We start from the raw sequence: 253,701 nt of genomic DNA, 5'->3' as shown, positions 1-253,701 counted from the left end.
TTATGTCGAACAGTATAGATAGGAAGTAAGATGAGTATCTCAGGCAAATAAGGAAAGTGTCCGTGGATATACTTTACTGGGGAAACAATAAACTAATTTAACAACAGTAGAGGAGAGTAGTCTGGTTGTAGAATGTGCAACTAGCTTCCTGGCATCTTACAAGAGTCTTTACTTATAGCCCCATTTAGACTCTCTTAATAATGACGTGGTTTTAATGCAGGCCATCATTCTTTCTCAAGAACTGGCCATGAGTTTGTTTGACTTCTTGATAACAACTGATCTCTCTTTTCAGCTGGAGGGTGGTCTATTTAAAAAAACCTGAAACAGTATTGATACTGTTGTGATCATCTTAGCTACATTACGTATCTCTGAGCAGCTTGTTACTTTACTGTGCAAAAGTAGCCTGAAATGGCTGTTTCTGTCTGACAACATGTAATGTGAATCATTTCAAATCCCTGAAGGCTTTTCTTTGTGGTTGAACCCACAGAATAAAATGTGTGAAAACAATGAATGAACAAATAATTGCAATAGAAACAGTCATTTGAAACTAGATCACTTACTAAAACTGAAAGATATTTGTCATTCTCCTTCGCTTCTGAGACTTTGCATACACAATCCCCCCCATAGGAAAATAGCAGAATGACTAGCTAGATATATGAGGGTTGCCCAGAAAATAATGCACCACATTTTTTTCTCAGCTAAAAACAATGCTATGAATGCAAAATGTTACGTATATATTATTTGAAGTCTCCTGAACGAGCATGCCAAGTTTCCGTCATTTCTGACAGATAGCGAACCTGCAGGACAGTTTCAAAATGTCATCTGTAGGTGATGTGTGTTACAAGCAAAGTGCCATCACTGGTTTTCTCACTGCAGAGAAAGAAACTGTGGGAATATTCATAAATGCTTGTGTAAAGTCTATGGAGCATCTGCTGTTGACAGAAGTACGCACACTGAGGCTGAAGTCATCAGAAGGCGGTTCAGCAGAGCTCCATGATTTGCAGGGTTCAGGGAGACCATCCATGGCTGTCACACCTGACATATTGCAGTGAGCTGATGTCGTCGGCAGTTGGTGCTGCATCTGTCAATCAGCAAAGGAAGTGAAGCACTGGCTCCACCATCAGGACAATCAGGACAAGGATTTGTACCGACAGGGCATACACACCTTTGTTTGAAACTGGAGGAAGGCCACAGAACAGCATGTAGATTATGTGAAAAAATAAGATGTGTAGATAAAACACCATTCTTTTATGTGTGTAATTCTCATTATTTACAATAAAGAATTGTTGAAGAAAAAAAAATGTGGTGCATTACTTTCTGGGTAACCTTCATATTTACTTCCTTCTTGTAGCTCTCTGGGCTTCATTTTTGGTTTGGTCTACTTTATTAAAGGTTTTTTCAGTTGAGATGTGAATAGATTAAGTGCAGTCAACTAGAAGCATATGTGATGCACTCTGTTGTCAGCCACAGTGCCTGATGTACCGTTGTGGATGTCCTTGGGGCTTTTTTTCTGGCACATGCAGTAAGTAGATGGGCGTGGACCCATGGTTCACACAATATGCTGTTTCATTATGCTGTTATTCATGGTTGGATTGTGGGGTGTATTTTTCCTTCTTTTCCTGCTGTTGTTTATTTTAAAAGATTTGTGGTGGATCTTATACCAGCACTAGCGGGAAGTTGTGTCCCTGGCCGATATAACAGGGCAATATTTTGCTGACCCCAATATACTGCCAGATGAAAGTAGTATTACCTTTATTCTCTCTTCTCAGAGTAGTTTTTTGGTGATGCTTTCACACTGATGGCCCTAGCAGTCTGGTCCCATCAATCCCCACAATGCTTCCGCAAGTTCTCTCTATTGTGCTGCTAAATAAATAGCCACACTTCTCACAAACCATGGTATATTTTGCCCAGCATTTTCACTATTACTTTTCATGACACAACTAACAATTACTATAGTAATACCACTCTCTTGAATACATTCAAACGTCTGTACATGTATACTGTAGGACCTGAGGGGGAAAAAACTACTACCACTCTTCAGTTATTCATTACAACCTTGTTGGTGTATAATTTACCCCATGGCTCTTGGATTCAGGCACTTGCTGCTCCATGGCACAAATGACTCCCGATGACCAGTGGTTGTAATACCAATTTAACTGGTCCCCTTCTCGCCGGCTCCACCACTGCTACATATTCACTGCATACAAGAAAGGAAAACACAGTTTCCCTTTCCCACTACATTTATCCTTATTTGATTTACTCACAAGCATCTCTTATTGGTGCTTTCCAATGTTGTGCTGGGATGTTTACAAATATCCTGAAACACTACATATCCCTCCACTTGACAAGAGACCTTGTGCTTAAGTCTCTAGTTATATGTACATTTTTATTAATAATTCTATTATTATTATTATACTACTCTTATATCTTTATGCTGCCTTTACATAATCTCTCCAACATAACTTTTTGTAATTGTTAATGATCACTTGTGACTATGTTCACTTAATTACTTAACTACTTTATTCCTGTTTCGCAGGATTCATTCATTTTCATCATACTTGTGATATTATTTCTCATAACTTGTTACTTTCTTTAATAGTATGGCTATCTTTTCTAGATCAGCTGAAGTATCTGAGGAACGTGCATAGTAATACAAACATATTACTTGTCATTAATGTTATTCTTAAGTTCCTTTTATTTGTGATCCTCTTGACCTCATAACCAATTACCCACTTTCATTTTCAGTTTAAAACAATTTATTATCTATCCACTGGATACTTGTGGGACATTTATTCTGATATACTTAGACATTGTAATATTATTCCTCTTTTAATAGGTAATGAAATATTAACCTTCTTTAGAAAGGTAGCTCATCTTTTGTTATTATACTGATTATAAACTTTCCAAGTTTCCATTATATTGACATATACTTCTTCTCTTTTTAGAGAACTTAACTTCCTTAATATCCCACCTTCGAAGAGAACAGATTTGTATTCCAAAGCCTTTGCGTGCAACTATGTGGAGGTGTAAATTGTCTCGACCACTGCACTCAAATCCTTTCACCTCTTAACTATAAACAAAAGGGAAAAACCTCTTCTTATTTATAACCAATTTTAAGAACAATCTATGGAATATCCTTTTAACAAAACTTATCCTCACTTCCACCAAAGACCACTTCTGGGTCCCAGTACTGTAAAATATTTCTATTTCATTCAGTGTGTAGTGCACCATATTAATTTCTATTGTACTATGGTACAGGTCAATCCCTTTATTGGTGCCCCCGCCCGTACAGTATAGATCAGCCTTTCTTAGGTCTACCTATCTGCCTTTTATTCATCATTCCTAATTAAAGACCACAGTCCACATTTCAGATACATTTATATCTTCCATTACTTTTCCTTCAACTTTCTCCCATATTACTTTGAGGTTCCCTTTTGACTTTCATGTCTGTACTCTATTTTGGGTGTTAAGACTTTTGCTTACTACCTTCTTCATATTTCACCTCATCTGTTGATGACACTGCATGTCTAAATATTCTTAACTGCACTCTGTTCTTTCTTTTGTTCTCTCTTTTCTTAAAACCCAAGCGCCACTTACATTACTGATTCAAGACATTACTGTTTCTACTGCCCTCTTCTATTAATCCATTTTCTGTACCTGTACCATATCTTTCTATTTGTCATCCTATATAACAGTCATGTCAAATACTATTTAGTATTTGGTTGCTTGTCCTCCTTCCCCTCCTAATTTATGATGTGACTAAACAGATATATTGACATATATGTATAATTTTTAAGTTTATTTATTGCGCAGTTTGATTATATTTCTTTAGACTGTTGGCATTATATAAACCTCTCTCCTGACCAATATGTGGGTCAATTAAATAATATGCTTTTGGACATGGACTATCCATGATCTTAAATGGTCCTGCATATTTCGGAAAAAATTTTTGCGTTTCCTTTTTAAGATTAGAACTATGATGTACTTCTTTTACCAACACAAGATCATTTATTTCAAATGTTGGGTTTATTGCTGATGTATTATAATTATGTAATCTTTTATCAGCTTATCTATGCAATTGAATTTCTACTATTTTGTCTAAGTTAGCACTAATTTTGTTGCATATTTATTTGCTGATTTTGAGAAGTAAACACCTGTGAGTTTGTGTTGTTGTTGTTGATGTGGTCTTCAGTCTTGAGACTGGTTTGATGCAGCTCTCCATGCTACTCTATCCTGTGCAAGCTTCTTCATCTCCCAGTACCTACTGCAACCTACATCCTTCTGAATCTGTTTAGTGTATTCATCTCTTGGTCTCCCTCTACGATTTTTACCCTCCACGCTGCCCTCCAATACTAAATTGGTGATCCCTCGATGTCTCAGAACATGTCCTAACAACCGATCCCTTCTTCTAGTCAAGTTGTACCACAAGCTCCTCTTCTCCCCAATTCTATTCAATACCTCCTCATTAGTTATGTGATCTACCCATCTAATCTTCAGCATTCTTCTGTAGCACCACATTTCGAAAGCTTCCATTCTCTTCTTGTCTAAGCTATTTATTGTCCACATTTCACTTCCATACATGGCTACACTCCATACAAATACTTTGAGAAACGACTTCCTGACACTTAAATCAATACTCAATGTTAACAAATTTCTCTTCTTAAGAAACGCTTTCCTTGCCATTGCCAGTCTACATTTTATATCCTCTCTACTTTGACCATCATCAGTTATTTTACTCCCTAAATAGCAAAACTCCTTTACTACTTTAAGTGTGTCATTTCCTAAACTAATTCCCTCAGCATCACCCAACTTAATTTGACTACATTCCATTATCCTCGTTTTGCTTTTGTTGATGTTCATCTTATACCCTCCTTTCAAGACACTGTCCATTCCGTTCAACTGCTCTTCCAAGTCCTTTGCTGTCTCTGATAGAATTACAATGTCATCGGTGAACCTCAAAGTTTTTATTTCTTCTCCATAGATTTTAATACCTACTCCGAGCTTTTCTTTTGTTTCCTTTATTGCTTGCTCAATATACAGATTGAATAACGTTGGGGATAGGCTACAACCCTGTCTCACTCTCCTCCCAACCGCTGCTTCCCTTTCATGTCCCTCGACTCTTATAACTGCCAGCTGCTTTCTGTAAAAATTGTAAATAGCCTTTCGCTCTCTGTATTTTACCCCTGCCACCTTCAGAATTTGAAAGAGAGTATTCCAATCAACATTGTCAAAAGCTTTCTCTAAGTCTACAAATGCTAGAAATGTAGGTTTGCCTTTCCTTAATCTTTCTTTTAAGATAAGTTATAGGGTCAGTTTTGCCTCACGTGTTCCAACATTTCTATGGAATCCAAACTGATCTTCCCCGAGGTCGGCTTCTATCAGTTTTTCCATTCGTCTGTAAAGAATTCGCGTTATTATTTTGCAGCTGTGACTTATTAAACTGATAGTTCGGTAATTTTTACATCTGTCAACACCTGCTTTCTTTGGGATTGGGATTATTATATTCTTCTTGAAGTCTTGTGTTACCAATCTGATTTCTTCCCCCTCTATTGTTATTGTGATTTAGATCATTATCCCTGCTGTGAACAGTTTCATTACTATTTATGAAGGTAGTATCTGTTCCCGAAAGAAGAGATACCATTGATGACCGTGTAGCTTCTCTAGAATGAAATGATAATCAAATCAACACCCTAGCTGCAACCAGGCATTGATATACATAATTGGGGACATGTTGAAAATGTGTGCCCCGACCGGGACTCGAACCTGGGATCTCCTGCTTACATGGCAGATGCTCTATCCATCTGAGCCACTGAGGGCACAGAGGAAAGTGCTCCTGCAGGGACTTATCCCTTGCACATTACCCGTGAGAACCACATTCCCAACATGTCCACACCACTACATTCGTGCCACGAGTAATGAGTGTGATTAGTGAACATCTATTAGGCGCACTACAAATGTAGTGGTTCCTAATACGGTTAAAGTTTGTCGGATGATGGCTCAGACAACTGATGAGTTTCTTCTATCTTGTACTGAGAACAGACTATAGTAGTTACCTATGTCAGCTCTTGGGCATGATTCTGGTAAGTCAATATAATAGTTCAAATGTTAGGGTCATTAGAGTATTGCATGCAGGTGAGCAATACCTTTTTGGTTTGAAGGCATTGGGGAGTTCAACAGCTTCAGTTGTGAAGTAAGTTCTGGTTTCAAAGCCCCATATATGTGTTGGGTATGTTTGTAGGGTACAGTGGGGCCAGGCTCCTTGGGAGCAACAGATAACCACTAATGTTCCAGGTATATCTGTAAGTTATTTTATAACTGGATGTTGCATTTACTGAGAATTTCTGTAGTTTGGATGTACTTGTCATTCCAATAGATCCATAGTGAGGAGATCCTCCAGGGTGAAGAATATATCAGAAAACAAGGACACACAATAAATATTTATAAAGAAAAACAAATATGCTAATAGACCTTCCACAGATCACAAGTGAAATTGTCTTCAGGGGTGCGGAATAAGTAAAAATGAAACATGCAAATGTTTGAAACACTGAGGTGCGGATGATAATCCTTATGCTGTTAAAGCTATGTGTCATCATCAAATAAAAAAGATCACTTTGCAATTCTTATTTGCAGTGATTGCTTTACTTCACTGAATTCATTCAGAAGTTAGATTGTACTAACACTCCAAGTTTGATATTACTAGAAACATACACACATCAGCTGATTCTACTACAAAATTCATCAATGGAATAGGAGGAGTTGGCCACAAATAAATTCTTTAGGCTCCTCTCAACCAGCACTTTATTAGTAGTTAAACTTTTTATGGCTGCTGGTAAATTATTGAAAATGTGTCTTACTGAATAATAAGCACCTTTTTAGAACAATAGAAGTGACTAAATCTTTGTGAAGATTATTCTTATTTGTAGCATTAATTCCATGATCTGAGCTGTTGGTTTCAAAAGGAGATATATTTTTAATGACAAATTTCATTTAGGAATAAATATGATTTGTTTAGGTGCTTCAGCTATTCTGTGGTATTCTGCACTCAGTTGCATTTATTATCAAGCTGTATTCTCGAGACTTTAATGCTGTCAACTTCTTTTATCTGTTTGTTGTCATAGTTTAGGCATATACTGGTTGAAAACCTCTTACAGGTTCTGAACTATCTACAGAGCATTTTTTTTTCTTCAAAGTTTAACGACAAAGAAATGGCTAGCAACCATTCATAATGTCACTAAGAACCATTCATTAACTTCAATGTAAATTTCATTTTTATCATCTGCAAACAAAACAAACTCAACATTTGATAATGTTACAGATGAATGGTTATTGATAAACACAAGAAAAAGTAGGAGCTCTATGATGGAACCTTGAGAGACACCACATGTTACGGGTTCCCAGTTGGATGATGACTGATAGCTTAATACATGTCTCTTTCCTAATGACACCATTTTTTCCTTTCAGTGATGTGGGATTTGACCATTTTATTGCATTTCCTTTCACACTCTGACATTTCAATTTACTTAAAGGTATATATTGATTTACACAGTCGAATGCCTTTGACAAATCACAAAATATACCAGTAGCCCTTAATTTATTGTCTAATGAATTAGCCTTCTCAATATCAGAAACTTTTGGAACTCTGAACTGTGACTTTGACCACCTATTATTTCCAGAATGAAATTTTCACTCTGCAGTGGAGTGTGCACTGATATGAAACTTACTGGCAGATTAAAACTGTGTGCTGTGCTGAGTCTTGCAATTGGTGTTGGTCTTGCTCTTCTTTTGGTTGTTGTGGCATTTTCCCTTGTTGATCTCTCTCAATTTGATATTTTGTATATCCATTCTTAGTGAATATCTCTTTCAAATGTACCAATTCATGCCTGTAAGTGTAAATCGGTATGGCTGTGCTTATGATAAATGCAGTGCCTTTCCAAGATCCACAAAGTTATACAGAAACAAGAAAGTGATTCAGAAGAAAATGGAAGTAATAAACCATTCTTAAAGTAGATACTAAAAGCATTGACATTTTGACCAGGATTGAGCAACATATGTGCACCTACTTGGCCGAATATTTAGCCTCACTGTTGAGACCTTTTGTAGGTAAGCTTGAAGGTCATATCCATAATTCAGCAGAGTTTATTAGCAGGTCAAAAACTTTGAAACTTGGCAGCTCTGATTCTTTGGTTAGCTTTGATGCTATTTCCTTGTTCACTAAGTACCTACTGTTGACTCTATCATTGAGTAGCAATGGCATTATTTAAGCTTGTGCTAACCTCTGTTTACTTTATATTTGACAATCAATGTTTTGAACAGATTGATAACACTGCTCTCCTACTGTGGTAGCTAATTTATTTAAGGCTGGTGTGGAAGAAAAAGCACTCAACTATGCAGTTTTAAAATTGACAGTGTTCTGGAGAAATGTTGGAGTCACAATCATAGTTTGGCCCCATTATGAGAACAAATTGTTCAAGTTTCTTGAACATCTTTAACTCCATTCATGTAACTATCAAATTTATAGTGGAACAGGAAGTGAGTGGCTGTGAGTTTTTTTAATTTTCGCACTGAAATGAGTTGTCAAAGAAATTTCTGGTTTGCAACTGACCGTTTTTGACTGTATTCCACAATATTTTGACTAGCAGATGTCCTTTCTAAATATTGTAGAATGTAGCTGACGACAACTGCCTGCAAGTCCAAAATTTCTTTGAACATAATGAATGGCTTTCTACCACTTCTGAACTTATTAATGCAACACAAGGAATATAGGTTTTTAGACCATTGCATTTCCTGTGCCCCCTCACACCAATTTATACTTGCTGGCATCTAGCTGTTTCCATGCTTCACAAACTATGAGTGTACTTAAAACTTTAGTACATAAGTGTCATAAGTGCATGACGGTGACAGCCTACAGGGTGAAGTGGTACACCTGAAACAGATATTCAATGAGAATGTATATACAATACAAATTATAAGAATTGCTTTTACAAAAACTGAGTATATATCAAATTACCTGTGAGTGTGCTAAAAGTACATATGACAGGCAATACACACTGCACAAGACTGTTGCACTGAACACCAGCAATGCACCAACCCTCTACAGCTCAATGGCTGAACCCTTTATTTCCACAGACGGTTTCATGGGTTTTGGAAAGGTTAAAAACTGGTCACAGCCTCATCCTACTTGGATTCAGTGGTCAGGGAAGCTGATGGTTTCCAGCTTGACAAATCATGAAAACCCGTCATTTCATGTCTGTGCTCTCAAAGGAAATATTTTTCTAGGTCTTCACTGTCTGACATTCCAACATATGCCAACTGTTATAATCCAACATACTTTGTGAGTATTGTGGATTTGCTGACTTTGCACTTGCTTTGTTTTACTGTTAGATGTGTGACTGACACTCTGGTTACCAACAGTAACACATGCACAGTTAATCCACAGTATTGTACAAAGTGATTTAGAAAGCTTTCAGGCAACTCCATTTGAGAATGGCTGTAAGGTTTACAGCTGAAATATTGGAACTGGGACTAATAATTTCCTTGATGCTCACCTGAAAAATGATGGCATAATTCTGGCACACTGCAGCAGCACAAACAGCTGTTGGTTAAAAATTTTGAGCAATGATCAGAAATTTTATTTTCACCCAATTTTATCTCATTCAATGAATGCTATCTTATTGCATTACAATTTTTGAGGACGAAGAAGTAAAATTAATGAACCACTGATCTGCAGTGATGAATTAGAATAATCAAGTCCAGTTGTAATAATAATAATAATAATTTTATTGTCTTTAAGCCATTACAGCAATAGACAAAGTCATACACATAATACGATACAGTACATGCTATAAAAGAACAGAATTGTTATTAATGTTACAGTTTGATATTACAGGTCATGAAATCCTTTATATTGTAGAATGAGTTTACAACTAACCAGTCACAAAGTGTTTGTTTGTACTGTTGCTCTGGTAAATTTTGTATGGCTTGTGGAAGTTTGTTAAATAATTTGTGGCCCGTAAGTTCATAACTGTTAACTGATTTTGACAGTCTGTGGTAGGGCGTATAGATACAGCTGTTTGTCCTAGTGCTGTAACAATGTATATTTGTCCTGCATTTTACTTTAGGAAGGTTCTTTTTTGTGTAGATTAAAACATAATAAATATATAGGTTTATTACTGTCACAATTTTTTGTTGAGTAAACAAAGGTTTACAATGAGCCTTGTATGGTGAGCCTGTAATTATCCTAATAGCTTTCTTTTGCAGCAATTAGTATATCATGGACACAAGTGGAGTTTCCCCATAAAATAATACCATAGGATATGATGCTTTGGAAAAATGAGTATTAAGATACTCTAACATAATTTTTAGGTACACAGTGCATTAATTGCCTTAACAAATATATTACCCGAGACAATTTACCACTAATATACTTAATATGTGGATTCCAAGAAAGTTTATCATCCAAATATACCCCCAAAAATTTAACACAGTTAGGATCATCTGATGGAAACTTGTCTTTTAAACTAAGTACCATCTGCTGGGTTTTGCTTTCATTAAGCAAAAACCCATTTGCTTTAAACCAGAGTGAAGCTTGCTCAATTGTCTCTGTAACACATGTTTTAAGGCTATTAAGATCATTACTGCTATTCAGAAGTGTTGTATCATCGGCATAGAGTACTGTTCTGGATTTAATAAATGATGGCAGGTCATTATCATTATTAAGAAAAGGAAAGGGCCCAGCACGGATCCCTGTGGAACACTTACCTTAACTTGTTCTATACTGGACATTTCTTTCCCAACACAGATGGCTTGCTTACGGTTTTGTAAATATGATCTTAATAGCTTAAGGCTGTTACCTTTAACACCATAAAAGCCCATTTTTTCGAGTAGTAGTGTATGTTCTACAAGGCTTTGCTTATGTCACAAAAAGTCTCTTGAGCAAAGCATTTATCTTCAAATACTTGATGGATGTATTTAACAACATTGTCTATGGCATCAATGGTTGGCAGATTTTTCCTAAAGCTGTACTGTGATCCACTTATTAATCCTATGTTATCAAAGTAAACAGATAATTGTTGGCAAATTATGCATTCTAGAACTTTTGAAAAAACTGGGACTATGGATATTGGCCTGTAGCTTGAGACAGAATTTTTATCTCCTTTTTTATGTACTGGAACTACCCTAGACAGTTTAAGTTCATCAGGGAAAAAACCCTCCAGTATACACTTGTTTATACAATATGTTAGGGGGTAAACTATACAGTCTATTACTTTCTTCAGCATGTTACAAGACAGGTAATATATGTCTACACTGTTTGATGATTTTAACTGCTTCACTATTCTTAACACAAAACCAGGTGAGACCTCAGAAAAATTGAAAGTACTTGTGTTTGTTGATGACCTAGCAACATTTTTTGACAGTAAATGTGATGAGCTGATTTCAGGTTTAATTATAGCACTTCCTACTTCCTCAACTGATTTAACAAAACAGTCATTAAATTCCTGGGGAGAGATATTAATTTTGTCACTTCTTTTATCTTTGGTAACACTATTTATTAGTGTCCATGCTGCTTTGCACTTATTGGTGGATTTCTTAATACTTCTGAGATTGTGTGCTTGTTTGGATTCCACAATTGCTTTTTTGTACTCATTCCTAGATCTAACATAGGCTAATTTAGCGTGGTTGGTTTTCAGATTTCTATAAATATTTTACAACAACATAACTTGATTTTTCATAGTAGACAGCTGTTTTGTATACCATGTATTTTGTATATTTGAAACTTTTGCTTTTAGCACTCTGTCAGTTACTTTGCAATTCTTTATTGGAATGCAGTCATTAAAGTGTCCCAAAAATGCTTTAAGAAACCTATCAAATAGTACCTTTGCTGGCAGATAATTGCTTAGAGTATAATGTGTGTCATCATAACACAGGCCAAACCAATCTCTGTTAGAAAGGGATGTACGAAACCTGTCAATTTTCTCATCTGTGACTGGTCTAGTGACCCCAACTTCTGGGACAGGCTTATTTACGTTATGGTGAGTGTTATACTTATAACAAGGAAAACACCATTTACTTTCACTATGTAATATTTTTATTGGCACACAATAAATCAAAACACAAAGAAATTGTTTTCAACAGTCACAGTAACAGTCATGACGAATGTCTCACACCAACTAGTCAACAACCAAAGTAAGAAAAACGAAGTACAAAAAAGCAAAGATATTAATATTTCCTGGCAGTTCTGCCACAGAGCCCCACCCCCTCAAGGAGCGTCGAGCGCATAGGAGGAGTGATGAGGAGTAAGTGATAAAGGGAAGGTAAATATTTAAGGCATGACGTAATCTTGAAGTCTGAGAGGTGGCCGTACGGTGCAGCCAGCATGGGTGATAGCAATAGGGGTAGGAGGATTAGGGGAAGACGAAGGAGAAGGGGGGGTTACTCTTATAAATAAAACATTATTGGAGTCTACATAGGCTGAAATGTCATTTCGTGAAGTACCAGGAGCCACATTGAAGCACTGTAATAGCTTAATGTCTTTCTGGTCAGATGGTACAGAATTGTTTTGAATTTCAAATAAAAAAAGAAAAGTGTCCACAAGTTGTATTTTTATAGAGTCCACATCATAGTTACTCAAGTTCACTTGAAACACTATTCATTACTGCTGGCACTCGGAGGCGTGAAGTATAGAAGAGGGGGCTTTACTTGCAGAGAGTGTTTGATTAGCTTGTGGAGAAGGGAGAGGACATGCCTCTGAAGTTTCCTGCAAAACAGATTCATTATCATGTATGTCGGTGTCATTAAGGATCCATGCTGGTTTCAAGCGCTCAATGGACACGACAGATGGTTTGTTCTTAAAGAGGTTCGTATAAGTATTTTCAGAGCATGACAGGACCCAGTATGGGCCAGTGTAGGGTGGAGCAAGGGGTGGACGCACGGCGTCTTCTCTAAGCATCACGTAGTTACAAGAACTGAGGTGTCGGTGAATGAAAACCAGAGGGGTAGCATGCAATCAAAGTTGTGGAAAACGTAACTTGGTGATATGCTGTCGAACCTGTCGTACCAACTCAGGAAGTTGATCCTCGGGAAGTAGAGGAGGATCATCAAGAAAAGCTGCCGGAAGGGCAAGGTTTTCTCCGTATACCATCTCAGCAACTGAAGCTTTAAGGCCTTTTTGAAAACCATCCTCAAACCTAAAAGGACCCAGGGGAGTGCCTCAGTCCAAGAGGAAGAATGACACATGAGAGCGGCCTTCAGGGTACGGTGCCATCGTTCTATTAGGCCGTTAGATTGCGGGTGACAGGCTGTAGTTCTGAATTTGTTGATACCACACAGTTGACAGAGGCGATTACACAGATTAGATTCAAACTGTCTCCCCTGGTCTGTGGTAAGTGAAGTAGGGCAACCAAAACGAGGAAGCCAATGGTGGACAAAAGCATTAGCTACAGTGTCAGCCGTAATGTCCGCGATGGGGATAGCCTCAGCCCAACGTGTGGTACAATCTATCATGGTCAGTAAGTAACAGAAGTTGTTAGATATCGGTAACGGACCGACGATGTCCAAATGGACATGACGGAATCTACCTGAAGGCACAGTAAATTTGCCTAACGGGGGCTTAGTATGTTTGTGTATTTTGGCTCTCTGGCAAGGTATGCATGCTCTCACCCACCAATTACAATCTCTTTTTACATTAGGCCAAACGTATCTCTCTGTAATGAGGCGCGAATGCTCGGGTAAGCGAGATTGTGGATTGTGTCGAAAACGTCTTTCCTAAGAGCTTTAGGGACTATAGGACAAGGATGACCTGTTTTAATGTCACAGTACAAAGAGCAATCATCATTAGGGAAGGGAAGTAGAGCAATTTGTAAGGAAGTATCAGAGTCAGAGAGAAGGTGCTGTATCTCTAGGTCGGATAGCTGGAGCTCGTGTAAGCGGTGAGGATCAATAGCTGTCTTCAGGGAGGACAGGCATGACAGGTAGTCTGCTGCAACATTGTCATTGCCCCTGATATATTGAAAGTCTGAAACATATTGTAATACCAAATCCTTATGGCGAAACCTTCTGGGTAGTACATCTAATGCTGGTTTGTGGAGAGCCTCGACAAGGGGCTTGTGATCAGTGTAAACTGTCACAAATCGGGCTTCAATATCTATATGAAAGTACTTTAAGGCCTCATAAATGGCGTAAAGTTCATGATCAAATGCGGACCACTTTCTTTGCGTTTCGGTGAGCTTTTTTGAAAAGAAACGCAGGGGTGTAGTACCTGTTGGTAGGGTCTGTTGCAAAACTGCGCCAATGGCATTATCGCTAGCGTCTGTGGTTATTGTCAGGGGGGGTGTCAGGGTGAGGGTGAGACAGGGTAATAGCGTTCACCAAGGCATACTTAAGCAAGTCGAAGGCTCACTGCATGGTCTGATCCCATTCTATGTGTCTGTCACCTGTGGTATTCTTACCCTTTAAGGCCTCAGTGAGAGGGACTTGAAGAGATGCCGCATGTGGAATGTGGAGTCTAAAAAAATTTACCATCCTGAGGTATCTACGTAACTCTTTATAGGTTTGAGGGAGGGGAAGGTCAAGTATTTGTTGTACTCTATCTGAGGTGGGATGAATGCCCTCATTATTGACAAAATGTCCCAGGAAAATAACCTCTGGCTTCTCCAGTTGGGATTTGTCATGATTAATTTCAACTCCGTGTCATGCCAATCTATCAAAAACCTGTTGGAGGTGTTGTTTGTGTTCCTCGCCAGTTGTGGAGAAAATAATAATGTCATCTAGATAGGCATAGCAAAAATTAAGGCCACGTAGAATGGTGTCAATGATCTTTGCCAGGTCTGGGCGGCATTCTTCAATCCATAAAGCATAAACAAATATTCATATAGTCCAAATGGGGTGGTGATAGCGGTTTTGGGGATATCTTCTGGGTGCATCGGAATCTGATGGTATGCCTTTTTGCAGTCTAACACAGAGAAAAAATTGGCACCGAACATGGATTGTGAAAAATCGTGGAGGTGTGGGACAGGGTAGTTATCAAGTATTGTTCTGGTGTTCAGACGCCTATAGTCTCCACAGAGTCGAAAGGAATTGTCCTTTTTGGGAACGACATGTATTGGGGAAGACCATGCACTGTCCGAGGGACGGACTATACCCAAGCGTAAAAATTCATTAATACATTCTTTGGCAGCGGTAATTTTTTTTGCATTGAGGTGTCGGGTGAGAGAATGGACAGGCGGTCCCTCAGTTGTGTTAAGCCCGTGACAGACGCCCGTAGTAATGGCCTTGATTTTGTGAATAGGTGTGGCCGAAATACGTGGAGGGACACAGGAAGGAGCAATGTTATCGTCGGTGCAGTGTGAGTGTGAAAGGGAACTAACCTGAAATACGTTATCATTGAACAGTAGTTCAGTGAAAGCTGCAGTGTTGTCCACGGAGCTGCACTGTGTGACAGCCGGTGGGGTTCCATTGACTATGGTGTTACTGCACGAAGGAATCATTGCGCGCGCATGCGCGGCATCACCTGTAACAGCTGTCGCCTCTGTGTTTTGATGAAAGGCGGACGGTGAAGCACAGGGTGGGGGATTGCTGGGCGGGTTGCCATCTTCGCTGGCCGGATCGTGGCAGGTGCTGCTGTGGCTGGGTATAAACAGCGGTGCGGTATGCAGGTCCCATGTAGTTTTGTGCGTGTTATTACTTTTAATCTTGATCTCCTGTCTAAACCCACGCAATTCATCAGTCAGGACATCACAAAGTTCAAGTAGCTTTGCATTGTCTTCGAACAGTTGGTCGATTGCAAGGTGTTGCGTAACTAAGTTCACTACGGCAGCTTTGGCCTCCTCAGATAGAATAGAAACTCTCTCTTGTCTTGTTGGCAGGACATATTCGAGCTGCATTCTGTCAGCGTGGATGGGGAAAATCTCGCCGAAAATTTTTGTTTAAAATCCACTGAGCAGAGGTCCACTGAGCAGAGGGCAGGTGTAATTAAGTCCAAAGAAAAGTTATGAGCAGTTAAGAATTCCAATCCTAATACTGGCTCATCGATTTCTACTACCAAAAATATCCATTCATAATTATATGTATCATCAAAGTAAATGTGAAGTTGCGTTACGCCATAAACCTTTAATGAGGAATTGTTGGCTGCTCTGATTTGGTGAGGCAAATGCGTGATTGTAGAAGTGACCATTGAACGTGGAATGATGCTCACATCGGCACCAGTGTCCACTAAAAACCATTTCTGAGAAGCTATATCCTGGATATACAAAAGTCCGAGGGAATAATTCGGAAGTACTAGCCTGTGATCTGTTAGGCAACTTGATGTCAAAGTGCGGACCATTGTGCCTATAGCGGTCCGGCATGCGTGTTTGGGCACATTACACAGGGTGAGCGGCAATTCCTGGCTGTATTACCATAAACGGAGTGATACCAGCAGAGAGGATAAACTTGATGATCCTGTGTTGTTACCAGGTGAAGGACGTCACTTGAAGCTGTGGTATGGGATGGTGAAGGACGTTGTGGAATCTGGTGCTCAGCCAGTGTACTCTGTCTGTTGTTTTGGAAAGATCAGCCTCTGCCACATGGGGGAGGCATAATATTGAGGGGGGCACATGTAGATAACTTTCTTCTGTTGATTATCTTATATGCAGTGTTGGCCAGCAATAATTTCGCTTGTAGAGGTTCCTGATCGTGTGATCGGAGCTGCAGTTGGATAGCTTGTGGCAGCTTTGCAACCCAGAAAGAAAGTAAAGCTTCATCTGGCATAGTTTTGCTATCTAAGACTGCTCTGATACGTCACCACAGTTGTGAAGGAGTCGAGTCTTTGATATGTACATCTTGCAGTATGTATAAAACAGACTCTTGCGTAGTCTTAGCTAGATGTCGCAGATCTGTTGTTTTGCCAGTGCGTAACGATTTGTGGGGGCACTAAGTCCTGTACCCACTCAGCATGGTCCTCTAGGGCATTAATAAGTGCAATAAATTTAGCACTGTCTGAATCGATGTTTAGGGCGGTGAATACAGTCTCTGCCAAAAAAAACCACGTATGCGGATTGTCCATCGTGAACCTTGGTAATTTAGGAATTTTCTCACTCTTGTGTTGTGGATGTAACGGATTTGATAGCACAGCAGACGGGAGTGGCGGAGTGTTTATGAAGCTGTCACTCGCGGCATTCACGGCGGCTGGTTTAAACACGGCTGGCGCGGGAGGCACGGCAGGCGCAGCCGGGGCTGCGGATACAATCGGGGCAGGATGACTGTCCAACCAGTAATTGAAATTTATACCCATCTGTTTTTGTAGTGAGTCTTGTAGTGGGTGGGGAGAGAATGTGTCCAAAACCGATTTATCAGCAATATATGGGGAGCTCCAAGTGATTTGTGTGCTCGAAAAGTCTGTGAGGTTAATAGTGTTGGGGCACTGTTGCACACTACATGTCACAGGAGGTTGTACATACGATGCACTGTGAGTCACAAATTTAGGCACAGCACTCATGATTGGTTTGTTATAGATGAACGTACAAAAAGATTTCATAGCAGGTGACATGACTGATGATGTTGAAAGAGTCCACAATGGCATTGTTGATGACGGAGAAAACTCCACGGCGTTGTACTTATCTTCCCATTTTATCCCAGTTGTTGGTGGCATTGTGTGTAGGAAACCATGAAAAGGCAGTGTAGAGGCACCATTAGTATCATGTTGTAGTCCAAAAGGAGCGGAAGGTGAGCGATGTGGAGATGTCGAAATAAACGGCCACATCGTCGAATTGGACATATGTTGCGCGTCGGAGGTCACCAGTATGGTGAGTGTTATACTTATAACATGGAAAACACCATTTACTTTCACTGCGTAATATTTTTATTGGCACACGATAAATCAAAACACAAAGAAATAGTTTTCAACAATCACGGTAACAGTCATGACGAATGTCTCACACCAACTAGCCAACAACCAAAGTAAGTAAAACGAAGTACAAAACAGCAAAGATATTAATATTTCCTGGCAGTTCTGCCACAACGTTACTCTTATCAAGAGGGAACCTACTTGTATAATTTAAACATACTGAATCATGATCAGAATATGGAAATACTGTCACACAACATGATTCTTCTGTTGTTTTAAAATTTACAAAAATATTGTCAAGACATGCATGTTCTCCAGTAGGCTTGTTATTGACTGAATGTAAGTTGCACTGTCTTAGTAGGTTTTGGAGTTCAGTGACAGTACATTTTTGTGTTGTAACATCGAAATCAGCATTCACATCTCCACCTATCACAATATCATAATGTATCCATCTAGTATCTGTAAGTACATGTAACAGCAGGTCCAGTTTTTCTAAAAATACATTGGTTATACCCTTAGGTGACCTATATAGGGAAATTACAACTAACTTAAAACTGTCTATTACTATACCAGCAGCTTCAAAGTTTTGTTCATCACACATAAAATCTAGATCTAATCTACTGACTGTGCCGCTAAGTGACTTGTTAACATAGATCGCCACACTACCTCTTAAATGCAATTTTCTGCAGTAGCTACTGGCTAGATTATAATTATCAAATTTAATAAATATAAGTTCACTCTCACTAGCCCAGTGTTCACTTAACTTATTTTCAAATCCAAAGTCATTGACAATAAATTATTTGTCCCTTACTCCTTCAATGTTAAGATAACAGATCATAAAATCAAACCTGTCTTTCTTTACAGATGCGCTACTTTGCTGAGAGGCTATTAAATCTCTGGCACTATTTATCTTATGGGCTTCTTCCCCTTGCTGCCTTCTACTGAAAAATCATTTAGATGTAATGGAGGTACAGTTTTCCGTTTGCCCGCTACACTTGATACTGCTTCTACTCTTGGAGGTCTCTTCTCTTCTTCTTGTTCATAACATGATCTAAGTGGCTGGGTTCCCACTGTAGGTAGTTCAAATTTTGCTGCAGAATGGACAGCTGGACAACCTGTTGGTACCCTTGTTGCTGAATATGCTGCCACCTTTGTTGTTTCTATTATCTTAGTTCCTGAATGGGTGTTCTACCTGTTGTAACTGTAGTTACAGCTTCTTCTCTCCCCACACATTCTTTTGTAATCAGTGATACCTGATGTTGTGTTACTGCTGCAACTGGAGTACGTGGTAGGGAAGATACTCTGCAGGTGTCCTTTACCAGTGGTAGTGGAATAGGATCACTTTTCTTACATCTGGGAGAAACACTATCTACTAACATTTTGATCTTTTGACTGAGCAAAGATTTGCCCCATTTATTTAAATGCATTCCATGTGTTGTGAAGTCACACTCTGTCCCTCTGAACATTAATTAACCACTGGTATAGATGTGTTAAGTGTTACATGATTTAAGTTAGCATCTCACTTTTGTAGAGCAGAAATGGAGAAAGGAGGAGTTGCAACATTCTACATCTACATCTACATCTACATCTACATCTATGTCAATACTCCGCAAGCCACCTGGCGGTGTGTGGCGGAGGGCACTTTACGTGCCACGGTCATTACCTCCATTTTCTGTTCCAGTTTTGTATGTTTCGCGGGAAGAACGACTGTCTGAAAGCCTCCGTACGCGCTCTAATCTCTCTAATTTTACATTCGTGATCTCCTCGGGAGGTATAAATAGGAGGAAGCAATATATTCGATACCTCATCCAGCAACGCACCCTCTCGAAACCTGGCGAGCAAGCTACACCGTGATGCAGAGTGCCTCTCTTGCATAGTCTGCCACTTGAGTTTGCTAAACATCTCCGTAACGCTATCACAGTTACCAAATAACCCTGTGACAAAATGCAGCGCTCTTCTTTGGATCTTCTCTATCTCCTCCGTCAACCCAATCTGGTACGGATCCCACACTGATGAGCAATACTCAAGTATAGGTCGAACGAGTGTTTTGTAAGCCACCTCCTTTGTTGATGGACTACATTTTCTAAGGACTCTCCCAATGAATCTCAACCTGGCACCCACCTTACCAACAATTAATTTTATATGATCATTCCACTTCAAATCATTCTGCACGCATACTCCCAGATATTTTACAGAAGTAACTGCTACCAGTGTTTGTTCCGCTATCATATAATCATACAATAAAGGATCCTTCTTTCTATGTGTTCGCAATACATTACATTCGTCTATGTTAAGGGTTAGTTGCCACTCCCTGCACCAAGTGCCTGTCCGCTGCAGATCTTCCTGCATTTCGCTACAATTTTCTAATGCTGCAACTTCTCTGTATACTACAGCATCATCCGCGAAAAGCCGCATGGAACTTCCAACACTATCTACTAGGTCATTTATATTTATTGTGAAAAGCAATGGTCCCATAACACTCCCCTGTGGCACGCCAGAGGTTACTTTAACATCTGTAGACATCTCCCCATTGATAACAACATGCTGTGTTCTGTCTGCTAAAAACTCTTCAATCCAGCCACACAGCTGGTCTGATATTCCATAGGCTCTTACTTTGTTTATAAGACGACAGTGCGGAACTGTATCGAATGCCTTCCAGAAGTCGAGGAAAAGAGCATCTACCTGGGAGCCCGTATCTAATATTTTCTGGGTCTCATGAACAAATAAAGCGAGTTGGGTCTCACACGATCGCTGTTTCCGGAATCCATGTTGATTCCTGCAGAGTAGATTCTGGGTTTCCAAAAATGACATGATACGCGAGCAAAAAACATGTTCTAAAATTCTACAACAGATCGATGTCAGAGATATAGGTCTATAGTTTTGCGCATCTGCTCGACGACCCTTCTTGAAGACTGGGACTACCTGTGCTCTTTTCCAATCATTTGGAAATTTCCGTTCCTCTAGACACTTGCGGTACATGGCTGTTAGAAGGGGGGCAAGTTCTTTCGCGTACTCTGTGTAGAACTGTTATAAATTTAAGAAGATACACATTCATAAATTCTACCTAGAGCAACATATGGAAGGGTGTGCAACAGAAACTGAATTTCATAATAAGTCCTTCATTGGTAAGTGTATACTGAACACCTGCAGGTAACTTTAATCTGTTCATAACCTGAAGCTCTTGGTCTGTGGTTTTATTGTAAAATTTCTTAAAAACTCTCCCAGTAAGGATATATTACTGTGAGTAACACTATCATTCAACTTAATTCCTACCATATACTTCCAAACTGCTCACAGGCAGCCACTGATAAAATATTTGTAGAAAGGACTAATGAACAAAATTGTATTACAAAACCAAAAGGCAATGGCCTCTCAGACTGTGACATGTAGTTCCGCTTATAAAATATTATTACTGAAGATATATAAAATCTGCTGCATCTGAATACAAGAGGGCAGTCAGTAAACCAAACAATGATTACTTTAGGACATTCATCAAAGATGTGAACTGTAGTGATGTATATAATGCTCGAAGCATAAATGAAAAATACAACACTTTTATAAATAAGGTCCTTATGTTATTTGAATAATGTTTTCCTGCAAAAAGTAATCCAGGTTAGACCAATCCTTTTCATAATATTTCTGATACTCCAACCTGTACTTCCCACTGCCAGATTATGCCAAAGTTTAGAAAGAAGCCATAGGTTACTCAAGAAATACAGGTATTGTGTCAGACAAAAAGGAAGCTATATCTGTCAGTCAAAAATGGATCTGATGTTCATGCTGTAGCTCATTAAATGGCTTGCTGCAAAATATTAAAAATAGTAATACAGACATGCAAGCAAATGCATTACAAGGCAAAGATAATCACATTGCAAAACAAAATAAAGACAATATAGGATATAGTGAAGGAGGAGACTGGTAGACCGAGACACAAAGATGTGCAGTAGCATTAAGAGTAAATGATACATCAGTTACAGATTTTTGGAGTTTTGAAAAACTTTTTAACAAGCATTTCATAGCTGTTACTGAGAAGATGGGGTTGTCAAGTTCAGTAGATGCTTCTATGGAATATCTCAGATCAGTCATTACAAATAATTTCAACAAAATATGAAGCTCACTACATCAGTAGAAATAATGTCCACTCTAAAATCTTTAAAATAAAATGCTGGACCTAAGCCTTTGTTTAAGAATGGATATAAAGAAATTCTGACAGATTTCCATACAATTTCACTATTGCCAGCATTCTAGAAAATGTAGTATACAAATAATAAAGGAAAGAAAACCACTCACCTACAGCTGACTAGTGTATGGCACATAGAAACATGCAACAGAACACTATTTAGTCTAGCTTTCAAGCTCATGCTCTGTTATGTTCACAGCCACATAGACACCCAAATGGACATGGTCACTGCAGGACTGACTGTTGATTATTGATAGCAATTACCAGGGTAGAGGGAGGTGGAGGGGGCATGGAGAAGGATGCACAAAGCAAGAAAGGAGTAGTGGGATAGTGTGAGGCAGGTTTTTCCACAGATGTTTCAGTAGCTGTATGGCAAGGAAAAAAAAGTTCAGAGGGTGGATCATATAAGAAGCAGGGAGAGGGAGAGTGGAGAAGGGAGAAGAGGAAAGAAGAGGATGATGAAGATGATAAGGGAGGGGTGAGGAAGGGGAGAAGAGGGGGGGGGGGGGGGAAGAGAGCGTTGGGAGAGAGAGAAATGGGGATGAGGGAGAGAGAATGCTTGCATGGAAGTGTGGGGAGGAAGAGTGATGAGAGAAGGCATTACATGATCTGGATGCGGAAGGAGTAGTGTGGACAGAAGAGTAAGATAAGGTGAGGCAATGGGAAACAGGTTAGCAGAAGTTTAGGGCACGGGGATTATTAGATCACCAGATATGTTGGAGACACAATTCCCACATATGTAGTTCAGAGAAGCTAGTGCCCTAGGGAGAATATAGTTTTCATAGTGAAGCAGCTGATGATGTCATTTGTGATGTGGTGAGCAGCATGTTTGGCATGTGGGTGTCAAGTTTGTAGTTTGCCACAATTTGGCAGTGGCCATTCATGCAAGTAGACAGTTGGTTACTTGTCATGCCCACAAGGAGTGCTGTACAGTAATTGCAGCATAGCTGATATATAACATAGCTGCTTTCACATGTGGTGCTGCCATTTGCAGGGTGGGAAATGTCTGTGACTGGACTGCAATATGAGGTGGTGGGAGGCTGTATGTAACACATTTTGGGTCTGGGCTGATCACAAGAGACTGACCCATGGGTTGCAGGAATGGGAACAGGATTGAGAAGCCAGCAGAATACAACTTTGGGTGCTGTGGGTAGGCTTTCGGGTATGACGTCCTACATTTAAGGCTGCGATTAGAGGTAGTCGTAGCACTGCTGAAGGATGTGGTTGACCTATTCAAGAACAGAGCAAACCAGAAAGAGCTCAAAAGATGGTATAAACAGTTTTCTGTTGTGTTTTATATGCTCTGCACTTCAGTCAATTATAGGTGAGTGGTCTCTTTCCTTTATTTTAAGTATTATTTCACCCAAGAATTTCCATTTTTGTTGTACACAGCGAATTTGGGTATGTTCTGTACCATTCCCTTTTACCTTTGTTATTGTCATTCTTTACTTATCTACAGCTACTTTATCCATTTCGTTCTGCTTAAGTTTCCTCTTCTGTACAACACCTCCTTCAAAACAGACTGCCCATTCTCTGTTGCACAATTTGAACACCCACTGTGGTAATGACCCACTAGGCCAATATGTGCTGTACTATAACTCCCTGCTCTCATGGCAATGGCCCTTTTTCAAACATTTCATCCCAGTGATATTTTTAACACATTTTCCACCAGTGACTCATGCTGCCCAACTTGACTGTTAGCTGATTGCACATATTTGTTTACTAATGCATTGCACCATTGAGCATAATTTTTTTGTCACATATTTCAATCTGCCATTGAATGTATTTATTTATTTACTTACATGTCTAGTTCTGTAGGATCAAATTGAGTAGCAAATCTCCAAAGTCATGGAATGTGTCAGTACATGAAATTACTAGATAAAAGTAATAACAAATAATATAAAATGTTTATGAACCCAAAAGAGTCAAGCCATAAGTTTATGTAAACACAATCAACAATATAATATACAAATCAGTGTAACTTTTCAAGGAACTCCTTGACAGAATAGAAGGAGTGACCTATGAGGACACCCTTCAGTTTCAGTTTGAAGGTGTGAGCATTACTGCTAAGATTTTTGAATTCTTGTGGTAGCTTATTGAAAATGGATGCAGCAGTATATAGCACACCCTTCTGCACAAGAGTTAAGGAAGTGGGATCCAAATGCAGATTTGTATTTCTGCCTCATATTAACTGAGTGAAAGCTGCTAATTCTGATATTGTTAACAAGAAATGACAGTAAAGAATATATACGCTGAGGGGCCAATGTCAGACTACCAGACTAGTGAACAGGGTTCAACTAGAGGTTCACGAACTTACACCACTTATTGCCCGAACTGCCCATTTCTGAGCCAAAAATATTCTTTGAGAATCGGAAGAGTTACCCTAAAATAAAATATCGTGTGACATAATCGAATAAAAATAAGCAAAGTAGACTAACTTTTGTGCTGCATGATCACTTACTCCAGATACCGCTCAAATAGTAAAAATGTTAGCATTAAGTCTTTGAACAAGATCCTGAATGTGGATTTTTCATGACAGTTTACTGTCTATCTGAACACCTAGTTATTTGATCTGTTCAGTTTCACTAATAATATTACCAGTCTGTGAAGCTAAAACATCAGGTTTTGTTGAATTGTGTGTTAGAAATCTTAAAAACTGAGACTTACTGTGATTTAGCGTTAATTTATTTTCTACTAAGCGTGAACTTATGTCATGAACTGCACTATTTGAAACTTAGCCAGTGTTGCACACTATATCATTTACTACCAAGCTAGTGTCATCAACAGACAGAAGTATTTTAGAATTACCTGTAATACTAGAGGACATGTCATTTATATAAATAAGGAACAAGAGTGGTCCCAACATTGGGGAACTCCTCCCCCCCCCCCCCCCCCCCCCCCCCCCCGTCCCTGCCCACCATTTGACTGTACTTCACATCACAGCTATTCTCAACATCGTGAATAATGACCTTTTGCTGTCTGTTGTTAAAGTAAGAGGTGAACCAATTGTGAGCTACTCCCCGTTTTCCATAATGGTCCAACTTCTGGGGCAATATTTTGTGATCACCACAAGCAAATGCCCTATTTAAATCGAAAAATATTCCTGGAATTTGAAACCTTTTGTTTAATCCATAAAACAGAATATAGCATTTTCAGTTGTTAAACCACTTTTAAAGCCGAACTGTTCATTTAATAGCAAATTATGTGATATAAAATGATCAATTATCCTTATATACCTTAGCAAACACTGATGTCATAGAAATACTTCTAAAATTGTCTACATTACCCTTTCTCCCCTTTTATAAAGCAGCTTTACTACTGAGTACTTTAATTGTTTAGGAAACTGGCCATTCTTAAAGGAAAAATTACAAATATGGCTAGATACAGGGCTAACATTTGTAGCACAGTACTTTCATATTCTGCTAGGCACTCCATCATATCCATGAGAGTCATTAGTCTTCAATGATTTAATAAGTGACTCAATCTCCCCCTTGTCAGTATCACAGAATAGTATTTCAGACATCAGTCTCGAGAAGGCATTTTCCAAGAGAGTTATATGATCCCTGTAGAAACAAAGTTTTCATTTAATTCACCAGCAGTGCTCAGAAAATGACTGTTAAATACCGTACATATATCTGACTTATCAGTAACAGAAAACAAACTAATTTGATATCATCAACCTTATGCTTCCTTCACAACTAACTATATGGTTTTAATTTTATCCTGAGAATTAGCTATTCTATTTACATACCACATGCTCTTTGCCTTCATAATAACATTTTTAAACACCTTACAGTACTGAAACTTCCTGGCAGATTAAAACTGTGTGCCCGACCAAGACTCGAACTCGGGACCTTTGCCTTTCGCGGGCAAGTGCTCTACCACCTGAGCTACCGAAGCACGACTCACACCCGGTACTCACAGCTTTACTTCTGCCAGTATCTCGTCTCCTACCTTCCAAACTTTACAGAAGCTCTCCTGCGAACCTAGCAGAACTAGCACTCCTGAAAGAATGGATATAGCGGAGACATGGCTTAGCCACAGCCTGGGGGATGTTTCCAGAATGAGATTTTCACTCTGCAGCGGAGTGTGCGCTGATATGAAACTTCCTGGCAGATTAAAACTGTGTGCCCGACCGAGACTCGAACTCGGGACCTTTGCCTTTCGCGGGCAAGTGCTCTACCACCTGAGCTACCGAAGCACGACTCACGCCCGGTACTCACAGTTTTACTTCTGCCAGTATCTCGTCTCCTACCTTCCAAACTTTACAGAAGCTCTCCTGCGAACCTGGCAGAACTAGCACTCCTGAAAGAATGGATATAGCGGAGACATGGCTTAGCCACAGCCTGGGGGATGTTTCCAGAATGAGATTTTCACTCTGCAGTGGAGTGTGCGCTGATATGAAACTTCCTGGCAGATTAAAACTGTGTGCCCGACCGAGACTCGAACTCGGGACCTTTGCCTTTCGCGGGCAAGTGCTCTACCACCTGAGCTACCGAAGCACGACTCACGCCCGGTACTCACAGCTTTACTTCTGCCAGTATCTCGTCTCCTACCTTCCAAACTTTACAGAAGCTCTCCTGCGAACTCAGCAGAACTAGCACTCCTGAAAGAATGGATAAGAATGGATAGTGCTAGTTCTGCGAGGTTGACAGGAATGGGGGAAAGAAATACAGTAGAAGAAGAACGGGTAGCTCTGAGGGATGGAGTAGTGAAGGCAGCAGAGGATCAAGTAGGTAAAAAGATGAGGGCTACTAGAAATCCTTGGGTAACAGAAGAAATATTGAATTTAATTGATGAAAGGAGAAAATATAAAAACGCAGTAAATGAAGCAGGCAAAAGGGAATACAAATGTCTCAAAAATGAGATCGACAGGAAGTGCAAAATGGCTAAGCAGGGGTGGCTAGAGGACAAATGTAAGGCTGTAGAGGCTTATCTCACTAGGGGTAAGATAGATACTGCCTACAGGAAAATTAAAGAGACCTTTGGAGAAAAGAGAGCCACTTGTATGAATATCAAGAGCTCAGATGGAAACCAAATTCTAAGCAAAGAAGGGAAAGCAGAAAGGTGGAGGGAGTATATAGAGAGTCTATACAAGGGCGATGTACTTGAGGACAGTATTATGGAAATGGAAGAGGATGTAGATGAAGATGAAATGAGAGATACAATACTGCGTGAAGAGCTTGACAGAGCACTGAAAGACCTGAGTCGAAATAAGGCCCCGGGAGTAGACAACATTCCATTGGAACTACTGACGGCCTTGGGAGAGCCAGTCCTGACAAAACTCTACCATCTGGTGAGCAAGATGTGAGAGACAGGCGAAATACCCTCAGACTTCAAGAAGAATATAGCAATTCCAATCCCAAAGAAAGCAGGAGTTGACAGATGTGAAAATTACCGAACTATCAGTTTAATAAGTCACAGCTGCAAAATACTAACGCGAATTCTTTACAGATGAATGGAAAAACTGGTAGAAGCCAACCTCGGCGTAGATCAGTTTGGATTCCGCAGAAATGTTGGAACACATGAGGCAATACTGACCCTACGACACATCTTAGAAAATAGATTAAGGAAAGGCAGACCTACATTTCGTGCATTTGTAGACTTAGAGAAAGCTTTTGACAACGTTGACTGGAATACTCTCTTTCAAATTCTAAAGGTGGCAGGGGTAAAATACAGGGAGCGAAAGGCTATTTACAATTTGTACAGAAACCAGATGGCAGTTATAAGAATCGAGGGGCATGAGAGGGAAGCAGCAGTTGGGAAGGGAGTGAGACAGGGTTGTAGCCTGACCCTGATGTTATTCAATCTGTATATTGAGCAAGCAGTAAATGAAACAAAAGAAAAATTCAGAGTAGGTATTAAAGTCCATGGAGAAGAAATAAAAACGTTGAGGTTCGCTGATGACATTGTAATTCTGTCAGAGACAGCAAAGGACTTGGAAGAGCAGTTGAACGGAGTGGACAGCGTCTTGAAAGGAGGATATAAGATGAACATCAACAAAAGCAAAACGAGGATAATGGAATGTAGTCGAATTAAGTCGGGTGATGCTGAGGGAATTAGATTAGGAAATGAGGCACTTAAAGTAGTAAAGGAGTTTTGCTACTTGGGGAGCAAACTAAATGATGATGGTCGAAGTAGAGAGGATATAAAAGGTAGACTGGCAATGGCAAGAAAAGCGTTTCTGAAGAAGAGAAATTTGTTAACATCGAGTACAGATTTAAGTGTCAGGAAGTCGTTACTGAAAGAATTTGTATGGAGCATACCCATGTATGGAAGTGAAACATGGATGATAAATAGTTTGGACAAGAAGAGAATAGAAGCTTTCAAAATGTGGTGCTACAGAAGAATGCTGAAGATTAGATGGGTAGATCACATAACTAATGAGGAGGTATTGAATAGAATTGGTGAGAAGAGGAGTTTGTGGAACAACTTGATGAGAAGAAGGGACCGGTTGGTAGGACATGTTCTGAGGCATCAAGGGATCACAAATTTAGCATTGGAGGGCAGCATGGAGGCTAAAAATTGTAGAGGGGGACCAAGAGATAAATACACTAAGCAGATTCAGAAGGATGTAGGTTGCAGTAAGTACTGGGAGATGAAGAAGCTTGCACAGGATAGGGTAGCATGGAGGGCTGCATCAAACCAGTCTCAGGACTGAAGACAACAACAACAACAACAACAATTGATAGTTGGCACTCTTGAATAATGGTGTGTTCCAAGCATAGTTTAAAACAGAAAGCTTGACGGAAATACAGCTACATCTATAGTGTTCAGTGGCAGCCAGGAGTGACTAGTTGCTTCCTGGTCTCAGTATCATGATGTAACAGTTGTAGGTATTGCAGTATCTGGCTGGGACTGACTGGATGTAGTGCAATAGTCCCATTTCATATGTTTATTGTGGTGTATAAATCATATTCACATTCAAGTCCATTAAAATTGTAGCTGATTTCGTTAAACAGTTGCTTATGGTGGCTAGTATAGCTAGTTGCTGGTTAACATGGGTGGTACAGCTGCTCATTCTTCCCAGGTTACTGTGTTTAATTCTTCCCAGAGTGAAGTGTAGGTTGTTATGATCTTCTTATATCCTCCTTCAACTGTCTCAGTCACTGACCTAAAGTGGTTAGTAACTGTATCAGTTACTGTGATGAATAGTATCCAGTTTGTAACCACTAAGTTAAAATTACCTCGGTCTTTTTCTCTTCAAGTTGTATTCTGGGGAGAACAGCAGACCTTGTAATCTATTAACTTTCCAAATGTACCAGTGGTTGGATGCCTCTAAGCTGTGACTAACACCTAACTATAATATATCGTCTGTTCGAAGGAACTTTGAGCTACTTAAGCCATTGTTTCTCAGAACCAAGAGCTGGCTGAAACTTGAAGCAGAAACCACTGAAAAATTTAGTGGGACATGGAACATGTGTTTAAAAGATGGATTAGATTGCAAGCCTTAGGAAGGGGTTTTTCATTGCAATTGACAAAAATATCATCTACCAAAGTCCAAATTGAGTCTGATTGTGAAGTTACCTGGATGTATGTAACAAGTCTAGGTGAACTCAAGTTAATTACCACTTGTTTTTATTGGCCACCTGATTCTGCTGTGACAGTTTTAGAATCATTCAAGGAAAGCCTACACAAAGTAGTGTGGAGATACCCAGATGATGTAACATTTGTTGAAGGTGACTTTAACCTACTGTAAATGTTGTGTGACTAGAGCCTCCCGTCGGGTAGACTGTTCGCTGGGTGTGTATACACTGGGACATCTGTGGGTTCACTGCAGGTGGTATGGACAGGCATTCTTGTAAAGTACTTTCAAACACATTTGCTGAAAACTGTCTTAAGCAGCTACTTTGACAGACCCTATGCAATGGAAATACTTTACACCTTGTAGCTTCAAGCTTATTGACAGTGTCAACATAGAAATGAATTATTAATCATGATGTCATCATAGCAACAATGGTTACTACAATTAATAAATCCACCAAGAAGGCTGGGGGAGTATTTTTGCTTGAAAGAGCATATAAAACTGTTGTTAGCATCCTGATGATACAATGAACAAACACATTTAGTTCCAATATGATGGGTGTAGGGGTAGTGTATCTGATTAGTAATGAAAACATCCTTGTTCCCGTGTTCAAACTCGACCACTGCTTAAATTTTGAATAAAAATCATCACAATGGTGGCCAGAAACTGCCTGTATAAGAAGTCACCCTCGTTCTGCCATGGCCCTGTCAAAGAGGGTGAAGGAGTGGACAGAGGTCCGGCATACTCTCGCCCTTGGGGTGGGAAACTAACCTTAAAATGCATAAGAATCAGCTATCATCAACAGCACGAGAATACAGAAGGCAATGGAAACCACTTCATTACAGACACATAATGTATATCTGCAGAACACGTGACTTTTAATTGAAAGTGTCATGATGATGTCTCCTTTGGCAAAAGATTCCAGACTAGTCCCCCATTTGGATTTCCGGGAGGGGCTACCAATAGGAAGGTGACCATGACAAAAAGATTGAATAATCAATGAATGGATAATGTTCTATGAGTCATGGCATGGAATGTAAGAAGTTTGAAAATGGTTGGTAAGCTAGAAAATCTGAAAAGGGAAATGCTAAGGCTCAATCTAGATGTAGAAACTAGATATAGTGGGCACCAGTGAAGTGGAATGGAAACAACACAAAGATTTTTGGTCAGACGAGTATAGGGTAATATCAACAGCAGCAGAAAATGACATAAGAGTAGGATTTGTTACGAATAGGAAAGTGGGGCAGAGAGCAAATTACTGTGAACAGTTAAATTACAGGGTTGTTCTCATCAGAATTGACAGGAAAGCAACATTGACACAATAGTTCAGGTATACATTTTGACAGTGCAAGCAGAAGATGAAGAGGTAGAGAAGGTATATGAGGATATTGAACATGTAATTCATTATGTAAAGGGATATAAAAATCTAATAGTCATGGGGGATTGGAATGCAGTTGTAGAGGAAGGAACAGAAGGAAGGGTTATGGGGGAATGCAGGTTTGCCAGTGGGAATGAGAGGGGAGAAAGACAAAGTGAGTTCTGAAATAACTTTCAGATGGTAACAGCAGATACTCTGTTCAAGAATCACAGGACAACAACATATACTTGGCAAAGGCCAGGTGATACAGGAAGATTTCATCAGATTACATCAAGGTCAGGCAGAGTTTCCAAAAGCAGATATTGGATTGTAAAGCATACCCAGGGAAAATACAGACTCAGATTACATTTTGGTTATGATGGAGAGAAGGTTGAATTTTAAGAGACTAGTCAGGAAGAATCAATGTGCAAAGTAATGGGATACAGAATGAAGAGATATGCTTGAAGTTCTCTGAGGCTATAGATACTATGACAGTGACTACCTCAGTAGACAGTTCAGCTGAAGAGGAATGGACATCTGTAAAAAGGACAATCACAAAACTTGGAGAGAAAAACGTAGGTACAAGGAATATAACTGTGAAGAAATCATGCGTAACAGAAGACATATTTCAGCTGATCGACAAAAGAAGTAAGTACACAAACATTCAGGGAAAATCAGGAATACAGAAATACAAGTAATTTAGGAATGAAATAGACAGGAAGTGCAGGGAAGCTAAGGCGAAATGGCTAACTCAGATATGAAAAGAAATCAAAAAAGAAATGAATGGTGGAAGGACTGACTCAGCATATAGAAAAATCAAAACAGACTTCAGTGAAATTAAAAGCACTGGTGGTAACATTAAGAATGCAATGGGAATTCCACTGTTAAATGCACAGGAGAGGTCAGACAGGTGGAAATAGTGCGTTGAGGGTGTTTATGAGAGGGAGGACTTATCTGACGATGTGTTAGAAGAAAAATCAGGAGTCAGTAGGAAAGAGAAGGGATCCAGTATCAAAGTCAGAATTTGGAAGTGCTTTGGAAGACTTAAAATCAAATAAGGCACAAGGGATAGATAACATTCCATTGGAATTTCTAAAATCATTGGGGGCACGATTATTCACGTTAGTGTGTAGAATGTATGAAATGGCGATATACCATCACACTTTTGGAAAAACATCATCTATACATTTCTCACGTCTGTAAGAGCCTACAAGTGTGAGAATTATTGCACAATCAGCTTAACAGTTCGTGCATCCAAATTGCTGGCAGAAATAATATATAAAGAATGGAAAAGAATCTTAAGGATGATGACCAGTTTGGTTTTAGGAAAGGTAAAAGCACTAGAGAAGCAATTCTGAAGTTGCTTTTGATAATGGAAGCAAGACTGAAGAAAAATAAAGACATGTTCAAAAGATTTCTCAATCTGCAGAAAGTGTTTGACATTGTAAAATGGTGCAAGATGTTTGAAATTCTGAGAAAAGTAGGGTTAAGCTATACGGAAAGATGAGTAATGTTTGTACATAAAAGGCATTGTCCCAACTGACTGACTCACTCTCTCACTGACTCCTCACACAGCCCAAACCACTAAGGATATAAACTTGAAATCTGCAGAGAGTGTTGATCTTATATTATAGGCATCATTTAAGGGGTGATTTTTCGATATTCCTTCCCTAAGGGGATAAAATGGGGGATGAAGGGTTTGTTGCTAATAAGACAATTTTGAAGCCAGAACAACAATAAATGATAAGTCAGATAATAAAAAAAATGTGTGTCCAGCATTTTTGGAAATTCAAGCACTAACAGGGTAATATAGTGGGTGAAAGTTTTTTGAAAATAAATCATTATTAAAGAACTACTAAAGCATTTTTAGAGCCACATCTATGAAAATTGGTATTTGACTTCTCGGTCAGAAATAATTTAAAAAGAAATTTAATTGATTTTGGAAATTCAACCCCTGGGGGTGGAATAAGGGATGAAAATTTTTTAAGAAAATATTTCGTTACATTAAAAAAATTTTAAATCTAAATCTATGGAAACTAGTATTTCAGTTCTTGTTTAAACATAAAGAAATATGTGCTAGAGAATGAAAGTTCCTATGGAAATATCACACAAAACACAAAAGACATGACCAACAAAAACCTGGAACTCTAGCTACCACAATCACTTTTTGGTCAGAAGTACATTTGGAAAAGACAATGCTTCTATGGACTTAATTAATGTGAAAAGTTTAGAAGGTTTTGCAAATTGTGAAGAATCTGTGTAGGCCACAGAATCCATGCAGGTGAAGCAGTGGGCATGCTAAGCTAGTATACAATATGTAGAAGAGCCAAGAGAGAACCATAAGAGTCGAAGAGCCAGATTAAAAAGGGTGTAAGACAGGAATGTAGTCTTTTGCCCTTGCCATTCAGTCTATACAGTGAAGAAGCAATGACAGAAATATAAGAAAGGTTCAAGAGTGGGATTAAATTGAAGGTGGAAGAATACCAATGTTAAGATTTGCTATGTCACTGATATCCTCAGTGGAAGTGAAGAAGAATTGCAAGATGTGTTGAATGGAACAACATTACCTTCTTTTGGTCAAGTTGTGCCACAAATTTTTTGTTTCCCCAATTCTACTCAGTATTTCCTCATTAATTACATGATCGATCCATCTAATGTTCAGCAATCTTCTTAGCACCACATTTTGAAAGCCTCTATGCCCTTTTTATCTGAACTGTTTATCTTTCATGTTTGACTTCCATACATGGCTACATTCCAGACAAATACATTCAGAAAAGACTTCCTAATACTTAAATCTATGTTCGATATTAACAGATTTCCCATCTTCAAACATGCTTTTCTTGCCATTGCCCGTTTACATTTTACATCCTCTACTTTGGCCATTGTCAGCTATTTTGCTGCCCAAACAGCGACACTCATTTTCTACTTTAAGCATCTCGTTTCCTAATCTGATTCCCTTAGCATCAACTGACTTAATTCGACAAAATTCTATTATCCTTGTTTTGCTTTTTTGACGTTCATCTTATATTCTGCTTTCAAAATACTGTCCATTATATTCAACTGCTCTTCCAAGACCTTTGCTCTCTCTGACAGAATTACAATGTTATCGGCAAACCTCAAATTTTTATGTCTTCTCCCTGGACTTTGATTCCTACTCCAGATTTTTCTTTGGTTTCCTTTACTGCTTGTCCAGTGAACAGATTGAATAACATTGGGGATAAGCTACAACTCTGCCTCACTCCCTTCTCAACCACTGCTTCCCTTTCATGGCCCTTGACTCTTATTACTGCTGTCTGGCTTCTATACAGGTTGTTAATAGCCTTTTTCTCCCTGTGTTTTACCCCTGCTGCCTTCAGAATTTAAAAGAGTGTATTCCAGTCAACATTCTCAAAGCTTTCTCTAAGTCTAAAAATGCTATAAATGTAGGTTTGCCTGTACTTAGTCTGTCTTCTAAGATGAGCCGTAGCGCAAATACAGCCTTGCATGTTCCGACATTGCTCCAGAATTCAAACTGAACTACTTTGAGGTCTGTTTCTACCAGTTCTTGGAGAAGATCAGACAAGCGCCGGTGAAAAGAGCGTTCCTGGTCAAGATAAGTCTACTAGTGTTAAATACAGGTCTTAATTTGAGGAAGAACTTTCAAAGAATTTGTGTTTGGAGCACAGCACTGTACAGCAGTGAGACATGGACTGTGGGAAAACCAGAACAAAAGAGGACAGAAGCATTTGAGATGTGGTGCTACAGAAGAATGATGAACATTGGGTGGACTGATAAGGTAAGGAATGAGGTAGTTCTCCAGTGAATCACCAAGGAAAGGAGTGTATGGAAAACACTCACAAGAAGAAGGGATAGGATGATAGGACATCTGTTAAGACATTGGGGAATATCTTCCATGGTATTAGAGAGAGCTGTGGAGGGTAAAAACTGTACAGGAAGGTAGAGACTAATATGTCCAGTAAATAACTGAGGATGTAGGCTGCAAGTGCTACTTACAAGGGAACCTCCCCATCGCACCCCCCTCAGATTTAGTTATAAGTTGGCACAGTGGATAGGCCTTCAAAAACTGAACACAGATCAATTGAGAAAACAGGAGGAAGTTGTATGGAACTGTGAAAAAATAAGCAAAATATACAAACTGAGTAGTTCAGGGGAAGATAGGCAACATCAAGGCCACTGGGACCGCAGGAGCGCCGTGGTCTCGTGGTAACGTGAGCAGCTGCGGAACGAAAGGTCCTTGGTTCAAATCTTCCATCGAGTGAAAACTTTAATTTTTTATTTTCAGTTTATGTGACAAACTCTTATGTTTTCATCACTTTTTTGGGAGTGATTATCACAACCACAAGAAAACCTAAATCGGGCAAGGTAGAAGAATCTTTTTACCCATTCGCCAAGTGTACAAGTTAGGTGGGTCGACAACATATTCCTGAAACCATCCTTGTAACCATTGATGCCACGTCCTTATACACAAATATTCCGCACGTCCAGGGCCTCGCTGCGATGGAGCATTTCCTTTAATGCCGATCACCTGCCACCCTACCTAAAACCTCTTTCCTCATCACCTTAGCCAGCTTCATCCTGACCCACAATTTCTTCACTTTTGAGGGCCAGACATACCAACAATTAAAGGGAACAGCCATGGGCACCAGGATGGCCCCCTCGTACGCCAACCTATTCATGGGTCGCTTAGAGGAAGCCTTCTTGGTTACCCAAGTCTGCCAACCCAAAGTTTGGTGCAGATTTATTGATGACATCTTCATGATCTGGACTCACAGTGAAGAAGAACTCCAGAATTTCCTCTCCAACCTCAACTCCTTTGGTTCCATCAGTTTCACCTGGTCCTACTCCAAATCCCATGCCACTTTCCTTGACGTTGACCTCCACCTGTAAAATGGCCAACTTCACACGTCCGTCCACATCAAACCCACCAACAAGCAACAGTACCTCCATTATGACAGCTGCCACCCATTCCACATCAAACGGTCCCTTCCCTACAGCCTAGGTCTTCGTGGCAAACGAATCTGCTCCAGTCCGGAATCCCTGAATCATTACACCAACAACCTGAAAACAGCTTTCGCATCCCGCAACTACCCTCCCGACCTGGTACAGAAGCAAATAACCAGAGCCACTTCCTCATCCCCTCAAACCCAGAATCCCCCACAGAAGAACCACAAAAGTGCCCCACTTGTGACAGGATACTTTCCGGGACTGGACCAGACTCTGAATGTGGCTCTCCAGCAGGGATACGACTTCCTCAAATCCTGCCCTGAAATGAGATCCATCCTTCATGAAATCCTCCCCACTCCGCCAAGAGTGTCTTTCCGCCGTCCACCTAACCTTCGTAACCTGTTAGTTCATCCCTACGAAATTCCCAAACCACCTTCCCTACCCTCTGGCTCCTATCCTTGTAACCGCCCCCGATGCAAAACCTGTCCCATGCACCCTCCCACCACCACCTACTCCAGTCCTGTAACCCGAAAGGTGTACACGATCAGAGGCAGAGCCACGTGTGAAAGCACCCACGTGATTTACCAACTGACCTGCCTACACTGTGATGCATTCTATGTGGGAATGACCAGCAACAAACTGTCCATTCGCATGAATGGACACAGGCAGACAGTGTTTGTTGGTAATGAGGATCACCCTGTGGCTAAACATGCCTTGGTGCACAGCCAGCACATCTTGGCACAGTGTTACACCGTCCAGGTTATCTGGATACTTCCCACCAACACCAACCTATCCGAACTCCGGAGATGGGAACTTGCCCTTCAGTATATCCTCTCTTCTCGTCATCCGCCAGGCCTCAATCTCCGCTAATTTCAAGTTGCCGCCACTCATACCTCACCTGTCTTTCAACAACTTCTTTGCCTCTACACTTCTGCCTCGACTGACATCTCTGCCCAAACTCTTTGTCTTTAAATATGTCTGCTTGTGTCTGTATGTGTGGATGGATATGTGCGTGTGTGCGAGTGTATACCTGTCCTTTTTCCCCCTAAGGTAAGTCTTTCCGCTCCCGGGATTGGAATGACTCCTTACCCTCTCCCTTAAAACCCACTTCCTTTCGTCTTCCCCTCTCCTTCCCTCTTTCCTGATGAGGCAACAGTTTGTTGCGAAAGCTTGAATTTTGTGTGTATGTTTGTGTTTGTTTGTGTGTCTATCGACCTGCCAGCGCTTTTGTTCGTTAGCTAAACTTGCCACGACTTTGCAGGCAGAATGGTATAAGACTCCACTGAACTACACATTATTTGTATTTATCCGTTCCGAGACGACTGGAAGCTGTTTTGAATATCAACCGTCTTGGGCATAGTAACGTATTGCGTTTTAGGTATTTCCATTTTTTTGCCAACCCTTTGGATATAAAGGCCAAAGGAAGTAGTTTGCAGCCTTACAAATTATACCTAAAACACAACAAGATCTGATGCAACAGTTTGTTGCGAAAGCTTGAATTTTGTGTGTATGTTTGTGTGTCTATCGACCTGCCAGCGCTTTTGTTCGGTAAGTCACCTCATCTTTGTTTTTATATATAATTATTCCTGTCATGTGACGCATATGCCGTCACCAGTGTCGTATACAATATATCAGATGTGTTTTCCTGTGAAGGATTCGGTTGACCTATGACCTTGCGATCAAATGTTTTCGGTTCCGATTGGAGAGGCACGTCCTTTCGTCTACTAATCGCACGGTTTTGCGATGCGGTCGCAAAACACAGACACTAAACTTATTACAGTGAACAGAGACGTCAATGAACGAACGGACAGATAATAACTATGCAAAAATAAAGAAAGTAAAATTTTCACTTGTGGGAAGACTTGAACCAAGGACCTCTCCTTCTGCAGCTGCTCACGCTACCACGGGACCCTGGCGCTTCTGAGCCCACACTCTCCTTGAAGTTGCCTATGTGCACCATGGACTACTCAGTTTGTATATTTTGCTTATTTTTTCACAGTTCCACACAACTTCTTCCTGTTTTCTCAATTGATCTGTGTTCAGTTTATCAAGGTCTATCCACTGTGCCAACTTTTAACTAAATCTGAGGGGGGTGCGATGGGGAGGTTCCCTTGTTAAAGAATAACAGATTGGCACAGGAGAGGAATGCATGGCAGACAGCATCAAACCTTCCAGAAAACTGACACAATAAAAAGATGGACATAAAAGTAGTATGGACAAAGTTTAAACAAATTGCAAATCACATTCCGGAGAACTGTGTGTCAAGCAAATGGATTAAAGAAAGAAATAAACCACAATGGTTTAATAACAAAATTCGAAAATTGCTGGGGAAGCAGAGACTGTTGCATTCTCCGCCCAAAAAAAAAACACGCAGATGATGATGACATGAACAAGTTATTAGAAATTGGTGCACCTGTAAAAATGATCAATGAGCAAAACAGGCAACTACTCTTAGTCATACCTCAGCAAAATATCTTTTCGAAAACCTGGGAAAATTCTGTTCCTATGTAAAATTGCTAAGTGGGTCGAAGCCTTCTATCCAGTAACTCACTGACAAGTGTGGTATGGTAATAGAAGACAGCAAAAGGAATGCAAAAGTTTTAAATTTCACATTTAAGAAAACATTACCACAAGAGGATCATACTAACCTACCATTATTTGACTATTGTACAAACTCCTATATGAAAGATATAGTAACAGGCATCCCTGGTGTAGAGAAGCAATTGAAAGAGCTGGAAACAAATAAGCTGTCAGGTCCAGATGGAATCTCAGTTTGGTTTTACAGAGAATACCTTATTGCAATGGCTCCTTAGTTACTTAGCATTGATGAAGAATCTCTCACTCAGTGCAAACTCCCAACAAAATGGAAAAAAGCTGATGTGACTCCTGTATATAAGAAGGGTAGAAGAATGGACCTGCAAAATTATGGACCAATATCTTTAACATGTTTACTGCAGAATTCTTGAACGCATTCTGAGTCTGAACATAATACACTAATGGCCATTAAAATTGGTACACCAAGAAGAAATGCAGATAATAAACAGGTATTCATTGGACAAATATATTATACTAGAACTGACATGTGATTACATTTTCACACAATTTGGGTGCATAGATCCTGAGAAATCAGTACCCAGAACAACCACCTCTGGCTGTAATAATGGCTTTGATAGTCCTGGGTATTGAGTCAAACAGTGCTCGGATGGCGTGTACTGGTACAGCTGCCCATGCAGCTTCAACATGATACCACAGTTCATCAGGAGTAGTGACTGGCGTATTGTGATGAGCCAGTTGCTTGGCCACCATTGACCAGATGTTTTCAATTGGTGAGAGATCTGGAGAATGTGCTGGCCAGGGCAGCAGTCAAACATTTTCTGTATCCAGAAAGGCCCGTACAGGACCTGCAACATGCAGTCGTGCAATGTCCTGCTGAAATGTAGGGTTTCGCAGAGATTGAATGAAGGGTAGAGCCACGGGTCGTAACACATCTGAAATGTAACGTCCACTGTTCAAAGTGCCGTCAATGTGAACAAGAGGTGACCGAAACGTGTAACCAATGGCACCCCATACCATCACGCCGGGTGATAAGCCAGTATGGCGATGACGAATACACACTTCCAATGTGCGTTCACCGCGATGTCGCCAAACACGGATGCGACCATCATGATGCTGTAAACAGAACCTGGATTCATCTGAAAAAATGAAGTTCTGCCATTCGTGCACCCAGGTTCGTCGTTGAGTACACCATCGCAGGCTCTCCTGTCTGTGATTCAGCGTCAAGGGTAACCGCAGCTATGGTCTCCGAGCCGACAGTCCATGCTGCTGCAAACATCGTCCAACTGTTCGTGCAGATGGTTGTTGTCTTGCAAATGTCCCAATCTCTTGACTCAGGGATCGAGACGTGGCTGCACGATCTGTTAAAGCCATGCAGATAAGATGCCTGTCACCTTGACTGCTAGTGATACGAGGCCATTGGGATCCAGCATGGTGTTCTCTATTATCCTCCTGAATCCACCGATTCCATATTCTGCTAACAGTCATTGGATCTCGACCAACGCGAACAGCAATGTCGCGATACGATAAACCGCAATCGCAATAGGCTACAATCCGACCTTTATCAAAGTTGGAAACATGATGGTACACATTTCTCCTCGTTACAAGCGGCATCACAACAACGTTTCACCAGGCAACACCGGTCAACTGCTGTTTGTTTACAAGAAATCGGTTGGAAACTTTCCTCGCGTCAGCACGTTGTAGGTGCCGCCACCGGCGCCAACCTTGTGTGAATGCTCTGAAAAGCTGATCATTTGGACATCACAGCATCTTCTTCCTGTCGGTTAAATTTCGCGTCTGTAGCACATCATCTTCGTGGTGTAGCAATTTTAATGGCCAGTAGTGTAAATTTCTGAGAGACAGAATAGCTTCTGTCCACAAACCAGCGTGGATTTAGAAAGCATCACTCACGTGTATCTCCGATTGCCCTTTTCTCACATTATTCTGCAAACCCTGGATAACGGGCAATAGGCAGAGTCCATATTCCTAGATTTGTGGAAAGCATTTGACATGGTGTCCCATTTGACACAATGCTCCACTGCAGACTGTTAACAAAGGTACAAGCAACTGGGATGGGTTCCTAGACGAGTCAGGGGTTCAAAGATTACTTAAGTAATAGAACCCAGTATTTTGTCCATGATGGTGAGCATTCATCAGAGACAAGTGTATTGTCAGGAGTGCCCCGCGGATTTGCAACAAAATAGCAGCTTGCTGAGAAAAATGTAAGGTAATGCAGATGAGTAGGAAAAAACAATCCAGTAATACAGCATTAGTAGTGTTCTGCTCATACAGTCACTTCCATTAAATATCTAAGCACAATGCTCCAAAGCAATATGAAATGGCACAAGCACAGATGGAAGGCAAATGGTTCACTTCAGTTTCTTAAGAGAATTTTAGGAAAGTGTGGTTCATCTGTGAAGGAGACTGTGCGTAGAACACTAGTGCAATCAATTCTTGGGTACTGCTCCAATTTTTGGGAATCCCACATCAGATTAAAGGAAGATGTCAAAGCATTTCAGAGGGTTGCTACTAGATTTATCACCAGTAGGTCTGGCGAACACACATTATTTTGCAGAACTCTATTAGGGTAATTTAGAGAACTGTTATTTGTAGGTGACCGCTGAACAATTATACTTACTGCAGTCAACATACATTCTGCATCAGAACCATGAAGACAAGATACAAAAAATTTGAGCTGGAGGCATACAGGCAGTCATTTTTCCATTGCTCTATTTGCAAGGGGAACAGGAAAGCAAGTGACTAGTAAGTATATGGTACCCTCCGCCAAGTACCATATGGTGGCTTGCAAAGCATGTGTTTAAATGTAAATGTTGTCAGCTCTCAAGCTGAGTTCTACTATACGCAAATAATTTACACTCTTACAGACAGTGGAAAATATCTGTACATATGTTACGGTGTCACAGTTCAGTCCGGCAGTGGACGTGAGTTACGATGAGCTGGAGTCAGCAGATGGGATGCAGCCAAGGCTCATCATTATCCACTAGCATTAAATTATTGTTATGGCCTTCTGTAAATGTAATTAAAGGAATACTTAAACTGACTGGAATAGTGGGTTTTATCTCAACAATTACATTAGGCTGATGTATCCACTGCTGCACTAGGTCTTCAATTTTCCTTTACTTACCTTACTGAACATTTTAGTCACACAAGAGAACCTTGGTTTCTGGAGTGAATTCAAGTTCTTTATTGTATCATAGTAGTTTCCATACCTTATCTTATCTTATAGTTGTACCCTCCACATCGGTGATGTAATAGCTGTCATTTGTTTGTATGTTTGTGCATAGTCATTGTAGTTATGGCTGCAGCTCTGTTTTTTGTAAAACCTTACGAAGATTGCATGCATTTTCAAAGCAGAACTCTTGCTGACAAATGCATTGTGCACGGAATCCTCTCTCATGTTTTATCTGTAAAATGTTAAATATCAGGATTCTGTTTGTGCAGCATGTTTACATCTACCTATATTCTGCAAGCCACCGTGTGAAATGTGGTGGAATGTAACTTTTGCCGCTACTAGTCTTTTCCTTCCTGCTTCACTCTCAAACAGAGCAAGTATAATTTACTTATTTAGTTCTCTCTCTCTCTCTTTCCCCTTTTTGTAGCTAATGTGCACCAGTCTGGATGTCCACAATCAATAAAATTTTTAAAATCTGCTTCAACTTCATGAATTAATTTCATAGCTTCAGCAATATTTATATGCTGCAACCTAGTTTACACATGTTCTTGTCGTTTGATGCTGAACTTCTTGTCGTGAACTAAGATGGAGTGTAACATGATGACAAACTGACTCCTCAGTGTAGCATCAGATGATACAGTGTGTATTTACTTGTCATGTCAAATCTTGGTACAGTTTCAAGCTTTTAACGAAATCCTTTATCATCCGTGTCTCGGGAACAACTGAATGTCATGGCTGCTGTTCTGATAGCCATATATAGCCCACAGACTGTATGTGATTGATCGGTGTACATTGTCATAAAGTCATGCTGCCAGAAATTACATCAATACCTGTGCTAGTGGTGCCACTGATCGTAGCAATGTAAAAAATTCAGCACATTTCTCTTTTCAGCTTTGATGATGACGACGACGACGTTTGGTTTGTGGGGTGCTCAACTGCGCCGTCATCAGCTCCCATACAAATTCCCCATCTGTACACAGTCCAACCTAGCCACTTTCACAAATTTTGATGGAATGATGAGGACAACACAAACACCCAGTCCCTGGGCAGAGAAAATCCCCAACCCAGACGGGAATGAAACCCAGGACCCCGTAATCCAGATGTAGTAACACTCACTTCCAAGCACTACTACGGTAGTAGCCACTGTCCCGATTGAAATTGTTCTCACATACTCTAATTTCCACAGCTTCATTTGTAACAGCATTCCAGTGCTTAGAAGCCTGTTATAAGGTTTTAGTTTCCTCAAACATTATTCTCAGTTTATTTGTGAGACTGTGTCCAGCTACTGCTTATTTCTCAAGTTCTTGATTTTTAATGTGCCTTTGGTATTATACACAGAGGCTAGTAACAGTATGGATAGGCTAACCAATGTAGTTGCTCCTGCACTCATCACAAATCTTATAAATTATAGGGACCGTGAGTGTCTAATCAGGCACAGCATCTCTTATCTTGTCCTATGCTTCTACATACTTTGATGTTATCAAAGAAGCAATGGAAATTAGAAAGTATGAGAACAGTTTTAATTGGAGCTGTGCCTATAGTCTTAGTAGTGAGTGGAAGTGTGCTCTTAATGCCGAGAAGAGAAATTAGCTGGATTGTTTACACTCCTATGAGAGCACTGACCCCACCAGCGCAGACACACACACACACACACACACACACACACACACACACACACACACACACACACACACACTCTCTCTCTCTCTCTCTCTCTCTGAGAGCATGGCTTAATGACAATGTACATTTGGTCATTCAGAAGCCTTCTAGGGCTATAAATGGTTACAACAGCAGCAACCACAACAGTTGGTTGTTCCTGACGAAGATGATGTAGGATTTCACAGAGAGCTGGAAACTGTACCAAGATGTGTCGCAAGTGAACTTCATAACACCGTGGACTGATGCAATATATCCATTGTGGGTGTTACAGGTGCAGCCCTCTAGCTGCCATTTTTTAACCTATGGAACAGGAAGAGAAGTGATTGGTACTACTTTCTTGCCGCTAACTGCAATCACTGTTGCTAGGAACTGAGCTGCCCACTACCATTTCTGCACGTAATTACTTTTGGAAAGTGACAAAGTCATTGATCATTTCAGAAGATTTCCTCAGACTGCTTCATTCCTAACTGATTCAGTTCAGACCAGTTATCTTCACATATGTCTACACTGTTCTGTTTGAAAACATTCAGCTTTCCCAATTCCTTTCTTAGGTCATCTTTACTTTTGCCCACTGTTACAGTTCACAAGATAAAGCCTCGCATAACAAAGACAGAAAAAGAGACTTTTCATCTGTTTGACATTACATGCACTGCTTTTTTTTTCTTTCACTTTTTTTTTAAAACATATATTTTTGTGTCATGGAAATATGAATATTTGCATTTATTCTCCTTTGGAGAGGATTTTTTTTGTTCATTTCTACAGACAAGGCAGCTACAGTATTAACACATAACTAAAAAAATATTAATCAGTCACTGATTAATAAAAACTAAGATGTATGTTTATTAAGCTACTTCCTTACAAGACTGACAATTCACACTTAGTCTTTAATGAGTTCTACAAAGAGTCATGTTAAAAGCTTCATAGAGTGGATTTATAATGCAAGAAACACTGGAGAACAAACATACTGCAACAGTTTTTGGAGGATATTATTATGGTAACAATACAGTCAAGAGAGGATTTTTGTGAGTTTATTTAGGACCATTAAGTCACATGAGAGGCAATGTTGACTGAGAAGGAACAAATATGAACCAAACTAGATAAGATTTTCTTACTAGTTTCAGTTTATACATGATGTCTATAATTAAAGTACCAGTATAGAAACTGGTATAGAAAGAGAACCCCTGCTCAGAATGGTGTCAAATTTGAACAGTATATTATTCACACAGTGAAAATTTGACCAATAATTGACACTGTAAGCATTGGAATATGCACGGCACATGTTTGTTCCTCAGTTTGTATCTGAGATGCCCAACGGCCATCTCCATGAAGTAAAGCTCTTTTACAAGAACGGAGATAGTGCACCAGTAACCCTGCATAAGTTCGACACTCACGGGTATGAGGAAAGGTAATAGTCTGATGTCTGCCAAGGGTCTGGAGAAAAGAGTTACAAAATTCGAAGAGACATGTTCTTTTGAAGTTCAATGCTGTAGATGGAGGAAAGCATTTGACCCAACGTCTTGCCAAAAATGTAGCCGCAGCATTGCAGGAGGGTTGAGCGATGGTGAGCAAATACGCACAGGGGTGCGAGCACAGTGCCTACAATCTGATGACACATCCTGCATTGCTATCCATACAATATCATTGATGTTCAGGAGTTGTTTCCTGCTGACATGCCAGCTACACAAAATTCTACCTGGAATTTCTTGCTCAGGTGGGAGTGGACAGTGAATGGCTACGGAACACTCTGGACAGATGAAGCCCATTTCTACCTCCACAGACATGTTGATACATAAAAATGCAGAATAAGGGCAACGAAAAATCCACATGTACATCAGCCGATACCACTACATAGAGCTGACTGTGTTGCAGGTCGACTTCATTGCTTATCGGAGGGCCGTATTATTATTATTATTATTTTTTAGGAGATGAGCCCCGTTACCTGTACCATCATTGGTAAACACCTTTTTTTTGTGCACTAATGTCATTCCAGCCCCTGAACAGCATAAATGTATTGGTACAATCATTTTTATGCAAAACAGCACTCCTATGCACATTGCACAGCCAGTGAAGTGGCTACTGCAGAGGCATTTAGGAAATGCTAGAATTATCAACCTGGCCATCCAGGTCACCTGATCATAATCCAAGTGATTTTTGGCTGTGAGGTTATCTGAAAGATAGTGTGTTCAGTGCTTCCATTATGAATATAGCTGAATTGAAGGCACACATTGCACAACACATTCTGAACCTGACACCCCCCCCCACCCCACTCAAGACACACCAATCTGTGTGAAAACAGTGGACAGTACGTTGAAAATGTCTTACGTAAGTCTCACAACAATTAAAAACCAATGTCATTTTATTTCTTATGAAATTTTTAGCCCCAGAACAATTAAAAATCAGTTTTTCCCATCTGATGTGGATATGACCTTGCTGTGGTGTGTGAGCTTACTTAACTATTTAAAAAGCCACAATTGTTAACTGCCGAACTTGTGCAGTGATGCACATTGAATGGTATGGATAGTGTAATGTGCAACACAGACCATACCCATCATATTTCAATTCATCTGTTGTTTGTAGCCAACCTCACAGCACCGTCTATTGATAATTCCCCCACCACATCAGTAACAGGCTGTTCAAGTTTGATGTCTTTCTCAGCACTGGTTCTCTCTCTGCAGCATTCCAAAACCCTGTTTACTTTTACTCATATTATCAGTATTTTCCCCACCAAATAGAAAAACTATTACTATCTTTGAAGTCTCCTGTTCTAATTTAACTCACTCAACTATTTTTTCCTTCTTTCATCTTACAGCAAATAAGAGACATCAACAATTGTCATCTATGGTGCTATGCATTCATCATTCCTTTGCTTTCAAAGTCTGTAGTTGCGTCAGGGCTCACACTTCAATGGGGCAATTGGGTATAGTTCATACTTCGTAAAAGATGCCTTCATACAAATTTTAGATGGCTTCACTTGTCTTTCATTCACAAAGTTAAAAGAATGCACATAAAAGTAATGTAACTTGACATACAAAAATTTAGTGGCTATACTGTGGGAAACTGGTACTAGGAAGATAAGAACACAAGAGGAAACGGTTTTAGATACATTTATTTTACAACTGTAATTACAACATTTAAACAAGTAGTCTACAAAAATAAAAGTATTTTATGAAACTCAATCTGATGATTTAAAGCAAGGGATTCAAATATAAATTGTCATTTTAAAATACTGATAATGGTACAGATCTACATCATATCTGAGACATTTCGTGCTTATGGCCAAGTTACATCATGAAACGTGTGTGTGTGTGTGTGTGTGTGTGTGTGTGTGTAAACACTCAAAATACTAGGAACTAAGCCTCCTTTTATTTAATACTAGATCACATCTGTGTAATAAAATTTGAGCACCAAGTATTTACACCATGATCCACCAACACTCATTCGAACAAAGCAAGAAAAAATTAATTAGCAACAGCTTTCAAACTGAAGTACATGCACCATGAAATCTTTTTGGCAACTTTTATGCCAACTATAAAGTATCTCAAAATAAAAAATTGCTGAGGTAAGTTTCATACAAAGTTAAATGGCAAGAACAGTAGAATGATTCAGATAAATTTTTATTTATAATTAAAAATAATCGTTCCAAGCAAACTGTAGAACAGCAGTTGAACTGCTTTGAATAGTGAAGTAACTTGGCCCATACTGTTATGTTGAAAGTAAGGGATGCCAGGCTGCATACTTTTAATGCAACCCAGCCTTTTGTATATACTCCAAATCCTGTTTTTTTCTCTTCTCTAGCTGCAACAAGCCTGAGGAGTAGGATCCAGACCAGAGCGTTTTGTTATGTAGAGCCTTGTAAACTCTTCTGCAGTTGTTGGATGAATACCCACAGTGGTTACCAATTTATCCATAGTGAGACCACACCTGAAAAACAAACTCTGTTTCACAAAACAGGGTCAACTCTGCTCAGATGCTAGATAGCAATTTCAAAACAAATTACAACAGGTGGGGTTAGGGTTCTGATACCTTAAGGTATTCAAAGCAAGAGAGGATGTATAAATCACACTAGTCTGAGAAAAGTCAGTTTCATCTCATGTACTCTGCAACATATTGCACACTGAATGAAATAGGGTAATCTTACTGCATCAGCAACATTTTTCCTATTCCACTCAAGTAAAAAGTGAGCAAAAATGACTGTTTGCAGGCCTCAGTACATGTCCAAGAAAATATCTTACCATATTCTCATGATCCTGATGTGAAATGCCGAAATGGTATAAATAGAGTTGCTGCAGAGTCCTCGTGAAATGCTTCTCTTAATACATCCAAACACACTGTTTCACAAGGACACCATTCTTCCACGTATTTCCACTGAATACCATCAGCATATGTGTTTTACTTTCATATGGGCTTTACGATCAGTTGTGATCCTATAATACGGGACTTTATTTGACATCTAATGTCTTCTTTATTTTGTGAAGACTCCAAATGTTCATTGAGTACTATCCCAGAATTTGTCACACCAGTATCATGTAAGTGGTTTTCTTTAGATGTTACTCTTCTCCAGGACCTTCCACACTGTGACAATGATTCTGCATTTCCCTACACTCATTCAGTGACTATACTATACAGTACACAGCACCATTGGCAATGAGCAATTGGAGTGGTTCTGAACATCTCAAATTTTTTTCATACACTGAGAACATTATCGCTTCGCTCAGCTTTCTTGTGGCACAGCAGATCTTACTTTGTTTTCTACTGAATGTAACCATCCTGCATAACGTAACAGGTTCTAGTGGTCAAAACTAATTCGAGCATGTAACGTACATGCTGAAACTCCCTAAAGATTGTATCTTGGTTCTCAACAATAGGGTACAGTGTTTAACATATACCAAAGGTCCTGAAAGTTCAAGTGCTGTATCATTTGCAACATGAAGTGTGTTAAAAAGCGAACTGTGCATTCCAGTTATTTTTCATAAATCTGTACTGATTCTTTGAGGGAACAATCTCCTCCAGGAATGCCATTGCATTTAATATAAAAGTAAACTCAGGGGTCTTCATCTTTCTTATGAAGCGAATTCTGCAGAGTATTCAATACAAAGTCTACTTCTATCAACGTATGGCACATTGTTTGCTTTGAGTGCTCTTTTTTTTTCTTTTCTTTAATACTAGGAGATCTTATTTCAAAACACAAACTTGCAAGTTTATGCAGCAGTCCAACAGTGGTATTGTAGTAGATACTTCTTACTTAATATAATTTTAAAGCTTAGTATGTATTTACTGAGATTGTAATCTCTCTATACTTAGACCACTGAGTTTCTGAGATTTTTTCCATTTCATACTTTAAGTACAGTGTTAGTGACTGTTTATCAGTCCCACAAATCACAAAAACAAGTAGGTACACTTTATGCTTTTAATTCCATTTGGTTTTCTTTGCCTCTGTTGCCAACACTTGGCAAGTTAAGCAATACGGAAGCACAGCGGTCAATATACTTCAGAATTTTGAGTTTGTTTCAGTTACCAGAAATTAAATACTTAAAATGGTCTAGTATACAGTAAAATGCATTTCTACATATGAAATATGCCATCAGTAGCAAATGTAGCCCTTACATTAGGTTAAATTTACATTACAGGGAAATGTTATTCATAAAAAATTACCGAATAAAAAAATTACTTACTTTACTGCAGAGGCAAATCCTTGGATAACCTCACCAGCGTGGGGACCTACAAAATGCATTCCCAACACTTTCTGTGGTGATTCACGAAGGGAGACTACTTTGACGTAACAACGAGCAGGATTCCTTTGTGGTATGAAGAACTCTGTAGGCTTATAAAAAGCATGGAATACTTCAATCTTATCAGCACCAAATCTTTCTAAAGCTTTTTCCTCACTGAGACCCACTGTCCCATACTCAAGGGGTGTAAACACAGTTGTTGCCACATTTTCATAGTCCATTGTATGTGTGCTGTCAGTAAATAGCCGCTGTGCTAATAATTTACCAGCATGGATTGCCACTGGAGTGAGTTCTGGTTTCTCCTATATAAAGAAACAAACACAACTTATCAGGCCAACAGTAGTTAATTGAATGTAAATGGGACTGCGAAGTCCCTCATTTCTCTTATACATAGAGAGTACTGGCAGCTTCAATATTTGAATTACCATGTAAGTAGTTTTATCAAGATTAAGCTGTGCCATACAAAATATTGTACTCCCACAACCACAGCCCCAGTCACTCCAAAATTATTTTTATTCACACTTATTCCTCATCTGGTACAAATTAGTCACTGCTATGAAACAAAAGTTGTGTAAAGTTATTAGGGGACAGAAAAAGTCATTATCTGAATGTTGTTATGTCATAATGTTAGCATGTAGCACATCTCTATTTATGTACAAAATAAGAAGGGAAAAAGTTGGAAGTGTATGAAAGTAGATAAATACGATGTTATTTACAAACTTTCTCACAAGGTTTTATGAAACCCTACCAGTTATTAGTCTTATTTAGTAATCTCTCAATTAACATGGGGTTACATGGACCCCAGACTGCACAGTGAACCAAAAACATGGATTATCCGAAACACACATGGTTTTACTGAAAACTGCAAATGAGGACTCATCTAATAAAGTGAAAATAACTTCACTATATAAAAAAGTATTGAGTGCAGTTATTTTGGCCACTCACACAAGAGAACTGGACAAGAAATGCTGGAGAGGTATAGTCTGTGAACTGAAAAGTCAGCAGTGCTCATTGTGGGGGAAGTTGCCTATCCTGGAAGAATGCCGCAGTACAGGATGACTGAGAATCTGTCTCCATCTGGCCGTATCTAACAGTTTGCAATAATTTACATAGATTCTGTCAATCTGTGTTTCTTGCATTAGTATCTGTTTCCCGCATAGTGCCAACACACACTGTGGAAAATAAACACCCTCTCTGCATGTCTGAGTGGTGTCACCAGTGATTCACAAGGTGCACTGCAAAGAGTCAGTATAAAATTGACACCCTGTGGTTGCTACTTGTGACTGTGGGGAATCACCTGCTCACTCTTCAGTTTGCAAATCTATGAAGGACTGAAGTAAGTTCATGACCACAATCCAGAGATCTACCTTCCCTCACACTTCTACACTCCCCTGTTACATACCCAGAGCACAATTTATCCATGAATGTGGCTTTACTACACACAGACATGGTACACACATTTATTTAATATTTGTTCCTAACCCACTTCATTTAACAGTGGACATTAATTTTAGCATTAAAACATTACCTTTAATAATCTGCACTTTTTTCATACCCTGCAATGCCAAAGTCGTCACTTCGGGGAAAGAAATGATCATCATCTTTTTTGCTGTAAATTTAATGAAGTATAACCTTCACTAGAAGCCAAGATTCTCATGTTATTCAAGAGAAACAGCAACCTTCAAATGCCCCCCCCCCTCCCTCCTCCCATCCCACATGCTCGGGATTTTTAATATGTTGTACATGGCACTCCCTCCCACCACTGTACAAAATGTTTGTGACTATACAACTTTTCTGCTAATTTTCCTTTATTGTCCTTACCACAGGGGACAAACATACACACAGAAAATAAGCCACCAACATGTTACAAGGGAAGTGTCCCCACATTTAATGAAACATGAAATCAGAAACAGAAAAATATTTGCGGGATGCCCAACAGTGGGACTGAAGCCCTCATCAACCTCTGGTGCTAGAACATGAGTCACATGCGTTATAGTGCACTCTGTGTGAAAATATTTATTCTACTTTCAAAAGAATACTTCAAGGTTTCATTTTCTTTCTTCTTTTTCTAAAAGTTACTGAGCTCTGCATGGACAATCTGGAAACCAGATGTTCTGCACCTGGATAATGAAGAGCTCCCTGTATGTCAGATTTTTGCCAGTGCCCAGTTTCGTAAGAAATTTTCATACACTACAAGATGAACTGATGCCCACTGCTGTGGTGAGCGCAATTTTGTACAATTTCACACCAACAGACTGAATGATGATGTTTTTGTACCTTATTTTAACAACATACCAACTTTGAACTAACAGCTTTCCAGAGAAACATTCAAAGGAGTACAGTACACAATTAGTTAATTCAATACTCGCAAACACTCAATATTTGAGTACTTTAGCATATTCTTACATAATTTGTCAATACATTAAAAGGGCTATTACAACGAACATGAATATTGGCTGATCAGAGCCACTGAATGCTGGTTATAGGTGAGATAAATGTACTAACCGATCTTCGATCATACGAAATGATTGATTCCCAAGTTGAAGATTCAAAACCCAGAAATCTACTACCATACAGCTATACGAAAATGTATAAATGTCAACATATTTTAACACTTAATGTAATTACGATGATCATTAGGGACTTCTTAGAAAGATATGCAATGATAAACAATTATTTGTACTTTATTTTTGAAGTGTACTTGCTGCCTGGATCTACAGAACACGAACTAAACCAATAAATAAAATAAAAAGTCAGGGACTGGAATGGAATGGAGTACAAGGAAGCTGGAAGTTAAATGCTTAGTGGAGAAAAAGGCTGGAAAGATTGGAGGGGTTTGGTTTGTTATTGTCAAGAGCATGGTCTGAGATAGCTAGACAGCCAGCAGTGCAACAAGAAGCACAAAATTATTAGACCATAACTGCTTAATAATAATAATAATAATAATAATAATAATAATAATAATAAATAGTTAACAGCAGGACCAGTATGATTAGTAAGACAATTATGAGGGGAAATTCTGCCCATTACAGCTGTTCTACAGTGACTCTAGACTTTAGATGTATTCTTTACTAACAATAAATATGGATCTCTATGGCACCTGTTTGTTTGCACAATTACCAAGGAAAATAATAAGGCTACTACTATATCACCTCAATACTTTATAGTCAAGAAGAAATAAAAGCATAATAGTCATTTTAATGAAGAAAAGATCATGCAACTGCAACAGTCACTAGGTTACACATGGGGTCATGGTGAAATACTGCATTAACATGCAATTTCCTTCTTCCCTTTCTGACGGTTTCCGCTATTGTTCATTCACACAGTGACTGACAGATACATGGTCTCTCACACGATCAGTAACAGGAGAGAAGAAATTTTTTCAGAGTGTAAATTTCTAATAGATAGATAGAGTCGGCTTTCTACTTGGATTCAGTCTTACACCTTGTTTGGGATGAAACATTTTGTAGTTTGACAGACGAAACAAATTAATAGGGCAACACCTGGAAGTTGCATAGGACTGACAGGAGATTTATTTTTAATTTTTAAAAGTTGCAGTTCCTTCTACTGCAATTATCAATATCAATGAGACAATTAGGATTTTTATGTAATAAATTTGAAAGGTGTTTTGTCAAAAGATACCAAGAAAGTTAATGAAATATCAGAACCTAAGACAAAAGAAATGTGATTACCCAACACGCAATATAAAAGCAAGGAGTAGTAACACATTATCTCTCAGTTTAATACCACAGTAAAAACAATTTGCAACCAATAAGTTTTACTTTATGCAGAGAATGTTCTAGAAGTTACTTGTATTTACACCCCAGAAAGTTATTTTCTGTTGTCCAGGGGCACTACTCATTTCTTGATACTAGTGCTACGACTGTGTACCCATGTAGCTACCGTATTTACCCGAGTATAAGACAAGCATCAATATAAGATGACTCCTGCTTTTTTTAAAGATGTTCCTTGAGAATTTTTTAAAAATATATTTTGTCTAATCAAACTTAAAAACTTACATTAACATATGGTATTGGCTTAAAAAGTAACATTACACCTTTTCTAAACTTAGGTCATTTATTCATTTTGATAATACAAAGCGTAATAAAATAGACAAACAGAAATCGTTTACGTTTTTTTTATTTTTACTGGCTTTTTTGTTTATTTATCCTGTCGTCTGCTGTATCACTAAAACAACAACAATAATAATAATCATCGTCGTCATCATCAGCCTAACAGGACAGCTGTGAAACTTATATCTTTGTTGTCACAAATATTTGACTATTTCTTCTGAATATGTTGCAATTTCAGAGGTTGTGGTTGGGTGGGAATAAAAAAAAACAAAACAGTGCGTTTCACTTCTATACTGACTTGAGAACTGTTACAGTGTTTGTTGCTTCCAAACATACAGTCTACCCACGACTCTCTCATAGGCTTTGAAGAACCAGCAGCTCACACATCCCCCGTCATTCCCACCATACCACATGGTGAGCATCGACAATATTGCTGCATGAAATGCGGAAGTATGTCACTGGCCCCATCTTTAGCATCCCCTGCAGAATTGTATGCTATACTGAGCATATGCCAAATTTTAAAGTCAGTATGATTCAGAGTATAAACAAATTCAGTCAAACTGCAGTTTCAACTTTGTACAAGTTCATAAAAAGCCAAAGTATGCAGAACAGATTCCCATAGTTAGTAACATAATGAAATTTGCTGCCCTCTCATCACTCCCCATCCTGCAGTCATCGTAGTTCTCAGCCAACCTTTCCATAGTGCTGTGTTTGCACAATAGTGAAACACGGAGGGCAATATCCTCTAGCGAACAGGTCATATGTAATAACAGCAACTAATACATAAATAAAAGATTGCAATCACAATTCAGTGCAATTCTTGAACTTTTGCTCATCACATGATATAGTGCCATCTGTTGGTACTATCTCCACAACAGGTCTTTTCACTGTAATTTATTCTTGTGATATCAAGTTCAGTCAGTTGAATGTGGTTTATTTCATCTGTTAAGACATTTAATTCATGATTAATTTCCATTCTCATTTCATCTTAATTTCATCATCCTGCTCTAAAGCTGATGATATTTTTCCCCGGTATTCTAACATGTGACCAATGACCAAATTTCTCATTTTCAACTCACTCAGTCATTACACTTTCTCACAACCAAATAGAATACTTGGGTTCACAATCAAGTAAAGGTTTTTGTAGGACAAGATTTTCGCTTTTGAATGTTACCTTACTTGAAAAGTAGCAGAAATGAACAGTATGTATATGGTATCCATAAATGTTTGAGAACTTCCACTGCAGACCTGTTCAAACACAACAAAATTTTGTAAGTTAATAGCATTAAATTCTATTTCCTCCTGTGTTTCACAAAATCCTCAATTTTTTAAGCAGAGTGTTAGATTGTTGTAGTGCCTAGCTCAGTTTCTCACACATCCATCCATTGCACTAGTGTCGCAAGTTAAATGTCACGTGATTGATTGATACTATATTGAGCATGTCTGCGTATTGGGAAATCTTGAGCCTAGGGCTGTGTTTGATCGCGACTAACTGCTTGGACAATTCAGTCACAGTCACAGTCCAGGAAATCTCAGGTTCTTTTTGACTTTCGGCCTGCAATCTAGTGACTTTTGTTGGTACTATCACAATGACCTGTCTTTGCGTTTTCAATGCACTGTGGATTTTAAGAATAAAAGTAACTGTGAAACAAAGACTGAAATATCTTCTACGGAGCAGGTCACGCGTAACAATGCCAGCTAATAAATAAATAAATAAATAAATAAATAAATAAAAGATAACAAACATGATTGTAATTCCCAAGCTTTCGCTTGACCAGCAGTCTAGCGAGGCCTTTCCAAATAAAAAAAAAATACTCCCCAAGAGGTGGCAGGGGAACACGCACACACACACACACACACACACACACACACACACACACACACACACACACAAGGATTTAACTTTCACAAGCTTTTGGAGCCAGTTGCTCCTTCTTCTGGCAGAAGAGTTGAAGGGGAAGGAAGAGGGGTGAAGGAAAAGGACTGATAAGATTTACATGAGTACAGTTTCAAAAAGTCACCCAGAACCCCAGGTCAGGGGAGACTTACCGGACAGGATGAGAAGGAAAGACTGATTGTTGGTGATTGCACTGGATAAGATTTGAAAACCTGAGTGCTTAAAGGTGGAAGAGAAGGTAATATGCAAGACAGAGATTACTACTAAAATGTCGGGCACAAGTTAATAAGAGTGAAAAGCTAAGTGCATTAAACGTAACAAAGGTGGGAAGGTGGACAGCAAAATATAGACAACCCAGAAAATGAAAGACGGAGAAAACTGAAATAGCGTGAAAAAGGGGTAGTTACTGTGAATAAATGCTGAGAGAGAGGAAATTAACACAAATTAATGCCAGGTGGGTGGCAGGTGCTAATGACATGTTGTAGAGCTAGTTCCCACCTGCAGAGTTCTGAGAAAATAGTGTCTGGGGGAAGAATCCAGATGGCGCGTGTGGTGGAACACACACCGAGGTTGGGGGTTGGGTTGTTTGGGGGGAAGAGACCAAACTGCGAGGTCATCGATCTCATTGAATTAGGGAAGGACAGGGAAGGAAGTCAGCTGTGCCCTTTCAAAGGAACCATCCTGGCATTTGCTTGGAGCGATTTAGGGAAATCATGGAAAACATAAATGAGGATGGCTGGAATGGGATTGAACCATTGTCCTAACCACTGCACCACCTCACTCTGTGGGCACCGAGGTAATGACTATCATGTTGTACAGCATGCTCAGCAACAGGATGGTGTGTGTTGCCTGTATACACCCTCTGCCTATGCTCATTCATTCTGACTGATAACTGAGCTGTAGTCATGCTGATGTAAAAGGCTTAACAGTGTTTACATAATAGCTGGTATATGACGTGTCGTTTCACAGGTGGCTCTCCCTTTGATAGTACATGTTTTGCCAGTTACAGGGCTGGAATATGTGGTGGTACGAGGGCGTATAGGGCAAATCTTGCACCAGGGACAGTCACAGGGGTAGGAGCCATTGTGTAGGGAGAGGGGTGCTGAAGGAGCATAGGGTCTGATAAGGACATTGCAGAGATTGGGAGGGTGGTGAAAAGCTATTCTAGGTGTGGTGGAGAAAATGTCTGACAGAATTTCTAAACTGCACCCTTTCCCTAAACCTCTCCAAACCTTTTCCTTCACCCCTCTTCCTCTCCCTGCAACTCTTCTGCCAGAAGAAGGAGCCGAGCCACTGGCTCTGAAAGCTTGTGAAAGTTATATCCTTTGTGTGTGTGTGTGTGTGTGTGTGTGTGTGTGTGTGTGTGTTCCCCTGTTGCCACTTGGTGAGTAGATTTTTTTTATCTGTCCATTTACATTTATTATCAGTAATTGATTATTTTCATTATTATAACTGTACATGAAGATAGAAAAAAAAAAGAAAAAATTAATTTCTGAGCTTATTTTCCAGTGCATAAGAATAAAATGATTATTTTTTAATATCTTTTATCGATTTTATTTGTACTTTGTACCACTGGAGGACTAAGCCCCTTGGAGGCCCTGAAGAGAGAAACTAAATGAGGCCTCCAGTCTGCTTAGAAACTGATGTATTTGTAGCGTACATTTTGTAAAAATTGAATATTATACAAGTAATGATTAACAAAACAACCAAGAATTCATCATGTGTGTCCTCCACACTCTACTAATTGTAATGTACATACTTGAAGATATAGATGAGAAACGTAGAATACAAATCGGCATTTAGCGCAGCAACCATAGAGTAGGGTGCAAAGAAATACAAAATAATAGACTAAGAAAATTACTTTTTAATTTTTTAAATCTAGAAACAAATTTTGTACAATTATAATATCAGTTACGTTTGTAACCTTAGTATGAGATAGTAGTTATATTGATATTATTAAAGTGTATGTTTTCGTACCTTTATTTTGCTGAAGCTCTCAATGCCATGGAATCTATTTCACCTAAAACTTTTCTTTCAGGTGATTAACTGGACAGATTGGCTAGTCATTCTTGATACACTGTACAGTGAATATTTTTTTTTATTAGTTTCAGTTTAGAATTAGTTTCAGATTAGACAAACTTCTCTCGCATGATGTGACTGACACAAATGGTTGAAGTGATGTACACGGTAATGATTCACTGAAGTCCTACTTAATCACAAATTTGAGGATTTCTTGGGCTGCCCATCTCGCAGGAACATCCGTACTTGTATCAGTGGCATGTAGGTGCCTCTGATATCTTTTTATTTCTTGCACACCTGCTCCTTATCAAACTAATATTGACTTTCTACCAGATTTTCTTGTGCTACAACCAGGGTCTTATCCGGAGCTTCAAGCATAAATTTTGTCACAACAATTTAGAAAATTTAGTTGATTTCCTTCATGCCCATATATTATAACAATTCTTTCATGAATCAGTCCATGGATTCTAACATCAACTGATGAACTACTACTTGAATCAATAATCCACTATCATAGCTAGTTACCCAGGATTGCTTTGTTTATGCTCCTACTTCCTCCTCATCAATCAATTTTACTGTCCACATCACTGCAGTGCCTAGTGTCAAAAGTAACAGCACTGCCTATAGCTGTAGTTCATTCCATCACTAAAAACTCATTCAGGATTTTAATTTGATGAGTCCTTTATTCAAAGTCATTTTTGGAGATTGTAGATACTGGTGGACTAAATTTGCTTCCTTCAGGATCATGTGAAGAAAGTATATTTAGATGAAAAAGGTAAAATGACATCACTGGAAGCTTACCGCAAATCTAGTAATGAGGTCTGCTTTGAATGGATCTTGTATAACTTTAAAAATGCTAACAACTGGTTTCACATTTTCTTTTATGATTTTAACTGAATTGTAATAAGAACTCCAGCAAGTATCAGACAATTGTTTCAAACTTGTTCCTATTTCTTCTACAATTAATTCCTATCAATATTGGATGCAGAAGACAAGAAGAATGAATTTAACTTCTCCACAGTTCCAATCCAGGTGACACTATAGGGGACACCCGAGAATGCATAAACTCCACAGAAATGTAAGGAATTATTGGCACAGGGCATGAACATGGCTTTTGAACTGACTTCTCAAATTTTTCATTGTATTTCTCCCTATGCACCTCACATTGATGCAGCAGTGTCATAACCTTGAGCCCTACACAATGCAATATCCAGTCCATCTTTACCCCAGCTGCTGTTGTCTACCTTCTGACATATACTCTGCAGTCCTTCCAAACCTAAAAGAACAAACTGAAGGAAGTGTGTAACTTTGACCAAGCTATCTAACTATATGGCTGATCTGTTCAGTTTTGCTTTTATTGGGAGTGCTGTTAAAAATTGTTCTGTAATATTTAGTATTTTTTTATATCTGCATTAATTTGTTCCTTAACATGTTCAGCCAAAATAAATATAAATCCCTTTTGATAAATAATAAGGCACTCCCTTTACCTACCAGTGGACTCTCAATAGTGGATCTCTTTCATCATGGATTGGATCAGTTCTAAGAAATTTCCTGTTTTCTGATGTGATGTTTGCATGATGACTGTGGAAACCAAGGGCTAAAAATGCTGCAATACCTAAAAGGCAGTGAAAATGTTTCCCTATTTCTTGGTCTCATCATTAACTCATGCACATATTTTTAAAATGTGTTTTATAGTAAATCTGTGTATGTGGCTTAGGTATCAAAAAACATTTCATGTACAATAAGTGTGTCTAGCAAGACAACTGGTTAGCATTTTAGAGTTTCATAGTTCTATGCAATGTTTCACAAAAAAACTCAAACTTCTGAGCACATCCAATATCAATTACCATAACCTGATTATAGATAAGTTTGTATGCAAGTTTATATTCTGCACACATACAGGGTCTAACTCCAAACTTCCTCTTATTTATTCAACATATTCTGGCCTTATTTAGGATTTGATTAAAAATGGTCTAGTCCTGGAGGCCTCCAAATCTGAAAGCTCTCAAGATCACCTCCTATACGCACAATATAACTTGAAAATTTTCTGAGAGCAGATGAATGACACCAGTCCAGTACACATTCTTTCCACTCATTGCCAGCCCCTTAGCTAGGGAACAATACAGCACCCATAGCAATACATCACTGTAATAGATATTGTTAATACAATGTTCATTCCAGCATGCTGCTTACCCTGTAACAAGATAGTAGTGCTTGTTTCCTCCATATACATCCCCCCCCCCCCCCCCCCCAACCAGCCTATGTGCCAAGCATCAATCGCATGCTTCTATTCCCAACATATTCCACAAAAAGTGTCAAGTTGTATTATGCTTCTATTGTATGCTGTATCATATCACAAATAAAACGTTCAAGTCACATTGCTGGTTCAAGGTCTATTCTTAACAGTAAAAAGAATTCTCGAAGTGGGCAACCTGTCCATATGTTGGTTGCAGTCTTCAATGGAGATTGATACAAAGGCAGAAATCAGATGCTTCATTATACAGTATAAGTTTACATTAAAGCACAATGTAATATAAATCCTAATGGCAAGAACTATGGTCAATAATTACTGCAGTTTAAAAAAAAAGCAGCTACAGCTGTGGTCAACAGATTATGTAAAATTCAATAAAATTGAGTTTTACACTCTTTCTTTTGGTGGTAACAAAATAGGCAGTTTTTAAATGTGATGACAGTAACAAATGAAGTGCACATATCGCTTGATTTTGAGTGTAGGGCTCAATCCGAGGCTTTGCACTGAATGAGGATGTGAATATGTTCAAAGCTACAAAAGCCTGGCTTTCAAAACTAGGAGTTCCTCCTTTCTTTTGACAACCAGGTCACTAACATTAATGTATATTGTCCATATTGGACTCAATATTCATCAAGGTCATATAATTAAGACTACACACACACACACACACACACACACACACAGAGAGAGAGAGAGAGAGAGAGAGAGAGAGAGAGAGAGAGAGAGAGAGAGAGACCAGTTTGTCGACTTACATGCAGAACATCTCCAACTGCAAAAATGTGTGGTACATTAGTACACTCATCACAGACAGCAATCTTGCCAGATTCTGGAAGGGTTTTCACTCCTGCAGCACTCACAGCAAGCTCAGTTGTTAAAGCACGACGACCCACTGCAAACAATACTGTGTCGTACACATCCTGAAATGAAATATAAAAGCATACATTAGCTTTGATACATTGTGTGTGTTGGGCAAATACATGACCCAAAATTTCATGGATACAGGTGTGGAGGGCAGAGGTGGAGGAGGAGGAAGTCCATACAGCCTAAGCAAATTCCTATATTTTGATAGTGTTGATCATTTCTGAAGGTATTACAGTCAATGAAACATAATGGACTTCCTCACAACATAGTGATATGATCTGGCAGATAAATTCAAAACGATTTTGTGTGCATACATTGGTAACTTCATATATGTGGTTTGTATTCTCAGCCATATGGCAGTTTTGAAATTCCACAATATTTCAACAATAATAATGTTATCATCATTTGGAAAACTGAAGAATTAGCATTTGCCTTTTTTCAATATATTTTAAACGGAAAAGTGTTATCAGTCAGACAACAACTGTAATTAAAGATTCAAGAAGATAGGATGATTTATCATCACACAAAAGCTCTTTACATTCTGCAGACGACAAACTCCCCATCTAACAGTAAAGACAAAATCTCTCAAAGAATATGATCATATCCATGATAATCATCAAGAGCCCCAGATATGAATAAATAAAAAAGGTACAGTGTGTGTACTTTCCTTCAGGATGCTGTTAGTCTCTCAGCATCCTTCAATACACTGAATCAGGTAGTTAACACTGCATCTTTTAAACTGCTTTCCAGAACAATTTAGTATTGCCCTTGTCTGCAGGTAAAATAACAATATCTGGATTATCCGTAAGTGAACGGAAAGCAGCCGCCTCTGCTGCTATTATATTACTATTGGGTGCATGTACCCTAGTCAATACATGACATGCCTTCCTCCTAGTGCGCTCTGCAGGCTCAAGAGGTAGTTTAAAACCAGCCTGTTCAATAGAACTAATAAAACCGGCCTGTTCTACAGAGCTAATAAAACCAGCCAGTGGTGAACACTTGAGCATTGGTGCAAAATTTAAACCTTTCCCTAGCACAGATAAAGCTGCATTGTCAAAGCCTTTCTCTGTGAGATTTATCACATAATTGTAACATACAGCAATGGAAATGTTCGAACTTTGCCAAATGCTGGGCACTTACAAAATGAACTTCCCACTCAGACTGAACTGTGAAGCACCGTCTAGCCAGTCCCTAGGAAAAGCATAAATGGAACCTAAACAATTCTCCGGAAACAAAATGCAGCTGTTGATGAATGTAATTGGTCATTTCAGAAACAGCTAGGCAAGTGCGTTGCGCAATGCGATTAGCGGCTGGAGAATTAACATGATGTAGAACTTTGACAAATGTTGGAACAATATTCTGAGAACGCACATTGTAATCTTACTCTACTGCTGCGAAGTTTACCCAAGCAACAATGCATTTTCTCCCTGTAGAAGTGAACAGTGAGGGCCGAGTATATCCAACTGTATATATGTTCAAATAACTTGCGGGAATGCAGCCAATTGTCGTCGTCAACATCTGCGAATGTTTCAACAGGTGCACACCCTGTCAATTTTCAAAGTAATACTGTAGCAAGTAAGTGGACAGCAAAGGAATTTAAAGCCTGAGTTTTCACAGCAATTCTTTCTGAAAAGACACACACACACAAGGGGGGAGGGGGGGGGGGGAGGGGGGCCAGGGAAAGAAAGAAAACACTAGTGGCACCACACAAGCAGAGATGACCAACAACAGAAATTATCAATAGTGAAAATTACCAAATATGAGTGCTGTAGCATGAACTCCGTCCCTCTGTTTTTTGACAATGGAGAGAGTAAGATTACATGCAGAATTTCAGCAAAAACCTCGATCTCTATGTAGAAGGTTACTTGTTAATTTAATCTCAACTGCTTCCTTGCTAAAACTATACCAATAGCTGAAGTGTATGCCAGAATCTGTGTTGTTATATTCCACGGGATGACCGGCGCCAGGACAATGTTCTGCAATAGCCAATTTGCTCGGCTGCTGTAAGCGTGTGTGGCGCTTATACTCAGTACATCATATACATTACATGCCACAACTGCAAGGAATACGACAGACACCTGTCTTAGGCAAAATATGACCAATCTTGTTCGAGATGCTCCTTACATAAGGCAGAAAGGCTGTAGACCCAGGTGCCAACTCTGTATTAACATCCCTCACTCGGTTCATGGTTGGTTGATAGCACAACAGATGCCTGACCTGTCCTTCACTACATACATTCTGACAGATGGTGACTTCACGATGTGTTAACTCAGATGACAAATGATAAAACACCCAGGGTCTGAAATGATGTGGGCACTGTGAACCAAGGTACAAAGTACGCCTTAATGCTGAGCTGGATGGTGATCATTATCAGTCTTTATCTACAAGTCAGGAGGAGTAAGCTTCCTATAAAAGGCATAAGCCAATGAACCATCACCAACCTTCCTCCTGACCAACACATTAAGGAAGGGAAGGCAGTCATCCTTTGCAACCTCCATCAAGAAACGAATATTCAGATGGATTGAATTAAAATTTCTGAAAGATCATTCAAATTCTCACTGCCATGAGGCCAAACAACAGAAGTATCACTTACACATCTGAAAAAACACATTGGATTCAAAGCCACAGACTTCAACGCACGTTCCTTGAAGTCTTCCGTAAACAAATTTGCAATAGTATGTGACAACAGGCTCCCCATCACAACTCTATCTGCCTGCTAACAGTACTGGTCATTGAATAAAAAGTAACTGGAATTCAACATGTCAAAATAGGTTTGTTAATCCATCATCAAACCTAACCTTACTAAACCGTAATGAATCAGACAGAGGAACTTTAATGTAGATAAAGCTATATCAAAAATTACTAGAATATCAGAGTCATTCAAATTTATTTCCTGTAATAGACATAATAAATCCACCAAATTCTTAATGTGATGCTCACACTGACCAACTAGTGGGCTCAACAGAGTAGCAAGGTGTTTTGATTCACAATATGTTGCAGCACCAATATTCTTGACAATGTGAAGAACAGGAACCTCTATTTTGTGGAGCTTTGGGAAGTCACATACCCTAGAGGGAACAGCACAATAAATATTGAGATTCTTGGTGATCTTCTGTGACTTAGTTCAGTCCTAAAGCCAAGAAAAAAACTTTCAAGATGCTGTAGCGTGTTTGAAAGCAATAAAAACCATCAATGATTTGCTTGCTACTGGATGTGAGGATGGGCAACACAGATACATTACAGGAAAACAGAGAAACCAAATTTGATTAATGGAATTAACATTATAAAATAATGCAACAGAAGAGTACATTGCAAACTGAAACAAAAAAGATTCACCATCACAGTTCAGTTACTGTCACAAAGCTCTCCTAAATCCAAACAAAATAAATCAGAAATATTGAATCACTTCTTTATTACTACTTAACAAATGCCACAAAAATTGCACTGAAATATTCAAACTGTATATAGACAAAAAGTTGTGGGATAAGTAGTGTTAATTATTGCTGTAAGCCTATTTATTGATTAACAAATATAATATTGCATGTACTTGTATGCTGCTGTTTATGACATTCCATAAATGCATTATTTAGCATTGATGTCTTGAGGTCTAATTATTAGCCATAGAAGTTTAGCCACAAGTGATTAAATTGAAATCTGCATAGAATATTTGGCAACATCACATATCCCTAGTAGGTTTTACTCCAGTTTGATATCCACCTGAAAGCCTAAAAATGCCACATGTTTAGCTATATAAAGTGAGTGCCCACTGATCTTTTAATTATGACAACTGCAGGTTGTTCTTGTCTAAAACTGCATAATGTAAATTTCTGTAACAGTAAGAGTTTAGCTTTTACTGTAAACAAGTTGTAAGGCTGCCCACTAATCTCTTGGCTATATGTATTATAGGCACGACTGAGCACTTAAGTTTATTTCTTCTTAGGTCACAAAAGTCATGGGATACCTCCGAAGATGTTTCAGACCACCTTTTGCCCTGCATAGTGTAGCAACTCAACGTGACATGGATGCAACAAGTCGTTAGAAGACCCATGCAGAAATATTGAACTATGTTGCCTCTATAGCTATCCATGATAGCTTAAGTGTTGTTGGTACTGGATTTTGCACACAAACTGATCTCTCAATTATGTCCCATAGGATAGGATTCATGTCAGCAATCTGGGTGGCCAAATCATTTGCTCCAATTGTCCAGAACGTACTTCAAACAAATTGTGAACAACTGTGACCTGGTGACAATGTCACCTCTGTTTTAGAACATCAAGTCCATGAATGGCTGCAAATGGTCTTCAGGTAGCCAAACATACCCATTTTCAGTCAATGATTGGTTCAATTGGACCAGGGGACCTAGTCCGTTCCACGTAAACATAGCCCACACCATTATGAGCCACCACAAACTTGCACAGTGCCTTTTTGACAACTTTGGTCCATGGCTTTGTGGGGTCTGTGCCACACTAACTATCAGTTCTTGCCAACTGAAATCTGGACTCACCTGACCAGGGCACCATTTTCCAGCCACCTAGGGTCTAAGAGATATGGCCATGAGCCCAGGAGATTTTTGCTGCAGGTGATGTTGCTATTAGCAAAGTCACTAGCGTCAGTTGTCTGCTGCCATAGCCCACTAACACCAAATTTCACCATACTGTATTAACGGATACATTTGGCATATGTACCACATTGACTTCTGCTGTTATCTCAACCAGGGCTGCTTGTCTATTAGCACTACCAACTTTATGCAAACACCACTATTCTTGGTCATTAAGTGAGGGCCATTGCCACTGCATTGTCCATAGCCTGAAATTTGGTATTCTTGGCACACTCTTGACACAGTGAATATCAGAACATTGAATTTCCTAAGGATTTCCAAAACATAATGTCCCATGTGCCTGGCTCCAACTACCATTCCACATTCAAAGTCTGTTAATTTCCACTGTGTGGCCATAATCATGTCTGAAACCAATTCACATGAATCACCCGAGTTGCACCAACACATTGCTCTTTTATAGCTTGCGTATATGATACTACTGCCATCTGTATATGTGCACATCGCTATCCCAGGACTTTTTCCTCCTCAGTGTATAAAGAGTCCTCAAACGTCCCCAGCAACTTGCAAAGTCAAGAACAGGAGTGGAAAAGTACCAAACCTTGCACTCTATATTATATTATTTTAACCAGTTCACATTTAATTTTATTCCCAATGATACAATTTTGCTTATGTGACCCTCTATTTTTTAACCAGTTCAATTATGCACCTCTTTTAGATGAGATCACAACTCCAGGGTATTAGCAAAACTTGGGGCCCCTATCCATCATAGTTAAAAAGTTCTTGGCTGATGCATAACTTTAGTCTGGCCATTGTAGTGTAATTGCTGAATGTGTAATAATGTATGCAATTTGTTAAAAAATGGCCATTGATGTAATTGTCATTAAGCTATGGATCAATACCTTAAGAAGTTGAGATGATTATCTTTGCCTTGTTATGTTTATCTGTGCATAATCATCTTTGGGAATCAGTAATGTACTTGAAAATGGGCTTATAGTCCGAAACCTCAGTTGTGCAATAACAGTAATAATATATTGAAAAAAGGCCAAAAACAGGGTTTGTTTGGTTAATTTACGATGTTTCACCAAGAACCCACAGTTGATTCAATTAAAACCTCTATTTTTTGTTGTTATGGTATAACTTCAGCCATGGAAGGGGAATGCTATTAACAACATAACATTTCATTATCCCTTGTAGAATTTTATGAGGTACACAACTGAACACTTTGGCAAGGTCATAGAAAATGTCAACATGGTAAATTTTCTTGTATCTTTCTATCAAAAGAGAATCTGTGAAATCATTTATTGCTTTCTGTGTAGAAAAGCATCCAGAAAAAGGTAAGCTGAGCAGTGTTAAAAGATATTCTGAAAAGCAATTCAGTAGCTTGTTATAACCTGCTATAACCTACTACCTTCAACTACTTTTTAAACTACTGGAAGGACATATGACTCTATAGTTAGAAGTCATTTGCTTATGTCCGCTTCTAAATATGTGTTACCACTTTCAGAAGTATACCACGGTTCATTGAGTGATTACTGATTACACAGGCAACTACAAGAGTACTTTCGATTTCTAACTGCTTAACACAACTGGAAGCCCAAGATGATTTATTACCCATGTTTTAGACATTCCCTACAGGTATTCCATGCAGTTGCCACAAGTGGTGACATGGTGAACAATGCAGTATTCCAACTTTTAAAGACATATCAAGTGGCCAGATCAGTACCAGTTAATTAATGTACTAATCTTTCCCCACTACAGTTCTATGTCCTGTGGCTTTGGAAGCAAGAACATACAACTACCGGAAAAATTCACATTTGTGATAAACAAGTGGTGCTGGGTGAACTCTATCCAGATGAATACTTTATCAGAAATTTTTTTCAAACTGCCTTATTTTCTGCATATAAATATCAAATATGTAACCAGTTTTTGGCTACTGGTCTAGCAAATAATTTGGCAAATTCCAATTTGGAAAGCCAGTGTGTGTAAAAACACATTTGTAAAATAAAAAGCGCAAAGTAAGATGCACACCAAATAAACGGAACATTAGCATTTGGTGTCTTCAAACAGAAAAAATGCTTAAATTTGGCAGCTATCTAAAGTTCAAAGGTTGATATAACGCAGAAACTTTAATGTGGCTGTTTTAAGTGGTGGATGATTTGAATTGTGGTTGTGTCAAATACCAGTAGAAGTCTGGCCTGAGAACCTAGTTTCCAAATGCTTTGTGTTGTGTATTGCTGGCTTTTTTCTTATTTTGAAATGAGCAAAGAAATTAATCCTGGTGCATCAGGGAGTTCGATTATGACCCTCACAACACCAGATGGGTTTGGTTTTTTCTCTGAGGAAGTGTCAGTTCTCTTTTTGCAGAAATATCTAACAAGGTTGTAGACTGGCCATCCTGTGAGAGAGTTTGTTTGTTTCTTTCTTTGGTTTTAGGGTGCAAAAACAATATGCACCCATGTCAAAACTGTGAAATATGAAGACAAAGAGAGGAGTTAGAAATGACTACATGTCAATCCCAATTGAAGGAAGAGAAGACAGCTAAAAACAGTGATGCAGAGAAAGATCAATAAAATATGCCACAGAGGAATGGAGGTCCAGAACTAAAAATTACATGGTCTTCGCTATATTGTTACAATGGATAAAAAGTAAAACACAGTCAACAGCCCTTGTGTCATTCATTAAAACAGCCGATAACTCTCAGGGCAAACACAAGTGGAAACTTAAAATGATTAAAAAATGGGCATTCCATCAGGAAATGATGGACAGTTAAAAGTTGGGCGCAATGTGCACAAAGTGGTGGGCGAGCGCCACTAAATAAATGCCAATGGCCAAAAATGCAGTGCCCAATATGTAACCTAGTTAAAATGACCTCATATGTAACCTAGTTAAAATGACCTCTTTGCGGTGGGAGGGCCAAGAGAACGTCATCCACTGTCAGTCCGAGAGCCATCAGTGTACATGAATGTACTATCGCAAAGTCCCATGTGAAGGTCATGAAACTGAAGGCGATACAATGAAGCTGTAGTAGTGTCCTTAGTAAGGAAACGAAGGCCAAGGTGGAATCGAGCCGCTGCACGAAGCCAAGGTGGTGAAGGGTTCACACCCACCGGCAGAGTGGCAGGTAGCATGAAGTTTAGCTGCTGGAGCAAGGACTGAAAGCGAACTCCAGCAGGTAATAGAGAAGAGGGATGCGTCCCATACTGGTGATCGAAGAAGGAGGCATAAGATGGGTGGCCATGCATTGCAGACAAACTGCATGCATACCTGCTGACGAGAAAGTCATGGCGGTAGGACAGCAGTAGTCCAGCAGCTTCTGCATGCAGACTAACAACCAGGCTAGAGTAAAAGGTGCCAGCTGCCAAATGGATGCCACAATGGTGGATAGCATTGAGATGGTGTAAGAGGGACGGATGTGCATATGCATAAACAAAGCATCCACAGTCTAGTTTCGAACAGACAAGGGACCGGTACAAATGGAGGAGGGTGGTTCAATCTGCACCACAGGAAGCACCTATTAGGACATGTACAACACTGACGGACCGTGTACAGCGGACTGCCAGGTTAAGACATGGGAGGACTAAGAAAGTTTCCTATCGAGCATGAGCCCCAGAAATTTTGTAGTTTCTACGAATGGAAGAGCAACAAGCCCAAGATGTAAAGATGATGGACACCACCAGAATTCATACAAGCAGTTTTGTCAATGGCAAACCCAAGATAAGTGACACCTCTATGCACAAGTGTAAGTCGTCTATCTTTCATGAAAACATTAGGGGACTTAACAGCAAAGAAAATCAGCTATCAGTTAATATAAATGACAGAAATTGTAGAAACAACGCTCAAATGTTACGCTTTACAGCTCATCATATCACAAATGGCATTAACTTATTACATTTAGATTCTAACTACGACATTGCAAGCTACAACTTTAGGGCAAAAAAGAAAGAGGTGGTGTAGCTGTTTTTGCTAAAAATAATGTCATATTTAGAGCTACAGATGTAAGGAGATATTGTTAAGAAGTATTTGAAGCATTAGAAGTTACAGTTGACAGCTCCCCAGTAATAGTGGTGGAAATCTGCAGGGTACCTGGAACTAACCTTAGAGTCTTTTTGACTCAAATAGAATTATTGTTATCTGCTATTTTTCTAAGAGTAATGAAATTATCATTATGGGGGATTTTAATGTAGGCTTTTCAACTGAAAACAACAACAAAGTAGAGCTCCAACATCTGATGAATTCATATAATCTTATTCCAGTAGTTGACTTTCCCCATTAGGTTCACACCTGAGAATCATACTTTGATAGACAATAAATATATTTATAGGTTTAAGTAGGTACCATAGCTTCACTGTCACCACACCTTGAATGGACTGTGTGACCATGATGGACAACTCTTCATTCTGCATGACAATACACCCCTCAAAAAATTAATCCCCATCTGGATATCTATTAGGTCAATGACTAGTCATGCACTGGAGGTCTTTAAACACAAACTGCAACATATGGACTGGAGCCCAGTATACACAGTGGATGAGGTTAACGCTACATTTCATATACTGATAAATGAGTTCTCAGCCACTTTGAAAAGGTATTCTCAAGAAAGTTTGTTAGAAGCAATACTCTTACACAATGAAAAAAACCCTGGACAACAAGGGGAATTAAATAATCATGTGTAACAATGAAGAAACTTTACACTGCAGTTAGAATGCATAAGGACAACAACGAAAACTGGCCATTATAAAATGTACTGTAAGATACTAAAGAATATAATACAAAGATCAAAAGCATTATATTGTGAGCAAGAAATTGATAATTCTCATAACAAAATGAAGACTATCTGGAATATTGTTAGAAGGGAGACAGGGAAAACAATAAGAACTTTTGAAGAACTCAAATTTCAACATTAAGGAAATTTAGTACACAATCCTTAAAGTATAGCCAATACTTTCAACAAACACTTCCAGTCAGTTTCAGAACAAATAGGCTGCAAGGGCTCTGTTGATGCAAGTTCCGAGTCATATGCAAAAAACTATACCCACAACTACAGGTTAAATTCATGTTACACCTGTCACAGCATCATCTCCCTCAAGAATACATATTACACTGGGGTAGATAATATCTCTAATAATTTACTAAAACAGAGCTGTGCTTCTATTACTGATGTACTTAACCATATTTTCAATCCATCCTTAAAACAAGGAACTGTGCCTGACAGACTAATATGCTGTTGTAAAACCCCTTTACAAGAAAGGTGGCAAAACTGAAGTCACAAATTACAGGCCAATTTTCCTTCTAACTGCTATGTCAAAGATTCTGGAAAAGCTTATGTATACGAGAATTGAACATCTAAATACAAGGGCTGTTCAAAACAGAATGATCATAATTTCTCATGCTAAAATTTAATCTTATGACATTCTGTTAGCTTAATGTGCAACAAACATGCTGTAGTAGTTTCAATGTTGGGACTCCCAGTTCCTGCCTGTGAGAGGCAGGCAAAGTCAGACATGTTCAGTATCGCCTACAGCTGCAATGTAGGTAACATGTGAAGAACAATATGCGGCTTTGAAATTCTGCTTTTGTCTCAACAAATCTTCAGCTGAGGCCTCTACAATGTTACGGGAGGCCTACGGAGAGAGTGTTCTTTCCTACAGCACAGCTCAAAGATGGTTTAAAATGTTTAAAGTCTGAAGACAATCAATTTCAACGGAAGGTGGAGTTGGTGCTCGAGTTACTGCTCTTATGACAGAAAACATCAACATTGCTGCAGTCATTGTGGGAGAAGACCAATGAATTACCTTAAGAACACTATGAAATACTGGACATTTCATTGGGTGCCTCCCACACGTTAGTGACAGGAAAATTACACGAGGTGTTTGAATGTGGTGGGTTCTTAGACTGTTGATTCCTGAACAAAAGGACATTTGCTTGCAGTTCTGCAGGCAGTTGAAGTTGATGTTACAGGAAGATCCGGAGTTTCTTTTAAATGTAATCACTGCTGATGAACCCCCCCCAAAAAAGTGGTTGCTTCTGCTGGGAAAGTTATGGTCATCTCATTCTTTGATATTCATGGAATGGTTTATCAGTATGTTGTACCTGCACACACAACAGTAACTGGACAATACTTCAAGGATATCCTGAAAACATTGCAAGGCAATTTCAGGCGCAAAAGACCACATTTCCATGAAGCAGGCTGGATGCTGCACCATGATAATGCGCGGTCACATATTACCAATGTTGTTGCTGAATATCTTGCAAAATAAATATGAAGTGCATCCCTCACCCTCCCTATAGCCCGGATTTAGCCCCATGTGACCTTTTTCTATTCTCTAACATGAAGAAACACCTTCATGGGAGGCATTGTCAATCATCAGAAGCAGTGGTGAAGGCTGCGGAGGTGATTTTGAATGACCTCTCAAAAAATGGTTTCCATAATGTATTTGAAGACTGGTAGACATGCTGGGACAAGTGCAATGCATTCATGGGAGACTACTTTGAGAAGGACCATTAAAATTACGAGGATGAGTGAAAGCATGTTGTAAAATATTCTTTACTGAACAGTCCTCGTAAATATAATATTCTCAGCAAAACTCAGTTTGGGGTCTGAAAGGGTCTGTCAACCAAACAAGCAATCTATGCTTTCACAACTAAATTTCTGGATTTAACTAATGACAAAATGGTAACAATAGGATTATTTTGTGACTTGTCAAAAGCCTCTGAAACTGGGAACCACAAAGTCCTATTACAAGAAGCAGACCTAATAGGAATAAGCAGTGTAGCAAATAAGTGGTTAGAATCATACCTCAAAGATAGAAAGCAGATAGTAGTAGTAGACAGTACTGATGAGGTCCATCTAATTGGAGAACCATTAAATGTGGGAGAACCATTAAATGTGGAGTGCCCAAAGGATCTATTCTTGGTCTTTTACTGTTCGTTATATTTATAAATGACCTACCTCAATGTACAAAGCTATAGTGTCTTTTTTACCATTTTCGCAGATGAAAATAACATTAAGGCAGATTGTCATACATGTGAAGATCCTCAAGGATCTGTTAAGAATATTCTTATCAATCTAATGAAATGGTTTAGCACCAATAGTCTCTCACTGAACTTTAATACAACTATATTTAGTTCACTGCAACTGCTGAAACTTAAGACAAGTTAATTGCAATGTGTGGCACAGAGACAAACAACAAAGTTTTTAAGTGTTGTAATTGACTCCAGAATAAACTGGTCTCACCATATATTAAATTTTCCAAAGAGACTCAGTTCGACTTTTTCCCTACGTGTTCTCTCAAGAGCAGAAACAATGAATGTAGCACACTATGGATATTCCATTCTCTCATAACATATGGTATTATTGGCTAAAAAACATGTAAGAATAATGAGTGGTGTAGCATTTAGATGTAATTGTAGAAATCTTTTATGGAAACTAAAAATTCTTACTGTTACTTGCCAGCACACATTTCCTCTTATGTGTTTCATCAACAAGAGTACTGAGCTTTATAAAAGAAATAATAAATACCACAAATATGATATGAGGAGAAAGCACAATTTCCACAACGATTGTAAAAAAACCTGACTATGGTGCAAAAGGGTGTGCAGTTCTCTGGTGCAAAAAATTTTAATGCTCTCCCTCCAGATATTCAAGGCAACCTTGATATCATTCCTCTTTCGGGATGCATCTGAAACAATTTCTACTGGGAAGGTCATTTAACATTTTGGAAGAGTTTTTTAGCCACAATGAAAAACCTAAAGCTGCGTGGATCAAAAATTTTGAGTGTGATATACCAGAAAGTAAGTTTGAGTAATGATGTAGATAGCGTACTCGTGCAATATTCATAGTTATTTTTCACTGGTTTTGTATTTGTTTTTCACTCTCTGTGTCTAATGTTAGTTGTAATCTGTCGTTCTTACCATATATGTGTAATGCAAACATGGAGTATTACTTTTGCACGATTGACTGCTTTAATACTACCTATGTATAGATTGTTCACTGGCACACACTATTCCTTGTGTTTATCACACTTGGATCGATGGAGTAAGAAATAAATAAATAAGAAGCAATCTGAGTGATGGAGGTAAGGAGGAGTCTGGGACGAGGAAGGATTGGGGACTGCAGCGTAAAGGTGGGGATGGCGACAGTAAAAGTGCTGCTTATTGGAGGACGCAGGGATGTGGTGGGGATATAGTGGGGCAGCTAAGTGGAGCTGGGAGGGTGAGGAGGTTGGGGTGGGGGTGGGGGACTGGGAGCTAAATAGGAGAGAAGTAGCAGAGAGGTGCAGGGAGAAGGGGGGGGGGGGGGGGGGGGGGGGGGAAGGCTGTGGTGTCATTGCTAGAACAGAAAACAGAAGACTGTAGTGCTAGAGGGGGAGGTGATAGGTGGATGAACAACAGGGACAAACAAAGGTTGGGGCCAGGGGTTTATGGGAATGTAGTACATACATTAGAATCTCTTTAGTACATTCCACATTATTGCATTTTCCCACATGGTACGTCTATTTTTGCATTCTTTCCCTGCTTACAAATTTGACACCCGTAAGTACAGTACAGTACTGTAGTCCATGTAGGTTGGTAGTAGCTCCAACGACTTGTAATATATTGACAAGTGCCAATCGGAGGCAGATGCGATGTTGTAGTGCCCACACATAGATAATATACCCCATGTAACTCAGTCACTGGTCTTTCTTTGTTTGTGTATGGTATAGTGTGACTTGTGTTCCATTAACGCTCAGAGTGCAATTTTCTTTTTTGTGCCTAAAAGTGTACTGACATGCCATGGACAAGAAGACAGTGGGGCAGTTCACTAATGAAGAAGTGGAATATTATTCAGGAAGTGCACAAAAATTCAAACATGAAGCATACTGATAATGCACAAAAACTGAACATTCCTCTGCCACCATTAAACACTATATGGAGCGAATGAAAAATAATTGAAGCTGCATGTCTCTAACGTGGAAACGGCAAAACAAAACATGAAGACGGCAGTCAGTTTCCACGACTAGAAAGTGTCCTAATAAAGTGGTTTAAGAAAGCTGGTGTAGCGAACATTTCACAGTTGGTGCTATGGCTTGTGCTACAGTGACATATTTGTCACAAACATTGGAACTCCAAGACTTCAAGGTGTCCACTGGCTGGATCAGGAGGTTTAAGAGCTGACAAAATTTTGTGTATAAATGTATTTGGGGTATGGCTGGATGTGTGAATACTGAAACTGTGGAAAAATACACTTCCATCCATCACTGAGAGGTACAGCTCCAATGATATTTTTAACACAGATAAAATGGGCCTATTCTTCACTTTGTCTGGCAAAACCCTCGAGCTCTGAGGAGAGAGATGCCACGGTGAAAAATTCAACAAAGAGAGGCTGACTGCTCTTTTATGTTGCAATGCAAGTGAAGCAGAAAAGTTGGTGCCACTAGCAATTGTTGTTGTTGTTGTTGTCTTCTTCAGTCCTGAGACTGGTTGATGCAGCTCTCCATGCTACCCTACCCTGTGCAAGCTGCTTCATCTCCCAGTACTTACTGCAACCTACAGCCTTCTGAATCTGCTAAGTGTATTCATCTCTTGGTCTCCCTCTATGATTTTTACCCTCCACGCTGCCCTCCAATGCTAAATTTGTGATCCCTTGATGCATCAGAACATGTCCTACTAACCGGTCCCTTCTTTTTGTCAAGTTGTGCCACAAACTCCTCTTCTCCCCAATTCTATTCAATACCTCATCATTAGTTATGTGATCTACCCATCTAATGTCCAGCATTCTTCTGTAGCACCACATTTTTAAATGCTTTATCTGGAAACTACCTTGAGCAGTTAAACAGAGAACCGACTCGTGGCGATAACATATTAGACCTTCTGGTGACAAACAGACCCGAATTATTTGAAACAGTTAACGCAGAACAGGGAATCAGCGATCATAAAGTGGTTACGGCATCGATGATTTCAGCCGTAAACAGAAATATTAAAAAGGTAGGAAGATTTTTCTGTTTAGCAAAAGTGACAAAAAGCAGATTACAGAGTACCTGATGGCTCAACACAAAAGTTTTGTCTCAAGTACATATAGTGTTGAGGATCAGTGGACAAAGTTCAAAACCATCGTACAATATGCGTGAGATGAGTATGTGCCAAGCAAGATCGTAAGAGATGGAAAAGAGCCACCGTGGTACAACAACCGAATTAGAAAACTGCTGCGGAAGCAAAGGGAACTTCACAGCAAACATAAACATAGCCAAAGCCTTGCAGACAAACAAAAATTACGTGAAGCAAAATGTAGTGTAAGGAGGACTATGCGAGAGGCGTTCAATGAATTCGAAAGTAAAGTTCTATGTACTGACTTGGCAGAAAATCCTAAGAAATTTTGGTCTTATGTCAAAGCGGTAGGTGGATCAAAACAAAATGTCCAGACACTCTGTGACCAAAATGGTACTGAAACAGAGGATGACAGACTAAAGGCCGAAATACTAAATGTCTTTTTCCAAAGCTGTTTCACAGAGGAAGACTGCACAGATGACAAAATGGTAGATATCGAAATAGACGACAGAGGGATAGAGAAACAATTAAAATCACTAAAAAGAGGAAAGGCTGCTGGACCTGATGGGATACCAGTTCGATTTTACACAGAGTAGGCGAAGGAACTTTCCCCTCTTCTTGCAGCGGTGTACCGTAGGTCTCTAGAAGAGCGTAGAGTTCCAAGGGATTGGAAAAGGGCACAGGTCATCCCCGTTTTCAAGAAGGGACGTCGAACACATGTGCAGAACTATAGACCTATATCTCTAACGTCGATCAGTTGTAGAATTTTGGACCATGTATTATGTTCGAGTATAATGACTTTTCTGGCGACTAGAAATCTACTCTGTAGGAATCAGCATGGGTTTAGAAAAAGACGGTCGTGTGAAACCCAGCTCGGGCTATTCGTCCACGAAACTCAGAGGGCCATAGACACGGGTTCACAGGTAGATGCCGTGTTTCCTGACTTCCGCAAGGCGTTCGATACAGTTCCCCACAGTCATTTAAAGAGCAAAGTAAGAGCATATGGACTATCAGACCAATTGTGTTATTGGATTGAGGAGTTCCTAGATAACAGAACGCAGCATGTCATTCTCAATGGAGAGAAGTCTCCCGAAGTAAGAGTGATTTCAGGTGTGCCACAGGGGAGTGTCATAGGACCGTTGCTATTCACAATATACATTAATGACCTGGTGGATGACATCGGAAGTTCACTGAGGCTTTTTGCAGATGATGCTGTGGTGTATTGAGAGGTTGTAACAATGGAAAATTGTACTGAAATGCAGGAGGATCTGCAGCGAATTGACGCATGATGCAGGGAATGGCAATTTAATCTCAATGTAGACAAGTGTAATGTGCTGCGAATTCATAGAAAGATAGACCCCTTATCATTTAGCTACAAAATAGCAGGTCAGCAACTGGAAGCAGTTAATTCCATAAATTATCTGGGAGTACGCATTAGGAGTGATTTAAAATGGAATGAACATATAAAGTTGATCGTCGGTAAAGCAGATGCCAGACTGAGATTCATTGGAAGAATCCTAAGGAAATGCAATCCGAAAACAGAGGAAGTAGGTTACAGTACGCTTGTTCGCCCACTGCTTGAATACTGCTCAGCAGTGTGGGATACGTACCAGATAGGGTTGATAGAAGAGAGAGAGAAGATCCAACGGAGAGCAGCGCGCTTCGTTACAGTATCATTTAGTAATCGCGAAAGTGTTACGGAGATGACAGATAAACTCCAGTGGAAGACTCTGCAGGAGAGACGCTCAGTAGCTCGGTACGGGCTTTTGTTAAAGTTTCGAGAACATACCTTCACCAAAGAGTGAAGCAGTATATTGCTCCCTCCAACGTATATCTCGCGAAGAGACCATGAGGATAAAATCAGAGAGATTAGAGCCCACACGGAAGCATACCGACAATCCTCCTTTCCATGAACAATACGAGACTGGAATAGAAGGGAGAACCGATAGAGGTACTCAGGGTACCCTCCGCCACACACAGTCAGGTGGCTTGCGGAGTATGGATGTAGATGTAGATTTCCAAAGCTTCTATTTTCTTCTTGCCCAAATTATTAATTGTCCATGTTTCACTTCCATACATGGCTACACTCCATACAAATACTTTCAGTAACGACTTCCTGACACTTAAATCTATACTCGATGCTAACAAATTTCTCTTCTTCAGAAACGCTTTCCTTGCCATTGCCAGTCTACATTTTATATCAGTTATTTTGCTCCCCAAATAGCAAAACTCCTTTACTACTTTAAGTGCCTCATTTCCTAATCTAATTCCCTCAGCATCACCAAACTTCATTCGACTACATTCCATTATCCTCGTTTTGCTTTTGTTGATGTTCATCTTATACCTTCCTTTCAAGACACTGTCCATTCCGTTCAACTGCTCTTCCAAGTCCTTTGCTGTCTCTGAAAGAATTACAATGTCATTGGCAAACCTCAAAGTTTTTATTTCTCCTCCATGGATTTTAATACCTACTCCGAATCTTTTTTTTGTTTCCTTTACTGCTTGCTCAATATACATATTGAATAACATCGGGGAGAGGCTACAACCCTGTCTCACTGCCTTCACAACCACTGCTTCCCTTTCATGCCCCTCGACTCTTGTAACTGCCATCTGGTTTCTGTAAAAATTGTAAGTAGCTTTTCGCTCCCTGTATTTTACCCCTGCCATCTTTAGAATTTGAAAGAGAGTATTCCAGTCAACATTGTCAAAAGCATTCTCTAAGTCTACAAATGCTAGAAACGTAGGTTTGCCTTTCCTTGATCTTTCTTCTACGATAAGTTGCAAGGTCAGTATTGCCTCACATGTTCCAACATTTCTACGGAATCCAAACTGATCTTGCCCGAGGTCGGCTTCTACCAGTTTTTCCATTCACCTGTAAAGAATTCATGTTAGTATTTTGCAGCTGTTACTTATTAAACTGATAGTTCGGTAATTTTCACACCTGTCAACACCTTTCTTTGGGATTGGAATTATTATGTTCTTCTTGAAGTCTGAGGGAATTTTGCCTGTCTCGTACATCTTGCTCAACAGATGGTAGAGTTTTGTCATGACTGGCTCTCCCAAGGCCGTCAGTAGTTGTTTTGACTCAGGTTTTTTAGTGCTCTGTCAAACTCTTCATGCAGTATCGTATCTCCCTTTTCATCTTCATCTACATCCTCTTCCATTTCCATAATATTGTCCTCAAGTACATCGCCCTTGTATAGACCCTCTATATACTCCTTCCACCTTTCTGCCCTCCCTTTTTTGCTTAGAATTGGTTTCCATCTGAGCTCTTGATATTCATACAAGTGGCTCTCTTTTCTCCAAAGGTCTCTTTAATTTTCCTGTAGGCAGTATCCATCTTACCCCTAGTGAGATAAGGCTTTACATCCTTACATTTGCCCTCTAGCCATCCCTGCTTAGCCATTTTGCACTTCCTGTTGATATTTTTGAGACGTTTGTATTCCTTTTTGCCTGCTTCATTTACTGCATTTTTATATTTTCTCCTTTCATCAATTAAATTCAATATTTCTTCTGTTACCCAAGGATTTCTACTAGCCCTCGTTTTTTTACCTAGTTGCCTCTGCTGCCTTCACTACTTCATCCCTCAGAGCTACCCATTCTTCTTCTACTGTACTTCTTTCCCCCATTCCTGTCAATTGTTCCCTTATGCTCTCCCTGAAACACTGTACAACCTCTGGTTCTTTCAGTTTAGCCAGGTCCCATCTCCTTAAATTCCCACCTTTTTGCAGTTTCTTCAGTTTTAATCTACAGTTCATAACCAATAGATTGTGGTCAGAGTCCACATCTGCCCCTGGAAATGTCTTACAATTTAAAACCTGGTTCCTAAATCTCTGTCTTACCATTATATAATCTATCTGAAACCTGTCAGTATCTCCAGGCCTCCTCCATGTATACAACCTTCTTTTATGGTTCTTGAACCAAGTGTTAGCTATGATTAAGTTGTGCTCTGTGCAAAATTCTGCCAGGCGGCTTCCTCTTTCATTTCTTCCCCCCAATCCATATTCACCTACTACATTTCCTTCTGTCCCTTTTCCTACTCTCGAATTCCAGTCACCCATGACTATTAAATTTTCATCTCCCTTCACTACCTGAATAATTTCTTTTATCTCATCATACATTTCTTCAATTTCTTCATCATCCGCAGAGCTAGTTGGCATACAAACTTGTACTACTGTAGTAGGCGTGGGCTTCGTGTCTATCATTGAGTAGCAATGGCATTATTTAAGCTTGTGCTAACCTCTGTTTACTTTATATTTGACAATCGATGTTTTGAACAGATTGATAGCACTGCTCTCCTACTGTGGTAGCTAATTTATTTAAGGCTGGTGTGGAAGAAAAAACACTTAACTATGCAGTTTTAAAATTGACAGTGTTCTGGAGACATGTTGGAGTCACAATCATAGTTTGGCCCCATTATGAGAACAAATTGTTCAAGTTTCTTGAACATTTTTAACTCCATTCATGTAACTATCAAATTTATAATGGAACAGGAAGTGAGTGGCTGTGAGTTTTTTGATTTTCGCAGTGAAATGAGTGGTCAAAGAAATTTCTGGTTTGCAACTGACCATTTTTGACTGTATTCCACAATATTTTGACTAGCAGATATCCTTTCTAAATATTGTAGAACGTAGCTGACCACAACTGCCTGCAAGCCCAAAATTTCTTTGATCATAATGAATGGCTTTCTACCACTTCTGAACTTATTAATGCAACATAAGGTATATACGTTTGTAGACCATTGCATTTCCTGTGCCCCCTCACACCAATTTATACTTGCTGGCATCTAGCTGTTTCCATGCTTCACCAACTATGAGTGTACTTAAAACTTTAGTACATAAGTGCCTACAGGGTGAAGTAGTACACCTGAAACAGATATTCAATGAGAATGGATATACAATACAAATTAAAAGAATTGCTTTTACAAAAGCTGAGTATATATTAAATTCCATGTGAGTATGCTAAAAGTACATATGTACTGTTTTTCCCAACCAAGTGACAAGCCACCTTCAGCCACTCGACCAAGGCATTATAAAATGGCTGAAACAGAAGTACAGAAAAATTTTTGCACAGAAGAGGCTAACCTGTCTCCACGGTATAACAAGAAAAGTGATATCTTGGATGCTATGTATTTTGTGAGAATTGAGCGGTATTCAGTGCATGAAAGCACAATATATCAAACTGTTTTCAGAAGGCTGGTTTTAATTGGATACTAGCACTTACAGAAGGGACCACATCAGCAAACAATGAAACTTCATCTGAACAACGGCAGCTAATAATGGGCAAGATGAAAACACCATATACCTTAGCTTTGACTCTAAAGCTGACTTTGATGAAGGTGTTGATGTCTGTTAGTCCATGACAACTGATGATTTGTTGCAGAAGAGGATGAAACAAGGAACTGAAGAACAGGATGAAACAGAATCTTCCCTAGCACCTACAGTGTCTAAAGCCACTGAAGAAATGGACACAATTAAACATTATGTGTTAGGCTTTGAAGCTGATAAAGAAAAGGGACAATACAATATCAAAATTAGGGCAGAAAACAAGCAATCATTGAGATCTTTTTCAAACACCTGTGAATACAGGACTATGCGGTATACTGTAGTCAGGTTAATATGTATTGTTTACACTGGTTTAGCAATGGGACTCTATATTATCAGTAGTGATTCACCAATGGGAAAAAATGAAATGAATGGTGTTCCTTTCTATTAAGAACACCTGTGTAAATTCTGCCTCACTTCGTGAATAAATAAAATCATCACATGTCAGGTTAATATTTATTTAATAGTCATTCATTCATTCATTCATTGAAATTGAATTAGGTGGTAGTATCTCTCTATTAACCAGTTACTTTATTTATGCATAATGTTTTAAGAGTTACATATGGGTATTGGTGTTGTTATCCACAGTAAAATTGAAATTGGATGTTAATGTGATTAACATAAACACTGTATACACAGGTACACATTCACATATGAAATAAATTGACTTCAGTTGAAGTTGAATGTTTATATACGAGTCTTTTTAGACATATTCCTAAAATATGGGTACATATTTTGGAGGCTCGAGATTATGCTCTCGTCATGCGATGCACCTGCATTCGAATTGGCTGTTGGATTGTGTGTACATGCCTGGCAGCTTGGATGTCGCCAATGTCATTATATTTAAAACATTTTTGCTTCTTGAATACTAAGGCATAATATTTAATTTCTGTGTGTAATATTCCAAATGTATTCTCAAAAAGGTGCATTTAGGAATTACCCAAATGTGCTACTTTTCAGTATGCACTTTCACTGGAAAAAAAATACAATCATTATCAAATTAGGTATTTTTGGTAGTACGTTTACCCACTTATGGCATTCAAAACCTGTGGTCCTTTCAAAAATGTAATAATGAGATTCTATTTTATTGTAACAAGAGTTTCCACCTGCACAATTCAGAAAATCATCTCTCATCTTGCACAGCTGCTTGCAGTCTGACCTCAGTGGCCAGACAGTGATCATGTGTGTTGTGCTTGTGTGAATGGTGTATTGTCTACTTTAGAAGGAGGCCTTTTGGCCGAAAGCTCACATGTTTAGCACCCTTCTTGTTGTCCCCGTCTGTCTCCTCTATATGATGAATAGCAATGTATGCTAACATGATATTGTCATTATTCCATCCCGGATTTTCAACTGTTTATCATTATTATTTCAAATTAAACTGCAGCTGGAATTATGAAGTACCACAGGTTTGATATTAATCTGCATCACATGTCCTTTAATACCACAATCCATTTGGCCTCAATCTCCCCTAGCACAGGTCCCATACCCTCCTCCACTCTTTTTCCCGTTGCTCACACTTCACCCTATCAATCTACGCATTCTCTTCTACAGAGTCTCCCTGTTCCTTTGTTCTACCTCCCCCTCCCAGACCCATACTCCACTTAATGTGCCACATACAACTCTTCGTACATTCCCAGGCCAAGCTCATCAGTGCTATATTTTTATCTTGTTCCCTTGCTGCCTCTCACTTCAGCTCTCAGTGACCTTTACTTCCCCATGTCGTTACTACATTCAGCCACCCTTCCCTCCAGTTGAGCTGCAGTGCCATGGCTATTAGTCACCATGGACAAAGGAGAAAAGTGTGTGTAGAAGGGGAGAGAGGGGAGTGGGAGGAGGAGGAGGAGGCACGAGCATGAATGTGAGTGCACATGAGAAAGGTCACAGAGCTGGAACAAGGGAACAAGATAAACGCATATTATGCCTGACAACAGCTCATATAACTTACATTTTGCTCATATGGAGGTTCATAGACAGTTGTTTGCCCTAGCTATATTCACAAGAGGAAAAGGAAAGTAAATGATAGTAACAGTGCAGGGTACCCTGCACAACACTCGATATGGTGGCTTGCGGGATGTGTATGTAGATTTAGATGTAGAATGGGTCAAGTATATGGTGAATGGTTACCTTACTTTGTGCATGCTTATTAGTGTGGCACTGCCACAATTAAAATGCCAATGCTACCTAGTATTACCACTTTCTATTGATCAGTACACCACTAGAAAATACAAGACAATCTTTCAAACTGTCAGACACAAACTAACAGAACATAAGAAAATCATTTCAACAGCCACTTGCTGGCAAAACAGTTACAGTAGGATAATCATGGGCAAGCAATACCAACAGAAAATAGTCTGGGACTCATCACTGAGCACCATTCAAACATGCAAGTTCGTTTTGTCTTGCCTCAGTTGCATGTGTACAGCCATTCAAGATGAATTCAACAGTTCCATCCACAATATTGTTGTGAGTCATCTTTTCTTACCTGATCTTCTGTGCTGTCCGTAACACTTTTCCAACGCACCAGAAGTCTGTTATCGGCCTGCTTCTCCACAGATAATGGTACACACTTATGTAAAAATTTCACACCACGCTCGGCCATCTCATCTGCAACTAGGCCTGCCATTTGTTGGTCAAAGCCTCTGAGCACTACAGAACGTACCATTACCGTTGCATCATATCCCAAACCATTAAGAAAACCAGCACATTCTAGACCAATGTCTGAATTGAAAAGGTAAGGAAATTTAAGTTCAAAAGATATTTTAATAGATCATTTGTGTCAGTTAGTATGGAAAACTTAGAAAAGATAGTGAGAGAATTAATTGTAGTACCCGCCCTCGCACACAACAGTAAGAAAAGAATAATGTTAAAAAACTATAGGACAAAATAAGTTCCCTGGTGTTTTCCAAAATACATGAACCCAAACATATTAACAGGACCAAAATACAACACTATGGCTAAAAAAAATAAGAGTAAATTTTGATCCTTTTAACAGCAAGTATTAAACTCCTCTAAAAGTTTCATCTGATTTTTGTAGATTGTTGCATTTTCCTTGTGCATATACTACAATGAAAGATTTGACAAATGAAAACTTTATCTGCTGAAGCTAAAAAAATAACATGTTTATGCAGATTCGAAGGAAAAAAAGGATACAGCCAGCACCAACAATCAGCGTCTTGCCAGGAGGGTTCTGGAGACTGAAGATATCATCACTTGTAATGCCATATTCCATGGCACCTGGAATGTCAGGATACCTTGGTCGTCCTCCCACTGCTATCACAAATTTTGCTGCACTTATCTTGCGTTCCTTGCCATTTTTATCAACAGCGTTTATTTCATGTTCATTAATGAAGTATCCACGGGCATTGATGTAATCAATTTTCCTAAAAACAAATTTTAGGGCAATTCAACAAAGAAATAAAGCAATGTGGTAAGCTCTAGTGCACTTGGCAATCGCCATCGAACATTTCTTCATAGAAATATGCTTGTCAAGAAAGTGATTTTAACTTGCAGAGTTACACATTACCTTCATAGTTTTCCAAGTAGAACATAATGTCACTCTCTACGGAAAAAGCACCAGAGTTACAAACCATGCACTACTCTCAGAAACAATAAAAAATCAAATAATGATTTAACAGTGAGAAGAAAGAAAGTTTAATTTGTTGAAACTTCCAACTGTTAAAAATTAACTATGGCCAAAGGCTGTAGAAGGATTCTATATTTCTCCAAATGTTAAAATAAGAACAATTAAACTTGTTTTAATAATCTAAAATGTAATATACAAGCTATTTTATTCAAAGAATATTTGACTAAAAGGTTAGTAGTTAAAATGCTTAGTGAATGTTGAAAGCAAATGTGAACATGTTACATTAAACTGGAGAATGTTGAAGTTTTACAGCCAAGAGAAGATTTGCTACGGAAAGTATAAAGTACCTCACACAAGAACGCTAAGATGCACAACATCGCTAAGTGACAAAGGAAGAGAATAGTGAAAAGGAACATCAATGTTAACACCAAGCAAATTAGACAGAAAAAGTAGCTATTGACATGTTAGCAACACAATTTACAAGTGCCTGGAAGGGATGTGACAAACAAATTACAAATTCATTAACTAAAATGGTGTAAATACCATTACAAACATAGCACAATTTTACTTATTAATTATTCAGAAATCTTGTATATATATCATAATGAGTTTTGTATGTTGTACATGGATATTGATTATAACCACCATACAGTAAAAACAACTTCCTATACATTCCGCCTGTCAAGATCTTTAATGTAAATACTGCTTAATAAGCCTGAAATTTGTGTCACAGTTCTTTATAACTTATCAGTTCATTTACAGCTCAATACATGACTTCATTTTCCAACAGGAAGGTTGTTAAAAGTGGCTTGTTAACACAACTCTGATAAAAATGGTCAAGTATGTCTTCTACAAACAACTATTCTGCCATTCACTTACAGCAATTTAGAAAATGTCGATGCAACTACTCTGCAATTCACACTTAAGAGCATGGCAGGGAGTCCATCGAACCACTTTCACTATGTCTCTACCATCCCACTAACAGAACACTTAAACCTAGCAGTGCGAGCTCCAACTTCTCTTATTTTATTACAATGATCACTTCTCCCTATGTAGGTGGGTGTCAACAAAATATTCTCGCATTCAGAGGTTAATTTTGGAGATTGAAATTTTATGAAAAGATCTCACTGCAATGAAAAAACATGTTTTACTAACTTCCACTGCAACTCACATAACATATGCGTGACACAGTCTTCCGTATTTCATGATAATACAAACCAAGTTGCCCATCTTTAAACTCTTTCTGCATCATACTGCAGAGCAATATTCTGGCGGAGGCCAGACAAGTGTAACATACACAGTCTCTTTAGCAGATCTGTTGCCTCTTCTTTAAGGGTTCTGCCAATAAAACACAGGCTTTGCTTTGCCTATTCTATAACTTTATCTTTGTAATCATACCAATTTAAATTGCTTGCAGTTGCAATTTTTAAGTATTAATTGAACTGACAGCCTTCAGATTTGTATCATTTATCATGTAATGAATAAAAAAATAGGAGTGCAGGTAAGCTACTACAAGCAGCATAGTGAACGCATTATTGTGGGCAAGATAGACACAAAGCCCATGCCTACTACAGTAGTACAAGTTTATATGCCAACTAGCTCTGCAGATGATGAAGGAATAGATGAAATGTATGAAGAGATGAAAGAAATTATTCAGGTAGTGAAGGGAGACGAAAATTTAATAGTCATGGGTGACTGGAATTCGTCAGTAGGAAAAGGGAGAGAAGGAAACATAGTAGGTGAATATGGATTGGGGGGAAGGAATGAAAGAGGAAGCCACCTTGTAGAATTTTGCACAGAGCATAACTTAATCATAGCTAACACTTGGTTCAAGAATCATAAAAGAAGGTTGTATACCTGGAAGAATCCTGGAGATACTAAAAGGTATCAGATAGATTTTATAATGGTAAGACAGAGATTTAAGAACCAGGTTTTAAATTGTAAGACATTTCCTGGGGCAGAAGTGGATTCTGACCACAATCTATTGGTTATGAACTGCAGATTGAAACTGAAGAAACTGCAAAAAGGTGGGAATTTAAGGAGATGGGACCTGGATAAACTGAAAGAACCAGAGGTTGTACAGAGTTTCAGGGAGAGTATAAGGGAACAATTGACATGAATGGGGGAAAGAAATACAGTAGAAGAAGAATGGGTAGCTCTGAGGAATGAAGTAGTGAAGGCAGCAGACGATCAAGTAGGTAAAAAGACGAGGGCTAATAGAAATCCTTGGGTAACAGAAGAAATATTGAATTTAATTGATGAAAGGAGAAAATATAAAAATGCAGTAAATGAAGCAGGCAAAAAGGAATACAAACATCTCAAAAATGATATCGACAGGAAGTGCAAAATGACTAAGCAGGGATGGCTAGAGGACAAATATAAGGATGTAGAGGCTTGTCTCACTAGGGGTAAGATAGATAATGCCTACAGGAAAATTAAAGAGACCTTTGGAGAGAAGAGAACCACTTGTATGAATATCAAGAGCTCAGATGGGAACCCAGTTCTAAGCAAAGAAGGGAAGGCAGAAAGGTGGAAGGAGTATATAGCGGGTTTATACAAGGGCGATGTACTTGAGGACAATATTATGGAAATGGAAGAGGATGTAGATGAAGACGAAATGGGAGATAAGATACTGCGTGAAGAGTTTGACAGAGCACTGAAAGACCTGAGTGGAAACAAGGCCCCGGGAGTAGACAACATTCTATTAGAACTACTGATGGGCTCGGGAGAGCCAGTCATGACAAAACTCTACCATCTGGTGAGCACGATGTATCAGACAGGCGAAATACCCTCAGACTTCAAGAAGAATATAATAATTCCAATCCCAAAGAAAGCAGGTGTTTGACAGATGTGAAAATTACCGAACTATCAGTTTAATAAGTCACAGCTGCAAAAATACTAACGCGAATTCTTTACAGACGAATGGAAAAACTGGTAGAAGGCGACCTCGGGGAAGATCAGTTTGGATTCCGTAGAAATGTTGGAACACGTGAGGCAATTCTGACCCTACAACATATCTTAGAAAATAGATTAAGGAAAGGCAAACCTACGTTTCTAGCATTTGTAGACTTAGAGAAATGCTTTTGACAATGTTGACTGGAATACTCTTTCAAATTCTGAAGGTGGCAGGGGTAAAATACAGGGAGCGAAAGGCTATTTACAATTTGTACAGAAGCCAGATGGCAGTTATAAAAGTCAAGGGGTATGAAAGGGAAGCAGTGGCTGGGAAGGCAGTGAGACAGGGTTGTAGCCTATCCCCGATGTTATTCAATCTGTGTATTGAGCAAGCAGTAAAGGAAACAAAAGAAAAATTTGGAGTAGGAATTAAAATCCATGGAGAAGAAATAAAAACGTTGAGGTTTGCCGATGACATTGTAATTGCGTCAGAGACAGCAAAGGACTTGGAAGAGCAGTTGAATGGAATGGACAGTGTCTTGAAAGGAGGATACAAGATGAACATCAACAAAAGCAAAACGAGGATAATGGAATGTAGTCGAATTTATTCAGGTGATGATGAGGGAATTAGATTAGGAAATGAGACACTTACAGTAGTAAAGGAGTTTTGCTATTTGGGGAGCAAAATAACTGATGATGGTCCACGTAGAGAAGATGTAGAATGTAGACTGGCAATGGCAAGGAAAGCGATTCTGAAGAAGAGAAATTTGTTAACATCGATTATAGATTTAAATGTCAGGAAGCCGTTTCTGAAAGTATTTGTATGGAGTGTAGCCATGTATGGAAGTGAAATGTGGGCGATAAATAGTTTAGACAAGAAGAGAATAGAAGCTTTCGAAATGTGGTGCTACAGAAGAATGCTGAAGATTAGATGGGTAGATCACATAATTAATGAGGAAGTATCGAATAGAATTGGGGAGAAGAGGCGCTTGTGGCACAACTTGACGAGAAGAAGGGATCGGTTGGTAGGACATGTTCTGAGACATCAGGGGATCACCAATTTAGTATTGGAGGGCAGCGTGGAGGGTAAAAATTGTAGAGGGAGACCAAGAGATGAATACACTAAGCAGATTCAGAAGGATGTAGGCTCAGTAGGTACAGGGAGATGAAGCAGCTTGCACAGGATAGAGTAGCATGGAGAGCTGCATCAAACCAGTCTCAGGACTGAAGACCACCACCACCACCACCACCACCACCACCAACAACAACAACAACAACTCATGTGGATGACCTCTCACAGTATTTAGGATCAGTTGCCACATACAAGAGGATATTTTGATTGGATTCCACACCTGAAAAACTATTGTCACCTGGAATGAACATCACTGGTCTGCACAGCGCTTTCAACATTTGAGCTATGAAGGAAGGAATCGAAGTTAATGTTTTAACTTGCTGAAACACTTGCTTATACACAATAATTTGCCAGATTAATAATTAAAAAGAGAATCACGTCCAAAAGTACAGAAGAAAAGAATTGTCAAAATTGTCCCGAGTAATAGAATAAAATGAAAGCTACTGGGGTGAGCCTGTTGCACAGGCATTTACGTAATACCATCCTTACTACCAACAAAGCTAATTTTGAAAAATGAGTGGAGCACAAATACCACAGGCAGAGAGACTTTTAGGTCATGAGAACTATGCTGGGGAAGCATACTTACACTTGGGACGATTCATGTGAATAGCGAATGGCGCATACACACCCAATGAGCAAAACTATGCAGCTAAGGACTGGAAGGTAAGATCAAAATTGATATTATTGGTTGATCCAGTGAACCATAAACACACAGCAAAAACTGGTGACAATAGAAGTTTGGAACAAGTTAAGGAGAAATTTGAAGACTGAGTTCTTGGAAGAAATGACTGATTAACTCTGTGAACCCCTTTCAACTGGGCAAGTACAAGGGACAATTATGTCAACAAGGTAATATCATGTCAAACTGACTAAGGAACAATGGGTTCAAGATTGCCAATGACTGGGTAGATACACTATCATTTACAGAACTACCCATGATTATGGAATTACAAAGCTAAGGCATACCTTTTACAGGAGACTGATAAATGTAAAGATCCTGCAGTGTGTAAAAATTGTTCCAGATATCCACATTCAAGAGAAGGAAACAACTTCAGCAGTTCACTTCAAAGATAAAAACAAGAACCCAATCAAGAGCTACAAATGCAAGAGGATGGACCACTTCAGAAGCCAATGAAATGAAAGGTTGCACACAAAAGAAAAAGGGCATCACAAACAGACCAATGTGGAGAACTCCTAATTGAGGTGACACACACTATATTATCCTTTTTGGAAAAGTATGTACAGAGAACCAGAATGGATGTTAGATTCTGCAACATCAATGTATATTATTAGAGATAAAACAGCTGTTTATGATGTTACCAATAAAACACATATGGGTACCCCGTATGAAATTTTCACTCTACACCAGTGTGTGCACTGATGTCAAACTTCCTGGCAGATTAAAACTGCTTGCCAGGCAGAGACTCGAACTCGGGATCTTTTGCAGGCAAGTGCTCTACCATATATGGTTATATCAACAGTGTATGATTCCAAGTTACACAATCAACTTGCAGGACAAGTAGATCCTAATATAAATTTAAAAGGAGAATTAAAGCATCATGGCCCAATGTTTACTGTATACAAACGATGTTACAACAGACTTGTTATCCAAAAGTGAAAGTCAAGAAAGGCAATAGAGTTACCTTCGACATAAATGGGGCACAAATAGTCAACCAATATGGTGAAAATGTAGTTACAGTGACAAATTAAAAGGAATTTTTGCACTAGATGCTACTAAAAAGGTAGATAAAGCTGTAAACCATTCTATGTACTCTGAGAATTTTTTATTTTTATTTTGCAGAAGGCTTGGACACCTAAACACAAAAGGGACATCATCATTAAAGGATATGGTAACAAGAACGGAAGATTGCAGTAAATGCAAGGAATCCTGTAAGTATTTATACACAGGAAATAGATCAGATTACCCTTTAAATAAAGTCTAGTAACAGTAGAACCATGGAGGTCTTGCAGATATTATACATACAAACGTCTGTGGATTGATGGAGTACAGAAGAAAGCTATTACATTCTTTCATTTATAGGTGACTGCTCAAGATATAATAATTTTTATTTTTTTAAGTTCTGGAGATCAAGTGAGCAATATGTTTATGAACTTTCACAATATGGTAGAAAGAGGACTGGAAAAGATCAAAATTGTCAAATCTGATAGTGGGGTGGAGTATATCAATCAAAAATTCAGGAAACATTTGAAGAAAGCAGGAATTAGACACCAAACCACCATCAGATACAGTACATCCCAGAATTGAGTAACAGAGAGCAAATAGGACTATTGTTTCAAAAGTGAGAAGTATGTTAACTGATTCTGTGTTACTTATACATTTTCAGGCAGAGGCAGTGTCAACAGCCATGTATTTCATTAATCAATCACCTATGGAAGTGGTAGAAAATAGGATCCACTACAAATTGTGGACAAGAAAGAAGCCAAACCTAAGCAACTGAAAAGATTTTAGATGGCTATAGTATAGAACCTAAAGCAATTGCTGGGAAAATGGGACTCAAGGCTAAGAAATGTAGTTTTGTAGATTATTCTACAAATAATAATGACCAGTAGTGGTGTCATACTCATTTAGATTTATAAAAAATTAAAAGAGTGTCATCAAGATCATACAATCAATTTATTAACTCCGCAAAGTTTAAGAAATAGAAACTCTGGAAAAAGAAACAAAAACTGCAGAAGAGGTAGAAGATCATCATGAGTACGAAGATGAAGTTCAAGAATATGAAGAACAGAAAGAAAATATTTTAAGACATTCTTCTCACACACCTAAAACTAAGATTACCTTGGTTATGAAATGTACATAGCCAAATATTTTAATGGTGAACCTACAACATTTAAAGAGGCTGCAAGTGGTCCAAATTCTTAACAATGGAGAGAAGATATGGAAAATGAACTGGAGTCATTTTGTCAAAATAAAACTACTAACCTGTGGAAATTCCAGAAAGGGAGAAACCATCAAAGGCACAATGGGTGTTGAACAGAATAAATCCTAAGAGTGCAGCACCAAAATACAAAGCATGACTAATAGTCAAGTGTGTGTGTGTGTGTGTGTGTGTGTGTGTGTGTGTGTGTGTGTGTGTGTGTGTAAGACTACAGAGGTTTTTGCCAGTTGTACCTATTAGCCCTAGGGATAAAAGATTTACTAACATGGGAAATATGTGAGATCCCATTGGAAGCAGTTACAAAATCTCGTCTACAAACAGGGAAGGTTCGGTAACTGGAGAGAGATATTTATGGATTTAAACAAATTGGTCATTGCTGGAGCAGGTATCTGCGCAATCCTTGATAAAAGATGGGCATGTAACAATCTAAGGCAGACACCAGTATCTGTTGAAGTAAAAACAAGGTCACAAAAATGGCTATAAGTGCTATTCTAAATAAAGCTGAAAAGCAATGATTTTTTTTTTTTTTTTGGAGGGGGGGGGGGTCACTTGTGTAACAGAAAACCTATTCAGACACACCAATGGAACCCAGAGCTAAGTTAATAACCAATTAAGCATATGTAGAGGGCACTGAAAATGTACCACATTCAGAGGCAGAAAGGGGTCTTTTGTATCTGTCACAACTTCCTGGCCTGATATCGCTTTTGCCACAAAAAACAGATTCTGCAAAAGCCCAAGAGAGATGCTGGAAAGCCGTTAATGAGATATACATGAAAGGAATCAAGATCTACAAATTAAGATATTGCAAAAAGGGAAATATAAAACTCAAGGGTTACTGGGGTGGAGACTGGGGAAGTGAGTGAGATAATAAATATCCCACTTCTGGATGTTGGTTTAGACTAATGGGACAATCTATATGCTGGACCTGAAAAAGACAGAAAACAGTAGCCTTGAATATGGTAAAAGTAGAGTACATGGCTTTATCACACACAAATCCAGAAGCATTCTGGATTAGGACTCTTAATAAGTGAGCTAGAGCCTAGTATCAGTACAGAACCCTCCAATATTTTCTCTGGCAAAGTAACGATAAATTTAGCCACAAATGAGGTTACTACTGCAAAGATCGAACACATCAATACAAAACACCGTTTTATAGATGATCACAGAGTAATGGAATATTGATGTAGGCTATTTATGCACAGAAGATACGTTAGGTGATCTACTTACCAAACCCTTAATGAAGACAAATTTCAGAAGACAATGAAACAATTGGATTTGACTTGTGAAAGTGAATTTTGTGGATATATGGGCAGCAAATTTTGTGTGTGTGTGTGTGTGTGTGTGTGTGTGTGTGTGTGTGTGTGTGTGTGTGTGTGCGCGCGCTATAACATGTATTGCACTGCACAGACCTCTGACTGTGTTCTATATATCCTTGCTGTGTTGTCTGGCTAATTTAGTTTTATATGCAAGTTTTATGTATTCTTGAATATTAAAATAAAGTTTCCCTTATTCCTACAAATTACTATTCAGGCTTACTTATTCCACTGCATAAGTTCTAACAAAAACTGGTTGAGAATAATACCTATAAAATCCATTTAACACATCAGAAGTGTTATTGTTATAGTCAATTAGTGACAGTTTTGAGGTGAATCTGAGACAATGTAATGAAATATATGGTAGCGAAAGTTTGACAAGGAATCGAAGTAGCAGCTTCCGGTACAATCTGGCAGATGAATATATCTGTCAATATGAAAGCACTGTTCCAGTATCCAAAGGGAACGTGGCTCGTAGAACAAATGCCTTCATCAAACAAGACACACCTACAAATCATCCATGTCATCAGAAGAGATTGAGCAAGAATCTAAATGTGCGCTCACACAAGACTTTTTTCCACTATTGTGTGAAGGATTCTCTTATATAAAGGTTAATTATGTTCAACTGGCTTGATCGCTGCAATACACTGTGCAACAGTAAAAAATATCTTGGTGGTAGTTGAACACATCCTTGTCAGTTCTTCAACTCCCTAACACAACTGTGTTGATAGAGCTTCCCTGTGGGCACATACTGTGATCTGATTTACCAAATAGATTAAAGCACACTGTATATACAGCACGCAGAGTTTGTCACTGCATACACTACACAGTTTGGTAAAAATGTATGGATGCTTATATGCTCCTCAACACATTAAAAATCATGTTACTCGCAATTTACACCAACTAACCATATATGGAAATAATTATTAGGAGTTATCCTATAAAAATTAAATCAAAATTCTCAGACAGAGAGAGAGAGAGAGAGAGAGAGAGAGAGAGAGAGAGATATCATATAATTATTTACAGGTAAACACACATGAACAGCGACTGCTTAAACGCCTCTGCCCAAGCTCTAATTTAATTTTCTCTTTGTGGTCCCCACGAGAGCAAATCACAAGCAGGACTGAATAATATTTTTACAGCCTACACTTAACACCGGTTCTCGAAATTCTGCGAATAGGTTTTTTTCAACACTTCTGCAACACTACCATGAATCAAATAAGCCTTTCATCATTCATGCCGGTCTTTATATACATGTTAGTGTTGTATGGTATGGAACCCGTAGACATAAATATTCTAAGATGGGACACACAAGTGATTTGTAAGACGTCTTCTCTGTAGAATGGCTTCATTTTCCCAGTATCCTGCCAATGAACAGAAGACTGCCATCTGCTCTACTTATGACAGGCCTGTAATCATTCAATTCTATATCCCTACAAACTGTTACACTCAGATATTTGTTTGAGTTGACTGATTCTATCTGTTAACATTGGTATAGTAATCAAAGAATACTTTTTTTTTTTTAATTTGTGAAGTGCATAATTTGTCACTGCTGAAAGCTTATATCAAGTTGCCAATCATTGCATCATTTTGAAATCCTATTAAGATTTAAGTGAATGTATATGCAGCTTCTTTTCAGGTAGTACTTTATTATTAATATACCGTATTTACTCGAATCCAAGCCGCACTTTTTTTCCGGTTTTTGTAATCCAAAAAACCGCCTGCGGCTTAGAATCGAGTGCAAAGAAAGTGGAAGTTCTGAAAAACGTTGGTGCGTGCCGCCACAACTTTCTTCTGCCGTCGAATATGTGTAGCGCTACACAGGCATGCTTTTTAGGCACAAAGATAAATACTGGCACCAAATCCTCTGCGTCAGTAAATAAATTACAAAAAAAGGTAGAAGACGAGCTTTTTTTCTCCGCCCCGAGTTTCGACCACTGCATTTTCATACATTATCCAACGAAGTAAATACAAATTCCGTATTGTTCATCTTCGAATGTAGCAGCATTTCAATGTACCACGAAAATCCGATTGACAAGACTGTTTGGGATGTTTGTCAATATGGCCAACTCTACGTTCTGAATTTTTTCCTACCTGTGAGAAGAGATGGTTGCTAATAGGAACTTCTATGAATTGTGAATCACATGCAGTATTCTCTTCACCATAAGAATAATACGAATATAAACATTTAGCCACGTATTGTTTCGTTTTTGCTGCTATCTCATTTAAATCCTATCTGCCTAATAAACTACGAAACTAGAGTGAGACAACAGCAAACGCAGAAGAATATATATATCATGTCATGCTTATATTCGTATTATTCTTATGCCTAATAGTGATACAGTCAGAAATGAAGCACAGCAATTGACTAGATTTTTAAATCTAAGATGACTAATTTTTGTGCAGAAGAGGCGCCTGCAAAGATTTTCAAACGGAGAAAAATTTTCGCTAACTCTCGTTCAGAACATCATCTATCATGCGCAGTAGTAGTAGTAGTAGTAGTAGTAGTAGTAGTTTATTCATCCAGAGAGAATGTACATTGCATGGATTATTTGGTTCTTGTTGATCATTATCAAAGAAAGCAGCAGTGTAAGTAACAACAAATGGCAACCTCTTGCCATTGTTTCGCTAATGAGACGATTCCGCTCTTTTTTTTTTTTAATTGTAAGTGGCGTTAGTGCGCACAAAAGCGAGCGGCGACAGGCCGTAAATACGCACTATCTGAATGCGACAAACAATGCATGACACAGTACAGTAAGGCATTTTCAGCTTAGAGTGACGTAAACACCTATAACAAAGAAAACGGCGCTTATCAGATCAAAGAAAAATAAGCAATCAATTCAAACCAGACGAAGCACGTGAAAAAGGAAGGGTACCCGTATAAATACGGACGGAGCGCCTGACGCATAGCAATGGCTACCTGCTAAAGCGTAACAGCTAAGGTTACGACTCTAACCAAACTACTGTAGCTGTATCGGCATTCATTCGACCTAAATTGTGTCTCATATTACAATGGACCAACTTTGTTTCGATTTGGAGACGCGGCCTAAAACTTGTCTCTCCCCTTGAATTTCGAGTGTCAAATTTCAGGTGCGGCTTAGATTCGGGAAATTTTTTTTCCCTTGATTTTGAGTCTAATTTTTCTGGTGAGGCTTAGATTCGAATGCGGCTTAGATTCGAGTAAATACGGTAGATAACTGCATTGTCAGTGAAAAGTCTGTTGTTACTATTAATACCATGTCATTTATATAAAACAAGAACAACAAGCGTCGCAACACACATCCCTGGGGTCACCTGAAGTGTTACATTTGTCTACTCTCCCTACAGGATGACATGATGCATCCTTCCCACTGAAAAATCCTCAAACTAGTCACAACTTTTGAAAAAAAAAATAAATAAATAAAATATGTTGTCACTAAATTATTTTATCAATTATTGATTGTTTTAATTGTTATAGTCACAAATTTTGTTTGACACTCCACAGCATCACATTTTTACTAATAATCGTTAGTATGGCACTGAGTCAAAAGCTTTCTGGAAGTCCTGAGAGTGCATCCACCTGATTGCCTTGATCAATGCCTTTCAAGATGACACATGAGAAAAAGTGCACCTTGGGTTTCACAGGATCGAAGTTTTTGGAATGCATGCCGATTGGCATGTTCGACCGATTCTAGAGTATTGCTTTTCAGTCAAACTTTTATCATGTTAGATTAATAGAAGAAATAGGAGGGGCTCTAACAAAGAGCAGTGCGTTTCATCACAGGATTGTGCAGTCACCGCAAGTGCGTTACGGAGATTCTCAACAAAATCCAATGGCAGAGGCAAAAAGACAAGCATTTCACATTATGGAGAGATTTACTAACGGAATTCCTAAAGTTTACATTCCAGGGACAGCCAGAGAACATATTACTTCCTCCAATTCTTGACAAAATAAGATAATTGGACAGATTAAAAAAAATCTACTCACCAAGCAGTGGCAGAACTCACACATAAGATGATAATTATGCAAGCTTTCGGAATCAGTGATGGCTACTTCTGGCAGAAGGGCTGAAGGGGAAGGAAGAGGGGTGAAGGAAAAGGCCTGGAGAGATCTAGCAAAAGGGGTAGATTTCAGAAAAGTCTGGAAAGTCTACCCTGACCCACAGTTCCGCGAGACTTTCTCAAAATCTAACGACCCCTTTTGCTAGACCTCTCCAGTCCTTTTCCTTCACCCCTCTTCCTTCCCCTTCAACCCTTCTGCCTGAAGGAGGAGCCAAATGTGTGTGTTCTGCCGCCACTTGGTAAGTAGATTTTTTTATCTGTCCAATTCCTTTACATTGCTTTCTCTTATGAAATGACCACAATGAGAAAATACAAGCAATTTTAGAGCTAATACAGACGTTTACTGTCAATCATTCTTACCATGCACCATTCACGAGCGGAAGAAGGGATAGAATGGTACCAGAAGTACCCTCCGCTACATATTGGTTAAGATGTCTTGTGGAGTACAGATGTAGGTGTACACCATTCTGCTCAAGATACATCACAATGTGATTATATAACACGTTTTAGAATTCTACAACTCTTGGATGTCAATGAGATCAAATGGTAGGGTTGAAGACCACTTCTGCTGCCCTTACTGTAGATACGACTGACCTGTGCTTCCTTCTGTCTACTGTTCAAGGGATTTTCAGTGTATTCTGATTAACAAGAGAGTTAATTTAGCAGAAAATTCTGTATAGAATCTCACAAGGATTCCTACAATTTCCTCACAGTAACTATTACCAGTTTCAACAATGACATCCTCAAAGATGTCAAGTTTTTGCAATCTGGTATAATACATTTCCATCATGAGTTGAGTATCAGACCATCTGTTCTAGATAGTTTTCAGATAAGGCATTCAGCAAAGTTTCACATCATGTCTTGTCACATCCACCAGATACAAAACTATTTGACACGATGAAAATAAATTGTTACATGTTCTATAACACATGACAATTTTATTATTTCCACAATCAGTCTGTATTTACATATTTCTAAGTTAAGAAATCTTTAAAATCCATATAAAAGCAAATTTATCATGGTGACATGGCAAATACCAGCCTACCATATCACAACATGAAAACATGACATACAGTGCATGTCAATATGAAACTGCTTAGTATGCCTGCTACAGATCTAGGGGATATATGTTTTAAGTAGAGTGGTTTTCAATGGGTGTTGCATGCATTTGGGACATATTATTCACACAGGTTAGTATGGCCAACACACTTGGGCGACACTGCACTTGGTCAGAACAGAGAGCAGAGGTCAGTAACAGTTCATATAACAAGGGCCGAGATTTAGCGCCTTTCATATTGACGTAATGTGACTGTTGAGAACATTCTAGAAGGGAGAACACATTCATCTGTATAGCACAGTCTATCACATGCTACAACCTGGGCCAGAATTATCAAATTATCTTTAAGAACCAAAGATATCCAAACCAGCCCTATTTAGGAAACACAGCAGCCTCTGTATCATCTACCTTCTGTCAGACTATGCACTGCCAGGATTCTCGTCCAAAAATTCCAGATTCATTGCCTCTCATCCACAGAAATCACATGGTTTAGCATAAGGGGTGTCTTGTGAGTGGATCCAGGTCAGTTGATGCTGTCGTGGTCATGGACAAGTTGCAGTTTTAGTTGGAGCTATGACCACTGGGTTACTACTGTGAAACCCATTGTATTGAATAAGTGCTCACATGTTGTATGGTATGCGTTTTAGAGCTCACATTTACCAAGACTTTTTGCCCCTAGTATCATATACTTTCAACTGTGTGCATTTACAGAATCAACTCTTTCGCTGCTGTGGCCATATATACATGTCTCGCTATGCTCTTTCCCATGTGCTGGGGACCTGTACATGTGCACCACTCGGGTTTTCCTACAGCACTATGAATGTCTGTATGCGCCTCAGCCACTGATGAGTTACTTCCACATCTCAATGAATAAAAATTTTTCTGAGTATTTACCACACAACGTATGTGCCTCTCTGTGTCTCTATGTGCCATCATTACAACTTAAGACCACACCATTCACAATGTGGAAGGATGTGAATTGGCATGTCACATGACAATAGGTCAGATGTAAAACCCAATAACTTTAAAACGAAATGAGATATCTTTCGGGGTCTCAATTTTAAATAAAATTTCAATCACTTATCTACATGTCATTCATTAAAAGGTATGAGCTAAAAAAAGCAATCACATGCAAACTCTGCCCAATGCATTACTTTTAGCTTTGAAACTAAAATTTTGTGCAGTGTTTTACTTAACTTGATGCAGCATGGAAAGTACGACAATGGAAAGAAATTCAGTTCTTTATAGAGCGAACATACCAGTCTATAAGATGCGCAAAGAAATTTTGTGTTTCACCTAACAGTTTTAGAGAAATCTCATCATAAATATTTCATATTAGCCGGAACACCGTGTCTCAGCAGGACGGTCATAATAAAGGTTGCCCTCAGCATGGAATACAGAGAGCATGTCTGTAACAGTGAAAGGCTAAATATGGTACATCCTGCGTAATGGAAAGGTGATAGGGTTGTGCCAATGTACCTGTCAGGGACAGCACCGTGCTGGAGTATTCATTCTACTGCACTTGTTTCCTAAGGGTATTATTGCAGTTGGGCTGTACGAGGCTGAAACTCTGCACTGATATGTGTGATGCTTTTGTACTGCATGAAGACCTGAATTACGCAGAACAATGCAATGAATGAATTATCACATTGTCTGGGATTCACAGATTTTGAAATGTTTCAATTTAAATGAAGTCTGTATTAAAAGATCTCAAGGAAAACGGCATAGATTTAACTAATGGTAATACAATGATGTTCTGGCTTCCATTAGACTCCACCTGGATAGTGAGAAATTGAGAACTGACAACTGGCAAGGAGATTCCATATCACAAAAACTAGTGTCTGTTGTCTTAGAGGAAGTTCCCAAATCATCCAACTGGGAAAATAAAGAAAGAATATAGGTTAAAGAAATGCACATGAACCACCTTTATTTTGCTTTTATTGCAGATACCCTAAAACAAATAAAAGAACTTAACATAGCAAGTTTGAAAGTAGGTATGAAAATTAATTACAGGAAGATTAAAATTATTTATAATCAATGAATTAAAAGAAAGTAATACGATTTAACAATAAAGTCATGGAATGAAATAAAACAGACTAAAAATGGCCCAAGATGTTACAGAAGCATCCATGCCTCTAATGTGTCAATGTGTATGCATTACTAGTTTTGACTCATTGCAGGAGACTGACAGCCTTTCCAAAGGGAGAGCTGTGTAAAGACATTCCAATGACATTATGGACAAAGGACTATGGTCAAACAATAGAAAAATAATACTTCACTCCTTCGCTTCACACACACACACTAACAAAAGGTTCCAAGGCAGCCTTTTCTCCTCTTCCACACACAATTCAGCTCTAAGCTGTCTTCTGATCTGTCAAGTTATAATATCTCTCTCTCTCTCTCTCTCTCTCTCTCTCTCTCTCTCTCTCTCTCACACACACACACACACACACACACACACACACACACACACACACGCACACACGCACAAAACCACCAACTCCAGCAGCTTGGGTCAGAATGCTATTAGTGAGTGTCTTTTAATCTTGCCTGTCTGCAATTTGATGTGTCTTCTTTACAGTAAGCAGCAATCTATCTTTTCCTACATTATAGATTACAAGCTCTGTCTGGCATCTAAAGCTGTACAACAACAAGTGCTCCAAATGCAGCCAGTGCACCCGCACTTAACACCGTACATCGCTTATTATCCAAATAGGTAACAATCTAAACAAATTAGATTTGGTGAAATGCTGTTTTCACAACCACTGCAACAGGGGACAAAAATAGTTTTCTTTTGAAATTTCTTAAAAATGCCACCCTTTGCAATCTGCAGTTTTTGTAGCAAAATTAAATTCTATATTTTCCTAGCTATTACAATCTGTTCTGAACAAAGGGTGATGATCTCATGACTGTAAAACCAAACTTAATTAAGTCAAATGATATACTTCCAAAAATCTGATCATTTAAAGAAATATCTAGTTCACACCTCTAAAGGAAATGCACATCAGATTAGTGAATGTCAAAGGTTATGATTAAAATGTTAATCACCACTGACAGACCTCAATAAATGATCTTTTCTTCTGTCTGGATCTTTCCAACGCTCACGTGATCCTTCAAAACAGTCTCTTCTCTCCCTGTAATTGCAGAGGAGGCTACCATTATGAGACTAATGCAAACTATGGAATAACACCCTTCCAACAACTAAATCTGAATGCAAAAACAAACATACACCCTCAATGAAGCAGCATTATTTTAAGCAGAAGGATAAGTTTTAGTTCAGTATGCATAGACATTACACTCCTTGTAAAAGCAATAATGTAAAAAGCAATTAAGTCAACTCACTTTTCTCTCAACTGCACTCGTGTTACCCAGTTGACTGATTTTATGTGGTCTTGAACAGCATTTCTAAGAACTTCCCAGTTATGTTTTATATCTTTTAATTCAGGAACTTCCCATCCATAAAACTTTGCATCCTACAAAAACATACATGAAATAATTATTTTGTGTTTTGCCACAGACAGTGAAAGCATTTGCATCAAATTCTACAAAGGTTTACAAAGTTTTGAAATATTTTATTTATTGAGGTATTAGTAAAATACTTAAATATATACTACATTTTTAATTTATGACTCAGTTATTTCAGCACCTACACACCTAAATGTGGCAAAATACTTCTATCACAACTTTTGCAGTAGGGCATCAGACGGATCAATGTGAAAACATTCCGTAGGATATTGAATATTGAACATGCCAATACCACCCATTTGTTTTGACCCATGATGTTATAAAAATATGGAAAAACTACTCATTAAAATTTGATATACATAAAATATGTACTATAAGAGGTGTCGTCTATTTACGTGTGTTAGCTTTGCCAGGTCTCAAAGAGACTACAGCCGGAACTTACATCCCCAACATACAGAAGCAAAATTAACACCGACAGTGTCCTGTTCCATATCACATGATATCATAACTTTCTGTCACTGGTCAAACCTGACATCTGGTTTCTGAAGGACCAAAAATCCCATTTCACATTTGTTAACAAATTTGAAAAAGATAGTTCCAAAAATTTAACATAGTATACTATACTGTCCTTGACCAGTCTGGTAATATCAACAAGGAGGATAGACTGTTACTCACCGTAACGGTGACACACTGAGTTACATACAAACACAACAGAAAAATCGTTACACATCGAGCTTTTGGTCAAAGCCTTCAGGGGAAAATGAAAACACACACACACACACACACACACACACACACACACACACACACACACACACACACAAAGCAGGCACACCTCACACACATGACCACTTCGGTTGGACTGCAACTGTTGCATTGAACAAAAGCTCTGGAGTGGGGGCAGGGAAGTGGCAGGGCTAGCAAGATACAGGTAGAAGGAGAGAAGAGCACTGTCTGATAATAGTATTCAGGGACTAGAAGGCAGCAGAACAAAGCCATCAGGTGTGTTTAAGACCGTGAAGGGGGTTGAGGAGGGTAACAAGGAGTTGAAAAGGAGATGAGCGGAGGAGGGAAAAGACTGATAGGTGCATTGGCAAGTGTTGACTGGAGGATGTGAAACAGTAAGTTATTGTAGGCTTAGACTGGGATGATTTCTGGAGCAGAGAGTGTGTTGTAAGGATGACTCCTATCTGCCCAGTTCGGAAAAGCTGTGGTGCACGGGAGGATTCAGATGGCATGGGTTTTGAAGCAGCTGTTGAAATCAAGCATATTATGTTCAGCTGAATGTTGTGCCACAGGGTGGCCTACTTTACTCTCAGCCACAGTTTGGCAATGGCCATTCGTCCTGGTGGACAGTTGGTTTTAAATTGGTACAACCACCAAACAGCTGACCTCTAGGATGAATGGCCACTGCCAAACTGTGGACAAGAACATAGTGGACCTCCCTGTGGTACAACAGTCAGCTGCACATAACATCCTTGATTTCAATGACTGCTTCACAACCCAGGCCATCTGCATCCTCCCCTACACCAAAAATTTTCTGAACTGTGCAGATGGGAGTTATCGCTACAACACATTCTCCATTACTGAAATTATCCCGGTCTCAGCATACAATTATCTACTGCCCCCACATCCTCTACCCAACAATTTCCAACCCCTCCATCCTTATTTATCTTCTTCCAATTCATAACTCCCCCCCTCCTACTCCTCTCTCCCCCCTTCAGTCACCCAAAGCACCTGGCACTCTTGTACTGCCAGCTTCTTGTCCTTACAGGTACTGCCTGACATCGCCCACATCCCCCCCCCCCCCCTACCAGATTGCTGGTTTCATCAGTGCAGTAGTTGAATAGTTTCAGTCTGGCTAGAGAGTGCAGTCGCGTCTGTTAGGTGGCTTGCTTGTTTGAATGTGTGCGTTTTCCCTTCTTTTCTGAAGAAGGCTTTGGCTGAAAGCTCAATGTGTAAGTCTTTTTGTTCTGCCTGTCTTGCAACTCAATGTTTCATCTTTACAGTGAATAGCAATCTATCTTTTCATAGCTGTTGATATTCCAACCTGGACTTTACATTGTTCAAGTCTGGTACGCCATTCTTAAGAGGTTGCTGTGATTAAAATGTAGCAGTATCTGCACTGAGGAAACAATCCTTCATTCTTAGTACACATTACAGTGTTCTGTTACTTAGAAAGAAAAGCTTTTCAGTATAATATACTAGTAAAACAAAAGAAGAGCCATTGACACTAAGTGCTGTTGCCACCTATTAATTGTGGAGCACAAAATACTGGTGGTAATATCTTAGTTTAAGTGATGGCAAACAGGAGCCTTCTATATAGCTGCAGCAAAACAGAGGTTGTCACAGAGTTGTTTGAAATTTTGTTACATGATTTGTTGTTGTGGATGCACGAAGCAGCCATGGCAAGTCAATTTTAGCTCTAAAGACTTTTCTTTTGCCGTACACCTACAGCACTCCCCTCTTACCAATGGAGTCTAATTTACTATAAGATTGTTGTTCATACATTTGTCAATAATTGTAGCTGTGTCACTATTTCATTGTCTCCAAGAACATGTGATTAGAAGTTGATCTATCTGCTCAGCAATAAACCCCTGACTTCAATATCAGCATATTTGGATAACAACATTCTGTTGCTATTGTCATTTACTATAATTCTGAAACTTCATCACCTATCTGGAAGAGCTTGAAAACACTTTTTTTAAACCTTACTTCAAATGACCTATAATAACTCCAACTATTTCATATGTGCAGAAAGGCAGAGTAATGTTGCATTACACGCATGTGGATGCAGCACTTTTATGTGACCCACTCATTGTTCCTCCAAACACCTTTCTTGTCTGCAATGGCATAAACACAAGTGATACCTGCTGCGATAATTACCACTTCACAACATAACTTACTCAGATATAAGTCTCTTGATACATTTTATCTGAGGAAAGCCATATCATAAGGACAAAAACCGTTATTTCTGGATGTACTATCACCACGTGCGATTCGCAACTGAAGCTATATGATCCTCAGATTGTTTCACTTAGTAATTTATTATTTCATAAGTAGGAAATTCAGAAATTATTAAACATGTGAAGCTATGTGTAAACAAATATTGCTTCACTATCGCTCGCTCCTCACTCACATGTTCAGCAATATGTCACTTTTGCCAATAAAACTTTCAACTCTGTTCCCTTTAAAACTAATCAGACAGGCACACTTAGTGGGGCAACTTCTGCTACTGACAAAATACCGTAAGTTAGTTACAAATGTATGTAACGTGCCTGTACCATCATCTGTTCACATTTTTACGTTAAAGAATGCAATCATCATACAACAGTGTGTAAAGAAAGTAAGGAAGTGGTCTGATGTGCAAAACTGGTATAGTTTTAACAAACAGGTAGCACCTCATTTGAAACGAACATATTTCATAATAGAATATATTTTAAATTTAATTACTCTTTGCTTAACTAGCTGATAATGTTATGTCCCTAGACTGATATTGTCAAATTAAAAAATAAAAAAAATTTAAAAAATGCTGCTATTGCTTACATATACTGCTTCACCAAGTAAGGCCGCTTGATGCATCAATTTCTTTGGTATACATCCAACATTTACACAGGTCCCTCCGAGACCCCACTTTGATCCTCTGGGAGATGGTGTGACGTAGTCCAAAACAGCCACTTTTGTTCCGTACTGGACAGCTTCCTTCGCACATGCTAAGCCACCTGATCCGCCTCCGATGACCACCAGATCATATTCGAAATTACTAGGTGTTACCGCCGCTGTAAAAAAGTATAGTAACGCCTTGCGTTTAGAGGTCATATAATCACAGAATTCAACGCATCAAAAACTTACTGGCAGTGCTGGTAATTGATCTCAACGAATACCATACATGACCCTGAAAACTGACTTTATTTTTCGTTACTGTAACACATTTCAGCTGAGATGCACGCAAAGTCAGCAGCCGCGCGCTAATCCCCGTAACCGCCATTCTGCGTCAGTTACGAACTAGTCACGTTTCTCGTCCGCGAAACAGAGAAATATTTTGTTACTAACGTAGACAACACACACATTACATTCGTCATGAAATCTATTCTGATAACTGGCTGCAATAGAGGTTTAGGTTTGGGTCTCGTCAATAAATTAGTGCAAAGAAATTCTTTAAAAAACCTGATAGCGACTTGCCGGAACCCACAAACTGCTAAGGTGAGTGAAAAATACAATAAATATATCGTTATTTAATCCTTGTATACTTACTTGGTGCCATGACGTTAATTCGATACCACAGCAATCTATGCCACCAGAAAACTCAATATGTGTGTAAATCCCAAACACTTCAGATCACGAATGACAAAAGGCTACGAAACGCTTTGCGGATTCATTCAAAGATACTCCTGCGTTGCCTAATCCGGACCGAGAGGCTCACCTTGACAGGGAAAAAGAACTGTCAGCGTGATCATCAGTTTTTTACGGAAACAGGAAACTGGTTACATCATGTCATTAGTTCTATGAAATGTGTATATTGCACAATTGATACATATAAATTACAGTGGGATTGCTTATTCTTAATAACTGATATATCTGGTTTAGTACCTGATTAACTTGCAGAAATTACTCAATTTTATTTTATTAGCCTTCAGACTGGAATACAGTACCAGAAGAGATTTCCCAGTCATACTTCGTATAGAAAGTTCTTTATTTCGTAGAACTGAAAGTACAGAATGAGCGATTAATCAATGAGAAAAATACCTCTGTCACGAGTGTTTCACTGAAAAACCTGAGAGACAAGACAAAATTAAAGAAATTGGATGCATGACTATTCATGCAGTACTTCATTATAACGCAACATGCTGGACTTTCGAGAAAGTTTTTAATACGACAGAGTAATTAACCCTGAAATAGGCGTAACTTACCGGCGACTTTCTTTAATATGCCGACAGTTTAAAACACATATGACTTAAAAAGAATCGTGAAATCACTTTGTGTTATGTTTCATTTGGTAGTACTTTAATTGATTTCGTATGCCGTCTTCATTCATAGAATGTTTCCGTTGCGCAGTACGATACGTAATAGTTTATTTGCTTTGATATATCCAACTGAACAGTTTGCACCTTACTAATGTTGTGCAGATACATTTACAATATGTTAACGTTTCATCAAATACGAAAGCAGTAAATGCGGTGATTCTATTCATATCAAGTAGGACAGCAAGTGAAACCACATTTAAATACAACTGTATACAGTAAGAATTGAATATAGAACAAGTAGACCATTGTACAAAATAAGGAATATTAACTGTGGTGAACAGTAGTAATTTAAAGAACGTTTACTGAGTGAGTGAATTTGCATTATCGTTGTGAAAGTTAGTATACTATAAACAACCCAGAACAAGATGGGATGCTGTGATGACAGTTGGGTCCCTGTTGAAAAACACTAATGAAACAGTTACTAGTGTCTACCTCTATGGTCAAGTCAATTAATGTTAGCTGAATGTAATGATAGCATTCTAATGTTCATGTAATATGTTTTGATCACAATGACATTAGTCACAGAACCATAGGGTCTGCAAGTGGGGGCAAGAGGAGACACACTGTTCAATAATTCAACATAACTTGCTCTATCACTCCTGACAAAAGTTCCTCAGCCTAGTCACAAATTTCGTTTGATGCCCCATACGACCATACTTTTTGATAATAAGTGTGGCTGTGATAATGAGTCAAATGCTAGTTTGCAATCAAGAAATGCTACATCTAACTGTCCATCTTGATCCAAGGATTTCAAAATATCGTGAGAAAAGTGTGAGTTGAATTTCACTTGATCAATGTTTTCAGAATCCAAGCTAGTTGGTATTGAGGATGTCATTCTGTTCGAAATACCTCGGTATATTTGAGCTTAGAATATGGGTATGTTCTAAGATTCTGCAAAAAATTTATGACAAGAATATTGGATGATAGTTTTGTGAATCACTTGTGCTATCATTCTTGTATATGGATGTGATCTGTGCTTTCTTCCCAGTCCCGGTCATGGTTTTATGTTCAAGGGCTCAGTGATAGAGAACAGTTCAATGAGGGGCTAAGTCAGCTGCAAATTCAGAATAGAACCTGAGAGGGATTCTATTGGGTCATGGAGCTCTTTTCAATTTTAGTGATTTCAGCTGCTTCTCAATGCCACTGGCGCCAAAATCTGTTTTAGTCAACTTTTTAAGCAATATGAGAATTGTAGGGGCAACAGTCTGGATGATTGGTTGAACTGGCCTTTGTAACATCAATCAAAACAGCATTGCCGTGTCGGAACTGCGAATGGTTGAAAGCAAGGGGAAGCTGCAGCCACAATTTTTCATGGGGGCATGCAGCGTTACTGTATAGTTAAATGATGACGGCATCTTCTTAGGCAAAATATTCCAGAGGTAAAATAGACCCCCATTTGGGTCTCTGGGTGGGGACTACTAAGGACGACGTTGTTGTTGAGAAAAACAAAATGGGCACCCTATGGATCAGAGTGTGAAATGTCAGATCCTTTAATTGGGCAAGTAGGTCAGAAAATTTAAAAAGGGAAATGGATAGGTGAAAGTTAGATGTAATGGGAATTAGTGAAGTTCACTGGCAGGAGAAACTGGACTTCTGGTCAGGTGAATACAGGGTTATAAATAAAAAATCAAATAAGGGTAATGCATGAGTAGGTTTACTAATGAATAAAAAAAATAGGAATGCAGGTAAGCTACCACAAGCAGCATAGCGAATGCATTATTGTAGCCAAGATAGACATGAAACCCACACCTACCACATTAGTAGAAGTTCATATGCCAACCAGCTTCACAGATGATGAAGAGACTGAAGAAATATATGATGAGATAAAAGAAATTATTCAGATATTTAAGGGAGACAAAAATTTAGTAGTCATGGGGGACAGGAATTTGATTGTAAGAAAAGGAAGAGAAGAAGAAATAGTAGGTAAATATGGACTGGAGATACGAAATGAAAGAGGAAGCCACCTGGTAGACTTTTGCCCAGAGCATAACTTAATGATACCTAACACTTGGTTTAAGAATCATGAAGGAAGGTTGTGAAAGTGGAAGTGACCTGGAGACACTGGAAAATTTCAGATTGATTATATGATGGTAGGACAGAGATTTAGGAACCAGGTTTTAAATTGTAACATATTTCCAGGGACAAATGTGAACTCTGACCACAATTTATTGCTTATGAACTGTAGATTACAACTGAAGAAACTGCAAAAAGATAAGAATTTAAGGAGAAGGAACCTGGATAAACTGAAATACCAGAGGTTGTAGAATGTTTCAGAGGGATCATTGCAAAATGATTGACAAGAACAGGGAAAATGAATACAGTAGAAGAAGAATGGGTAGCTTTGACAGATGAAATAGTGAAGGCAGCAGAGGACAAAGTAGGTAAAAAGATGAGAGCTGGTAAAAATCCTTTGATAACACAAGAGATATTGAATTTAATTGATGAAGAGGCTATTTCAGCATCCATTGAGAAAATAGGGTTAACCAACTGCAGATTGTGGCACACATTCAGACGATGTCTGTCATCTGGGCTCCAGAGTCATATTTGGATCATTCCAGTGACTGGCAGAGAAAGTCAAGAATTGCAGTCTTGCTCACAGAATTTCAACAAAGCTCACAATCTGCAGCATTGTCTCCAGAGCAGATTGTGGTCTTCTGGTTCTGAGTTGAGTGAAAGGCTCAAACCAGAGACTGGGAATGTTCTGTGACAAGCTAGGCTTTTACTTCCTAGACTTCTGCCACAGGGTTTAGATCTGTAGGGTCCCCCTAAATGGGTCAGGTGTGTGCTACATTTGTCGGGGTGCACACTATGGCAGTTTTTTTTTATTTTTATTTTTTTAAATTTTAGATGACTCTCAATTCAGTCCAGATAACAAGCACCAGAGTTTCCTAAAAAGTAGAGGGGCTCACATAGTATCAGACACAGAAAGATGGTTAAAACTTGAAGTTGACAGCAAAAGATTTTTGGGAGAAACTTAAGCTTATATCAAAAGGCTAGGCTAACGGGAATTGGAGGTGCTGTATTTATCACAGTAGACAAGAAACTCAGATCTAGCTCCAATTTAGCATGAAGCTGCATGTGAGATTGTTTGGCCAATACTCAATATCAGGGATGAGGATAACATTACAACTGGATCCTTCTATTGATCTCCACACACACTGTTGTGTCTAGACAAGACAGCCTAGACACAATGAGAGGAAGCCGAAAGGCACGCGCTAAGCCAAAGCAGGATGGCGTGAGGTCTGAAACAGGATACGTAATGAATGCTATAAAGAAAAGTATGTAGCTTCTGGAATACTTAATTTTAATCCATCCTTGTGGTACATCTGGAGATTGTGGCGATACAAGTGAGACTCTTTAGATACATGCAATGTTACTAATGGCGCCTTGCTAGGTCGTAGCCATTGACTTAGCTGAAGGCTATTCTAACTATCTGCTCTGCAAATGAGCGAGGCTTCGACAGTGTGCATCGCTAGCTACGTCGTCTGTACAACTGGGGCGAGTGCTAGTCCGTATCTCGAGACCTGCCTTGTGGTGGCGCTCGGTCTGCGATCTCACAGTGGCGACACACGGGTCCGACATGTACTAATGGACCGCGGCCGATTTAAAACTACCACCTAGCAAGTGTGGTGTCTGGCGGTGACACCACACACACCTCCTGGCATAATCAAAAACTTTGATAGAAACTTCATTTTGCTAGTACCCTGAGAACCCAATCACACTGCAACAATCAGAAGACACAGTAACCATGAAATAATTAATTGGGATGATTACAGTTTTGTTTGTGGTGGGCCTAACAAAAGACACCCTGTGAAACATTAGTAAATGCCTCCTCTGAAAACTAAGTATGACAAGAGATTAGGAACCTCACACATGATGGAGAAATGAGTATATTGGATCTCATGGTAACAAACAACACTGACCTCTTTGAGGATGCCCAAAATAGGGTCGCTGAGAGGAAGTTGCAACAACAATTATTGCCAAAGTACAAAGGGCAACTAAAACAAGTAGAATGATTACTTGTTCACTGAAATGGAGAAAAAGCAGTACTGTCAAACCTCAATGAGGATCTTCACACTTTGAGCTCAGGATACGAGGATGATGAGGAACTATGGCTCAAGATTAAAACAATACTTGACCATACACTAGACAGATACGTACCCAGTAGAACTGTTCACAATGAGAGGCTCCCTACATGGTATTGAGTCACTATAAAGACTACTGCACAATAGGTGAAAAACAAAGATAGAGCTACAGATAGAGGGATGTTGAATGAAACATTTGCTGTAAAGAAAAAAATGTGTGAAGTCTTCAGTGACTACCATAGCAGATTATTCACATAAGATCTTTCACAAAACTCGAAAAAATTCTAGTTGCCTGTAAAGGCCGATAGTGACACAAAAGTTAGTGTGCAGCCAATCACCGATGAGAAAGGAACCAAAACTGAGGGAAGCAAAGCAAAGGCAGAAATGTTGAACTCCATTTTCAAATGTTCCTTTACAAAGAAAAAGCCATGAGTATTGCTTTATGGTTTTTTCTTGAATACCATCAAAGGCAATGAAACATGGGTTTGTCACTTTGAACCGGAAACAAAACAGCAATCTGTGGTGTGGCACCCAACTACCTCTCCTCTGAAGAAGAAAATGTTAAAAGCTGCAGCATCTTCAGCCAGTAAAGTCATGACAACAGTCTCCTGAGACTCTGAAGGGGTCAGTTATTCGGTTTCAAGTCCTCCCTCACTGTGCAGTGATTAACTCTGGGGAAAAAAAAAAAAAAGCAAATTAACTTTTCCTTCTCCATAAAAAACGCAAGGCGTCATCCAAGTCTGTGCACACAAGAGGACCTCACAAAACTTCATTGGATTATTCTCCCTCCACCGTAAAGCCTGGGAGGACATTAGTTCAAATCTTCATCTGGCCATCCTGATTTAGGTTTTGTGTGATTTAGGGAAATCGCTTCAGGCAAATACCAAGAGAGTTCCTTTGAGAAGGCATGGGCAACTTCCTCCCCAGTCCTTCCCTAATCTGACGGGACCAATGACCTCGCTGTTTGGTCCTCTCCTCCAAATTAACCAACCAACCACCAACCTAGGTCTTACACCTTCTGACTTCCATCTGTTTGGCCCAATGAAGGATGCACTTCTTGTGAAGCCATATGTGGATGATGGGGAGGTTATTGATGTAGCAAGATGGTTGTTTGTTTGAATGGGAGCGGGGACCAATCAGCGAGGTCATCAGTCCCATGATCTAAGGTGCCAGAAACCATGGGAGGAACAACACAAACAGCACAGTCCAGTCAAGGGGAAGGGGAAATGAGCAAAGAGGTAAAGGGAATGTTGGGCAGAGGAAAGAACAGGAGGGGGGGTGGGGGGCGATGGGGAGAGCAGGGGTGCCCCAGAAACACTACGCCCATTGGGGCACCTGTATCACCACTGACCCATCCCGATCCCCACACTTGATCAAGACACAATGAGGACAAGACCAGGGGAAGAAGGCACAAGAAAAGGGGAAACAAAACTGCACAAAAGATCAGACAAAACATAGGGAAAAAAGCAGGAAGAAACTGGCTGGTGTGGAGGCAAGGCCAGGGCCACCATAACCAATGCCAATGCTAATTGAGGTACTCCATTTCCAAAGGAAAATTCAAGAACATAAACCTGAGAGGACAAACCACTTATGGAAATAAAATTGAGGACAAATGTAACCATGCAAATGTTGTCTGTTAACTCCTGGGTCAAGGAGAGTGGGAGGGCATATTTAGTGCAAAGGGCCAAAAGGCAGGGGCAGTCCAGCAACATATGGATCTCCATGAGTCCCACAGCTACAAAGGGAAGGAGGGTGGCACATTGTGGAGTAAAAAGTCATGGCTCAGCCTAGTATGGCTGATGGCTGGTGCAAGGATGACAAAGGATGGTAGATTCCTGCAGGAAGAGGCGGAGGGAAGAACGCAATATGGCGAGACTCCCCTTGATTGCACGAAGTTTATTAGATGGGGTGGCCTCTTGAGAATCAGCCCATGATTGAGCAAAGAGGTATTTGACATAAAGCCACAAATGTGCCCCCAGAGGGGTCACGGAAAATGGTGGGGGTTGGGGGCGGGGTGGAGGGGGAGGCCAGATGATCAGCAAGTTCATTACCCAGGACACTGACATGGCTGATAACCCAAAGGAAATCATCTGAACAAGCAGTATCACCAAGATCGGCCAGAAAGCCGTGGATGGCAGAGACTGAGTGGTGGTGGGAGAAACACCGAGGATAGTCTGAAGGCCATTCATTGAGCCCATACATAAAAATACTCGGGTTAGGGAGGTCCATTTAATAAAGCAGAGGGCTCAATAGATGGCCATGAGTTCCACAGAAAACACCCCACACATGGCAGGCAGGATATGGTGTTCCATGCCAACAGAAGAATTGAAGACATATCCAATGTGATTCGCAGATTTAAAGCCATTGGTATAAAAAACTATGGCACGCTGAATCTCTTATAAGAGCATTCGGAACAAACAATTAAACACCATTGGAGCGATGGAGACTTTCAGACCCTGGAAGAGGTCCATCAGATCCCAGGGCAGAGGAACTAATCAAGGGCAGGTGGTCAGGAAAGAAAGTTGAAATGAGAACAAGGAAGAGAGTGGAAAATGCACCAGAGGGAAGTGAGATGTAGCCCAACCAGTGAACCTACCTGAGGGCAGGTAGTGGATGTGTGACATCCTGAAGCCACATAATAATAATAATAATAATAGAACAGAAGAGGAGAAGAGGGGTAGGACAGTTAGTGATGGCATAGGAAACCAGGAGCTGGGACTGCCAAACCAAAAGGGGAGGTATCCCAGTATCAACTAGACCAGAAGACAAGGCTAGAGCAAAAGGCACCGCTGGCCAAACAGATACCATGATGGTGAACTAGTTCCAAGAGGAGCAGCATGGAAGAGGCTTCAGATCCATAAACTTGACAACCATAGCACAGATGAGACAGAAATAGTGACCAATAAAGGTGGAGAAGGGTTGAACAGTCTGCACCCGACAAGATGTGGGCAGGGATGTGAAGAACACTGAGTTTACAAAAACAGGGAACCTTCAGAAGGCAGATATGGGGCAACTAAGTAAGCTTGTTGTCAAAAAGAAGACTCAAGAAATGGAACTGGGGGACCGCAGTCAGGTGTTGGGCATAGAGGCAGAGCTTCAGATCAGGATGGGCCATAATATGGCTTCAGAAATGCACCACCATCGACTTAAGGAGAGAGGATTGAAAACCGTGTGAGGCTGTCCATGTCGAATCATGCCAGATGACACCCTGGAGCTGTTGTTCCACAGAGGCCACTGAGTGGGAGCTAGCTCAAATGCAGTAATCATCCACATACAGAGTAGGGCTGACAAAGAGTCCGGCAGAGGCCACAAGTCCATTAGTAGCAATGAGAAAAAGAAGGAACTTTAACATGGAGTCCTGTGGAAAGTCAATCTCTTGGGTCTTTGGAGAGCTGAGAACGTTGCCAACCCTAACCTGAATGACCGGTGGGACAGGAACTGGTGAATAAAAATTGAAGGGGGTCCCAAAGATCCCACTCGTCAAGTGTAAGTAGGATGTGATGGCACAAAGCTGTCTCATAGGCCTTACAAAGATCAAAACAAACTGTGACAAGATGGTGGCACTGTGAAAAGACCTGCTGAACCATGGTTTCTAATCAAAGCAGATGATCAATCGGAGACCATTCCTCCTGAAAGCTGCAGTGGTAAGGAGATAAAAGATCCCAAATGAGTTGACAAGCCACTATCCATTCGAGTACTTGCATGGGACATTGATCAAGCTGATTAGCCAGTAACTATTAAGGGACAATGGTTACTCACCAGGCTTAAGGGTAGACCATTAAGAGGGGAAAATACCTTGTAACCAAATATTGTTACACACCTGGCGGAGATATTGTTGTGGAGGATTGAGGTTTTGAAACAGTTTGTTATGGATGGAATCAGGGCCAGGGACTGAATCGTGGGAAGAAGAGAGGGGAGAAGTAGTTCCCACTTGGTAAAAGGCTCATTGTAAGAAGCCACCTGACAAGGGTGAAAACTTAAGTGTGAAGCATTAGCCCACTGTTTATGAAGGAGGAGGGTGGCTGGATAGGAGGCCGATGCCAATGCCATCACGAAATCTGCCACAAGCTGTTCCATAAGAAATGATGGATCTGTACAAAGGCTAATGGGAATGTCAAGGTTTGGGATGGAGGACTGCCGCTGACAACCTTGGAGTGTGTGGAGTGTAGCCCACTGTTGTGACAAAGACAGACAAACCTAGGGAGGAGATAGAGCATTCCTAACACACCCACTTACTCTGTTTTGTTGGTCACTAGCATGAAGACTTTTAAAATTAATAAGACCGGTGGAGGACTAGTGCTGCCTTAGATGTTGCAAAGCGTGATGATGATCACAGATGGTAGTTGCAGTGGCCGTGCTCCACCATGGAACTGGCTGATGGCAAACGGGGCCCATTGAGTGGGGAATGGTAATGCTGGCAGTGCACATTACCTTATCGGACAGATCAAGTATGACTTCATCAATACAACCTGACAATGCAGGTGTAAATATGATGTGGGAGGAATATAGAGGCCAATCAGCATGATGGAAAACCCAGCGGGGTAACCTTACCATTGGGAGGTGGGAAGGGAATGACAGGATCAACGGGAAGTCGTCACTATTGCAGAGGTCATTGTGCGGCAACCAGTATAAGGAAGGAAGAAGGGGAGGGGAAGTGAGGAAAAGATATATGGTAGAGAAAGTGCCTTTTTTGGCACTGAAATGTCTAGGGAAACCATCGTTAAGAAGGCACAGGTTGTGGTCTACAAGAAATTGGCCAATGAGGAGCCCTGACTCAATGAAAAAGCACTGAAGTACTGCCCCAAAAAGGCTGATGGGCATTAAAATCCCAAGGAGGAGGAAGGGAGGGGGCACTTGCTGAAAGAGGGCAGCAGGTGCAGATGGCCAGTCGGAATGGAGATGGGGACTGCAAACTGTGATCACACAATCCCAGTGAAACTGGATGGCAACTGTTCCAATGTGGTATGAATGAGAGTCTATTACTAACAGTGTCCATGTGGACCAAGATCCAAATGCCACCAGAAGACCTGAAAGGGCCAACCTGGTTCTGACAGAAAGCATGGAACCCACAAATGGTCAGTGAGATTCATGGAGAATGACACAAGCTGCCAAGTAAAAAGAAAAAAAAGAGATTGCAACTCTGGGACCTGACAGTAATATCCATTACACTTCAATTGAATAAGCATGGAATGGGGATCCAAATGGGAAGCAAACAGGCTGGAACCAATCACGCTGCTGGGTCACCATCTGTCAGCAACAAGTGTGGGGTGATATGCATAAAAAGTTCAGATTCACATTGAAAGGGAGGAGTTGGCACCTCTAGCAGCATCAGAGGGGACTTGGTCTGGGAGTTATGTTTCTTCGTCTCCTCTGTCATTGGTCAGGGATGGCAAGGCATGGAGGGAGAGCAGGCTTCTGCAAGGTTTATAAATCAAAGAGAATAAGTGACCATAGGGTATATGAAATGTGTGTCACACGGCTGAGTTGTGGTAGTAGGCTTCTGGCCTAGGAGGTGCTGTGGGGAGAGGTCCCAAAAGGGAACACCATCATCAACGGCTGCCAAACAAGGGGGACACCCCTCCAGCCTGATAGGGGGAACAACACCTGGAGGGGAGGGTGTGGGAACCACAGGGGAAGGGGGGAGGAGAGAAGGATGGAACTGTGTTGAGGAGGGGGGAGGAGGGGGAAAGGATGTAACAGAAGCAAAGTTAGGGATCATAGACACAGGGTTAAGTCGGTCACATTTCAAAGGAGTCTCAGTGTAGGACAAACGATCAAGGGACTTATAGTCCTGTATATTCTTTTCCTATTAAAAACCAGGCAGTCTGGTGAGCACGCAGAGTGACAGTAAATGACAATTAATACAAATGGGCAGTGGAACACAGGCTCCCCTTGTGGAGCGGATGTCCACATTCACCGCATAGATGGTCCACCGAACAGTGGGAATGCAAGTACCAAAAACACCTCATCGGTGGCAGGACATATGGCTTCACATCACTCCAATAACACATAACCTTGACCTTATCCTGGAGGGCACCTCTCAAATGCTGGAATAAAGGTGCTGAAAGGTGCTGCTATCAGTGTGATTGCTCTTACAACCTTTTTGGAAACTCAGAACAAAATGAATACCCCGTTGTTCGAAATTGGCCCAGAGTTCCTCATCAGATTGAAGGACAAGGTCCCTATGAAAAATGATTCCCTGAACCATACTGAAGGACTGGTGAGGAGTAATGGACACCAGGGCACCACCAAGATGGTCACAAGCATGAAGGGCTGAAGTTTGGGCAGCAGAAGAAGTTTTGACCAACAGCGAATCTGACCACATCTTACTGAGAGACCCCACTTCGCTAAACTTGTCTTTAATGTTTTCCAAAAAAAATTATGACTTGGTGGTGGTGCCAATATATTTTTTCTCTCATGTGTTTTGTTTGTAAAAATATAGATATATTTCAACCAAATAGTAATTATCATGAGCATAACACACGGAGGAAGAATGACATACACAGTGAACTCAGAAATTTGAGCTTGGCACAAAAGGGTGTCCATTACACTGGAGCAAAACTCTTCAATGCTCTTCCTCCCGAAATAAAGACAAAGATTCATAACAATAGCGAGTTTAAGAAAGCACTAAAAATATTTCTGCTAGAAAAAGCTTTTTACAGTCTAGATGAATTTTTAACTAAATAAATTGTAATATTTTAATATTATATAATACAAGTTGACATAATGCCACTACGAATTTTATTTAACCTGAGATCTGTATCTGTGTGTGCTCCGTATCTGTTTTCTGTAGTGTTTTAATAATTCTAAGAAAATATGTATTTTCTTTTTCTATATTGCTGCCCAAAGAATTTACTGTATAAGTTTTTATATAATTATGTACTCAAATTTCTGTATATGCTATAAGATTATCAGACTGTATTTGTAAAAAACTGACTCGTTCCACGTCCTTGTGTATTCAACACAGTTGACCTATGGAACACGAAATAAATCAAATCAAATCAAATCAAAATGTCCCTGTCAGTCATAGTGCACGCCTGTGAGCTTGGCCCTCCTCCTAGGGTGTAGCCAGGGGAGGTAAGGTCACAGGGTCATAAGAAGCAGCATTAAATGATCCATTATCAACTGAAGAGATGGCTGTCAAAAAATGGCCCATTTTTTGGGGCTTGATATGTTTGATAGGCAAAGCATCCACCCAGATACCACCCACTCTGATCATGAGCTCTCTCATGAGCACCACCGAACCACAGCAAGAGCTGTCTGGCATGGCAGCCAGTGCCAAGACTTGTACTTCCCCAGAGCAACAAGCAGTCACTACTTAGCATAGGTGGGGAGGCAACAACTCAGTTATCAAAAGTGTGATCCCTGTGTTGTTAGGGAGATATGGTAGATGGGTACATAACAGCCCCACCACACAAACTGGCTACATGTGGTGGCGAGCTAGTGGGGCAAGGGGGACCTACAGTGGAAAAAGGAAGAGAGGAGAAAGAGATATCCATACCATAGATGCTAGTGAGGGAGTTCATCCCCAAATGCCTCACACTATGGAGAGCGAAATTAGGAGCTGAGGTCAAATTCCAAAGAGGTGCCAAAAATGATGGATGAAAAGGAAAAGGCAAGGAGAACTAAAACTGGAAAGAATACTAGAAACCAGGTGTGCAGTGAGGTTGACAGAATTAAGAACACTGAGAGAGGAGGAGGAGGAGTAGAAGGGAAGGAATGAGGATAGGGAGGGAGAGGCATCAGGAAGAAATTGCAGCTCAGGAAGGAACAATGGATCTTAATAGCTGGGAGCCCTGTGTGCACCACATGTGAACTCACAAAAGAACTGTGAGCGTCCTGAGGGGGGGGGGGGGGGGTGGGGGGGTGGGGGTGGGGTGGGGGGGGTGGGGGGGGGGTGGTGATGCAGCAAGACATTGGCTCAGATGTTGACCAGTAGAGTGTGGTACCATGCAAGCATACAGGCCCTCCCTGTTAGATGGTGTAGGGTCATCACACTGAACAGGGATTATGTTGAAAAATAGGGTTTGTAGCCAGAAGAATGGGGAATAATATGGTGTATTGGAATCCTGAATGAAACCAACCTGCTGTCAGTACAAAAAGTGTTGCATTGCTTATTGAATGCCCCTTATAACTGAACGTCATCACTGGGAACATCCATGAGTTTTAACTTAGCGTTGGCACTTGCAGAATGGCATCAACCTTCTCTGTCAATGGCAGGGAACCTGCATCTGGTATCCAGTGGCTTAGGGATATAACTTCAGGTTACCCAAAAGCAAACTTTGCCATGTTCAACACCACACCATACTGTTCCAAACATTCTAATACCTCTCTAAGGTGCATGGTGTTCATTTAATGTGATTAGCTAATTCTGATCAAAACTTGAAGGTGAACTCCAAGTGATACTGCAAAATTTCTCACCCTTTCATCAAAGAAGTAATGACCATCCACTATGAAAAATAAATAAATAAAATAAAAAATTAATGTTACAAGTACAAAGCAAAGACAATCATAAGACTTATTAGACATGAAATAAATAAAACTGGTATGGAAAATGATGGGTACAGATGACGTAAAATTTAAGTCACTAGGCACTAAGCTCATTTAATTCATTCTGTCAATAGGTCATAACACAAGGAGAAAAAATACATCAATGAAACCAGTTTATTTAGATTTACGTAGACACAAATAACCTAGTTCACCAGTGGATATGTTATCAAAATAAATTGCTAAAGAGAACACAAAAATAATTGTCTCTCATAAAAGAAGGGACTCTTCTAGTTATGATGGTATTTCAAACAAAATTGTGATGGCTTGGTAGAACTCTCGTAGAGTTACTTTTGTAAACAATCAGTGGGTTAAGCAATACTTCCTGAAACACTGATGTATGCAATAACAACTCCTTTATACACTCCTGGAAATTGAAATAAGAACATCGTGAATTCATTGTCCCAGGAAAGGGAAACTTTATTGACACATTCCTGGGGTCAGATACATCACATGATCACACTGACAGAACCACAGGCACATAGACACAGGCAACAGAGCATGCACAATGTCGGCACTAGTACAGTGTATATCCACCTTTCGCAGCAATGCAGGCTGCTATTCTCCCATGGAGACGATCGTAGAGATGCTGGATGTAGTCCTGTGGAACGGCTTGCCATGCCATTTCCACCTGGCGCCTCAGTTGGACCAGCGTTCATGCTGGACGTGCAGACCGCGTGAGACGACGCTTCATCCAGTCCCAAACATGCTCAATGGGGGACAGATCCGGAGATCTTGCTGGCCAGGGTAGTTGACTTACACCTTCTAGAGCACGTTGGGTGGCACAGGATACATGCAGACGTGCATTGTCCTGTTGGAACAGCAAGTTCCCTTGCCGGTCTAGGAATGGTAGAACGATGGGTTCGATGACGGTTTGGATGTACCGTGCACTATTCAGTGTCCCCTCAACGATCACCAGTGGTGTACGGCCAGTGTAGGAGATCGCTCCCCACACCATGATGCCGGGTGTTGGCCCTGTGTGCCTCGGTCGTATGCAGTACTGATTGTGGCGCTCACCTGCACGGTGCCAAACACGCATACGACCATCATTGGCACCAAGGCAGAAGCGACTCTCATCGCTGAAGACGACACGTCTCCATTCGTCCCTCCATTCACGCCTGTCGCGACACCACTGGAGGCGGGCTGCACAATGTTGGGGCGTGAGCGGAAGACGGCCTAACGGTGTGCGGGACCGTAGCCCAGCTTCATGGAGACGGTTGCGAATGGTCCTCGCCGATACCCCAGGAGCACCTAATTTGCTGGGAAGTGGCGGTGCGGTCCCCTACGGCACTGCGTAGGAACCTACGGTCTTGGCGTGCATCCGTGCGTCGCTGCGGTCCGGTCCCAGGTCGACGGGCACGTGCACCTTCTGCCGACCACTGGCGACAACATCGATGTACTGTGGAGACCTCACACCCCACGTGTTGAGCAATTCGGCGGTACGTCCACCCGGCCTCCCGCATGCCCACTATACGCCCTCGCTCAAAGTCCGTCAACTGCACATACGGTTCACGTCCACGCTGTCGCGGCATGCTACCAGTGTCAAAGACTGCGATGGAGCTCCGTATGCCACGGTAAACTGGCTGACACTGACGGCGGCGGTGCACAAATGCTGCGCAGCTAGCGCCATTCGACGGCCAACACCGCGGTTCCTGGTGTGTCCGCTGTGCCGTGCGTGTGATCATTGCTTGTACAGCCCCCTCGCAGTGTCCGGAGCAAGTATGGTGGGTCTGACACACCGGTGTCAATGTGTTCTTTTTTCCATTTCCAGGAGTGTATAAAAGCAAAGACAATCCAGGAACTTGTAATTATAGACTTGTCTCTCTCTTTTCTGTGAGCTCAAAAATGTTTGGGAAGGTAGCTTATAATAGAATACTAAACCATCTTTCTGACAATAACCTTTTGACAGTAGCTTAATTTGGCTTCTGAAAAAGCATCTCTACAAAAAAGCAATATAAGCCCTCACAAATATAGTTCTGGTAGAAATGAATAAAAAAAAGGCATTTTCGACTTGACACAGAGAATAGAAGGTGTTTGACACAAGTTATTCAACTGTGAAGCTGATGGATTATAGGTTCCTTCCTTGATTTCAGTACTTACAGTGTTCAGTTTATGAAGCAAGTCAAATGGGTACCAGAAGATCAAACAATATTGTCTTGAAATTGATAGGACATAAATGAGATAAACATCAAAATAAAATAAAAAAAAAAAAATACTGCTACAAGAAAACTGACTTTCATTGGAATAAATAAATAACATCTAATGGTCCTATGGATGTTGGGTAAGTAGCCAACACCATGAAAAAGAAGCCTTCCATGTGGTTCACAGCAAACAGTTTAACTCATAATTTTATAAAAACAAATATAATGCAATCTGAAATAAATAAATATAACTCATAAGAATCAAAAGAAGATGTCAGTTGCCACATACTACACTCATGCTCATAAATTAAGGATAATTGCAGAATGTGGTGGCACGCAACATGGCACTACACAAAACTGGCACTGATAGCATGGGCACATACGGAACACACATGACACACCCCCAGGGGGTCCACAACTCTTTTGTGGATACGTGCGTGGCGAGCACGGGACCCTGAGCTAGTGCAGCTCTCTTTCCTTTCCCGGCTGCATACCTTTCTTTTCCACATCCTTCCCCATCCCCCATCCTCCCCCCCCCCCCCTCACCACTGCCTCTTCCCTTCCCCTTCTCCCCCTATGGGAGTATGTTTTGTGCCTACGTCCGGAGACAGACGCTTGTAACTGTAAGACAGTCTCTCTCTCTTTGCTTTCTATGCTGGAAAGATTCTGCTTCCCTTTGTCCTTCTCTTTTCCTTGCCTCTTCTCTTTACCCTCTTCCCTGCTGCGGTGTTTGAGACCTCTCTTATTTCCTTTTCTTTGTTCCTCTCTTTCTCTTTCTTTCCTCAGTGTGCGTGTCTGAAGGCCGACCCATATGTTCCCACGCGTAGCTGGTGACGGGGTAACCCGTAATTCCCCACCCCAGGTAGACAGGTAGGACACGTACATACCCCCTGGTAATGGCCAGGCCCAGGGAGGGGCGATTACCTGAACTGGTACCTTCCAAATGTGCTGATTGGTCTCTTCGTCCATTTCTCGGGAGGTGTGACCTGAGATGTGAACAATCACCTAAGGCGGGAGTGCCCTCAGAGAGGACCCCCACAAGGAAGTAGTGCACCATCAGAGACGCCGGTAATCATGCGGGATACTTCCGCAATGGTTTCCTCTACGTCTTCAATTTCTGCTTACAAGCGAAAGTTAAATGAGTCTCAGCCATGGACATTTCTTTCATCAGTGTCACAATTCCTTGTTGTTTATCGGTCGGACGAAGGTTAAGACGTCTCCACAGTCAACCCTTTCATTATTCAGAAAGGTGTTGATGGTGTCTTGTAAAGTCTTGTTCCCGTTTACGAAATCGCATCTTGTTGTTAGAAACAGTCAGTGCCCTCCAGGCACAAAAATTGCTGCGAACTTCACTGCTACACACCTTCCCTGTCCGGGTTTCCTCTTTCCTTTAAATTCACCATGCGGGGTGGTTTATACATGCTCACTCGACGGATTGTCCAACAAGGAAATTCAAAACTACCTGTCTGACCAGGGCGTAACAGCTGAACATTGAGTCGTAAAAAGAGTTGACAAGGACTTGGTACCAACCCGTACTATCTTTTTGACATTTCACAGAGTTTAAATTCCATCAAACATTAAAGCAGGCTATGAGATCATTTCAGTTCGCCCTTACATCCCCAACCCTACTCGTTACTATCGGTGTCAGCGGTTTAATCATACCAGCCAGTCGTGTTTCAATCCAGCCAAATGAGTTACATGTGGCAAGGATGCCCGTGAGGGTGCTTGTCCACCTCCATCCCCTAGTTGCATCAACTGTATGGGTGACCATGCTGCTTCCTCTAGAGATTGCCCCATTTTCAATGATGAATGGCTTATTCAGGAAATCAGAGTGAAGGAAAAGGTGCCTACATTTGCTCCTCATTAGTTATTCGCCAGTCGAAATTCCACTGTGCCTCCAGCAGGTAAATATAGCGCTGTCCTTGCATCTCTTAGGCCTACTAAGAAAGCAGCCATGCAGACTTGTGATCTCACCTTTAGTGTCACAGTTGTCAGATCAGCCAGCACAAAGATGACCCATTCAACTTCCACACTATCACATGCTCACTCTACGGCTCACCCTTCTTCGGCTTCTGCTAAATCACGAGCCCCAAAATCAGACACCCGGACTTCAAAAAAAGAGCCTACTTGCGAAGATTTTTTACGTACCCCAACTTCACAATCATTGATTCCTTCCTCATCTCAACATCCTGTTTCCAAGAAGGCTCATAAGAAAGCAAGTTTCTCTCCTTCTCTGCCATGGCATGTCTCATCTACAATGCCACCTGGCGGTACCCACCCTCAGCCGTCTTCCGTGTTGCCAAGGCGCACTGCTGGCGGCCGATCAATCAGCCGATCACTGGTGGCAGGAGCTGCCCCCGAACAACCTATGGATCAAGATCTTCTGCCTGTGGCTGAAAGTCGTTCCATTCTGTCGGCGACCGGCTCTCAGCAGTCATTGAGTTGAGAGCAACCATGGTAAGATTCTTCCCTTTTCTGTCCACCCTATGTCAATTATCCATTGGTATATCCGTGGCATTAGAGCCAATCGGGATGAATTGTTGATCCTCTTACGATCATACTTGCCAGTGATCTTCTGTCTTCAGGAAACAAAACTGCGTCCCCACGATCACTTTGTTTTCCTTCATTTTCAGTCAGTCCGGTTTGATCTCCCCTCTGTTGATGGCACTTCAGCACACGGGGGGCTTATGATTCTTTTCCATGATACTGTCCATTATCACCTAATCCCCTTAAACAGTTCCTTCCAAGCTGTTGCTGCCAGTCTTTCCCTTTCTGGATACACCTTCTCTCTTTGTACCGTATACATTCCATAGTCCACACCGATGGCAAGAGCTGAACTCCTTCATCTCCTTGGTCAGTTCCCGCCCTCGTATTTGCTGGCTGGGGACTTCAGTGCCCACCACCCACTTTGGGGATCTCCGCTTCCTTGTCTGCGAGGCTCCCTATTGATTGACGTCTTCCATCTAGCGGATCTTCTTTGCCTCAACACTGTAGAACCTACATTTTTGTCTGCCTCCACGACGAATTTCTCTCATTTGGACCTTTCGGTCGGTACTGTTCAGCTAGCTCAGCGCTTTGAATGGTTTGCTCTTGCTGATACACAATTGAGTGACCATTTTCCATGTGTCCTTCGATTGCAGCCACAACAGCCATCTCTGCGCCCAAGACGCTGGAAGTTTGCCCAAGCTGATTGGACACTTTTTTCATCTCTAGCAACATTCGATGACCGTCACTTTCCTAGCATCGACGATCAGGTCACTCATGTTACAGAAGTTATTCTTACAGCTGTGGAATGTTCAATACCTCGCATCTCCGATTTGCCCCGGCACCCCCCAGTTCCTTGGTGGAATGAGGCATGCCATGATGCAATACGTGACCAGCAATGCGCTATTTGCATTTTCTGCCACCATCCTACTATGGCCAACTGTATCCGCTATAAGCATTTATGTGTGCGATGCCGTCATGTCACCTGCGATAGCAACAAGGCAAGCTGGAACTTCTTTACTAGCTCTTTTAACACCTTCACTCCCTTCTCAAAAGTGTGGAGTCGAATTCGACGGTTATATGGCGCGCCTAGTTTCTCCCCGATCTCTGGGCTCACTGTCATGCGTGATACCTTAGTAGACCCCATTGCAGTTTCTAACTCATTGGGTCAACACTTTGCTGAGATTGCGAGCTCTTCAAATTACCCTCCAGCCTTTCTCCCGAAGAAATGTGGAACTTCCGTTCTATGACCTCTTGCTTTCTCCTCTCAAAATAGCAAAAGCCATAATACTGTTTTCTCCATGTGGGAACTCCAATATGCTCTCTCTTCTTCTCGCTCTTCTGCCCCAGGACTGGATGGTATCCACATCCAAATGTTGCTGCATTTATCATACCATAGTCTGCGTTACCTCCTTTGCCTTTATAATCGAATTTGCACCGACAGTACTTTTCCCAGAGGATGGCGGGAAGCTAGCATCATTCCTGTTTCGAAACATGGAAAGGACAAACATCTTCCCTCTAGCTATCACCCCATTTCTCTCATGAGTATTGTATGTAAGGTTTTGGAGCATATGATGAATTGCCGTTTAGCCTGGTGGCTGGAGTCACGAGGCCTTTTAACACCTGCCCATTGCAGTTTCTGAAAGCGGCGTTCTGCAGTTGACCATCTTGTTGCTCTCTCCACTTACATCAAGAACAATTTTCCCAGGAAACGCCAAACAGTAGCAATATTTTTTGATCTGGAGAGAGCATACGATACCTGTTGGAAGACAGACATCCTACGCCCCAAGCTTTCGAGGTCGGCTGCCCCTTTTTATTCATGAATTTATGTCAGAGCATACATTTAAAGTGCAGGTGAACCCTACTCTCTCCTGTACTTTCTTCCAAGAAAATGGGGTATCCCAGGGTTCTGTGCTAAGTGTTGTACTGTTTGCCATTGCCATAAATCCAATTATGGATTGTCTCCTTCTCGATGTCTCGGGCTCCCTCTTTGTGGACGATTTTGCAATCTACTACAGCTCTCAATGGACCACCCTCCTTGAACAACGTCTTTAAGGATGTCTCGATCGTCTCCACTCTTGGAGCATCGAAACCAGCTTCCACTTTTCTCCTAATATGACCATTTGTGTCAATTTTTGGTGTCGTATGGAGTTTCTTCCGCCTTCCCTACATCTAGGCCCTGTCAACCTTCCGTTTGCAGACGTCGCTAAATTCTTGGGACTTATGTTTGACAGAAAACTGTGGGGTCCTTCCACGTTTCCTATCTTTCGGCTCGCTGTCTGCGATCCGTCAACACCCTCCATGTTCTGAATGGTACCTCCTGGGGAGCAGACCGAGTGGTCCTTCTCCGCCTCTATCGATCTTTAGTGTGCACGAAATTGGACTATGGAAGCATAGTTTACTCCTCTGCTTGGCTGTCTATTCTTCGGCATCTCGACTCTGTCCACCACCTTGGATTGTGTTTAGCGTCTGGACCTTTTTACACCAGCCCTGTGGAAAGCCTTTATGCTGAGACTGCTGAACCTCCACTTTCCAATTGGTGAGCTGTCCTTCTGAGTCATTATGCTAGCCATCTGTCTTCCATGTCTGCTAATCTGGCCCATGACCTTTTTTTTCGACACCTCTTTGGATTTAGGGTATGCAGACCACCGGGAGTCTGCTTTTGTCAACTGCTACGTTGTCTTTCCTTCCACTTTCCTAAAACTTTCTTGACAACTGGGGGTACAGCACCACCTTGGCTCTGCCCCTGGACCTGCCTGCTCTGTGACCTTTGTCAGCTTCCCAAGGATGGTACCCCTTCTGTCATTTATCATTGGGCATTTGCTGCTCTATGCACACAAATGAAGGATGCCACATTTATTTACACTGACGGCTCAAAAACATAATTTGGTGTTGCGAGTGCCTATATTGTTGGCGACACCTCTAATCGATTTCGGCTTCCCGACCAGTGTTCAGTTTTTACTGTGCAGCATTACGCTGTTCTCCAGGCTGTCCAATACATCCGTTGCCATCAACGGATACAGTATATTATATGCTCAGATTTGCTCAGCTCTCTCCTCAGTCTCCAAGCTCTTTACCCTGTCCACCCTCTGGTCCACCGGATTCAGGACTGCCTACACTTGCTCCACTTGGGGAGCGTCTCTGTGGCATTCCTCTGGATCCCAGGACACGTTGGTATCTGTGGAAACGAGGCGGCTGATATAGCGGCCATGGCTGCAGTCTCTCTTCTTCAGCCTGCTGTTCGCATGGTTCCCTTCGTCAATCTACAGATTGTTTTATGTCATCGTGTTGCTCTTTTATGGCACTTCTCAATAATAAATTGCGGGACATGAAAGCTCTTCCCTGTGCTTGGACCTCTTCCTCCAGAACTCATCGTTGGGAGGAGGTAATTTTAACTAGACTCCGGATGGGGCACTGTCTTTTCAGCCATCGACATCTTTTAAAAAGTGGCGATCCTCCCCCGATTTGTCCCCCACTGCTCTCAACTCTGGATGGTGAGACACCTTTTACTTCATTGCCCCTATTTTACTCCACTACGCGCCCATCTACAGCTGTCGCCTGATGTATCTTCCATTTTAGCAGATGACACGCGCTCAGCTGATCATGTCCTCAAGTTTATCAGTGTCAGTGAGATGATGTCTGTCATTTGAAGCTCTTTTTGGGGAAAACAACCTCCCATTCTGTAGTGGTTTTCCAAGCTTTCCTTCTGTTTTTAGTTTCCCCACTTTTTGAGTATCGCTCCCAGACTGGGTGCTAATGACTGTAGCAGTTTTGCGCCCTAAAACGGAAGAAAAAGCACGTGACACAGATCTGTAAGACCACAGTATTGGTGATACATGTGCTACAAAATACCACTGTTTCCTGCACATGTACCCCGACATCAATATGGGATACGATCACCATGCACATGTACATAGGCTGCACAATGGATTGGCATACTCTGGATCAGGTGTTCGAGCAGCTGCTGGGGTATAGCCTCCCATTCTTGTAGCAGTGCTTGTTGGAACTCCTGAAGTGTCCTAGGGGTTTGAAGACATGCAGCGATACGTTGACCGAGAGCATCCCAGACGTGCCCGATGGAATTTAGGTCTGGAGAACAGGCAGGCCACTCCATTCACTTGATATCTTTTGTTTCACGGTACTGCTCCCCGAAGGCAGCTCGGTGGAGCCATGCATTATCATCAATCAGGAGGAAGGTGGGACCGACTGCACCCCTGAAAAGGTGGGCATACTGGTGCAAAATGACGTTCCGATACACCTGGCCTGTTACAGTTCCTCTGTCAAAGACATGCAGGGGTGTACGTGCACCAATCATAATCCCACCCCACACCATCAAACCACGACCTCCATACAGGTCCCTTTCAAGGACATTAAGGGGTTGGTATCTGGTTTCTGGTTCCTGGTTCATGCCAGATGAAAACCCAGAGAGAATCATTGTTCAGACTATACCTGGACTCGTCCGTGAACATAACCTGGGACCACTGTTGCAATGACCATGTACTGTGTTCTTGACACCAGGCTCTATGGGCTCTCCTGTGACCAGGGGTCAGTGGAATGCACCTTGCAGGTCTCTGGGCAAATAAACCATGTCTGTTCAGTCGTCTGTAGACCGTGTGTCTGGTGACAACTGTTCCAGTGGCTGCAGTAAGGTCCCGAGCAGGGCTAACTGCAGTACTTTGTAGCCATCTGCGGGCACTGATGGTGAGATATCGGTCTTCTTATGGTGTTGTACACTGTGGACGTCCCATACTGTAGTGCCTGGACACGTTTCCTGTGTGCTGGAGAATCGTTGCCACAATCTTGAGATCACACTTTGTGGCACACGGAGGACCCATGCTACGACCTGCTGTGTTTGACCAGCCTCCAGTCACCCTAGTATTCTACCCTTCATAACGTCATCAATATGTGTTCTTTGAGCCATTTTCAACACACAGTCACCATTAGCATGTCTGAAAACATCTGCACACGTCCTCGTTGCACCATACTCTGACATGTACCAACACACCTCTGCGTATGTGGACTGCTGCCAGCGTCACCGTGCAAAGACCACAGGTAAAATACACTGCATGGTCATACCCTGAGGTGATTTAAACCCACAAACCGCTACCAGAGCGTTGTTTCACCACGTATGTGCATTATTCTTAATTTATGATCATGAGTGTAAATATAACTCCATGTGTGAGTACCTTGTCATTCAGTTGAGTAAGAAAAAGAAACTTAGGTGGAACTAGAACATGGATAAGTTAACGAAAAAGCTCATTTCTGCCTGTCTTACATTTAGAAATCTCTCTCACTTCTATGGCCTGTGGATAGGATCGCTAGCACTCTTTCACTCAACACTGTCTTGTGGCATGATCTCCTGGGACAATTTGCTAATGTCAAGGAAGTATTTATTCTAAAAAATATGTAAATTAAAAATAAAATGTGAAGGTGATAACCAAATATCTTGCAGAAGCTGTGTCAGAGATCTTGGGAGTTTTACTCTTGTTGGACCGTCAGTTGATTTGGGAGAGAGGACCAAACAGCAAAGTCATCGGTCCCATCGGATTAGGAAAGGAAGTCACCTGTGCCCTTTCAAAGGAACCATCTTAGAATTTGCATGAAGAGAGTTAGGGAAATCATGGAAAACCTAAATCAAGATGGCCAGATGTGGGTTTGAACCGTTGTCCTCCTGAATGCAAGTTCAGTGTGGTAACAACTGTGCCACTTTGCTCAGTTTTACACTTGTGTCAGTACATTAACTATGAAGTTTTTGGTTATTAGTAAGAGTGAATTTAAGATGAACTTCGAACTTCACAATTGCAATACCAGTAGTAAAAATAATGTGTGCACAGTTTACTCATCCCTCTTCAGAGTTCAGAATTGAGTTTTCTAGTCTGATGCAAAAGTCTGTACACATTAGTAGAAGGTATCAGACCGGAAACTGGAAAACCCTAAACAGTCAAGAACAATTTAATGAAGTATGTCATTTGCCACTCCTATAATTTATCAGTTTCTTTGTAGTTAGGGATGTAAATTGCTGTTTAATGTCAATGTTCACACAGAACAGTAAATAGATAGGATCAAGTCCATGAGAAGCATTTCAAACCTTCTAAAGCTGAGACCAGACAGATTTCATGTACTGACACACAGCACACAGGTACTGTCAAATATTGTGGATAGCAGGTGTAAAAAAACCATATGAAATCTGTGGAAGGAGTTCCAAAGTGGCACCAGCAGTCCAGGAAGTACAATGTCTGTGCATAGGGAGGAAAAAAAAAATGGGACCACTGGTTGAGCAACTGCTCTTAGGCTAGACATTTCTGTTTTCAGTGATGTCACACTTGAGGTGGTGTAAAGAGCAATGTCACTGGACAGTGGAGGATTGGAAACAAGTTATTTGGAGTGATGAATCATGTTGTACTCTGTGGAAATCTGATGGAAGTGTTTGTGTTTGGCAAATGCCTGAAGAATGTTACCAGCCATCATGCGTAGTGCCAGTAATGCAGTATGCTTATCATGGTTATGATGTGGTCCTCTTGTTATGCATGAGAAAATGCTAAATATGAAAGGATATGAACGCATTTTACAAAATTGTATACTGTGTACAATAGAGGAACTGTTCAGCGGTGGTGATTATATGTATCAGCATGAGAGTTGTCTAGAGTCCTAACATGAACCCAGTGGAACACCTTTTGAATGAGGTAGAATGTCAACTTCACTCCAGGCTCCATTATACAACATCACTACCATCTATGGTTTCAGCTCTTGAGGAAGAATGGGCTACCATTCCGTGACAGACATCTAGATACCTCACTAAAAGTGTTCCCAGCAGAGTTCAAGTAGTCATACAGGTGCAGAGTGAACATTCACCATGTTAATGTCCACTAATAGATGTCCAGATACTTTTGATCCAATAACACATAAAGTAATCTAGAAATAGCTTATTATAATTACTAATGTGAGTAGATTAATGGTAGTCATCGTTTGTTGTTAGTGGATTCTGTGGAAGTTACCTGAATTGGATGCTTCTGATTTTTAATGTATAACTTGACTTAGTCCACAGCTCTGAAAGTTCTCTTTCATGTTGAGATTTAAATAGCATGATTTGTGAATGAATAAATTAATTATGATTTACTTTCATGTATAGTTGCAGCAGTGAGGCATCAGTTGTCTTCTGTTGTGAAAAGACCTGATAAATATTAGAAGTTTTTAAAGGTCTTGTAATTCATACTATGTAAATGATGTCTGGGTTTAAATATATATATATTGCTATAAAAAATTTGGCTGAGCAGACATTTTATTTGAAGGAGTACCTATCATTTGTATTGAAAAGTAATTGATTAACTGTTAATAGTAAGCCAAAATGCCAAATTAATAATCATTCACAACAGTTTAAGTTATAATTCTGGAGGTAGAATTATGTAGTTACTCAACATTTATACAATTTATTATGATGCAATGGTATGAATATTATTGCACACTTATGCACTTTGTTGTGATGCAGTGGTTTGGAGATACTTCATCTGTTGGCACATTTCTCATTAGAATATGCTCTTAGTTACACATGAAAAGACACAGGTTCTTGGAGCCATGGCCTGAACTTCCAAAGATATTCTGTTGTTCTGAATGCTGCCTACTGTTAACTAATTGCATGCTTACTATGTGCTTAGTTGATATAGTGTCCAGGAACATGTTTTCTATCTTGATAAATATTAGTAGACAGTGAAATAATAAATTTCAAAATATTAATTACTGTGTTTCTCTAAAAATTTTCTCTTTCAGGATCTTAAAGAAATTGCAGGCTGCCATAAAAATGTTCACATACTAAAATTTGGTGAGTAAAATTTTTTAATTCTTTTAGTTTTCAGTTCCATTTACTTTAGTTGTTAGCTGGAAGATCTGTTTCCATTGCTATTTGTATCTACCTTAAAATAGTATCAGCAAGAAATAAATTACTATGAGCTGCTTCAAAAGCAGCTCAGATCAATAGATGGGGAAAAAAAGGTGAAGAACCATAATAACACACTTTTAGAGTAAGAATTAACATTTATTTTGTCACCGAACAGAGCGAATAAAGAAATGGATGTTGGACATGGCGTGAGCGAACAAAGACTCAAGACAAAACCAAAGAGCATAAACAAAGAAGTGTCATCACTTCACATCAGAGATGCTACAGAGCTCCTTGCCCCCCTCCCTCCCCTCCTCCGGCAGTGCGATGCATGGCGAGGTGGAGCTAACAAACATACGCCCACAAAAAAATATTCGGGCCAGTGCAGCGGGCGGAGGTGGCGTCCGGCACGCAAAATGTGCAGCTCAGGTGCATTGTTGTCGTGGTCTCATGTGGCGGACAGCTGTGCAGGCAGTGGCAAGGCAAAGGGGAGCCACAGTGGTGGTGGGTGAGACATCGGCAGAGGTAGGTCGGCAGGGTGTGGCAAGGAGTGGCTTCGGGGAGGGACCACACAGGCTTTACTCGTAGAACAGAAACAGTACTCACTTGTAGCAATTTCAAAGCTTAAGACGTCAGGCTTTATGATGCACGGGTGGGCCATCCATGGTGCAGATTCGGTGACCAGTGCCATTGCTGATTGCCGAGATCTGTGAAGGGTGGCACACGTGGAGGGGTGAGGGTGGTGGGCCACGAGTGGCGGCGGTTGACTGACCTTGGTGTGCCAGGATGGCATGTACAGAGCATTGGTAGCAGGCGATGACCAAGGACGCAGCATGGTAGCCATGAAATGCGAGGGATCCCGCGAAGTGAGAAGAGTGTCTGTGCCAGGCCGGAGTGAAGTGGGCGGGGTGTCAGCGGCAGACAACAATGAAAGGCTTGGCGCGGCAGCCACGTGATGCGAAGGGTCCTGTGAAGCAAGAACAGGAGTGGCCTACCAGTCCAACTGTGTTGGCGTGGAACAGGCAGCAGTTAATGTGCAGCTCGACACAAGAGTGAAGCAGACTGAAGACACAGTAGAAGAGGGAGGCAGTGTCAAAAGAAGCAGCTCTGCAGAGAGGCTGTGTAAGGTACTCCGTGCGTGAGCCAATTCAGCGGAGGTGGTAGCAATGTGGGAACGTAACTCTGCATTATGTGTGCGGAGACCATTGATCGGTTTGCGGACGTGCAGTAAATCGAAGAGACGTGCCATAATATCTTCGGGCAGAGATGCACATGTGGATAGTGTAGCCAAGAAAATGGAGAGTGGAGATGTGCCGAGTTCATTCAAGCGCAGAACAGTAGAACCAGATGCTTGGCGGAGCGTAGCAAACTGCAGGTATGGCAAAAGCTCGTAATGGTGTAGAAAGTCTAACCCAAGCACAGGCTCAGCCACATCAGCAACGTGGAAGGTCCTAGGAAATGTCGCGCTCAGTGATAGATGAAGCGACATTTTGATGGAGCCGAGGACTGCGATAGGAGAGTGATTTGCAGCGAGCAAATCGAGGTTAGCAGGAGAAAGCTTGCTGCCTGCGTCCTCATCTACATCTACATGACTACTCTGCAATTCACATTTAAGTGCTTGGCAGAGGGTTCATCGAACCACAATCATACTATCTCTCTACCATTCCACTCCCGAACAGTGCGTGGGAGAAACAAACACCCAAACCTTTCTGTTCGAGCTCTGATTTCTATTATTTTATTTTGATGATCATTCCTACCTATGTAGGTTGGGCTCAACAAAATATTTTCACATTTGGAAGAGAAAGTTGGTGACTGAAATTTCGTAAATAGATCTCGCCGCGACAAAAAACGTCTTTGCTTTAATGACTTCCATCCCAACTCACGTATCATATCTGCCACACTCTCTCCCCTATTACATGATAATACAAAACGAGCTGCCCTTTTTTGCACCCTTTCGATGTCCTCCGTCAATCCCACCTGGTAAGGATCCCACACCGCGCAGCAATATTCTAACAGAGGACGAACGAGTGTAGTGTAAGCTGTCTCTTTAGTGGACTTGTTGCATCTTCTAAGTGTCCTGCCAATGAAACGCAACCTTTGGCTTGCCTTCCCCACAATATTATCTATGTGGTCTTTCCAACTGAAGTTGTTCATAATTTTAACACCCAGGTACTTAGTTGAATTGACAGCCTTGAGAATTGTACTATTTATCAAGTAATCGAATTCCAACGGATTTCTTTTGGAACTCATGTGGATCACCTCACACTTTTCGTTATTTAGCATCAACTGCCACCTGCCACACCATACAGCAATCTTTTCTAAATCGCTTTGCAACTGATACTGGTCTTTGGTTGACCTTACTAGATGGTAAATTACAGCATCATCTGTGAACAACCCAAGAGAACTGCTGATTGTCACCCAGGTCATTTATATAGATCAGAAACAGCAGAGGCCCCAGGATGCTTCCCTCGGGAACACCTGATATCACTTCAGTTTTACTTGATGATTTACCGTCTATTACTACGAACTGCGACCTTCCTGACAGGAAATCACGAATCCAGTCGCACAACTGAGACGATACCCCATAGGCCCGCAGCTTGATTAGAAGTCGCTTGTGAGGAACAGTGTCAAAAGCCTATCCTTGGCCGGGATAATGCTGGTGTCAGCACTGGTGTTGATGAGAAAATGAGTGCCCACTGACAAGTCAGTGACATAGTGGCATTGCGCCACTGGAGCAAGTGGTGCTGCATCGGACAGTAGGCACCATGAAGAATTGTGGTGGGATAATGTGCCTAAGCATGCCCGTTGGTCTCGGTTGGGAAAGGTGCAGGTGTGCGACATTTTCAGGTGGCTTCCCCACAAGTAGCATGGAACCAGCACAGTGCAGCTGACTGCGTTGAGGCAGGAATTCAATCAGGCTGCAGCTCGGGCAAGGTTGGTGGCTGTTGGGGGGCCACAGGCAGTACCTCCTTTAGGCCACTAGGTGGCAGCTCCTGACAGATAGCTAAGGTGCTGAGGCAAGCGTGCTGGTCTCTGTCAGTAGAGCGCAGAACCAAAAGTGCAAGCTTATCAACTGGTGGTGATGTGGATGTCGTCTTAGACAGTCAGTGTCTGTGACAAATGATTGCATATGCCCAATCGGCCATGTGTAGGTGAACCTCAAGAGGGGTGGTGACATGAGATGCAGGTGAAGTTGCAGGTCTGACAGCAGTTTGACCAACCACAAAGTCCAAAGCACTGCATCTGGTAGTGTTTGATCATCAATTAATGCACAAATGTGCCATCAAAGCTGCAAAGGTGTGCGGTCAGTGAGATTCTTATCATGTATGATGTGGTGGATAGCCTCTGCCGGAGAGAAAGAAGGGCATTCAATAAGTAATGTTTTTGCCATTAAATACTTGGACGAGGCAGGCAGCGAGAGTAGCAGATCACTGATGAGGTCTGGATGGGCATGGAGGTGGCTCACCAGGCAGACGAAACATGTATTGTCATCAAAAATTCAATGGATATCCAGTAGATGGTCCACCAGTGTGAACCAAGTCATGGAGTTGTCCTTTTGCAACACAAGCAGCTTAGGAAATCTGCTGAGTAACACATTTTGACGTAGCACTGGTAGGCGAAGATCTGTGTTGGTGGTGGAGGGGGGGCCCCCCAAAGCTGGGAATGCAGTAGCGGTGAATGCTGGATCGCTCGAGGTATGTGTGGAGGGGCTGCCACAAGCAGCACATGATATGGAGTGAGCCGGTGTAACCGACAGCACAATGTGTTCCAACTGCAGGCCCGGAGGCGGACACGGTGTGGGTGTAATGGCCGGTACCATTGCAACAGAGGGTAGAGGGCGATTGTGAAGCAGCCAAGAGGGGACTGATGCGGAAGCGGGCACAGTGGAAATGGCCAGTGCCATTACAGATGTGGGTGGAAGGCAATTGTGGAGTCAGCACGGAGCGACGATCGCGGAAACCTGCACGGCTGAGACTACCGGTGTCACCGAGACAGTGTGCGGGGGGTAGGGGGGGAGAGGAGGGAGTGCACTGGCATCAGGCATATAAGAATGTGCAACCCCATGTGCATGAGCGTTTGAAGTATAGTTCTCAAACTGCATCTGCACATCAAACCAACCGGAAGGTGACTGCTTAACTGGAGGGTGAAACACAATGTCCTTCACACGATTATCATTCACAATGTCACTAAGTAGTGTGCCCTGTCTGAGCAGCAGGCATTGCTGCATTGTAGCATCTGACAGTGGCCGTGCTGGGCTGGTAACAGTTAAGTGGCCACTGCCATGGCAGGGGCCAGGTAATTGTTCACTTTTAGCCAATTGTACATTAGGAACACTTGCGTAAACGCAAGCACAGTTAAAAGGGTGCATGGCACTAGCACAAAACGACACTGGTAGATCCATTGTTCTGAAGACAATGTGGACCAGCACACAAAGTTTGTTAATGATAAAAATAAGCACAAAATAATTTCCAAACGCACAACATTGAAGTTGGGGTCACCACTGTGGTTATTACATGGCGTAGAATCGTAATAACACACTTTTAGAGTAAGAATTAACATTTATTTCAGCACTGAACAGAGCGAATACAGGAATGGATGTTGTACATGAATGACTGTGCATGAATGCATGATACGCATGCATTACTGTTTCTTCACTGCAGGAATTTTTGAGCCATCCAAATATGTAACGGCATTTACTTAATGTTTTACTGAGCCAATCTATATGCTTATCCCATTTCGGATAGCTCATCTAATCAAATTCCTAAAAAATTAGTATTGGAATTTTTCTGTTCACCTTACTTCACTATTATATTAGGGTTTATTTGATGTATGCCTGAAATTGATCCATAACGTTTCTTCTCTGTTATCTCTAAACCATTTAACTGCTTCTTCAGTTGTTATTTCTATTTTTTTTCTTTTTTGTGTAAGTCAGTCACATTCTGAGCTTTAACTAAAAGACTACTATCATCAGCAAACAGTACAGCATCAACTTGTGTTACATAACTAGGCAAGTCATCTATGAATATCAAGAGCAAGAGGGGTCCAAACATTGATATTTGGTGTACTGCATGAGTAACTTGAGTAACTTTCTCGTATCCAGAAAAGTAGGATTTAGCTTCATGAACCATTTCTACTTTCTGGTATCTATCAGATGAGTATGATTTAAACTCCTTAATGAGCAGTGCTGTGGACTCAATAGCAGTATAGTGTATAGTTTGTCAATCTATATTTTATGATCAGTAACATCAAATGCCTTAGATACATCTAAAAACAATCCACAGTTTACTTCAGTTTGATCAATGGAATTTTGAATAAGCTTTAGGAAATTTTAGGAAATTATATATGGCAATTTCAGTAGATCTATTTTTTTCTAAAACCATTTTGTTCATTGGAAAATATTTCACTTTTTATTTATTTATTTATTTTTAAGTAAAGAAAAGAGAGAGAGAGAGAGAGAGTCTTTTGTACATTATTCTATCAAATGTTTTTGAGCAACAACACGACATTGATAAAGTTCTGTAGTTTTTTACATAATAAGGATCACTATATTTATATAATGGTTTAATGCTGATAGCATAAGTTCTCTAGGGAAAGTACAAGTGTTGAAAGAAGCATTAATTATATCAACAAGCAGAGGAGCAATATATTTGCTTTGTTTAATTATGCTATCTGGAATGACATCTGTACCATAGAACTTTTTTTTTTTTAGTTTTCTGATTGCATTCTCTATCTTTTGTACTGTTGTGGGATACAAAAACATAGTTTTGGGATTTACAGAAATGTTATGATTAGCCTTTATATGACTTTCATTTTTTATAAGATTTTGTACTATACTTGTATATTGACTAATGAATACACTGGCAATATGTAAAGGATCATTTGTAGTTTTGCCCTCACTTTTAATAACAATGCTGATGCTTTTGTCTTCGCTTGTGCCTAAGTTTGTGTTTATCACCTTCTAAACTGTTTCATTTTTTAGTTACCCTTGTTTTTGTTGGTGTATGAATCATTGCTTATTTTTTTCTGTTCTAATGACTTTCTTATATTTTCCTGTAACAGTTTACATACTGTTTGAGAACTGGATTTTGCCTAGCTGATTAAATTAAATTTCTAAGGATTTTATCTAGCTGATGTACTTAACTTTCTAAGTTGCTCTGAAGATTTTCTTATCCCCTGTGTTATCAAGGATTAGTTCTGGTTTTTACTTTAATTTTCTTAAGAGGGAATGTCATGTCTTAGTTATGTGTGTAACTAGCTAAAAATGACTCAAACTTCATATATGCATTGTCACATATATCCAAACTCCAGTTTGAACTTTTTTACAAAGTATTAAAAATTCTAATGTTGTCCTCATTTATACATCTTCTGTAGATGTCCTAGAATTTGTGCTGTGTACATTATTTACACTAACTTTTATTGCTTCATGATATTAGAATCCAGTGTCAATCATTTCTACATTATTATTAAGTGTTTGCAAGTCAAAAAAATTTGATCAATTGTAGTTTTAGAGGTCTGTCAAAGACTGGTGTATTCATAGACAGTTGGTGATAAATTGCGTGAGTATAACAAACTATTCGGTTTAGACATGTTTTGGCAGGATTTTTTAAAGTTTACATTGAAATCTCCAACTACAGAATGTTTTCCTTAAAATTCCTTAATTCACTAATGAGTCCTACTACACTGTCCGAGAACTTCATTAAGTTGCCTAATGGGGAACAGTATGTGCATAAAACGATTATCTTGGATTCTTTAAGTTTGCAAACACAGTATTTGAACACTTTTTCAGTGTTATTTATGTTACTGATATTAATTCTTTTATGTTCAGTTCCTTGCTTAACATATGTGCATGTTCCTCCACCTATAAAAGTCTCTCTACAGAAGCTACTAACCACTTAAAATCCTGTGATACTAGCAATACAAGCTTGGTTTTCCTTCAATCATTGTTCACTCGCGCATAAAACTGAAACATCTTTCAGTTGTTCGAGCAAAAGTACTTCTAATTTAGCAGTCTTACTAATTATATCCTGAACATTCTGGTAAAAAATTACTAGTGATTTATTGTCCTTGGTAACTGTCGCACTGCTCATTTCAATTTTGGTGGTGACACTCTTCTTTTGCTTGACATGCAGGTGGTTCTTATTACTTCAGCTGTCCTGTTGCTTCTGAAGATTATGAGTACTGTCCAGTGGTGAATCTCTCCTTGCATCTGTCTGATGAATTATGATGTCTCAGATTTTGTGGTATTGTAGTGTCTTTCCCTTAATATTTATATGTAGACCATGTTGTTTAAAGTGTTCTCTCTCAAGGGAATCTACAGATAAGAAATGTGACTTCTGGAATGCTTTGCAAAACTTTTCAGACTGTATTGGCCTTAATGATTTACTCATTCACAATAGAAGTATCTATGAGGTTGTGTCTCTGAGAATCTCAACAACACTTACTGGTGTTCTCCTACTATAGTTCAGAATTTCTTTAAAATTGTTAGTGTCTTTGAATAATTCATTGTTGTAAACATCATTAGTGCCCACAAATTGCTGTATATTGTAACAAACTGGAGAGATTTTCAGCATTAATGCTTCTTGTGATTTCTACCAAAGATACCCCATGTTTCACAATGGAAGAAGAATTTACATGAAGACCATCATGTATGATTCCAGCAAGGCCATGTCCATGGCTATCAGAGTACATCCTTACATTAAATCTGGAAATTTGCAAATTGAAATTTGTGCTTATCTACAAATGTTTGTTTGTAAAGTTTACTGTACCTGAAGATAGTTGTCTTCTATGCACTCCGTGTATTGAACATTGTATTTTTAAGCACATGATTGTATGTAGGACTACTGTGTTCAGTATGTATTTCGGATTTCTCTACACTCATTTCTGCCTTAATTGCATGACTGTTTAATGCTGAATGACATAAGTTTTCACGCTATTTATGTTGCACTAACTTCATTGACCTAACATATTCACAACTGTTGTCATTATTAATACTTTCTAAATTGCTATTGAGGCTTTGCATCATTAAATTATTGTTTACTGCTGAAAGACATGTGTTTTCACTCTCAATCTCTGTGTTCATTGACCTAACATGTTCACAACTGTTGTCATTAGCAGTACTGTCTAAACTGTTATGAAGGCTTTGCAGCATTTTTTAAACATTTCAGAATACTGTTCACATATTTCCACAACTCATTTTGGAGAAGTCAGTACTCTTTTTGTTTGTTCGTTGGTGAACATTTCAGTTACAGACTCTCCTCTCTCCTCCCCTCAGAGGAGTAGTAGTTACATGTAAGGCTGTAGTGTGTTACAATATTATGAGAAGGAAAGTTCCCAGAATGAACTTTTCACTCTGCAATGGAGTGTGTGTTGATATGAAACTTCCTGGAAGATTAAAACTGTGTGCTGGACCGAGACTCGAACTCGAGACCTTTGCATTTCACGGGCAAGTGCTCTACCAACTGGGCTACCCAAGCATGACTCACGACCCATCCTCACAGCTAAGCACAACGAAAAGACTCTCACAATTAAAGCTTTTGGCCATTAAGGCCTTCGTCAACAATAGACACACACACACACACACACACACACACACACACACACACACACACACACACACACATGACTGCAGTGTCAGGCAACTGAAACCACACTGCAAACAGCAGCACCAGTGCATCATGGGAGTGGCGACTGCTTGGGATAAGGAGCAGGCTGGGGCAGGGAGGAGGAGGGATACTATGGTGGGGGTAGCAGACAGTGAAGTGCTGCAGGATAAACGGCGGGTGGGGGAGAGGTGGGAGAGGGAGGGGGGGGGGGGGGTTAGTGAAAAAGGAGAGAAATAAAAAATACTGGGTGTGGTGGTGGAATGACAGCTGTGAGTGGTGGAATGTGAACAGGGAAGGGGCTGGATGGGTGAGGACAGTGACTAACGAAGGTTGAGGCCAGGAGGGTTATGGGAAAGTAAGATGTTTTGCAGAGAAAGTTCCCAGCTGTGGAATTCAGAAAAGCTGGTTTTGGTGGGAAGGATCTATATGGCATAGACTGTGAAGCAGTCATTGAAATGAAGGCTATCATGTTTGGCAGCATGTTCAGCAACAGGATGGTCCACTTGTTTCCTGGCCACAGTTTTCGGTGGCCATTCATGTGGACAGACAGGCATCTAGGTCTATTCCAGGGGTATGAGCCATGAGATAAGGGATTGGTAGCACAGATTGTATAAGGATGGATGAGTATATTGTGTAGGTTCAGCAGGCGATGGAATACCACTGTGGGAGGGGTGGAAAGGATAGTGGGCAGGACATTTCTCATTTCAGGGCACAATGAGAGGTAATCAAAACCATGGTGGAGAAATTTAATTCAGTTGCTCCACTCCTGTGTGGTTCTAAGTTATGAAGGGAATGCTCCTCTGTGGCCAAACTGTGGGACTTTGGGAGGTGGTGGGAGACTGGAAAGTAAGGCATGGGAGCTTTGTTTTTGTTCAAGGTTGGGAGGATAATTAGCGTGTTCGGTGTTTAAAGAATGAGATGATGGATTTGGAGTCAATAAGATGTTGGAAGAAGTCATATTCAATAGTGACAAGACCATAGGCAGGGTGATACGAAGATGGTATCAACAGTGTCAAGTAGTTATCCAGGTAGTAATAGTTGAGGGATGGTTGTAAGTTGGTGAAGGAAATGGTTTGTGTCTTTGATAATGGATTGTTTGGAGGTGTTGGTTAACAAGAGCTGATATTATTTTGTTGAGAGCACAGTAATCAATGAGAATGGGGAGGCCAGGTTTGTTAAGTTTTTTTTTTTTTTAGATTTAAGGAAGCATGTAGAAGGTAGAAATGAGGGGGTAGTTGTGGTGAGGAGGGAGATGGATTTGGGCGAGATATTTTGAGACGGGTCTAAGGATTTGAGTAGAGATTGGAGGTTATGCCAGACTTCTCAAATTGAATCACTATGGCTTGTAGATGGAGGAGTCAGACAATTGGTGGATGCCTTCTCTCTGGTAACCACTGCCATTCATCACAACAGTGGTGGAGCCATTGTCTACAGGGATGGTGATTACGTATCTCGAATTTGTGGATGGCTGTTTTTTCCTCCCCTGAGAGGTTTGTTTCTTGGAGGGGATGTAGAAAAGGAGAATCAGGCCAAGATAGAAGTAAAGAATTCCTTAAAGGTAACTAGGGTTACATTAAGTAGGTGTGAGAGAGGGTCATGGTGCGATGTGAGTATGAAGTGAGAGAGGCGAGGCTCAATGATGAATTTTGCCTGGCTTTGGTTGGAGGGGTTGGTGGAAAAAAAGTGTTTCCACTGTAGGGAACGAGAAATGAGTGTAGATCTTTGATTAGGTCAGTGAACATTTTGAGTGTTGTGGCTGAAGAAGGGACCCTTGGATAGGACTGAAACTTCTGTAGCACTGAGGTTTTTGGTACTCAGCATCTTGATTGAGTTTGAGTCCTGGGTGGTGTGGGATAGTGCAAGGAGGGGAGGGATTTTGGGGGATGTTACAGATGAAAAAGATCTGCATGCCAGAGAAATGGTGTATGGAGTACTTTTCCAGGTGTAGGAGGGCAAGGATTTCAGTTTGGAAGATAGGATGTATGTAGTTGGGATTCACATTGACAGTATCTTGTAGAGTGAACAGAATAGGTTCAGTAATGCCTGTACTGAGGGGATTTGTTTCTCAAACGTTATATTAGTGAAGGATAGGAATTGACAAAATATGAAGATTTGAATGTCATTGAAAAAGGAGGGTTGGTATCCAGAAAGGGGAATTTTAGTTATGTCATGGGAATGGGGTGAATTTAAATGGTTAGGTGGAATTTAAGGAGTAGAAGGTGAGAATGTGTTATAGCTAGGGATGGGTATACTTTTCCAAACTGACAAAGGTAGGTGGAGCAGTGATCCACTTGGGATGGGATGTAGCTACAGGGGAAGGCAGCGAAATGTGAATGGCATCAGAGAGTGATAAGTGTGTGTACAGTGCAGGGGAATATTGGTGGTAAAACTGGGTGGTATACACTAGATGAAAAAATAAAACTGTTGGGTAAACATATGAAATAGATACAGCATTTGGACAAATGAACAGCCTGTAAAGGGATCTGTGGAAAATAATTTGAATGTTTGGGAAATAAAAATGTGAGAGGACATTTTACTGTAGAATGTAGGATGTTTCCATGGTGTCATGATAGTTATTTATGCATTTATGATTATTATCATGTTCTATGGTATCTTACCTCAAGAAAAACCTTTAAATGCTGTGTATGCAGTGGATGTGTAGGTCACTGAAAAGCAAGATACAACTGTTTTGGTGGATGTAACTGTCTGATTAATATCTTTCCTGCTGAAAATTTGGGAAGCCAAATTTAATACCATAGTATGTTTAATATTTTGAGAATCCATTGGAATTGGAGAGCAGTTATTCAGAATAGAGATTAGCACCACTCATAATTTGTTTTTAGAATACTTTACAGAAGTAGCTTACAGTGTCTGCATTTGCTGGTTAATATGTAATTTGAATCATCACACATCTCCTTCATAATGGAATTTATGGAACATGGTATTTGAATGAGTAAATGGATGAATCAATGAATCTAAATTCTGGTCTGTATCCAACATAAATCAGTTAAAAGAAAAAAAGGGAATCAATGGTGAGGGTAGAAAATACAGAGGGGGGGGGGGGGGGGGGGGCAGTCCAAAAAATGTTCTTACTATTTCGTAGTCCATATATTCTTAAAAATTTTACTTGTAATTAAACAAAGGAAAATCTGTGATGGAATAAAGACAATGTTATGAAAGTGATAGATTGCTACTCACTACTCACACACATGGCCACTTCCACTGGTTGCTGAGGCTGGACAATTACAATTTTTGGTGCTAATGGCACTAAACTGCATAGCAAACTACATATCTCTGTGTATGTGCTGTAATGACATCATATGATGTTTCGATTTTTTTCACATAGATCATTGAATGTAAATTGTTTATGTTGATACATGTCTCTCTTGATTATCCCTCATAGTTAGAGGTCCATAATTGTCAAATCAAGGGCATGAGGTGAATACTTTATACGATCTATTTGACCTACACCCTGTCCAGGTAGAGTGTCGGCCAGGTACAGCCTGACATCTTGATCATAGTGAGGTAGGGTTTCATCTTGCTTCATGTAAATAGCTTTGTCTCTATAGAGGGTTTGGATTGCAGGGAAAATTCTTGTCTGAATCATATTACAACAGACCTGACCAGTCATGATACCCTTGAAGAGTAAGAAGAAGAAGGAAGAAGGAGAAGAAGATAAAGCCAATCAAAATTGTGCAGTAACAGACTATACCACAGTTTAAGCCCCAGTAGATTCACTGTCTTCTCCATGTGAAAGTGAGCATTTTAGGAAACATTAAGTTTAATTGTGCTTCATCATACACAAAAAATTTTGCTGTAAAACCCTCATATCCATGAACAATGTGTTCAAATTACTGGCAGTATTCAGTCCTTCAAGCTGAGTCTTTCTTGTTGAACATGTGTGACAATGTTGGAATGTACACTCTTTGACATAAAACTCGAACGGCGGCCGGCCGCTTCAGAGGCTAAGTCCGCGATGATCGCGGCATGGGACAAATAAGCTGGCCACCTCGCTAATTCTCTAAGTCCGGTTATCTGCACAATCTGGCAACACTGTAGACTGCTGCACTTCCTGGAGGAAAACTTGTCCCATGATAGAGAAACTATAGGCAGATTACGCCTGTGGTCTAGCGGTAGCGTGCGTTGTTTCTGTTCATAATGTCAGTGGATCAAGAGCCGCTGGCATAAAATTTTTTTATAGCCTCTTATGTCTGAATGCTGAAGACGTGAATGTAATGGTAGCGCTGATTCAATCTATTTCGCTTTCTGACACACCAATATCAAAATTTTATCCAGTAACCATTTTGCGGCATATTTCCTGCAGACTGTCCTCCTCTGGACGTCATATGCGGCAAAGCTGCGGGATCCATTGGCTGGCTACCGGCAGCGGCCGTGGCGGCAGCAGCGGCGCTGTACTCCCCCGTTCTGTATCGAAAGCGCCTGCTACCGCTCATCGCTTTTGATGATTTAAAACACTTTATTATTAAATGTTGCTCCACAGAAAATTTCTACGATTTCCATTCACGCTCAAAAGCAACGGAGACAGACGCCGTGATTAGTAGGTGGGTATTATATTACATTAATCGGCAAGAGTTGAGTATGGCCCGAAATTAATTTTCTAGACTGGGACGAAATTAAACCACCTCACTACAATCGACGCATTTATGAATGCTTCATACCTCGTTTCTTTTCCTTTCAAAGTCAATTATTTGTGCAACTTTTGGTCGATGTTCGGATGTTTTCGTCAAGCCAGAGTGAGCGTCTGTGGTGTAAAGTGTATTACAGTTCTTGTTTCATTCCTTATGGCAAGTCTATGCGATAAACTATGTGAATACCTTGCAATGCATGCTCTGAAGCAGTGCGGAACACTGCACATTTGGAGTTCCTCCTGACATGTTAGACCTATATGACGAACAAAGCTCAAATTTATATCGTTGACAGTAAGTTTGAACCTTTTCAGGATCTAATTTACAGTGAAGGACCTTGGCATTTGCAAAGGAGACATCCATGATATTAACATAATTTACTAAGTCGAAATCAGACGAATATTGATGTGTATAGGCATTCTTCAGATTTCGTATAAGGAATTACTAGCAGTTTGCAACTTCATTAATTAAAATGGAAAATAAAAGGTTGCATTCAGCAGTTCCCACCGAGATTGGAACTTCTATGTCATATAGTACGAGCACCGCAACACACAAGGAAACCTCTAAGCTAACGACACATTGGCGGCAACAGGCGGACTACAGTCACTGCGATGTTGCCTGAGCCTCAAAACGCAACCTTAAACACACAAACGGGTGTTACTTATGTGAAGAACGCCGTTCTTGGAGTCGAGAAATTAAATATACTTTCTAGTGTTTCATCTAACAGTGGATTATGTCATATGAGTCTTCGATGTGGAAAACGAATGTCAAGTGAATTTAGCGAAGTAATGCCGGCCTACACCCGGAAGTAAATGCACTATGACAGTGTTGACAGATACTTTCTACGATGCTGCCAATTCTCGGCCCTCTTACGAGGCAGTTCTTCAGCGAAATGCTTGTCGTGATTGTCCGATACGGTTCTTGAGAGTGGAGACGCGCCCGCACGTTGGGTTTTATGCGGCGTTCTTCCCTGATGGTTTCTGACGTCGCCTTGTGGGCTATGTATACATTTGAGACATTCAATTATCATTAATCCAGAATGATACAAGTTTTAGCTTCCGGCGTGGAAGAAGGCTGTTGACGCCGACATTATATCATTTCAACGCATGGAAAGCAAAACGGATGATTCAATGTTTCTCATTCAGCATAAAGCATGTGAGATAATTTTCCGTAATGTTCATAATCATCTAAAAATACAAACGAAGTAAAAATACATCGGAAGCTTATTTGAATGGAATATAACTTAAGATAACAAACGCTTTGCACCTCGATCTCGAATTTGTCCACTTGCAATCTTTTGCAGCATACATATAGAATGTCATGATTACCACGAGAATGAAGAAATATGTTGGTAAGGATGGAAGCAAGAAGAGACGCAGTCAACAAATATCCGATTCCTCAAGGCATTCATTTCATTCAGATGGAAGAAGAGGTAAAGCGGGATATTACTTTCGTGAACACAAAAGATATGCCGCACATGTGGATAAAGATGAAGTCTGCGTCTCCATACTTTCCTCCTTGAAATCTGTATGCTCTATTATATACTAAGTAGCCTGATCACTGTTTCAGTAATGTTACCCTCTTGTTTGATCCCGTAACGATGAACAGATTCCAAATGCATGTCTATGCATGAAAGTAGTTGTTCGAACCCTTCCTGCGTTGTTTTTTGAGTTTTATTGCTTGGAATTCCTAAAGCAGACCCTTCTTTCATAGCTACACTTTATGTGCATCGATGCTAAATAGGGATGTGAAAACTCTTGAAAGTGAGAGAATGACAATAATAATCGTAACAGGAACAAGCAAATAATGAATGAAGTTTATTGAAATGCAGTATGAGAATGGCTGCGAATATAAAATTTATAAAAATAGGTTGATCATTGAATTGGTGCAATGCAAATATATTCTTAGCATTTTGTTACTGAATTAAGTTCTGGATGTTTGCAGAGAAAAAGGAAAAGTCGGTACTTCTCACTAGTGTAATACAATGTGTACCAGCAACTACCCTTTCCTTAGTACACGACTCAAACAGGTCTCCAAGTAGCTACCAAGGCACTGCTGCATTCTGTTCCCTGTCATTGCTCTTATGATGGTTAATATAGATAGTTCCGATTATGAAATACATAACGTATTGCAGGTCAGGCCCTAGCATCGTAATATTAAATTTGCTATGTAGATGGCACATGAACGTGATACGACTATCCAGATTACTCGTCAATATAAAAAGACAATATTTTGGGAATTGAGCATGGTCCTTCGGCACCAGTCCTGAGAGTGAATGACCACAGGCGAGCCAAACCCTTTCAAAACGTCTGCCAAGTAACAAAAACAGTAGCAATTTGAGTAAGGCATTGGACAGATCAGAAAGGCCTCACAGCTATCCGCAGCCTGTTTCTGTCAGCCCTAGTGAAGCTGCGCTGCCAGACGCCAACCCGATAGCACATTACACCACAGAAATCTACCAATGAATTGTGTACTTATACTCATCAGCTTCAGTGAAATTTGTTATACATGACTAGGATATAGCTGCCATAGTTAATACATCAATAATAACATCGTTTATTGCTTCAGTGACTGTTACCGTCTTGTTTGACACCGAGATCATGTAAACAACACAAATTCGGGTCCCTGACTGATAATTCAAGTCTCTTCAGGGACTTAGTCTTTTTTTGTTGTTGATGTAACTTAGCATTCGCGAAGAATACTGCTGTCGCAAATCCTGAGAGGTTTTTGAAACACATATGATACGGAGGGTTAAGAATATTCTCTCAGTTATGACCTTTAGAATAGCAGTTGTCGAGCGGCGTGGCCGCGCGGTCTGGTGCGACGTGTCACAGATTTCACGGCCGCTTCTGCCGGAGGTTCGAGTCCTCCCCCGGGCATGGATGTGTGTCTTGTCCTTCGAATAAGTTAGTTTAAGTTAGTGTAAGTAGTTTCTACGTCTAGGGACTGATGACCCTAGTAGTTTGGTCCCTTAGGCAATAGAACTTAAAAAAGAGCACTAGCTGAAGGAATTGATAAGATCAAGCTTCTGCATAAAAACTGGAACTAATGAAAAAAAAACAGCTATAGCTACATAAATTGAGCACTTTACTGCAGCAGTGCCTTGTTCGCACTGTAGTAAATACTGCCCTTACCATAATCGTAGCTGACGTATACAGCTCCCAACGTGAAACATGAAGAGTACGACCACCTTTTGCATGAAGCGACCATTTTGAACTGAATAACGTTTCCTAACTCAAAACCACTCCTTCTGTGATAATTATTGACAATATTTGATCGAGATGACTAGAAAATATTAAATGAGTGTAGCAGATACAATCTAGTCCCACAACCGCAAATCATTCTCATACCAACATAGTTGCCAAGAAAGACGTACTACGTTGTGAGTCCTTGACTACGTTAGTGGCAAAAAGATTCCGTTTCCTTAGCAGGAATTCTTCACGAACGGATGCAGATACAATGCAGTCCCAATGACAGATATGGCTGTATGCCTACGTGTCTAAAAAGAGCAGAAAACCTAATTGTTAACCCTTTGAGTAATATTCCCACGTCTGTGACTCGTATCATGGTTGAAGCCCATCTATTACCACTGTTCGTTCTTACCTACATCATCAAATAACAGCAGAAACGGAGAGAAATACTTTTGGAGTATACGCCTTGATATTTGAATTCATTTTTGGATGTAGCAGGTTTTCTTTTTCAATAAAGCTATTGTTTCTATTACCAGACAACATTTCATATCCTTCTTACTTCTGCCGCAGCAGTTATTTTGCTGCCCACATTGGAAACCACGCCCAAGACTACCATCGTCTCATTTCCTGACCTAATACCCTCTGCATAGCCTTGCTTAATTTCACTGCTGCTCGTTACCCTTTTATTAAAAGCTATACACCAAGGAAAGAGAAATAACATCTATATGCAATGTTTACCGTGATGAAATCAGAAAATTGTGCTTATAAAAGCGCTCAGAACCTCTGAACGAGCCTTTCAATTTGCAGCACACACCAGACCGAATGAAAGAAAATAAGCCGGCCGCGGTGGTCTCGCGGTTCTAGGCGCTCAGTCCGGAACCGCGTGACTGCTACGGTCGCAGGTTCGAATCCTGCCTCGGGCGTGGATGTGTGTGATGTCCTTAGGTTAGTTAGGTTTAAGTAGTTCTAAGTTCTAGGGGACTGTTGACCACAGATGTTAAGTCCCATAGTGCTCAGAGCCATTTGAAAGAAAATAATATGAACAGGAGCAAGTTGACCATAGCGAGCGTGGGGAGGGTTTGATGTAGTGCTTTTAAGTTGGACCAGTTTCCGTCGAATTTAGTTCCTGATAGACCAAAATATGACCTTGATACAAAAGCATCAATGTACTCATATAGGAACTACTTCCAACGTGTAATTGAAAGAATACCTGGTCACGTTAGGTAGCGTTTCGCTTGCGGCCATCATTAATTTTAATTTCAGCCCAGTCCTTGATGACGCACTGAAATGTTTTCGAACATTTCTCATTGTTTCCGGCCTCAGAGATTTCTTAAAGCGTTATATCGGGTGTTAGTCACACCGTAAGTTAGACACCCATAAAGCTCTGACTTGCTTTAGAGCATAAAATCATTTGAGCAGCGATTCGAAAATACAGAAGACGACTTCTGAAGAAGGGCCTGCTGGCAGCAGGCCTTGGAATACAACACTGTGGGCAGTAACAATACCCATGTTTTACGTCACAAGATGCAGAAGTTATTTATATATTCGAAAAACTCATTTCACAAATGCTTTCGAGTCTGGTAGTGTATGGGAAGGGTGTTTTTGTGATGATAAAAAGTCGGGTGACGCAGATTTCACTAGTTCCGTTGGATTTGAAAATGGGAATCAGTTTTTGGGTAGTCGAGTGATGTGATCATGGTCAAGAGCGAGTGCTGTTTCTACATCACGGTGGCTGCCGCAGCGTTCCTGTTTCGTCAACACAAACACGTGTCTGGGTCCACTGCTCATCACGTCACATGCTGCGAGTGGCAGTGTCAAGAGGGCGCAGTGTTTTTTCAACATGTTACTCAAGTAATAAGTCAAATGGATTACATGAATGGGACAGAAACCTTAATTTACCTTTCATTGCTTATTTGTGGTCTGACCTAAATGAACAACAGCATCGTTTAATATCTTCCCTAATGATTATCGTTTCTTTCTTAACAGTGATTCTTGACAAAGCATTTTAACGAAGTTTATATTTTTGTGTGTCAGATAACTGAAAAAAGATACTATTTTATTTTGTCAGTCTTTGTTTCTCCACTGAGCTGTACATGGTTCTCTTTATAAAACGCGCAGTAACGTCACAAGGGCGGCAGTCGCAATGCAGTCGCAGTGGAATCGAGAGAGTAGGGTGCGTGTAGTTGCACTGATTGAGCATGGCAGCTACTTGGCATCAGAAGCTGGAGAAAAATGTGGAGTACCGGCAAGAACAGCTAGACGCTGGTGGAAAGAATACCATGAAAGGGGCTATATAGGGCGGAAAAGAGAAGTGGCCGGCCCCGTGTGTCTACTGCAGCAGATGATCAACGTGTTTTGGAGAATATACGTGCTAATCCATTCCTCAGTTGCCGTGGCCTGAAAGAGATACCTCAGTTTCCCGGCAGCGGAAAGACTGTTGCGAAGAGACTGAAAGACGCCGGAATATATTGTCGGAGAGCTGCTATGAAGCAGCCATTGACCGACTATCAGAGGATTGACCGCATGGCTTTTGCAGCAGAATATATCGACTTTGACTGGACTAGAGTAATCTTTTCGGATGAAAAAATATTTTCTTCCTGTAGCGACGCCTCTGTTCAGGAGACACAATAAATTTTCTCCATAAATTTGTTAGTTTATGCTGTTAGTGACTTTACATTTGCAGTAGGCACAAAATAATAAATATAAACAGTTCCTTATATCATGATTTTAGTAGTTCATCCCTCATCTGATAAGTAAACACAACCCCTGAATTTGTGAATATTTTCATTAACACGCAAATGTTTTTTGCGTTAGGTATACCGCCCACGAGGACAACGCTTCCAGCCAATGTATCTTAACGAAAGACAGAGAAGTGGGCGGTTCTTTGTAGCTGTGTGGAGCTATATTTCGGCTCATGAGGCAGGTCCTCTCTGGAGAACAGAAGGAATTCTCAACGGAGAGGCCTACAATAACATACTGAATTCCATTGTGAAGCCGAGTGCTGAAATGCAATACCCAGACTGTGAAATATATCTTCTGCAGGTATGAACAGTGGACGTGTGGAACAATTAAGAGTATTTCCGGTTTTTCCTACGATTTATTCATTACTTTGATAAGCTCTACTTCTTATCGAAGAGTCTACTCTACTTTGTCAGTTGTATAATTTTGATTTCTCCAACTTGCTTTGATATTGATGGCCGAGAAATACAGCTTTCCCGAGCATCATCTTAGTTTCTTCCTTAGTGCCTCGTTCCATAATTGTATATGTAAGGAAACCGCCGTGTATAAATAACTGATATATATAATTTTCATTTTCCTACATACCTTTTCTCTTCTTAGGCTTCTCTCCACAGTTACTTCTTATACGACTCTGCGATTCGTTTCTATGTCCTTCTACCTTGTTTTGGTCATTTTCTACTACATTCAATATCCTGTTACCTGTAGGCGGACCATACTTCATTTTTTCAGATCCCATCTTTCACTTACAAAGAAAAGAGTACTCTATAAAATCCATTTTGCAGTGTGTTTCTATATTTCTGTGACTTGTATGTTTACTTGAAAGAACATTATTCGTAAACATAAATGGTTCGCTAGCGCTGTTCTTCGTTTTACTTTTGTTAAGCATCTATTTCTCTCTCATTCTGGTCCTGGCGTGGCTGAAGTGCTATACTTGTAATGGCATCAGTTTTTATTGTTGTGTTCATATGTTTATTACTTTTGCTCATTGCCATTACAATTTGTTGTTGTTCTTACAGTCCAGTGTTATTATTGTCTCGATTTTCGGATAATACCTGCAAAATGGTGTAGATTTTGTTTCTAAATATGGAACTATTACGAAATTGTTAACAAATGTGATGCAGCATATCTTTTCACAATTGAATTTAACTGTTAATGTTAACTGTTCCGTTGTTTGTATTGCTTCTGTAATACATATACACACGGTGTTAAGGAAAGTAGTATTCCATACTTGGCGAGTCGGTAGTATGGACTAAAACAACACAAAGTGCATATCGTAAGAGCTACACGCACTTCTTCAGTACAAGAGAAGTGTTTTAAGTAGAATAACAGATGTGTTTCACAGTGGTAAAGGTGAAGAAATGCTCACTGCTCTTAAGATATTCATTTCAGACTCATTGCTCTTGTTTACTGGATATGTTTATCTTTTTCTGTCCATCCTATCAGCTCTCGAGATACGGACTACTTGTTTTTAATACCCTATATTCGAAGCAGATATGTAGACAAAGGACGTCATCGCTTACTCATTTCCAGACGTTATATTCCTATTTTATTCCATTTGTATTGATTATTGGGCTGTAATGTGTTCAAAAATTGGAGCTAATCAACTCAATCCAGGCCAGTTTTTATAATAGTAAACTTACATCTTCCATTTCGAACCATTCCTAAATAAATGAAGGAATTATTTCTTTATCGGTTCATTTCTTCTCTTTTAACTAGCAGAACATACAAACCTGTAATTGATTTGGTTGTTCTTACTTGTTCCCGAATAGGCCTGCCCCAATAAACCGATCTATATTTCCTTTTATTAAAATTGTACGATATTCGTACGTTTCTTGGAGGCATGCTGTAGTTTCCACTATTGACTGCCTAGGCTGATTTCTCTTTTAAAGTTAAGCGTAAGATAAAATATACTTTACAGTACTTTACTAACATTACAATCATGATCTATAACATATCCCCCAAGGTATACACTCTTTTTGTCCAGGTCACTTCTCGTAACTTAGAATATAATTGTGCAGTAATGTCCACACGTAAAATTAAAATGTGTTCAGCGTTTTCGTAAGTGTATTTCCTCACGTCCTGGCATGGGTGAATGATAACACAACTGTCAAACAGGAGAGGCGAGGACTGTATCACCTAATCCTATGTCGTTCGCGCTCGTTTCTGCCAGCCACCTTGACATGGGAAGTGCGTGGTGACGGGGCTCGGAATCAGAGTGTGAACGTACTGGTGACGTAGTTTGAGGTTCCTGGTGTCTCAACCTAAAGCCGTTCACCCTAGTGAGCTTTCTGTCAGGAAATGTCGTCCTCGAAAAGTGGACGGGATGGTTTTCTCATCCTTTGAAATTGTCAGATAGCCGCATCAGCACGTTTCAAGATCGTACACAGTTGTTCACGGATTCGAGATTTGTTTCTCGTATATCTTTTCCTTTATTCCTCCTTTACATTCAATTTTGATATCAGCTGGCAACTGCCCAAATTGCCTTGATTAAAAATTATATGACAAAGAAACAAATTGTTTTCATGTTTAATATCCCATAGGTGCATGCAAATATATGAATTGGGTTACGATTTACAGATTTTATGATATTAGTCAAAACAGTAACGTTGCATAAACGAATTGTTCTTGCCAATGAGCATTACATAAAGATACGTGCACGTAGTGGCATCTAGTTCTTACTAATATGAAGGGAAGACTAATTTTATTAACATTCCTGAAATCAGCTATTTATCTCAACTGCAGGCGTTTACTCCGAGCGCGGGGCCGCGTTGACACGAGGTGTGAACAGGCGACGTCACCGGCCACGGTCGCCTTCGGTAAATGCAACACATTGAGTGAACGAGCACATGTGAAATCCGTAGAGAATATCTCGCTATAAAACAGATTTGTTTCTTCTATATATCTTTGTCAGTGGAAAGATAGAAAAAAGAATTCCATAGTGAAGACTAGCAATCGTTTTGAATAAGAGAAGCAGATTAGCTTTACAACCATCCAACAGAGTCTAACAGTTCGACTGCCGCACCGTATTGAACAGCTTACACCCCACCTCATCATTACCAAACCATAGGAGGCGGTATATTCCGAAAGAAGGCCCACCTGCGTGTTATAACCGGCGCCTTAAACTATTTTACCATTCACTCTGTATTCTGAGCTCCGTCCCAGCACCCTCCCCTTGTCAATGTAGGTTTTTGTCAACAGCTGTCAGCAAAGTATTTTGGAATGTGGAATCCTCCGAATAATTTATAAACCTGTAGCTTAGACTACATAGCCTTTGCAGTTGTCGAATTTTTTCACAGTATGGAAATTAAGTATTCATGGTATTAGAAGTATTGAAATTTCTAAGTTAATGGATGATCATTTCTTTACAGGACCATAGCCCGATTCATAATAGCAGAGCCGTCCAGAACTGGTTCCAAGGTCAGCAGAGAATAAAACTTCTTCCTTTCGTGCCAAAATCACCAGACCTCAACCCCACTGAAAATATGTGGGGGGAGGTTAGGAGGTCGTTACCATCTGGGTTAAGGAATTCAGAAACTCTGTGGGAAAATATAGAGAATACATGGTGGGAGATAAACTATCATCACAATCTCTCGAGGAATTTAGCCTTATCACTTCCCAGACGCCTTCGAGCAGTTATAGAAAACGAGGGAGGATGGGTAGGGTACTGAAACAAAAATAAAGGTCAAACCAGTTGCAAGGTCTTAAAGTGTTCCGGAAACCTACTGAAGCTAAATGGTACTTGTGTATTCTCATTAAATGTGTCACTGCGTGATTCTTACACATAGCAACTACTAATTAAATTCTTTAATCAAATAAATAAATAAACAAATGTATGCGATACGGATAATAGTTTGATTTTGTATTATTAACCCCAAATTTGGTACACTGTTAATTACCCGACTGTGTTTAAAGAAAACGCGTAAGTAACCGGAATCGTAACTGGACCTGCATAATAACTCCTTCTCCGATATGTAAGCTATTTCTTTTCATTCTGTCTTACTTTCATCTCTCAGAACATAATAACTGTATTACCAGTAACATACAGGATTAAATTGCCTAACGGCTGATCTTGTAACAGCACATATAAAGATATTTCTACTTCCTATGGTCTCTTACGAAGATAACCTTTTTCTCACCCACGAGAAGGAATGAAGGATAGCCCACACTGCTTGATTCATAACGTCACAGCAACACACTATCACTCTTATTACCATTGGCCAAAGCAATAATCGTATCTCCACGCGGACTAGTATTAGAAATATTCTGTAACTTCTTCAATCACTGTCTGATCCCAGAAACAGATCTCACTTATTGACGTGCCTCGATGTTAACTAAGTCTCGCGTGGTTGGAAAGTTCGCGGGGTCGCGATTCTGAAATTTACGTTCCCCTCATATTCGTGCGCGGCACGTTATTGCAACTGAAAAAAAACTCCACAGGTTACTTAGACTGATTTCCTAATTATATCTCGGCACCATTAAATAATATACCATCCAATACCTCCCCTCCAAAAGGTACATAAATACACACAGAGAACTTTTCAGAATACTTACAGTTCGTGTATAGTGTGCATAGCAAGGCTACACGAAGTACTATTATGCTGTTTCCCCTTTATTTAAGTCAGGAAAGCGATCTCACTGATTCCCACGTATCTTTCAAGTCCCGTTGTTCTAAAAATAAGCTTCACACGTAAATTTCTACTGACTCATTTCACAAAAGGTGAATTATTATTCTTTCATATTAAATTAGCAACCTTGCATGTATCCATGAATTTCAGAAACTCGTCAAATTACAAACTGAAACACATGCAAGCTGCAAATGGCTTCTTTGAAAACCAATTCTTTCAGATCAAAATTAAGAGAATTACTTTCTACCATGAATTTCTGTTAGCAGCTCGATTAGTTAAAGCCACGAGATAACATTTTCCTTCACTTCCAGATCAGATTTTTAAACAAACTGACCAAAATTATGAATTTAAATTGACCATTACTAAAAAGGCGGGCAACGGCCTTGCTGCAGTGGTAACACCGGTTCCCGTGACATCACCGAAGTTAAGCGCTGTCGGGCGTTGTCGGCACTTGGATGGGTGACCATCCAAGAACAGCTTACACCCCACCTCATCATTACCAAAGCATAGGAGGCGGTATATTCCGAAAGAAGGCACACCTGCGTGTGGGTGACCATCCAAGCCGCTATGCGCTGTTGCCATTTTTCGGGGTGCACTCAGCCTCGCGATGCCAATTGAGGAGCTACTCGACCGAATAGTAGTGGCTTCGGTCAAGAATACCATCTTATGACCGGGAGAGCGGTGTGCTGACCCCACGCTCCTTTTATCCGCATCCTCCACCGAGGATGACACGGCGGTCGGATGGTCCCGGTAAGCCACTCGTGGGCTGAAGACGGAGTGCTATTACTAAAAAGAATTATGGTAAATCAACACATTCATACTTATAAACTAATGGTTCCTAGCACTCAGTCATCCACACTTCATCATTTTCTTCATCAGCCCCATCCAAAATATTATATTAAATTAAATCTACCCTGAAAGAGAAGGTTTCTAAGTAAGGTGGAACATTAAAGCCTTAAATAACTCATTTGCTTTCCCTTGCTCCGCCACTGCCTCAGTCCGTCCGGCTGCTTCAGTCGTCCCCAGGCAAGTCACGCTACCGCTCTCTCCCTGCCTACGGCAAGGGTGGTGTGCATCCTGGCCAATCAATGCTCTAGAATTTCAAGCATTTGAAACTCCTGGCTGTCTTCACCCCAGCACACAATGAAATCTGCCCGCGCATTTCTACTCAATGAGCTTAACGTAAGGATACAGACAAACCTAGGCCCCGTCTCTCCAATGTCAGAGACAGACCTTTACCTCAGAAAATTCTCATGTATCTACATGCCGGCCTGTGTGGCCGAGCAGTTCTAGGCGCTTCAGTCTGGAACCGCGCGACCGCTATGGTCGCAGATTTGAGTCCTGCCTCGGGCATGGATGTGTGTGATGTCCTTAGGCTAGTTAGGTTCAAGTAGTTCTAAGTTCTAGGGGACTGATGACCTCAGATGTTAAGTCCCATAGTGCTCAGAGCCATTTGAACCATTTGTCACTACGTATCGATACGTCATTGCCTTCCCATGAGTCTAATAATTTCGTTTCAATATTCACTCCCATTTTATCCACACTGCATACTATTTACCTTGTTCTCAACCCAATCGTCCACTATTTAGGATAAAATGGTTCAAATGGCTCTGAGCACTATGGGACTGAACATATATGGTCATCAGTCCCCTAGAACCTAGAACTACTTAAACCTAACTAACCTAAGGACATCACACAACACCCACTTAGGATAGGATAAGTGGGAAAAGTGGGTTTTCATACATTATACCAAAATAATAAACTCATCCAGTTGCTCTGACCAATTTCCTTAACACAGCAGGTTGGTTCAATAAAAACTAACAACTCAGATCGAACGTCTGATAACAGGTACCTGATACCTGACGTAGCAAGGTATTCTAGAAATTACGTGTGGCTTTAAAGTCAGTACCGCCATTAGACTATTTTTTCTATTTGCAGTGTTACATTTACACGATCATGATTTCGGCTTAAATGCCATTATCAAGTGTTTTAATGTTATACAGTGCCTAAGATGGCTTACTGTCGTATATAAAATACACTATTGACACATTGTCTAAGGGTCAATATTTCTGGTAAAATCCTAATGCTATGTTTTATCACTGGGTACGCCATCTTGACCATCCTTGAGTCATGCAGAAGCTACCCCTTGTCTCATCATTCACGTTGCGAGTTATCAGTTATCTACTGCTGCCGCTGTTATGGCAATGAGAGTGTTTATGCAGGAATTCCTTGGCAGCGTAGTTGTAAAGTAGTGACTTATAAACTGGAAGTTGCCTCCGAAAGCAGTTCCAGGTTTTCTGCAAAAGATGTATCAGTTCCTTTCGGTAAGTTTTAAATCACGTGCTGCCTGTCACAATTAAGTGTGTCCTAGCAAGCTCGCAGGGGTTGCCATGACCGTAGACTTCACTAACCTTAAGTCACATCAAAATTAATGACAAAATTACTGAACAGATTCGAAGCATCTATAAGAGTCACGAATTTGTACTTTTTTTAATCAACTCGGTCTGAAATAAGAGGGAAAAAACTACAGGGACAGTGACCAAGTTTGTTAGTATGCATTATCTGTGGTACATTTCGAGGTGAAAACGTATGAGAATGCACAACTGCACTTTTGCGAACTTCTGTTTTATTTTCGCATCAATACTGTTGTGAACCCACCATCTGGTACCAATGCATTACATTATCATCCATTATATATAATCATTTTGATAGTACACTTGATATTATAGATGTGTAGGACACAAGACAGGACATAGATAATATCCGTTTGACGTCAACAGTGTGTTAACATTTTACTTTTTTTGAATAGGCCAATGTTCCTCTCCAATAATTTTTAGATTAGTTACAATTAGCTTACGCTGCAAGAGAATTCGCTTGTATTTTTCAATATGTGGTCTGTTGTCGGTTTGAAGGCCTTCCGTTACATCGGCAACGTAGTGCAACTCCACCGAGGGCTGTCTGGAATAGGGTGGAGATAGCAATGTAAAAGCTGCGAGCTGTCGAAGACGATCTTGATATTGTTAGTGCGATTTGGGACTTCGTATATTCTTGACGACGTTTAGCACCTGTGCGGTCAGTCACCCAATTTCAGAATTCATGTTGAGTAATCTTGCTAAATTCCCATAATATTGTCTTTTTATATTGATGAGTAATATGGATAGTCGTCATGTTCATGTGCCGTCTACAACGCAAATTTAATATTACTATCCTAGGAACTAACCTGCAATACGTTTTGTATTTCATAATCGGAACTATCTACATTAACCGTCATCAGAGCAATGTCAGGGAACAGAATGAGCAGTGCCTTGGTAGCTACTTGGGGACCTACTTGAGTCGCGTTCTAAGGAAAGGGCAGTTACTGGTTCACATTATAGCGAGAAGTACCGACTTTTCCTTTTCTCTGCAAACATCCAGAACTAAATTCAGTAACTAAATACTAAGAAGATATTTGCATTGTGCCACCTCAAAGATCAATAGATACAGATATAGATTTTTATATTTAAAGCCATTCTCGTTCTGCATTGGAATAAACATCATTCATTATTTACTTGTTCTTGTTACGATTGTCATTGTCATTCTCTCACTCGCAAGAGTTTCCCACATTCCTATTTGGTATCAATGCACATGAAGAGTGGCTATGAAAGAAGGGATTACTGAGTGTTACGTCATGCAGAATACACTCATTTACTTCGGCTCCTCGTGATCAACGCTACAGGCTGAGATACCTAAGTTGACAGTGTGAGGGCAGGCATGCTGGCACAACTCTGTAACTACACAGAGTTACCAGATAAAATGGTGCTGCGGAATCGAAAGTGTAATACGGACATTGCCACAGTAACAGAGAGCTGCTAATTTCAGACCATGACCGTGGATTACACTTCGGTCAGCTGCTGGTTAGAGTGTTGCAACTGTAAACGGAAGGCTTTGTTTGATAGTATTGTGCTGATGCTGTCTGATTAAATTATGCCATTGGATAAAAAGCGGTTTAGTTTTGAGACCTAACCCTCGAGGGGGGAAGGCACAGTGGTCTGCTTCAGGAATTCCAAGCAATAAAACTCAAAAACCAACGCAGGAAGGGTTCGAACAACTACTTTCATGCATAGACATGCATTTGGAATCTGTTCATCGTTACGGGATCAAACAAGAGGGTAACATTACTGAAACAGTGATCATGCTACTTAGTATATAATAGAGCATACAGATTTCAAGGAGGAAACGTATGGAGACGCAGACTTCCTCTTTATCCACATGTACGGCATATCTTTCGTGTTCACGAAAGTAATATCCTGCTTTACCTCTTCTTACATCTAAATGAAATGAATGCCTTGAGGAATCGGATATTTGTTGACTGCGTCTCTTCTTGCTTCCATCCTTACCAACATATTTCTTCATTCTCGTGGTAATCATGACATTCTATATGTATGCTGCAAAAGATTGCAAGTGGACAAATTCGAGATCGAGGTGCAAAGCGTTTGTTATCTTAAGTTATATTCCATTCAAATAAGCTTCCGATGTATTTTTACTTCGTTTGTATTTTTAGATGATTATGAACATTACGGAAAATTATCTCACATGCTTTATGCTGAATGAGAAACATTGAATCATCCGTTTTGCTTTCCATGCGTTGAAATGATATAATATCGGCGTCAACAGCCTTCTTCCACGCCGGAAGCTGAAACTTGTATCATTCTGGATTAATGATAATTGAATGTCTCAAAGGTATACATAGCCCACAAGGCGACGTCAGAAACCATCAGGGAAGAACGCTGCATAAAAACCAAACGTGCGGGCGCGTCTCCACTCTGAAGAACCGTATCGGACAATCACGACAAGCATTTCGCTGAAGAACTGCCTCGTAAGAGAGCCGAGAATTGGCAGTATCATAGAAAGTATCTGTCAACACTGTCATAGTGCATTTACTTCCGGGTGTAGACCGGCATTACCTCACTAAATTCACTTGACATTCGTTTTCCACATCGAAGACTCATACGACATAATCCACTGTTAGATGAAACACTAGAAAGTATATTTAATTTCCGGATTCCAAGAACGGCGTTCTTCACATAAGTAACACCTGTTTGTGTGTTTAAGGTTGCGTTTTGAGGCTCAGGCAACATCGCAGTGACTGTAGTCCGCCTGTTGCCGCCAATGTGTCGTTAGCTTAGAGGTTTCCTTGTGTGTTGCGGTGCTCGTACTATATGACATAGAAGTTCCAATCTCGGTGGGAACTGCTGAATGCAACCTTTTATTTTCCATTTTAATTAATGAAGTTGCAAACTGCTAGTAATTCCTTATACGAAATCTGAAGAATGCCTATACACATCAATATTCGTCTGATTTCGACTTAGTAAATTATGTTAATATCATGGATGTCTCCTTTGCAAATGCCAAGGTCCTTCACTGTAAATTAGATCCTGAAAAGGTTCAAACTTACTGTCAACGATATAAATTTGAGCTTTGTTCGTCATATAGGTCTAACATGTCAGGAGGAACTCCAAATGTGCAGTGTTCCGCACTGCTTCAGAGCATGCATTGCAAGGTATTCACATAGTTTATCGCATAGACTTGCCATAAGGAATGAAACAAGAACTGTAATACACTTTACACCACAGACGCTCACTCTGGCTTGACGAAAACATCCGAACATTGACCAAAAGTTGCACAAATAATTGACTTTTAAAGGAAAAGAAACGAGGTATGAAGCATTTATAAATTCGTCGATTGTAGTGAGGTGGTTTAATTTCGTCCCAGTCTAGAAAATTAATTTCGGGCCATACTCAACTCTTGCCGATTAATGTAATATAATACCCACCTACTAATCACGGCGTCTGTCTCCGTTGCATTTGAGCATGAATGGAAATCGTAGAAATTTTCTGTGGAGCAACATTTAATAATAAAGTGTTTTAAATCATCAAAAGCGATGAGCGGTAGCAGGCGCTTTCGATACAGAACGGGGGAGTGCAGCGCTGCTCTGCCGCCACGGCCGCTGCCGGTAGCCAGCCAATGGATCCCGCAGCTTTGCCGCATACGACGTCCAGAGGAGGACAGTCTGCAGGAAATATGCCGCAAAATGGTTACTGGATAAAATTTTGATATTGGTGTGTCAGAAAGCGAAATAGATTGAATCTGCACTACCATTACATTCACATCTTCAGCATTCAGACATAAGAGGCTATAAAAAAATTTTATGCCAGCGGCTCTCGATCCACTGACATTATGAACAGAAACAACGCACGCTACCACTAGACCACAGACGTAATCAGCCTGTGGTTTCTCTATCATGGGACAAGTTTTCCTCCAGGAAGTGCCGCAGTCTACAGTGTTGCCAGATTGTGCAGATAACCGGACTTAGAGAATTAGCGAGGTGGCCAGTTTATTTGTCCCATGCCGCGATCAGCGCGGACTTAGCCTCTGAAGCGGCCAGCCGCCGGTCGAGTTTTATGTCAAAGAGTGTACATATTAAACTTTGCACAGTATAAAATGTGTCTTACACTTGATTGGCTCACCCCACTTTCGCACATTCCATGATTCACTGATTCTTCTGGTGATTGGTTAAAATATTGCAACATTGCATAACTGTATGCTGGACCTGTAGCTGCTCAAGGTCACATGGATCTTGGCTCTGCACATCTTTAACAGTTCCACTGGCATCAAATTTACCACAAATATGGGCATTTGTCTGACATGTTGGTGGCCATGTTCCAAACTTTTTCTACCACAGCAATTGTACTTAATGAATATTCTTATACTTCCAGTATTAGTTCAATATGACCTTGCGTTCCACAAATGACTACCTCATCTCAGGTATAGTTGCTGTTCAACTCTTTTTCGCTGTACCAGTATTGACTCGCTGTGCCATCCCCATCATCAACAAATGTGTGATGTAAATTGCCAATGTCACCTACCCGTGCCTACCTATGACAAATTGAACAGCTAGGTACACTTCTGAATAACATTGGTAACTGTAAATATATATATTTTTTTGTCAGTATGATCTTTGGATCCCTCACCCCCTTTGTAAATATGTAGCAAATATTGCTGTTTCTCTAAATATTGTCTGTATAGAATGGATTACTGAAAACCAATTGCAATAATGTTGAGCCATTTGTTTAGTTAGGAAAATTAAATTAAAATATTTGTTTCAAAAATCATGTGTGCATCCCAAAAACATACTGCATTCATGAATGACAAAGTTGATCTGAACACCACAATACTTTCTTCCTAGACATGGTCCTATTAGATTTAGTATGTAATTGTAGTTACTCACTTTACCCTCTACACAACATGGATAAACAGTAAAGTCATAACCCACACTGCTGTTCTGGGATTCTCTCTCTCTCTCTTCCTCTCTCTCTCTCTCTCTCTCTCTCTCTCTCTCTCTCTCCCTCTCTCTCTCCCCCCCCCCCCCTCTCTCTCTCCATCTCCCCTTCCCTCTCTCCCTCCCTCCCTCCCTACCACCCCCATTGACTTGATTTCTCACACTATTGATCTGTAACGAACAATAAAGTCTCCTCACCGTTACCATTTCCTGACTAAAGAAATGGTTTAGTTCTCCCACCCCACAAGTCTCTGGGGAGCTACATTGTTTCCATACACAAAAAATTGTTGTCAGATGTAATTTACCTTAAGTTCTGGAAGACAATCCTAAGATATACCAGGAATAAGGCTCAGAACTATTTGTAATTATTCATTGTTCTACTAAGCCGCTTTATGAAGTTTATTTAAAATCATTTCTTACTCGAGTTGTGTTCTAAAATGTTAATTTACATAAAATTTACTTTATTATGTTATATTCAAAGCATCTGCAATGGTCTTTCAGGATACCAAAAATTCTCAAGACCTGTTTTTCTGTTTGTAATCAATATTCTATTGCCCTTTACAACATCCTCAGTCATTTGAAGTAAGTCCATCATTCCAGTATACACCTCTTTGGAGGAAGAGTCAGGCTTGTGGTGATACATAAATGTGCATTCAATTTGTTGTGACAGTGCCACAAGATTTAAAAGTGCCGCTACGTCAGTACGCAAACACGGCGATAGAGGCGCCCTGCAGTTCGGCCGAGCGCGGGAGCGCCACCTGGCTATGAACGGCGCCGGCCGCATGTCACGGCACAGCAGTCGAATGACAGATACGGAGTTAATAGCATGTAACCCGCCATTGTTTCTACTTTTGTGTATCCACGCAATTTATTAGTGATTAAAGGTTATAACACTTTTTGGCGACGAGGTCGGATTTTTTTTTTCCTGCGTTGTGGAATTGTGTGTTCGTGTCAGGGCCGACATGGAACAGCTTATGTAAGCACTCATTGAACAACAACCACAGCTGACGGCTGCTATTCAGGCACAACAAACACAGCTGACGGCTGCTATTCAGGCGTTGTTGATGTCGCTAACTAATCGACTGTCTTCCTCTTCTCCGCCTCCGTTCCCTCCTTACGACGAGGCCGCTGAAGACTGGGAGGATTATGAGAAGCGTTTGCGGCAACACTTCTAGGCTTTCGGCATTGTCGATGCTCCTATGTGTAAGTCATTATTTCTATCTTGGATTTTCCCACAGATCTATCAGCTGCTATCTCAGTTAGCCCCTCTGCAGGAACCTGCCTCTTTGTCCTTCCAAGAAATGTGTGAATTATTGTCTAACTATTACCGAAAAAACACCCACGTCGTTGCTGCCCGCGTGGCGTTCTACCGGTGTAAACAGCGCCATCAATCTTACCGGGCTTGGGCGGCGGAACTACACGGTCTGAGTCGGAAATGTCAGTTTGTCACGGACACTCATCATGAGTCTTATGCTGATTCAATGGTTTGGGACGCTATTCTACGGCTTGCTCCTGATAAAGAAGTTCAGCAACGTGCCTTACAACTGCCAAACCCGTCGTTGTCGGAAGTTCTCAGCATCGCTCAATCTTTTGAAGTGTCTCACGCTGCTGGTGCGCAAATAGACGCGTGGTGTGATGTGGGCGCTGTACAGACCACTTTCGACGCGGACAATTTGCCTGTTTCACAGGGGAACGACGATGTGGCGGCGGTTCACTCGCGTCAACAGCGTCGCGTTGGGCCACCACGCTCGCAGTGAAAACAGCAACCACAGAAGCAGGTTCGTTCCACACTTCCTTCTTGTCCACGTTGTTTCGTACAGCATGACAGGGCCGCGTGTCCAAAATGTTGGGCCACGTGTAATTCATGTAGGGAAAAAGGCCACATTGCTTCTGTGTGTCAGTCCCCTAAAGTTCCTGTCGACGAGGACGAGGCATCGGACATGGATGTTAACCGTGTGCTTTCTCAAACAAATAAGTTGTTTGTTACTGTTCGTGTTCTGGATAAAGACATTCGCATGCAAGTGGACACTGACTCTGCAGTAACTCTCATTAATTCTCGCACGTATTTGGAGTTGGGCTCCCCTCCCTTGTCTCCCGTTACGCGAAATCTGCGAACTTATAATAAGCAGAAAATTCCTATCGTTGGCCAGTTTGATGCTTCCACTGCCTACAAGTCTGTTGTTAGGCCCCTCACGTTTTATGTGGTGGATCATGCGGGCACGGAAAACCTGTTCGGTTATGATGCTTTCCAGTTGTTTGGGTTCTCCATTGATGATGATGTGCACCTCATATCTGAGGATATTCCGTATCAACAGCTGGATGGATTGTGTTCTGAATTCTCGTCCGTGTTCTCTGCTGGTCTGGGTCGGGCCAAGGATTTTGAAGCCCACATTACTCTTAAACCTACAGCTCGCCCTAAGTTTTTCCGGGCACGTCCTATTCCGATGGCGTTGCATGCGCCTGTCAAGGCTGAGATAGACAGGTTAACAGCTTCAGGGATCCTCCTTCCTGTTACTTCCAGTGAATGGGCATCGCCAATCGTTGTGGTTTCTAAACCAAACAGGAGTCTGCGATTGTGCGGTGATTTTAAAGCCACTGTCAATGCTCAGAGCCTCATTGACACTTATCCTCTTCCCCGTCCTGAGGAGTTATTTAACAAGCTCGCTGGGGGCCAGTTCTTTTCCAAACTTGACTTATTGGAGGCGTACCATCAGTTGCCATTGGATGCGTCTTCCAAGGAATTTCTCGTCATCAACACTCCTTGTGGGTTGTATCAGTACCAGCGGTTACCATTTGGCGTCGCTAGCGCGCCGGCCATTTTTCAGCGGTTTTTGGAACAGCTCACAGCCTCCGTTCCCGGCTGCATCAACTACCTGGATGACATTGTTGTCACGGGGGCCTCCGCTGAGGAGCACCTTCGCAATTTGCGTTCACTGTTTCGGGTTCTGCATTCAGATGGGTTGAAGTGCAATCTGGACAAGTCACAGTTCTTCCAACCCTCCATTGTTTATCTTGGTTTCCACTTGTCCCGTGAGGGTATACGTCCTCTACGACAGCACGTTGCGGCCATTACCGCTCTACCCCGGCCGTCTACGGTCAAAGAACTTCAGGCGTTTCTAGGCAAGATTGCTTATTATCACAAATTCATTCCCTCCACGGCGGCGGTGCCTCATCCTCTGCATCAGCTGTTACGCAAAAACGTTCCTTTCTGCTGGTCCGACGAGTGTGAGCAGGCTTTTGTCCGCCTGAAGGCTCATTTACAGTCGGCGCCTTGTCTTGCCACATTCCGTCCGGGTCAGCACTTGGTTCTGGCGACTGACGCGTCACAGTATGGCCTAGGGGCTGTTCTCGCCCATCGGTATGAGGATGGGTCGGAACGACGCTTCCAAGACCCTCAACGATGCCCAACGGCGTTACTCTCAAATCGAAAAGGAGGCGCTCGCTATCATTTATGCTCTAAAAAAGTTCAGCGTTTTTTTGTATGGTTCTAAGTTTCACCTCATCACCGACCACAAGCCGCTGGTCTCTCTGTTCAGCCCCTTGGCGTCGCTTCCAGATAAGGCAGCTCACTGCCTGCAACGTTGGGCCTTATACTTGTCTCGTTTTCACTATGAGATTCACTATCGCCCCACGGCCCAGCACGCCAACGCTGACGCGTTTGCTGATGGGCCCCGACCCGGTTTTCGATCGAGATGAACTACTCTGTTTCCACATTGATGAGGAAGAACGTCATGTGGTCAAGGGTTTTCCACTTACAGGTTCGCAGGTCGCGTCGGCTACTGCGCGGGACCCGGTCCTGCGTCAGGTGATCGGTTTTGTTCAACGGGGTTGGCCGGACAGGACCAAGGCCCGGGCATCGGATCCCCTTCGCAACTACCATGCCTTGCGCCTTCGTCTGTCTGTTCGTGAGGGTGTTGTTCTTCTGGCCATGGATGGCGCATCTCGACGGGTCGTGGTGCCAGCCTCTCTTCGCAATGATGTTCTCAAACTATTGCATGAAGGCCATTGGGGGATTTCTCGGACTAAGTCCCTGGCCCGCAGGCACGTTTATTGGCCCAGTATTGATTCGGACATCGCCCACATGGTCGCTGTGTGTGGTCAGTGTGCTCAACAACTGGCTACACCTCATACTATGCCCTCTCCGTGGCCTGATCCGGCGCAGCTGTGGGAACGGGTGCAAGCTGACTTTGCCGGTCCCTTCCTCGGCACTTATTGACTACTGTTGATTGACGCCTTCTCGAAGATTCTGTTTGTTGTTCGATGTCTGTCGCCCACCACTGCGGCGACGACGCTGGCTTTGTCCAAAATCTTTGCGCTAGAAGGTCTTCCATCCACGATTGTCACGGATAATGGCCCTCAGTTCTCTTCACAGGCCTTCCGTGATTTTTGTACTGGACAAGGGATTCATCATGTTACAGCACCGCCCTTCCATCCGCAATTGAATGGGGAGGTCGAGCGCCTTGTCCGCACTTTCAAAAGCCAGATGAAAAAATTCCTTAGTGATTTTTCCACAGATGACGGTCTGTTGCAATTTCTGAGTTCTTATCGCTTCACGCCTCTGGGTGATCGCAGCCCTGCTGAACTCTTGCATGGCCGCCAACCGCGCACTCTACTGCACCTGCTTCACCCTGTCAGGCCTTGTACTGTGTCCCCTAGTGCGGGAAAATACCCGGTGTGCGCCGACGTGTGGGCACGGGGGTATGGATCTCGCCCTAAATGGATTCCAGGGGTGGTCCAGGCTCTTTGCGGCCGCCGGCTTTGTGAAATACATACAGACGACGGCATGGTTGTTCGCCATTACAACCAGATGCGCCCACGAGTGGTGGCCACACCGGTGCCACCCTCCCTTCTTTCGTCTCCACCAGCCCGAGAAGCCAGTCCTGTCGCTGCTGCCGATCTTCCGGGCGTGTTGCTGCAGCCGACGTCGCTACCGCTTCCAAGTACGCCAGAACCGGCCCCAGTCGCGGCGCCGCCTTCTCCAGGACCCATCTCGCTGGGGCACACCCCCAGGTCCACGACACCTATGGATGCTGCTCCGGTGTTTTCCCCCATCATCTCGTCCAGGAGGCGCGTTCCACGCGCAAGCTTCCGTCCTGGCCATTTTTGACCATACTCTCGTGTTTCTCCGCGGGATCTTCTCGGGGCCTCCCAAGAGGCCATGGATGTCTCCGCACTGTCCATGTCTCCAAGGAAGTGAGTGTTTTTTTTTCAAGGGGAGAAAAGTGTTGTGGCAGTGCCACGAGATTTAAAAGTGCCGCTACGTCAGTACGCGAACACGGCGATAGAGGTGCTCCGCAGCTCGGCCGAGCACGGGAGCGCCACCTGGCTATGAACGGCGCCGGCCGCATGTCACGGCACGGCAGTCGAATGACAGATACAGAGTTAATAGCATGTAACCCGCTATTGTTTCTACTTTTGTGTATCCACACAATTTATTAGTGATTAAAGGTTATAACACAATTATTATGTGATAATCAGTACTGATATGATTGTTGTTAGCATCATAATTTCATCAAAATTGCATATTATAAATTATGCTTTTAGGTTGTTACTGCAGATTTGTTCATTCCTGTCACTAGTCACAGACTTACTTGACCACTCCTATGTTCACCTCATCCTCTAGCTACATATTTTGAAATTATAGTTTCTAAAATTTTTTTAAGAATGTTATGTTGTTGAAATCTCTCATTTCTACATCTACCCAATATTCCACAAGCCACCTTACAATGTGTGGCATTCTTTCTTCTTATTTTTATTTCGTCATTGTGTTCTCCAGGTCCACTGATGATCTTTTTAATCTTAAATTTTTATTTCTCCTAGTAGTTACTGTCTGCTTCGTCTTCTTTTTCATTAATTGTTTCCCACTTCTTAATCAATGTGACTCCAAGCAGCCTCCAATAATTTATCAAGAGCTGCTTTGTTTTACTGTCTGCTGGAGTATGTAACTCGTTCTGACTGATATCAATGTTCAAATGATTTATCACTTTTTTACTGCATCACCCAACTAACTAGATATTTCCCTATTGTCCTATTTCCTACTTACATCTAGATGAAGACTGTCTTGATTCTGAAAGCTAGAGATCCTGTTAATTATTTTATAACATTATCAACTGATCCCCATGTCATTTTGGTGAGTACAACTGGTTCAATTAGCTTTAATTTTTGGACATATATAACTACTTGTACTTTATTCTTTTTTCCAGATGTGAAGGATTTTAACAGCTATGGTGAATTCAGCAAATCTGTAGCAGATATTGTTGGCGAGGAAGGACTAAATGTCCTAATTAATAATGCTGGTGTATCATCAAAATTCACTAGGGTAAACCTAGTGAAATATGAACAGATGATGGAAAACTTTACAGTTAACACTGTGGCTCCTCTAATGCTAACAAAGGTATTAATAAAATCTTGAATAAGACTTTGTGTATGAATGTAGTGAAACTATGCATTTAAATGTAATGTAAATATAAATACATTCATGATTAGTTACTGGACTTGTTTTTACTAGCCAGATGCTGCCTATAAGACTGTGCAAGGAGTGACCTATGACCGTGGGGCATGTGATCAGCATGTTGCCATTCCCTTCAGCTGTTATTGCCATTAGATGGCCCATTCAGATCTTTTCTGGAATTGTCACTTTTAAGAGACAATGGGTGTTTCTTTAACTCTCCACTGTCTAACTTATCTAATTCTCCTTGGCTACTAATTTTGCTGTTAATGGTATATTAAACAGTAACAAATAAAGGAAAAATGAGTTGTGGTCAAATGTTTAAAAAACCTCAGAGGTCTGAGGAAAAGTTGAGGATGATGTGAGAAGTACCAAGGAAGGAAGCAGGTGGCATTACCAAGGGAGGAAGCAGGTGACAAGAGATGAAGCGAGAAAAATGGTGGTAAATGGTTATAAGGAGCCAAGAAGCCTTATAGTTGATGACAGAAGGAAACAATGTTAGATGATCATTTAAATGTACCAGGAAGATACTGCGCAAAGGGAAGTGACTACATGTGAAACACAGCCACATTACGGTGATGACACTATGGGCAATAATTGAGGGATGCCAATCATAGCAGAAATAAAGAAAATAGAGGATGGGAGAGGGAAGAATTAAGAAGAAATAGTGGAAGAAATGAACAGAAGAAAGGTTAGGCAAAATAGTAAAGTAAAAGGCTGCTGAGCAGAGAGAGAGAGCAAGGAGGGGATCACAAGATATAAATTGATATAAAGAACTAAAACAAAAAGAAAGAATGTGATCAAATTAATGATAAAGCATATAAATAATCAGCAAAAACATGAGTCAGGGAATGGGCACTTTGGAGAAATAAGTTTCAGCTCTCCAATTTCAAAAAGATGATGCCTTTGGGTGGAGGTTAAAAAGGAGTGATGGTTCAGATAGTTTAAGTAAAAACAGATGTTGCACTTAATGGCACATTTCACTTATTACTGCCTCTGCATCAAGTTGAGGATGGGGTTCTACCACACCATAATATATAATAATAATAATAATAATAGGGTAAAACATAGAATAAAGTAACTGAAATAATTCTTTATTTTATGTGTTGTCCAAGAAAGCTCTCTCTGTCTGTAGTTCTGACAGCCTGACATAAGAATTGCAAGTGCTATGTACAATCTTCAGACTCAATGGCTGTAGTGGGGTAATATCATGAGAACATGGAACAAGATTGATAACCATTAGGAGGCACAACAGTGCCACATTGCCCTCCTGCCCCCCCCCCCCCCACTTCCTAATATATGTGCAAGGGGTCAGCAGATGAAAGGGGGGCATTATCCACTGAGTAGGCATCACATCAGTGAGCCACAGAATTACACTTTTTTTACTCCATGGAATAATTCAATACATGAACATGTCAGGAACATATGAGGTAAGCTTTGAGAGTAGATTGGTGAACGCCAATTAAGTATAATGATTTATTAACACATGTGCAGTGGATCATAGGTGTCACATTCAGTTGAAGCAGAATTAGAAGTTGCCAGTGGCAGAACATTAAGATAAGTATAGTAGGTAAACACATTTTTAAAAATTAAAATAAGAGACACAATTAAAATAGTTTGAAACTAGATAACATGAGCTGGGATGGTCAATAGAAGTATTTTTTTCATTGGTGGCAACAATAACCATTCTTTTGGCAAACAATGTTAATGCTACTTACCCGTAAAGTACCATTATACATCACAGTTTAAAATAAATAATATGCTGACTATCTCAATTGATACTGGCTACACTACATCAACTGGATTTGTCACAACTGCCTTGGAAATATGATATTAAGATTGCCATTAATAAATCACTTCTGCTGCAACTCATTTTCTGTCATCACCCAGAGGCAGTTCAAGATCCTTGCTGTCCTGTAATGTGGTAAAAATGGCAGAGAAATGATGTTTAATATGGAGGTCTGTATTGGCACATACAAAATTAAATGCAGTTGTCATTATGTAACACTTAGCTTTCCACACAAATCACAGTAGAACCCATCAAACTTAGCAGTTAGCTAAACACCTAAGGTGCTAGTGAAAATGTATCATTATATAGGAGCAAGCTTTTCAGTGGCCTATGTGAGACTGATATGTAATTTATCTATGAACAGGCTTTCTTACAAGGGTAATCCCAAAAGTAAGGTCTCCTATTTTTTTATAAGTACATAGATCTATTTATTTCAATAATGGTTTACATCAATTTACAGCTTGAACATTTAGCTATTTTTCGACATAATCGCCATTTCTGTTGATGCATTTTTGTAGATGCTGTGACAGTTTTTGTATGCCCATGTCATAACAGCTCACCGCCATGCTGTTCAGAAAGTTATGAACCTCTTCTTTCACCTTGTCATCGGAACTGAATCACTTTCTGGCCAAATGTTATTTTAACCTAGGGAACAGGTGATAGTCACTGGGTGCCAAGTCAGGACTGTAGGGTGGGTGGGTGATTATGTTCAACTGAAACTGTTGCAGGAGAGCAACGGTTTGCCGAGTGATGTGTGGGTGAGTGTTGTCATGGAGAATGTGTACACCCTTGCTCAACATTCCTTTTCTCCAGTTCTGAATTGCCCATTTGAGTGTTTTCAGAGTCTCACAGTACCTGTCACCATTAATTGTGGTCCTGGTGGGCATAAAGTTAACCAACAATATCCCTTTCCAATCCTAAAAAGCTGTTGTCGTGACCAGTTGCAAACTCTCTACAGCACTTACGAACATTTTTGACATCCATGCATGACTTGCCATAAACTTCTGTCAATTGGCGATGGATTTCAATCAGCGCAGTACCCTTTGTGTTCAAAAACCGAATAACTGCACGCAATTCGCACTTGGTGGTAACATCTAACAAGAGCTCCGTTCTCAATGGCTGCCAAGCCAAGACTGAGCACATCAGTGTGGCATGCGCATGTTTACACACAGCGCATGAAGCACTCTTCATAACAGTGTGACCAACTGCCACACAAACAGAGTTCTGCACTTATAAAAAGATAGGAGATCTTACTTTTGGGATACCCTCGTACAAACTCCCATCTACTGCTCCTCATGCATTCTTCATGAGTCTTGAATTCCTAACAATATCATAAAAACACAGAAAATTCTCTGTAACTGTAATGTCTGTGCACGGTTCAGCAACCACTCTGAGCCGTGGCAGTGCAATGCTGTATATCACAAGGAGTGAGGGTCTTAGCTTAACTGCCTGGGACATGAGGAAGCTACAAACTGCTATAAAAAGGCCCCCAAACATAAGTTGTGCTGTGTGCCAATGGGGTGGATGGCTGTTGAGGCAGATCAGTGGGCAACCTTTGGGGCACCTGCTGCATCCCAGTTGTATAAGGCTTACTCAGACATGTCAGGGTGGACCCTTATTTCCCTATCTTATTACGGGGCATCAGTGTTTCCTATAACAACCATAAACTCTCCCAGTGACTATTAGCAACCTTCCAGAATAAAGGCTCAAGGAGGCTAGTCATTCTGATGATCTTAATGAAATTAGGGTAAAGAGGTTCAACTCAAGAGTCAGTATGTCTTTCTTGTTAAAAGGATATAGGTGATATTTGGAAATGCTTATTCCTTTTATGTTCATTAGGATTTGGACAACTTTGCTGTTACCCTAAGCTATGAAAAATGGTCCTCAACTAGCACCCTGTTAGTTCTAACCAAGTGGACCTACTAAGTAAATTGGAAGAATTGGGTGAATTTACATTCTTCACAAACATTGTTAAGGATATCCATTTGTTCCATGTAATTTAAATCTGAACTGCCTCTTGACTTCTCATTTCCAATCTGTTGCAAGGTTGCTTCTTCAACAACAAAGATTTTTACTAAGTATAACTTCTTTAGAGTTAAATCACAGAAAGTAATGGTTTCCGATTCTCCAAAAAATACACAAAACAGAAGATGTCTTGGCATGGATGCTGCATGGCCACTTCGGCACTATGAAAATTTGTTGTATAAGTTACCACATCTGTGTTGGAGAATGCCATTTGTAGGTTTTACTGGGAAACACTCAGAGACCAACCATGGTCTCGGCGCACCCATATGTCATTAGTTAGTTACTGAAAATACAATGGTTGGTAGAACAGTGATTGACTATAGTCCAGTATTAGGCAGACTGGGAAATTTGCACACTAACCAAAGATCATCAGTATTTAACAACAAAATCCACACCACAGCCCAGAAGAAAACCACATAGTGCAGTATCATCACCAATAGATACATCAGAGAGCTTGCTGTAAACTAAAGCTGGATGACAAATGAGAATGTGTCAGTCTGTGGCAGCCCTTAAATCTGCTGTGGATACTTTGCCATGTTGAACTGGCATCAGCACATGTATCCTCCCGCGCCATGCCTACCGACTTTATTGAATGTATGCATAATTAAATTGAGTGATCCAGTGATATGTCCAGTGGGATGACAATAATTTTCTCCTGTACATGGGTGGACACTACTACTACTACTACTACTACTACTACTACTACTACTATGCTCTACTGAGTGATACTCATGCTAGATGGCTCCTACTTATCAGTATGTGTAAATTAATTGCCCTTGTTAGGTGTCAATCAAAATACTTCCAGAGCCAGTTCCATTTATTGCTGTATGATATCCAGTAATTCTATTGTTAGTTTCTGATGCTCTCCTTCAGACCAATAATTCTCTTTAAATTGCTTCCCAAAATCTGTCTTGTTCCTTTGCATTAAAGACTCCTCATTCTCCAGCTTCAGCTTTTAGTTATCCTGTTAAAAATTTGATTCTCTTTTTATCCTTTGACATAGGTGGGAAAGCATCCTCATAAGTTACACTCTCTATCCTTCTAAATGATGAAAGATGATCATCATATTTAATAATTTTTTTATTAACAATTAAGTTTCAGACAGCATTTTGTAGCAGAAATGCTTTATTATTATGACAGGTAATATGAGGTACATGGACTCAGCATGTCTGGAAGGCTGGATGGTGAGTTTAGTGTCTCCACGTGCTGTGGCCTACTTGTTCTTAGATGTCACGGCCTGGAGTTGTGTCGCAGCCATGGAAGAATGGTATACACAATAACAACAGTAGCAATGTAGAAGCAAAACAAAAAAATTAAACTGATATTCTGACATTCATTCTCTGGTGTTTGATCTGTCAAAACGTATTCGTGTTGTAAAGTGTAATGAGACAAATCATCATGTAATCAATCAAACAACTGTGATACGTATGTGTTAGACATATCTGATGGGAGTTACCTTTCAATGTACAGAGAAGCTTTAATATACTAGTATTAAAAGAAGAAATTTTCTTTTTAGTATGTAGATTTAACAAAGATTAGAGCTCTCATGCAGCCTCTGGCAGTGAAGACACTGCAAAGGAAAGAAAGTGAAGTAGAACAAAAGCATGGTTATTTGGACTGATTGGCAGGTCTGAATTATAATTGACTCACAACATAGGCGACTTTGGAAGCTATATTATGTACCATTTATTGATCAACTAAATAGGCAGATACATTTCATTCTTCAAGTGTGGAAACTTATTTGACAACTGACTTACACTTACCTGGCAGAACTCTTCCCACCACTCATTCACATTTCCTATTATAGTTCTGGATGATGGCAAATTAATTTCTTTAAATCCTCAATCTTTTTTGATTGTTCAAGTTTCTTCTTTAAATGAATGGGGCAAGTTCTGTAATCTCTATTAAAACAGTCCTTCCAGTACTTTTAACATGGGTCTGATAACCAATCTCTGCTACCTTTCTTGTTATTTCCTTTAAACTGCTCTCAGTACATTCTATTCTGTGTTCACATTCTACAGGTTCAATGCACTATCCCCACTTCCCTAGCCAGATTTTGTTGGAATGTTTATTTCAGTTTGGTAAACAAGGGACTGTTAATGTCCACATCATTCTTTGCAGTTTTGTATTCCTGCCCTGTTAATGTAAGCTCTGGGTATGTTTCAGTGATCACAGTATGGTGTGGCAGGGGTTTAACAGACTATGGGGATCTTGGCTTGACTGCCAGATCATGAGGATGGTAAAAACCTCTATATATATTATAAAAACTCAATTTCAAGGTGTGCTGCATGCCAACGAGATGCATTGCTGTTGTAGTGGAACAATCACTAGCGTGCAACCTCTGGGGAACCTGCCACACCTCAGTTGTGTAAGGCTTTCTTAGGCATTCTGGGGTTCTGTCTGAGTGGACCCTTATTTCCCAAGCTGCTTATGGGACTGGAATGGAACCCTCAAAGTTTTGTTCTTCTCCTACCACTGGAATAGTAGGCCACTAGCAGGTGCTAACACTCAATCAAATAAGAGGGCCCATATAGACAGCCCTCCAGATTCAGGGATTACACAGAATTTGTCCATGAATAGCAACAGAATGCATTCTGCAGGTCAGAATGTGTTTTTGATTGTGAAATGGAATGAGGGCAGTTTTCAGAAGATTCCACATTTTTATATTCAAAAAGGTTTGGAAGACATCACAGCTACACTGAAATCCATCAAGCAATTGTGTAATGGTACACTCTTGGTTGAAACTGCTAGTTACCAACAAGTGACAAATCTATTTAAAGCTAAATGTGTTGGGGAATATGTCACAGAAATGGAACTCCACAACACCTTGAGCTACATCTACATCTGTATGGATACTCTGCAAATCACATTTAAGTGCCTGGCAGAGGGTTCATCGATCCACCTTCACAATTCTCTATTATTCCAATCTTGTATAGCGCACAGAAAGAATTAACACCTTTATCTTTCTGTATGAACTCTGATTTCCCTTATTTTATGGTGGTGATCATTTCTCCCTATGTAGGTCGGTGTCAATAAAATATTTTTGCATTTGGAGGGGAAAGTTGGTGATTGGAATTTCATGAGAAGGTTCCATTGCAACAAAATATGCTTTTGTTTTAATTATGTTCACCCCAGATCCTGTATAATTTCAGTGACACTCTCTCCCATATTTCGCGATAATACCAAACCTGCTACCCTTCTTTGAAATTCTTTGATGTACTCTGTCAATCCTATCTGGTAAGGCTCCCATACTGCGCAGCAGTATTCTAAAAGAGGATGGACAAGTGTAGTGAAGGCACTCTTCTTAGTAGATCTGTTATATTTTCTAAGTCTCCTCTCAATAAAACGCAGTCTTTGGTTAGCCTTCCTCACAACATTTTCTATGTGTTCCTTCCAATTTAAATTGTGTGTAATTGTAATTCCTAGGTATCTAGTTGACTTTTCAGCCTTTAGATTTGACTGATTTATTGTGTGACCAAAGTTTAACATATTCCTTTTAGCACTCATTTGGATGACCTCACACTTTTCATTATTCATGGTCAACTGCCAATTTTTGCACCATACAGATATCTTTTCTAAATCATTTTGCAATTATTTTCTATCTTCTGATGACTTTATTAGTCAATAAACCATGATAAAAGCGTTATGTCACATAGAGATCTGGTAGATATTCCCAAGAAGGAACTGGAAGATGAGTGGGGGGGGGGGGGGGGGGGGGGTCAAGAAGGGATTGTCCATGTGCAAAATATATTGAAAAGGGTGGATGGGGACATAGTATTATCCAACCCCTTTATCCTAATCTTCAGTAGCACAAAACTCTCGGAGCATATCAAGGCAGGTTTTCTTAATGTACAGTCTATTTCGTCAAACCAATGCACTGTTTTCAATGCCAGTGCTTTGGACATACCATCTTAGGATGTAAGGGTGAAGCCACTTGGGGCAAATGAGGCAAGGTCGCCCGTGACAGAGTTGATTGCTCCTTGCCTCCAAAGTGTGTAAGTTGCACTGGGGATCATGCTGTCTGCAGTAGGGACTGCAGTATCTTCCGTGAAGAAAGGAAGATACAGGAAATTAAAACACCGAAAGGCGTCCTGTATGGTGAGGCCAACAAGATGTATAAGACCATGCAACCTCCTACATTCACTACATCTTTAGCTTTGGCTCTTAAGAAGTCTATTTCAACAGTGAATGCATCTACACAAATGGAGAACGGAGATTGTCATCAGTATCACCCCCCCCCCCCCCCCCCCTAGAGAAAGCCACAATTGCCACCACTGTGGAGCTCCCAGTACCTCCAGAGGCAGAGTGTTGTGAAAAATCCTAGCACTGCCACTTCTGCTGCTGCAGCAGTTCCCACAAAGCCCTCTCAGGCCAAGAAAACAGATGGGAAGCTTCCACCACAGGTGAAGACAGGCAGTAGACCATCAGACCATGTCAATGTCATTTGACATGATGGTTCTGCTGCCCTACTACAAAGACGATGGAATTCAATGTCAGCCCAGGGCAACTATCTTGCCCCAAGGTTGAACTTCCACCCATTGTGGGCTCCCCAACCTGACGGAAATATGGGATAAAAGTGCAACCCCTCTGATAAATGGCTCCAATAGTACAGTGGAACAAGAAGGGGTTCAGGACTCATGTAGATGAACTTAAACTCATGCCACAGGTACAACCCCTGTGCTTGTGTTTACAGAAAACACATTTCAAAGCCACTGTGCTACCTGGCTATACCCTCCATCAAACAGATGACCTGACTGGGGAAAGAACCAAGGTAGGTGCTGCTGAGTTTATCAATAACATACACCATTCTTTTGCTCTCTCCTTGGGTTCTGACCTACAAGCAGTAGCCATTGGAGTTCATGTGGGTCACTTCTAACAGAATACACAGTGGTGGTCAGAATGTGTTTTTGATTGTAAAGTGGAAACAGGGCAATTTTCAGAAGGTTTCACATTTTTATATTCATAAAGGTTTGGAAGGCATTGCAGATACACTGAAATCCACTGCTCCCTGTACTTACCTCCAAAGGATGCGATAGACTCTGAGTCTCTCACAGGCCTTATTGAACAACTCCCCCACTCTTTCTCCTACTGCATGATTTCGGTGCTCTTACTGTATTATGCGGCTGAAACTAAACTTGCCCCAGGGGTCAAGTCTTCGAGAACACGATTTCTCAGGAGATGTGCATCCTCAACACGGACAGTCCCAATCATTTCTCAGATCTACCGAGTCGTCCTCAGCCATTGACCTCTTTTTCTGTTCTCCAGCCCTTGCAGACTCAGCACATTGTGAAGCAACTGATGACCATCATTCCAGTGACCATTTCCCACTGTGGATCCGCCTGCTGGATGGAAGATTGCTTGAACAGAAGCCTCTGAAATGGATGATCACCAGGGCTAACTGGATGCTGTTGAGCCAGCTGGCTATGTTTGAACACCGTGTCTAGGAATGAGTGGACTACATCACACATGTGATATATCATGCTGCTGACCTATTGATCCAAGAGCCCTCAGGTCATCTTAGGAATATACCTGTACCTTGGTGGACAGATGTGTGGTGTTCAGCAATCTGGGACAGGCGTGCGGCTCTTTGATGTTTTAAATGCTGCTCAATAGCAGACAACCTCACAGCCTTCTGAGTTGTGAGAATCAAGGCTTGATGGATAATTGAGGAGAGCAAGAAAAAGGTCATGGCAAGCATTCCCAGACTTCATCAACTGTTCCATTGTTCTATAAAAGTATGGTAAGCCATCCTGCGGATTTCTGATACCATTGTTCTATAAACGTATGTTAAGCCATCCTGTGGATTTCAGATAAACACAGTCATTTTCCAATAGCAGCAGTGCTGAACAGGGGTGTCTCCAAATAATGCCCAGAGACATTACTCAAATGATTGCGGAGCCTTTGGCAGCAACTACAGCCAATGCCAACCAGGATCTGGCATTTCACTACTACCATGCGACTGCAGCGAGGACGAAGTTGGACTTCGGATCAAATTCTGAGTCTTACAACTACCCTTCTTCCATGTGGGAGCTGGAATCATCACTATCTGGGACTTGTGATACTGCACGTGATCATGACCAAATCTGGTATAATAGGCTTTGATATTTGCCAGCAGCATCAAAGGAAATCCTCCTCAAGGGTTTTAATCTTATTCGGCAGACAGGTAACTTTCCCAGCTCATGGGGAGAGGCAGTTGTGACACCTCTCCTCAAACCAAGAAAGGACCACACATGTCCCAGTAGTTATGTGAGCATTGCCTTAATGAGCCATGTAGGAAAGATCCTGGAATGCATTGTTAGCCATCACCTGGTCTGGTTGTTAGAGACGAGGCAACTCCTTAGCCACTTTCAGTGTAGATTCTGGGGATTTCGGTCCACTATTGACAACCTGACCCTACTAGAAGAGGATATTCAGCAGGTTCTTCTATGTAAATATCACTGTTTTGATGTATTCTTTAATATCAGTAAGGCATACGACACTACTTGGAGACACAGTATTCTGGTGTAACTCCATCAATGAGGCTTTTGTGGCCACCTCCACATCTTCATATGGTCCTTCCTGTCTAAGTGCATTTTTAGGTCTTGAGTCAGTGATGTGCTGTGAGACCGTATTGAGCAGGAGAATGGTGTTCCTCAGGGAAGTGTTTTAAGTGTTGCTCTCTTTGCCATATCCTAAACACTTATATGTATTTATTAACTGTACACTTCTCTTTAGGGCACTGATACTTTACTTCCTCGATCGTCTACAATACAAGCTGATTGACAACAGTATTACCACGGTTACTACAGGTAGCATGCTTCCGACAACCGCACACACTCCGATGCTTGCACCGAGGTAGCTGGAGACCGACTGATCACTGGAGAGCACGGTCTTCTGGCATTGGCCATTTGCGACATTGCTGACTGGTTTATGTGGAGCGACCAGCAAGCTGGGGTCCTACACCATAACCCCACAAGGGAGAAAAAAAGACAAAGAGGAAAGAAGAACGTTGTTACTGACATGAACTGTGAATGTTCAGTCGGTCCAAATGGAACCACACTTTTCGTCTGTATCAGGTTTATGTTGTGGCTGTTGTTTCGGAGTAACTGCTGCATCTGGATGGCCGGTAGCTGCTCGGTTTCCTGGTGTGCAGGGCTGCTCAGTGAGACGTTGCTGTGCCATTGGCTGTGGTTCTACAGGTGCCCTGTGACCGGTGGTGGCCTGCATTTCAGTGGCATCTTCTAAACTTAGGTAGGCTGGCTTGCACCTGTTGATGGACAATACTGTGTCTACCCCTTTAATGCAGAGAGTGAGGGTTCTGTCATTCCATCCCATGACTGCGTATGGGCCTTGGTAGGGCAGTTCCAGTGCCCTGCGCAGTGGTCGGAGGAAAACGTGCTTCATTGTTGCCAAATCTTTGAACACGAAGATAGCCTGTTTTCCATGCCGTGAAATTTCACTTGGTCACACAGCCTCAATATGGCTGCAGAGTTCTGTGAGGAAGTCTTGAGTAGAGTGCAGGGGTCCAGTTTGTTGTGTGAAAAACTCTCCTGGTAGATGCCGGGGTTTATCATACACTAGTTCCCCTGGAGATGCCTGTAGGTCTTCTTTTAGTGCACTGCACAGTCCAAATAGCACTACATCAATCCACAAATCTGCCGTGTGGCACATTATAGCGGCCTTCTCGGGAATGGTGCAGATGCTCCACAATATCATTTGGCGCCACTTTCTCGGCTGTCAGTGTTTCCAGTGGGAATACTTCTGGCCACCTGCTATACCTGTCGATTGCTGTGAGGCAGTACTGGTAGTTACGGACGACTGGGAGTGGTCCTACCAAGTCCAGGTGGATGTGTGAGAACCGAGCCTCTGGGGTGTCAAATCTTCCTAGGAGGCCAAAAGAGTTCCTGTCGGGAACTCATTTAGCAGTTGCACTAACGGCACTGGCGCCGCAAGGAAGTGTACCGACGACTCACTGCACTGCGTGGGCTGGCATGCCAACTTCAACGACATAACACAGTCCAAAAGGGAAGTGTTCCTTACATCCAGTATGAGGTCATAATAGGACAGGAAATCCAGACCAATTATAGCGTGGGTCACATCTGCAACTATAAATCGCCACTTGAATGACCTCTGTAACCCAATGTTCAGATTTAAAGTCACAAGGTCATATGTTCATATAACTGAACCATTTGCAGCTGCTAAGTCGTTATTTTCACACGGTCGTGGTTTCCACAGCAGGCACTTAGGAAATACACATACGTCCAAGCCTGTATCCACTAAAAACTGCAACTTAGTTGTCCTGTCTGTTACCACTAAACGTGCAATGGTTGCCCGGGCTGGTGCTGCTGGCAGACCTGTCCGCCGGGTGTGGGGCACTGCTGTATGCATTTCCCACCCAGGAACATGGCGACCTGCATCTGCGTGCTCTGTCGCTGAAACGACGGTGGTGAAAGCACTCATTCCGGTCCAGTGAGAGTGAGGAGCACGTGCTGCGTTGTCTGCATGTGATCTTGCTGTTTGTACATGCCAAGAGTTGCGACCTGCCATGCCAACTCATCGAGGCATGAAGCGATGTCATCCAGCCTGTCTTTGGTGGGTGCTGTAGTGAAAACCTGCAGAGCTGCGGCCTTGCTTACTGTGTCCACAATCTCTGCCAGCTTGCTCAAGTTCTCCTCTTGCGTCACTGTGAGCAGGGTGCGATGCATTTCCAGCAAGCATGACATCCATATGGATCGTAGCAGAGGGTCCAGGATGTCCGGTCCAACCAAGGTGAGGAGATGTCGCAGGAACTGTGACTGTTTCCTATCCCCGATTTCCTCCCTAAGCAACAACTGTCTTAAATGCTGCGTGTTAGAGAGGGAGAGAAGCCGAATGAGCTCACCTTTCAGAATTTCATACTTCCTTGAAACTGGTGGGATGGTGATCACATCACTGACCTCGCTGGTGGAGCGGCTATCCAGTAGTGCCACCACATGTGCATATTTTGTGGCATCTTGCGTTATCTCGTCAGTGATGAAATGGCTTTTGATGTGCGTTAACCAGAAGGCTGGTCCTTTGAAAACCATGCAGTTCACTTGAGCAGCTGGGACTGTCCTGGGGGGTGGTGATGGGAAGAAGGACTCGGCGACCTTGGGGCTGCAGGAGGTAATGGGGCGGTCCCGCCCAAGGTACAGATACAACTGCCGTTCGCCATAAGCAGGGGTGCGGCGGGGGGTGCCAGGGAGGCCGGACACGTGCTTTCCTTGCAGTGCGCATCTGCCTGCTCTTGTTGTTCACCTCTGCCCGCTCTTGTTGTTCCATGGTAGGCAGTCCCCTTTCTTCCAGCCGCGTTCAAAGCTGCTCCTCATGTCGCTGTTGTAGCCATCTCTTCCATGTGTTAGCGCTGCTGATCGCACAGTAGCTGCTACTGTTGTTGTATAAGTTGTTCCTAGTGGTGTAATTATTGCTGCAAGTGCTTCATATCTTCTTGTTGCTGTCCTAACTGTTGTTGTAACTGCTCCATGATACTTTCATCAGGGTCACCACTTTGTAGGTATTTATTAACTGTGCACTTCACGTTACGGCACTGATACTTTATTTCTTCATTCGTCTACAATACAAGCTGATCGACAACAGTATTAACATGGTTACTACAGGTAGCATGCTTCTGACAACTGCACACACTCCGCTGCTCATGCCGTGGTGGGTAGAGGCTGACTGGCCACTGTAGAGCACAGTCTTCTGGCATTGACCATTCACGACGTTGCCGACTCGTTAGTGTGGAGCGACCAGCGAGCTGGGGTCGCTACACTGTATTATGTCTACGGTAAGGAGTCCTGTACAGTGCTCCTTATTTGTGAATGTTTTTCTATTCCTCCTCCAGTGTTGCAGCAGTGAGCCGTCAGTTGCAACTTACAATGCTGAGGTTAGAGAACTGATCTGTAAAGACAGGTGTTCAGTTTTCTGCAGATAAGTGTGTGTGTGTGTGTGTGTGTGTGTGTGTGTGTGTTCATTATAATTGTTTGTCATATTTTTAATTTACCTGACTTGCATATGATGGTCACTATTCTACATTTTAAAGACTCAGTGAGGTTTCTGACTCTCATTTTTGACTCCAAACTGTCGTGGTTACTACACCTAATTGACATGAAAGCCAGAACCCAATACATGCTGAATATCATAAAGTGCCTTAGCATCAAGTACTGGGGAGCAGACCAAGTGCGTCTACTCCAGTTTTATTGGGCTTTTGTGCATTCACAGCTAGACTATGGATGCACTGTGTATGGATCAGCGAGACCTTCTTACCTGGAGATTATTGATGCTATGTGTAATTTTAGATTTAGTGCGGTACAGGAGAGACTGCACTCTTGCATCTGTTTTTAATGCAACATTTTCTGACATTTTAAATGAGCACCACAACTATGTAGCTGTCTTTATGGATGGGTCTAAACAGGGTGACTCTGTCTGTTGCTCTGTTGTTTTCCCAGCTTGTGTCCTAAAGGTCCGACTGCCTCGAGACTTTACTGTCTCCATTGTGAAATTATATGCAACCTTGCAGGCACTGGAGCAGGTGAGGTGTTCTTCAAGTGCTAAATTCCTTGTCTGTTTGGATTCTCTGAGTGCCCTTCACTCCCAGCAATGATTGTACTCAGCAGATAAGTAGTCCAGAATACCCAGGACACCCTACTCCAGCTACAAAGGCTTGGGAAGGAGGAGCATTTCTGCTGTGTACCAGGGCACAAAGTTATTGCAGGGAATTGAAGAGTGGCTCTACCAGCCAAGGAGCATGTCACGATCCTTAGTTATTTCAGTGCACCATCCCTCTCCATGCTATAGTGTCCTTGTTGAGGTACAGAGTCTTGCATCAATGGGAGGATGAGTGGCAGGAAGTGACGTACAATAAAGCTCCATCTATTATAGCCCACAACAGGGCCATGGCATACCTCTTTCCAGGCATGTTGACAGGATGAGATCCTCCATATTGTCTTCATATAGATCACAGCCCTATGCAAGGCTTCTTGCTCCAGTCCGATGACCCCCCAATGTGTGGTGCTTGTGGTGTACAGATCACCATGCACCACATTTTACTAGACTGTGTTTTATTTTCAGACCAGAGGGCAGTGGCAGATCTGCCAGCAGACCTGACCTCTCTTATAAATGACATTGAAGTGAATGTGGTCCAAGTTTTAAGGTTTTGTGATCTGTACAACTTGTATCTGCAAATTTTTGGGAGAGGGGGGAGTAATGTGTTACTCCCATACATAGCACCTTTCATCCTTCCCTGTTGTATTAAGGCCTGTGAGATACAGTGACTGAGTAGGTTAATGTGAATGAGGTGGGAGTGCCATTTTATAGATTTCCTCTTCACCACTTTTTTTAAAATATGTGTAAAGGTGAAACACTTTCGATTCCCGCCATTTTACAGTCCACATGTTTCTTTAGAATCTTGAATTCCAGGCAGTTTTTCCTTCTGTTATTACAAGCAAGAAATCCTTTTCCCTTAACTTTTTGTAGGTGTCAATTTCAGATAACTCTTCCTGCACAATTTGTATCACTTCAGGGTGCAATATTCTACACTCTTGTTAAACTCCTCTTTCTATTTGTGATAAGGTTTACTTCTAATGTAAAATTAAAATCTTTTGATTGATCATTAATTACATTAAAATCTAATTTTTACTGTGCCTTCTCTAGTCTTAACTCTGCAATATGATCTTTCAAACATTTTCTTTAAGTTAACATTTAGTTCATCAAATCTGTCTTTATTATGTTGGTTACAATCTACAAATTTGTTTGCAATATTTGTCCCTGAAGCTTTAACCCAAAGGTAGTCTACATTGTGAGTTATTAGCTCCAGTATCTATCAAGCTCTGGCACAGAGAAAAAAACATTATTAGCTTATCTGGTTTGCAGATTATTTCATCAAAGTTATACTTCATTTCATCTGTTGGTGTTGTCCACTTTCATGATTTCTCAGACTATTTCATTGAATTTGTTGTCACTTCATCATCACTAACATTGGTAATTAATCTAGAATAATGCTCCCTTTCATATTTGAACAACTTCACCAAATTCTGGACCCCTCATCTTTGGGCTGGCTGCTAACAGGGTGACATTCACTTCAAATGCTACAGATGATGGTGACCTGATCTGAGAGCTCAGATAACTCTGATCTTCAGAAGAATCTCTAAGAGAGAGAGTTTCAGAGTCTTCCTCTGAACTACTTTCTTGATTTTTGTGACTTCTTCTGTGTTTCTTCATAATTTTTTTCTGTATCACTGCTACACTTTTACCAGGTGTCACTGCAATCTTCCTTCTTCCTCTGTTACTGGCAACACCAGTAGTCCATTCAACTCCCTTCTTTTGAAGGGTTTCAAAGAAAGAGTCTTTTACTGCATCTTTGTCACAAGTCCATGAAGGAAGATGACAAAGAATTTCATTATTTTATTGGGCTACCATTTTGAGTGATTTATTATGCCATCTTCAGGCCACCTGACTGATGTGCAAGAAGATTCCAATGCTTGTTCTGGTCAAAATAGGGGCCAGCAATCAAAGACTGGTATCTGTAGATTTCTGCTTGATACAACAACCACTTCAAATATCATCTGCTGACTGTAAGGATCTGTTCCCAGGCTGCTTTCATGGATTCAAAGAAAGCAACATCCAAAGGCTGTGTAGTGTGGGTATTGTTTGCTGGTAGATAGATGAATGAAATGTTATTCTCACCAGAGAGCTCTAGAACATAGCTTGTGAAATGCAAGGACAAATTATCGTAGATTACTTACTGTCTTCTTTCCTTCCAACTTTTGCAGTCTCAGTAGGATCAACTTGGTGAACCACTGACAAAATGTGTTACAGTCAAACCATCCACTAGAGCTATGTGAGTAAAGTCATCCCCTGGGGCCATTTTATGTCCATGTAGACCACATATGTGCTGATTTGTAAACAAAGAACGGAGACAAAATTTCTCGCTTAGCATTGCCAGAAAACATTTCAGAAATGCTGCTCTTGGAGGAGTTACAAATTTTTTCTGAATATTCTGAACCTCTTTTTGTGAGAACTTTCTTTTTCCCAGGTCTGTTGACGAGATTGGTTTCATTAAGGTTCCATATATTGCTTGCTCATTAATCTTTCTGTGAAACACACTCATCAACAGCAGCTATACTCCTTTTAATGTTGGTTGCAAAGTGTTCAGAAAGTTCAGGGTGCTGTTTGATGGAACCCAAGATCCTGGACAATTGTCTTTGAATCCAGAAACTATACATTCCTGTCTGGAGAGGTATGACTTCATTTGGAGTTCCATTGGAGTGACAGGAAACCCAAATTCACTCAACTTCAAAGCATGTTCTACAAACTGTGCTTTTTCTTCATTGGTAAACATCTGAGGGAAACCTGGACATCAATTAACTCCTTCCTTTGACTTCAGTTTATTAATTATGGTTCTTCTTGGGACATTAAAAAGTTTTTCAGCCTTCCTGTGTGATATCGCCTTTCTCCTAATGGCCTGTAGGCATTTCTCTAGAGTTTATGGGCTGTAATCACAGTATTGACTACTTCCAACAATTATCTTGTACTTCTATTGCATTTCATCTATCTGAAAGAGATTACCAATACTGTTCATTACCAAGAGCACACTACAGTGGTAAACTAAGTCTGAAATGTTTTTAGGTATGTAAGAAGTGCACCTGGGGCTACTTTGCTCCACTTCTGTTGTGCTGCAATGTTTCCCCAAAATGAGAAATTTCACAACCTACAAAAGTAAACTGACAATGACAGAAACAATATTCCATTAAATGTAAAATACAATACTTTTCTGTAGTTAGACGTTCTGAATAATTAAAGTAATGGTGACTGTCGTTCACAGCCACTAGTTAAACATGTGAAAGAGATAGATTTTTCCAGTTTGATTTTTTACACACTTTTACTATTTTTTGTACCTTTACTATGTGCATTAAGTTTAAAAATATTTCTCAATGTTAAAAGCTTATTAGTCATCATTTATCAATAAACTGTGCTGAAGATCAATAGTGCTAATGGCTGCACTATCGTAATGAAATAAAACTTCAGGCAAAGAAGATTCATTTCTGTGACACATAAACTCAATTTTTCAAATATTAATTTAACAACATAATACAGTTTTTTACAGACCTCTGTGTTACGAGACATCAATCACATCCGATCAGTACAACAGTTCAAACAAGAAGAAGGATTATTCTAGAAGAATCGTAGATTGAGATTTTCATTATCTTTTCCCATGGGTATTCTCTGAGATATAATTTCTTACAGAATATTAAATTATGTCATTGGCAATAATTATTTATTATTTTTCTATTGATGAAGTCCTTTCTATTAATATCACGATAATGTTCATTCACACTCTACACTAAATGCTGTCGCAAATATGATTCTGAATAAAATATAGGCATGGATATTACAAGCATAACACAAGCACCAAAAAACAACCATGTCTGACACAGATCTTGTGTGCATTATGTACCCTTATATGGTGAAAGGTAGGAACACATAATTCACTCAGGATCAATGTCAAATGTGACCTTTTTGTGGTCCAAATGTTATAATGTGGGGGTGCATAATATTGACTGGGCATACTGACCTCCAAATCTTTGAACATGATATACTCACCAGTTGATGTTGTTGGGACACTGTACTGCTGTCCCATGGGCATCTTTTCAGGGGTGCATTTGGCCCTGACTCTATTTTTATGGATGACATTGCATTACTGCACCCAACTGCACAGGTGGAAGAGCTCTTGGAGTGAAAGAATATTCAACAAACTGATTGGCCTGCCCATTTCCCCAAATTAAATGTCATCAAGCACATGTGGGATGCATTGGGGAGATGTGTTGCAGCCCATCCATGTACATTAATGACCATCCACCAATTGTCAACTGCGCTGGTGGAGAAATGGAATGACCTACCACAATAACTCCTTACCTACATTTTGGCAACCATTGGAGGATGTTGCAGCCTTTCCTTAAACTATACTGATTGCATAGAATTATTACATAAAACACAGAAAAAATGGACAATTGGTAAACTTGCAGACACAGACCAGCATTCAGGTCAGAAAATAAAACACATCCATTTCAAATATGGTGCATCAGCATCCCTGTTCAGTAAGTTTCATACAGTGGTGGGTCCTGTCGGTATAGGAGAAAACTACGTCTCACTGGACTATGACTCTCTTATTGCCCTGTAAGGGACACTTCTTCTGTTTATCATGGCCAGAAGGAAGTAAACCACTGTTGCACAGTATATTGCACTGATCCCAGCTTATTACCCCTCACTTACAGCCATTGGGCCTCTATTGGGAATTGGAACAGATGAAAAATTTCTTGCCCAGTGTTGTCTCATCTGTTTAGTGCCTTCAGGAGAGCAGACAGTTCTGTATAGTAGATAGAAAACTGCTCAGGAAGTCCTATCCTGAAGACACATTTGGGGAAGATGACTAAGCAATCCATTAGCTACCTATATCCTGGCCTTAATATTCTTACAAAATTCAGACATTGTCTGGGTAATGGTCTATGGTGTTATTACAAAATGATGTTACAAATTGATCTTATAAGCTGCTATTGACAATAATGAATGCTGCCTTGATGTCCTACTAAATGCTTTTCAATAGATGTGAATGTACTGATGGAGTAAAAGAACCGCTGCTAAGACAAATTCTTTCTCTGCTCACCTTAGTCATCATCATCAAAAATGATAAAGGATGTGAGGTTTTTGTTCATGGGTACTTCTTCAACATTCGCTCATCTACCTGCCTGTTTCTGAGAGCAGAGGGATACCCAAGTGTTTTCCATACATTAACAGAATGGTGGGTCATACCTGAGATGTGGACACAAACTCTCTGAAAACAACCAGTTGGCTGTAAGGCATTCAGTTGGCCTTTCTCCCATTCCTCCTTTAGATGACATATTTGTATGTCCATGATATCCTTGCATAACACAACCCCTTTGTTAAAATATAGTGTGTTGTGCAGCTTGGTCACAACTGGGTAGTCGCTAAGGCCTTGGTGTTTAGGAGTGATGTTGCCTGACATGAGATGGAGGTCTCTCCTAGCAATGTTCTATTCCTGAGCATTTTCACTGTTTTCATGTTCCCAGTCATTAGGCTGAAACCTGTTCATTTTCTCTCCATCAGAATCAATTTTTATTTTATGATGAGAAATCACATTTTATTAGAATTTGCAGTGAAGTCATTAAAGGATACCCATGTGGCACTAGTATATGCAAAAAATCTACAATTTGTCACTAGTTTAGAGGGCCATTTTCATGTCTTATAACAAACCAAACCTGCTTTAGATGAGCAGTGTTTGAGGTTTTCTTGACTTATTAATTGTCTAAATGGTTCTCAGGCTTAATTCCAGATAATGCCATAGTAAAAGCACAATATTTATGCAATACAGTTGCTCATAACATTCAGGTTCTGGTGCAACTTCTACCACCGTCAAACCTCTCTATATCTGAAAATCAAAATTGATAATTATAAAGTTCCTTTCAAACTTCACCTTCCCATTAGTGAATTGGTTTGACTGAACGTTCTTTAGCTGCTTAAAAAGTTGAAGAAAAGGGGTGACAGAACTTGAATTTTAATTAACAGTGCAAACAGTTAACTTATCTTGCTTGAACTTGAATATATCATTATAGCTCCTTAGTCTCAGCATAGTATCTAGAAGTAAATTATTCCTGGATGATGCGAAAGGTTGTTGGAATCATCCTATCCAATGTGTTATTTTGAATGAGACGTAGCAGACATTTATATAGACTCTTCAATAGTTTAATTTCCTTGTTCCAAATAATACAGTTTGAGAAAAAAGCCTCAGTGAAAATGCAACACATGTAATTCTTGGTAAAACACAAAAGCAGTGGCTTGTTCCAAATGATACAGTTTGAGAAAAAAGCCTCAATGAAAATACAACACATGTAATTCTTGGTACAACACAAAAGCAGTGGGTTCCATAACATACCTCCCACCAACTTCTGACTAGTCAAGAGGGACAAAGGTAAAGTGTTCATCAAATAAAGTTTCTTATATAACAAGTGAGTTACTTATCAATAATGTTTTCTGAATTTAGTTTGAGAGTTTTTTAATTAATAATTACAGTGTCAATAATTGCTAGTGTAATTATATCAAATAACAAAATTTCTTTTTTCTTCTTATTTTTTATTTTAATTTTTATTATAAGTCCAATATATGAAAAATCACTCAGGTTTTTAAAAAATTAAATAAACTTAAAATTATATTATACTTATTATGTCCCTGTTCAAATGTACATTCTGTATCTAAGTGCACATAACTATTTTATTTATGTCATTCAAACTGTAAGAAATGTGAAATTCTCAATTCAGCTTTATCGGATCATATCACAAATTTATGGCCCTTGTAGAGCTGTTCATTAAATGGTGAAAGTGAACCACTGACCAGTTCCATTACAAACTAGGGAAATGTTGTAGTAAGCCAATTGCTAGAAAAATGCTGGCACCGGAGGAAAAAGTAACATCAATGCAGGGTAAGTTGCCAATCCAGAGCTACCATGTGTCGATAGAACTTTTAGTAGCTTAGAAATCTTTTGGTGTGCTTACTTATTCGGAGACATGTTTTTAATTTGACTAGGAAGGAAGGAAGTTTAGGGTTTAACACCTGATCGACATGGAGATCTTTAGAGGTGGAACACAAACTCAGATTGTTTCAAGGATGGGGAATGACTCTGGCCTTGCCCTTTTTAAGAAATCATCCCAGCATTTTCCTGGAGCAGGTTAGGGAAATCATGCTAGACTTAAATCTTGATGGCTGGGCATGAATTTGAACATTTCCCTCCCAAATACGAGTCCATTGTGCTAATCAGTGCATGACCTTGCTTGGTTTGTTTTGAATAAGTTCTCATTAGATGCTTTGATGAAGTTTGAGAATTTATTTACCACGCTGAGTCACTGACAAGTAGACTATGACCCATTACCCTTATTCATGACTACTCACATCCCTGATAGGACATGTAGAACATGATAAATAAATGAATGAAGGTGTATTTTAAGTATTTTACCTTTCATGCTAAGTAATAAGATATTGACTGCTATACAGCCATATAAGAAATTAGCTAAGATATGATAAAAACATTGCATTACATATTGAGTAAGGGTAACTGAATTTTGGGAATGAGTTTCTATACATAACGAGCCTGTATAGAAGAAGAAACTGTATTCTGTACCCTTTCCAGCTGTTGAACTATTGTGCAGAAAAAAAATAATGCATGCTAAGAATTTTTTTTTACATTGTGTCCTAGGATGAAATGTCTGTGTTCCAGAACATGACAACACTGGTCATATGAAGTAAAAAATGCCCATGCAGACATATGCTGTGTTTTGAATTATTGCCGAGGTAACCAGTAGTACAGGGTCTGGCAGGGAGATGTCACAATTTTCAAAACATTCTAACACATTTATTTGTTTAATAGATTTCAACTTTTATCTTTCTCAAAGATTACAAATACAATGTCATTTAATAAACATGAAGCACAAAGAAGAATGCATTGCAATTCAGGTATGAAAAACGGCACAATCCAAGTGGCAGCCATTCTTGTCCAGGTATTGTTGCAGGTGAATGGAAAAATTGCCCACAGCAAGGGGAATTTCTCAAGTAATGACTTCTGAAAGAGTTTTATAATGTAAATCTGAGTTTTCAGGTAGCCTCATGAGAAATAATAGAGAAAAATCTGGTGATCGAGGAGGCCACGCCACATACCTGTGCAAAGAAATTGGGTGACGTGGAAAATGTTCCTTTATAAAAGCCATGAATGGTCTTGAATATGGGGAGTAGTCCCATACTATTGAAACCCACCACTCACCTACTTTATTACTATGTAGGGGGCTCTTGTGCAGGTTCAGGGGTATTTTCCGACAATTATTGGCAGTTTTGTTTATTCACAGTGCCTGATAAGTGAAAATGAGCCTCATCACTCATTATCAGAATACTTCCATTTTCCAATGTTTCCAGCATTCTTTCTGCAAGCGTATGCCTCCATACATAGTCATTGTGCTTCGGCTGATGAACCATCATGATTTTAAAAGGATGAAAGCGGAAATCAAAGTGCAAAATTCTGCAAACTGGCCTGTTTGAGGTGTACGAAGTGCAAGGTTGTCGTACTGCTGAATACCGAGGGCTGGCCTTCACAACTTATTGAACTTTCTTAATGTTTTCTGCTGTTCTAACTGTCTGAATACCTCCCTGAGCTGTTCTAGTTCTCATCGTTCCTCTCAATCTGAAATTGTTGAACCACTTTATTATTGTTGGGTGAGATGGGACAGTACCATGACAATAAGCATTGAACTGACTGTGAAATATTTGCTGTGTCTGCACTTCTGAGGGGTCAGTTGCAACAAACGTGTTGTAAACAAACATGCATTGTTCAACTGACCAAGGTTCCATGGCTAATGAAATAGCACCTAGTAATGAATGTATATCAACCACTGCTCATGCAGTATTCCCCCCACCACTTGAGTTATGGCAGACTCTAAAATGTAACACCTCCCTGACAGACACTGTATAAGTTTATTAGTATTATGAAATGGTTTTATTTTGTATTTATTCAGTATTTGTCAAGTAAAATGTTAACAACAGTGATGAGGTGTTCACAGGTTATTGACTGAGTCAAGGTGACATTCTGTAGCAACATTTATTCAGGCCTGAAGATGACAAGTAGGAAACTTGTTGAAATGTTGCTGCAGAATGCTGCCTTTACTCAGCTGAGAACCTGAGAAGACTGAAATAGTAAAATTCACTGAGAAAGTCTGCATTCTCACATATTTACAAGAGTCAATCAACAATAGATATTTGAAATTCATGTTCTCAGATAAATGTGCCGAGTGCTTATAAAAAACAAAAAGTTTTATGACTTTCACATTATTCCAAAGCTCTGCAATATTATTTCAGAAAACACAGCTATATTCTTTAATAAACTGATTGTGAGTGGTTGCTTAAAATCTCGGCTGGAATCAGTATATGCTCCCATGTGTAAGTTACGTACCACCAACTCTGTTTCTTTACTTGTAAGTGAGTAGGCACATTACTTATCTTTGTTCTTGATGAAGTCAAACTGTGTCATTAACATCTTCAGGCTCACAGGCTTAGTGTTCCATGAACAGGCATAATGGATTTTATTTGCTGTAAATAAAAAGCCAGTCATAAGTTTCAGTAATCTTCATAAGTGATACTAGCTTGTAGCTTCACATAGTTATCACAGCTGTAAAAATGCAAATGCTAACATCATGCAATATCGATGCATGAGGAGCATTTACATGACATGTCTGTCTCCTAGTACATCACATCAGCTTCTGCCTTTCCTGACTCTTACAGCTAAACGTGATGCATTTGCTCCAAGGTCAATAGAACTGTTACATTTTTATCTCTTTATGTAGATCACTAGTAAATATTCAGATTTATCCTAAATACAACACAGAAGTTGAAATTCTGGATATAATATTTTTTACCTCTTCATAATGATCAACAACTGTATAAGATTCTATTAAATACATTAGAAGCATTAGGAATAAGAGGGGTAGGTAATGACTGTTTCAATCATACCTAGCAGATAGGGTACAAAGAGTAGAGATAACACAAACTTCAAATAGGTCCAAACACTTACGAGAACCAAAGTACATTAATATAGGGGTACCGCAAGGTAGCATATTAGGACCAATACTATTCCTGGTATACATCAATGACTTTCCCAGTAGTGTCACTCGTGGTGAAAAAGTTCTCTTTGCTGATGACAGCAATATTATAGTCACTGAGGAAACAGAGAACTCCTTGCAGAGAAAGCAAATGAAGCTCTCAAGAAAGTTTATGATTGGTCAATAAGCAATAAAGTGACATTGAACATAAAGAAAAATAATTCCATGAATTTCAGTTTGAAGAGGGAAATGACAATGTTAAATTAAATGTAGACGGCACCTCTATAGACTGTGTAACAAATGCAAACTTTCTGGGAATGAATATTGATTCTCAGTTGAAGTGGTGTGAACACACAAAGGTGCTTGCAAACAGAATGTCATCAGCATGTTATGCCCTTAGAATCCTGTCATCAGTGTGTAACATGCAGTGTCTTTTAGTTACATACTATTAATATGTACACTCAATTCTTAGCTATGGCTTTCTTTTTTGGGGAACAAATGCTCAAAATGTGGACACAATTTTCAAACTCCAGAAAAGAGCCATAAGAATCATAACCAAAAATGGTAGTCGAGCTCATTGTAAAGATCTGTTCAAAACACTGGGGATTTAAACTGCTCCATGTGAATACATTTACCAGTCAGTTGTACACATCAAAATTAACATTGGTAATTACTGCACAAACAGTGCTGTCCATGGCCATGGAACAAGAGCTAGACTCAACTTAGATTTACGAAGAAAAAAAAAATAAACATTAAACTCAAAACAGCATTTTCTACCAAAGAATAAAACTGTACAATAAATTACCAAAAGAGATAAAAGAAATTGCAAAAATGCACTTATTTAAAAAGGCAGCTAAAAAGTACCTGTTATGCAATACATTTTATACATTGAAGGTTTACTTAGACAAAACAGAGTAGGGGTGTGGTAAAAATGTTATACAAATAAATAATAATAATAATGTAACTCTTCAGGCTTTCCCGGCGATCTAATGACATCTTGGGTTGTCGGGTGTTCTGCCGGATATCAGCGTCGTACTTGCACGATATTTCGGTCACGTAGCTCGTAACCTTCATCAGGTGCGACCTGAGACTGCTCGTCGAGTGGACGTGGTCCAGTATTTATGCCTATGGCCTTCCCCCTCCACCAACGGCTGCAGGTGCTTCCTCTGTGGTCCGCGCCCATTCCCTGCGACCTGCTGGAGCGTTGCTGCTCTGTTTTCCGTCCGCTGCAGTTCTAGGTGTTCCCTCTGTGGTCCGCGCCCACCAACCCCGATCCTGGGGGTTTCATCTACGGTCTGGGGTACCAAGCGTTCCCCCTGCGGTCCGTGCCCGCTCACCACGACCTGTTGGAGCGTTGCCGCTCCGTTTTTCATCTGCTGCGGCTCTGGATGTTCCCTCTGCGGTCCGCGCCCACCAGTCCCACTTCTGGGTGTTCCATCTTCGGTCTGGTGCTCCTGGCAGTCCGTCAGGGGCTCGTTTACCATCTCCATGTCTCTGGTTCTTCTGTTTGTGCAGTGTTGCAGCTGGCCCCGTTGTTCCTTTAACAATTCCAGAGCCGGATCCCAGGCTCTGCTTAGCTGGTACCCTGTGTCACGATTCATAAGATCGTCAGCCATTTTAATCTCAATCGATTCTCTTATGACACTGTCCCAAAATCTGGGTGTTTGTGCTAGAATCTTGGTATCCTCATACTTCATGGCATGATCTAGCTCTAGACAGTGTTCAGCAATGGCTGACTTAGTCACCTGTCTTAATCTAGTGTGCCTCTGATGTTCTTTGCACCTGATCTCCACAGTTCTTGTCGTCTGGCCAATGTAGGACATGCCACATTGACAAGGTATATTGTAAATCCCTGGTTTTCGTAACCCCAGGTCGTCTTTGACACTCCCCAGCAGTCCCCCAATCTTGTTGGATGGACAGAAAACACACTTGATATTGTGTTTACAGAGGATCCTACTGATTCTGGCAGAAATAGAGCCAGCATAGGGCAGATATGCCACCTTCTTTGTTTCATCTTGGTCTTCTTCAGGAACCTGTGGTATAATGGCTGGTTGGAGTGCCCTCTCAATTTGTCTGTCCGTGTATCCATTCTTGGAGAAAACTGTTTTGAGATGTTCTATCTCTATAGGTAGATTCTCTTGGTCTGACAGGGCACGTGCTCTGTGGACCAAAGTCTTCAGAACCCCATTCTTCTGTGCAGGGTGGTGACAGCTGCTGGCCTGCAGATATAAATCAGTGTGTGTTGGTTTTCGGTACACACTGTGGCCAATTGATCCATCTGCTTTCCTCTGGACTAGTACATCCAGAAATGGCAGCTGCCCATTCTTCTCCAGTTCCATGGTGAACTTGATATTAGGGTGACATGAGTTAAGATGTTCAAGAAACTCATTGAGCCTATCCATCCCATGTGGCCAGATCACGAAGGTGTCATCCACATACCTAAAGAAGCATGTGGGTTTAAATGTGGCTGTCTCCAATGCCCTCTCCTCAAAACTCTCCATAAACATGTTGGCAACCGCAGGGGACAGTGGGCTGCCCATAGCTACACCTTCAGTTTGCTCGTAATATTGGTTTCTGTACAGGAAATACGTGGATGTCAGTGTATGACTGAACAGGTCCAACAGAGCACCGTCAAATTTCTCTGCAATCAGTTCTAGTGAGTCCTTCAGTGGGACCCTGGTGAACAGCGATACCACATCAAAACTAACCATGATGTCCAAATCTGTGATGTGCAGCTGCTTGAGGCGTTGCAGGAAATCTTCTGAGTTGCAGATGTAGTGAATACACTTGCCCACATATGGAGACAGGAGACCTTTCAAGTACTTGGCTGTTGTGTACGTAGGTGCCCCAATATTACTGGCAATTGGACGTAGGGGCACGCCCTCCTTGTGTATTTTAGGCAGACCATACAGTCTAGGTGGCACTGGCGCTTTTTCCCATAGTTGTCTGATGATCTTATTAGGCATCCCTGTTTCCTTCAAGAGAGCACTAGTCTTCTTGGCCACCTTGTCCGTGGGGTCACATTCCAGAATTCTGTATGCAGGGTCCTCCAGAAGTTGGCGTACTTTCTCATCATAATCCACCCGCTGCAAGATGACAGTGGAGTTCCCTTTGTCTGCTGGCAGTACCACAATGCTGTTGTCTTCCCGGAGTTTCTTGAGTGCAAGCCTCTCCTCGGTTGTGATGTTCGATTTCGGCGGCCTGGCCTTGGTGAGGGCCCTGCAGGTCTCTCGGCGGACTTCCTCTGCCACATTAGGTGGAAGTGTGGCTGCAACTTGCTCTACTGCACTGACGAAACCTGAAATGGGTACATTTCTAGGGGTCGTAGCAAAGTTGAGACCCTTGCTGAGTACCTTTAAGGTTGTATCATCAAACTGTATGCCACTCAGATTCGTCACAGTGCATGTCTCTTCCATCTGCTGTGCTTTCTTACTCATGCGGTCAAACTTTGCAGATTGGCAAGATGAGGCATTCCTTCTAGCACACTCAGCTAAAGACCAGGAGGCACGGTCTACCCAATGCCAATCTTCTCTTGTTAAGGAGGCTGCCATGTACAGATGAATGTGTAACAGCTCCCTGGCCACAACATCTAACCTGTGGCGCATATCTCGAATCCTCTCTCTCACCAGTGCCATGCTGGCTCTGCGTGTTATCTTGTTCGCCGCTCTGGAGTTGATGTGATGTTTAATTCTGGGAAATACTGGTACCACTTCTCCATCTCGACACCTCAGCAAAAAACTGAGAGAACTCAGCATCTTCCCATTCTTCTGCCGAAGCTTGTCCAGCTTCTTGCCCTATGCTGGCTCTATTTCTGCCAGAATCAGTAGGATCCTCCGTAAACACAATATCAAGTGTGTTTTCTGTCCATCCAACAAGATTGGGGGACTGCTGGGGAGTGTCAAAGACGACGACCTGGGGTTACGAAAACCAGGGATTTACAATATACCTTGTCAATGTGGCAGGTCCTACATTGGCCAGACGACAAGAACTGTGGAGATCAGGTGCAAAGAACATCAGAGGCACACTAGATTAAGACAGGTGACTAAGTCAGCCATTGCTGAACACTGTCTAGAACTAGATCATGCCATGAAGTATGAGGATACCAGGATTCTAGCACAAACACCCAGATTTTGGGACAGTGTTATAAGAGAATCGATAGAAATTAAAATGGCTGACGATCTTATGAACCGTGACACAGGGTACCAGCTAAGCAGAGCCTGGGATCCGGCTCTGAAATTGTTAAAGGAGCAACGGGGCCAGCTGCAACACTGCACAAACAGAAGAACCAGAGACATGGAGATGGAAAACGAGCCCCTGACGGACTGCCAGGCGCACCAGACCGAAGATGGAACACCCAGAAGTGGGACTGGTGGGCGCGGACCGCAGAGGGAACATCCAGAGCCACACTGGACGAAAAACGGAGCAGCAATGCTCCAACATGTCGTGGTGAGCGGGCGCGGACCGCAGGGGGAACGCTTGGTACCCCAGACCGTAGATGAAACCCCCAGGATCGGGGTTGGTGGGCGCGGACCGCAGAGGGAACACCTAGAACCGCAGCGGATGGAAAACGGAGCAGCAACGCTCCAGCAGGTCGCAGGGAATGGGCGCGGACCACAGAGGAAGCGCCTGCAGCCGTTGGTGGAGGGGGAAGGCCATAGGCATAAATACTGGACCACGTCCACTCGACGAGCAGTCTCAGGTCGCACCTGATGAAGGTTACGAGCTACGTGACCGAAATATCGTGCAAGTACGACGCTGATATCCGGCAGAACACCCGACAACCCAAGATGTCAATAATAATAATGATTATAAAACATACAACATTTCACATAACACCTTCACACTATGTTTTCTTCCTTCTTTTTTCCTTTTCTCGAAAAACTTACGCTTAAGCTGTGCATTGCACAATACTAACACCTCTTCCACTTTCTGAGCTTAACATCTCACTCATTATGGAGGGATGATGACTCAGTTTTTCAGGATAGCAAATGGGAAGTTGTGTTACAGAAAATGACCCAGTGATCATCCGGGTGTGTGTGTTTGTATGTGCAGTGAGTGAAGTGTTATGAAACAATGTGTGTATAGTGTGTGCAGTGACTGATAGTGAGATATGAGTGAACAGTGTGGCATTATATTATTTAATAAGTTATTTGTAAAAAAAAGTAATTTATACCAGGAGAAAATCTAATGATTGTTTCTAACTAGAAGTCTATAAAAGTATGTGTATATGAATTAGCTTATTTTAAATTGGTCTAAACTTGTAAATACTTTGACATGTCCTATATCCTTGTAAAATGAGATTTACAGATGAATAAAGCTACTACTACTACTACTACTACTACTACTATACTATTAAATATTGTTTATCATTTCCATTTTTAACAGTGCAAGGAAACTGATTTTGGCACTTGGTTTGGTTTTTATAAATACTGAGAATGATTTTTCCAGTTTTGTTCACTGTTTCAGTGTTACAAAATTTTAAATTGAGTGAGCTATAAATTATCAAAATGTAGTGACCTTTTACAAATATGTAACTTGTAAAGCTGAAAGTTTCATTAGGTTGTGAACTGATTCCATAACAGTTGGCTGTTCAGTTTCTTATACAGGATGTGGTTCTTATTAAATTAAATCAAGGAACAGTCACTACTAAGTTATTTCTCAAAATGTCTTTAGCTATTTGCCTGTCACAAACATGGTTGTAATTACATCTCATCAGAAATGTTTCTTTTCTTTATTAAATTATGAGAATGTAAACAGAAAATTATATAAATGTAGATGCCAAAGATAATATCTCAGTGCTTATTTCGTAGTTTATGGGTTTCATATGTCAACATTTGACCATGTAAATTTCTATTGAAGTACCCTATACATGGCAAATAGCATATTAGTATCTGGTACATGACCTGCTTCAGTATTGTAGTACCCAATACATAGTCTAAAATGTTATATGCTTCACCCATATCCAATAATGCTGTAAATGTGCTTTGTATCTTTATCACTGTGTGTTATGAACAGTAGTAGGCACATATTGTGAGATATGTTCCATTTTTTCAGGCCTTGTTACCTCTGCTCAAACAAGCTGCACAAAAAAACTCAGCTGAAACATTTGGTGTAAAGAAGGCAGCAGTTATTAACATGAGTTCTGTCCTTGGCTCCATTGCAGATAATAAACAAGGAGGATTTTATCCCTACAGATCTAGTAAGGTATGATACCACATTAATTCAGTTCAATCATGTGTAGTTGATACATATGTCATTTATAGATATTTATTTATCAGGTCAGTTGGATAATGTCGCTCAGATTTCTTTACACATATCATTATAGCCTATTTTGCATTCTCAGTTAAAATAATAAAGGTTGCTATACTTTTAAGGTTTTATTCTTTAATGGATAAAGATAGGGAAAGAGGGAAGAAGAAATAAAAGTAGAGCATATCTTGATAAAGTAAAAATAAAATAGTAAAAGCAATTGTTTACATGAAGCATAATCTATGTCAGTAAAACAAGAGCAAATTTTGGAATCTGGACAGTTGTTAGTATCCTGTAAAAGGGAATAAATTTACCTAATAAGCAAATATTTGGCAATTATATGTTAAGACATTTTACAGAAAATAAGATGAGGAGGAATGAAACAGAAATTCATTAAATAAAAGGGCACTTCAAAAGTTAGATGCTCATTATAATGAAGGTCAAATAACTTTTGTTGAATGGTGCACTACACTTCACAGTGACCCAGATACATGACACTATTTCTCATCATAGTCACCAAATCTCTGCAAACAGTGGTTGGAATGCTCTACCGGTTGTTCAGTTCCTTGACAGTAGAGATACACTCCTTGGTCAGAGAGGCATTCGAGAACTGCTGTATGAATGTCCTCACTGTTACAAAATCTCCCCTCCCCCCTCCCTCAGATTCTGTTTCAGCTTGCTGAGAAGAACTGAACAAGGTGGTGCAGTGGTTAGCACACTGCATTCACATTCAGGAGGAAGACGGTTCTAATCTGTGATTGACCATCCAGGTTTAGGTTTTACATGATTTCCCTAAACTGCTCCAGGCAAATGTTGGAATGGTTCCTTTGAAAAGGGCATGTCCATTTCCTTCCCCATCCTTGACACCATCCGAGCTTGTGCTCCATCTCTAATAACCTTAATGTTAATGAGATGTTAAACCCAATCTTCCTTCCTTCTTTGCTTCCTTCCTGAAAAGATGGAAAATGCATGGTACAAGATCTGGACTTCCTGATCATCATCACCCATAATGAATTATCAGTCTACAGCAGAGTGTCCACTAGTATGAAACTTCCTAGCAGATTTAAACTATATGCTGGACTGAGACTTGATTGTGGGACCTTCACCTTTAGCGGGCAAGTGCTTTGCTGACTGAGATGCCCAAGCACAACTCGTAATCTGCCCTCACAATTTTACTTCTGCCAGTGTCTCATCTCCTCCCTCCAAAACTTCACTGAAGTTCTTGAGTACAGCTTACAGGATCAGTGCTCCTGGAAAAAATGACATTGCGATGGCAGGGCTTGCCCTCAGAATGAATTTTTGCCCTGCTGTGGAATGTGCACTGCAGAGAGAAAATTCATTCTGGAAACAATCCCATAGGCTGTGGATAAACCATGTCTTCATGATATAATTTATTCAAGGTGTGCTAGTCCTGCAAGGTATTCAGAAGAAATTTGGAATCTAGGAAATTTTGTGTTAATCAGTGTCATATATACAAGGTGACAATTATTGAACTACATGAAATAAAATCATCATATCTTCTGAGCTGTTTGCATCAGGATGTTCAATCTGCCTTTTCATTTGGATGGGTTCATCAATAAGCAAAATCGACACATTTAAGGGACTGAGAAACTTCATTTCATGATAGAGAAGTCTCTTCACATTCAATGGGTGACTGTGTGCTGTGCAATGTCCAGTCACAGAATAATCAGAGCAATATTCCTTGATGGCACGGTGACTACCGAACAATATGCAAAGATTTTGGAACATGATTTCATCCCCTTTATCCAAAGTGACCCTAATTTTGACAAGATGTGGTTCATGCAAGATGGAGCTCATCTTCATTGAAGCAGGAGAGTGTTTGATATCTTGGAGCAGCACTTTGGGGATCGCATTCTGGTCTGGGGTCACCAGAGGCCTCTGGCATGGGCCTCGATTGGTCGTCATATTCTCCAGATCTAAACACATGCAACTCTTTTTTGTGGGACTATATTAAAGACAAGGTGTACAGCAATAACCCCAAAACCATTGCTGAGCTGAAAACAGCCATTCAGGAGATCTTCGACAGCATTGATTTCCCAACTCTTCAATGGGTCATGCAGAAATTTGCTATTTGCCTGCGCCACATCATCGCCAATGAAGACAGGCATATCAAACATGTCATAATCGAAATATGAATATCTTTAGTGACATTTACATGTTGAATAAAATGTGTGCACACCATAGTTTGTAATTAATTTACATATTTTTTCATGTAGTGCAATAATTGTCACCCTATACCTTAATCTGTATAGGAGCAGCTCCAACAGGAAACACATATGCTCTGTGCACTATTTGCTTGTTGCTCTTGAGTGTTTGTTAAGAGTTCTTTTTATCACCTTCGGTCCTTGAAATTTAGAAAATGATTATATTAACGTGGTAAATATTCACTTGGACATTTGTCAGTACAAAGCACTCATCACATATTATTCACTGGTAGATTAATGTATTTGCAGTTATTCCTTAATGAATCAATCATCATATCTCTAAAAATTTATTCATGATATTCGCAGATTGGAATTGGAGCAGAAAGAGCATTATTTTCCTCAATACTATACTACAAGAATTTACATGAATTTAGAATAATTAATGTTTAATGATAGTTACATAAAATAGCTCACAAATCATCATAATATCTTCTTTTACAGGCTGCTCTAAATGCAATCACACGTTCACTGTGTTTTGATCTAGCTGCAGATAACATTCTTGTGGTGAGTATGCATCCTGGTTGGGTCAAAACAGATATGGGAGGTACAAATGCTCCCTTAACTGTGGAACAGAGTGTAGGAAGTATTGTGGAAACTCTTCTCAAACTTGATAAGTCACACAATGGTTGTTTCATACAATATGATGGAAAACAACTGCCTTGGTAACTCCATCTACTTAATCTCTGACAATGTCACTAATTCTGCACTTGGCTGATAAAGTGTTTAGGTATTCTCGAGCTTGAAGACAAACAGTGCTACTCTCTTCATAAATTGCCATGAAATTCTGGAGTGATGGTTTCTTTAAAAATTGCGTAGGAATATGTAAAATGGGATGGTGTGCCTTAAAACCTACACTGGTTATGGAAAATTGCATTCCTGATGATGTGTATAATCCATGCACATCTCAGTTTTGTATAATATACAGTGTAACACTTTGCTCCAGAAAAATTAAAATTAGCTTTGATAGACATAGGTTTATATAAACTAAAATTTGCCAGAAGAATGATATTCCATGAAGAGTAAAATATCTATCTAATAATATACTTTTGGAAAACTGTGTTGCTTAACTATATGATTGATCTGTTTTTTATGTCAATGAAATTTATCCATGTTATCGTCTAATGTTGAAAAAAATTGTTTACATATTTATTGAAATTTATACATCTTGCTATATTTCATAAATGTATCTGTTAAAGTGTCAAAGACAACTTCATGATGTTCAGTGTACTTTTCTATCAAATGAGTGTTCTTTTTAAATGAATGAGAATATTGAGAACATTCAACATATTTTTGTGAGTATAAGAATAGTAAATATTAATCTACTGGTATGAATATTCTTCTGGCATTAGCTTAGCAACTTCATCATCAAGTGATTCACGTAATGATGGTCTTGCAAGTTGAGAGATTACTGGAAGATTAAGTTTAATGGTTTTCATTCTTAAATATGAACTTTTAACTGCTGTCAAATAACAGAAGAATACATTACCATTAGTTTGCAATATTAAAGTGTTCAGTGCTTTCCTTTGCTAGTATCCCACATGTTATATTCACAAATATACTGTTTTCAAACTGTAGCTTGAAGGGATTGCTTTACTAGTGCCTGGATGATAAGTTCCTTTCTTATATTTTATTGTTAGAGGTTGCTACATATTCTGGGACCTAAAGCTACAATTGCATGTTAACTTTTTCTTATAAAGCTGCAGTTAGATGGTTACACTACAGGAGACAAAAACAGGATTACTTTTGTTTCTATCAATTTGGGCTGAACATCTGATGAACAGTTTGTTGTGTGTTTATTTTTAAAAAAGAAAGATATTTTTCTATGAAATATCATTTTTGCAGGTTTTAACATAAATATTTATGCTTTTAGTTTATATTAGTTTGAAACATAGATATTGTACTGTTATTACTTTCTACCTTCTTAGTTATTTATGTTGTTTTTTGTGTGAAATCTGCTCTTAGGAACTGTAGAGTGACATTATCATTTATTTACAAAGATTGATTAAAGATGGTCATCTTTTACTCTCTTAATACTGTATTTTTAGTGGGTTTTAATTTTCCTTTATCACTTTCACATGAATTTTCTTTCCATGTATTTTGTTTCAAATATACCCATCAGCTTCAGTATGATGAGATAAGCATGAAATTTATCTTTAACTTTGCTGCCATCTGCAGTTTACAAGGTCATGCTAAAAAAATGATGCCTCCATATTTTTAGGTGAAAACTCTTAAAGCTTCTTAAGTAAAACAAATCTTACTAACATTTTGCATCCTTATTCCTCATGTCGACATATTTATTTATCATCTTCATCACTCTGGCAACAAACTTGTAGTTGACACCTCACTATAGAATGCTTCACTTTGTTGGTGGTACACTGACCATAGCTACGTTACAACCCTCCACACGACATGCTACGATTCGGAGCTCCCTAGTGCCAAAGTTGATTATGTCATTCCCTATTACCCCCCCCCCCCCTCCCATTCCTAAAGTGCTGAGCAACAGGGATAAATGAGAATTTGAATTGGACCATGCAGGCAGCTTATATGTGAACTGCTGGGCACAATGGACATGTAACAGCAGTAGTGACACAGCTGATTCTGGGGAGTGGAGGTTGGAAAGTGTGCCATCAGCAGGAGACAGGGTGGAAGGAGTCAGAGCTAGTGGCTCTCCTGGCGTTGGCATGGCATCATCTGAAGTTGGCAGTAAAATCCATGTGGACTTAACCCGCTCAATGGCAACTTTTGTGCAGTTGCTGTTTTGGACAATATCCATCATGTGTTCTCTCACCGTAGAACTGGTAAGGGTGTGGAGTAGGAAGGTTGTAGAGGCAAATGGACAATATCCATGTGAAGCATGATGTGAGAGTATATATTTACACTATGTGATCAAAAGTATCCAGACACCTCCTAATACATATGTTTTTCATATTAGGTGCATTGTGCTGCCACCTATTGCCAGGTACTCTATATCAGGGACTTCAGTAGTCACTAGACATAATTAAAGAGCAGAATGGGGTGCTCTGTGGAACTCATGGACTTCGAATGTGGTCAGGTGATGGGTGTCACATGGGTCGTACATCTGCAAGTGAGATTTCCACACTCCTAAACATCCCTAGGTCCACTGTTTCCGATGTGATAGTGAAGTAGAAATGTGAAGGGACAAATACAGCACAAAAATGTACAGGCCGACCTCATCTGTTGACTGACAGAGACTGCTGACAGTTGAAGAGGGTTGTAATGTTTAATAGATAGACATCTATCCAAACCTCAGTGCAGGAATTCCAAACTGCACTAGGATCCACTGCAAATACTATGACAGGTAGGCAGGAGGTGAGAAAACTTGGAATTTATGGTTGTGGGGCTGCTCATAAGCCACACATCATGCCAGTGAGTGCCAAACGATGCCTGGCTTGGTGTAAGGAGCGTAAACATTGGACAATTGAACAGTGGTGAAATGTTGTGTGGAGTTATGAATCTTGGTACACAATGTGGCAATCCAAAGGCAGGGTGTGGGTATGGCGAATGCCCCGTGAACATCATCTGCTAGCATGTGTAGTGTTAACAATAAAATCAGAGGCGGTGGTGTTATGGTGTGGTCATGTTTTTCATGGAGGGGGCTTGCAACCCTTGTTGTTTTGCATGGCACTATCACAGCACAGGCCTACATTGATGTTTTAAGCACCTTCTTGCTTCCCATTCTTGAAAAGCAATTCGGGGATGGTGACTGCATCTTTCAACACGATTGAGCACCTGTTCATAATGTACGGCCTGTGGTTGTGTGGTTACACGACAATAACATCCCTGTAATGGTCTGGCCCACACAGACTCCTGACCTGAATCTTATAGAACACCTTTGGGATGTTTTGGAACACTGACTTCATGCCAGGTCTCACTGACCAACATTGATACCTCTCCTCAGTGCAGCACTCTGTCAAGAATGGGCTGTCATTCCCCAAGAAACCTTCCTGCACCTGATTGAACGTATGCCTGTGAGAGTAGAAGCTATCATCAGGGTTAAGGGTGGGCCAACACTATACTGGATTCCATCATTGTTGATGGAGAGCACCATGAACTTGTAAGTCATTTTCAACCAGGTGTCCAGATACTTTTGATCATGTACAAACGATGGAGAGGCATCATCCCACCATAGCCCTCAGTGGTTCACAATCACACAACAGGCCACATTAGTCCACCCACCCCACCGCCGCCCCACACTGAACCCAGGGTTATTGTGTGGTTTTGTCCCCAGTGGACCTCCCACGGAATGTCTTATACCAGAAGAGAGTAACCCCAAATGTTGGCATGAGAGAATAATTATGATGTACGCATACATGGAAATAGTGTTTGCTCAGCAGTCACCGACACAATGTAACTGCGGCTGAATAAGGGGAACCAGCCCACATTCACTGAGGTAGTTGGAAAACCACCTTAAAAGCCATCCGCAGGCTGGCCAGCACACTGGGCCTTGAGACTAATCCGCCGGGCGGATTGGCGCCGGGGACCAGCACGCCTTCCTGCTCGAGAAGCTGTGCATTAGACTGTGCGGCTAGCCAGGCAGCCAATGTGAGAGTAGTCTGCTGGCACCTTATGCATGAAAACTGAATGAGATTCATGACACGATACAGGAGGTCAATGTGTTGACACTACATGATCCTATAGTTTGTCCACCAGACTGTAAAGCTGTGACTCATCTGGCAGTGGTGAGGGGGTGAATAAGTCTGCTGTGATCCACAGATGTTTGCCATTGACCATATCTGTTGACAAGGAACTGAGTCTGTTTTCAAGGCTGTTCATGGACCTAACATAACCAGATGCAACACATGAGCCCAAGCATTGTTGTGATACACTAGGATGGCCTTTAAAGTGCAGTGTCATCTCTCAACCAGGCCATTGCTTGACAGGTGGTAGCTTATTGTATGAAAACTGCACAATTTTGACTGTTCATTGAGAAGTTTGGAATATAATCGTCAACCTTGGTCTGCAGCGATATGAGAGGACAGCCAAAATGTGCCAACTAGGTCTTGATGAACATCCTAGCAGTCATCTCAGCAGATATGCCTTTGTTTGGAAAAGCCTCTGTCCACTATGTGCATCAGTCCACCACCATGATATATATCTACAGCCTTGAGATGGGGCAAGAGTGCCAGTTAAGTCAATGCGCACGTGCCTAAATCTTGCCGTTGATGCCAGACAGTCTCTCACATTTGTGTGCACGTGATGCCCAATCTTGCTGTATTGGCACTGTGTGCATGCATGATCCCAGGTCCATGCTTCTTTCATGATTGAAGCCCACATGAATTAATCAATCATTTGTTTGACTGTGGTGTCTGCTCTGGGTTTTGGATGGTTCAAAACCTGTCTGTTGAAACAAAGACATAATGTAATTTCTAGATGCATTGCATTTTGTACTTACCATTCCACCAGGTACATCCACAAGTTGGAGGCGTAGGCCACTGGAGTAATCATTCGATAACAGTTGAAGTTGTTGATCTGAAGACTGACCAGTGGTGGGGTCATTGCAGTTCACAATAAATGTTAGGTTGCTGATATGAGAAGAGTAGTCGGCTGTGATGTTATTGGCACCATGAATATGGTGAATGACCATTGTAAATTGGCAGACATATTCAGAGCACTTGTCATTGCTCTTTTGGAATGCTGACACATTGGGTTTGTGGTCAGTTTAAATGGTAACAGGTTGGGCCTTGACAGGTGAGCAGAAATATTGGATGTTCTTATAGATTGATTTAAGCCCCCTATCATAAGCACTCCAATGTGTTTGGCTGGGCTGCAGTTTTTGGGGAAAGAAACTTGGAGATGTACACCAGAGGAGGCACTTGTTGCTTGTGTTGTGGCCTGCCAGTGGGTTTGTGAAAGGCGTTTGTGATATGGCAGTTCCTGGGAGGTGGCGATGATAAAAATTAATGATGCCAAGGATACACCTCAGCTGTTGATAATAATATGACTACAGAAGGGTGAGTAATTATCTAACTTTCCAGGTAAGGGTGTCATTCCATGTGCTGACACTTTGTAGCTGATGTAGGTTACCACAGGAATGTAACTGTTAAAATTGAGTAGAGTTCCTTTGTCAGTCAACCTCTGTCACTTTGATCTTAAGTGGGAATTTTTAGAAAACACTAGTATTTCATTGAGGTAAGGGAAGCAAAATGGAAAGCTCCTTAGAACCCCATCCAAAGAACATTGTCACATCCGGGCCACTTTTTGCAGCCTGAAAGACATAACCAAAAACTCAAACAGTCGAAATGCCATTATCAATACAATTTTAGGTATGACATTGGTTGCCATTGGAATCTGATTATATTCTTTCCAGGAATTTGACATACTAAGAATTGTTGCACTTGCCAGAGCACTGGTGAAATCCTGGATTTTTTGTAGTGGGCATCTATCTGGCATTGTTCAGGTGTTCATTCCCAATAATCGTTAAAAGATGCCATTAAACATCTTTCCTGCTTACTATATGGAGTGGGGAGGACCAAAGGCTGTTTGAATGACATATGACTCTGTCCTGAAGCATCTCTTCTAAATAACTTTGGTCTTATGCAACAGTTCTGGTGCGATCCAATGGGCATGTAACAAAATGGGTGGATTGGAGGTGGTATGAATATGGAGCATTTGTGTGACCTCGGCCCATGGCTCTATGCACTGCTGTATTTCCAAGAATACACTGTGAAGGTCTCTTAAGCATCTCCATTATTTTGCAGACTGCTTGCAGTTCACATTATTTGCTTGCATGCTAATTCTCTCACACGTTAATTGCCAGTTCCAGTGGTCAAATGGGCAAGGTCCAAAGGTGCATGAATCCTCATTCCATACACATTTGTATGGATTTAGTCCAGTCACTGTGTTCATTTTTGTGTTGTAGGCACTTACAGATATATCAGAGATGAACATCAAAGTTATCATGCATGCTGCTTTTGTAGTGGTGTTAATGATTGTCCTGTGGACTTGCTCAGTGTACCCATTTCCTTCAAGTTGTGCTGGTGTAGTTCCTATCTGTGTTGTTTGTGTCAGATTATGAGCCAGTTTGAGGGGAGTTAGAACGGATTTTTTTTTTTTTTTTTTCACGTTTTCCGATTTTTATCTCATCATAAAATTTGCAATTTTCCAAATATTTTTATTTGGAAAAATGCAAATTTTATGATGAGATGAAAATCGGAAAACGTGAATATATAAAAACTATGGGAAGTATTTTATTTAATTTTTTAAATATAAAATACACTGGTTGAAAATGTTGAAAATTTTACGTGTGTTACTTCAAGATCTAATAAAATCGGTAATTTTTTATATAGAAGGCTGTGGATTGCTAAGGTTAAATTACGTGTTTGTATTGGTAGCACTGTCAAAAACAGTATCATATCATTTCATAGTATAAACACGCCTCGTATGTCAAAGTGCTAATGTTGTCCCAAGGAAAAGTGACAAATAGATTGGTAAATCTGTCAAAAAGAAAAGTATGATGCCAAAACGAAGTGTTTTTAACAAACACGGGTTTCATGGTTATAGGTTTTCGAATAAAGGAAGACACTGTGTTGAACATGTGGCATGTGAAGTTACAGACAATGAAATACAGGCAAACTGGGTCTAGTGAAGCAGGGCATACAAACAGTCGGCTTTGACCAATGACATCACACATTACTCATAGGTAATAATGTTTTCACTTTCAGCCATAGATAACAAAACAGTTCTGTGTTCTGGATAAGCACTATCATTTTACATTAAAATAATTTAATGTGATTTTAAAAGAGATAGCTACTTATTGATCAAAATATTCTTCATGTGCATGTATTTAAATAATTGGTTGTTTGCAATTCATTCGGTACTTAATTTCATTCTTAGTGATATTTAGGTAATTTGGACTATTAGTTTCTTATTTTAGGACAATATTTAGTATCTCATTTTTGTTTGTAGATATGGATTTATCTGTTCTGATAACCCTGGATGATTTGAGAGAGGCTATAGGCACAGACATGTTGGCCACAATTTTTTTTTTACAATTGCCGAGTATGTTTGATGTCATGAGTGCAGTGAACATACGTGCCTCACAAGTGTATCTCGTCGCTGTACTCATGACTTATTCATACAGTGCTGCAGCAAAGATTGATTGTGGCGGTCCATTAGATGAGTGACTTGGTTCGAAAAATCTAAGCTCACCTTGAGAGACATTATGAAAGTGATGTACTGTTGGTGTTTGAGGTTTCCTGTCTGGCTGTGTGTCCGTGAATGTTGTGTGAATAAGCGTACAGTTGTGGGTTGGTACTTTTTTTTGTAGGGAAGTTAGTGGGGAAAACATGAAATAAAGGGGGCCGGGTGTTATGATCGAAATTCATGAGTCACATTTTGGCAAAAGGAAGTACAACAGGGGGAACCTCCAGTGGTGTTATGGGTTTGGGGGGCTATGGGTTTGGGGGGCTATGGTTTTGGGTGACAATGTAGTGTTTAAAGTAGTACCCAATGGAAGGAAGGAAGTTTTCGCCAGCTTAATTGAAGATCACGTTGCAGAGGGTTCCATTGTAATTTCAGATGATTTTTCTTCATATAGGGATTTAGGGCAAAGGGGTTATCAGCATCTCGTAGTTAATCACAATATTGAGTTCAGATCATTATCCACAGGGGCGTGTACAAATAGCATAGAGGGTTATTGGTCAGCTGTGAAATCTCTTGTAGGGAAGGAGAAATGCCGGATTTCCACGCTTCAAAGTCACTTAGACAAGTATTCATGAAGGCGTAGTACTTCCCAAACATATTGCCCATTTAAATGTTTTGATGTGTTTATGTGATTTTTGTTGATGTCTTTCTAGGCAAGCTTTGGTTCTTTTAAGAAGTCCCCATGTGGTAAGTTCAGTTTTCCATTTTTTTTCTTTCACTGCATTTGACTATTGTTGTATTACACCATTACATATGTTTTTGTGTACTCCAGTATGTAATAGAAATTTCGCAGATGTCGTTCTTCTTTTGTTTCCCAGCACTAGTATCAGTACAATTTTTTCAAATATGTACTAGCAATATTAAAGGTGAAACACCCAACACAACTAAAATTTGTATCCCATCCTTCACTTGACCTTTACACTGACACTACCTATTCGAAAAGAGCAACATATGTAACATTGATGAGATTTACCTATACACGCCAACTGGAGAGCAGGATACAAATATTGTGTATAGCTATAAAGCTCAACTAAAGAATGAGATACTGTTGTCACTGCTGTGATCAAAACTATAACTTCCAGTTGATACTATTAGCATCAAAGGTGGGGGGAAAGAAATAATAAAAATAAAAACTGTACGCCATAGGGAAGTATGGGATGCAAATTGTATATGTGTCGTCTTATTGCCTCTTCATGTAGTTCAACTGAAGTACAGGTTGCAAATGTAACGTAAGTCCATTTCAACATTTTTGTTAGCAGTGTACATATATATGGTCAACCGAAGTATGGGATACAAATATTATGTACGTAGCTCCTTCTGCCATCGGTAGTACTAGTATCCATGTAAGGACAGACTTAGCAGTAGCAGAGGTGAAAGAAACAACACATGTAAAATTTGTATCCCATGCTTCAGTTGACCTATATATATCAACTGAACAACAGTATATTAATGCTAACGAAAACGAAGAAATCGACGTACGCTAAACTTGTATCCCATACTGCAGTTAACTAATACAGTTTGAATGAGGTTCAAGATACAACCCATATATATATGACGTGAGGTATTCTACGCTACCAATATTTCCATCCATTTCCTCCCCTTCCCTTTCCCACAGAAATAATATGATACAAACATGCAATATCCTTAGCGTGAAAATACTACTTGCCTTGATATGTGTCAACTATATTTTTTGTCTCTCATATTCCTTTGTTTCTGAACAGTCTTGTCAGCTCTTTGATCTGTGTAATAAATGCTCTCTGGCCAATTCTGACGTCTTTGGTCAAAGCCTATGGGTTGTATCCTTTGCTTCACTAGACCCGGCCAACTCGTCAGTATCTAGAGAAACACCCATTAGTGCTTCGAAGATTAAAATAAAACGTTGTGATAAGCAGTTTTCTCAAAACAAAAGTGATGTAAGTGGTAGGTTAGGTTCTATTCTGATAGATTTACTCATCCTAACAAAGGTGTTAGGTGAATGTATGTGTTGAAAAATATGTGGAGGACCAGTTAGTTTACATGAAGACAGTGAGGTATCAAATGGACTAGCCAGGAAACTTAACATAAATTGTTACTCATTCAGTTTGGAATTCCGATAAGTGTAAAGATAATTATTTTGATGTAAATGTTAGGTGGTTTTATGGATTGAGAGCTATTGGTAAAGGACACACTGCAGCAGAAACAATGTGTGCCATGATGAATATGCCACACACACCTTGCAAAATTGACAAGTATGCTCGATTTGTTGGAGCTGCTGTGGAATCTGTTGCATGTGAGTCAATGAAGGGTGCTGCAAATGAAGCTGTTGAAATAAATGATGGTATGAGTGGCATACCAGTAGCTTTTGATGGCACTTGGCAGAAGTGCGGCTACAGTTATAAGAATTCTGTTGCTACAGTGACCAGTGTGGTTACTGGAAAGGTAATAGATTTCCAAATTTTAACCAGACATTGTTGTAAGTGTAAATCAGGGAATGAAGAAGGGCATATCTGTGACAGAAATTATGAAGGAAAAAGTGGTGGTATGGAGGCCTCAGCAGCTATTGAAGTTTTTAGTTGTTCTGTGAATGAAAGGGGAGTGTGTTACACCAAGTTCTTAGGTGATGGAGACTCAAAAGCATATAACAGTGTAGTGGCCGCTCAGCCTTACGGTGAGAAGATTATCACAAAACTGGAATGTGTTGGTCATGTCCAGAACAGGTTGAGAAGTTGAAACAAAGTTTGAGAGACAAGAAACTTTCTGATGGTAAAATCATAAGAGGCAGCCTGACAGACAAAATGATTGATGAACTACAGCAGTATTATGGGATGGCCATTAGAAATAATACTGAGGATTTGTTGAAAATTAAGCAGGCAGTATGGGCTGCCTTCTTCCACAGTCTGTCAACTGATGAAAAACCATTACACCACCTTTGCCCTCCTGGACCTAATTCATGGTGTAATTACCGCAATGCCCAGTACTCAATCAAACAGCTCATACAGTCCATCCCAGCAGCTGTCATGGATATCATAAAACCTATTTACAGAGATCTGGCAAATCGTGAATTACTGAAGAAGTGTCTGCATGGTCAGACTCAAAATCCCAATGAGTCGTTCAATGGTCTTATATAGACTCGCTTACCAAAAAAAGTTTTTGTTGGAATGAAGACAGTAAGTGTGGGGCCAGTGATGCTGTTATTGCTTTTAATGATGGCAACATTGGTAGGGTGAAAGTGCTACAGCATATGGGAGTTAATACTAGACCAAATTGCGTCAGAGAACTTGAATGGATGGACAAATTTCGCAATGATAAAGCAGAGTATGCAGCACAGTTGGCCACTAAGGAGTCCAGAAAGAAGAAAATAAGAAAAAACATGGAAAAAGATCAAGAGAATGATATACAGTATGGTGCAGGGTGCTTCCAAGTGACTAAAAATAAAAACTAAAAAATAAGCATATATTAAGCGAGTTACAGTCTTTTGAAACTATAGAAGCTGTTCCTGAAAATTTACATTTTCTGTTGCATTTTTTCCCTAAATCTAGAAACTACTATGAGTAGAGTATTTAAATTTTCAGGGAGTAGTTACATACATATCATGAGTCTACTGTAATAAAAGAATAACATAATGTTATGTATAATTAAAATTATTTAGGATAATGTACAAAATAAGTACACAAATTTTTAACTGTGTAATTAAAAGATTGTATTTTCGAAAGCAGTGGCTGAAATGCAATTATTGTAGTTCAGTAGATTCAGAACATACAGTTTAATGTCCTGTAAAAGTTTCATGTCAATGGCTACAGTGGTTCCTGAAATACAGTAAAGCCAAGTCACTAAATTTAACATTGTTGGGATAGGGCATTCCAACACACTTTTAAGCAATTCACTCATGAAATTAATTCATTAATCACTGATTTTGCTTAATGCTGATCCAAATGTTAGAATCCACACTTTAACAAAAGCTTTAGCCATGGCCTAAGCTCTCTGATCAGGTTTTAGTATAAAGAGACGATACCTGGATAAATGATCCAACGTGGTCAATATATATTTATTCCTGTCTTTAGTCTTAGGTAACAATCCAACAACATTCAGTCCTACTATTTTGAATGGTTCACTAGTCTCCATCAATTCTTATAATGGTGCCTTAGTTTGTACCAAATTATTCCACCTGTTACATAAATAACATTGTGAAATGAACTAAAAATTGTCAGCTTTATGACTTGGCTACCATTTTTGTGCTTTCTTATGACAGTGGCCAGAAAATAAATAATCATGTTACTCTGTCATGATTTATTCTCTCATGCTTCCTGAAATAACTAGGTGGTTTCCTTTACTAGTGACTTTGTACACCATTCCATCTATTTTGACACAATATTGATCATTTTTCCATATTTTGCAACATAGATCCTCCTCTTGGGTTGCTTTTATCTCTTCCTAGTGACATTATAACACAAACATAAGCATTTTGGCCCATTGTTTCAACATTAACAAGTTATTTACCAGGTCAATGAATAACCTTAAGCTGGAACTTGCCCAGTATTAGTGCCCACCTTGTTAATCTGGAACTTGGGTCCTTTAAGCTTAATAACCATTTTAGTGCAGCATAGTCTGTAATAACTATAAATTCTCTTCTTTTGAAGAAACAACTGTTATGTATTACATCAAATTCACAAGTACAAACCACCTTTTCTGTGATAGTGTAGTCACATTCTGCTTTCTTAAATTGTCAGTAAGCAAATGATATTGGGTGTTCATAACCATCAATCTCTTGAGACAAAATAGAACCAGCGGCAAAACTGATGCACCTGCTGAGTGAATGAAGGGTTTGCTGAAATATGGATAGGCTAGTGCTGGAGTGGTTTTAACTTTTTCCATTGCCCGTATGGGATTCTGGCTACGGATCATAATATACATAATAAACAGTTCCCAAGTTTTCTATATACACATATATTTTACCGTAAAGACAGATACACATGAACACTGCATGAAGTACAAATGCAGAATGAACTAACATGGCTGCTCCTCAGAGCAGTTAATATTCCAAAGATTGTAATTTGTGTGGGCACTGTCATCTATTGGCACCACAAAGCCCCCCCTCCCCCCCCCCCCCCCCCCCCAGCAGTATGGAGTATGCCCTATGAGACATGAGACCTGAGATGGGGTCGTATGGGTGTCAGCATCAGCATGAGTGGTGCAAGGTGGCAGGCGCATGACCTGAAGCTCCATCTCTATGAGGTTGGTGCGCGAAGGTGCGGCGGGCAGCCGCCGGTCCAACTCTTTATCCGAAAACCAGCAGGGGGGGAAATGATGCGTCAGCCAACTCGGGAGTAGCGGTATGGGAGAGGAGGCGGCGTGTGAGCATGCCTTCCCCGAATGCATACTGAGCTGTCCAAAGAAATGAAAGCTCAAACACATGATGGGTCACACTCTTGTGGGAGGGACAAACTGTGCACTATCTTGACATTGAGTCCCTCAGTGAGGGTTGGGTCTGTGCTGTTGGTGAGCAGTACAAACAATCGATTATCTAACACCATAATCAACACATTGTCGATGCGGTCAGGTGGTACATTGCAGCACAAAACGAAGGATGGGGTGTCTGCATCTCTAGTACCTGAAATGTCTTCAAAACCTGTGAATGAGGATGATGATGACATGCCTGAGGAACCCGCCAATTGCCGTGGTGAATTGTTGGATGGAGAAAAACCCAACCATAGGTTGGACAGACATGTTACCAGGTTCATCAAAAGAACATGTGCTCAAGCAGTCCAACTGGGACGGCAGAGGGGTTTCGGAGTCTATGAAGGCAGGCTTGAGCCTGTGTAGAGAAGCTGTTTGCGGGCGATCTTTTATCATAATGTCTAACATTGTCTCACCCCTCCGGAGTACTTCGAAGGAGCCAATGTAAGGGGGCTGTAAGGGTTGTCTGACAGAGTCATTCCTGAGCATGACATGTGAGCAAGAGCTGCGTGCCATTGGCATGTAAGTGTCAGGTGGGGAGTGGCTTACAGGTGGGTGTATCCGGATGTTTCTAAAGAGTGCACGCATCCTTCTGATAAAGTCTGGGAAGGAGGGGGAATCCCTGGGATCTTGGGGAAGAATTAGTTCCCCAGGTAAAACTGGGTTCTCACCAAAAACGAATTCGGAAATCATCCCATGTAAATCTGGTTTAAATGTAGAATGTAGGCCCAGCAACACCCAAGGATGTGCCTTGGACCAGAGACAGTCGTGGCACCTGAGTGCAGTTTTAAGGGTGTGGTGCCATCGTTCCACCAACCCGTTGCTTTGCGGGTGGTAGGCTGTCATATGGATCTTTTTAATACCACAAAGATTACAGAGAATCGTAAAAAGTACAGATTCGAACTGTTGACCCTGTTTGGTTGTGATGGTGGACGGACAGCCGAACCTAGTGATCCAAGAAGAAACGAATCCTTTGGCCACAGTTTTTGCTGTGATGTTGGGCAAGGGGATGTCTTCTACCCAACGAGACATTCGGTCTATTGTGGACAGAATATACCTGTGGCCCTCCGACGGAGGCAGTGGACCGATAAGGTCGATATGTACAAGACGGAAATGTCCCATAGGGATGTCAAACTTGCCAAGTTGTGGAGAGGTGTGACGTCCTACTTTGTTTCATTGACAGGAAATGCAGCTGCGTGCCCATGTTTGACAATCCCATTTCCTATCTTTCCACACAGAATGCTCAGTGATGAGGCAAGTGGTAGCTCGGACGCCGGGGTGGGCAAGATTATGCAAGGTGTCGAAAACCTGTCGGCACAGTGTGGGCGGGAGCAAAGGCTGCAGAATGCCCATAGAAGAGTCACACCACACTTCATTCAAAATGCCAGGGAACTTAGCCTTGGTAAACACGAGCGAAGACTGCGGGTCCGTGAGCACAACCTGAGTGTCCTCATCCGAAGCTTGTAGAGCGGTGAGGTGGGATAAATCGATGATACTTGAAAAGGCATTGATCCATGAGAGGAAATCAGCAGGGATGTTCTCCATGCCTTTGATGTAGTGTAAGTCCGTAGTAAACTGAGAGACCAGGTCGAAGTGGTGGAAACGTCGGGGGGTAGGATCCTCTGGCAGGCTGCAGAAGGCATCCGCCAGCAGTTTGTGATCACTAAGAATGAAGAAAGGACGGCCCTTGATGTCAGTGTGGAAATGTTTGACAGCCTTGTACACCACCAGAAGTTCTCTATGAAAAGCGGAATATTTCTTCTGTGCTGTAGACAGTTTTTTGGAGAAGTAATGAAGTGGTGAAACTGTGTTGCCTTTGCTCTGTTGTAATACTGCCCTGACCGCGATGTTGCTGGCATCTGTTGTGATGAACAAATCGGCAGACGGATCAGGGTGGGTGAGTATGACTGCATGAGCTAAAGCTGTTTTAAGAGCCGTGAAAGCCTCTAGCATGGGTTCAGTGCAACGGACTGGTTTAACACCTGAAGTTTGTTTGCCGGAGAGCGAGTCCATCAGCGGGGCCTGCACAGAGGCGGCAGAAGGTAGATGACGGCAGTAGTAATTTATAGTACCTAGGAAACGTCTGAGTTCTTTGTACGTAGCTGGGGTTGGCAATGGCATGATAGCCTGCACTCGGGATTTGGGAGGGTGTATTCCGTCTGCGGGGACAGTGTAACTCAGAAATGTCACAGAAGGCTGACGCAATTGTAATATTTCTTTGTTGACATCGAAACCATTGGATGCCAAAGTCTGGAGGATCTGGGATAAATGATCTTCATGGTCTTCAGTTGATTTGCTGAAAATGAGTATGTCATCCAGGTACGCGAAGCAGAACTTGAATTGTCGTGAGATTAAGTCAATGAAATGTTGCCACGTTTGTGCCGCATTCTTTAAACCGAATGACATGAAGTTGTACTGGAACAAACCGAACAGTGTGATGATCGCAGTCTTTGGAATGTCTTCCAGCACTACGGGAATCTGGTGATAAGCACGTTTGCAGTCAATCACACTGAAGATTGTGGCACCCGATAACATATGAGTGAAATCATTTATGTTTGGCATGAGGTAATTGTCCATGACAGTGCGAGCATTTAAACGTCTGTAATCACCACACATTCAAAAAGAACCATCGTGTTTGGTGATGAGGTGAATTGGCGAAAACCAGTTGCTGTCCAATGGTTATAGAATGCCTATCTCCAGAAGTTCGTCAATTTTCTGCCGGGTCGCTCACAACTTAATGAGGTTAAGGCATCTAACCTTGTGTCTAATAGGGGGGCTGGCAGTGGTAATTATCTTGTGTGTCATTCCAACAGTAATGGAAGAGACTGAGAACTGCACATGAGGCTGAGTAATGTTCTTTTGGGATGAGTGGGGCGCGATGAGGCATAGCCATTAGCGCAAGTGGGAAAAGGCAGCACGAAAGTCTCATGCCTATTATGTGAGCGTGGCGTGCGCTTGTTTGTAGAGGTCGGCTATGCACACAGCATGGAGCAGATTGGGGCGTGCAGTGACTGCCTTTTGTTAACTTTGCCTTGGGTAACCGACGTGGGCCAGAGAGGCACTGGCGTCGCACGAGTTACAGCTATGGCAGCCAAGTTGCCTGGCTGGTGGGTGGGAGAGGTGGAATGTTTATCAACAAGCAGGGTGGGTGTGTAGTGGGCATGGTCATGCTGTGCGAGCAACTGTTATTAGAGACACTGTTTGAAACACGAGGCACAGCACGTAGTGGGCACTTGGGCGGTGCGGAGGTCACTGAATGCGAATCGTCACACGCAATGAATGTTTTTGAACTAACCTGATGAGTGTTCAAACTGATGCTTGGCGATGAAGTTCGATCTGGTGAAGGAACTGTGGATTGCAGTTTCAACAGCAAGGTGCGAGCCACAGCGAGCTCGCTGTAAGTGTGAGCAGTGCGTTGTTTCAGCTCATCGTTCTTCTGGAAGAGGTGTGTCGCAGAGTCATATACTGAAAGTAGGTTAGTGATGCAGGTCACAATCTTGCCCATGAGAGCGGAACACTCACGAACTAAATCCCATATTGTGGCGGAAATTGAATGAGGAGTATGGGTGCTGGAGCGTGGTATCTGAGTGTTAGACGGGTGGTGTAACACTGAACACTGGACTATGTTCGGGGAGAGCTTGTAATGGGACCTAAAATCCATACCGAGAATTGGTTTGTCAATGTCGGCGATGTAGAAGGTCCATGGGAAATGCAGAGAAGGGGATAGTAGGTGCACCATTACTTTCACAGAACCGACAGTTTGTAACGTTGATGCCTTGACAACTCGTAGGAGAAACTTCATCGGTGAAAAGTTGGTAGGAGCCAATGATCAAGAGATGATAGACACATCAGCACCAGTGTCAGTTAGGTAGACAAACTGCGATGAAATGTCTGTCATGTATCAACGATTGCTTGGCCAAAGGGATGAGTGGACAGAGTGTAATGTTAGGGGTCGCCTGTCTTCTTCTTCCATCACTATCAAAAATATTTGAAAAGGTAGTCACCATACAAATTCAAAATTTCATAGAAAAATTTAAAATAATCTCAAAAAATCAGTATGTATTTCAAAAAGGCAAAACCACAGTATCTGCTATAAATAATTTTGTTGGTAAAATTAGCTCATCTGTAGACAACTCAGTGCATGCCACAGCAATTCTTTGTGACCTATCAAAGTCCTTCAATAGTGTGAATCATTCCTTGCTACTCTGTAAACCAGAAAAGTATGGAGTTAGGGGCACTGTACTAGAATGGTTTAAGTTCTATGTAACCAACCAAAGACAAAGAGTGGTTATAACAACAGAGAAAGGAACTTATACTTCAAAATGGAAAACCATTTCACATGGAGTACCCCAAAATTCTGTCTTCTTGGAGAGAGTCAGCTTGACTTCAATGGTGTACATTTTTTACTCACTCCCTGAGAAGCAGGTAAAAAGTGTACATTCCTGAGGCTGATCATTTTGCACATTAACTTGGAAGGTTTGTACTGGTGCATTGGTTGAGTCATCTAATCCCACAACGTCAGTGTTGTTACTCCTTTGAGTGCAATCTGACAGGAAATCAAATACAAGTACATCATTGTAGCTTGTTACAATATTTTATACTATTTGCATCCTCACTGAGTGCCTTTGTTGGCCTAAACATAATTGTACATCAACCTTTCACTGGTTGCATAGTTTCCTGCCATTTAACTGTGGTGGTCTTAACCTGTTGTCAGTGCATCACCACATTAGTGAGGTCTGTGCCCTAGTGTCAATAAGTAGCTTGATTTTTCTTCTGTGATGTGCAACACATGGCACAAAGTCATTTTTGATCTGATTTTTGATGGAGCTAAGAGTAATCACTGTCTCCAGCAGGGGGTGGACAGTGTGATGCCACATATGTATCCATACTCATGTAATGGCCTAACAAGATGTATATTGCTGTCATTATTTTTTTCTTTTGTTGCAACATTCTCTTGATACGTGATCCTGTATTCCATATTTGTAACAGATTCATTTCTCTTTACAGTCCTTATGCTTGCAAACGGGCTTCTTACCTCTCTACCATTCTACATTGATCACATGATGACTTTCTCTAGTCATTCAGCCATCTTAATGCTTCCATGAAGCTAACAGCTGCCTCTACTGCTTCCTGAAAGTCTGCTTCCTGAAAGATCTGCTTCCTGAAAGGTCTTACATCATGCCAATCTGACTGCTTCATTTGCTTTCTCTCTGTAGAGCCCTTGAATGAATGTGTCCAAAGCTCTATGATTGGCTTCGAACAACTGAATGTGATTCTAATACTCATCGTCTGCCATCTCATGTTTCAGAATTAGTTTCGAATTCTCTTCTCAAATTTATTGGTAGTTTGTCTCGCTTCCTATGCCCAGTATGAAGTTGCTCTCTGTAGAATCGAGCAGCATTTCTGCATTTGAAATTTAAGCAGATGAAACTGAATTCCAGTACTGGATGTCTCCCCATTGTTGGATTATGTCCATGCTGCTGCTGCTGCTTCACTATGGAGAGATAACAGGAATTCAGGAATTCTTGGAAGTTCACACGTCACTGTACTTCCTCAGGACTATAGGCATTCCAGAACTGATCCCCATACTGACACCACTTCTATAAACAGAATCTCCTCAGCTGAGGAACCTGTTTGCTATTTGTCAGGGTATGTAGGCACTGGGACTGTCAGATACAAAAATACATGCAGTTAACAGGTCACTGAGGGTCAGTAATAAGCATTCAACATTCACAAGTTAGCACATCAACTACCTTGTTGCTACTTTGTACACATCGCATGGCTTGCTCACCAGAATACAGTACATCCACTGAAGTAAACCAAAGACCTGTCTTCATCCTTCACCTTGTTTGGGAAGAACCCATGCTTTCCCTTTTTGTCGGTCCTTTAGAGATCAATTTTCTTTTGCTACGGAATGTTTGTTTCGGCATGTTGCCACATAGCCTCTTCCTTGCAGAGTGGAACACAATGCAAACAAGAATTGTTGAGAAGGAGTGAATGAGCAGTGAATATGAACACACACAATGAGTTTAACATACAGTTGGCAAAGTAATGAAGAAAAAACGTGACACTACCTAAAACAAACTGAAAATGATATCTCTAGACACATGTAAGGCACTACCTAACATTTGAGAAACTAGCACAGTACATGTTACACTAAACTAATCACAGGTATCTGGTACCACTGCAGACAGCAAAATGCCACACTGACACATAAAAATACTGCAGATAAGCTGGAGGCCTGTGCCAATGATCATACTGAGACTACTAAGCAGCTTCCCTTGTAGCTGTAGGGGTGTAGTCGGCAATGGTCTCTGGTGTGAGGTGATGGTGTCCTCCTCCCTATTATCTTGCAGAAGTTGCATCTCCACAGCTTGTTGTGGGTCCTGGTCTGTTGTACCATCTTGCAGGGCCCACGCTGACTTCAGCCGATGAATGGAAATGGTGGACTGCTTTCTGTGAAGTGAAATACCAAAAGTGTTTCCAGCTCAGCACTACACTCTCTGTGGTCCAGAGTATGGCTTTTGAGGTGAGTGGTGAAGTGTATCACCTCTTAACATAATAAATTTGCACTGCTTAAAATCATTATGTACAAAGGCCTTGGGAATCCCATGACTGCAAGGTGAGGGTGAGAAGATGAGCCATGTATTTTTTCACCGTATGTACAACATCAGGTAGAAGCAATGGGTCCTTTACTTCTGTTGGTTTGACCAATTCAGCCAGTAGTGTGAGGTGTTGCCTGCACATAATACCCACCAGTGAAACTTACAAATCCTCTGTAAAAGCATATCATACTTCCAGTAAGACCCAAAGCAATGAATCTACCCTGTCTCCACCATTACACATTAAGGCTGCCTTCAATGTAAGGTGCCACCACTCTACCAGTCCATTGCTTTGGGGGTGGTAGGTGGTTGTGCAAAAGTGTTTGACGTTGCATGATTTGCAGAGGCTTGTAAACAAAGCCCATTCGAATTGACAGCCTTGGGCAGTAGTAATAGTTGATGGGGACCAGCATCATCTAAGCCACATATCAATACAAGCTTTAGCAGTGGACCCTGCAGTGATATCTACCAAAAGTATCCTCTCTACCCACCTGAACACCCTATCAATAACTGACAGTATGTATCTGAATCCCCCTGAATCAGGAAAAGAGACCACCAAGTCGAGATGAACATGTTGTAGTTGGCCTTAAGTAAATCAAATTGCACTAATGCTGGACACACATGTATTCTGGTCTTACTTCTTTAGCAATTGACACAATCCTGAGTCCATAATCTACAATCCTCTTTAATATTTGACCGTGTTTGATAGATGGGCTAATTCTGGGGTCGGTTAACATGTGTAAGTGCATGAAAATAGTTCTTCTGTAACCCTTAGGTCCAAACGGTCTGATGCATTTTTGTGAAGTGTCACACCAACTGTAAGTCCCCGAGTGGACTACATCTTTGTGCTCCAATGTCGGACTGGTAGCAATTTCTGGAGCTCCTCATCTGCATTGTGCTGTAGCTAGATTCTGGATGTTGAGGCCAAGAGTTAAGGAACTGACTTTGGAGAAGTAATAAGTCTAAGTGCCGGAAGTGCTGAGGGGACATCCCTTGCTAGGGTTCTTGATAGCTTCCACCAGAGGTCAATATGGTCTGTGAATATTGTAAATTCATGATATTCAGCATCCACACTGAACTAATGGATAGCTTCATGAACTGCCAGCAATTCACGGTCAAATGATGACCATTTTTGCTGAGAAGCAGTGAGCTTTCTTGAGAGAAAACATAGGGGGTATTGTCATCCATCAATTTGCTGGTGCAAAACAGCACCAATTGCTAAATCACTTATGTCCACTGTGACAAATAGAGGTTCACCCTCAACAGGATGAGCTAATGTAACTGCTTGTTCTAAACTGTAATACTGTCAAAAGTCTGTTTCATTTCAGGAGTCCACTTCAGAGTATGTTTGCCATGATTGTCTTTGCCCCATCAGTGCATCTGTCAAGGGAGCTTGTAACTGTGCTGCTAGCAGTATATGTTGTCTATGAAAATTAATGGTACCAAGAAATCTTCATAGCTCCTGGAAGGTTGTTGGCCTTGTAACAGATCTGATTGCCCCAATCTTCACAGCAACGGGTCTAATTCAAAACTTGTCCACAAATTGTGCTAAAACTGTCACCTCTTTCTTCCTAAGTTGGCACTTCTCTTCATTTATAGCTACACAATGATCTTAAAGACATCTCATAATTAAATCTAAATGTCTATCATATTTTACAACAGATTTCGAAAAGAGAAGAGTATCATTCAAGAAACAAGAACAAAAAGAAAACTGTCATGAAAGTAGAATCAGTAAATCTCAGCCATGTCTGGGCAAACTTTTTGAGTCTGTAAGGCATTTGCACAAACTCTATAAGTGCAAAAGGAGTAGTAACAGTGTGTGAGAGAAATTTTGTAAATTAGGAATAGTTTGCCTGTCAGGAATGGTACGTGAATTAAGTGTGCAATAATCACTGGATAAACAAAGGATTTGTTCTTTTCTGGCACTAAATGTAGAGAGGACGCTCAGTTATTGGCTGAAGGCCTCACTACCCCAGTTTGTAACAGGTCAACTATAATTTTTTCAGAGCCTGATGTCCATCTGGTGCCAATCTTTTCGTTTTCATGTAAACAGGAGGGGGCAAGCAGGTTGGGGGGGACATAATTTGAATATAGTGACAACCACAAATCCATTTAAGGTGCTGCTTCTCTCTGTACCTTATATGTTGAATGATTTGCAGCTGAGAACCTGTATTAGTGGAATGTGTTGATCTGGAGTACCTGCAGTTGGTGCTACAGTCTGGGGAGGCTGTTGGTCCTGCTGCTGAAGCTCCAAAATTCTTCAATGCAGCACAGATAACTCTGCTTGGTGATAACGTAACTTGTTTCTTAATTCCAATTTTTCTTAGGCTAACACGGATTTATGTTGCCCTACCACTGACAATTTGATGTTTGTGATATTGATGGCACTTCTTAAAGCATTGATCTGAACCAAAATGTCCTTTCTACTACTGAGCTGTGCTGTCAAATAAGCAGTCTCTTTTATGTGAGAGATCTGTTTCGGGTGGTCCAGTCCAAATTTACTCAGCACCCTCGAAACCAAATACACTCCTGGAAATGGAAAAAAGAACACATTGACACCGGTGTGTCAGACCCACCATACTTGCTCCGGACACTGCGAGAGGGCTGTACAAGCAATGATCACACGCACGGCACAGCGGACACACCAGGAACCGCGGTGTTGGCCGTCGAATGGCGCTAGCTGCGCAGCATTTGTGCACCGCCGCCGTCAGTGTCAGCCAGTTTGCCGTGGCATACGGAGCTCCATCGCAGTCTTTAACACTGGTAGCATGCCGCGACAGCGTGGACGTGAACCGTATGTGCAGTTGACGGACTTTGAGCGAGGGCGTATAGTGGGCATGCGGGAGGCCGGGTGGACGTACCGCCGAATTGCTCAACACGTGGGGCGTGAGGTCTCCACAGTACATCGATGTTGTCGCCAGTGGTCGGCGTAAGGTGCACGTGCCCGTCGACCTGGGACCGGACCGCAGCGACGCACGGATGCACGCCAAGACCGTAGGATCCTACGCAGTGCCGTAGGGGACCGCACCGCCACTTCCCAGCAAATTAGGGACACTGTTGCTCCTGGGGTATCGGCGAGGACCATTCGCAACCGTCTCCATGAAGCTGGGCTACGGTCCCGCACACCGTTAGGCCGTCTTCCGCTCACGCCCCAACATCGTGCAGCCCGCCTCCAGTGGTGTCGCGACAGGCGTGAATGGAGGGACGAATGGAGACGTGTCGTCTTCAGCGATGAGAGTCGCTTCTGCCTTGGTGCCAATGATGGTCGTATGCGTGTTTGGCACCGTGCAGGTGAGCGCCACAATCAGGACTGCATACGACCGAGGCACACAGGGCCAACACCCGGCATCATGCTGTGGGGAGCGATCTCCTACACTGGCCGTACACCACTGATGATCGTCGAGGGGACACTGAATAGTGCACAGTACATCCAAACTGTCATCGAACCCATCGTTCTACCATTCCTAGACCGGCAAGGGAACTTGCTGTTCCAACAGGACAATGCACGTCCGCATGTATCCCGTGCCACCCAACGTGCTCTACAAGGTGTAAGTCAACTACCCTGGCCAGCAAGATCTCCGGATCTGTCCCCCATAGAGCATGTTTGGGACTGGATGAAGCGTCGTCTCACGCGGTCTGCACGTCCAGCACGAACGCTGGTCCAACTGAGGCGCCAGGTGGAAATGGCATGGCAAGCCGTTCCACAGGACTACATCCAGCATCTCTACGATCGTCTCCATGGGAGAATAGCAGCCTGCATTGCTGCGAAAGGTGGATATACACTGTACTAGTGCCGACATTGTGCATGCTCTGTTGCCTGTGTCTATGTGCCTGTGGTTCTGTCAGTGTGATCATGTGATGTATCTGACCCCATGAATGTGTCAATAAAGTTTCCCCTTCCTGGGACAATGAATTCACGGTGTTCTTATTTCAATTTCCAGGAGTGTATAATGATAGCTGATGATCATGTAGAAACTTAGCACCAATATTCAGCACTGGCACTTTCACCATTACAAAATCCATTCAAAAACAGATCCTTATCCTAGATCCACAATTAAATGTGTAATCCACAGTTCTGTACTAGCATGTCATTAATTGCCTTAGGAAAAGCCCTGCCTTTTGCAGATGACACAATTTTTCCATTGGAATCATACTAACAGATGATCCCGAAAGAATTAGGAATTGATGCTGTGACAACTTTTCATACACAGACCTCTTGGGTCTGTGTCTGTGCTCTGTTGCAAAGTACATAACTCCCTCATGTCAGTCTTTCTATTTTTCAAAGCCCCAATGGTGGTGGTGGTGCTGCATTGGAATCTGAAAGAGCATGGAGAAATGCTATTTCTCATTATCCTGCAAACCTTGTATGATACCTACATATCTACTCAAGTGTGGAGGTACCTGCACACTGCTAGCAACTTGTGTGCCTCATGCAGTCATGGCCTTGGGAGCAATGATATCACATCATGTAAAGTCGGCAGCATACATTGCATATCAGCTAGCTAACAGGCTGCTACAGTGCCATGGGTTCAATATCAAGCACTCCATGAAGTTGCCTGCACTGGAGACTGTGAGAGCTTGTACTTTTCCAGAACCACACCCAAACTGCTGGCACATGATAGCAACTTCCATAGGTAGAGGAAGATGGTGGTCATTCTGCTGCATAACATTATCCAACTGCAAAATAGCTTAAAATCTATCAGCAAATTATAGTGGCTGTCGATAAAAAAAATTAATGCATCTTATAAGAAACATGGTAGTTTTAACATTCAAATAAAGTGTGGCCGGGAAATTAATTACACTATGAAAATGCCACCACTATTGCGATGGATTTCTATCTTACAGCACTTCTTCATAAAGCACCTAGAGCATCTGTTACTCCAATATTTGAGCCACACATCACAATAACAGTAGTTTAATAGTCTCAAACTTGTTTGAGGCTGGTGGAGAAACAATTAAGTCACTTACGAGATATGAATGTTCACTTAAGTTGTTGAGAACAGTAACGAACTTGATCATATCATCTTGAATACAGTAGAACTCGTTCTATGATATTAAACCAAATCTGAGGCTGATCCTGTTGGAATGTTGGAAATTTAGGCATCATTTCCACGTTAATTGTCTGATCACTTGGCACTTATTGAATTTGTAAGGTTCACCCATTATGTGCGGTGAGTGTTCTGGGCATAAACCTGGCGCAGATGAGTGCCTAGTTTGTATAATGTGGGATGCACTGCAAAAACTGGCGTGGTAGCAAGGTTGAGGCGCATGGCATTTGTATCCGGAGGCCACATAACAGTTTGTTCAACTGGGGTGATTGAGAGCAAAACTGTTGAACATGGTACTCGGTTCCTGTGGACGATCTGTAGTAAGCACGGTAGGCATGAACAATGGGTTGTAGATCAGCACAATGGAGAAATCAGTATTGACAATGTCTGGATTCAATGGCAGAATGGCAATTGGCGGGAACACAAGGTTACGCAACAGTTCAGTAGCACTCATCACAATGAGGTCTGACCATTTTGCTCTATCTTTTCTATATGATATGAAGACTGAATGAAGTTCAATATCAGATGCTTCATCATGGATGGAACAGGTTGATTGCTTATAGTGAAGCAAGTTCACCGCAGTACGTTCATTGTATTAGCACATGGTGTTGCCCATCTTGAACGAACTAAAAATCCACTGTTTTCCGAGTCACCATTGTAGTTAACAGGTCATTAAGGGTGGCAATAAGCAGTGAAGGCGGATTTGGAAAACATCGTTCTTACAAAACACAATAGTTCTTTACTCACACAAAGTGTTGAGTGCTATTGACAAGTGATTTCAAATTGATTCCATAGCTTTAGAATTACAGAAGACTTTTGACGTACTTCACAACTGACCTCTAATCAAATTGCATGCTTATGGAATATCATCTCATTTATGTGACTGGATTCGTGATTTTCTGTCACAGAGGTCACAGTTCATAGTAATTGATGAAAAGTCATTGAGTAAAACAGAAGTGATTTATGGCATTCCCCAAGGTAGTGTTATAGGCCCTTTGCTGTTCCCTATCTATATAAACAATTTAGGAGGAAATCTGAGCAGCCATCTTGGGTTGTTTGTAGATGACATCTTGGGTTGTTTGTAGATGATGTTGTCGTTTATCACATAGTCAAGTCATCAGAAGACCGAAGAAATTGCAAAACCATTTAGAAAAGATATCTATATCATGCAGAAATTGGCAATTGACCCTAAAGTATTCAGCCATTCACATAAGTGGTAAAAGGAATTTGTTGAACTTCGGCAACACTATAAATCAATCAAATCTAAAGGCAGTAAATTCAACTAAATACCTAAGGATTAAAATTATGAGCGCCTTAAATCAGAAAGAACACATAGTAAATGTTGTGGAGAAGGCGAACCAAATACCATGATTTATTGGCAGAACACTTAGAAGATGCAATAGATCTACTAAAGAGACTGTCTCACTATGCTTGTCCGCCCTCATTTGGAATACTGTTGTGCGGTGTGCATCACATTACCAAATAGGATTAAGGAAAGTTTTTCAAGGAAGTTGAAAAAAGAGCAACACGTTTTGTGTTATTGAGAAATGGTGGTGGGTGGGGGGGGGGGGGGGGGGGGGGGGCGAGAGTGTCACAGTTGTGATGCTGGATTTGTGGTAGACATAATTAAAACAAAGGCTGTTTTCATTGCAGAGGGATCTTCTCATGAAATTTCAATCATCAGCTTTCTCCTCTGAATGTGAAAATATTTTGTTGATTCTGACCTACATAGGGAGAAACGATCACCATAATAAAATAAGGGAAATCAGAGCACACATGGAAAGATTTAAGTGTTCGTTTTTCCCATGCACTGTTTGGGAGTGGAATAATAGAGAATTATTGTGTAGGTGGTTGGATGAACCCTTTGCCAGGCACTTAAAGGCAGACATAGGGCAAAATTAAGAAAAAATTCGAATTTTTTATTGTGAAATTTATTAGATGATTCTTTAAGAATAACATCGCAAAGTTTCATAACGAATTCTGGCTAGAAACATGTTTTACAAAAGATTGTTTGGGCGTCTGCACTTGCCATGCCCCCCCTTTCTATGCTGTGATCCACTCCTTCTCTATGCTACAAATTATTTTGCCTTAATTTTTCGTTCACGCAATTGAAATGAACTGCAGATGAGTCTAGAATGCTGTGAGAAAGATTAACTTTGTTTGTTCCTTTGTTTCCAATGTGTTTTTTTAAATAGTAGCTGCTACAAAGTTATTTCAGTTTTTGCATCTGCCAACCTGTTTTGCTCAAAATGGGTTTGTAACAGTGGACACAAATTCTAAAAAAGTGAGGAAATGTTGAATTTCACTTCTAAAATATTCAGGGAATTTAAGTAACAGTGTTACAGGTGCTGCTCCTAAAGTGAAGAACAATTTTTGACAAAGTCACTGAGTTCATGGAAGAAGAAAGTTAGTGAAGGAATCGATGATGCTGTGTATAGTCAGCATAAATTGGAAATTGTCCGACACATGTGTACTGCACAGCAAACAGAGTCTTGTCGACCATTATTTCAGAAACTGCAAATCCTAACTGTTCTTTCCATATACATTTATGAAATTATAATCTTCCTACACAGCAGACAAAAATTATTTAAGGAGAATAATTTTAACCATACATATGAGCAGTGCAGTGGATATAATGCAGCAAAAATTACTTATTACTAAAGCATGGGATACCACCCGTCTGCTTTTAGCCATGACAACATCAACATGAAAAACTTAAAAAGATATCGGACTTTTCAGTTGAATCCAGCTCAAATGAAGCAGGCGATACACAGAAACACCCAAACATACAAGAGAATGTGGTATCGAACACTTCAGTTTACATCACCTCAAATGAAGCATGTGATTCCCATCAACTCCTGAACAATATCGTACACTTCAATTGACCTATAATACACCTCAGATGAAACAGGTGAGTCCAATCAACCCTCCAGTCAATGACATCGCTTTTCCCACCAAGAACTATACTGGTATCGTTTGTATTGCAATTACCAAAACGAAAAAATGAAATAAAAAATTTATGTCCATGAAATAAATCTTTGGCACTCTTCCAAGTTCTCAACATTGTAAAAAAATTACTTTGTTGATGAAAAAGCTTAGGGCTACGCATCCCCCAGCATTCCCCCAGAAAAACAGCACTGCGTATGAGGCATGTTTTTTAAGTAAGTTTGAAATTAAAAAATAGACGTGCTAAGATATTTCAATAATTTTATTTTTACATGAAAGCCTGTACCTTAATCTACTATTCTACACAATTTCTGTCAGTATTGAGGCACTTGTCATAACGTTGTACCAGTTTTTGAATACCCTCCTCATAGAATTCTGCCACCTGACTTGTTAACCACTGCATCACCACTGTTTTGACTTCGCCATCGTCTTGAAGACGCTGACCACCCAGGTATTTCTTCAAGTGCAGGAACAGATGGTAGTCACTGGGCGCAAGATCAGGGCTATACAGAGGATGATCTAGAGTTTCCCATCAAAAAGATCTGATGAGATCTTTGGTATGATTCGCCACATGCGGACGGGCATTGTCTTGCAGCAAAATGATGAACTTGCTCAACTTGCCACGTCTTTTGCTCTGAATTGAATGGTGCAGATTGTGCAATGTCTTACAGTAAGCTGCTGCATTGATTGTCTCATTATGAGGCAGAAATTCCACAAGCAGTACTCCTTTTCTGTCCCAAAAAACTGTGCACGCGATTTTCCAGGCAGAAATTGTTTGCTTAAAGTTCACTTTTATGGGTGAATCTGAATGCTGGCATTCCATGGACGTTGCTTTGATTCTGTTGCCACCCATGTTTCATCGCCTGTAATAATTTGCCATAAGAAATCATCACCGTCATTGTGGTACTGCTCAAGGAAAGTCAATGCACTGTCTAAAGTTTTCATTTTGTGCACATCTGTCGACATTTTCGGTACGCTACGTGCACACAATTTTTGGTAATTCAAGTGCTCGGTCACAGTGCCATACAAAACACTACAAGAAACATTAGGAAAGTCATCCCGCAAGGAGGAAATCGTAAAGCGTCTGTTTTCTTTCACCTTATTGTCCACTTCCTGCACCAAACTTTCATTAATGACCGCAGGAAGCCCACTCCGTTGTTCATCATGCACATTTGTGCAGTCATCTTTAAATGCTCTCACCCACTTTCTTACCATTCCATCACTCATAATGTTTTCTCCATAAACTGCACAGATCTCATGAGTATTTATCGCTTTTAGGCCTTTAGTGCTAAGCAATCTTATAACAGCCCGTACTTCACAGTCGGCGGGACTCACAATTATCGGAGGCATCTTAAACACTCAGAACATAACATAAACAAGGAAGAATCAGACTGTAATGGTGTCAGTGCATAGATAATAGATCTACATACCCAGTGCGCATGCGCTGAACACCGACTGCAGCGCTGTGGCCGCGGTGTGGCAAAATGGTACTTACTTAAAAAACATGCCTCATATAACACAAGAAATAAAAATAATTTTATGCTACCCACAGACCAATTGAAAATATATGTGCAGATGCCACAGTATGTGGGGATGACAATATACAACAAGTTAATGGGTAAAAACATATTTGATATGATGCCAGAAATTTAAAAAAAAAGAGGCTACAGCAGATTCTGTTGGAGAAATACTACTGTTCAGTAGAAGAATTCATAGAGGATGAAATGATCATTTGAGCAAGGAGGTATTAAGTGTTAGATTTTATTGAGTGTATGTATGACAAAATTGTATTATTATTATTATTATTATTATACTGTCTGTTAACATCAGCTGTTCTTTGTATGTGGTGAAATTTTACCAGAATTGGATGTGTGTCCTGTACCTGAATCAAATGATTTAGATTATTTATGTCATGAGACAAATAATCCACAATTCACATAAACAGCTGGTCAAGGGTTGCTGAGAGACTGGCATGCGATTTCTCACCAGCCACCATGTATCAACTGATGTGCCCATATCTGCAGTCTAAGCTCAGTTTGACTTGATCTACACTCACCTAATATGGATGGCTTTGTTCAAAAACAGTATTTGTATCCTCAGTTGTTGTGAAGATAGCTGCATGTGATGCATGTGTAGTGTTCAGTTGTGGAAATGTAGGTAGGAGTAAGTGTCTGCAGAGACGAAGTTCCATCTAGGAGCATTCACAATGAAGGTAATCAGAAGCATTGAAGAAGCGCAAGAGGACAGAGCTCAGTCGGCAGACAAAAAAAATGCAAAAGTTGGCAGGGGAAGAGATTACTCCAGGAAGATGAGGAAGAGAATAAAGATTATGGATATGGACAGCATGAGCCACTACAGGTATACCAATATTGTCAAAAATGCAAATTTAAATGCAAATTGCCATAAACTGACATTTTTGGGAGATAATGTAGATTTTTTTCAGGGGTTACAAAAGCTAACATCCTTTAATTTGGTATGGTTCTTAAGAATTACTTACTGAATAATCATGTGCAGCAATTTTCTGTTATATTGTTTTCTGGGAAAAGTTCTCCTTTAAAATTTGAGAAAAATAGACATGTCGCAGGTAACACAAAACTGAAAAATTTATTTCAAAGCAACTATGACCTTTAACAAAAAAATCTTCCATGCATTTTGTTAGCCTCTTATGCAAATGTAAACTGTGAAATTTCAAGTTTAGTGCTTCACTGGTTTATGAGAAAAGGTACATTATAGAAACAATGGTAATTAAAAATTCAAATCCATTTAAACATTTTCAAACCAAAGTTGCACAGAATATCAAGCATTTTGTTGTACATAATAGTCTCAAGTTTTACTATTTTTGCTGTAATATTTTTGGAAATACGCATGTTTAAGTACAAGAATGTATTTTGCCCTAAGTCTGCCCTTAAGTGTGATTTGCAGAATATCCATGTAGATGTAGATGCTCACAATTTAGCACATCAACTACTTTATTGCTACTTTTTGCACGTCACATAACTTGGCCTGCTCACCAGAATCTAGTAAATTCACTCGAGTAAACCAAGGAGCTCTTCTCGTGCTTCGCCTTGGTCAGGAAGAACCTACAATTTCCCTTTTTGTCGGTCCTTTAGGGATCGATTTCTTTTTCTATGGCATGTTTGTTTCAGCATGTTGTCACATATGCAACACTGAGCAAGCAATATTCACCAGTTTATTCCCCCCCCCCCCCCCCAAAAAAAAAAGATATAGTAATGTATATGCTACAATGATCTGTCACCACCGTGCCTGTCACCATAACACTGGATACTTATAGACTTATTGAGCCTACATTGTGAGCCAATAAAGACAGTTATTCAGTGTCTGTGCACACTAGTTAACACAGCTCTGCTGTGTGCAGGCAGCCAGCAGCTCAACTGAGAGTGTGGAGGTGCTCTGTGACTGGCGTGTACTGTCACCAGTTGTTTTTCAGTAATCTAAGATAGTGACAGCTTGCGCTCATGTATACACGAGAAGGCTGCATGCAAGCATCAAGCCCTTAAAATTGAAAATGTAATAAATCTGTGACATGAAAACTACTCTGAAATCATTCATTGTAAAGTCATTACCCAGAAAACAAGAATCCTACAGGTTCATGTAAATTCTCTCTCTCTCTCTCTCTCTCTCTCGGTATCTCTATCTCTATCTCTATCTCTATCTCTCTGTCTCTCTCTCTCTCTCTCTCTCTCTCTCTCTCTCTGTCTCTCTTTCAATCCAGCTGTTTGATTATTTCCTACTTGTTATATATCCGGGAATGATGTGGGAACTTTGACAAGAAAAGCTCTAAAAATTACATCACAGTGTTACCAGTAAGCAAAATATATGAAAACCTGAAAAAGGAAAAAAATAAATATACAAGAAATAAAGAAGACAGTGGTGTACTCACTAATCTGGTATTTTCTGGAACATTTTGAAAGGTGGTGGGTTGCTGTCAAACCATTTGCAATGCCATGCCATGAAAGCAAAAATTTACTAGAACAGACTCGGTCATACGATAAAAATGATGCATAAAACTAAAATACAGTAACAAGTGTAAAATATAACAAGAAATAAGTACATCTGTGCTGTGACACTTGTCAGAAAGAAACGAAATGGCTCTCATTTTGCTCTTCTAAGCTAAGAGGCTAGTTTTTCTCAGGTATCAAATTCAAATTATTATGATGTCTACAAAATGCCTATACCAAATACACAGAACTTATGAAGGGAATCTGTCTGTATTAATGATGTGATGACATTCTAAATGTTCAGGGCACTTACGGACAAACCCGTGCCATCCCAATATCACATGACCAGGATGCCAATGTATGTTGACAACACAAAATCTGTTCTTCACATCAGAATGCTCACTCAGGAGATATTTCTACTCTGTGGTTCATCTTGACACCCCACAAACGAGTGATTTGTGAAGCAGTTGCAACCAGTATTATGAACACCATTGTGTTGAGAAGTTCTGCTATGATAAATGAACTGCTATGTTTTGCAGCTGATGTCTGTATCCACAAGAATACTTGCAAAAAATAAATTTAAAATGAATGAGAATTATAATGTATCAAACGTGTTTTGAAACACATTTCTTGAGCACCTTATTTTAGCTTACAATTTACAATACATTTTTCACTGATGGGATGTGGATTGTGTACATCTTTCCAGTGTGGTCATACAATTCATTTTTCATTTATTAGTCCTCAATTTCTTTTTTTATTCATTTGTCTTATAGTTTAACTGCAATTATTTACACAGCTTGTTGGTATGAGTAGTGGGTATAGAGATGCTGTAGACAGCACCACTACTGGTTACCATAATTCTTCTTATAAACTGTATGAGCCAGAGTTAGATTATATGAAATGACAAGGGACTTGAGTATAGCCTTATAACATATTTCCCCTGAACATTTAAATTTTAATGTCCTCTGCTTAGAAGTTAAAAACTTTGTGCACATAGTTATTTCATAAATAACTCAAAATCATCATATGGTGCATATTGTATTGTGACTATTACTATGAACTTCTCATCAGTTCTACATCTACAGAGCAAGCTTCAAAATGTTACTCACTGCAAAATCAGGGGGTGTATTTTATATTATTTCTTGATATAAATGGCACTTCTCAGAGTAGTTCATTGTCCCTAAAAACCTATGCACTCCAACATAAAGTTCTCACTCAATGTGGGCAAATCAAAACAAAACAAAATTGCACAGCCACACTTAGTAATTAGAGAAACAAGTTGCAGCAATATTACCACACATTGCTGCTAAACAGCCTGGTGGTGTTGAAGCATGAATTGTGTGTGATCCATTAGAGTGGCAGGGATTTCCATGTGATTAGTGGTCTATCACTGTGATTTACCCACACATTTGTCATCTACGAAGCAATCGGTTGTGGGTGATATCACTACAATCCGTCACATGCCCGAGGCATGTGAGTGATTTGATAAAAAATCTCTACCACAAAGCCCTGAATAATAAGAGCGCCACCAATTCGATGGCAGCTGCTATTTTGGATCCAAAATATAAAGCATATAAAAGGATGACTTTCATGTGTCTGTCACTGAAATCATTGCATGTTATTTTCCTCCTAAGATGAGAAAAATTTCTTCCCACTTTTGTGAAAAGTAGCATATGCTCTACATGTAATATCACTATATATTATGTTCATTGAATTTGTTTGGGGGAGGTATTTGTGAACTGCCAACACTTTTGAAACGTGACTGCATACTTCTTCTACATGTTAATGTCTTTAATGTTTATGATTGTTTCGCAGATTATAACTCTTTTTATGTTTATGTAATATAGCCAAAAAATACAAGAAATATATTGTTTGTCTGGTGCCTGTGTCTTAAAATAATCTTACCACATTTCTCATCCTATACTTTAACTACAGATTTTGCAGTGGTGTCCCTCCCTGCCTGGTGATTATACTTCCTTGAAAGAATATAATATACACTTTTGTCAAAAATATATGTAGAGTACCTTCATGACAGTATGGCAAGATAAAATACTATGAGGGAGTTTCTTGGCTGCTTTGCATGCATCTCCCTCCAGTACTTGAAGCAACAACTCTGTTTCCAAAATTTATTTTCCATTGAAACAGAAAACTTTCTGTGCCATTTGAATCATGTTTAATGCTGCTGCAGATACACATCCTAAGCTGTTGTCGATCATGTAATTTTGAGTTTGATTAATCTATGAACCTTTTCTTATTCTGACTATTCACTTGCTAGAAGTATTACACAATACACATCAAACACATATTTCTGCTTAACTCATTTTACAGTTCTCTTTGCTAAATAATTCAGAAACTGTGTTTCCTCCTGTGAAATCTTATATCTGTGGCTGATCTCTAAATTTATACTTAGAGGCATGGCTGCATCATTGTTGCTTTGTGACTCATCACAAGGACACCTATGTTCTAGTTAGTCGATGAAAAATCAAGCATTTTTCTGTCCGATAACTGATGTGGCAGCAGGAACAAAAATACTGTACGCATTTGCACAATAAAGCACAGTGGGAACCTTTTTCATTGAGAAGTTAATATTGATTGTTAATTTCTATCATTATTACCAGAACTACTACTGTTTTCCAGTTTTTCTTTTTTTTCCAAACAGCATAATAATATTCATAGCGAACTGCAGAGCACATCATTGTGTTTTCCTTCAACTGCTTTACACATTGTGGTTTTTCTTTTCCTCCAAATCATTGATTTAAACCACAGGAAACTTTACGTCTATAAAATATGCAACTGACACAGCAGAATATTATACATTTTTCTACTGCTCATTTAACTGCTGCTGAAGCATCATGATTTAAACACTTAATCAGGACTAACTTTCATTTTATTGTAACACCTTGGCTTATTATGTTTTCTCATAGTTTTTTTATGGTTTTAGGGCACGAAACTGATTTTTCATAGGCTGCAAATAATATTCTGGTTTTTGTCTTGTCCAGAATCACACGTCTTTACAACAGGCTCAATAGAGACAATTGGAAATGGGAAGTTATTGTCTTCAGTCACTTGTTGCGAAGAATAATGGTGAGAAGTTATTAAAGATTTCTCATATTTGTCAGAAAAAGGGCATCATCAGGCATAAAATACAGTTTAACACCATTCTTGTGATTCATCTTAGATTAATCAGATGTGAAATGAAGCTAATAAATGAAAATATTAATATGTAGTATGATACTCGATTTAAAGCTCTTTCATAACTGTATTATGAATAAGGTAATCTTAGGAAAGTAGTAGGAAAAAAAAAAAAAAAAAAAACTTGCACTGAGTGAGGATCGATATTGTATCTGTAAATCAGCTTGCTACATTTAAACTACCTGTGATACCAGTGTGTACATGCTAAATAATGGTGTATATAATTTAATTGTTAAGTACTGTATAATGTGAGAACTGTTTATTTATTTCACATACTCTAGCAAGCTCAAATGGAGATGTATCTTCTCTTCCAATTCAATGCAGCCACATTTTTCATCTTTTTGCACTCCTTTAGCTTTATGGAATTCAAAAAAACCTGCTACCACCCCCTGCCCTTGAGTAGCATTTTATTGCACAATAATGCAGAATTCTTTACCACACAAAATTTGATACATTTTGTTAGACTCTCAATTTAACACAAAATGATACACTCCTATATAGGTACTAAGATAACCACTAATTAGATCAATTCTCCCACTTAGCTACTCTAATGTGCTACTTGGGTCCAAAATGGCTGCCTTGTACCACATGATGTTCAGCTGACCAATGGCAGCACTAAGCTGTTGGCAATCCATGTATAAAAGAAATTACCTTTCTTAATTCAGGGCTTTATTCAACCAGTGTTACAAGCACGACAGTGTGGTGAGATTGTGCAATGGAAACTGAGCTGCCTGCTTAGTGCTGGCTGTAGTTTTCCTGCATGAGTCTACTACTACTACTACTTGTAAAGAAGAAACTATCTGAGAAAATTGGTTTTAAAGAAATAAAAGCTATCTCATACTATTTCACGAAAGGAATTATATCATCCAAATGACTGGCATAGTCACAAGTGTATGACTGAAAGCACTTACCTAGAGTTACTAAAAATTCTTACATCAGCATATGGAAAAGTGACACAAATATGTGGCAATTAGTATCAGACCAACAGTGCTTCACAGCATCTTTCAAAATTATTAGCAACTGGGAATCTTATGAAGACCTTTTTTGACAGTGATATCACCACAATCCGTAAAGAAAATTATTCTAGAAGCATGTGCAGCCATTTGCCAAACTCTAAAGTATTGTTATAAAGTAATGGACGTAATGGAAAATTTCTATTCACTAAATTTTTATTGTTAAAATGTACAGCTTAAAATCAAACATTATTCAGATGAATCAAAGGTATAAACAAAATTCTATAATGTCTGCATCTGTTGTTACTGGCACCAGTATTTCATTATTAATAATTTGAGAACTGTTTATTTTACGTGGGGAATTACAGCAAAAATTCCTAGTCTCTTCCTGAAATATGACTTCATTTATGAGGCTTTCAACATATAATCGCTGGATGTTGAGCATGTTTCTTATCTTGCAGCCAATGTTTTGACCAAATACATCAGCGTAATCACCTTAATGGATTTTGCCCAAAACTTCTGTGATTGCCTCAGTGGCTTTGCTGCAGTCACCCTCTTCCTTTCAAATGAGCTGCTACAGTCCTGGCTAGGAGTGGCCTCATACGTCTTCTGGTTTGTCATCATCTTTCCCTTCAAACTGTGTCCATTGTTGCTGTGTACTGTCTTGCTTCTCCTCAAACATGCAATAAAAACACTGTGCTGTTTCTGTTGCAGTTCCCATCTATAGAGCAAGAATGGAAAGAAATCAGAAAGAAGCTCAAAAATAGATGGGATTTCTGTAATTGTCTGGGAACAGCCAATAGAAAACACTTGCCAATTGTGCCTCCACTTGAAGTGGGATCTTAATTTTTCAACTATAAGCATTTTTACAGTGAGAGTAGTTTCACCACTAATGCAAAGCATGATCTTATTTACTTTCATTATGGCACAAAGAGACATGTTTGTGATGGAGGCACAGTGAAAAATATAGGTTTCTGTAGAAAATTTACCAATGGCACTGTAAGTAGCTTCCATCATATATGATAGTGAAATGTACCAATAATGGGATATATAGATATAAAGCTTGTATTCAAAAATGACGTAGTACACTGCATACACCTAGTAATATATTCTAGAGTGAACTGCCTGTCACAGTCACAAACATTCTATCTTTCTGCATGAGAATGCTGGTCAGCGATCCTATTTGTGGTGATGTCCCACACAACCCACCCGTTCCCCAGAGTGCAGAGCAGTGGTGAGCACCACTGGTACTCCCTGATGGCTGTCACTTGGATATCATGTACAGATGGTACAGAGTGAACTGTGTTGGGAGGTGATGGTGTTGAGTGTAGAATAATGTGCTGGGGGTTGGAGTCGATTCTGCATCTGCGACCACTGATGGTAGTGGACTGCTTATGGGCAGCAGTGGTAGTGGTGGTGTAGCCAGGGAGGCAAGAGATGCAAAGAATTAGCCAGACGGGTGATAGTAATCTTGCCTGCTGGAGAAAGCCAGGAGAACACAGCAGCAAAATCCATTGTTGGCAGTATATGGATGTTGTGGATGATTCGAGTAGCAATTGGCATGCACGGGGAGTTCGGTGTCACACGACTAATTTTAGCCAAAAGTTTCATGTTGGCTAGTTTGACTTCAGCTTAGAATAGTAACAGTCACTGCTTCAGCGGGTTGTGAAACTGGTTGGATTTGAGTCACCACAAGTGTTCTGCGGTGCATGGTGGAGGGTACCCTGTACTATTTCTAGTAATTTCCCTTCCTGATCCACTGGCAAATAGAGCAAGGGAAAAACGAGTGTCTTTATGCTTCTGTATGAGCCCTAACTGCTTGTACCTCATCTTTATGTTCCTTATGCAGAATGTATGTTGGCAACCGTAGAATTGTTCTGCAGTCAGCAGCAAGTGATGGTTCCCGTAATTTTTTCAATAGTGTTCCGGGAAACACTTCTATTATTCTTGCACATTGTTTGAACATACTGGTAACAAATCTAGCAGCATGAATCTGAATTGCATTGGTGTCTTCCTTTAATCAGCCTGGTGGTGACCCCAAACACTCGAGCAGTACTCAAGAATAGGTCGCTTTAGCATCCTATATGTGCTCTCCTTTACAGATGAACAACACATTCCCAAAATTCTCCCAATAAGCCAAAGCCAATCATTCACCTTCCCTAACACAATCCTCACATGCTTGTACCATTTTATATTGCTTTGCAATGTTACGCCCAGTTATTTAAACAATGTGACTGTGTCAGGCAGCACACTACTAATGCTGTATTCAAACATGTTTTTTTCCCCTATTCATCAACATTAACTCACATATTTATGCATTTCAATCTAGCTGCCATTCATCACAACAATTAGAAATTTTGTACTCCTGAAGAGCAGTTGGGTCATCCATTGTGGGGAGAATCCATGCAGGTTTCAGTCTGTTAATGAAAATCATTGTACAAATGCTGTTTAGACTGTTGTTAAACGTGTGACTATCCCATTTCAACACATGGAATGGCCTGGTACAGTGCAGTTGGAAGTGCCAGCTGTATGGTATCCTCAAAGAGCATGATGTATGAACAGTCTGTGAACTTCTTGAGGATGAATGGCACTGAGGCCAAAAGTGCAGATGGAGGAGTTACTAATGAATTACAGATGTGATTTTTGACATGCTGCACCAGTGCGGTGAGTTCTGCTGAGATGAGTGTAGAAGTTCGAAGAGCAAATTCCACCAGCAATGTGAGGTTTTCACTGTAGAACATTTCTGCAAGTGAGGCATGTAAGTCATCTTTGAACCCATACAGACTGTAAATCCTCACAGTCTATGTGCCCCCATGGCACATGAGTGCTGTCTTCATTGTGTGGTGCCATTTTTCCACAGCAACATTGTCCTGGGGATAGTACACTGTGGTACAGTGGTGAGTGATGCCTCAGAAGATACAGAGGGTGCTGAAGAGTGATGATTCAACTGACGACCCTGATCGATGGTGGTGGTACCCGAGCAACTGAAACAGAATACCCAAGCCATATCAAAGGCTCAGGCCATAGATTCCACCATGATGTCTTTGACCAACACAGCTTCCACCCAGCACAAAACTTGATCAGTCATTGAGAGTAGATACCTATACCTATCTGATCCTGGCAGGAGTCCAGGAAGGTCCAAGTGTATGTGACAGAAGTGCCCACACAATATGTCGAAGCTGCCAAGGGGCATTTGAATGTGATGGCTCACCTTTCTGTGATGACACTGGACCATACTCACATCTTTGCATGGCAGTCACGTCTCATGCCTGGCCAAACAAAGCACTCGATGACATGCTGCATCATCAGTCAAACTCCCAGATGAGCAAGGTTGTTGAGACTATTGAAGATTGGTTGTTGCATCAGTGTGGGCAGGAATGGTCAAAGCCTGTGCTGCCACACATCGCAAAGGATGCTGGCAGCCAAACTGGGAATTGATCAACACTGATTTTTTAGACTGGCGGAATTGTCATTGAGTAAGGAAAAAATTGTTGGGTGCTGCTCTTGTTCCTCAGCTAATTTGCTGCTATCATGTGTTCACAAGTGCACATATGTGCACGCATGATAGGTAATAAGCGAGAATGTTTCTATTGAAGATTGATTGTTGCATCAGTTTGGACAGGAATGGTCAAAGCCTGTGCTGTCACACATCGTAAAGGATGCTAGCAGCCAAACTGGGAATTGATCAACACTGATTTTTTTTAGATTGGCAGAATTGTCGTACTGTCTTACTGTTGAAGACCAACTATGACCAGAAGATCAGTCAGCTTTTAGAGGATCCTGCTTACAGTTCACTGGAGAATGACCCCACCCATAGAGTGAACAGGAAAACCAGAGCTTTGCTCAAGGAAATAGGATGGCCTGAGAAGATTATTAAGCATTGTTAAGCAACTGAAAGCTAAGACACCAGCACCACCTAGATTGTATGGATTGCCCAAGGTCCATAAAGAGGGTATACTGCTGCATCCTATCGTGAGCAATATTGGTGCAGCCACCTATCCTACAGCCACCCACCTTAAGAAGATGTTAGCACTGTATGAGGGAAAGTGTGTCCACCACTTCCGCAACTCATCAGACTTCATGGAACGTCTCAAAAACCTGCGAATCTCTAACAAAGACAACATGGTCAGCTTCAATGTTGTGTCTCTGTTCACTAGGATACCACTTCAGGACACACTTGATTTAATCAGTGAAAAATTTGGTGGAGCTGTGTTGGACCTTTTCAAGCATATCTTGTTGTTGTTGTGGTCTTCAGTCCTGAGACTGGTTTGATGCAGCTCTCCATGCTACCCTATCCTGTGCAAGCTTCTTTATCTCCCAATACCTACTGCAGCCTACATCCTTCTGAATCTGCTTAGTGTTTTCATCTCTTGGTCTCCCTCTACAATTTTTACCCTCCACGCTGCCCTCCAATACTAAACTGGTGATCCCTTGATGCCTCAGAACATGTCCTACCAACCGATCCCTTCTTCTAGTCAAGTTGTGCCACAAACTTATCTTCTCCCCAATCCTATTCAATACCTCCTCATTAGTTATGTGATCTACCCATCTAATCTTCAGCATTCTTCTGTAACGCCACATTTTGAAAGCTTCCATTCTCTTCTTGTCTAAACTATTTATCACCCATGTTTCATTTCCATACATGGCTACACTCCATACAAATACTTTCAGAAACGACTTCCTGACACTTAAATCTATACTCGATGTTAACAAATTTCTCTTCTTCAGAAACGCTTTCCTTGCCATTGCCAGTCTACATTTTATACCCTCTCTACTCCGACCATTATCAGTTATTTTGCTCCGCAAATAGCAAAACTCGACTACATTCCATATCCTCGTTTTGCTTTTGTTGAACTTCATCTTATATCCTCCTTTCAAGACACTATCCATTCCATTCAACTGCTCTTCCAAGTCCTTTGCTGTCTCTCACAGAATTACAATGTCACTGGCGAACCTCAAAGTTTTTATTTCTTCTCCATGGATTTTAATACCTACTCTGAACTTTTCTTTTGTTTCCTTCACTGCTTGCTCAATATACAGGTTGAATAACATCAAGGATAGGCTACAACCCTGTCTCACTCCCTTACCAACCACTGCTTCCCTTTCATACCCCCGACTCTTATAACCACCATCTGGTTTCTGTACAAATTGTAAATAGCCTTTTGCTCCCTGTATTTTATCCCTGCCACCTTCAGAACTTGAAAGAGAGTATTCCAATCAACATTGTCAAAAGCTTTCTCTAAGTCTACAAATACTAGAAACATAGGTTTGCCTTTCCTTAATCTTTCTTCTAAGATAAGTCGTAGGGTCAGTATTGCCTCACGTGTTCCAACATTTCTACGGAATCCAAACTGATCTTCCCCGAGGTCAGCTTCTATCAGTTTTTCCATTCATCTCTAATGAATTCGCATTAGTATTTTGCAGCTGTGACTTATTAAACTGATAGTTCAGTAATTTTCACATCTGTCAACACCTGTTTTCTTTGGGATTTGAATTATTGTATTCTTCTTGAAGTCTGAGGGTATTTTGCCTGTCTCATACATCTTGCTCACCAGATGGTAGAATTTTGTCAGGACTGGCTCTCCCAAGGCTGTCAGTAGTTCTAATGGAATGTTGTCTACTCCGGGGGCCTTGTTTCGACTCAGGTCTTTCAGTGCTCTGTCAAACTCTTCACGCAGTATCATATCTCCCATTTCATCTTCATCTACATCCTCTTCCATTTCCACAATATTGTCCTCAAGTACATCGCCCTTGTATAGACCCTCTATATACTCCTTCCACCTTTCTGATTTCCCTTCTTTGCTTAGAACTGAGCTCTTGAATTCATGGAAGTGGTTCTCCTTTCTCCAAAGGTCTCTTTAATTTTTCTGTAGGCAGTATCTATCTTACCCCTTGTGAGATAAGCCTCTACATCCTTAAATTTGTCCTCTAGCCATCCCTGCTTAGCCATTTTGCACTGCCTGTCAATATCATTTTTGAGACGTTTGTATTCCTTTTTGCCTGCTTCATTTACTGCATTTTTATATTTTCTCCTTTCATCAATTAAATTCAATATTTATTCTGTTACCCAAGGGTTTCTACTAGCCCTCGTCTTTTTACCTACTTGATCCTCTGCTACCTTCACTATTTCATCCCTCAGAGCTACCCATTCTTCTTCTACTGTGTTTCTTTCCCCCATTCCTGTCAATTGTTCCCTTATGCTCTCCCTGAAACTCTGTACAACCTCTGGTTTAGTCAGTTTATCCAGGCCCCATCTCCTTAAATTCCCACCTTTTTGCAGTTTCTTCAGTTTTAATCTACAGTTCATAACCAATAGATTGTGGTCAGAGTCCACATCTGCCCCTGGAAATGTCTTACACTTTAAAACCTGGTTCCTAAATCTCTGTCTTACCATTGTATAATCTATCTGATACCTTTTAGTATCTCCAGGGTTCTTCCATGTATACAACCTTCTTTCATGATTCTTAAACCAAGTGTTAGCTATGTTAAGTTATGCTCTGCGCAGAACTCTACCAGACGGCTTCCTCTTTCATTTCTTAGCCCCAATCCATATTCACCTACTATGTTTCCTTCTCTCCCTTTTCCTACTCTCGAATTCCAGTCACCCACGACTATTAAATTTTTGTCTCCCTTAACTACCTGAATAATTTCATTTATCTCATCGTACATTTCATCAATTTCTTCATCATCTGCAGAGCTGGTTGGCATATAAACTTGTACTATTGTAGTAGGTGTGGGCTTCGAGTCTATCTTGGCCACAATAATGCGTTCACTATGCTGTTTGTAGTAGCTAACCCGTACTCCAATTTTTTTTTTCATTATTAAACCTACTCCTGCATTATCCCTATTTGATTTTGTATTTATAACCCTGTATTCTCCTGACCAAAAGTCTTGTTCCTCCTGCCACCGAACTTCACTAATTCCCACTATATCTAAGTTTAAGATATCCATTTCCCTTTTTAAATTTTCTAACCTAACTGCCCGATTAAGGGATCTGACATTCCACACTCCGATCCGTAGAACGCCAGTTTTCTTTCTCCTGATAACAACGTCCTCTTGAGTAGTCCCCGCCCGGAGATCCAAATGGGGGGCTATTTTACCTCCGGAATATTTTACCCAAGAGGACGCCATCATCATTTAATCATACAGTAAAGCTGCATGCCCTCAGGAAAAATTACGGCTGTAGTTTCCCCTTGCTTTCAGTCGTTCGAGTACCAGAACAGCAAGGCCATTTTGGTTAGTGTTACAAGACCAGATCAGTCAATCATCCAGACTGTTGCCCCTGCAGCTACTGAAAAGGCTGCTGCCCCTCTTCAGGAACCACACGTTTGTCTGGCCTCTCAACAGATACCGGTCTGTTGTGGTTGCACCTACGGTACGGCTATCTGCATCGTTGAGGCACTCAAGCCTCCCCACCAACGGCAAGGTCCATGGTTCATGGGGTGGGGGGAATCATATCTTAGCATCAACCTATTTCCTATGTGGAGGCCAATTTTATGAACAGACTGAAGGAATGACGATGAGTAGTCCCTTTTCTCCGGTAGTGGCAAATCTGTTTATGGAGAGATTCAACAATGAGGCACTTGCAACCGCTGCCTACAAGCTAACCTGTTTCTATAGATACGTTGATGACATGTTTGTCATCTGGCCACATGGTCAGGAAAAACTGCATGGGACACCCCAAAATTAAGTTCACAATGAAACTAGAAAATAATGGTCAACTTCCTTTCCTGGATGTCCTGGTGAAAAGGAAGACAGATGGCACATTAGGCCATAGTGTGTATAGAAAACCTACACACACCAACTTATATCTACAGGCTGACAGCTGCCATCATCCGGCACAGAATAATGGGGTGCTGAGAACACTTGTTCACCGAGCCGAAACACTGTCCTACTCAGACAACTTGGCAGCAGAGTTAGGACACCTACAGCAAATATTTGCAGACAACAGATACTCAACAAGGGACATCCGCAAGGTGCTACATCCCTCCAAACGACCTGCTACTGAGGGAGAAGAACAAGAAGAAGAGACCAGGAGGGTAGCCTTTCTACCGTATGCAGGACCTATATCTGCTGAGATCACCAGAATACTGAAAAAGCACAATATCAAAAGTGCATTCTGCCCACCAAACAAGATCAGGACGCTTCTTGCAATGGTTAAGGATGATCTGGGATTGAGAAAACCTGGTATCTACCATATACCATGTGAGTGCGGTATGTCTTACATTGGCCAGACCACCAGCACCATGGACATACCAGGCTATGACAAGCCACTAAATCAGCAATAGCAGAACATTGCTTGGAACTTGAGCATACAATGAATTATGATAAAACCAGGATCTTATGTCAGACCCCCCAATTTTGGGACAGTATCATCACTGTATCACAAGCTGCGACATTGTCATGAATAAAACAGTGACCCGTATATACAATAAGTTTCCTTTCATTTACGTCTATGGTAACAAACTTTTTGTCAACAGCTTACTGGTTTCAGTCTATAATGATCATCATAAGATCTGCAGCAAAAATGGGAAAAAACATAAATACACTCACAGATTGTCTACAGCTTAAAAACAATACATAGACCATAATGAAAAGTACTACTGACAGATATATGCATTTGTGCACTTTCAGTATGAAGAGGCATACCTGTTTTATAAAAACAAAGTCCTAATGTACTGCAGCCATAGTGGCATCATCAAATGTTAAATGCAGAATCAGCACCAGCACCGTCAAATATACAGGGTGTCCCAGCTATCTTGTCCACCCAAAATATCTCGAACAATAACAGCTATTGGAAAACGACTTTCACCAGTATCAATGTAGGGCTGGGGCCCATGAATATACATAATTGGTAACATTCTAAAATGAAACCATATGTGTTTTTTAACACAATCTTATATTTTTTTAAATGGACCTCCTATATTTTTTCTTCAGCAATCCATAGCATGACAAAACACATACACAATGGCGTTGATTGCATCGCAATATTCCCATTACATCCCGAGATATTAAGACGCGAAGTTGATGCTTGAAACACCCGACATGCGCTGCTAGCGCACGTCCTGAGGCTCAGGCGTGAACCCCATGCTGCCTGTAATCGCGATGTGATTGACATGCATAATCATACTTCCATACTTATCAAGAGGTCCAAAACGAATAATACGGTCTGCTGCCATCCTGCATTAATGTCTTACATTCCAGCAGGTATTTATCCCATAGGCTAGGGGTGATGCGGTTCTGTAACATATCTGTGTGTTAGTCACAAAGTTAACTTCGCTTATCGTTAATCCGTTACTAAAAAGGTAATGCCGTTCAACGTTAAAACTTTACTTTACTGTAGATCTAGCGCAAGTGACAGTTAATCATTCACTTGTAATAGTAAAATTCATGTTGATGGTTTTAGTGAAATGAGCAAGTGGACTAAAAGTTTTACTGTTGTTTAGGTAAAAATGTTTTGATTTGGGAAGTTCAGGTAGGACATAGAAGATGAATGTAAACAGCAGACCGTATTATTCGTTTCGGACCTCTTGATAAGTATGGAGGTGTGATTGCACATGTCAATCACATTGCGATTATGGACAGCATGCGGTTCACGCCTGAGCCTCAGGACGTGCGCTAGCAGCGCATGTCGGGTGTTTCAAGCGTCAACTTTGCGTTTCAATATCTCGGGATGTAATGGGAATATTGCGGTGCAATCAACGCCATTGTGTATGTGCTTTGTCATGCTATGGATTGCTGAAGAAAAAATATAGGAGGTCCATTTAAAAACCATAAGTTTGTGTTAAAAAATACATATGCTTTCGTTTTAGAATGTTTCCAAATATGTACATTCATGGGCCCGAGCCCTACATTGATACTGGTGAAAGTCGTTTTCCAATAGCTGTTATTGTTCCAGAGATATTTTGGGTGGACAAGATAGCTGGGACACCCTGTATATAAATATGATCATATGCGCACATCATGTTGTCAGTAGCACTATTGTTCAAAACAAGCTGCCATATAGTAGCCACAAGCTGTTGTGTTGTAAGTTCACCAGATGTTGCTAATGTCGGCATACACTAGTTTTCAATAATTAATTGAACAGTGAAAATAAAGGGGGATACAATAGTTGAAGTCTGTAATGCCCTTAAACGTATAAAAGGCATTACAGTAATAAAAAGCAATGAAAAAGAACATAACAAAACTAAGAGTGTTAAAAAGAGGAAGAGTTAAGAAACAGTAGTTGACATATGCTCTAGTGCCAGTATTCTAGATAATGACTTACATAATAAACACCATTGATAGTGCACCAGATAATATTAAACAACCATGAAACAAATTGCTAAAGAAACCACAATGAAAGAAAACATAGTGCTGCACATAATCAGCTTGGGATGGGTAATAGCCTAGCTGGTACTTTAGCAGATATTTTTATCAATGATTTAGAATGTAAATATTTTGCCAAGTATCCACAGCTAAAAGATAAAACAATTTATTACAAACGGTATGTTGGTGACATTTTGTTACTGATAGAAGGTGACACCAGTGAAGTCAACACATTTGCCCAAGCAATAGCCAACATGCACCCAAAAATAACTTACCACTGAAATAGAAGAAGATGGCTCCATTAACTACCTTGGCCTTACTATTAGGAAAGTTAACAACAAACATAAGTTTTTGAGTTTTAGAAAACCAACTTGTACAGATAGTGTCATCAATGCCAGTTCATGCCATCCTCCCTGATACAAAAAAGCTTTCTTCATTTCCATGGTTTTCTGGCTCCTTCGTCTACCTTTGGATGAAAATGAAATACATAAAGAACTTAGCATTTTAAAGCAGATTGTGGTAGATAAAGGCTTTTGTGTAAATGATGTCACGCGCCCCTACAGTAGACTAAAGAAATGTATAACAAACAGCAGGCACACCCACACCCACACACAAAATGGAACTGGCAAAGATAGAATGAAAACCGTTCCTATGAAATTTAATGGAAAAATGTCCCTGCAAATAGAAAAATGTTTTAAATGTCAGATGTGGCTTTCAGGTTAACAGCACCCTAAAACTGTGAATAAAACATAAACTGAAAGGGAAGTATGACAAATTTGATGGCTCTGGAGTGTACAGGATTGGCTGCAGTAACTGTGACAAATATTATATTGGTCAAACAGGCCGCCCTTCTAAATTAAGGTCAAAGAACACACACAGCTACGGAGCAAAACTGCTTTGGGACAGCTTTTATCTGAAACTGGTCATTCCATAGAGAGCATTGAGAATTGTATGCATTTTCACCACAGAGTGAAAAAAGGGCGTGCTCTTAATTTGTTAGAGGATCTTGAAATTTATAAAGCAAAAAATAAAGAACCAACAAAACTGCTTAACTGGCAGAGCGACTTTGTGCCCAATGCCTAATTTGCTTTATTTGGCAATGTTTTACTCTAATCAATCCACACCTCTGTTATATATACCTAGTATTGAGTGCCTCACATATTTACTTCGTTTTCGTATGTTTTACGCATGACTCTAGTATTTTCTTGTTCCTTCCGCAGGGTAAGAGGGGACCTCTGGTGGTCATGTTCTTCCAACCACTTCCCACTTATGTGGAATTCTGGTGTTAGCGCCAACAGAGGGCACTGATTATGTGCAGCACTATGTTTTCTTTCATTGTGGCTCCTTTAGCAATTTGTTTTATGGTTGTTTAATATTATCTGGTGCACTATCAAAGGTATTTATTATTTATGCCATTATCTAGAATATTGGCATTAGAGCATATGTCAACTACTGTTTCTTAACTCTTCCTCTTTTTAACAATCTTATTTTTGTTGTGTTCTTTTTCATTGCTTTTTATTACTGTAATGCCTTTTATACATTATAAGGTCATTACAGACTTCAACTATTGTATCCCCCTTTATTTTCGCTGTTCAATTAATTATTGAAAACTAGTGTATGCCAACATCAGTGACATCTGATGAACTTACAACACAAGCAGCTTGTGGCTACTGTACGGCAGCTTGTTTTGAACAGTAGTGCTACTGACAACATGACTTGTGCATATTATGTTAATTGTATATATTTGGCGGTGCTGGTGCTGATTCTGCATTTAACATTTGATGATGCCACTATGGCTGCAGTACACTAGGACTTCGTTTTTATAAAACAGGTATGCCTCTTCATACTTAAAGTGCACAAATGCATATAATTGTCAGTAGCACTTTTCATTATGGTCTATGTATTGTTTTTAAGCTGTAGACAATCTGCGAGTGTATTTATGTTTTTCCCATTTTTTGCTGCAGATCTGATGATGGTCATAATAGACCGAAACCGGTAATTATTAACAAAAAGTTTGTGACCATAGATGTAAATTAAAGGAAACTTATCACTGTATCAATCGAAATGAAGATGACAGAACTTGATAAACCAGGAAGCTGGATACCAACTTAGCATGGTGTGGAACCCGGCTTTGGACCTATTACAAAAACAACAGAAGAAAACACAAGACCAGGAGAATGACAGGGTGCTGGAGAAAGTCGGAATGGTCACCAACAGCAAAAGCAGCCTGTAGACAGTGTGAGGAATGTGCCTGGCAGGTGCAGACCTAGTAGGGAACGCCATGAAACAGCCACCACCAGGATAAACAGCGGAAGTGGGCATGGACCGAAGATGGATCACCTGGTGACCAACCAACACTGTCACACTGGAGAAAGCCGGAACGGTCACCAACAGCAAACACAGCCAGTCGACAGTGCTAGGAATGTGCCTCACAGGTGCGGACCTAGTAGGGTACGGCATGAAATGGCTGCCACTGGAGAAAACAGCAAAAACAGCAGAAGCAGGTGCGGATGGAAGACAGAACATCTGACGATCAACCGACATGGTCGCAGCGGGAGTGGACAGCGTAGGGAATGCCAGACACCATCCAGACATAAATAGGAATGCCAGACACCATCCATACATAAATACAGGACATGATCAGCCTGTCGTTCAGTCACAGGAAGCACATGATTAAGACACCGAGGTACGACGTCGAAATATTGTGTTAGATAAACACAGACCACCAGCAGTACACCCGATTCAATGAGATGTCAGTGACAATGTTGTTCACTTCATGGAGATGACAGACATTGGTGGAGAACTGGACAATAAGATTGAGATGGCAAAATTGTCATGGGTTGACAGTTATCAGTGGGTGAGTACGGCATCCACCAGTAATTAGCGATCAGTGTAGATGATGACATAGCAATCTTTGATGTCTTCCCAAAAGTAGCACACAGCCTTGTACATGGCAAACTACTCATGGTCATATGCAGATCATTTTATTTGAGAGGCCATGGGTTCCTTAGAGAAGAAACAGAGGAGTTGTGTGTAACCTGCCACTTCTTGCTGGAGGACTGTGCTGATGGCCGAATCACTCACATCTGTAGTAATTGTAAGCTGGGCATCATGTATAGGGTGTCCCAGGAAACACCTGCTATGAGACCCTCCTTGGAGTGGTCAAATGCTGTTTGCATCTCTGTAGTATAGAGAAATTTCCATTTCCCCTATGTGTATGGGCCCACAAGGGCATCAGTCAAGACCACCTGAAACTCTGCAGTGTATGGTAAGTATCACTGGTAGAAACTGCAATGTCCAGCAACTGGCAAAAGTTGTGATAGGTATAAGGCTGCGGCAGCTGGTGAACGAGTTTGGCATGGTCTAGTGTTGGTTTGATCTCGTTAATGTTAAGGATATATCTGAGAAATGTTGTTTCGAGCTTTTTCAATTGTAATTTTTCTTCGTTGATGGCCATGTATCATAGAGTGCAGCAAGAACTAGTTTGTGGTGTCATTAATGGCTTTGAGAGTTGGTGGAGAAAATTAAGATATGTATATGGGTACCTTTAACAGCAATTGAGCTTGTAAAGCACCCCGTCAATAAATTATTGCCATGTTTGAGCTGCATTCTCCACTCCATAGAGCATGACAAGGACCTCGAACAGGCCAAAGGGTGTAATAATATCCATCTGGTGACAACATCTTAACACAGGGGGATCTGATAATAGGCCATGTGGCAATCGATCACACTAAGAACAGTAGCCTCTGTAAGTGAATGTGGGAAGTCTTGGGTGTTCAGCACTGGATAGCTGTCATGAATCAGCCAGGAGTTAAGAGTCCTGCTGTCACTACAGAGGCTGACAGGACTGTCTTTCTTAGGGACCAACTTTATGGGAGAGCCCGAAACATTGTCCAAAAGAAGAATGATACCAATTTGCAACAGTTTGTCTATCACCGCCTTAGCTATATCGATTGCAGGTGTGAGTTACTATGCTTTGTGGTGAATGGGCAGGCCCAGGGTTGTACTGCTATGATGTGTCATACCACTCCTGACAGCCTAACCTGTGGTGTGTCATGTGGGAGATTGGAATGCATTTGCTGAAGTGGGAAGGACAACACAGAAAGCGCTGTACTGAACTGTGACAGGTGTCGCTGCTGTTTGTCCTTTGGGGTGGCTTCAGTGGGCTGCAGTGAGGGTGCACCCAAATACTGAGAGCATGGTTGCATTGTCTGAGGTAGCCACAGCGTATGGTAGGAGTTGGGAGTTGCTTGTGTGCTGCACGAGTGCAAGAGCCTTACCTTGACAACATTGTCCAGGTGCATAGGGGTTTGGTAATAGGCCTTGCAGCAATCAGTCTCAATAAATAGTAACCCCCTCAAGCAAATGTGTTAAGTGTCAGTGCAGATTAATGTTGGTGGGGGATAGCAGCTGTGGGTCATCGTGGGTCATGAAGAGAGTTTCCAGGACAGTGGTGATAGCTCCTAAAGATGTAAAGCACTAAAAGAATTGAAGAATAGCCAGTATTAGTGTAGTTCATGGATGGGCGTGAGCATTGGTTCAGAGTGCAAATTCATTAATAATCGCTCTGTTGATGGGCATTGTAGTGTCATACTCACTGCTTCTTGTGGAGCTACATCCTGGTTAGCTGAAGACCAGGCTATTGAAGGCAATGAGAACAGGCTGCTGAAGACAATGAAAACACTGAGCAGGGTATGTCCTGATGAAAAGAGCAGTAGAGCTACGTGGGACAGGTTTGATGTCCAATGGCTGCATTGCTAATATGCAGTAAGGTGACTTGGGATGACATTTCTTGGTTATCATGGTGTTCACAGTAGTCTCTGTCACCAATGTAGGTAGTTTCTCTCATATATAATAAGGGAATGTACCAGAAATATATTGGGCAGCACATTCAGATATATTGACACAATACGATGTGTACACCTTGTAATGTTGTAGAGTGAACTGCCTCTCACAGTCACAGAAATTCCACTTTTCCATGAGAATACTGGTCAGCAATCCTATTTGTGATGGTGGCCCCCGTTATCTGTGATGAATGGAGATACACTTCCTGTATATTTGTTGGAGACAAGGGATTCTCATTACATAAACATTTAATGACACCATTTAACAAGAATTAGTTGAAAAGAGATTGGAGGATTTGCAACTACTGAGCTTCAAGAGCCAGTATATTTGGGGATAATGATTGCAAGATTTAGAGTTCTGAGGACTCATACCAGTGTCAATCTAGAAAACATCTGTACATTAGTAATGGCTTGTTCCACACTGCACAATTTCTTAAGCCAAAACAGTCAAAATACATATTCAGCATTAGCAGAAAAGCTTTGACAGGGAATGTCACAGGAGTGACAGAAATGGCATGTCACTGTGACTTGCTGGGGCTGCAAAGAGGTATAAATGTATCAAATGTTTCAGCTCAGCAAGTTTGAGAACTGTAGCCTATGTGAAATATTTCTGTGATGTCGATACAGTTCCATGGCAGAAAAACTTTGTCTAGTGTTAAATGAATACATATGTAACAGCTATCATTCTTCTGGTTTTCCATTTTATTTCATTGTACTGAAATGAATGTAATCGATATTTTTAAACATAACTGTAATAAATTCTTATTCACATGGTTGAAATAATTTGATTAAGAAAATACTTTAACCACATCAAATATGAATTAATTCATGATTTACTCACCTCACTAACGGAACTGGCTGTTGATGAGAAAGGATATGTATTACACTTCAGAAAGATTCGGTTTTTGTTGTATCTCAGCAGTCATGTAGAATCTCAATGGAGAAATACCACAGCCAACTGGTTGCAAATAATTTTTAATACATTGATCTAGGTTTTAATGTAGTAACACTGTTCACGTTTCCGTTGCACTTCACTTAGTGTAGACCGGGAACTGTCTGCTAGACCTGCCCGATGTGAACTGACTGGGCCCGGCCCGTGCTGCCGGAGTTGTTGTTGTTGTTTTTATGCCGGCAGTGGTCGCGTCCGAATTCTCACGTGCCCTCTGATGGACGGGACTCTACTTGCAGCAACTACCGTCCATGACGCGCCGTGCCAATGTGCGCCTCCCGCGATCTTTCTGGTGACTAC

General features: G+C 40.6%; 2 protein-coding genes across 5 annotated transcripts; one reads left to right on the top strand and one right to left on the bottom strand.

Annotated features, from left to right (window-relative positions):
• Window positions 1-43,263: 43,263 nt before the first annotated feature.
• LOC124715237 (thioredoxin reductase 2, mitochondrial) lies at window positions 43,264-104,761 on the bottom strand. 4 transcript variants are annotated; one of them, XM_047243085.1, is made up of 10 exons: window positions 104,203-104,509; window positions 103,897-104,129; window positions 100,228-100,358; window positions 99,945-100,019; window positions 83,115-83,344; window positions 82,447-82,682; window positions 59,951-60,115; window positions 48,902-49,260; window positions 47,014-47,150; window positions 43,264-43,289 (listed from the first exon to the last, which is right to left on the bottom strand). In XM_047243085.1, exons 1-9 carry the CDS (start codon window positions 104,336-104,338, stop codon window positions 47,021-47,023), a joined length of 1,695 nt encoding a protein of 564 aa, XP_047099041.1. In that variant the 5' UTR covers window positions 104,339-104,509; the 3' UTR covers window positions 43,264-43,289; window positions 47,014-47,020. The 4 variants fall into 4 exon arrangements, with proteins under 4 accessions (XP_047099041.1, XP_047099043.1, XP_047099040.1 ...); XM_047243087.1 differs by lacking the exons at window positions 43,264-43,289; window positions 104,203-104,509 and adding an exon at window positions 104,605-104,761 and having other exon boundaries at window positions 46,318-47,150; XM_047243084.1 differs by lacking the exon at window positions 43,264-43,289 and having other exon boundaries at window positions 46,318-47,150; window positions 104,203-104,508.
• LOC124715284 (C-factor-like) lies at window positions 104,183-202,970 on the top strand. The gene is made up of 5 exons (XM_047243088.1): window positions 104,183-104,553; window positions 130,396-130,447; window positions 167,827-168,017; window positions 198,585-198,734; window positions 201,446-202,970. The coding sequence occupies exons 1-5, from the start codon at window positions 104,431-104,433 to the stop codon at window positions 201,668-201,670; spliced, it is 741 nt and encodes a 246-aa protein (XP_047099044.1). The 5' UTR covers window positions 104,183-104,430; the 3' UTR covers window positions 201,671-202,970.
• The last annotated feature ends 50,731 nt before the right edge of the window (window positions 202,971-253,701 follow it).

The sequence above is a fragment of the Schistocerca piceifrons genome, chromosome 1, assembly GCF_021461385.2.
Source record: "Schistocerca piceifrons isolate TAMUIC-IGC-003096 chromosome 1, iqSchPice1.1, whole genome shotgun sequence".
In the NCBI taxonomy this organism is placed as follows: domain Eukaryota; kingdom Metazoa; phylum Arthropoda; class Insecta; order Orthoptera; family Acrididae; genus Schistocerca; species Schistocerca piceifrons.
The sequence above is the reverse complement of the archived record's forward strand: the minus strand, read 5'-3'. Positions and strand labels throughout refer to the sequence as shown.

Coding starts and splice junctions, on each gene's coding strand:
- LOC124715237 (XM_047243085.1), bottom strand. CDS start 104,338: ATGGCGGTTACGGGGATTAGCGCGCGGCTGCTGACTTTGCGTGCATCT. Junction 100,020..100,227: donor CGAGTGCAGTTGAGAGAAAA/GTGAGTTGACTT, acceptor CTGCAATTACAG/GGAGAGAAGAGACTGTTTTG. Junction 60,116..82,446: donor CGGACAGCACAGAAGATCAG/GTAAGAAAAGAT, acceptor ATTTCATTTCAG/GATGTGTACGACACAGTATT.
- LOC124715284 (XM_047243088.1), top strand. CDS start 104,431: ATGAAATCTATTCTGATAACTGGCTGCAATAGAGGTTTAGGTTTGGGT. Junction 130,448..167,826: donor TGTTCACATACTAAAATTTG/GTGAGTAAAATT, acceptor TCTTTTTTCCAG/ATGTGAAGGATTTTAACAGC. Junction 168,018..198,584: donor CTCCTCTAATGCTAACAAAG/GTATTAATAAAA, acceptor CCATTTTTTCAG/GCCTTGTTACCTCTGCTCAA.